The sequence below is a fragment of the Gallinula chloropus genome (assembly GCF_964237585.1).
Source record: "Gallinula chloropus genome assembly, chromosome: 5".
NCBI lineage: Eukaryota > Metazoa > Chordata > Aves > Gruiformes > Rallidae > Gallinula > Gallinula chloropus.
The window spans coordinates 76,941,689-77,230,046 of record NC_140090.1 but is presented as its reverse complement, the minus strand read 5'-3'; the positions used below and the strand labels follow the sequence as shown (position 1 = coordinate 77,230,046).

General features: G+C 44.2%; 4 protein-coding genes across 15 annotated transcripts; all 4 read right to left on the bottom strand.

Annotated features, from left to right (window-relative positions):
* Window positions 1-2,227: 2,227 nt before the first annotated feature.
* Window positions 2,228-38,170, bottom strand: HTRA1 (HtrA serine peptidase 1; the record flags this gene model as incomplete). Its single annotated transcript, XM_084264942.1, has 9 exons — window positions 2,228-2,918; window positions 5,747-5,842; window positions 6,744-6,801; window positions 6,912-7,026; window positions 8,723-8,755; window positions 9,442-9,636; window positions 20,670-20,874; window positions 21,737-21,836; window positions 37,693-38,170. 9 exons carry the CDS (start codon window positions 38,168-38,170, stop codon window positions 2,750-2,752), a joined length of 1,449 nt encoding a protein of 482 aa, XP_084121068.1. The 3' UTR covers window positions 2,228-2,749.
* Window positions 38,171-47,705: 9,535 nt separating this feature from the next.
* Window positions 47,706-67,908, bottom strand: PLEKHA1 (pleckstrin homology domain containing A1; the record flags this gene model as incomplete). 12 transcript variants are annotated; one of them, XM_084265337.1, is made up of 12 exons in its annotated part: window positions 47,706-48,035; window positions 50,157-50,197; window positions 51,262-51,379; window positions 52,525-52,588; window positions 53,365-53,429; window positions 56,546-56,614; window positions 57,584-57,727; window positions 58,568-58,699; window positions 61,668-61,765; window positions 63,712-63,757; window positions 65,170-65,226; window positions 67,768-67,908. In XM_084265337.1, 12 exons carry the CDS (start codon window positions 67,906-67,908, stop codon window positions 47,706-47,708), a joined length of 1,305 nt encoding a protein of 434 aa, XP_084121463.1. The 12 variants fall into 12 exon arrangements, with proteins under 12 accessions (XP_084121463.1, XP_084121459.1, XP_084121464.1 ...); XM_084265333.1 differs by having other exon boundaries at window positions 50,157-50,231; window positions 51,290-51,379; XM_084265342.1 differs by having other exon boundaries at window positions 47,792-48,035; window positions 50,157-50,215; window positions 51,290-51,379.
* Window positions 67,909-129,531: 61,623 nt separating this feature from the next.
* LOC311193011 (uncharacterized protein) lies at window positions 129,532-131,348 on the bottom strand (the record flags this gene model as incomplete). Its single annotated transcript, XM_084265704.1, has 3 exons — window positions 129,532-129,737; window positions 130,277-130,393; window positions 131,294-131,348. The coding sequence occupies 3 exons, from the start codon at window positions 131,346-131,348 to the stop codon at window positions 129,532-129,534; spliced, it is 378 nt and encodes a 125-aa protein (XP_084121830.1).
* A 569-nt stretch (window positions 131,349-131,917) lies between these two features.
* On the bottom strand, window positions 131,918-264,440 carry TACC2 (transforming acidic coiled-coil containing protein 2; the record flags this gene model as incomplete). The annotated part of the gene is made up of 21 exons (XM_084265327.1): window positions 131,918-132,500; window positions 134,501-134,621; window positions 135,809-135,915; window positions 136,800-136,960; window positions 142,831-142,874; window positions 146,853-146,929; window positions 147,156-147,299; window positions 153,780-153,860; window positions 155,032-155,172; window positions 156,551-156,722; window positions 157,469-157,584; window positions 158,403-158,464; window positions 162,145-162,352; window positions 163,929-163,989; window positions 169,463-170,783; window positions 177,778-177,941; window positions 208,878-209,009; window positions 234,163-239,904; window positions 251,494-251,651; window positions 262,366-262,421; window positions 264,404-264,440. The coding sequence occupies 21 exons, from the start codon at window positions 264,438-264,440 to the stop codon at window positions 132,435-132,437; spliced, it is 9,171 nt and encodes a 3,056-aa protein (XP_084121453.1). The 3' UTR covers window positions 131,918-132,434.
* Window positions 264,441-288,358: the final 23,918 nt, after the last annotated feature.

Here is a 288,358-nt window from a genome sequence, read left to right as displayed (position 1 = left end):
GGCCCAGAACTGGACCCAGTATTCCAGGTGGGGTCTTACCACAGCACAGCAGAGTGGGAGGACCTCTCCTGACCTACTAACCACCCCCCTTCTGATACACCCCCAGGATGCCATCGGCCTTCTTAGCCACGAGGGCACAGTGCTGGCTCATGGTCACCCCCAGGACCTCCAGGTCCCTCTCACCTACGCTGCTCACCAACATGCCAGTCCCCAACTTGTACTGGTACCTGGGGTTGTTCTTTCCTAGGTGTGAGACCCTACACTTGCCCTTGTTAAACAAGAGTAAATTCTATACCTGATTCGGGCTATGCACGTGGTTCTGTACATCTGATGCAAAGACATTAATAATAATAAGCAAAAAAACCCAGAAAAGAGAAATGAAAAAAACCACTTTCAAATAAATACATGATGGAAACCCTGTGGCTGCAGGAGAACATCCCCGCATCCCACTAGATGGAGCTACGGGCCTTGACTACACAGGCTGGAAACTGGCCAAACGTTTCACTAATCCCAGTGGGAAGGAAAACCATTGACAGAAGTCAAGTTCATTTGCCTCTTTCCACAAACCCCAGCGCTCGTCCTGCAGCATTAATGCCTCACAGCAGTAAACGTAAAGGAGAGGCATGAAGGTGTGCTGTGCTAGCTGTCCTTGCAAGGTAAACCCAAAGCAACCAGCTAGAAACCAAGGAAAGAAATAAATAAACTTAATGGGCTTGCATATTAAGAGACCACAACAACAAACAATATGAACAAAGAGGATCAAGCAGCTCTGGGAATTATGCAACTGCTTGTTTTGAAATAAAAGAGATGGATGAAAAATAACTTCTGTTTCAAACACAATTTCCTGGCTTTGGGGCCTTATTTTTGAATAGCTTGTTGGGTTAGGTGCAGGAGAGGACAAGTTAGGTGGGATGTTTTTTACATCACAGTTGCTGAGAGCTGTATGTCACCACGCCACACACACAGGGCAAAATATAACACCTCTTCAACAGGAAGCTGAGACTGTACCCGACGTCAGCAAGACGGGCTTGTGGCACAAATACACAACAAAGGAAGGCTGCAAGATCATTCTGCTTTGCACCTTTCATGCTAGAAACGACTGCAGACCTTCAGCACTTGGCACCGTGGTACCTTGGCATTTTCAGACACGTGTGATTTAGCACAGTGACTGAACAAGAGCAGCAGTGAGGTGTTCAGTCATGTCAAGTGGCAATACGCTACGTGGCTGTGTAAATGTATAGTGGTCCAGGTGAATCACTGAGGCACTGGAGCTCAGGGATACAGAAACTCCCCAGAGTGGATGGGACAGGATGGATGAAAAAGAACTGAAATTCTGCTGGTGGGAGAAGGAGAGCTGCCAAGGATCTGGGTCCTTGTATTCATGTATTTTCATGTTTTCACTTAAAATTGCCAACTGCCAGCCATCCAGTTTTACCAAGAAGCAGTTTTCCAAAAGAAGGGGAGGGAGCATTTTTAGGAATGACAGTTACCAAACGTCAGCTATAGCCATTGGATGTATTCTCCGAGTTACATATTTCAACAGAGGAAAGGAAAAGCTGCTTAGCCTATTGTTTACCCGATGAGTAATGGCACTGTAATTAAAATTGATCGTTCTTCTTCACAGTAACACAATCCCATTCACTACCAAAGCTCCAAGGGCATCCATAAATATATGTATAAAGATTAGTCTCTATGTCAGAGGAATGCCAGACATCCGAGCCAAAACCAGGTCCTGTCACAGACACACGAGCACCCAAGCTTGTGAATAAACCAGCCTGTTGGAAAGAGCTGCAGGCCAGATCTATGATGGCTACAAACACCTTAATACCTGAATCACAAAGGGACAATTTCTTAGCAGGCAAACAGATTTCAGGCTTTGGTGAAGTGGTAATTCAAATAATAGGAAATATTATAAGGAAATAAAAGGAAATAAAAGGAAAATGTATCAACATCTGGAAATCCAACACAGCTAGCAGGGCAAATTCGAGCTGGTCATGCTGGGAAAAGAAGATGCAGAAGAGCTAGAAATGCAAGCACGAACTGAAAAGTGTTTCAAGTTTATCATGATAAAAAGGAGACAGACCATCAGGACATCCTTTCAGGCAGATGCACTGTTCAGAGAAAAAACACTCCGTAAGAGGAAGCAAAAGGAATCACTCACAAGAAGTAGTACTGTTGAAGTCTTTTAATAATACTAGGAAAATATCATAGTATTAAAGTCCTGCATGGGATGGGATCCTCAAAAAGGTTATTTTGGTTGGGGATTTCTCTGTGTTTATAAACCAAACTTTTATCCCCCCTCCCCCCCGCCCCGTTGTGTTTTCTTTTAAACCAACTACTCCTTCCCAATGGTATTTCCAGTTAAAACACAGCTAACCTATAAATACCTGAATACCACACCACACATTGTGTGCGTGGGTTTTGTTTAAAACTTAGCGGCAGTAATGGTAAATCTGTTCAACACAGGGAAGCAAACGTCGGTCTGTTAAGCAGGGAATGTAATAGCCAGTAAAGAATACATTGCATACATAATACAGAAGGAAACAAAAAATAATTATCATCTGGAGTATGTGAAATTACACTGATTTTGCACCTTAAACCTATTAGAAGTTACTCTGTTGGCCAATACTAATCCACTGAACAAGCAGAATGTTGGTCAGAAGTCTAACGTTTCCTGTACCAGCACAGAGAGGATATAAGCAGTCCAATGCTGTTAAAAGAAAACATGAAATCCAGCTCATGTTTCTGGTTAGGGATCGATTTCTTCAGGAACTACTGTTAACATCACATCTTCGTTGCCCCTGCGTACGACCATGTTCAGCGTACTGTCCTTTTTAATAATGTCACTGACATCATTGGCTGAACTTATCGACTGTCCATTGATGCTTATAATCACATCGTTGTCCTTCAGGCCACCACTGAAAACACAAAGCAGTAATGTATTAGGATAATGAGCGTTCTACTGTCTTTACAGTGTTGTTTAAAAAAAAGACTGATGGATTTTGTTTTTCCCTAGTTCCCACCCAACGTGGGCACAGGGACACAGCGGGCATGCAAATAGCTGTTGAATTTGGGCAGCAGTGAAGATTGAAATGTAACACAGAAACCCCAACAATCAGATGGAGGTACAAGTCTGATGAAGCCCATAGTTATATTTCACTGCCTGTCTTTAAAGGAATTCATTACTGCCAACAGTGCAGTAGGGAGATCATAGAATCATAGAATAGAATCATAGAATAGTAGGGGTTGGAAGGGACCTCGAGAGATCATCGGGTCCAACCTCCCTGCCAAAGCAGCTCCCTAGGACATATCACTCAGATAGGCATCCAGACGGGTCTTGAATATCTCCAGAGATGGAGACTCCACCACCTCCCTGGGCAGCCTATTCCAGGGCTCTGTCACCCTCACTGGGTAAAAGTTCTCCTGTATGTTGGTGCGGAACTTCCTGTGCTCCAACTTGCAGCCATTGCCCCTTGTCCTGTCTCCACAGACCACTGAAAAGGGGCCTAGAGATCCTTGATGCTGGTGTGGTAGAAGACAGAGAGGTGTGTTTTTCTTTTAAAACAGCTGCAATAAGGCACTCATTCTAGAGGGGAAATGTACTCAGGCTTTTATTCACTTGCACACAGCAGAGCAATGCGAGTGGCACTATGTGTTAACACAAGAGGAGTTTTGGTCCTGGATCCATGTTGCTCTCCATATGTAGCTTCCTGGCAGCCACTTCACCTTACCTTTGTGTTTTACCCCTGAGCAGAATAACACATTCATCGATCCAGTCCATCACAAAATGCATGTGTGTCCTTCCCCATGTGCCCATAGCCACCAGAACCTTTTCTACTGACCTCAGGACCACGTGCAAACCAAAAAAAAAAGAGCCTCATGGCAAGACAGGGCAGAACCAGATCTGGCACAGCAAGGCTCCCCTGCCCGGGGCAGTGGGTCTGGCTGAGACTGCTGCAGGGACCAAGAAACAGGGTGGTGAGGGATACCATCGACCACAACGTCTTGCCTGGTCTTGCACAATGATCTGGCTCCAAGTTCTGGAAATATTAACCGAGTAACCAGATCAGACATGATTCAGCCCTTCAGCATAATCCTTCTTCAGAAAACCACAGAGCAGTCATCAGCCTCTTCCGCCCGCAGAGAACGCCTTACGTGAGTGTCTCCTGCAAGCAGGATGCTTTGGCCAACGGTTGCAACAAAGCTGGTTGCCTACTGAAGGCATGGCTTGTAACGTTTTCATGGGGCAACGCTTTCAGATTGCCTTGACCTCTCACACAGCCTCTCCTCTTGACTCATACCCAGGATGGGTCACTGCAGAACTCCTCTGATCCTCTACCCAGCACGTCCACACAACATGCACTGGAGAGGCAATCAGCAGCATGGGGAAACCCACAGACAAGGGGGCTAGGAGTGAGGGAGACAGAGCAAACACAGGCTACATTTTAAATGCCAGGTCAGTCTTCAGGTGAACTGTCCTGATTTGAGTTTGCCTTCAAGTCAGGAGACTACATCGCCTGCCTCACATCTCTTCTACCTCTCTAATGTCATTCTCCTACTCTCTACTAATTGTTATCTGTACCTCCAAACCAATTTTTCTGCACCTTCAGACTGGACCTGGCCTTCAAGGCAGTAAGTTCAGCCCCACACTGGAGGAGACACGTTATTCCTGCACTAACTGAAGTTTAATTCCACATTACGGATACAGCAGTACTCTGCACGAACAGCACTGCCAACGAGAATTATCCACATGAGGCAGTGATAACTTAGAAAGCAAGCCAGAGAGCTAATGCTGTATATTTTACAGTGGCATCCAATCTGTAACAAAAAGACATCATCCAACCATCCTCACAGTCTCTTTAAGAGATAACACGTGCCTGCTCCAAGCAGCTTTCTGTTTACACACCTTTGGTGCTTCATATACCTCTTTCTTGACACAAAGATTTACTCTTCTGTTAAATGATCTCTAGTTTCAGGAAATTGATAATGTTTCTTATTTCCTACCCTGCATTACTGGGTGGTTTTCTAACCAAACTCTGAAGGGAAAGTGTCTCCAGCAAAAGCCAGACCGTCCAGTTCTGGTGATCACAGACCAGATGCTGTACATCCTTCAGCCAGACACATTGTCAAGGGTGGTAGCAACCAGCCAGTGAGGTTCTGAGCAAAAATGAAGGCAAAGATCAGTTGGCCAAACCCAAAAGCTCTTCCCAGTAGAGTGACTCCTGACAAGGCTCTTGCACAGAAGGGTATGTCATGCCAAGAGAGGATTTCACCAACAGAAGCACCAGACAGGAGAGCTGATGGGTTTGAACAACACCGAGGTGGCTGGGCTGAGATGGACACATCTTCACAAGGTGAAAGCCAAGCTTGTCCTTCACTGTCCTTCAGGAGTGACCAGCAGGGCTGTGGGGAGCTTTTGTTCAGTGCTGGCATTGCTACAGTGGATGTCTTGGAAGCAATCCCTGAGTAAAATGGAACGAGTTTCCCTGCCCACTGAGTCCTTGCCCATTCAGCCGGGAATGCTGACAGGGCTGCTGCAATATCCTGATACATTCCCCGTATTGCCCATCAGGGACTGGACTGAAACCACAAACTGATTTGCAGAAGACAGCCTAATAACTATCAGATGGTCATAATTCTGTTAATTTAGCATTATCAAGACAGCCAGTTAAGCAGGGAACATTCTCCATCATTGCCTCCTTTAAGTCAGCGGCTGTGGTTTTGAGAAGAAAGTAGTTCAACTTACGCTTCAGCTGGTGTTTCTGGAATTACTTCAATAACATAGGCCCCAGAGACAACATCAGGAAAGTCTTTATGGCGATCCTTCAGCTCTCTAGCTTTGCTGGAAAATGAAAAAAAACCCCAACAAAACAGCAACAAAAATAATTTGACGAGACAGGGGCAAAAAAATAACGAGTTTTTTACTTAATTAACTCACTTCACGTTGACTACCTGAGCTATTTTACACATGTTGATGTGAGATTTCACAAATCATTTTAACCCTTAAAAAGTATTTTAAGAATTAGTACACTTTTTGCATGCATGCAGCTTTTTTAAGGCGATTTCTGGTAAAGAATCATTTAAATAGATAGAGAGGACATCTCAAGACTTGGTCATTACTTTAGAACTAGCAGATCCTGAACACCTAAAAAACCCCCTTTGATTCTCAATGATTTGTTGTACCTCTGATCCTGCACATGGGAAAACTCTGGGTTATTTCTACAGGATGCAGCAAAACCTTTTCTGGTTTGAGTATGAATAAGCAAACCCACACAAAAGCTTCATTTTACATTAAATGAACTGTTTAATGAAAACAATTTTACAGAAGTGGAAACACGGATGTAGCTGCTGCAGTTCTTGAAAACATACTGTCCTGTTATCTCCTTGACCCACATGATAGCACGGGACAGATGGTAGCAACACTAATGGAGCCCTGGGACAAATTAACGGTGGCTAGCTATTCTTTTCTGAAGCCTGAAGGAAAAGAAGAAGCCAGGGAGATGTTTAAAAGCTAACCCATACAAGAGTCTACAGGAGAGTTCAATCATGCATGTAGCAGATGCAGAGAAAAAGGTAGCAAAAGCCGGCTGCAAGTTGTCACCAGCACATCCAGAAGCACATGCTGCCAGTTCATCATCCCTGCTGTTTCTGCAGGTCATGAGTCTAATCCAAATGCATGCAGGGACCACAGAGAGGTGAGGATCCAGAGTCAGAAAAGGTGAGGAGCCAGTGCTTTGACTTACCTAGGAGTTAGGGACATCATTCGTATGCCAATGTACTTCTTTCTGGTTATAGCTTTTCCTACAAAAAGGAAAACAGGTTTTGACCAAGTGCCTTACTAAAGAGCCCCATAGGCTGTTGACTTTCTGGTTTATCCTATTTTTCTCTTTCAAAGCAGTGAAGTACAGTACCTTTAGCTTGTCTGTCATGGGATTCAGTAAGGAACTTCTTGATTTTATCTGAGGGGATGGCAAACGAGATCCCTGCCGTCACTTTTAACGTGTTGATTCCTATGACTTCCCCATCCTGCAGAAATAGGACATTTTGATTAGCAAATGGATTACTTCTTCCAAAGAATCACAAAGACAAATTCATACCACACATTCCAGAGCTGGCTTTGAATTTCCTAAAGACTTACTTGAAGTCTAACATCTCTGAACCCTCTATTGATAAAAAACTGTTTGACCATTCTGGAGAACCAATGTGGATGCTCATACTGCCACTAGCAGAAGAAGGATCAGAACTGGGCAGCCCTCCTGCAGTCAAGCAGCACGTTCTCAGGCAATTTCATCCTGTTTATTTCAACAAGCACTGACCAGTTCTGAGCAAGTATCTCATAATAATACAACGGAAAATTACAGTTCACCAAAACTCAAAAGGTTTTCCTGGTGATGTGGCTCCATGAGCGAATTTCACATTAAACATCTCTGTTGTCAGAGATGTTTCTGATGAATCATCATCTCTGATGATTCAAACACTTGTGAAATCTCAGCAGCTTCCTTCCTTCATGGAAGGGTCTGGGTGGGAAGGGATCTCAAGGGTCACAGGGTTCCAACTCCCCTGCCACAGGCAGGGCCAACAACCTCCAGGCCTGGAGCTACACAATGTTGCCCAGGGCCCCATCCAACCTGGCCCTGAGCACCTCCAGGGATGGAGCACCCACCACCTCACCACTCTCTGTAAAGAACTTCCCCCTAATATCTCATCTAAACCTTCCCTCCTTTAGCTTCAATCCACGCCCCCGTCCTGCCATTATCTACCATTTTAAAAGTTGATTCCCTTCCTGTTTGCCTGCTCTTTCAGGTACTGGCAGGCTGTAATGAGGTCCCCCACAGCCTTCTCTTCTCCAGGCTGAACCATCCCAGCTCCCTCAGCCTCTCTTCACAGGGGAGGTAAATTTTATTAGCAATAATCGCACTTTGGATTAACTTCATTGGCTATGATACTGCCACTGCACAAAGCTGGGATACATCCTTGATATATCCCAGAAAAAACCCTACCCAACTACAAATTCTGCTGCCAGTTGGGTGAAAAAAAATAACTGCCAAATCTCCAAGGCAAAAATCTCTTGAGTAGCTCTTTCTTCCAGTCTCATTGCAGACCGCTGCCTCTCCTCGTTCGACCACACGTGTCGTGTGACCTGAGAGCTCTCACACAGCAGTTGGGTTTTGCAACCTGCTTCAGTTGTTCTCTCTCGGGCTTAAACACAGCTGCTGCAAGGTCAGCTCCTGACTCTGTTCTGCAATATCAGCAAATAAGCCCCAGTATCCCGATAAATACGTGGGGTTTTCAATTCCCTTGTCGTGATTCAAAATAAAGGGTAGATATTGGCTTCAAATCATGAATCTGAGTTTCAGTTTGGAGGGGGGGAAAGTGCCAGCTGCTTAGCTGCTTAGTATAGAGTGAGTGCAAGCACCCCAGCTTTAAAATGTGCTTTTGACAGGCACAGGCAAAAGGGAATATTTGTGTGTTACCCTTGCTCAGAACTATGCAAACTGTAAACACCTTAAATATTGAAATCCCAGCACATCTTGTGACTTGCCAACATAAACACTGAGAAGAGATTAGTAAGAGCCATGTGAATTCTGTGTAGTCAGCCAGCTATCGAAGGCTCTGAATCACGTTTCTGGTGTGGGGGTTGGTTTGTGTGGGTTTTGTTTTGCTTTCAAACTAAAAAGTAAAAATTAAAAAGCTTAACACGAAGCAAACAAGAATCTCTTACCAGATTTACCAGGGGTCCTCCAGAGTTTCCATACTGAAAATAAACATATGGCAAGAACATGTGTTAGTATCTACCTCTTAAAACATAAAAGAGATTTCTGAAATATTTCTGTAGCAGATTTTTCAGTGCCTATTAAGTATGTGCAACAGTACAGCCTTAGCATCCAAACCCATTAACTGCACTTAACATCATTGCTTTTAGCTGAGCTTTGCAAACACTCGGTCCTTCTTCTCTTGCCAGAGCAAGTTAAGAAAGCCAAGGTTTTTCTTTTGTTTTAATAGTACCACACTAGCAGCTTAGAAAGATTTCAGGACAGCTCTGGGAGCTGTTAGTGAAATGTCTTAGGAGGCCAAAAGCAGAAGTACAAAAACTATTGTTTTGCCTTAAAACTGAAAAAAACACCCTTGAATCCTTAAACTAAGCTTGGCTTCTTTTTAGAAAAACACGATGGATTTCGAAAAGATACTTATTCACCAGAGAATTGCCTCCTCCCTTGTAAGGATTTTGAAGTTCAGGCAGATATTGTACTTGCTGTGGTTCCTTGGGGGGAATTTTTAAATAACAAGTGCTGCTGCTGCACCGCAGATGTCTGTATTTACATGGATAAAAGAAAAGCCAACTATGCATCACTGTTCTTAACCTATCACTGCTGGCATTTTCAATGCAACCATTCAAGAAATCTAAGAGCTGAAGGGCACCAGGCTCAGGGTGGGACGTACGTTGATGATGGCGTCGGTCTGGATATAATCCATATCGGAGTTGCGGAGCCCCAGCTCCTTCCCTCCACGTTGAGTAGTACTAACAATCCCTGTAGTCACTGTGTTTTGAAGGGAAAACGGACTTCCGATCGCGACCACAAATTCTCCTGGCCTCAAGTCTGCAGACTGGCCAAGCAGAAGAACTGGCAATTTACCCTGCAGACAAAAATACATTAAAACAAAGAGGAATGAAGGAAAAAAAGTCAGGAGTTGTCAAGATACTACTACACAAATAGAATAAATTCTACAGAAGCCTGAATATATTAATAGAACAGAGGAAAAAACAGCAGCTTTTATTCCTTGGAGGTTTTGCATGTTGTTTTCTTTAACTATCTCATGTATCTCAGTACAGAAACATCCTGATGAGCTTCTGCTCTAAAGGGTGGGCTCTTTAGACCCTAGGAACACTTTTTCCAGAGCAGGTGCACGTTAAATCAAAACCAATTCAAAGACCAAAGGAGTATTTATGCTCTGATGTACAAAGCAAACACCTGATGACATTAGGAATGGGTTGTTTCCAACAGCTTCTTGAAAGAATTAGCCAACAGCTGCTGAAGTAAAAATAACGTATTTAAGAGTGGATACTGTAGAGTCATGAAACAGCTGAAGTGTATCAAGCATGCAATATATATATATAGTTAAAAGCATTTTATATTCTTTTAAGACACCAGCTAATGTTTCATCTCATTTTTTTCCAATGCAGCATCTCTTCTAAATAATTATATTGCCTCCTACATACACTGATGTCTTCTGAAGATATTAAGATTTAAAGACTTTATGGGATTTCTTCTGTTGTGACACTAGGGGATACCATTATGTTTTCCTTTCAAGATCTTATCTCTAAACATATTAACTCTATTATTGAAGACATTAAAATCCAGCATCAATGGAGATCACTGCAATTTACAGCAATTAAAAAAAAGGAGGGAAGTCTGGCTTTACACACCCTTGCCAGTGCAGTGGGTCAAGGGAACCAAGTACAGTTTCTCCAAGACACGTTCTATCTGCACAGGAACTGAATTGACTGGATAACAGGTGACAGAAGCTGGACCAATAACCGCCCCGTGGCAATCAGAAAACTGCTGAGAAGCTCTTAAGGCCTCATACTCACTCAGTAATTAAGAAATAGATACTGAAATAGGTTATGTTTCAAATAAATACTTTGCCTTTATTTATTACCTGCCTGTAAAATACACATTGAGCTCCACATCTCCTCCTCCCAACACTTTTAAACATCAGTCTTTACCCTTTTAGTGATGTTTAACTTTTTTACTCCTTTTATCTGTTGCCCAAATGACCCTGACCCTCCCCAGGTATTTAACATCATGAGATGATTTCTATTAGGATCAATGGACCTAGACATGTATAAATTTAGACTTCAGGATTTGGAGGATTAGAAGGTTACTGAACCCTGAATCAAAACAGAAGTTGTCTGAAGGGATGCACATCTTTTGCTTGGCAAATCTAACTTTAACATAGCTTTCCTCCAGGCTTGCTATGTGTCAAAAATTCTTTCCTCTGTTCAATAAACCTGGCTCCAAAAGGAAAAAGGCTTCAGTATAAACTTCCACAGCAGGCCAGTGATTCTAGATACAGGAGAAGGCCCTCCTAGAGATTAACTTCAAACAGTTTCCAAGGGGTAGGTAACATAGCCACTTTAATAAATACCAGGATACCTAATTTGGGAATCCCAGAACAGTTTGGGTGGTAGGGACCTCAAAGTCCATCCAGTTCCAACTCACTGCCATGGCAAGGACACCCTCCACTAAGACCAGGGTGCCCAAAGCCCCATCCAACCTGGCCTTGAGCCTTGCCAGGGATCCAAGGGCAGCCACAGCTTCTCTGGACACCCTGTGCAAGGGCCTCCCCACCCTCACAGGGAAGGATTCCTTCAAGTTATTCTTGAGCTGTGTACCTAAAAGGAAGGTACAAATTGGCTTAATACCCTTCTCATAGTTCATCCCCTCTGGAAAACTTGCAGAGGTGACATTTTCATCCTATACTTGTTCCAAAACATGCTGATTTATTTATGTGTCTATACTTATTGGGATATTAAAGCTGTATACTGTGGGCCCATGTGGCAATGAAACAAGGCAATATTTAATATGGCCCAAATCTCTGTACAGATTCCCAAAAGCTGATGATAATTTTGTTTCAGAAGCTAATAGAAGCTGAATCATTACTAAATTTTGGCAAAAAGGGAAAATATTACATGTTTATATTGGAAATCAAGCTAGCTCTTACGGGGGTCTTTTGTTGCTAGCAGTTTGAATGCCTGTATTGGTAAGTCACCCTTAGGGACAAAAATCTGCTGATATAAACTAACCCAACTGCTCATCACTCTGTCTTTTTCACCTACAGTTTTATTTCAAATATCATAGGACTTAGACAACATCTGTAAAGTAGGAAGTAAAAAATAAAGGCATCAGTCATAACTATAGACTGCTGCAAATACAGAATTTATGGGTTTACTATTTAACAAGCCTAGTCCTGTGGTGTATCCTTTATCCAACTTTGTTACAATTCCACCACCAAAATTTTACTCCAATGAGCAGACTGCTTTAATAAAACTCATTGCCAAATCCCTGACAGGATAAGATGCTCAATGGAAACTTATCTTTCAGTCTCCAGGCATCCAAAAAATAATTAACCAACTGCTCGTTGAACAGAATCAGTTGGAAGAAAAAGAGAATAGGCAACACAGTAAGGAGAGAAACATTTAGCTTTGAGAGGAAAGTTTTCAGGACCAGCAATGCAGTTATAATTGCCCACAGTCCCTAGCAGTGCCATAGCCATAGATAAACCCAACCAAGGCTGTGGTTTAATTCTGAGAAGAGTTTAACAGTGATACCCAGCTTCCCCATTGTGTTTGCAGCACAGCAGTCAAGCAGCAACATTCCAAGGGAACGCTCCTGAGCAGTTCATAATCTCAGACCACAGCCCTGACTCCAAGGGACGTCCCCAGTACAGCAAGGGAAGAGGCAGCTACGATTAGCTGTGCTGGGAAGCACGCAGTATATGCAACACGAACAGCCCCATATGGGTATTGTTTGGATGGAGGGAGCATCCTGGCCCTTCTCCTGCCAGATGCTATTAAGCTTACGTAGCACGTGTTTTCAAGATGTTGTTGGTCAAGAGGAGCATCTCTTTTTGGCACTGCTTTTCCTTATTAAAAAAAAAATTTCAACAAAACAAAAGCCACTTTTTGGGGTGGTGTTTGTATCCCAGTGCACAGAAAATAGATGTTTTCCAGAGAAAAGAGGGCGTTTATCAGCAAACAGAATACAGACAAGCAAAATAAATCAGAAACCATTTTTTTCTTCACTAATAGAAAAAAAAAAATAAAGGAAAAGGTTGGTGATGTAGAAAGTTAAAGACTTATACAACGTTCCTTCGCTAGAAAAGCAGTCACAAAGCCAAAATCACATTTGGCAGCAGAAAGGAAAAACATGAACAATCTCTGACTAATACAATTACTTCTGATTAGTGCTGAGTTTTCAAGCCTGTGCCTATACTAGCTAGGCTGCAGTTCAAAGCCTAACGCTGCGAGGATTGGCTGCGGGTCATCTGTGTGATCCAACAGGCGTTCTGGAAAGAGTTTGGCTAACCTCTCCTTTGCTAGGAACAAAAACCAGCTCGCAGGGATCGCCTTGCTCTGCACATATTATGAAACATTGTTATGGAAAAGGCACTCTCTGTGCAGCACATTTCTGCAACAGCTGCAGCCTTATGTAAAAAGAAGAAGAATACCATGTCAAGACAGCCACATATGTAACCAAGGCATCTGATTTGCTGTATTCTGTTAACCAGGAGAGTTAGTTTTTCCCTGTTATGTAGCCTCATGCCATAGGAGAGGAAGGAAGGCTGACCCACATGGGTATCTATCACACTTAGAGGAGAAGGATGCTGAGCACAGTTGAAGAAGAGCTCCAAGGTCTGGGAGTCTATGTGGTGAAGGAAAGTCAGTGGGGTTCACATACTGCTTGAACTGCTATTCCTTATGATCTTGCAGTGTGGTGCTGAGCACACCAAAAGCATTCCAAGTAAATACTAAAATACATTGCAAGTAAATCTACTCTCATTAGTGCCTCCACAAGGAAAAAGGCATGAATTGCTGGTTATGATGAGTGCATTCATGGTGGTGGCTTGGAATTTAGGTGTTTAAAAATAATGTTGTCCCATTCAGAACTAAACTTTCCGTTACCAAAACCCCCCCCATGTACTTATTTAAATTGTCAAGCTGGCTTTGAAGTGGAGTCAGCATAAAGCCAGACAAAGCCCCTGTGCACTGAGGGATGGAATGGGAAGTTTGTCCTTCCACAGTCCACTGGAGCAGCCCTGGAAGGGCAGGGCAAGACTTGTAACAGTGGGTGTCACCAGATCCGTTACCAGAACACCCAGCCTGCTCCTGCATGCCTCTGCTGGCAAGCTCTTCCCTGGGATGTTAAGGCAGGCCTTGCAAGCCAAGTTTAAGTGCTTGGGTCTAGGGCCCTTAATTACTTAATAAGAGGGCAGTCTTCAATTCTTACATAACGTCTGATGGCCATCAGGATGACGTAACTACTATCACAACTCGTGATTCTCTTCGGTTAACTATGGATTTGCCACCACAGTTCGTTAAAATCCCAGACAAACGAGCATGCCTTGCAGCAAAATGAACACAGAGCCAGAAACACCCAGCACCTAAACCCCAGCTTTCCCAGTGACTCACTGTGTGACCTTGGACAACACATAACGTCTTTTCTTTCCCTCCTCCCTCTGTTTTTCATTTGATTAAACCTCGTTTTCCATTTGATGAAGCCCCAGGGGTTTGCCAGGATCCATGTTTACTCACTAAAACAAATCTGCAAGCAGGCATTCTGCAAGTACACAGAAAGAGGACTGAACGTGCAAAACTTATGAGTGGCACATGACTCACTGTTTACACCCAGCTGGAGAAGCAGCCATTAATTAGTGTTAATATTTTAAGCCTTTCTCATCCCAAAGAGCTTCGGACATTTTTATATATGGATTTGACTCAAACCCCAGATAAACATAACTCCCACGAAATGGAGTGCTGCACACCACCACAAGAAACAGCTTCACCCAACGAGAAGATCCAGCTGTCCCACGGGCTGACACCAGGACAAGTGCAGAAGGACATCATCAGCCAGGGGCCAGATGTCCACCTGATCTATATCTCAGCAATGCAACTGAGTCAGGTAATGTAAGTGAAGCCTTGACAAATCAGCTCAGAAACTAGAAGAGGCAGCACCTCACTGCCACTGGGCATCGCTAGTGCCACAGAGAAATGAAACCCAGGCCTTTTGCTTGGGATTTTCTTATCCATGAGGCAAGCGAATCCTTTCTCTGCTCTGCAGCACTCGTCATTTGTGGAAGGAATCATAGAATCATAGACTGGTCTGGGTTGGAAGGGACCCCAAGGGTCACAGAGTTCTAACCCCCCTGTCACAGGCAGGGCCACCAACCTCCAGGCCTGGAGCTACACAAGGTTGCCCAGGGCCCCATCCAACCTGGCCTTGAACACCTCCAGGGACGGGGCATCCACCCCCTCTATGGGCAGCCTGTTCCAGCCCCTCACCACTCTCTCTGTAAAAAACTTCCCCCTAATATCTAATTTAAACCTTCCTTCCTTTAGCTTTAATCCATTCCCCCTTGTCCTGCCATTATCTGCCCTGTTAAAAAGTTGATTCTCCTCCTGTTTCTCTGCTCCCTTCAGGGACTGGCAGGCTGCAATGAGGTCCCCCCACAGCCTTCTCTTCTCCAGGCTGAACCAGCCCATCTCCCTCAGCTTCTCTTCATAGGGGAGCTGCTCCAGCCCTCTGATCATCTTCATGGCCTCCTCTGACCCCTCTCCAACAGTTCTACATCTTTCTTATATTGTAGCCCCCAGCTCTGGACACAGGACTCCAGCTGGGGCCTCACGAGGGCAGAGTAGAGAGGGACAATCCCCTCCCTGTCCCTGCTGCCACCCCTCTTCTGCTGGAATTGCAGGGAGCAGTTCAATAAACTGATGAAGAGAAGGCAAACATTCTAAGTTCAATTTGTGTTTGATAGTGACAGATTTCCTTCATGCTTTTTCTTTTTAGGTGGAAAAGAAACAGATGCTTGTATGGTACGCTGGTTCAGCTGTAAGTAACTCTGGCAAAACATGTAACTTCCCTGGGAACTGCATTTCTGGTGACATTAATGAAACTATTTAACTTTCAGAATACGTTATGGCAAAATAAAAACATGGGCCATGAGCGTATAAAAATGTAGAGTACCATCTACAATCTAGAAACTGCTTGACAAAACGCCAAAGAAAATGAAAAAGCCAAGCTGAATGCATTACAAGCCTCCAAAAGTATGTCATCTATAGTTAAATAAACAAAACTGAGTCTCCTTACCTAAATATGGAGCATGGGAAGCTTGGAAGGAAAAAAAAAAGAGAAGAAAAAAGGGCCAAGTGTTGTTCTGCTATGTCACCAGGATTTCAACTATGCAGTAAGGCTGACAGGGGATCTGATTAATGTTTATCAATATCTCAAGTGTGGGACACAGGGGGAAAAGGCCAGTCTCTTCTCAGTGTCTGTGGGGACAGGACAAGGCGTGATGGCCCCAAGTTGGAGCACAGGGAGTTCCACACCAATATGAGGAAGAACTTCTTCCTGGTGAAGGTGACAGAGCCCTGGGACAGGCTGCCCAGGGGGGTGTGGAGTCTCCTTCTCTGGAGATATTCCAGACCCATCTGGAGGCTTCTCTGTGCAACCTGTCCCAGGGAGCCTGCTTTGGCAGCGGGGTTGGACCCGATGACCTCTGGAGGTCCCTTCCAACCCCTACAGCTCTGTGAATCTGTGAATTCTGTGAGATATTGCTGCTCTCCCTGAAAATTCAAATAAAATACCCTGGGTGCTGTCAGACCCACACTGGAGGTGTGGGAGCATTTTGTTGTGTGGGGAGCTAGACCGATACACCACACCTGCAGCGAGGGCTGAGGATGGCAGAAAACCACTGCTGCCTAAAGTGATGAGTAAACAGGAGTTAATGTACAAGCTTCTTCCAAACTATTTAACTTCTGTGGGTCCTGAAGACTTCTGGAAGCAGTACGTGAGCTTCCTGAGGCTCTTGAGCAGAAGTGACGTAATATCAAGCAACAGATTTTAAAGCAAAACGGCGTTTCAGGAAAGCCACTTACATCTGGTATCCAAGTAGTTTGCTCTTTCATAATGCAGGCTGTTAAATATTGATATGTAAACAGGAAAGCATGCTTTTCCCACTGCCTCCTGTTTGTACACACAGGGTGGCATGGGGAAACCCTCTGACCACAAAGATACAGACACCCCATTGCCTCATGAAACCACTGAAGGAACGAGGGCAGAAGGTCTTGTTTACTTAAAAGCGTCAAACTAAGTGGTTATTAGTAAAATCCAGGGAAAACCTTAAGCCAAAAGGCTGAAATACCTCCACAAATTAGAGATCAGTCACAAACCCAACTCCTGCTGCACTGTGTGGATGCCAAACCCTGCCTGGGATACAGAAGTGGTAGTAACTGGTCACATCGAGGAACAAAAATGTGCAGGTCCATGACCACAGGTGGCCTTTCACAGTGGGTGGCATAGGGTCTCATGGCTGCTTTTTTAAACACATAGGAAGAAGATAGTCCTGAAAATAAAGCCATACACTGTGCTCCCCTCTCCTGTATTCACTGCCAAATCACAGGCACCTGCCTCAGAGATCGTTTCTGCAGGACAGAGACCGATTTCCAGGGGTGAATGAGGTCTCCAGGCAAGAGCCACCTCCACTTCCCATCACTTTCGGCTTCCAGGTTCGATGTGGGTGAGGGCAGAGGGCTCTTTCACAACTCTACCCTCCATTAACCCTGATGTCACCAATTATACCACCCCTAAAACTCTTTCTTCCTTCCCGTGCTTGCAGTTCTCAGCAGCTGTATCCCACTCTCATATATTAGGATGAGAACAGCTCCAAGTTCTCTGTTCCTCATTGACCTCAATACCTATTTCCATGGAGAAGAATTTAATCAGGGAAACAGTTCATCCTTACTGGTGGTCAGAGTTTACCACCCTTTCATTTCCTATCGTACTCAGCAAAGACAAATTAGTTCTAGTAACATCCTTCATCCTTCAGATCCTGCCCTAACATGCCACAGAAAAAGAGAAAAAAATAATAATTCTGCATCTTTGATGTCACCTTCATAATTTAAGCAAAAGGAAGAATTTCACCTCTTCAGAAAAATTCAGAAATATTCAGATTTTTACAGGGTTATTTATGACACCACATTGACTTCTTTAGTTATCAAATACATTTCACCTTCCAACAAATTATTCCCCCTGTGATTTCAATAAGGCTTTTGTGAACCTGGGCGATTGCAAGGCATCTCAGTACAAAAAGGAAAGCTCAAGCACTGAACCTGAGCAGATATCCAACAACATCACACCAAAGTTCAGTCTGCAAATCAACTTCTCAGCTGACTGCATCTCCAATTTAACTTTTTATGAGCACTTAAAACGTTCTCTTTCTAGTTCTTTAAATGCAAAGCATCACCTTTCCTGCAAACAGAGGTGCCTCAGGCCTCACCTTGGATTGGGATTTCCCAGTGCCATGTCACTAGGTGTGGCTGGAAAACTGGCCTCCCATCCCAGCAGTGACACAAGAAATTTTCCCTAAATCCTCTCAAAAATCTTCTGAGATGCAACAAGCAGGGGCTGGGGGGTGGTGGACACAGCACACAAGGCAGTGGGTTGTACCACTGAGAGGACACTTATCGAGGGTCCAGCAGACCTAAATATAGATCCATAGTCTATCTAACTTAGAGCAGAGATGTGGAATTTGATCTCCTGCTACCCAGGCAGATGTGCTAAACTGACATTACACAAGGAAGACAGTGGGGGCCTGCTTGCCTCCTCATGCATGAGCTCAGCCTCCAGGCACTGGGACTTCTCCCAAAGTTTCATTAAAACCAACCCTTTTTCTCATAGACAACTGAATATTAATGGATCAATCCTTCCCCTCCCCACCCCTAAAAAGAAAATCGTAGCTGATTTGGCTCCAGAGAGCTCTAAGAACGTTTCCTACCTCAGAGTTTGCAAATATATATATAATATAATACATATAATATAATTATATAATTTTTATATATTTTATATTATATAATATAATATTATTATCTATAATAATATATATAATATAATATTATATATATATATATAAACTACACTGTGATGCTCATAATCTCAAGCATGCACTATGCTGGGCAGCCTCAGAAGTCAATGCATTAAGCCAAAGACACATCTTTGTACCTTGGAGTTAACGAGTTGCATCAGATAATGAGGAATTGCTTAATAATTGTTTGTAAAATGGTAAAAGCTGCTGCTTGTTAGATCAAAAATCATATTTTCCTTCTTGCTCCGTGACAGAGCAACGTAAGAGGTAATAACCTGGGGTGATAAGCAATTGCAAGTGAGCAGCTCGTGTGCCACGTGCAAAACAGGGTCACAACTACACCCAAAAATCACATTGATGGGAGATGACAATGATTATCATTCAATTACACAGCAGTAATATTTTCAAAGAGTATCTGCCACCTGGCAAGTCATAACTAGAATCGCCCATTCCAGCCCTGCTTAGTAGTGGTTTCCACTACAGACAACTCATCTGGCTGCATTCTCTTTTTTCCAAGCTCCTTCCAGTCAGTCTTCCAGGTTCTCCCTTCCCACAAGCAGCTTACCAGGAAAACACTGGAGCCATTTCTTCAGGCTCCAAAACCACCATAAAACTCTGTGTCTCCTCTCTTTAAGTCCTCAAAAACAACTTGTCACATCAGTTCAATGTCTCCTTTCCCTGACTCACCAGCTCCTCTCTTCTCTGAAGATCACTTTCCTACTGCTTGAAGTCCTCACCTTCTCATCACTGTTTCCTGGTCTACTTTCCCTACCAGGCTGTGCTTCCAACTTTAAACCACCTCCCCAGCTGCCCTTCACTCCCTGCCATATCCTACTCAGCCCAACGCTGTCAGTTCTCATCCCGGGGGATCTTTCCCTTTAATTTGTTACTGCAGATCTGCTTTTGCTTACTTTAATATAAAAATGGGAAAGGTAGATGTGTAAATAGGCTGTCTCAGGAAAATAACACCGAGGCAAAAAGCCATTCTTGGTATTGTTAGGGATTTTTTGCTGTGCTGCTGTTAGGAAGCTTTTAAAAAAGAAAAGAAAGAGATTTTAAATGACAAAGGTGGCAAGGGAGCAGCAGGAGCACTTCAAGTCTTGGGTCATCCAAGAGTTCTGCATTAGATGTCTGATTCAGTCATGAACTCTGGCACAAACACTTTTGACCTCGCTGGGGAACGGGACTGAACTAAAACAACACTGCAAGATCTACACATTTTTGAGCCATGTGTTTCAAATGAACCGTTCTGGGCGGTTCAATTTGGAGGTCATTAACTAACAGTCCAGACAAGGGAAACCAATATGAGCAGCACCCCAAGCAATCACATGCATCTAATTGCATCTGCATCACACACAAGGATTTCGACACAATATTCCGCTGCCGGCGTGTGCAGAACCCCATGACAGCTTTTCTACTCTTGCAGGAGGTGGAATAATGCTGACAGCTGTATCTATGACATGGAGGAAGATTGCTGATGAGAAGCTGCCTTCCCATTCGAAAACCACTTGCAGTGTCGGAGCATCTTTCCAAGCTGGCTTTAACTTGCATGTTTAAGATGCTTCCTAAGATATTTTCCATTTTAGTGGCTCTATCCGTGTGGTGAATCCCTTCAGAATGGAAAAGGTATGCTCTAAAAGCAGACTGTGATTCAGTGTAGCACACAAGACAGACAAACACATCCCTCTATCAACAAGGGGACACCTCCCATTTCTTCTCAGCAGGAGAGAGCTTTATTAGCCATTGCATTTGTAAACCCACCAGAAAATGATGTTGGGTTTTATTTTTGAGGATGCATATAGAAGTGCTACATGCTTGCTTGGGCTATGCTGAGAGGGGGTAAAATTCATCGCTGCAAAGCACAAACTGGGCTTTTAAAAAGGTGTATCCACCGAGCTCAGAGATTCTCTACAACTCAGACCACTAAACAACCATCCTTGCCTTCAACCACGAGAATCAGGAACAGCTTTTGGAAAGGAGACTACTAAATTACAAGGGATAAAATGCGTGTTGCTTTAACAACTCACCTGAGAATCTATTTTGATTAGTGCAATGTCAGCTTTTTCATCAACATCTTTAATTTTGGCTTCATACGTTTCACCGTTCTTCAGCTCCACCTTCACCCGGTTTTTGTTGGTGACGACGTGGGCGTTTGTCACTATCAGTCCGTCTTCTGAGACGATGAACCCTGATCCACTGGCAACAGGAATCTCCCTCTTCGAATAAGGAAGTCTAAAAGACACAGGAAATAAACATTTATTGCTGCAAAAAGTTGAAAGATCACCAACCATTCCAAACAATCTACAGCCAAAAAGACTTTGCTGGTTCATTGATGCTTTAGGATCATAGAATCACAGGGGTTGGAAGAGACCTTGAGAGATCATCGGGTCCAACCCCCCTGCCAAAGCAGCTCCCTAGCTCATATTGCACAGATTGGCATCCAGATGGGTCTTGAATATCTCCAGAGATAGAGACTCCACCACCTCCTTGGGCAGCCTGTCCCAGGGCTCCCTCACCCTCACTGGGAAAAAGTTCTTCCACATGTTGGTGTGGAACTTCCTGTGCTCCAACTTGCAGCCATTGCCCCTTGTCCTGTCCCCACAGACACTGAAAAGGGGCTGCCCATTTCCCCCTGCATCCCATACTTAAGATATTTATAAACATTAATAAGGTCCCCCCTTAGTCTTCTTTTCTCCAGGCAGAACAGCCCCAGCTCACTCAGCCTTTCCTCATAGGGGAGATGCTCCAGACCCTTAATCATCTCCGTAGCCTCCTCTGGACTCTTTCCAGGAGATCCCTGTCTTTGTTATCCCAGGGAGCCCAGAACTGGACACAATACTCCAGGTGGAGCCTGACCAGGGTAGAGTAGAGGGGATACCTCCTTTTGTTTACTATCACTAATGAGACAATGCATGTGCCCTTAGTTAAATATTTTTATCCCCCTCAGAACTCTTAAATCATCTTTAATTCTTAAGGATGACATATTTATCATCTCAAAAAACCTCTCTGCTGTTACAGTGCATCAGTTGGCATTTCTGGCAGGCAGGAAGCTGTTTTCAAGAATGCAAAAATCAGAACTGGGCATCTTGTTTACTTGCGAAACAATTCAATGTGAACCACAGCAGGAGCTATCTTCTCCACCACATCTGCAATAAAGTTGTACTTGTGCCGCAGGCTGTTAGGATGTTCTTGGCCTGAAATAGAAACAGAGAACATGTCATGAGGTCTTCAAGTGTCAGGAGAAACGCATTGCAAAACACCTGAATTAAAAATAAAGCTCCGAGTGGGTATCTTTCCCCCTCCTTAAAAGTCATCTGCAGCACAACCTTCGCCCTGAGATTTCCCTTCTGGCTCTTTGCACAGCATGCATTTTTTATTAGGACAAAAGGAAACCTTCTTATTTTAAGTGCACTGGTACATGGGGAGGGAATCTGCTGCTCCAAGTATGGCTGCATCCACAGCCCCGGGTCAGCACACCCCACAGCTGGCAGCTCCCAGGATGAGGCACTAGAGGAGCACGGGGTTTAGTCCCTGTCTGCACTGTCCTGCTCTTCCTTCCTAAGAGGGATTTGGTACTTGGATGCCTCCATTCCTGCTCTCACCTCTTTTCTGTCCTGGATGGTCTATTCAGCTTGTACGGTCTTCTCAGATTAAATAAACAGGCTCCTCTGTTGCTCTGCCAAAATACTCTTCGTGTTTTTTGAAGTCTCATGCTGCTGTGTTTGTAAAATGCTGAGGATGACGAGGTCCTAACCCCAGTGTAAGGCTAGAGAAGCTGCTGTTAAGCAGGTACTAGCCTCTCCCACCAGTGTCCCCACACGACTCCAACCACCAGCCTCCGATGGGCACTTAAGGAGGATGCACATTACGTACGCTCTACTCCACCCTACTCAAGGCATCCTTTCTACAGATACCGCCCGTCGTCCATCCACAGAGTGGATCCCCATGGACTCTGGACTCGCTGAACCACCCTCAAGGCTAAAAAAATAGATCAGCACAGAAAAACAATGGGGCCACAAAGCTCTGCATTCCTGGGCAGTGCTGTAACACAAAGCTCAAAGTCACTGAGCATTCAAGAGAGGTCTGTAGGATTTTCAAATCCAAACTCCTATTGTGGCCGCCAGAAAACCTGTCTGCACCATCAGATACCTAAAAATCTCTGGGTAAACCTCACAGTTCTGACACAGCTTCCACTTCCCAAGCAGTTCAGGGGAAAAACATTTTGCATTTTATTCTATTTTAAATTAGGAGCAACAGCAATGGGAACACCCCCTGTTTTCATTGCTCTTCCATTTTATCTGGTGCATCCATCTCATGTTACAAAAGGCCCAAGCCAGCCCTGCACTTGACTTTCAGATGAGTGCCAATGTGCTGTGCAGCTCCCATCCATTTGGCTTCTAAATCCGCCCGGAGATTAAAGCAGTAAGCAGCTTGTGGATGCTCTAAGCACGTATTGACGGTGTAGCAGGAGGATTATTTGCAGAATTGTAGGAGACACATGACTATCCTATAAAACCACCCCAACATCAGTACCTGAATGACCTTCATTATCTAAAAAGCAGGCTGAAATACGTGCAAATTTTTAAGTACATACTGGAGGCCAAGACCCACAACAGGAGACTGAGAGGAATAATTTGGGAACAAAACGCTGCTCCATTAATACTAACTGGTTACTGGTTTGGTTAAGGGCTGAACAGTGGTTTTCAGGTGAACCACCAATATTGACACCAGCATACACTGCCCTCATGAGCTGGGAGGATGCTCAACCCAACAAACATCCAACCACTCAGGAATGTGTTTCTTCCCATTTATACCCTGTGGGCTTTTAAATGCAATCATCATCAACAGCAGCCACAGCAGCACCCACGTAATCTGCTGTGCAGGTTCAGATCACAGCTTGGAGACCTTAATCTGCTTTATGAGACAAGAATGTTGATCGGGAAACCTGTGTCCTCAACCTATTGGTTTCCTCAAAAGCAATCAGCTGTCATCCTTGGGCTTTTATGCCAGAAAGGCGTTAAGTACTGATTGACAAACATCAATTTATCACTGAATTTGCATTCTCTTCATTAGAAATATCCCTCATCAAATGACCCACGTCACCGGTGTAGTGTAGAGCTGACACTACAAAGGGAATGTTCTGGAAAGTGGGGAGGAGAAAGAGAGCTACGGTCAGGAAATGTTCACCTACAGTAAATACGAGCTTTGAGAGGTTATCAAATTGGATTATGTTGGGATAAAACACCACAGGGCACTACCAACAGGCTTTCTGATCACGGCTTATGAAATGATTTCATCTCCGCTGCAACACCACAGACTGAAGGTCACATCCTGCCCTCTTAAGAGACAACTCCCACGGAGGGGGGGCAACTGCACAGGAAGCACACAGCTTTTTTTATGCCTTCCATCTTTTCTGCAGCTAGCTATTCAGGAGGAATAGATGCCTGAGCTGCACACGGTGAGACTACTAATACTTCACCTCAGCGAGCTGCCTTCGCTTCGAGTCGGGAGGCTCCCAACGCCAAGATTTCAGACGTGATGGTATCCGGCCTAGAATCCGCCTCCTCGTGCAGTCCCAAACTAAGCTGTGCAGTTTAAAGGTCAAAAATCTCATAGCCTGAAAAAGTTAGATAATAAATACCCAATTCATGGCATACTGACCTAAAAAGCTTCCAACAGCTTGGACCCGCCCTGCCTATTGCTTATGCATTAGGAATTCTTGCATTGTGTAACAGGGGGGGGTTTTGCAACAGCTCTTGAACAACTGCCCGTTGAAATGGAAAACATACCTTCTTAAAAGCAAATAAACAAAAGCCAAAGTGCCATTCAGATGAATTCACTGATTCACAGAATTGTAGGGGTTTGGAAGGGACCTCCAGAGATCATCGAGTCCAACCCCCCCTCTGCCATTTTCCCTAGGAAATTCACTGATGAAGGCTAACAACAAAAAGTGCTAGTAACTGATCTTTACTGTCATGTGATAGCATAAAATCTGAAGGCTATAGTAAATGTATTCATGTATTTAAAGTTTCTTCTATCACTGTGATAAAGGATCACAGGTGGGGGAAAGCCCAAGGAGACCAGAAACGGGCATAGGTGCACACATACCACTTGTCCATTATGCCCACACTTCATGCTTACTGCTTCTCAGGATTCCCAAGGGTACACACAGGAGTTGGGAAGCACACTTCTCTTTCCTATCAGCAACCACCACTGTGTAAAGTTTTATCCTGGATTTCAATTACCATCAGGCACAGGCTACTCCTTGGAAGCCCAGACTGCCTTAAAACCACTAATAATACAAACCTAATAGGAGAAGATGCTCATCCCTCAAACAATGCATGGTAGTTTCCAGCCATCACCAGCCACTGTAGGAGACAGCAATGAACTTCAGAACTTCTCAGGAGATACTTCCCTATCCTAGTTTCCCCAGCTATACTGATAGTTTGAGGTCATAGTACAAAATATGGTTTTAAGAGTGGTAAATGGGTATCATGCAACAGCCTCCAAGTTTTCAGATTTAAAGAACTGGAGACTCTACAGTGGTTTGGTGAACTGCACTTCACTATCAAGCAACAAAAAACCCAATAGCTTTGAGTTTTGGCTGACAATATAACTTTGTTTAATCCCCACTGCCTGTGTGTGTATTCTCATGCATACACCTAATCAGCATCCATCCTGATTTATCAGTACCTCACAAGCAGGTGAACAACTATTTAATTCATAGAACGGTTTGGGGTTGGAAGGGACCTTAAAGATCATCAAGTTCCAAGCCCCCTTAAACCATCCCCTTCTGGAGTTTTTTTCCTAGTACAATCTTGCTGTTATTTGCAGGTTGTTTTGGGGTTGGAGGTTTGGGGGTTTGTTGGGTGTTTTTTTAACACTGAAAGGTGGGCTTGAATGAAGCTCTTAACTACTAAATACTGTTAGGCTTTGATCTTGCAACCTCTGCAGTCTGGCCCTCTTTCTATTTCTACATTGTGATTATTTGTGTTTTCTAATGTTTTTATTGTACAATGCCCTAAAGGCCCATGAGTGTGGTTAATAAAACCTTCATTAATGACATTATTAAGATAATTGTTGTAAATTCAGTTAACGATCAAGAACATACTTTAAAAAAAAATCCATAAATAAGTTACAGCATGAAAAATTCCCAAGGCAATTGATTCTTCAAGGACTTCAAAGGTGTTCTGGCTGTCAGCCCTTGAATGAGAAGGAAAAAACTCTGCCAGGAGACATTAATGGAGCTAATACCAGTAAACAAACTGCTAGGAGGCAAGGCAGAATAAATACCAAGCCATGGAAAAAGCCACACCCGGCTGTAAACAACTGAAATAATTTGGTTTCATGAAGATGAGCCAAAAAGCATATTAAGATCTTGGTTCTGATTAGGTCATTCCTCAAAGTGGCATTGATGCTTTAATGCTCCCAACTCATACGTGCTGCTTTTGGTAATGACTTGAGCTAACTGGAAGGATGCTTTGGAGATAGAAATCTCAGGGAAGTAATCGCTGCCCTTCAGCTGTGAGAAATGTATCTGCTCTTCTAGAAGGTCTTCTCTCCATGTAGGTCCACCTCCCCATGAGAGCAGCTCTTCACACGAAGCTTTAGGTACAGCTCAGAAATGCATCCTTTCCCCAACAAGTTTTCATGTGTTTTCTCCTTTTAAAACATAGAGTCTCAGCTTTCATTCCCCAGGATCAGCTCAGCTCACTGCCTGTTCCCTTCTGCATCCTCTGCAGCCAGCCCAAGACAAACTCAACACTCCCATACCTCCTTTCCACCCTCTGAAGATAGAACTAGTACAATTATCTCATTCAATGGGACTTTTCACCCTAGGTATGGGGAGGGAGGGGAAAAAGACACACCCCAGCAAATACCAGCAAGTCCCCTTCCTCCCACCCTCATTTGATGTGACCACACCAGATGTCCTGATCAAAACCTCAAATTCAGTCTGGAATTGAGCCTTGGATTTCTTTAACAACAGCAAGAAACTTTCATTCCCCTTAAGATTAGAAAAAACCTTCCTATGAAAGTGTAATCAGCTGGACAGCTGTAATCATTAGTGTTCCTAATTTCTGTAACTGTCCAAGAGGATGCTCATATGTAAATTGCAAGGAGGGTGGAGCACCATCTCCAGGTTCATCATTAAAGATGCTTTGCACTGGAAAAGTGCAATGGCCCTGCCCTTCCAGGGGAGCCAGATTAAAACATCCCTTAGGTTCACTCCATGCTTGTACCTGAGCAGCAGTATGCTCAGCCTGGAGAGCTGTTTCACAGCCACCCTGTCCATCAGACCCAGCATTACCATCAAATGAGGTCCCACAGTCTGCTGCTATCAGGCTGGCACCATCAGAAGAAAAGAGGGCTTGAACCCAGGGATCTGTGGTTAATCCAGCTTTTCCTGTTAAATCCATAATGACCAGAATGTGACTCTGTGAAATGCTCACCCAGTAACACAGAGCATGAGCAGGGACACCACAACCTGCTGGAGTTATGGACTAACCAAATGTATGAAGCTACTGAGCTACCCATACCTGCTGCTTGCTCAATGCCATGTTCAGCTACCAATATAATCCCCAGTACCTCCCTAACCATGGCCTGAAGGCACAGCTCTGGTTTGGGTTCAAAACCAGAAGGGCTTAAGGTCTCACAAAACCCCTGGGCTGTCAGAACTGGTGACTCCTAACACAAACCACAAGACCATAGAGTTGTACTTGGAGAACTTCCACCCTCCCAAACAAAACTCCCAACTGCTGGCATTCCTACAGACACCCATTCGTGTCCTATAGGAAAACACCAGACCTCTGGTGGTGCCATGGAAACAAAAACTCCAGCAAACGTGCTGAGCTCACGCTGAAAACGGTGGTATCAGCAAGCTCTGCTGGAGAGACACGAGGAAAAAGTGATGTATGGGAATCTGCTGCCACTCTCCCTTCTCCTTCCTTAAATTACACAAAACCACAAGCCTAAATATTCCACTTCCTAGTCAAGGACAGATTGTGTAATACACCAAAAAGAGGATATTATGCAATGGAAGCACTAAGAAAATAAGAAACATTCTACGTAGCGCAGACAATTCACTGGAGAGCGACATTCAGATCAGTGGAGGGAAGTTTGAGAGCTCTGAACAGCACCCTGCTAATAAAACTACCATTACATCCATTATTTCTCCTCCACACAATCCAAGGAGAAACTAAAGACACTTCACAGACTTCTGAGAATAGAATCTGCATTACTGCAACATCCCCCAAAGCAAAAATGCTTTCATAGTGCTGAATGATGGAGAGGCTTCAAGCATTTTGTTTTACCAAGCAGTAAACCTCACAGATCTGGTGTTAGCTTCAAATAGTCCCTGCAGCAAGAATTGATTTCAAGAGAGGATTTCAAGTAAAATTGCTTTTTGGCATGAATGCACACTTGCAAAGGGAGGAAAATAAAGTCCATTTTCATCATCCTAATACTGAGATGATCAACTGGCAACCTTTATCAAGGACTCTGGCACATGTGCCAGAGATCTGACAAGTAACAGGGTTGGAAATTTTTATTTTCCCTGCTAATCCAAAAGCCTGAAACCGTTATTTTTAATGGTTTCCATTAAATGGTCACCAAAAAACCCCCAACCCAACAAAACCCTCTCAAATTAACACCACAAACCAGTTTTCAGACCATCGTGTGGCTGCTCATATAGCATAGTGCATTTGAGTACCACGATGAAGGTGAATATATTGCATGTTTTAATTCAGATTCTTGAGAACAAAAGCCAAATTAATAGGTTTTTTCAGGGAAAAGGGGTTTGGAAGAGTAGCCAAACCCCACGAGGCAGCAGGATGTGGTTGCTGCAATGCACCGGAGAGCTCCATCTCTGCCTGCATCCTATTCCCAGCTACTGGCCACAAGTTAACTCTTAGCCTGACCAGAGTTTAACAGGGTAAAATCACTGAAAATGCAGATATTAGTAACTCATCGATAACTGGGCTACATGAAGAGAAAGACAGATACTGACCTCCCCTGCATGTATAAAACAAGAAAACTAACCAAAAAAAGTAATTGGTACATAATTAAATTGTAAAGCAGGGAGTCTGGAGAACTTTGGTTCAACCTCTTTGGTCCAACCTCTTTGATCCAGTTTTTTTTCTTATTACATAACAGAGCTCCCTGGCACCCAGTCCCAATGTAATTCAAGTTTCTTGCCACTGTAAAGGATCAGTGGGCGATGCCTTTGGGCAGCGTGCCCACAGCTTCCTTGCAGACAGCTCCTACAGAACTTCAGATATAAAACTTACAACTTGAGCCAAACAGGAACTTTTCCTACTGCTCATCTACAGAGCGGAGTAATTAGCGAATGAACTGGAGACAGAGCATGTCCCATTGCAACTGGAACACTGAGCTGCTAGATAGATGTCAGATGCACGGGAGGAGGAACACAAGAGGTGTGTGGCCTTGGTCTAAGCTGCATTACTCCATCTCCATGCAACTTGTAGAAAGTATTTGGAACCCTCAGTGTCTTATATTTATCTTTAGGGTGGGCATAACCTCTGCTTTACACCACAGGAACAGTCTCAGGCTTTAGCAACCCTTGTTGAACCTCATAGGGAGAAAGATATGCATCTTAAAACTTAGAGATGCCAGAGATGCTTCTATACACCAACCACACCGGCTGCCACTGCTGAAAATCAAGTCTCACAACTAGAGCAGAGCAAAAGCAATGGTCTTCCAACCTGAGGAGGCTAAAAAGCAACTCGGCATGAGCAGGGCGAGCTGGAATCCAGAGCGGAGCGACAGCTCCATCTAACACAACAGGAAACGGCGATTCCTTCTGTAAACACCGGCGGTGGGGCGGGAGGAAACCCAACTTCTGCATAAACAGCCAGGCTGGAGCCCCAGGCTGGAGGAACGCAGCCCTGGGAGGAGGAACACGCTGTTCCCGGAGCGGCATTGCCATATTAATACAATGCCGGGCTCATCAGAGGAGACGCCAAACGAATCGCAAGTCGGCGGAGCTCTGACAAAGATACAGGGCTCCGGGGGACCACGCCAGCAGCACTCCCCCTGCTCGTGATGCCCTGGCACGCTGGGCTGTCTGGGGGAATGAGGAGGGAAGGCAGGGTGCAGGCAGATGCTCAGGCACTAAAATAAAGGTGGCAAAGAGCAACTCGGGACAAGGGCAGAGAGAGCTGAGCTCGAAAACATCATTAAGGGCGGCCCTGCCTGAGCTGGAAACACTCAGAAATGTAAGTCAGGTAGTTATGGAAAAGAGTCTGCACAGTTTCCTGCAGACAGATGAAAAGAGCTCGCCAGGCAACAGGTTAAAGCAGACGTGGTATTCTCTTCTCTGCAGAGGCTGAAAATATAACAGATGAGTCAGGAATAATGTCTCCTCTTCTTTTTCCAGCCCTGCTCAGCTTACATCCCTTCCAGCTCGGGTCATCACCCGGCTCTGCCTCCCAGATCCACACATCACAGGCAGAGAACCAGCAAAACAACCTCAGAACGCCCATTAAGTAACAACGACGTGGTAATTCCTGCATCCTATGTGTGACCAGCAGCTGTCTGATCTTGAAAATTCCTCTTGCCATTATAAACCCATTAAGGTCTCATTTTAAGTATGTGAGAAACTTTCACACTGCATCTTTAGGAGAAATCCCTGCTTAAGAGAGACTTAGTTTCAACTTCCAGGAACCCTGGTATGAAGACACCAGGGAATAAAACCAAGGGCTTTTTTTTTTTTTTCATGTTTTTAAAACATTTTTCTGTCTAATGAAAAAGAAAAGAGGCTAAAAAAAAAAAAAGCCTCTTCAGATATTGAAGCCTAAAATAAGCCTCCCCAGATGCTGCTCCTCTGCAGCTGGAGGAGGCGCCGATGTCAGCACTGGGCTGCGGCAGGACTCTGCCCGCAGCGACACAGAGATGGTGCAGGGCAAGATCAAATCTGCAGAAGAAACCTCAAAACAGCAATAAAACTCACACCTCTCCGAAATAAATTCAGCAGAACGATCTCAAAAGCCACTGAGGACCCACATATATCGAGCAGATCCTGGTCTCTGGCAGTATTCTCGACACGCACCCCAAGAATCGTCCTGAGGGCACCCAGAGTTGTTTTAGGGACCATTGGGAACCAATGAGTGTTTGAGAAATGAAACTGGAGCACCTTCCCTATGAAGAGAGCAGCTTGTTCAGCCTGGAGGGAGCAGAGAAACAGGAGGGGAATCAGCTTGTTACAAGGGCAGACAATGGCAGGACAAGGGGGATGGAGTGAAGCTGAAGGAGGGAAGGGTTAGATGAGATATTAGGGGGAAGTTTTTTACAGAGAGAGTGGTGAGGGGCTGGAACAGGCTACCCAGAGAGGTGGTGGATGCCCCATCCCTGGGGGTGTTCAAGGCCAGGTTGGCTGGGGCCCTGGGCAACCTTGTGTAGCTCCAGGCCTGGAGGTTGGTGTCCCTGCCTGTGGCAGGGGGGTTGGAACTCTGTGATCCCTGGGGTCCCTTCCAACCCAGACAGTTCTACGATTCTATGAAAACAGGGACAATACTTCTGCCATCCTGTTTTGAGCCCTACAGCTTCTCCTCAAAGGTTAGGAGAGCAGGTTTCCATTTCTCTCTCTCAAATACACGTTGCTTTATGACACCTAGAGTTCTAATTATTATATTCATCTCTCCTCTAACAACATTAACCATTCACATAATGCCTTTTAATCCACACACCTATTCTGCTTCGTTTTACAGGTCATCTATATCTTCTTTGTGGTTTATTTATGCATGGTTGCTGTTTGCCCCCTTTTATTGTCTAAGCACAAAAGAAAACAAGGGTGAGCCAAGCTTTAGCTCTACTGATAAGAGATCTCCATACAGACCTCTGACACAGAGTGGGCAGCTATGGCAAACAGCACATATGTTGTCCTGGAAAAAGGAGTGAATCATCCCTTCACCACCACAAATGTTGAAGTCCGAGATCCCTGGGGGATGTTGTGTTTATTTTGGGGGTGGGATAGTGGGAGGGGAGAGAGTTGTTTGGGTTTCTCATCCTCATTAGTGCTTGGGCCACCCACTTCTTGCCTTCTCCAAAATTGCTGTCCCTGGATGCAGATTGACAGATCATCGATGCCGTTTGCAGAACGAAGCCAAAACTGCAGGCTGCAAGTTTAAGAAGTAGAGTAATGGAAAAGAAAAGTAATGGAAAATGGAGCAGCAGTGCTGGCAAGGGGCAGAAAAACGAGCAGAAAAATGAGCAGGGACTCATAAAAGCTCTGCTTGCTCTCAGCTCTGCTACTGGCTTACTGGTTGACCTTGAGCAAAGCTCTTTATCTTCCCCTGCCCTAGATTCGTTATCTGGAAAATGGGGTAATTCTGCCTCTGGAAAAGTATTGGGAGCTTCTCCCAGTGCTCTCCTATACAAACCACTTCAGATTTAAGACCATCGGGTAGCTTCACGCACGGTAACTAGGTTTATTATGCATTATTTTATCCATCACTTTTTGTCAGGAAAAATACCTGCAAATACAATTGCTATGGGAAACGTGAAGAGTTTGGTTGGTTTTTTTAATTTAATGAGCTCCACCTCATCAAGATTTGCAGCAACAAGCTGGTAAAACTGGATATAGGAACTATTCACCGCAGATCCGTCTCTCCCATCTCACCAAAAAGGCAGCTTCTCAAGAGCAGGGAAATGGAAAAACTGAGAAAACCTCCTGAGACTCTGATGGGGAAAAATAATGATGGATGCAAGAACGAGGTTTGGGTGAGACAGGAAACTTCACCAGGGTGCACGTGACACCGAGCACAGCCCAGCCAGCTTCCAGCCCTGTGCTTCATCTTCACAGTGCCCCAGGGTACCTGATGTTAACACAGAAACTCAAGAGCTACTCTCTGTCTGGCTGCCTAACGCATCTCTGGCCTCTAAAATACAGCAGACAAATCACTATAAGCTTTAAAATAAACTAACTAGCTGCCTGTGTCCTGTCTTATGAGCGTAAGATGTTGTAAGTCTCCTGTTACCTACAGATACGGGGCCAACATCATCAGTTGGACTCGACCTTAAATGTCTTTTCCAACCTATTCATTCTGTGAGTTAGTTTTAGATCAATCTATTATTGCAGAGCCCACTGTTAGAGGAGAGCTGAGACTTATTTTCTACTTAGTCTTCTCTCCGAGGCAGGGGAACCAGTTTGGGTATCCAGAAGGCAAAATAAAGTCTGTCTGTTTTTCCTACATCCTGAACAAAGGCTCCAAAACAACACTTAGACATTCACTGGGGCCCAGTTACAAACGCTGTGGGACTTACTGCCAAGTCCAACCAGGGATCCTAGGGACCTTGGCAGATCTTGGGGAGTGAGGAATGACCTTATTTACAAGAAAAGTGAAGCTCCACAGCACCCCAGTTTCTATTCCTGACGTTGCTTCTTCCACCCCAAGCACACGTAAACTCACATCTGAAAAATATTTTCCAGCTTCTCCTATTTCTTGGATGTTGGAGTCTTTCCTTTAACTGCTCAGGATTTGCTGCCTCCATCACATCCAAACTCCACTTAATAAGGCTCCTGCTGCTTACTCACTCACGGCCTTCAGCATTCCTGCCCAGTCCACAGGTACCTTTACATTTCAAAGCCCAGGAGATGAAAGGATTGAACTTTTCCTTGTTCCAATTCTGTATTTACTGACTTCACTGTTTGAAGTCTAAAGACCAGGGAATTACTGCCGGCTCCTGGGAAGGAAATCTAGATGTGGAGAGGGGAAAAGGTGAGCTGCTTCAGACAAACCACTTCTTACAGCTCCCTCCTCTCAGAGCTGAATACTTGGCCTTGGAAAAGCTTTTTAATCCCACACTTAGGAATTGGTTCTGCTCTGGAAATACGTTGCTATTTATTTCCACTGCCTTCAGCTGCCTCTTCCCTCCCTCCCCTTCCTGCTGCTGCAAAAGGGACCGGGGAAGGTCCGAAGATCATGACTTTTGGACCACCCAAACGCAGCAACTGGGGGAGATGAAGGCAACTAAAAAAAAACCCCAATTACTGGCACCATAGTGCTCATTTGTGTGTCCAGTTCCTTAACTCCTGGTCCTCCCAGGTCATTCTGAAGAGACTCACCATGTACCAAGTCACCTGTGAAGGTCTCCCAGCATCCCTTTGGCACACTGACCATCACACACCTGTCGGGATCTTGCAAGGAAGCAGCTGAAAGCTGCTGGGTCACAACAATGCCAACTTTTTTTCCTCTTCCCAGCTGTGTTTCTCTTCCATTCCCACAAGGCTTAGCACTGCCAGCCCATCACCCTACCCATACCACAGGCAAAGGGATTCAGGCAGGTCCATCTACTGCTCTTTCCCATCCTCTGCTGCATGGATCTCATTCTTGCCCTGCTTCTGAAGCAGGCAAATGGCTTATTGACCACGGAGGTCCTTCTCTTCTGCCAGATGATGACACAGAGTCACCTGGATGCAATCTCTAAACACAGAGGCAGCTGTTCTGCAAGAAACCTGAGTCCGAGTGATGGATTTTTACCCCTCCCACCCTGGAACTGATGATGAAAAGATAGAGCAAAACCTGTATGTGGTAGAGACACACAGCCTTCCAGAACAGAGAGTTACCCCTAACCTCACCTCTACCTTTCCACTAAGCAAGGAGCAATGACCTGCTTCAGCCAAACCAGAAATCACACTCCAGACACGACATCGTGGTGTGAGTGTGCCTGTGATGGTTACTGGGATGCCACATCAGACACAGCAAGCCTAATAAAACCCAAGAAAACCTACAAACCTGATTCAGAAAGGGGCAGAGGTAAGTTAGGAACCAAGAGCAACCACGAAGAACTTTCTTCTTCTCAAACCCAGGCTAGTCTGTGGTTTACAGGGTGAAGAGCAGAACACAGAGACAAGGGTGCCCTGTCCTAGAACACCCACCAGCATTTGCTAGGAGGAGAGAGAGGGGAAGGAAAGCTGGTTTAAGGTGCACATTAACATCCCAAGCCACCTTCCCTTGGTCAGCAGGAGCAATTTATGAGCACCCAAAACATATTTGCAGAAGGAAAAGAAAACATCCTCCCAGCACGAGGAGCTGGCAATGCACAATTACTGAGGTCTCGTTGCGCTGACCTCTCTCCTGGGAGCAGGATGGTGCTTGGTTTCTGCTCAGAGGACGTTCACCTCTTTGTATTTCCATCCAGCATGTGCTCTGCAGGCCTGAATGCCCTCTGTCCATCCTCCTGTCCTCCAAGGAAGAGGATTTCTTTTGGGAGAGCTGCAGCTCCCGGGCTGGCTTGTCCTCATTGGCCAACAGTCAGTGAAGAGTGGGGCTACATCTTGGGGTGGCTGCCCATCACTGGCAGACAGGTACCCTCAGCTGGGCTGCCATGGCCATCTCTCAGGAGAGGAGAGCTGGGAAGGGCACAGCACCCCAGGCAGGGACACGGCACTAAGGAAAGGGGTCTGTCCCAGCACCCGCCTCAGCTGGCTTTAGCAGGTCATGCTTCATCCCTGCTCCCACACGTTTAGTGGATGCCAAAAGCCACTGCCAGGCTTCCCCCTCCCCTCACTGCTCTTGAGGTTTCTCCAGATAAAGCCTGTTTTGCCTTCTCTGCCTGGCCAGCTCCAGAGTGAGCTCCAGTTTCATCCTGCATCCCAGTCCACAGCACTGCAGGGCAGGAGACCTGCTCAGCACCCCAGTGCCAGCTGGCTGCACCCCAGCCCAGCCCATCCTCCTCTGGGCAGCGTTCAGCAGAGAGGCTTGAGCAAGTTCTGAGGCTTGTGAAACTTTTCTTGAGCCTTCTGAGACTCACGACTCTGATTTTGCAGAGGAAAACACCCCCCTTGTGCACACAGCCACCTTCCTCTGCCTCTCCTGCATCCTCTCCTGATGATGCCCAGCACTTGGCAGATGCAGTGACAATCCCTGACAGCCAAAAGCAGCGCCCCGGGAGTGGACTGTAGTAGATGAAAATTGAAAAGGACAAGAAGTTTTACTTTATGCAATATACATACTGGCTACTAAAATGATGGGAAACTAAAAGAAAAAAATAATAATTAAAAAAAAGTGCTTTCCAAACACTTTCTCTATATCCCCATTCCTTCATTTCCCTGGACCACTGCACTGTATCCATCAAATTATCCATATAAACGTGTTACTATGAAAACACAGAAATATTTTACCAAAGATAACTCCATCTCTAGGTCACAAAAGCCCTCCTGAAAACGAACTCAGAATTAACAGCTCGGAGGAGTTGCACAGGGCGTTCCATCTGCCTCCAGGGAACAGCACTTCACAGCCCACTCCCCATGTCTGTTGAGTTTAGGTTCTTTGGACACGGGGAAAAAGCTTTGCTTGCAGTACTGTGTGGGCTAGGGATAGACATGTGCTATGGGTCGACTTCTCTAGCACCTTCCTTTTGTCCCTGCTGATACAGAGAACAAGCACCACTCCAAGCAGAGGTGCAACGGGGCAAAAACGATTGTCTGTGTGTACACGTGATGGATCTACCGCTGCAGAGATTTCCTATACAAGGTCTATATGCAGCCTGGGCCGTTTCTGCACAGCCAACCAGGACAAGTATTTACTCTCCAGCTCCATCACAACCCGACTTCAGCAGAGGGGACCGAGGATTCACATCACTGGGCATTACATTATCCTGGGGGTCAGGAAACCGTGGTGTGAAAGCTTTAATTGTCTCTGATGGCAGCAGATGCCAGCAGCGTTCCACAGGGCACAACGCGGCTCTGAGCCCGGCGGTACAAGAGGTTAATTGTATCGATACTGAAGCTGTTAAGCTTGATCTGTAATGCGGGATTCAGAGCTGTGCCCGCTACACATCCGAACAGGCTCCTGCTGGAGGGCGGGTGGCTGAACCTGGCAAAGGGTTTGTTTTTCTCAGGGACAAGTGTAGAAACGCACAACCTGCACCTATAAAAATCAATCCGCAGGGAGACAGCACCGACCGCTTCAGAAACAGCCTTAATTCATGCTGATTTCTATGCATTACCCCTAAACGCGATGAATAGCTTAGAAGGAATACGGAGCCTTAACTTAAGGAGGTTTATGCCAGCCTGTATTAGGGGCTGCATGTGGCAAAGATCATCCCCTGCTGATCCCAGCCCGGCTTTGCCTCTGCCGTGTCACATCCTGCGCTCGGGCTTCCCCCAGGACTCAGCACCTCGCCGGGCTGTCCGTGACTTAACTTCAGCAGCAGAGCCACGGCTTCATAACCCGGCGAGGCGATTTACAGGGTTTACAAACAACGAGCATCCGTCCCGCAGCTCTGAGCGCTCCGCATCCGAAGGAAGAACACTAAGACACCCTAAAAAGTACCCTAAAAACCAAACCCGGAGCCTCAAAGTGGGTTTAACGCGCCGTTTAGCTACAAGCATCCCCCTTGCCCCAGCAAATCTATTGCTAATAATCAGAGCGCATCTGGTAAAGCAGGCAGAGGCTGCTGCCTGCTCTGCCGACACGGACACGCCGCGTTCCTTGGGGTTTTTTAGCAGCTCCTGCGTTCCTGGCTTCGTTTCCCCGGGCGTTTCTTTGCCACAGAGCGCCGGGATGGGGCCGCGCTCAAGGATGTCTTTAAACTTCACGGGACTCCGGTGCTCACCCGTACCGGTCTCCGGAGTTTGGAACCAGCTTCTCCCCCCCGCCCCTAGTTCCGAGCCCGGTGTCACCGCTCTGGAGGAGGCGGCGGGGGGGTGGGAGAGGGGGGGAGCGGAGGGGAAGGGGAGGGAGGAGGCGCTGGGTTTGGAGTTGGATACAGCATTCTTTTTCCCCTGCCGCTTGGCAGCCGGAGACAAACACCGCATTCTTGCTCTACTTTCTCACTGAACTTGAATGCCGGGCTTGAGCCGAGGCCAGCCCTTTCCTCTGCTCCCCTCCTCGTGATGCCAGCCGGGACGGGGCGATCCATCATCCTCCCCCCCCCCACCACCACCACCCCATCCCCGCCGGCAGCAGCAGAGCCCGAAGGATAAGAGCCCTCACCCCGGCGGAGGGGACAGAGAGCGATCGGGACAACCGAAGGCTCTCCGCGGCAGCCCCCGGGACGCTCCTCCCCGCACCCCCCCCCCGCCCTTACCCTGCCCGCAGGCTCCGCGCTGGATGGCGATGATGGGCGGCTGGCGGAGGCGCTCGGCCCGGCGGCTGGCGGCCCGCAGCTGGCAGAGGCTGGCGTAGGTGACGGCATCGCTGCCGCAGACGGGCTCGGTGCTGGAGCACAGGCAGCGCCCGGCCACCGCCCGCTTGCGCACGGTGGCCGAGGCGGGCACGCCGGCGCCGGGCGGCACGACGCACTGGAGCCCCTCAGCGCAGGGGGGGCCGCCGTCCGGACCGCCGCAGGGCTCCCCCTCCTCCGCCCCGCAGACCCGGCAGCAGCCGCAGGCGTCCGGCACGGGTTCGCCGGGGCAGGACGAAGGCAGCGGCGGGCAGCGGGACCGATCGCAGCGCTCGGGGCAGGCGGGCGGCGGCGCGGCGGAGGCGGCGGGCGGCAGCGGCAGCAGCAGCAGCAGGGCGGGCACCAGCGCCGCCAGCAGCAGGCACCGACCCCGCAGCGGCATCGCGGCGGCCAGGCGAGGGGCGGCGTGGGGCGATGAGCGCCGGGAGCCGGGCGGGCGGCTTTAAGCGGCCGGGGAGGGCGGGGGGGTGGGGGAGGCGGAGCGGAGCGGCGGCGGGGACAGCCCCCGTCCCCCCCTTCCACCTCCTCATCCCCCGGTGATCCCCCCCCCCCCTTCCCTCCTCCCCCGGGCAGGAGCACACACCACCCCCACCGCACACGCTTTTTTGGGGCAAACTTGAGTGACCCGTTTCTGCGCCGGGGGGGGGTGTGCGAGAGGTGGGAAGGAGCAGCCGGTCCAGAACCCCCCAGGGGGGGTTGAGAGCTGCTGATAAGATGCTCCGGCCAACAAGGGCGGGGGGGGTGTGGGGTGTGAAGTTGGATACACTTCCCCCATTAAGGAATTACGGGAAAGGCAATCTAGAGTAAGCGGCGATAGCATTCCCAGCTGATAAGGGGATGGAAGGGGGGAAGAACGGGTGCAGGGCGCGGCCCCATAGGAATGGTGAGCGATGTATGCAAATGTATGCAAATGTATGCAAATGACAGGGACCCCCCTGGGAATGCCAAGGTCTCCCGCACGCCTGAGCCGTTCCCGGCTCCGGAGGGACGCGGCAGGCGATGGCCGGCACCGAACTACCGCCCTGGTACCGAAAGGCACCGGGATGGGGAGGAAGGGTCACCCCCGCATCCCCCCTCACAGCGCCAGCGGGGCTCCCAGCCTCCGCGCGGGGGAGATACCGACAATTAGCAGGCGGTTAATCAATCGAAAGGAAAACAAACATACAGTAGCCTTCCCTCGGCTCCCACACATCCCGATCCAGTTTATGCAGCAGACGGACAGCGGCCCCTCGCCGTGTGCTCCCTCCGCCTGAGGGGCAGTTTAACTACACACATGTACCTTCCCTGGGCAAAGGCACCATGTCCAGAGAGAGTACAGAAAGGTGGCACAAGGACTAACAGCTGGAATCGATTTCCAGCTCTTGCACCACCGATTTCTTTTATTTTAAAATCAGGAGCCAATTTAATTTGCAGACTGCAAATATGTAATTATTTATAGGTATCTTGATCGGTCACCCAATATCCAAGAGCCTAACGAACTTCACAAACCATTAGTCGAGATGAAACACTAAGAACTGTTAGATCAGCTGCAGCAAAGAAACAGAGGATGCCAACATCTGCATTGGCACTGACTTTTTTTCCTATGAAAAGTAGAATACTCTTTAGCCACCTGAGCAGGTGGAAGTGGCATCCTGAGTGTCACAAGTGAAACCCACTTGTTTCCAGAGAACATCTTATTGAGCTGTGACCACAAACACACAGAACTTACTTCACTGCTCGGTAGCACCTGAAGCTGGAAAGGCACGTGGACTCTGATCTTCCCAATAAAAGCTCCAGTAGAACCAGTTCCCTTGTGTCTGCTGCTTTCCAAGAACTTCTACACTGTTCAAGAAAAAGAGATTTCAGGGGAATTACTCGGTTTCAGAAGCAACCAAAATGATGCAGCACTCATCTGGAACAATTCACAGCAGAACTTCCTTAGCACTAAAATCATTACAGTGATGAAGAGTCTAAGAAAAAGTTTGAAATTGCTAAGAAGGTTAAATATTTTAATGTATGTGTGTGTGTGCATATACATATAAATATATACAATATGAGTAATCACAGAATGTTAGGGGTTGGGAGGGACCTTGTAAGATCATTTAGTCCAACCTCCCTGCCAGAGCGGGAGCACCTTTATCATGAGAAAGTGTTTCCCAATTATTGTTTCTCTGTTACTCATTGGTTGCTTTCAGGAAGCTTCAAGGTCAGGTTTGGTTAGGTTTTTTGTCCCTTGACTTTGAAATAAAGACAAATCTTTAAGGAAAGATGAACCTGTTTTAATATTAAAACAGAAGAAAACACAGGTTCAGAAAAGCCCACTTTGGAAGCAGGAACAAAATATCCAGAGATCAAAAGACCAAGTAGTGAATTACCACGGTGTTTAGTCCTAGCCCTGCTATCTGCTCTCCATCTCACTTCCAGGAACGGTTTGGAGCTCACAGAGCCTTATCTCCACAGGTGAGAAAAGCTTACCTGTGGCGGGAATCTCCTTGTTCAGTCCTCCTTTCCCAGGGGATAGTTCTGAGGTGTTTTAGCTTGGTATCCTTTGAAATCCATCACGCTGGGGAGCAAAGGCAAAGCCCAGAGACAGGCTCAAAAACCCCACTGGCAGCAACCCCCTTGGACAGGCTGTAATTCAGTAACCCAGCACAGAACCCAGACACAGCAAGCGCATCCTCGCCCTGAGAAAGGAGTCATTGATGAAAGCATAAATAGTTTACTTAACTGTTCAGCCTACGTCCTCTGCAAATCTTAAGTTAAATATTTGACTGCTTCAAGAGCTCCTGCAGGTTCACAGTGTTCTCACACCACGAGTTTGAAACCTCTGCTGGGTGTATTTATCCTCCCCGCAGCGCAGGATTCCCACCCTGCACAATCCAGCTGCCACTAGCAGCTTCAAGCTCTTTTACAGACCATGATACACTAGACAGTTTATCTATTTACTTAAATAAACAGGACAGGAAAGCACATTTGTTGATAGGCAGTCAAATGTTAAGCACTGTGAAGGAAATAAAATATATCCCAAGGTCTCAGGTGAAAGCCATTCATTAGCAGTTCGCTCCCAGCATCGTGTTCTAGTACTGAGGACCTCCTGCTCTTACAGCTGTTGTTTCCTTAGGTAGGGACATGAATCTTAATCTGAGCATTAAAACACAAGTTTTAACAATACTGTGAGTTTTATAGATTTCACATGGTTTCACACACAACAGAGGATAAAGATCTCACTTTCCCCAGTAACCAAATCTTTTGGAGTTTAATAATTTAGTTTACTGATGCAGCCGTTTGTTGGTTACCTGTCTGGTTTGTACAGGAAAAAACCACCCCAGAAATTATTATTTCTCATTATTATTTCTCCCCCATCATAGTGTTTTCACACAGAAGAGCTATCCAAGCCAGCAGACATTTATCAATACACAGAGGTCCCAAAAATGTTTACCAGTAAACTATTGCATCTCCTACTTTTCCAAGAGAACTCAATGACAGGAGGCTCCATCTAGAGATCCCATCCCACAAATCCTTCTAAAGGTCTGAAAGTTTGGATGCTGCTGTCAAGGGCCCAGAACATGCCTCCATGTTCATCCTCAGCCCTGCTCAGGACAGAAGATACAACCCTTTCCTGCAGCATAACTGCAGGCTTTGCATTCCCTGCTCCAAGGAGCCAAGGACTCAGGTTTGTAGTAAGCATCTGGGCACACATGGAAAGGTGGGAAGAAAGGAAAGGATGAAGAAAACAGTACCCTTGGCAGGAGATAGAGGGTGAACGCTACAGGCTGGGGCTAGAAGGATTCTGGCTGGGATGGGCCAGTTTGAGAATGGTTTTATTCTGAGCAGACTTAAATATCCTGGACTTTGCAGAAAGCTTTTCTAGGTTTCTTATGACCTTCTGAGTGTTACCATTGTGCTTCATTCATTAATGGCTTTTCCTCCAGAAAAATCTGGGAGAACAGGATGCTGCCCTGCATACTTTTGGTCAGGATTTAACATCCCTAACCCCACCTGCCAAAACCCAGGACCTCTCTATTTTGTTAAATAAAGATTTACTTTGAAAAAAACCCAAAACAAAATATATTTTTATACATTTATATAAATATATACTAAATATATATAAAAAATTATTTATATAAATATATAAAGCACCTATCACCCTATTGATAAGCCAAAACCCCACCCCAACAACACACCTTTTGGATGTGCTGGATTTGTTGCTATAGACAGAAAAAACACCACTGCTTTGAAAGGGAATGGCTGCAAACCAGGGAATTTCAGGGTACACGTTCTCTTCCAGCTGTGCATGCAGCTCTGGTGCTTGACAGGCAGAGCTGTTGGTGTAATTTATAGAATTAATGAACATAGGGGTGTTTCTTGGATCGCCTTCCATGAACCCAAGCACCCTGGAATCACTAATCTGAATAAATCAAACCTGTTATTTGTGTACATATGGGTTTTTTTCCTTGGTATCAGACAGCAAACCTACATCCAGCAGTGTGAGTGTTACACTACAGCCAGGGACTGCAAAGCAAGTGTGGAAGCTTCCCAAGCTACCTCAGCTTACCTCACAGGAAGCAAAGAGGCACCTGGCACCCACCCCCTGAGAGCAGAGCTGCTTACCTGTCCCCCTGCACCCAGCTGCCATCAGGAGACTGGGGGCAGGAGGAATGCAGTGCCACAGAATGGTTTAAATTCTTCAAAGATGCGTTCCCTGTGCATCCTGATATGCAGAACTACAGTCATTTTAAATGCAAATCCTTAATTACAGCGTCAAAAGTACCACTCTGAAGGAGCAGTGATGCCTCACCAGTCCAGGGTGCCTTTACAAGTAGCACCAGTTTCTTTTTCTCAGAGAGGTTGCACAGGAAATCTCAAGTGTCTGCCTTGGTTTTTCATTTGGGATGTGGAAGGAATAGGACTCTCACCTGTATTTTCCAGAGAGCAGCCTTCATTACTTCCATGGAAGATCTCAGAAGTACATCAGCAGCTTGTTGGTAGGTATAGAGATTGTGGTCCAACAGAGAGATCACAGAATCACAAGGTTGGAAAAGACCTTTAAGATCATCCTGTGCTAAGCCATATCCCTGAGCACCTCATCTACCTGTCTTATAAACATACCCAGGGATGATGACTCAACCCCCTCCCTGGGCAGCCTGTGCTACATCCCCACAACTCTTTCAGTGAAGAAGTTTTTTCTAACATCTAATCTGAACCTGAATATTAAGACATTAAATATGTTACAAAACATAAAGCTACACAGATTCTGATTTTCTTTTTTGCCACTAACTTGTAATGCAAAAATACCCCGTCCCCATTTCCTCTTCTTTCATGCCATTTTTTTCTTCTCTACCTCAAATAAAACATGGGACCTGGCTGAGAGCAGCACTATTTGTGTCTCACACCTTTGGAGTGCATGGTTTTGCTGTGCTCACTGGCATGCTAACATAGACTTCCTAGAAACCCTGAAAAAATTAACCTTTGAGCACCAATATTTTCTACAGCTGTATCCACTTTGAACTCCATAAAGTGCTCCTATAAAGAGTTTTGACAGCTGCACCTAGCTGCAATGCCTCAAAGCTTGAAACACCCAAGCTGTAGGATTCATTGGAGTGGCAGCTCATTTGGCAAGGAGCAAGAATGAAGTTTGGGACCGGTTTTCCCAGGTACATTCCCGAATTTTTACACTGCAGTAATTGAAAGGCAACTCACTGGGCTCAAGACCTCTCTGCACAGAAAGCTGCTGCTGGACACAGACGTGTTTTTCAAGCAATAATTAATGTTCTGGCCACATTTTACACAATTACCTGACATACATACGCACTTTTGATTCGAAGAGCTACTGCTACCAGGCTGAATCACTACCAGGCTGTTAGCAATAGCACTCCCTCCACTGGCTTATCACAGGAAAACATCAGTTCTTTGACACCATCACCTTCCATTAATGCCATGGTTTGAGTTTTGCTGCTTTGAAGAATCTGCTTTTTGATACTACCAAGTGTCAGCTCTTCAATTTCTTCCATTTCAAGTATTCTTCACTATCCTTTGATTGCCTGTAATTGCTTTCCACAGTCAGCAGCATCATGAGGAGCCTCACACTTCCATCATCCCCTGGAATTGGTAGGTCATTCACTTCTTCACATCACAGCTTCCTTAGGAGTAAAGTGGTATTGGAAACAACAGCAACCAGAAAGGGATGCTCTATCTTCAACCAGCTTGCTGCCATTGCTACTCAAAGCTTACAAGGTATACAGTTTAAAAAAACAAACCCCAAACATACCTTTGAGTAGCTAGCCTGGTGACTTAACTGGAGTTTCAGAATGGATTTTTAAGATTGAGAAAGTAGATGCCAGCTACAGCCTGTTTTCAAAGCTAGAGCTCAACACCTCTAGGTGGTGCTGGCATCCTGCTCTCCATGAGGTTAAGGCACATGCCAGTTTGTTCAACTATTCTGGACCTTTACCCTCTGGGAGTTCCCTTCAGGCACGTGGATTGCAGATTTAGCACTTAAATTTCTGTAAATTTCTTAGTGTAATAGGATGTATTTAAACCTGTAACTGTAAAGAATAAGTCATTTCCTTCTTCAGGAAAGGGGAAATAGAAAACATGCAAGAGAACACATAGTAAGACCCACTCCTCAAAGGGCTGTGAAAATAATAAGGGGATAAAAATATTGAAAGCTGAAGAGCAGCAGTGCAGGTGAAAAGATAGATGAGTGAGAAATGGTATGCTCAGCTCCTTTAAATAAGTTTGAGTGACAGTCAGTAATCAGATTTTATTCTGGCATTTAGTACTAGGAGGAATAAACTGTATTGCTGTACTCAGATCAGTATCCACCTTGGTAGACCCAGGACCTTAGTGAAACCCGAACTCCGTGCTGCTGCCATCAAGCTGCTTCTGGGACTCAGTGATGTTCTGGTAAAGCAGGAAAGGTCTAGTTTAACTGGGGAAAGAAGGGCTACGTACACATTTCATACCAGCTCTGGCCTGTGCTGCAACTGGTGTGAATTGAAGCTTCAGGACCCTCAGTGCAGTGACCTCCCTGCACATTACAGGGTAAAGTGGCAGGGCAACAGCATGGCCAGTTTGATACTGGTGCAGTGCAGGTGTGCACAGACCTAGAATAGTGCAGCCAGGAGGTGGCACAGTCGAACTGGAACGTGGGTGTGTACAGCCTGTACAAGGTATCTCCTGCAGGACTGACTCTTCATCAGCAGCTTGCATACTGCTGAGGCAGATTGAGGATTAACTGTGCTGCTTTGCAAACAGGGAAACAGCACTTGGGAAGTGCATCTCTCAGGTGGGATCTTACTGTCTGCTCTAAGGAGGGTGAGGTGCTTCCAGATGCCATCCAGGTGCAGTTAGCTCAGGAAAGTGTTTTTGAGGGAGAAACTCTGTTACAGAAAAAAGCATGTCACATTTTGCCAGGGTTTGGTTTTTCTCCCTGTCAGGCAGTACCAGAGTGTTTCCAAACTATTATCCTGCCATTCCAACAGCATCTTTCCCTACCCTTTGATTAGAAAGAAACCTGATGGACTTCCCTTGCATAACATGTAAAAATTCCATAGGAGAAAGCAAGAATGGTAGCAGAAAGCCAGCTCATTCCATTCAATTTCTTTCTTAGGCTACACACAGTGATCAGACTTGAAGAATTAACTCAACATTATAGCTGGGTGAAAGATAAACTGCCCTTTTATATGCTAAAAAGGAATATATTGTTCTGATAAAATACTTATTGTGGTAAAAGGAAGCTCAGTCAGACTTTATCTTAAGTTACCCAAACTGATTTATTGACAAATGTGACATATTTACAGCACTGTTTCTAAAATAATTTAACAATTTTCATAGATTTATAAAAGTACTGATAAATAGGAGACCCTGACAATTACCAACCACAAATATGTCCCTATGCTACTGAACTACAACAGCAGTTCTTTTTTTTCCTGGTTTTTTTTTTCCTCTTTTTTTTTCCTCCTCTTGTTTTAAATCCCATAATGGAGCTGCTTCACCATCCCCCAATGTGTAAAACTGCCAATACTAAAGTATAACAAAACAAACATGCAGTGTGAAAGCTGTACCAGAGCAAGTGATGTCAGATGTTAGACTACAGTAAAAAATATTTCAATGCAAAGTGTCTTCCACACAGGATGTACTTGTGAAAAAATAAGCTTTTCAAGAGCTATTGTTTTATAGAAGTTAAAACCTACAATACTAGACATTTACAGTAACTTCCAATTCTGTTCTAGTTTTCACATATATCTAAAGAGTCAAACAAACCCAGTAATTTACACACACACCACTGCCTTAAGGCAGCAGTTAGTTAGCTTATGGATAAGAAAACCCGAAGGTGCTGATATAATCTGAGGTTTTGAAATTAGATTCTATTTCACTCTTAAGTGACACCAATTATTCTATCCTTGTATCAACAAATTATTGTGGCAAAGCCATCCATCTCTCTCAAGCAGGAAGTCAGTTGGGAAGTTGGAGAGAAGATGGACTCGTATGATATGTATCTTCAGTTCCAGTAGACAAAAAGTATCACAAAGTGGGACAATCTGAATCACAATAAGCAGCAGCATGAGATATTTGTGGGGTTTTGATTAAAGCAAACATTTTTCAAAACCAATGAAAAAAAGTACAGGCTTAACCTAATCCAATACTTGAAATGTAAAGGTTCTTTTCATTTGCATCACTGAAGCCCTGTAACACAGTGTACACAAACAAATACTCATTTTTATAAAAACATATTGCACAGCTAGTAGGTGCAATACCAGAACACTGGTATCCCTAGCATAAGGTTTCCTTTTTAAATAGCTGTTTTGAACTATGCTATTCAGAGCAACTCCAAGCCAACAACCATTAAGAATGGTTTGTGTACATAACTAATCCCAAATAAAATGTTTCAACAATGTGAGAACACACACAGGCACTTCAAGAGTTAGTGCACCAAAAGGTAGAGGCAACAACCGCATGACTACGAACAGTTCAGTACCAATAAGGACAAAACTAGGGCTGCTACTGATCAATATAGAAACAGGAACTGTTCACAGAGCTTTGATAAGAAAACTACTCTCAAAGCAGTCATCAAATGATACATTTTGACTTCAAGAAATTGCTGCAAAGCCTAATGTAACACAATACAAACCCTACTTAGTTCAAAAGATCCAAAGTGTCCAGGTTCCAAAGTCCAATTATCTCTTCTCCCCTCCCCCTCCAAAATACCACTAATTAACATGCAGTCCATTAAAATCCCAGTGTGCAAAAGGTTACAACCCACCTTTAGGAGTGCATCAAAAATAGGCTGACTATTCAAAATACTATTTTAGTGGAAATTTTACAGCACCATAATTAGAATTCCAAGGGAGTTGAGAGTTCTTGTTCTGATAACAAATCAGTTGACACTGTTGATCCTAAAGAACAGAAGAAACATTTTGTGCATTTCCTGGTATCTGAAAGTCATGGAAAGAAACAACTCTCACCTATGCCTAAAATCTTACTGCAGTTCAAAGTGAAATTTAATTATCACATCTGTTGGCAATAAGTTCTCCAGAATATAGTATTAGTTGTAAATTTAGTAGACTTGCCAGATTAGGAATGAAAAGTTGCTGGTACCTTGCTTACTTGCAGAAGTACTTTTTTTATTTTCTTGTCTTTTGGTTTTCTGCCTCTAAATTGTGCAGTTTGGCCCCTCCCTAGTAAGTGATTTTACTATCAGGCTTTGAGAGAATGCATAAGGTCCATTTCTGACCCTGGGCTGAAAGGCAATATACAAAACACCTTATATATACATGTGTGTGCACAGAAACACACACACACCTGTATATATATGCATAAAAAAATCAGTGTTCCGGTTTTTTTGTTCTCATTTCCTATAATTTTCTTTGGTTAAAAGTCCAAGCAAGGAAATTAGAGGACCGAACAAATGGATCATTCTCCAAACACTTCCATCACTACACATCGCTAACTGGAAGGCTTGCATCATCCAGATCCACAAGGCCAGGATCCTGTTCCTGAGTGCCATTTTTACTTTGGGGTTCCAAGAGGCCCTGTTCAGTCACTTTGGAAGCTGATTCTCTTGGAGCGACAACCTGGATCTTGTAGCTCCCTGGCTTGGCCTTGGTAAAAGACTCGTGAAATCCTCGCTTCTCCAAGGCAGGGTGTTTGGTGTGAGGGTTTGGGACCAGAGGGCAGCCGTGAGCGGCTGTGGAATGTGAGGCGGCTGAGGCTGGGAAGGCAGAACGGAGAGCGTGGTTGGGTTCGGAAGAAGACTCGGTATGCTCCTGGAAAAGAAGGGCATGTGTCAGAGGAAGCCACTGATGGCATGTTGGAAAGATGCAGTTTCACTCTTAGGAACAACAACAACAACAAAAATCAAGACAGAAAATACACAAAGCGAAGCATCAGCCACAGCAGCAGGAGGCAGGTGCTTTCTCAAGGCGGTGTATTATTAAATGTGAGCTTACAGCAGTATGTGACAGCAACATTGGTTTCCTCATTGGGAGAAATTTCATTTCTCAAATCAAGCTCAGCAGCTCTTTAGACTTTATAATGCAGTCCAGCAAATTAAGGCTTCTCGTTTTGCTGCGATATCTAGTCGCCTTTTGAAGATACACTCTTTAAATACCACTGAAAGTGACATCTTTCCAAGAGAAAAATGTTTTCAAACAGATTCAGATACATCAAGCACTTGTACCCTAATTCTGAAGGAACACAGATTTCACTGTTCCTTCCTATTGGGGTACCAGCCTCCCCAGTTTGTTCCAGGGACTAAACAAAACTAGTCACTACTTTATATTATCAAAACTGTATAACAATTTCCAAAGTGAATGGATCTAGCAGAGAAACTGATCTTTAAGCTATTCTTTTAAATTGTCAAGTTATTTTCTTGATCCTTTGAAAAATTATCTTCCACTATTTACTTACTGATAGAAACAAGTTCCCAGACTGCCCAGGAATGATTTAGATGCCTGAAGCACTGGCACAGAGTGCTGGTTTAGATGTCCTAGGACATGCTGTAGAGGTCAGGTAGGGTATCTCCAGCACAAAAACCCACCCCTCAGACACAATCCCTGCATTTTACCCATCAGTTCTGTAAGGATGGCACAAATACCTAGGGATGCCTAAACTGGTGCTGGATACAGTCTGAAGGGATATGATCAAAATGATGTGTGATGAATCAGTGCCTGCTTCCCTCTACATACATTAGGAGCTGCTGCCACTCCTGCCATCATCAGTGTTAATATGTGAGCTAAAGGAACCATGAACCTATGTGTGTACACAAATCAGGTCACTTTTCAAGCACATCTGTCAGAAAAAACCATCACAGATGTGTCCAAGTTGCAAATATACATCCTAAATGAAGCACTTGTTTTTTCACAGCAGTTTCCAAGGTCCTTTTAAAACATGATGACATGAACTGCTTAGTTTAATCGCAGTGGATTCTGCCATGTACTACTGTAAATTCCTTTTATAAATTAACCAGTATTATTGGGTGAAGGAGCTGTGCAATCTTTCTGGATTTCAGTTTCAAGTTCAATTTCCCTGAAGCATTTAACAATATTTACATTGCCTTATGTCATACCTAACTTGACACTCTACTTTCATACAAAACCCATTTGTTTTAGAACACAATTCAGTGATTTACCTACTATTCTTCTCATTATTGACAATTTTAGTTCCACAAAGAGGACAGAAATAAGGGATATTAGGACAAGATCTCTACCATAAACTTTTTCCACTAAGTTAAACTGAAGGATACTCAGATTTTACTACCCACACTGACTGTAATTTCACAGTTAAGAGACTATGCTGCTGCGTTACTCCTAAGGTGTACAGCTTTGAACAGTGTACCGATTAGACGCTATAAGGCTTCTACATTTGAACTAATAATTTCATGCAGAGACTTAATAAGCCATGCAAATCAGGCTACAATATTAATTCTCCCAATTACTAGAGTTATGACGTGCATTGGTTTGTGTGCACGCCCCTGTATTAGTCTGTGGGTAGCTGAAATGTAATTTTGCTTTTGCACAGTTTCAAAACAAAATGTAAAGTAAAAAATGGAAATATGAACTCTCATGCAAATTAGTTTTAATACTTTCCTATTGAAATGACATCACATAAGACATTTAAATATATAGTATGCTTTCAAGTATAAATACATGGGGGGGGGGTTGCCATTTTTAATTTCCAATTATTTTACAAGTAAGAAAACAACCAGTGCAAACCTGTAAGTGAATGATACAATTTATGAGTTAGTTTCCAGTAAAGGGAATGACAACAGGTAGCATTATTTTTTTTTAGTTTTGTATAGTGCAAATTAGTCTCTAGCCCTCTGTTAAGAAGGCAAGTTTACATGAGAGCCCACATACGTGCTGCATTCACCAGTTCTTGATGTATACCTCTGTATACAAGGATTCGACAGCCTTCTGGCCTGCCGCATCTGGAACACAGTGCAAAGCTAAGATTAGAGTAACCTATACTTGGGGAAAGAAGAGAAGAGAGGGAAAAAGGAAGAAGTGATGCAGACAGTAATAGCTAGATTGCTTAGTTAGCCCAACAAAAAAAAAGCATACACAAAGAAAAGCTATCTGCATATTTTCATTCCCCCCAAAGGAAACAAAGTTTATGATAGGATTTATTTAAAAGCACGAAGCAGCTCCCAGCTGCCAAAAGTCATTGAGAGCTTAGACTGAGTTAACAGAAACACAGTATGGATGTAAATGTGTGGTCCAATGTCCAATTTAAATTATTGGATTTCAGATTACAGGGGTAATGATATATTCAGCTTATTCCAAAAATTCCCACAGCCAGAAAGTGAAAACCATAGCTTGCAACACTTGAACTGTTCAGTATTCCATTTGCTGAATCCAGACATACTTGGAGACACTGTGACACCAGGGTAACCTCCATTACTCACACGATAGTGTGCTTTGTGCTGAACATCTAACACAGGTTAAATCCAAGTAGGGATGGAGCTTTTGGCACCCACATGGCTTCACAAACGTTAACACTTGTCACAGTGCTGCAGTTCAGTAATGCTAGCTGGTGTTCACACTGCACTTCCAAAACTAAGTCATGCAAGCAGAGAAGGTACTTTAAATTTGAATCAATACAATGAACTATCAATAACAGAGAAAGACAATTTAGTAGGGAGAGTTGTTAAAAACAAATTAGGATATTGTCATTTGATTGCAGAATTCAGCAATTAGCAGAAACACCTTGCAGAAATTAGAAAGTTTCTATTTTACTTCCAAACTCATAGCAGCATGGTGACAAAGACCACACTGAACTCAGAGTTTTTCTAGGTTAGCACTTGCACCATCTACACGTTCAAGACAATACAATGCACAAAGTTGCACACGTGTCAGACGTGCAAAATACTTGATGCCAGTCTGTATCAAAGTTCATGCAAAGATGCCATGTAACCACAGGGCAGGATAGAGGACAGGAGAAAGGGAAAAACAACTAGAACTTCATGTGCACAAGTGAGCATCAATTAATGACATAGTCTCTGAGGTTCAGAACAACATACGGAAGCCGCCGATCTTCCAGGTCCCCGCTGTGCTACAATGGCCCCAGAAATTGCTTTTATCCAACTGTGCATGTCTTCTGGACTGTCAGCCTGGATCAAACAATATGCATTGTATTTATCATCATCAACTGCCAGCTTCCCCAGCGTCCTGACCACCTGCAGTAAAGTGTCAGCCTTACCCTGCTTCAGGAGTCTGTTATTTAAAGCCACAGGGGATTCCATTTCTTAACCAGACTCTTAAATTCTTACCCTGAATTTACTCTTACATGTATAGAGTTATATAAAATAATAAGCAGGAAATAAGTGGATTTATACTAATTGCATGCTCTAGACTAAAATTTTTACTTTCAGCAACCAAAAGACTAAAGCACCCACAGAAACTCTTAGAGGAGATCTGCTGACCCCTCTTAGCAGGCTTTGGCCAATGACATAGCTTCTGTACTTTTCAGTCACTGTTGTACTTTACTTCAATGAGTTATTTACTGCAGAGTTGCAGTAAAATAAAAACCAGTCTGTCAGGGGACAGCTGTATATTTAGAACAATGATGCAACAAAGATGCAGTAGATTAACAGTGAATACCAAAAGTGTACATATCTAGGATAAAGACAGACAAAAAGATAAAGGTATCTCCTAATTAGATTGAAGCTTGATTAAACTACCATATCCACCTGGCAAGACACATCTACAATATATCATTTAATTATGTTTCATTATTTATAAATTATTTCCAGGACTATAAGCATCACCCTCCCATAGAGCTAGGAGAAGCAGGTGGTTGTGATCTCTTAAATGTTTGAATATAATGCATAACATGGCAAGGATTCAGTGAATAAGGTGCATATGGATACATATTACTCAGTAAGTGCTGAAACCTAAGTGTTGCTAAGCTTTAGTAGCTATTTTAATGTGGCAGCTAACTTGAATCTGAGAACTCAATTACTATACATACAAATTCAGAACTACAAAACAAAAGAATATCGCATTAATCCTAGAGAACCTGAATGCCAACAAAATCCCATTAGGATTTATTGTTTATTGCTTTCATACGCTACCAACGTAACAGTTGCTGTTACATGGCATAGTTCTCATCTGTGTCTGAAATGCAATGATCACATTCCCCCTCAAAATCATGGCATGGTTAAATACAATTCAAAAAGACAAACAGCAGTGCTGCTTTGCTTTGACTATGGCAGTCTCCTGGTTTTGCCCAAAGTTTAAAAAACAAAGAAGTTACCTGTACATAAAAGGTTCGAGAAGTTGTTACAATTTCAAAGAGATTGTCTCTCATCATGATGTCACTGTAAGTGAAACAAAAATACTTCAACAGCAAGTACAGCTTTATTTTAAAGACACTCTCAGATGTGCAGAGAGTCAGAGCATCTGCTGTCTGGAGACCTTTGCATTTCCTTCACTCTACTGTTGGGTTTTTTGGTTAAATACCAAGTAGAAAGAGAAAACTGGCATCTCTTGCTCATTTTAGTCCTATGACTCTTTGGTTTATCAGTGGCATGCATGCCACTACATATATCATGGTAAAATTAAAAATACTTACTGTTCTAGTCAAATTTCTGTTAAAGTTCACATTTATGTTTAGTCATGCCTTCACAAAGTATTAATCTTAAACAGTAGCCTGATAAAAATCCCCAAACTACCACAATAGGCAATTAACTCCTTAGTATGTTATTTGGTGGTAGGGAAACGGCAGGAGGAAGAGTGTTCTCATCTGAATTCAGACATTTAACATCAGATAATGTCTTCTAAATATTTAGAGATTATGTAAGCAGAATGCAGACTCCTAAAATTGCTACCTCAAATCAGACAGCAGCAGTGCACCTCTAATTCACTTTGTTCCACCCTTGTGTAATGCGTTTCAACTTGTGACTTTCAGTAGAATGTAGAACATACACTAGAGCAGAACCTTCAAACCCAGTTTTATGCCCAAAACTATTTGCTGTCCTGTGAGGATCCAACATGTACAAATCAACCAAAGTTAGAGAGTTCTCTGTTGTTTCCAATAAACAGTCTCACCATAACAGGGCAGCGTACTACATCCCATGTATGCTTCCCTCCTCACCTTTGTTTGCATTCCTGAACCTTATGGACCTCCTTAAGTGGTATAACCCTGAGAGGTTCCTTTTCCTGAAGGAAAAAAAGACATAAAAATACTTCAGCAGAGTATTATTTAACAACTTAAATATACTCAAAAAGCCAGAAGTCAGGACAGTTGGCAGCAGCAGACTCAGGCAAATGAGACTCAAGGCAGTCACTTATGCAAAACATGATGTCAACCAAAATTTAATTTGCTTTAAAAGTATTTGACCAACCACGGTATTTGCAATGAAAAAGTGACAAAAATTAAGATGTAAAAACTGCACAAAACACAGGCATTCACCTTACCATAATGGAGACAACCACCCCATCCCCTTCCACTAAGTAGACCAGAAAATGGTACCTGGCCTCAAGTAGGTTAGTGCAGTAAAACCACAACTATATTTGCTATGAAATGCTATAGAATACAGGATGCTTTGCTAACTGTACTGAATGACCTGGCTATAACTAATATACTCCTATACCAAATATGCAAGTAATGCAAAGAATTCAATCATACCAAAACCTGTAAAAGAACAGGTACTCCTTAAAGTGCATGAAAATTCTGTTACCAGAACAAAAAATAACTAACTACTGTGTCCAAGTTGCACACAACAGGAAAAGAAGTGAAGCCACTCAAACAAATACTTTCACTTTTGCCAGGACAATGTAGTGTCATGCATACCATTATTTTCCTGTGGTTGCTGCAGTATAACACAAACAACTTATTTACCTCCTAATGTGCTTTAAGTGATGTTACAATGGACTACTTCAGTTGGCTTCAGCTTATAGACAAAAAAAAGCTGTCAGCACCTGAATGACTGGCTTCTCTACAGTTTTTATTATATAAACATAAGAGATCTGTGTTGTTACAGCAAACAGCTAATATCACCCAAATATAGCCATCCTCAAGCATCATATTTCATTACACCACTTGTCTCAAGTGTACAGAGTTTTAAAACCCCAATGTTTCCTGTTATTTTGCTCTTCTTGTCCCTACTCCCCTCCCTGCTCCTTCCTAGGTTGACCCATTCATTCCAACAGAGTTTTCAAAGTATGCATCAAATAGGAACTGAAAGATCATCCCTGGAATACAGACACCTGTTCCAGGCTCAGAAATGACAACTGTCAAAGTCTGATACTGCTGTATAATACCACTACACTCCACATGAAGACTGACATAGGCACTTTCTTCAGACTGAAAACAGGAGATCATTCAGATGGGGGTGGGCAGGGGTCCCACCACAACAAAAAAAATAATCCAATTAAAACCCAACCAACCTATTTTCCCATTTTTACATTTTTGAGAGCAGAGAACTTGGATATATTTCTACAGATGCAGAACAACAGCACCTCAAAACATCCAGTAACAACACTTGGAGTACTGGTGAGCAGCTGGCTGCAAAGACAAGCTAACTTAATATAAGATCCACACTTGACTGAAGAGAACAGCTACAGGGAACCAAAATCCAATAGAAAGAAGTCTTCCAGAACTACAAGTCTGATGCTACACCAGCTGAATACAACCTCCATGAGATGGCCTTCTTATAACCAAAAAGGCAGGACAAAGAATCACTATGGATTTTTTCCCCTATTTTTGTGTTATTCTTACTAGGAACCAAAGATTATTAAGGAAATAGAGATCCCACACATTGTTGAAGGAAATAATTCACCACCTGGAATCTTCATAAGAGATCACATTACTCTTTTGTGCTTGCAGGAGATAAATAAAAGTTTGATGGACACATGGGTAGGTTGTTACAGGTGTTTTTTTCTTTGTGAGCTGCACTGTGAAAGCTTTACTCTTTCCAGCAGAGGTTAAAAGTCTCTCCAACACCTCTATTTCAGACAAGGTAGATCCTAACTGTTTAAAAAGCTGTACGAAACACAATTATCATGATCAGGTTTCCTAACCATGGAGTACTTTGATTAACCACTGTAATCCAATAAAAGGATGCTATGTTCTATATCCACTCAGTACTCATTTCCCCAAAGAGGGATGGCTTCAAATGGAAAAAATCCCCTTGATCTCAGTAAAAATTGTGAAGCAGAATCTACTTCCCTATTGTCTGACAGCTGGTCAGTCCAGTACCTTCCTCAAAGACCAGCAAGGGGCTATTAGTCTGAAGAACACAGGACAGTACAAGATTTTATATTGTTCATTTCAAACAAATGGAAAGGAGCATGATGAAACACTAGTTTCATCATTCACTAGTGTAGGCATTTCTCTCAGTTTTCCAGTACATTCTCTCACAGCACAATTCTCCAACAAATCAGAATTTACTTGTGAGTACTCTGCACTCAGAATTTGTGTTAAAATGAAAATACAAGGATTCTGATAGACAGTGTGTCCAAACTATGTTATGCTGGCAGTTTAACAAAGACAATGATGTAAGACCAAACTCCTGCTACTGTTGCATTCCCTTATTAAAAGTAAAGCAAAAGTTCTCTCCAAACACAGCCTGAATTTGGCTTCTTGACATTTTGCATCTTACAGCCAGCCTGTAAATTCAATTTTCCTTGATTCATAATACACTACAACTCAGACTTTACTCCTCATGTACAGAGGTTCTCATGTTAAGAATGGGAATCCTTTTTGGGGAAAACAGATCATCTTCAGCCATTTGTGTTTTAAATGAAGCCTGAAAACACTTAACATTTGGTCAAAATTGGTCAAAAGGTTGAACAGCAATGAGCAGGGATCAAGAAATTGAAGGAAAATCTGTAAGCACTGCTGTCTGAACAGCAGAGTTCTTTGCCTGTCTTGATTGCCCTGGTGAAAGAAACATGGGGGGGAACATCCCATCATTTATAGGATAAAACACCCCATAATCCTAAATTTAGATTTTTAAGATTGCAGTTTTGGCTCTCCACATAATGATCAGGTGTTTCAAGAACACAAAGTGACATAAGATACTAATACAAACCCCAGGGTCCTTGTAGAATATACCCTATTAGCGTTCTTCAGTGCCCTACAGATGGGTTCCCAAACAGAAGGCTGAAGTCTATTAACAGCCATGCTATTAGTCTTTTGTTCTCCCTAATCATGAAAAGCTATTAGGGTACAGAGCTAAGGAGTGGCAGGAGCACATTTTTCAAATACAAGCACGTGACTTGAGATTTTCTTGCAGCTACCACTGGAAAATAGCATGCATTTAGAAACTTACCAGTTCAGACTTGAAATAGCCTATTGTGTTTTCATCTAACTGAAAGTATCTTCTCTTCCAGTTCTTCATCTGTTAAAGGAAAAAATAAGTATTCATATATTTTAGATAGGAAATACAACTATACTTACATATTACATATTATTAATATATATTAATTATGTATTTAACTCTGGCTTATATTTATACTGTATGGTGTTATATGATTCATCTTTATGATTAATACATACTATTTTGTACTAGATTTATTTATAAGCACTGTGGTTTTATATACACATATAGGCCCAAAATAAGACTCTGCCCTATTATTTTTGAAGACTGCAGAAGGTCAATATTCTGGAAACTAGTATTTTCTACTGTAAGAACTTTTCAACAATCTCCACTGAAACTGGAGCCACTCACCAGCACAAATACTCAGTAAAAAATGTTAAAAGATAGTACATTAAAGGTTTCAGTTTCTTTTTTTAACTAAAAGAAGGAATGTTACAAAAAGAAGCTTCACAATCCAAGGTAAAATGAGACTCAGAACTCATGCAACATACATATCTTGCTTCATCCAAACTATCTGTTCCTTTTTTGCAAGGTGCCTTTGAGTAGTCAGACTGGTGAACCCAAGTGGAACAAGTTGTAAAATTCTTCTTTGGAACTGGAAATTTAGCTTTTCCTAAACTTTTTAGTTGTAAAACCTGCAGACATTCTGCCTTAATGCAGATGCTTCTAGTAAGCAAAATAAGGATGCCTACATAATTGTAGGGCAGAAGTCCTAATTGCAAGCACTAACCATAATGTGAATGACTCTGCACACACAGCTCCAGATCATCAACAACGTAACACTAAAGAAAGTCATGAGAAGAATTAATACAGACATAATTTACACACTACTGGAGGATAAGTCTGATCTTAAGCCATTCTTAATACTGTCAGTAGTGCTGAAGTTACTGGTAATTATGTATTTTATTTAATCATCTACTTGTTAAGTACAACTACCACCTTAGGACCTTTGTTCTTGACTAATGAAACACTCTGGTCTCAAATACTTACCACTGCTCCTTGTTTTACACAGTATCCAGCTTTGATAATAGCATTATCTGGGGGATGCTTAGCAGTAAAATAAGGAAGGTGACTTTGTGATCGTTTCAAATAATTCCTATCACCCCCTTCACTGCATTCACTGGGTTCTTCTTTCTAGAAAAGAGCAGGAAAGTTCAGAATACTCAGTTTTTTCTAAGTGTCAGGGGATAACTATACTAGTTAAAATAGGAAATAATTGTATCATGCCATGCTCCCATTTCCAACTTGTTTGAAGGGATAAAATGTCTCTAGGGACAGCTAATGAGACTCTCCCACGGCTCTGGCTGAGTACTTGCAAGTTCCACTTAATTCCTAATATTTGTGGTATTTTTCCTTCAGTGTTACTGAATGTTTTCTTAATACATCTCTAACACTTAGCTCTCACTTACATGGATATGGTTATTTCACAACCCAGTATTTCCTATTAAAACTAAACCAGCTTTCCCCAGTCACATTTATCTTCCCTGATTTTCACTTTCTATCTTGTTTGTCCATACATACCATTTCTTAATGCCCTTCTGCAGTTGTTTAATCAGCTGTCATCCTCACCACCTCTAACACCACTGTGTGTATAACCAGCTGAGTTACCCTCTTCTTACCCACTACTCCTGACCAGTTAACAGTGCCAAAGTTTTGTCTTTTTAACACCAACAATTAATTTCACACACACAAAGAGATGTTTTCAGCATAATAATGGATATCTGTGATGAAAAAAGTCAATACTGAAATATATTCATTAATCTTGTATAATTCCCTATAATCTTGGGAAAAAAGGGAATAAAATCCTCAAAACAGAACCCCCAGTCAGTACCAATAAAAGGTGCAGGTCCAAGTCAAGCCCCCTGAGCAAGGTGGGAAGCTGGCAGCTATGTTGAGATACATAACCTGTTCTCACCTCTCAAACACCAAAGCTGGCTCTATCAAGTAATACCACACTTGTTTCAAGGGTGTTACCTGGGTAGGTGTAATGATAGGAACACCGCCAACTATTTCTGTCCTGTAAGACACTTGCTTCTTCCCACCTGGGCTTTCAGCTTGACGATTTGCATTATCCATTTGACACAGAGGATCAGGCTGCTTTGGTACCTGGGAGTGGAATATGATAATTAACATTAAAAGCTTTATGAAGACCTAAAAAATAAAAGTCCTGATTATTACTCAAGCATTTTTAATTTGCATTCAGCAGGATTTAACAAACATTGTCTAATTGTAAAAGGCTACAAATAGCTTACACAAAAACTTGTTGCAGTGGCTGTGCTTTCGTTCTCAGAAGAAAATTGATGCCAATTAAAACACTTCATCAGTTGTCTTGAAATTTAAAAATCCAATTCCCAGCTTTGCTGTAAGTGCTATACTTATCTTCAAGAAGCACTTTTAATTTGTAGACAAACTAGCTCTATTTTTCACTTGCTTTCAGTTTTAGTACTCAGTGCTTTAGGCTGGAGACGCCCCAGTGCCTGTAGAGCTGGAACAGTAAGGCCATAAACACCAGGCTACAGTACTGAGACTTCTGACAAAGAGGATGCTTGACCACTATGACATTTGCACTCACATTCCAATACTTTGCATGAAGACTGCATACTGTCTCCATTAATCCAACATATAGTGCTAAGTTCTGTCTAAAATGGCCCTACCTACCTATTTCTAATCATCATTAACTATTAGATATCCTCTCAAGTATGGAACCAAAGAAATCAGAGCAATTCAGTTTCCCCAGTGTTTTATTTAAAATGTTTATTCACATTTCTGAATTTGTGCAAGCAAACATCTGTAACCCAAGAAATGCACTACCTGGCTACCTAAGACATATTCCTTTAAAACCTCCTTTTATCTCTAATACTGATGTAGTAAATTTGAAGTGAGAAGTGAGAAGAGCTCAAGAGTCTCACACCAAAATATCTTAGCCAGCAACCTACTGGGTATTTCCCTAGGATATCCTTTAGAAAGAAGGGCCAAACAAATTGTCTTTACACAGTGAAGTACCATGCAAGACTGCAGCATGTTTAAAATTTGAACTTGAACTGATCTAGACAAAACAAAGCTACTTTATAGACTGCTGTGATTCTAGCTTATTTTACAAAAAAAAAAAAGCCTGCAAAGAAGTATGAACAGTCCTGAGCCCAGATGCCAGTGTAGGGCATCTTCCTCCTGGGCAAGGGAAGGTGGGACTCAGCAGCTTGATCAGCTGTGGCATCAGGCTCATGCTCCTCTCACTTCCACCATCCCTTAGCTTTGTACAACATGCAGCTTTGCTAACGTGTAAATGGCAACTCCATTCACAGCCAAGCCTGGCACTTGGCTGGCACAGGGAGCTAGGGATATTCAGCCTGGAGAAGAGGAGGCTGAGGGGAGACCTTATCACCAACTACAACTACCTGAAGGGAGGTTCTAAAGAGGTGGGTGATGGTCTCTTCAGCCTGGTGACAGGAGATGGGACAAGGGGCAATGGGCTCAAGCTGCACCAGGGCAGGGTCACAGCAGATGGGAGGGAAAAGTTCTTCCCTGAAAGAGTTGTGGGGATGTGGCACAGGCTGCCCAGGGAGGGGGTTGAGTCGCTATCCCTGGGTGTGTTTAACAGATGGGTAGATGAGGTGCTCAGGGATCTGGTTTAGCACAGGACAGGAACGGTTGGACTTGATGATCTTAAAGGTCTTTTCCAACAGTGTGATTCTGTCTTAAGAACGACACTCTCCTAGTGCACACAGCTCATGGGCCTCAGCCTAGCAAGAGAAGTGACTTGTAGCTACAGCTTTGTGGGCAAGTGCTTCAGCTGACACAAACTCCTACTTACAGTGTTACAGACAAACCCACAGCCACCTTCTCATGTGAATGTTTTCAAACAGCACTCAGAAGTAGGTACACAATGTGCTAGACTGAAAAAGTTCATAGTGCTTTTGAAATTATCAGCACTCAAGAGTGCTAAGCAAATGCAACGAATCTTGGAGGATCATGACCTCCAGCATGTAATGCTCATATGAAAATTATTAAATGAACTTTATTTGATTAAATCACTGGCTGTGCTGAATAACCTCTGAACAAATTAACAGTTTAAACAGTTTAAAGGCTTTTTTCTTCAAAGACCAAAAATATTAATGATTTCACCAGACATTTAGAATACAAGTTAAACGTATGATAAACAGCTTTCAGACTAAGCTCTAATTTGATGCACTTAATTCTTTATTTACTCTATTCTTTGAGATAAAAACAGTTCAAGTCTGGTTGTGGTATGTCCTCCTTATGAAAAATCCAAGTGAGAAAGCTTTGTGCTTCTGTTTGATTGTTGGTTTTTTTTTATTTAGTAGTAGTTGTCATGTTTTTGTAACTCCAAGAGAGGGCTCCATTAAAACAATGCAAACAGCTCATGGAAATATCCTTAGGTGACCTAAAAACAAGAGTTACTGACAAAAAATAGGAACCCTTTCTTTATAAGGGTATGCCCTCCAAATAGTCATGTCATTGCTTCTCTGAAACAGGAGGGAAAACATAACTTCTGCCTCCTCAAAAGACTGAGGTAATATGTGGGTTTTTCCGTCATGTGATAACAAGCTGTCCTGGTACAAACCAGAAAAGTAATTTAACCCTTCTAAGAAGAATACATTAATGTTTCTTGGAATGGACATTACCTGAAATCAGGAGGGAGCCTTTGGAACAAGGCATAATGCATTTGCCCATTATTTTAGTGACAGTTTAAGAAATACAAAAACTTTTGACACCTGGCAAGTGTATGTGTATGCTCTCATTCCTTCCAAGTGCCTTTGAGGTATTTCAATTAATATTAAAACTATATGGTTAATTTTCAATTATTGGAAACCATCATATGCTCTAATTAAAAAAGGTCATCACATTTTTGTTGAATTTCCACAGCAAAAATTAAGATAAACTCAAGTTTAAGGGGAGTTCTGCAATGCCTTCAAGTCTTAGAAAGCCAAGCCCAGCCCTGTTTGTGGAGATAACACCACGAACCCAGCATAAAAACTGGAGGCAAAGGTTACATTTAAGCCCTTGAGATAGAGACCATTTGAAAGCATTACTAAGTATCAACGAAACCACTTACTGTGATTTTGGTAGCTTTGTTCAGAACATTCACCCATTCAACTAGGTCCTGCTGATCATTGGCTTGTAGAAAGTATTTTCTCATCCCTGCATTCATAACTGTTAAAAGGAAAAGTTAACAAGGCTGAAAATTAAGAACAAACTTAACACCATTATATAAATATTTTATTTTGGATGGAAAAATCCATTTGAAGGATTTCAGCTGCATTTCTTTTTAGAAAGCCCTCTCTTCAGATACATACATCCACTGGACAAGCCTGCTTTATTCTTTAAAAAACCTGGCTTTAAAGCTGTCCCTTTAAATGGCATCACACAGAATGAAATTTTTATTACATAGAAATAAAGCTCTGAATTTTTTTTCAGAATTTTCTACAGCTCCATTTTTCTTTTCTCAATTTCCCTTAAGTAACAAAATTTCATACTTGGGACTTCTACAACAATTTCTCCTGTGAATCTTTTGCAACAAACACGAGTATGACTATGGCCACCGATTTTTTAAAATTTTTTTAATTTATGGAAAAATAAGTATACCATGCTCAGGACTGAACAAGTATAAAACAACCAGAGCATAAAACTTTTTTCATTTTACTTCAGTGACTCGACAAAGAAAGCATAAACTAAGTTTATAAATCTATCTGGCAAGATCTAGCACATCTTTATTCACGAAGGAAACATATTTCTGTGTAACAGTGGAAAAAAAAATTGTCATTGCCAGGTTTCTCAAACTCTAAGAGTTTATCTTCAAATTAGTTTTGAGGCAAACAGTGAATAAAACCTTCCAAGAACTCTGAAGCATAGCAGCTAAAGTCTGAAGATATTTTTCTGCTCTACTGTAACATAACAGTTCTTCAGGTCATTGCTAATAGCAAACAATTTTTACTCTTCTAGGATATTTCTCCCCAAGAGTGATGGTTTGAAGCCAACTTTGTTAGATGCAAACATAAATTCAAAGTACAGAACTGTATAATGCGTGCACTAAAACAACACCTCCCTGAATTTAAAGAAAAGACACGAGGTATACATTTTTCCTCTAAAAAGTTATCAAAACCACAAATAAATCAGAAATACTAAGACTCTTCAGCCAGCATCTTTGATCATTAAGGCTTTTAAGAGGTCGCCCACTGGCAAGAACAAGTTTACAACCGACAAACACCTCGACACATGCACGAGCCGAGGAATCTGTAGATGGCACTGAACTGACACGCTAGGTACTAGAGTCTGGAATCCCTGGAACCTTCCACACTGGGGTGATTTATTGGGTGTTTCATGAGTCCCAGCACTGCACAAATTGGGTGGAGCTGCCTTCTCCAGGCCTGTGCAACACTGCACGTGGCAAAGGACAACTACACTAATTGTCATAAAACCTCCAGGCAAGTTTGGTGCCTTCATCTGAGCTAACCCCCCCATAAAGAACGGCTGTTCCTAAACTGAGTGGATGCTGATTCCAGTCCTCACACATACTTTGGCAAATGTCAACTGCTTGTCAAAAAGATCTGGACTTCTGGTAAATTCTGGACAAATGACTTAAATGAAAAACTCAAAAAAGACTCTAATGTACTTTTATGATTGTCTAAAGCTTTACTCAAGTTTAAACATGCATCAATAAATTAGTATTGATTATTCAGAGAAGCTAAATTTCGGCTTCTATTGCTAAAGAGCATTGGCAGACAGTACTTTTTAGATCAATTAAATCATTTTTTATCAGGAATACAGATTAAACTGGTTAAATTACTTGTCTTTGTAGCTGACAGGCATGCCACGCTGCTGAAAACACCCATCATTTTTGATTAGCTTATTATTGCCTCACATATTTCAAACATCTGAAAGACAGCTCACCTACTCATTAAGCTGCAACATGAAAAGCCACAAAAGTACCTTACGAAGATGCTGACATTTCCCTCGTACTAAAGAAGCAGCAGTGAATACAAGCTTTCTTTAAAAAAACACCACACCACCAGTACCTAGTGACAGAACTGCAGGACATTATCACTGTTTGATATTTCAAAGGAACTTATTTGATGCACACGCTGCACGCAAGAACTTACCAAAGCAGAATTCTGCCTTTGGCCTTAGCTTAGTTGCATCGCTAACCTAGTAAGGAAGTTAAGATTATAAGTATTACTGTGCATACAAAATATACATCAGATAGCACTTTTTATTTCCTCTTTCAACTGCCTACATTTGAACATCAGCAGCATAGAAAGCTTTTTAGGTATAAAGCTATACAGCTATTACAAAATATACTACATAAAACCCATTTCAAGATGTGCAACTTTTAGTAAGATGACAGCTTGAGCCACATGTTCCTATTTCTTAAGGATCCATTACCAGACAAACATTGAAATCTGAAAACATCCCACTTCTACTTGCATTTGGAAGTTTTAAGTCTCAACTGAATGAAAAATTCAAGGCCATTTCATATTGTCAAGGGAATCAGATGTGTTTTGGTTCATTAACAAACAGCCACTTTTCTGCAGGAGTCTCTAAAACGTCGCAGTGTTGGGGAGGGGGGGAGGAGAAGCTGGTGTCCTGTTTTGAGACAGAGGCGTTGACATTTTTTTCACTACAGGCCACAAGAGCAGGGAAGGCAGCAGAGCAGTCTCTCACATGTAAGCTTTTTTTATTGCCAGAAGCAAAAACTTATGTACAGTGTAAGTAGAAGAACTACAGAAAGTTTGACAGAGCACCCGTGCAGGAGGCAAACTTGGGCTGCTGCCTTCAAAGGTGCACACAAGTGATAGCCCCCACTCCTATTAAAGTGTAAAAATACAAGATTTCAGATTCATTAATATGACAACTGTGAGGTTTAGGGCAGTCAGCATCACATGAGGAACGCAGAAAGGACATAAGCAGGTCTCCACAGACATTTCTATACTCATGATAATAAACCCAACATCAATGATATCCCTTACAAGAATTAAAAAGCCAAGAGAAAGAAGATGGGAAGATGCAGAAAAAGACAACACGAAAAGCAAAGGAAGGATGAAAAAGGAGCAGAAAGACAAGGTCAATTATTTTCTTCACTTATTAAGGAAGTGTCTGCTACAAATTTAGTCACGGAGACGTTCTTCGTTCAGTTTTCTTCCAGACATATTTAGAGGTGAGTGTATGCAGAGTGAGTATTCTCTATATGTTTTTCTGCCCAGCCAAATATCATAATTACTTACTTGCAAACTATCACACCCAAAGACATCTTTCACTTCAGTCTGTCAAATACTCAAAGAACTGAAACACACACTTCAGAAGTGCTAACTCTGTGGCTCAAGGAGCTGCCGTTTGAAATCGCAAAACTAACCTAGAGAACACAGTAATTAGTTTGTTCTTGTTTTAAACTGATTCTACTGAAGCTTTTGTAACACATCTCAAATTCAGGATTAGCACAAACAAAACCACCTTCCCATGCACTACATCAGAGGCTTTTAATATTGGCTAAAGTTGAGGCCTTCAGAAGCAGGCCTGGGTAGTTATCACCCAAAACTCAAGTGTCTTACATCTTATCTTACCTTTGAAATATAGGTAAGTTTAATGATTCCAACGGGTGGAGATCCAGAGGGAAGATTCTGAAACAGACCACATGTTATGAAGTGAAACTAGTTTATTCTCATACCAGAGTCAGTGTTTACACATAAAAAGCAAATAATTCCACAAACAAAAAGACAATCCCAGTTTTTATAGACAATACACAATGTATGCTTGAAACAGGATCTAAACTACTTGTTTACTACAGACACATCTGTTAATCAACTAAAAACAGAAAGACTGCTAGAAACAATACAAACAGTAATTGTTTTAGAGGTTTAAGTATTTTACTAGAGGAAAAAGGATTCTTGTGGGTCTGAATCCAGGAAATCCGGAAAGAATACTTTTTCCTTAACAGATGTTGGCAGCTTGTGTATTTTCACCAGGGCAGGAGGAAGGGACAAGAAATGACATTCATCTATTATGTCAGACACTTCAAAGGCCACCTCACATTTTCCAAAATGGACTGAGAAATCAGTCTTCTAATTTCATATCAAAGTTAGTGCAGGGCCAGACCACGATACTTCCTAAAGTTGCCCAAGCAACTTTTAGACTGTATGTACTTACAGTCCAAAGAGAAACACTCCCTTGTTTTTACATCCTTGTTTAACAGTCATCTTAACTTTTACAGGCAGCTATTAGCCTAGAAATACAAGTTAAATAACTGAACACCACAAAACATGGGTAACACTTTTATTAGCTGCTTCTGATGAAACAGGTCTAATTTTATTCTTGTAAGTGGAACATTTTGTTCCATACGCTTCTTTCCATTATAATTTTTACTTTCAAAAGGGTCTTTTCTGTTACAGCATTATTCTTCCCACTGCTGGCCTCCCTGGAGACCATAAGAATGGCACTGCATCTGCTCACTGATGCTCTCCTCAGCTACAGTGCTCTTCATCATTCTGTAGTGCCTTATGGATTTCTACATCACAAAGAGGAGCTTAATGTTACCCACAGAGCCAGAAAGACTGACAGATGAATGGTTTGCAGTCCATTCATATTTCAAAGGTAGGTTAGGGGGTTTTACTACTATAGAAAAAAGTCTTCATGCTCTGCTCAAATAAATACATTTAAGTTTTAATTTATCAGAATGATTTTGATCCCAGCATAAATCACTTTCACAATATTTATCTTAGGATAATAAGGTGTGGTTAATAGTGGACTTAAACTTTATTTCTTTGAACAGCTAAGCTGATTTTCACAGATACAAGTAGAGCCCTTCCACCAGCAAGAGGGCCCAGTGAATTTCCTCCTGCACACACCCTACTCATACTATATGAAGTTTCATCACTTCAAGGATTAAGAATGGTCTCCACACAGCAGCTTTATAAAAGTCCTGTAGTTCAAACTTGAATGAGCAGCAGCACAAGAAAAATCAAGATGTTTCAGCTTGGCTCTTGCAAGTCACCCTTTCCTTTGTGCACAGACTCTAACACTAAAAATAAAAGAAAGCCTCATCTAAACACTTCAAGAGGTGTGTGCTGCAAATATCATTAGTCTTAAAACTTCCAATGAACTGCAATTTCTACAGCATTTCAAGTTTTTGCCCACATGCCCTAATTATATCACAGGAGAAACTGAGATAAGAATTGCTTCATATCACTGGTAGAGATCAAACCTTGAAAGTCTCTTATTTCCAGAAATTATGTCTTTTTTTCCCCCCTCATTAAGAACTTCTGAATGCTCCAGTCACAAGTTGCCTTCAATGAACTACACATCATTTAATTATTTCTTTCTCATTTGTTCCTTTGAACAGCAGATTTCTGCATTTTAACTGTGGCCTTCCTGGCAGAAAGGTAGATGAAAATTCTCGTGGCAGACAGCTGCCAACTGGCCTAGATCCTATACTTTCACTGTCTCTGTACCAAATCCTAAGCATTTGTCTGCTCTCCCCTATGCCAGAACACACACTGATGGGTGTACACATTGTAAAAGTAGCCTTTATAGAAGGATGTCCTCCATAATGCTCACAAGCTTTTCACGTTCACACACCACTCAGGCTGTCATGAAACCATGAGCTTGATTAAGAATTACTTTTCAGTGACTGATTCAGTTGAAGTAACATAAAATTGCCAACTGACCCATGAGATGCAAGGAAAACTACATACTTCCACGGGGGTAAAGGTGAATTAAAAGACCTGAAGTAATAAAACTAGTATCTGATTCGGCTCATTTGGTTATGTTATATAGTTCTGCCTAGTGCCTGTGGGAGCCTGCAATGCCCACTCAAGACTTTCAACATAAAATAAATATAGCATATATAACTGCTCTATGAGTGGTAATAACTTCAGATTCCTACCTGATCCCTAATTCTTCTGTCAATACATATATCCCACACATCACCAATTCACTGCTTTGAGTTGTTCTTAATGTTTTACTACTAGTTGCAATCAATAGTGTTTTAAACAGAGACATGAATTATATATTTTCTTTAAAATCCTGCTCGTATTAGCAAAGTATCATCACCGATTTTACTTATGCAACTTCCCACTCACCCTGAGCTTCTGGATTCATAAACTAATCTGAAAAAAAAGTCTACATTGCTAGAAACCAGATAACTACTGCAAAGTGCACCCTACCTGGGGGTTATCCATGTACCACACCAGACTGTCTTCTCGTGTGTCCAGAATGAAGTACCGCCGCAGGAATTTTCCACTATTCTCATTTTCTTCAATATCTAGGAAACCACAAATGCGATTCTGACGATCCACATAAGGCATTTCTGACCCTGGACATCACACTGCAGAACAAAAAAATCATAGAAGTTAGGCAAAGTTCCTCGTTACTAATTTTAAGACTGTTCTGTGCCTACCCATGACATTTTGAGCAGTTTCAACCAGTAGCTTAAAGAAGCTTCTACAGAAGAGTAAGTGAAGTGCAGCTGTTTTCCTCCCCCACCACCACCCCTAATGAATTTTTAGGTAGGTTTTCTTACTTCTTTGAAGCCGATAGTCAGGATATCTAGTACCCTAGGTGCAAAGTTACAAGTGGTAAGCAGATGAGCATCAAGGCTAGCTTTTACAAGATCACTACAGAATAATCAAAGATTCGCCTTCACAACTCGCAGAAAGTCGAGATAATGCTGGGTTTACACTTCCTCCTTTGACATTGCCTTTCATGGTCAAGAAAGGATCTTTGTCAGCAGCTCTACTGTCCAACGTGATTTTTCATATTTTGCTTAGGCAAATTCAACAAAAGGGCTTTCAGAAACATTGTTCACATTTCTCTTCTCCAGCGAAATGAACTTCATGCCCAAGAACAGAAACCTTTTCAGCATTACACAGTAAATACGTGCAAGTTGTACATGCAGCAACAGAGATGTGAAGATGCTAGTGCACAACTGAAATGCTCAATATCCAGGTGGTATGAGGTCTGAGGGTGGCAGGCATTTTTATTTTGTGTTTTGGGGAAGGGGGTATGTGGTATGTGTGCCTTTTTGTTTTACTTTTAAAATAAATAGAAATCTCTACTGCTGACCACCTGCTCTCATTTTGCCTGCTTCACCTTTCGTGGCTCTGTCTTACTAGGCTATTGCATCTTATTTTTTGCTTGCTTTTATTGTATGGGACAGTCATTTTACCTTAAGAGACAGCATTGGAAGAGCAAAGATGTATTTGCATACTTATCTAAAAATGGCAACAGACTAACATTTAAATATGATAAAACTCAGTTCAATGCGAAATCTTTCTCAGAAAGAAACAATTAAATCATCTTTACATTTTGCTACAAAACTCAGAAATATACATATCCAAAAGCTATTAACACGAGACAGAATTTAAGCACTTCACACTTTACAACATCTTCCAGATCTCACCACGTAATATGGAAATTTTCTTTTTAAAAACTTTCTTGAAAGTGTTAACCTTCACTATTTCCTTGCTTAACGTTATTTGCTTTAAATATAGTTATGTACACAGAGAATGAGGCAGACACCTGATAACCATCTGTAGTTAGCTATTGATGCACCACTGTAAAACACAACATACAGTAAAGGACATTTGAAAGAGTGTTTATTTTGGGGAATCAGAAACATACATTTATTTTACAGTATCAGCTAAAAGCATTATATATATACACACACCAACATGTAAATATATGCCTGTATTTGCAGCTGTCATTTTATATGACCAATTAGAATACTAGTCAAATTCTGCTACAACCACTTGGAAAAGAATTTTTTTAAAAAATCTTGTTCCATGTTTGATACCATCCTAGAAGAACTTCTAGCAAACAGTTTTAAGTCATTAACTCAATCTGTAAAATAGCTAACTTTTTTTTGGTGCCCAACACCAAACTAACTCTCCAGTGTGAACTCGGGTCTGACACATTCAGTTCATTAGATCTGGTCCCTGAATCCAATCTCAATTCAGTAGTATTTGCAGAAAGTTGAAAGATTATTGCAACATCAGAGCGATTACAGATTCTTAAAACTTTTAGTGATTTATTTTCTTTAATATAAGCCATTAAATTTGAAAGTTAAATGCGTTTTTGTGCATAGACGTTAACACATTTTTGTTAGAGATTCAAAACATTTCCTATGTAGTTACTTTAAATGATGTGTTTTTCTTCCTACCTCCAAAAGGTAAGAAAGTATCCATACTTAAGGTATAACACAACGGTTTGAATCTTCAAAGGCATTGGCTTGCTCTTCAATGAAGTAGCAAAATACACTAAGGAAATGTAAGTTTCATCAGCATGTTCCTCGCAATTTAAGTATCACAGATCCAAGACAAATTTTGTAACCATGTTAGAGTTACAAGTAACAGACAGTACAAAAACAAACACTTGGGCAGTCTTAGGACAATGTCATAATCATAACAAACATTCATCAGTAACTGAGTCTTGGGATCACTTTACACTGCAGCAACATCTCACTACAAACGCATCTGTAGCTAGGGGCGATCTTCAGGTTGGCTGTTCTCTAAGTGACACCTCTAAGCTGGCAGAACTTGGCATCACAAGTCATTTTCATTTCAATGAATACACAATTTGTCCTTTACCAGTATTGTCCTAAGCTGTGCCAGGTGCCTTGAGAGAACACACAGCACTTCTGGGACACCATCTCGGCTTAGTATCAGTAGTTTATGAAGCCCAGAAAAGCCCTGTGCCTAAAAAAAGCAAACATTGATGGCTGGTTTCCTGTCTAAGCAGGCTTAAGCTGTTCTCTGCAGATGTGAAGAAAACGAAACAAGGAAAACTTCTTTTTGAAACAAGATCCCAACTGAATTTTTCAAAGTGCTTTTCCTCAATAGGAGACTCTCCATTTCAAAAAACTTGAAGAAAAACAAAAGGAGGCACTCCTAACGCTCTGCTAGGAGTGTGACATCAGTTAATGTTCAACTACTCCAACACATGGTTTTTTTGCCAGGGCAAAAGACAAAAATGCAGAGGCTTTCTCTAATTTTCCAACAAACCAAATTTCACGGAAGAAACACCCCTACATTTTCTATTTCAAAGTACTACTAGCTAATTTCTAGCTTATAAAACCGTACTATTTGCTGCTCCTTTGCCCTCTGACGAAAATACAGGATAAACCATCATTAATTTGAAAACTTCTGTTGCATAACTCCTGTTTTCTTCAGATCAGTTCAAAATTCCTCACGGGATTACTGACCTTACCAGACTAATGTTCATTAAGAAGACATGAAACACCTCCAGCTTTTGTAATACATTGAAATTGAACAGAAAATAATGCAATTGTTTTCCAGTTTTCAAAGTCTGCTTCCAGTGTATTACACCTTGGCAAGCTTCCACTGTAAATTAATACCAGTTCTATTCAGCATTCATTAATGAACCACAATTTGTAGTGCACATTTAAAAAAAATCAATTTGTGCTTTTATTCCAATTTTTAAAGCATCTGAACACACACAACAAAAAGATCACTATGACACTCTTCTTGGCAACTCCAGGCAGACCAAAAAAGCAATGATGACACTTATGAGCCACATAACTTTTAAAGATTCTTAATAGGAACTGCAGAACTCCAGCATTCATTCCTCAACACAGGAAATCTGGCTGGAAGACTACCAGCTTAAAAATTCACCAGAACCTCAACTTAAAAATGTCTTCAGAATATGGATCCTATCTTCTATAGATAGGATTTGCAATTATTAAAATAAATATCTACTTTACAGCTTTTAATACACACTTTGTTATTTTCTGTGGCAGAATCTGCAGCACAGGCTGTGTAATAACTCTCATGCCCACTTTTAGAAACAAATTCCACAGTAAGATTGAGTTCATTGATGCCTTCAGCTTTTCTCTCTAACCTGTACCAGATTACATACAACTTCATTTTATTTGCCTTCCCTCCCCAGCACAGTGTGTGTGTGGGGAGACACAGGGGACAACAAGAGAGGGAGTTGACACAGGTCAATGACATTGTGCTACTTCAGAAAAAATATCCCTGTGGCCCATTTCCTCTTCGTTCTTGCAATTCACTAAACCCAAAATATTTGTAAAAACCCATTTTCCAGTGTATATTAACACTCATATGCAAGAATTCAGAAAGTGCTCAGGTCCTTAAAAATCCTTCTTGGAGGGTTGTGTTATAACCCAAACAGAGATATAAGATTTCAAAAATAAGTGAGAGCTCCTCTTTCCAGTGGCAGGGTACCAATTTAGGTAGGCACATCTGCCCAGCTGATTCCCCCTCTCACTGCTCCGGTCCCCTGGGGTACACCATACACCAACTTTCACATGTCAAACCGAAGGCTGCCTGGCCTCCTGGGCACCACTATAAATAAAAAGCAGAGCTCACCTTCTCCCAGCCTGTAACTGTAAATGCATGACTGCTCAACTAGGACCTGCAATAGGCACAAAAGCATCTTGTTTTCATCATTTATAACAGACCACTTAAGCTCTCCTACATTAACTCTATTTTTAGTTTTAGACCAGCACTTGTTCTTTAGTTCCCCTCCTTCACAATGTGGTTGCTGCCTCTGTATCTTCAATTGCAAAGTCTATACAAGACTATTAAAGTGACACAGCAAGGTAACAGTCCCTCCTCTGACAGCTAATGCTCCACTTCCACAAGCTGGCATAGAACACGGGCCACTGGCTTAGTAAAAAAAAAAAATGGAACTTTGCATGAATAAATGACCATACAATTGGCTTAGCACTATGATTAATACAGCAAGATGAGCTCTCCACTCCTTAATACCTTTTACCTTTAACAAGTGCTTTCCAAGCTTTGTGTATTATTTTTTATTTCTTTAATTTAGAGGAACACATCTACTCCCTGATCTATCCGTGTACAGTCATTTTGACCTTTGGATTTAACTTATCACAGGAGATGACTTTGGGGTTCTTTTTCTATTAGCTAAGAAGATAAAGAAGCATGTATTACTACTTACTCATCTCTATGAAATGACAAACATTCATAAAACTACGCTTGATAAATATAAAATGATGCCATGAGTCATGCCCAGCCCTCCTCCCCACCCCCAGTTTTAAGCCCTACTATTTAAGCTAGCTCCATTGCCACAAAGGGAAGGTAAGCAGCATCCCCAGCAATCTCCAGCCTTTCCTGCAGTTCCAGGGACAGTTTAATTATTGAATGCTCCTGCCTTTTGCCTAAGTGATTACTATCAGCTTCCTGCTGTAAATCAGCTACTACCCAGTTGGTCTCTTTTAATGGCCATTTACTCCATTTACTGACTCCCAAGGGTGAGGGATGAGTTCAGGCTGTCCTACTTATAGTTCCATGAGCACAGCAAGAAAAGCTTTCCGTCTTATGTCCAGGACAAAAAGAGGAGGGAGGGAACCCCAACCCTGAGACAACTAGCTCAGAACAGCCTCTGAAAACAAGTCACAGAAATCTTCCAGGGCAGTTGTTCAAACTTCTTTATTTCCAACCCCTTGAAAACCTTCCAGTATAACACCATATAGGTAATTTAAACTGAGAGGTGTCTCTGCTCATCTTCCACAAACCCCTTAATGCCACAGTTTCCTCAGTACCCAGGACATGACAGAAAAACTCTAATCTGGAGTTGGAGAGATGACTTGAGTACAATTCTGATGACAACCGTAGAGAATTTGACTGTTTCAAATTGACACACTGAGCTTTTCTATTTCCCCAAAACCCTTCACTGAGTTGTTCTTGTTCTGGAGGACACAACAGACACTGTATGCTTCTGTTAAACAGAGAAGACACAATTTTCATTTGCTAAAAGCATATGAAACCATTAGCAGCATCTTAACTACGTCTTCAAATGAGAACTGGAAGTCTCCAAGATATATCAACCTCTAAATTTAGATTCCTTCTCTAAAGTGGTCAAGGAGGGGAAAAAAGGCAGCTGCAAAACCCATTATTCACTTGGAAGAAAATTCCTAAGCACAAAAAGTTCATCTTCCGAATTTAAAAGCCTAAAATAAGTACCAGTAGCACTGGCCTCTCCTACCCCCAGTCAAACAATGAAGCACAAACACATCCCTTCCCCAGTATCTAATTCAACTTCCAACCAGGCCACAATATAGAAGAATCATCATCTGCACTGATGAATCATCTAACAAAACCAGCAGTTTTATCTTACTCAGTCATCACTCTCGCTTTAAAACACATCTGATCTGCTGTTTTCCAAGAAGAGTTATTAAATCAGGATAAGCCAACTATTCCCTTCTTTTCCAATGTAACTCTGCAAGTCTGAACTGTTCTAGGATTCTTAGATCAAATTACTAACTTACTGCTTCACACTACAGCATTAGTCCTGGGTGCTCAACAACAACACATAACAAGCACATATTGAAATACACAACAGAAATTTACCAAAGCATGTAGTGCCATATAGCTCCTGTCAGTACAGACTGAATCCAGTAAAACCTGCAACACTCCAAGACCATTCCCATATGCCAATGAGAAACAGCTGGCCCAAACTGAAGGGAAAAAACAACTGAGATAACCACAAGAGATGTGTGCAATGAATGAACAGAGACCACCACCTCCCTCCCTACTCCACTGGCAATTTAGGTTTTCCACCCAGCCGTTCGGGTCTGCCCCCCAAGCCCAGACACACTGCCCACCAGAAAGCCATACTCAATCCCCACAGAGAACAACATCAATCCAGGCACAATCTCTTCATCTTTAGGCTAAACTGCAGTAATGTTACCTTTGTCTAGTTCAGTGTCATTTAGGGGAAGATTTGAGTTCTGAAGTTACCTGAGCCTGTCAGCTGCTGACCTATTTCAAACACTGATCTACAAGTTCAGCGATGGAACAGACTGGTAGTTCCTCAAAAAGTTTTGCAGAAATTTCTGTAAGGGATGTTTCATGCTCCTAATTTAACTACCTTCCTCCATTTTAAGGTATTTGCAGTAATAGCCAAAGGCTTTGAGATCTGATGAAATGAGGAAGTGCACGGCACAGGATGCAAAATTCCTCTCTATCACTGATCTAAGACAGCCAAAACAAAAGCCCCTCACCTATTAATGGGTTTTGCCTGGCTTAAACAAGTATTTTAATTGTCCCTCTAAATGCACTGAGCTAATGCAAATAAAAGGAAGCCTCCCGTGCAATGAGCCCATTATAAAAGATACTCTTGAAATCTATCTATGAATAACTTTGAGTGATGACTATCTTAAACAGCAATACAGTAAAATAACAAAGTTAAAAAGACAGTGAAAGAATATGTTTAACAGTGCAGTTTTTACAAGTCACAAGTCCAGTTTTCATCACTTCACACTGCATTACCTTGACTTAAACTTGCCAAAAGTTAGATATAATGAGAGAGATGGGTACAACAGAGGAAAAGAAAATAATACTTTAACAAATACACTTTGACTTGTCTCATAGAATCAAATCAATTTTTAAAATCTATTTAATTTCCAGAAACAGACTAGTTCAGAATAGATTACTTACAATTATTTTAAATGTTATTACAGGCCTTTTTGAAATTTTAAGTGCTGTACATTAAACTCCAAACAGGACAAATTAGGTCCTTGTTCTTGAAAATGCTTACATGCATTAGCCTATTAGCCTATATAATTTGTTCCATTTGTGACAACTAAACCAAATTAAAAATTAAGTGGGGAATAAACACATTACTTATTAGGATTGCTTATTATTACTAGTTACTCATTAAAAAAGTTTCATTTCAGTTACTAGTAACTATTTCACCTAGGCCCCTCACTCCAAGAGCTCAGAGTCCCCACACTGCCAGCTATTTCACATTCAACCCAAACTGGTCTTCAAATACAAAGGAGCAAGAGCATCAAAAACATCCCAATGACTGTGAAGCACACAGACTATCACCAAACTGCAAACCCTGAAGGAACTTATTTGGCTTGAAGTTCAATACTTCAAGTACCAAAGAGCCTTCAAGAGTTGAGGCTGGTTAAGAAAAGGCCTGCCATTTTTGAGCCAGTGTTGCTGATTTTCACTCTGAATCTTGGGTTTAAAAAAATAACCCAACTCACCAGCACAAACACACAAAGAACTTCTTCCTGTGAAGTATGAAAAAAAGTCAAAAGGCCAGCTGGTTAGGAAATTAGCAAGTTGAAAATACCTTCTTCAGTTTGCACAGAGTACTCTTACACTGTTAAGGAAACAGCAGCATGTACAGTTAATTGCAGCAGTGTGTTAATTTTGAAACTATTAGTTGAAAAAAAAAAATTATCTGCCTCAGTAACATCAAAATGTTGTGCTGGGTGGGAGCCAAACAGAGGGAAACTTAAGAAAGCATTGTGGTAGTAAAAGATTATCTTTTACATACAGATACAAAGGCAAGTTCCAAATTAAGTGCAAGAACATCATGCTGAAACTCACCCCGTTAAACTGCACGTATTTAAGACACTCTAAAGCCAGCTCTGACTGGCTGAATACCTCTCAACTGCAATTTCACATCACATAGGTCTACTACTAGCACAGCATTTTACAGGCAAACTGAGCACGAGTTTAAGGCAATATTTAACAGTTTTGCTTACTAGGAACTCAGAACAAAGCCAAGTAGCATTTTTTTTTAACACTCATAACCAACTGTGGAGACCAGCAAGTATAAATAACCGATTTTTCAGCATCAAATAATGATATGAACACTATCAGATAAATATTTGGTTTGACCTTTAAAAATTTAAAGGCTTACTGAAACCAAAGCACACAAAGCAAGTCACTGATTATCAAATACAATTTTACAGAATTAATTTAGCAAATTCAATGCAGAACAAAAAAATGCAGTGGTTCAGTTACATTAAAACTTCAGGAAGGAAAAACTGTTGTCATTAAGACTTTACACCTCACTATTTTAATCCTGTGGGACTTCACAGCACAGACCACCTTCAGTTCATTGCACAAGCCACTGTGTGGGCCAAAATTCCTGCTACTTGCAAGGACTAGATGTCCCTCCAGAATATACCTTACTTCTCAACTGAGTTAGTACTACACAAGGATTCACAGCAATCAGCACTAATCTCAGAGCTCCTCAGTAAATCAGAGATCTTCAGGAAGAGTAAGGCTTTGTCTGTCTCATGTAAGTGAACCAATACTCAATTACAGAACACATGCCAGCTCCAGTCTACCATAGCAGGAGGGAAAAAAAATTCAGCTCTCATCAAGTGGCAAGACTTTCAGGTCATCACCCTCTCCCCTCCAGCCCCACATTTTTACATTTGTTATGAAAATTAACCCCCAATCTAGTATATTTAATAAAAATCTCCCCTGACACAGAGATAAAATATCTATTACTTTATATCAGATAAGATTTTATCTGCTCTGATAGGTTTTGAAGCATAGTAACAGCACACTAACACTTCACTTGAATCACACCCTTCCCTATAACTTCTCACACAATTCACTTCCAGCAGCCTTCCTCCTTGGAAGCAAGCTGTGAGCCCAAGGAATTGTCCTCACATCAGGTACAGCCCATGACTGATTGCTGACCTCCTTCCTTACCTCTCTTCTCCTCTGTGTAAGGACACACACACCAGTTTACTGCAAAGCTGCTGTTCTGCACTGACACTGGCTTTTCTCAAAGCATAAATTACGATGGGTATGGAGAAAAACAACGCTCCACCTACAGAATAATCCCAAAACTACCAGGAAGTCATTAGGCTGCTGGCACTTTGCAGGATTGTTGCCTGACCTGTGTGCAGCGAGATGGAAACACTCCTGAAGAATCACAATTCTGGTGTATGTGCAACAACATGCCTGGAAATCCTAAACTTACCACCAGTATGCAACAGACTGGTTTTCAACATACTACACTGCAGTCTTCCCTCAAGAAGGGAAGAAATGGGCCTCCAAGAAATCCTGCTCCTCTATCCAAAAAACCAAGGCACCAGCACAAGCTAGGAAGAGAGTATGAATAAGTTACAGCACCTAGAGGGAACTTGATTTAAGGAAGAAGAAAAAAAGGTTAATGAGAAAAAAATCTAACCAAAACCCCAAGTCCTGAATAAGCTGGAACAGAAACACTTCTGAAGCAACATCCTTTAAGCATAGCAGGGCTTAAACTTTGCAGTACTACTGCACATCCTGGCACTGAGTCTAGTAGCTACAGAACTAACTTGCCAGATGAATTATTAGTACAGCCTAAGCTTCCATTTATTGTAAACCTCCTTAAAGAGTTAACCAATATGTAACAACACCTTTTGAAGAGCAATTTTAAGAGGACTGCTCATCCTCAAAACAAACCCAACATGTAACTGTTTCAGTGCTTAGCAGAAGAATGCTTAATTAAGTCACTAGTCTGAACAAGTTCAAACATATTTTCTTGGACATGGGATGCAAATGTGGTGGGGACCCAGACACTTATGGAGAGCATACACATCAAAATAACTACATATTAAACTAATGAATTTATCACCAGTCAGTAGAGAGAGACTGTTCCTGGGAGTGTTAACTTTAAACAATGAAAACACATTTGCAAAGCTGGATAATTGCTGTCTAGTCTACACTTTCAGCAATGACAATGCCATCTTACATTTCCCACCAGAAGGACTTTAAATCCAATACACTTTTACCACTGTAAAGTTACTAAAGACACAGCTGTTTAAAAGTGACTGCACATTCTTTTCCCTCCTCGGGGGGGTGGGAGAGGAAGGTAGAGAAACTGATCTTTTCTCATCCTCTTCTACATGAAAAGAAAGTCAAACTGAATGTAAGAGATTCTGCCTATCATGCCAGCAGAACAAATGAACCAAGTTGGTAACTGAAGCATTTGGATGTAGCAGTTACCTAGATTTAAAAGCTTCTTGGGGAAAAAGTGAAAAGTCACTAGAGGAACAGCTTTGCTATTGTTTCTTGTGTGTCACAATCGTAACAGAAAAATTTGCTCTGGTTCATTCAAGCTTTTTAAGCATTGTTTTTATACTTTCTTAAATAAACAAAGCAATGCAGCGCTTCACAAAGTTTTGAGGACTTACTTTCACTCTTTAACTGATTCAAGAGACATCCAGTCAAAACTTTTTCCCCCCACTATTATTTCTCCAATTTTACTCCTCCTGCTTGGAGTTTACCCCTAGCTCTAAACTTGGGAAGTCTCTTAGACCTCTCTCTTCGAGCCTAAGACGTTACTACCACACCTGAACACATCAAAACCTGATTGACATATCCTTGCAACACTTCTGTGACACAGAGAGCTGCTGCCACTCTGCAGTTTCAGTATGAGAACAGAGGGACAGAGAAGCTGCAGCTTGTCCCAGGCCACACAGGAAGCTTTTGGCAACACAGTGAGTTGAACCTGTTTCCCAAGTCCCAGAGCAGCAACCTCACCACTGAACTACCTTTCTTCTACATAAAATACCTGAAACTATTCAGATTTTCAAGGCAAAGGCATATGTTCAAACCTGAACGCTGTTTAAACTGTTGAATGCCACAAATGTCTACCAGACCAGCAACTCCCTACTCGTACAGATAACATCTGTTAAGAGTGGCTCATAGTTCTGCACCAGAAAGCTTAATAAGTTCCTTCTCCAAGATTAAAGAAACACCTACACATTCTAGATGATTCTGCAAGTCCCTGGAGGGAGAAAATGCTGCCTAGTGCTGAGACAATGAACCAAGCTTCCTTCCTCAACAGTAACAAAACCCTGCTGCTTTACCTAGCACTAACAGGAAAGTGTTGTTTATAAAATTGAGCCATATACAAATACATATCTAAAGGTTTCTCAAAGTCAGGCTACAGCATGAATCAAGATGATGTTAGAACTACAAGTTTTTTAAGCCCTAATATCGGAGATCAGCGTAGAAGTGGAAACAAAATTTGAAACAGCTCAGCCATATCTCCCATTGCAATTAATTTCATTCATTAAAGTGTAACTTCAAAACCTGAACAATACTTGTTACTCTGACCTCTCCAGCAGGTAATTTTTCAAAAGCAGCTACGTAACTTCTGTATCTCAGTAAGCTCACTAGGATTTTGACACTATGCTGCTTACATAATTTTATGAAGCAGGGACAGCAAGCTTCTAGCCAAGCCTTGCTGAATTTAGACTCAAGCCCAAAAGAATACATGTACTGACCATTGTATTTCTCATATCATTTGTTTCCTAATGACATCTACAGCACTTGTTCCACTTTGTTACAATATTATATGCTGCAGCCACTTACCTAAATTCCCATATCATAGCACTGAAGTTATCATCCTGTCTTTTCATGCAGTTACACAACTGCACAAAGCTTGATTTGGCTCCAAATCCCATTAAGTATTTTCTAAGAATGTTTCTATTGTTCATAATTATCAGGGAACAAAAAAACCCAACAACCATCTTTCAAGAAGGACACTTGCTCTTGTATCTCAAGGCATTGCTCAAACAAACCCTGACACACAGCTGGATACAAGGAAGGGCACAACCGGGCACACAAGGGAACTTCTCACTGCCCCACACCTCTGGTTTGCTGCATTCCAAAGGACATGTATTTCCTATGATAGCTGTCAGCTTAAATAACCAGGAACATCTAGTAATAAAGACATCGATGGAATTCTAAATCTACTAAAATAGATTAAGAATTTTGCAGGCCTGGCAGTTTGGGCTATGTCCAACACCACGCTGGAGACTGTGTTACATGTAGAGATCTGTCACATTTCAACATTTCAATGACCTTAAGTTCTTTCTAATCTGTTACAGTCAAAAAAACCCAACTTTTGTACTCACTCTTTTCTACACTAACACTGACATAAAGTCAGCCTTAACTATTCCTGCTGATACAGTTTCATTGTCTTCTGAAATAAGGCACAGACACAGAAAACCCCAGGCCTTTTCCTACATCTATGTCTTCTCCTCAAAAAGGCACCTCCCTTACTCCCCACGTGTATACCTGTCTTCTCTTGCTCAGTTCCTGATCTTGAGGAAAAGTAAGTATGGGGCAGAAGAGGAGGAAAAGCAACAAGATGCTTCCTACTTCATGTACTGGTGGCTCTTTTGTCTATTCCCCAACTTACATGAAAATACCTGCTCCACTGAAGCATACCAACACCAGAATATACCTGTCAGTGACCTACTGTGCATCTTCTCCTTTATTTCCACCCTTGAAATGCAAAGCTGTACAATGGAACATATGGCCAACTGTAGTTATGAGACACACAAATAGCTTTCCTCTTCAAAATTCACTGATTTTAGGTTAAATTTTCTACACTAGCAAAACAAAATCACCATGTTTAGTAACCACAAGAGCACAAGTCACAAAAAAGTTTACTTTTTAAGCAGAGCTGTCTCCAACAGTCTAGTATGCAGTGTTATTTAGGATACACATAAAAAAGTCCACATATTGGCTCTTGAGTTATCACTTTCTGCAGCATCAGTGCTTTTCTATCCCTGAATTTAAAGGCCCTCCTCCAAATACCAACCAGGCTAAGAATCTGTCTCTACCATGAGAGATTTCAGCCCACTTTTAACACTTACTCACATGGCAAACAGGAAAACAACACTTCTACATTTCTCTTCTTTACATACCTGACAGTTTTATGCATTGTTACTTGTGTGACTCAAGTAAAAACAACAACAAGAAGTAGGCAAAAAAGACTTTAGGGACCTAAAAGGCAAGTCTACTATTCCAAACCTACTGCTAAGACTAACCAGAATACAGCAAGTGTCCTGTGAACGTATCCAACACGGAGCCTCAAGAGAACAAGTCATAAAACTCAAGAGAAGCCTTCCTATGTGTGACTAGATGTAAAGACCTTTACAAGGACTACTGCATCTGCTTTAAAGTCCCACCTGTAACTCAGCTGGGATATAAACTGACACAAGACATCATCATACTTCATAACTACATTCAAAACAAAGGTATTAATAAAACCCTACCCTCACAAGTGCAGTAAATTCAGTAAGACAGATTAACTCATCTTAGAGCACCCAGGCAAAGCTGCCACACACAGCTCCATCTCAGTAAAGGTTGTGTTTGTGCTGCATCGTGATGAACATTGCCTAGATATAAAAAGGAAGTGGACAAATCAAAGGGGTGGGGGGGAGGGGACACCAAACCAAAACAATACCCTGCTGGATTCAACAGGGAGAAGCTATTCCTGGTACCTCACAGGCCCAAACTTCACCATCACCTGTCTTCCTGTGTCACGTAGGACAACAGGTAATGGGAAAAGAACAGACAATGTACCTTTACAGACTTTATGGCCTATTTTAGCAAAGGAAGCAAATGGTCAGAAGGTAACAAAAAAAAGTTGATGCCATTCATCTTTCTATGTGCACAGACATTTAGCAGTCTCTTTAGAAGCAGCATGCTTTAGCAAAAAGGTGAAACACATAGACCTACCCCTGAAGAACCAAAATTATCACTCTCAGCCTTATTCAGATAAGCAGCATCATTTTGCTCTTGCCTAACTCCTAATTCTCAGCCTAACAATCCTTGGGGTACCTTCCAACCCATGCCATTCTATAACTGTTCCCACACCTGAATACAAAACGTTCGTTCTGCCTCCTTATAAATGAACAGTACATTGATTAGGGATTTCAAAAATAATGCCTCAAAAAAAGAAGCCTGTTCCCCCAACAGAAATCGTTGTCCTCTTGATGTTGCTCTGTAAACACTTTAGGCAGTAATGTAACACCTTTTACAGAAGCCATGCATTAGTTACACCTAAAGGAACCGCACAATACACAGGTCTGTGTTAAGAAAGTAGCATTTCAAATGTCTATCTGGAATTCTACATGTGCCAAAACCTGAAAATATGACAGCATTAGTTACAGTTTAACACTCATTTACAGTCCAGTTATCCATTTAAAGACACTTTGCTTCAGTAAATACCCAGCCCAGGTTACAACTAAGCTAGAACACACCTCAGAGGTGCAGGCTTGCATCGCTAGCACAGCCAACAGCTTCCCAGAACAGCTCTATTCACAACCAGCGCCTTGGAAAGCTAAAACCAAAACTACCCCCCCTTAAACGTTAGCTGTCCCAACCGCAGCCGGCTCTCCCTGAAGCTGCAGCTTGGGATTTCAATACCAAAGGCGAGGACGAGCGAGAGAGGCCCGGCTTGGCAGCCGAGCAGGCGGGGTGCCCCGGGAGCCCACACCCTCCCAGGCACCACCACTGCAGGGCTCTGCCCAGATAAGATCGCTCCGTTCCCATCATGCTCAAAGACCGAAGTTGAGAAGAAGAGAGAGTAAAGGAGGGGGAAAAAAAATTAGTAATACTAACAAAAAATAACATTAGGGGTAATGAGATCACCCTCTTACCTCTGGGGATGTGACAGAGCCTCGACTGCTTAGCAGGGCAACTATGCCACGGCCTCCTATACACCGGCCCCGAGGGGAAACACCCGGGAGAGCCCCCACGCCGAGGCGGCGGCTTGGAGGGAGAGCGAAACGGGGGGAAAACGGAGAGGGCGGAGGGAAGGAACGGGAACGAAGCGGGTACGGCCGAGGAGCTACACAAAGGCTGGGGTTTCGAGGGAGCAGGACGATGCCCTGCCTGGAGAAACACCGGGCAAGCACGGAAGGAAGAGCATCGGGGCGGGCAGCCCCGCCGCCTCAGCCCACCGCCAGCCACCCCCCCCCCTCCCCCCCGCCTCCCGGCCCCGCCTCAGCGCCCCCGCCCCGGGCCGAGGCACTTACTGGAGTCCAGGGCAGTCCGTGAGCCCCCGTGAGGAGAGCCGGGCCGCGCGGGGACCCGCCGCCTCCTGCCGCGCTGCCCTCCCGGCCCGGCTCGGTGCAGCGCGGCGGGCGGCCCTGTCTCTTCCCGCCCCCTTCTCCCTCCGAAGAAACTTCACCAGCGCCGTCACCGAGCGCGGCGACACCGCCGAGGCCCCCCGCCTCGCCTCTCCGTACGCATGCGCCGCGGCACCACCTCCCGAGCGGCACGGCGCCGCGGGTCCTCCTGGGATATGTAGTGTGGCGGAGGGGAAGGGGGAGGTTGGGTGTGGCCCCGTGGACGCAATGCCTGACGGGAGTTGTAGTTCCCCGGCGGGGGGGCCTGGTGCTGCCCGGCTGCGGCTGGGGCGGGGCTTACCGGGCCTTACACAAGCACCCGTGACGTTGCCTGTAGTCACTTGCTACGGCATTTCGGGTGGGTTTAGGACTTTTACTTTGGTTTTAGTGGAGGGGAGCCCGCAGAAAAGGAATTGACAGTTCATGTGCGTGGGGGACTTCCCCCCCACGCCTGGCGTCACGGGGGTCTGGTGGGAGCTGCCCCACACTGTGGTCCCAGGGCCGAGCAGCAGCTTCCAGTAATGACACCCAATGGGTTTTGATGGGCAGCGTCTACTAAGCACGTGCTGTATTTATATTAACATATGTAGGGCTTTCCAAAACACTGATAGAGATTTCCCCCACCCCTCCCAGCTTAAATCACTGATACCTCTGATAAAACAGAAATGGTTTGGACTCCATGATGCCTGCGAATCCATCGCTTCAAGCTGGCGTTTGCCAACCATACTTCACAGCGAAGCAAAAGCTGTAATTGGAGCACAACCATACAGGCCAAAGTCAGGCACAAACAATGCCCTGCCATTCCCGTGGCAACCTTTTCCTACCAAACCCTGGCTGGGTCACACGCTCTGCAGCTGCACGAGCCAGAAGCTTTTCAGCCTGGACTCCATTCACAATTATTCATACATTTTTAGGTCTGGGGTTGACACTTCTTGTGCTGGCAGAACTATCGTGACTCTGGCAGCTCATTAAACGACTGCAGGATGTGGCCTGCCACTGCACTGCGTGTGGAAGAGCCCTTTGCGAAGGCGACAGTGCCCTTTTCGCGATCAAAGGGGACGTGCAATCTAAAGCCGTTTCATAACGCACATGCAGGAGGTGGCAGAATGAAAACCGTGACAGTTGGCAGCCTGATGTGCCTTAACTTTCAAATTCTTTGTGATGATAGGACTCAGGAAAGGAAATGAAAAAAAAAAAAAAGAAGGTGATTACATTGAAGAGGAGAAATCTATTCCATGGTAATCAGGTAGCAAATCTCATATCACAGTTTACTATATTTTCCACCATGGAAGATTACTGCAACATTCCTTCTGAGATGGCACGTTCTTCCATGTTTGCAATTTAGCAAGGAGCAGAATTATGCATACAAAGAACTGTCTTCGAGATACAAACTTTTAAAAATAGCTGAATTCTGTTAGGTACCCTTTTCACAGGAGTGAACCCATCCCTCTGTACCCAGCTTGTGGCTCTGCTTACCTCCTCTCACCAGACATGCAGATCTCTGAATGCTTTTAAACTGGCTGTACACTTTCTGCCTTTTATCCCTGCAATGAGTAAGAAGGAATATTCTTTGGCTAACTGGTATACTGAAATACATCAGTTAACAGCTGTGCCTAGGACACATGTATACAGATCTCTACACTTGCTATAAATTTGGTAACATCTGGTCAATAATAAAAAGCCTTGAAGTCAGCACTGTGTGTGAGACTCTTGAAGTCAATATTATCACGCTAACTTAAAGCAGCCTTCAAACCTGCTCAGCATTTTCTTGTTTGTGAACATGGAAGTTCAGTGGGTACAACTGTGAAGTACCTACTGGGAGGTAGGTACCTACTTCCACCTCCTGCAAAAGAAACATGAAATTTTAAAATAATAATGCAGGTTTAAGTTCAAGTGAACATTGCTCCTGTTGACATAATCTCTGAGTTTAGTTTTTTCCCCTCCACATTGAATTAGGACCGCTGCTTATTCCTTCCTACCCCGCATGGCAAGGGAGTGAGGACATGTCCTTCGTAGCTTCGGGAAGCCTTGCACAGATAAACCAGGCTGATCTTGCACAAGGCTAGTACAGGCTCTCAGTATTTAATACCTCCTTTAACCTTGTCCACTGTGTTCACATAATGATTTTAAAAGATGAGAAGCAGGATGAAGGCAAAGATTTTCTTTTTCCCCACACACAGAGTGCGGGTGAGTCCAATAGGCTCCACACTAAACCATTTAGGTATCAGTCTTTGATGTCCAAACCACCTTATGTCTGTATAAATACAATAATCGCAAATGCCTCTATTTAAAGCAAAACTTGTTTTCTGTAGGGGGCCGTTCACAGTTCAAGTGCTTAAAGCTCAGCTGGGCTCACTGACTTTGAGGCAATTCAATATTTTCAGAGTTCCTGTCTGTCAAGTGTGCAAAGGTACCAGCTGGAAAGAATAATGGTGACAAACAGGTAAACTTCAGCTCTGGGGTGATTAGATCACGCGGATCTTTTCCCATTCTTCTGCAATACAAAGGAGGTGTGCCAAGATTACAAAGGACAGAGTCTATTTTTTACCCACCCTGTAATTTTTAGACATTTTCAAGAATAAAGTCTGCACTGGCTTATGCCCCATTCAAATGCCACTGACTTCAATTTAGAAATTGGCTCGGAGCCCAGTATATTCCAGCAGAACTATGAGACAGGCACTTATTTCCTCTCCAGTTGTCTCTATTCATAGTTTTCAAAATCTGGCAGGTATTCTCACAACAGTCTTCATGCCTGGGAAAAAATATTGGCAGGCCCCTTCTGTACTGATCCTTTACTCAGGAACTGCTTGTGATTCTCATCATTTGAAGGGGTAAGAGAGTTCGGACGTCAATTCCTACTGGGATTCCACTTACTCAAAATAAAGCCTATAGTAAATAACCTTTGTTGCTTGACTTGTGGCAATATGCAGCTTTAAAACCAAATATTTCTTTCAGAAGCTGTGGGAACTCCTGGTAGAATACATGTGTATAAATAATACCAAAAGGAGTAACTTGGATCTCTCTCTATGTGTGTACAGATATACAGATGTAAACATGCATATCACATATGCACCCTGTGTATATAAATACACATCTTGCATGTCCTGGCAATGAAGTAAGAATATTCAACAATTCCAAAATATCCCAGTTCTTAACTTTTCTAGTTGTGTTTTCATGAGGGGTAATTTTATGCAGCAGAGGAAGTTCATCAACATTCTACATACACAGAAATAAAGAACTATGAACAAAACCTCACTTCATCGTGCTAAAGAAATTAATTCTGCCTTAGACAAAAGGGTTTTGTTAAAACTAACAGTTATGTTACAGTGGAAAACAGGAAAAAGCCTGGCCAGGGAGTTACTAAGTGTAGAGCAAAATGCTCTCACTATATTCTTTTTTTATGGGTTCAATGCTGCAAATTCCATCCACATGCAGTATGCCTCCTGTGCACTATTTTAAGAGGGGTGTTACTGAACGCAAAGGGACTACATTTCTTAGAGGCTGTGATCAGGAGAGGTCGTTCCTCTGCTGACACCTTCAGTGCTGGCAACCAAGGAAAGCTTTTCCATCGTTAAATTTTATCCCTGAGGGATGAATGTCTGAGGTTTCTGCAGTGACATGGGATCGATGAGGTAATGTTTTACTATAATGTAGAGTCAGGCACAAGTTCTCCAAGGTTCCTGTCAGTATGACGTGGGGAAGAACCCCCTTTCATACCTCAGTGTTGCCAATCACTGTGTCTTCAGACACATGAGCAAGATGGACTGTAAGAAACAAGGTTGTCTTCTCCACCTTGGGAGTAGATCCAAGTTATGGGCAGTTTCTCAAGCTTGAGAAGATAACCACCCTGATCCCCAAGCTATCACTACCTAGTGGGTAGTGTAGCAGAAATGTCCCCTGGATTGTGCCAAGCAATTAGCTGAAGCACTGAAGCAGCAGGTTGCCCTACAATCATTGCCTTACAGCAAAACTGTATGGGTGACAAGGCACCTTGAGGGCAAGGCAGGTGAAGCTCATCCCTCCGTGCCTTCCAGGGGGGAGAAAAGGAGCAGCAGCCTTAAAATCTTGGCACATATAAGCAGGGGGTTTAATTCAGAGGCTGCTTTAAAGCATATTGACAGTATGTGTTTTAAAGCTTTCAAGTGAGAGCCCAAACTTCATCTCTTCTGCTCAAATGATGTTGACAGAGCTTGGAAATTTAATCTCACGTGGAAGTTTAATTCATTCAGCTTCAGCTTCCAGTCGCTGGATCTTGTTATTAACTTGATACCAAGGTAGAAAAGCACCCTGATGTAGCTGCTGCATATAAATACTGATACACAGTGGTGAAGTAATTTCTCAGCCTTTTAAGTATTCCATTTCCCTGAAGGTCGTATTTAAACACTTTGAGCTCGTTAGCACCAGGAGTTTAATATGTTGCAGTTGTTTTCCTCGTTCCTATGTGCATAGCATTACACTAACCCACGTATGAGAGAATTAATTCTCTGTCAAACAGTGCATTTTTATTTTCCTTCCATCATGTTTAGATATAAAAGAAAAAAAGAAATAAGGCCCTTTCCCCCCCTTTATTCTGTTTTAGCCCAAAGCCACGCCACATTTAAAAAAATATATATCCAAAAATGTGAATTGTCTTTAAAATACAGAGTCTCTGCAATAAAATGTTTGAAATGCTTTCTTCATCCGGATCTCTTTTGTTCCAAAGCTTCAAAGACAAGAGCTTAATTTTCTTCAGAAAAGGGCGTGTTCTGCACTGAAATATATATATGCAAACTGCCTGGAGGGCTTTCAGCTTGCACGGATGTCGTAGTCACTTACTCAGCGCAGGATGGTGCTTTGCTTCTCTCTCTGGTGTTGGGCTCTGCAGTGGGATTCTGCAGGGAGAGCCAGTACCCAGCACTCAGATCCTTTGGGGAGGGTTTGAGGTCTATGTGTGGAAGTATACAGCAGTGTAAACACAAGTTCTGACTGGCAGAAGCAATGCTGTGTTGGAGCACACAGAATGAGAGTTTATTTATTTAATTTTCCACCGTGCACTATACTACAGGGATAATTAGGTATATTAGATATTAGATTGTGTATTACAGCATAGTGTGGAGAAAAACAGTCATAGAATCATAGAATCACCTGGGTTGGAAGCGACCCTTTTAGAGTCAAAGCTGCTCTCAGTTGTACTTTTACCTGGAGCCATAACATTACGCTTCAGCTCAACAGCTCAGAGTTTTGGAGTGGCAGTTTAAGTTGGAGTCCACAATGGGTGGAAGTATAAAAGTTTTCATTCTGCTATAGCAAGACTCCCAAGTACGTTGCAATGCTCTGCCCTCGGCACACCCTTCTGACCTAGCTGTGGCTAATATTCCCCATGCTGGGGAGTCCCTTGGGGATGGTGCTCTGGGTTTCTCCATCCTGCTGTGACAGGTCGAGGTGGTGTGCCAGGAGGTGACAGACCCACTGCTGGTGCCACCAGCCCTCGACCCCTCTCATCAGTACAGACTTATGGATGTGCTGCCTCAGCATGGAGTAGCCCCCAGTGAGATGTCCACATAAGTGGCAGAGCCTTGGAGCAAGGTTTTTAATAGGAAGAGCAGCTCTGCAGGTGGAGATCCAAGCAGCAGCACTGAACAAGGTACTGTTTACCATTGGAGCAGTAACTACAGGGGATGAAACGCCTCAGCCCCATGATGTACAGCACAGCCACGGCACAAAGCTCATCTAATAATTTCAGAAAGGGTCAACACCTTTCCCAGCTCACCTTGCCCCTGGTGGGCGCTGTGCCAGATCAGGCATCACCTGGCACCCTGCGGCTGGCACTCGGGCGGCGTTAAAGCCGAGAGGCATGGCCAGCTCCAGAGCACATGCCATGGCTCATTCGTCTGTGATATGGTGGTGTGCCTGCACAGCCTAATCCTGACTCGGGCTGTGCTGGTGGGGGATGCAGGACTGTGCTGCTCAGAGGTGGATGCAGCCTGAGGAACACCTCTCCAGCAGGACTGGGTCCTGTTCTTGGGGCGTATGGGGGCAGCCGCTCTCTGACATAGAATCATAGAATATACTGACTTAGAAGGGACCCATAAGGATAAAGCCCAACTCATATAGTCACAAAATAACTGTTTAAAGCTAATTTCTGGTGTGGATTTGCAAATGCCACCATCCAGACCCTTCAAAGGACATCCCCAGGGCTGGGCACCTGGCTCATCTTTGCACCCACCCAAATAAACACTAGCCCTGCTCAGGAAGCACCAAGTCTCAAGAGAAAGGTTGGTCTGGCTTCTCGTGCCAGGGTAGGTCAAGGCACTGCAGGAGCCCTTCTCCTTTGGGAGCAAAATCCAGCATTGCCTTCAGCACAGAGGAAACAGCCCTTGCTGGTTCAAGATTGATGTGCCAGCTTAGTAAACCTTCAGGATATATGCTCAAAACATGTTTTACTTTGTAAAAGCAAAGAGCTCTCTTGTTTTCTGTGTCGGCAGGGAACAATTTGCAGGGCTGGGAAGGAACTGGTATTGGTGGCTGTTAAAAAATGTGGAAGAGTTGAGGTGTATGGAGACCCTGGTTAGCAAGTAACATGGTAACTTTTAAGTTCTTCAAATAAAATGAAAGAAGCGATGATTATAAATATATTTTTAAAAATCTACATCTTCATTCCTTCAAATAGATAACAAAAGTAATGACACTCTGATTACATTAAAAAGAAAAGCAGAAATGTTGGTTCTCATTTTAGAGTACCTAGGAGGAACACAAAAATCTTCAAATGTTCAGATTTAGCAAAGATATGAAATTCTCAAGTTCTAATGACTTCTCCAAATTCCAGCTTTTCACCCCACTGGTGTCCCCTTCCCACGTTGTTCCTTGAGTGCTGTTACATTTCCTTCAGAAAAATTCTTTTGTAGTATCTCAGGTTGGTTTCTGAGCAGAAGACACCTATGATCCTTATAGGACAACCCCTATTTTTTCCTACCTTATTGCCTCCAAGCTCCTAGTGTCTCCCACCAGAATTTGCTTTTTATACCTCCCTTTGTGTCATCCTACAAACTCTGCTGCCTTCAGAAATCTCACTTCATATTTCCACTGGAGGAAAAAATTAAAATTGACCACTGGGATTAAAGCAGCCAGAAATTTGGTCCCAAATTCAGCCAAATTTCTGTGTTTGTAACTTCCAGCTGCTCTAATTTTTAATATAGGAAGCCAGAGCCTTTGCCCATTGTGCACATTGCACAGCGGGTTGCTGAGATAAATTGACAGTGAATATTCTGTCAAACTCTGGTCTTACCAGCTTAAAATACTTGTGAGTTTATTCCAGTGTCTGTAGGATTTATGCTTTTATTGAAGTCAGTGCAAGGATGAGGCTTTTATGAGTTCTTATAGTAACGGATGCAGTTATGACATTGATGATAAAATCCTCCCCTGTTGCCAGCAGAACCTACCCAGAAGCCATCCTGAACTGATAACCACTGATGGGGGACAGACCCAGTGCCAGGGGTGGGGAAAGGGGAGATAGCTGCCCCTCTCCCCAGGGGGTCACAGCCAATACCTCCATGGGATACAGAGGCACCCACACTTTTTCTCTGGAGCCTTTTATCTAAGCCCCGTTGCCATCAAGGAGTACACCCAGGGCTGAAAACGAATGAAATGGGGCTGCTGCTGAAAATGATGGGGCTGCCTGTGAGCCCAGCACGGCACCAAGTACTCCTCTAGCTTGTCTGGCTTCTCAGCATTTCCTTTCTCTCCACAGATTTTCCCCTCTTGCTAAAACCAGCTCCGCAGGTTGCGGCAATAGCTTGGAGGGGTTGTGTAAACACCAGCATTGCCAGGTCATCTGCTCAGCCAGTGGCAATGCTGGCGTCTCTGCTCCCTGCAATCTGTCATCCTAAAGTAGACAGATGTTGACAGCTGTTTTCATGCCAAATGCCACCTTTGCCATCAAGTTACTGCGCTTATCCAGCCATAATTTATCTAAGTTGGCCGGGTGGCTCTGTATTTCAAAGCTAGAGAGCCTATTTCCATGGAAAGTGTATTGGATTTTTGGTTCCTCTGGTACCTGGAAAGGCAACATGTCCAGAAGGTGCATTGGGCTGCTCTGTGACATTTTAGGACTTTTTATTATTATTCTGCAGGCAGCTGGGCTATGAAATGCTTCGATTTATTTTACTTTAATGACTGAATGCAATTCAGATATTAATGATGACAAGATGACTGGTTCTGCCAGTCTTTTTGCTTTTGTCTCAGGGAAAAGAAATCAGAAATTACTTATCCTTTGGATCATTCGATAACCTCATTTCACCTTAGAAATATTTAAAAGCAGCTGTAATAGTAAGGGATACATAGCTGACTGGGAATGCCATCCCTGCGATGAAAATACCTCTGTAGATGTTAAATAATCTCTTATGAACCACTAAACTGAGGATGAATCAGGATTAGAAAGGAGTAGGGTAGAGCTGATGCAGGGGAAAAAAGGTAAAATAAATTATTGATGGCAGTCAAGATGCATATTGTTCTTTTTACAGAGATTGAGTTGTAGTTTTGTTAAAAGCATCCTTCAGTTTTGCTAAAAGCAATGAGGAGACAACAGAAATATCTTACGGTCCTGCTTTAAATGAATTATTGACCAGCAAAAGCAATCAAAATCATTAAATAAATTTGGCTCTGTCCAATAAAAGCGTAGCAAGGTGGCTCACACTGGCCAGGTCTGACATTTCTAAGGGGGAAAAGGGCAAAAACAGTGCAGCTGGGTTTTGTGGCACATGCAGAGGTGAACCCATGCTGGGGGGCAGCCCAAGCCGTGCTGGGGCACAAACCTGCCCCGTAGGGCACGGCAGCTGCAGCAATGGCACACTGATCCACCAGCCTCTGAGTCTGTAAACTGCTTTACAGCTTGAGGGTAGTGGATCAGAAAGCATCCCGTTGGCTCAACCCCAGCCGGTTCCCTTGTGCACAGTTGTGCTGTCACTTCATCCGCTCGTGCCCGTTTCACGGGTGAAATCAGCAACCATCGATGCCAGAGGCTGGGGAATCTCGATGCTGCTGCTGCTCCTGGGTGCAGGCTGGGAGCACAGTATGGAGCTGGGTCTTTGATCTGCAGGAGCAGCGGTACTCACAGCCATGGGCACCAGACAGAACCTGGGGAAGCATCCTCCCCCTTTGAGGTTTGGGAGCCGTCAAAGCGCTGACCGCACCTGCCCTCTCCCCCCACCCCCCTCCCGCCCCCGTGCCTTTAATTTGAGTTGTTTAAATGAAGAGTCTCTTGTGAATGCTATAAAACTGCAGTTTACTGAGAAATCAAGGGCCAGCGGGCTGTGATAGGAAGCCAATTCAGTCCACAAAATGCAAGAGCCGTGATAAGGAAGAACAAAGGATAAAAGGAAAAAAGGCAGAAAACCTGGCTAACAATTATATGACTAACCAACTCCTCTGCAGAGATTAAACATTAAACTCCCACAAGCTAAGTAAACAGAAAAAACACCACCCTCTGAATTCCCCCAAGGCTTTGTCCTCGTGGAAAGGTCTGAACTTGAGGGATGAGCGCAGCCGCATCCTCCATCCAGCTCCCCTCTACCCTGGAGCTGCTGTCTGTAATGGGGGTGTCTGTAATAGGGGTGTCTCTGCTGAGGCTGGCCTCAGCTTGGGGTGCTGATCACACTGTGTATATAGCTCCCATGCTGTGCCTACAGATGCAGCAGGCTCTGTCCCTCTGCAGAACAAGGGGTTCCACCTCATCTACATGGTTTCTAGCCCCAAAAGGCTGATTGCTGCCTCTTCTTTGTTTTCCTGCAAAGGAATATTTTGGGTTTACCTCTCCTTAGGCCTCACAGCCCCACTAGCTTGTCCTCATTGGGCTTCATTTTATTCATCAGGGACATGCAGACTGCCTGCAGCCTGAAATTTGGCTTTTGCTACCTAGACCCTCCCCAGTTTGCCAGCACAACCTTAATTATTCTGACTAACTTCAAAAAGCAGCAAGAGATTTTTAAATTCTCCCAGATTACAAAGCAAGGAACCGAATTTACGCTTCCAGAGCAGCCTTGCCAAAACAAAGACTGCAGAAGTGGGTCTCTCATAGGTGGACCCAACCACTGCTTTATCAAAGCAAGGAGAGTAGCAGCCGGCTTCCCACACAGCTCCCGTCCCGGATCCGGCTCCCATCCCTGTAGAAACCCAGCTTCCCTCGGGAATGCATTGCAAGCATGCACAGGCATGCTGTAGGGAGCAGCACACAAACAAATCTTCCTTTCCAGGGTCCTACAATGCGCTTGCTTAACAAAAAGCTCAGCTTGCCACCTCCGCTTTGGTCTGCCGCCCTGAGTCTGTGGGGCAGGCTGTAAACCAGGCCAGCAGAAGTTGCTGAGATTGTGATGGGTTTTTTCCTGTGGACAGCAGTGAGTCACTGCAGGGAGGGCAGGGGATGGACCACTGGCAAGAAAGGCTCTGAGGCCACTGGGTGCGAGCTGGCAGCATTATCCCAGGGTTGGATGTCTGGAGGCAGCTGGAGAAAGTCCCCAGTTGCTGGCAGTGAAGAGTTTCCCCCTGAAGCATCTCCACTGCTGTCTGAGCGGTGGTGCAGTAGTCAGGTACCCAGGGAGGTGTGGGACCACCGCGAGGCTCAGTGAGAGAGCTGTGATCTAATTCCAAGTCATCACTTTTCTGTGTGTAGAGTAGGTAAAGGTGCCCTGGCTGCACAGTTGTTCACAAATACTTAACTGGCCATGTTAAATCCATGTTAAAATACATTAAATGGCCATGATAAGTCCAGACACACAACAGGCCAGATGTGCAAGCAGAACTGCCCTTTCCAAAACCTGAAAACATCCCCCTCCTGAAGCTCACCTCTAAACGCTATCACTTGGAAGGGAACGAGGCAGCTGAAACCCAAATTAGAAGTATGTTATCATAAATATTTATTTCTTCAGTGCTGTGGCCAACCCCATGTGGCACCTAACAGTCTGCGCCTGGCTGACATAAATGGGGCTGTCGCGTAGTGGGGCTGCTCCTCGGCAGAGCTAAAGGTCAGGCTGGGCAACTCAAACTGGTCTGGTTAGTGTGTCTGGTAAGTTAATCCAGCCACATTAAAAGCTATCTTAAAATACCTATTTTTTTTTTTAATGTTTGCAATAGGTTATGGGCCTGTTTGGAGCTGTTCATGCGGAACATGATTCAGTGAATGAGAAGTGACATATTAAGCCCAACTGCTTGAATGGACACACGTGCAACTAACAGTGGTGGATTAAGGACTTAGTTTTAAGGAGTGACAATGTAGAGCTCTAAGGGAGTTAGAGAGCTGAATGAGGGGGAAGGCAAATGAAGGGAAGTGATTCTGCCCCTCTACTCTGCTCTTGTGAGACCCCAACCTGGAGTGCTGTGTCCAGTTCTGGAGTCTCCAGCATAAGATGGCCATAGAACTGTTGGAACAGGTCCAGAGGAGGGCTGTGAAGACAATCAGGGTGCTGGAGCACCTCTCCTGTGAAGACAGGCTGAGAAAGTTGGGGTTCTTCAGTCTGGAGAAGAGAAGGCTCTGGGGATATCTTATAGGAGCCTTCTAGTACCTGAAGGGGCCAACAAGAAAGGTTTTTAGATGGCCATGGAGTGATAGAACAAGGGGGAATGGTTTTAAATTGGAAGGCGATAGATTTAGATTGGATATTAGGAAGAAATTCTTCACTCTGAGGGTGGTGAGGCCCTGGGACATGTTGCCCAAAGAGGTGGTGGCTGTCCTCTCCCTGGAGGTGTGCAAGGCTGAGTTGGATGGGGCCTTGAACAGCCTGGTCTGGTGAGAGGTGTCCCTGCCCATGGGACTTGGGACTTGATGATCTTTAAGGTCCCTTCCAGCCCTGACCATTCTATAGTTCTGTGATTCTATGAAATGGAAATGGTATTACAGGAGAGAAAAGGAAGAGAACGGGGAGAAATTAAAAAAAAAAAAAAAACTAAAAAAAGGAACTAAAGGAACTTATGGAGCAGACTTAAAAGCAGAGCAGATTACCAGGAAGAAAACAAAACTGAACTGATACTGTGCTGTCCCCTTGCAGATGGTGATGGTGAAATAAAAAACCTCATTGAAACACAGTGACTTCAGTTCATCTCCCCTGGAGAGCCTTGTGCCACCAGCACTGCGTCTCCACAGATACGGCAAACGGTGAGTACCACTGCTCTGTAATCTGTTTTCTTTCATTTGATGGAGGTCATGGCTTGGATATTTTCCACCAGACTGGCCAGCGTTGGGTGTCGGGCTGTTTGTTTACCAACAGAGAGATGTCTCCGACATCTGTCTGCATTCTCTTAGCAGCTACCTCATGGTTCTTGCAATTTCCTACGCTTGCCCACAGACCTTTCTTGGAAGGTTAATTTATTTTGTGTTCTTTAAAACACCCTTTAGCTGAACTCACTTAACACAACAAAATGACAACATTGCAATGGATGAAAACTCTCTTAGCCTTTATGTAATGTTTTGCTAATTCTCACAAACAGGTCGAGTGGTAGGAACCAGTGAGGATGCTGAAGAGCCGTGAAGAGATTACATAGTCAGATATTTCTGGAAACATCTAGGTTTCTAGAAACACAGATGAAATGGTAATGAAATCATAGTGCAGCTGTGCAGAGAAGAGGCAACTAATTTTTCACCTTGATTGTCAGGCCAAAATTAGACCAACACAAGTTGGAGAAGCGATGTTGTCGCTTAGCTTTACAGCAGCCAGAGCAGAAACCCGTGAAATGGCCACAAGCCAGGACTGAGACTGGGTGTTAGTGGGTCCCTTGAGTCCTTGGGGCAGCTCCTGGCTCATCACCATGTGCATCCCGCAGCAGGTTCCACCTGCAGCTCACCTCTCAGGTCAGTTATTGGGGTGACCCGATGCCATTGCAGGGAAAAAAAAATTGGGAAGTACACAGGAACCACAAGGTTATGCCTCAAGGGGGAATCTTGAGAAGAAACAAACTGTTCTCTGCACAGCCAAGTAATAGCCTTACAAATTTGTGCCTGACCCTTATCCCCACGTGACGAGTCTCCCAGCTCCTTCCCATGTCCTCCTGCTTGTCTCTGGGGTGGAACGGGGTTGTGGGCAGCTGCCCAGCAGGCAGGACCACAGCCAAGGACTGTGTGTCCTCTCTGCCAGCACCCCAATGCACATCTCTCCTCCCTGACCCCTGATGATTTTTATCATATGGGCAGGGATGTCATTATCTTTGTGATTTGCTAGACCTTGCAAGTCTGATTTTAATTAGCCAGATTAATTCTAACAAAATACATTTTAGTCTTAATTCTGCTTTAAAATTGGCTTCTGTGTAAGAACACGTAAAAAACAATGTGTGAGAGTTTGGGAGCTTACTAACTATGTTATTTATCTACTAAAGTCCATCCCTAAATGCTTTTCATTTCCTACAACATGTCAATGTTGTAACTGGACAACTAATTCAACAGGGGTTTTGTTGAACTGTCTCTAGGAACAGTTTATACCTAAATACTCAGCCAACTGTTAAGTGCTAAAGCTTGCATTACTGCCTTATATTTCTTTTCAGAATTTAGTGGAAGCACACTGCCTTTGTTTTGTTTTTTAACAAGCAAAAAATAAACTTCATGCTGTAGCAACATGGACATGGTCTTTGGTAGACTGTTTTCCTGACCTCAGAAAGAATTACTATGCAACATGTATTTTAAATACTGAGAATCTCAAGAGTAACTGTATTTACAGGAATGGAAGCCTGACCAGAATGATTAATGAATCAGGCTTAATCAGAAATAAACAGTGATCTATTCATAGCTGATTCCAAAAGGCAAGAATTTTGCAGATGTTGTTAGGTCAAGCTATATAAAAAGGCAGTTTATAACAAGCAGAATGTGTGTGCTGAAGCGAAGGGAAGTCTTCACAGACACATGTTTTTCCCATAGCTACGTGACTTTATTCCCCAGTGGTGTGGCTTCATTTTTGATCCATGTTCCTTTTCATCTCTGGCCATTGCACCATCCCCTTGGTGGTGGGACTGCTGGAGAGCACAGCAAGAACTTGGCAAGAGATGGGAAGCTGAAGTTTAGGCTTAAGTCCCTTAAGATATCCCAATCCATAGTCACGGGAGGGATGCCCAGTGCTGAGCAAGACCTGCCCCGGGAACCTGCATGATAGTTGGCACGTGGGGTGATTACCCCGTTCATAGGTAAAGGTCAAACATCATTCTGACGTATCCATCAGTGCCCTCGCTGTGCCCCTGCCTGTGTGTGGGAAATGCTTGCACAGAAGGCAGCTCTGGCTCCCACGGGCAAAACTTTCCCTGTCTGGAAATGCAATTTTGAGAGCCCTGTGCCTGGAATCCAGCAGGAGTGAAGAGCTCACTTGGAGCTGGAGCCCATTTTTCTCCCATCTCAAATGATGGGAGAGTCAGGCAAAAGGCTGCAGTTCAGCCAGCAGTGGGGCTGGGTTGGAACGAAGATGAGCTTTTAAAATGCTCATGAGTTGACCCTGATTTTCATTGGAAAACCCTGATTATAGAGTGTCTACACTGAAACCTAGAACAACAGAACCCACACGCTGGCTCAGAGCCCGTCGTGCGTCACATTGACCCACATTTTATTTATTCTAAATAAGTGATTGGCATCCTCTATGGGACCAAGTAGTGTCTCTGCTGTTGTTAAAGAAGAAGAGGGGAAAGAGATTGATAGCCCATGTTTCATGTGTGGAAAGGCAAAATTAATCATAAGCCAGGCACAGGCATCAGTTCTGGCCTGAGCCTGCCTCTGTGTATGTCAGTGTTGCACAATATTTCAACTGTAACATAGAAATTTTGGAATGGATTCATCCTGGAAAGAACCATTTATATCCCAGGTAGGGGATCTAAGGGCATTAAATGAGATCCCTTGCTCTGAAGCAGAGCAGCCCCATTGGGGTTGCATGGGTGAGCTGCAGAAGAAGCCAGACCTGCAGGGATGGGAGGATGCCAAGAGTCACATGCTAAAATTCAAAGCATGGAAGTGGGGTGGGAGGAAGGGACAGAGGCTGGGGGGGGCGGGGGGGGGGGGAGGGGTGTCAAGGAGGGCACAGAGCAGTGTGTAAACTCATGAGGATTTACCAAAACAGTTGCACGACTCATCTACATTAAGCTCGCTCGTGGTTCTTGTGAAGTTAGAGCCCACTTGGAAAATATTATTTAATCAAAAAGAAATCAGAAAACATGTGTGGAACAGCAGGAAAGCTGAGATGTGAACACCCCCAAACTTCCTCTTCTTACCATCTAGAGCCAGGTTTTGTCATCTGAGCCCAAGCCTTAATGCAGAGGAAATTGCCAGTTTACCTATGGGTAATGGAAACGGGCTGGTGATCGAATTTGCCCTTCCAATGAGCAAGGACAGGCTGCAGTTGCTTATTTTCCCTCTGTGACAACCATGATCAGTGGGCTAAACTGAGCGTTCCTGCCACGGATGGTGGCCATGCTTCAGCACCTACACCCAAACCCAAACCAGGATCCATCCTGGAGGACTTGATCTAATCTATTAGCAGCTTAACATTTTGAAGATGACTTCTGGCCAAGTATTTGGTGTGTCAGAATAGCTGCGCTCTCCTTGCTTTGGTCTTTGAGCAAAAAGACAGTTTCTTTCTAAATGGGGAAGGGGCAAGACTAGGCACTTTGTTTTCCTGCCGTGAAGTAGGCAGGGTGTAATCTATACCTGAAATCTGAGTTTTGCAGGCAAGGTGAAAAGAAACACGTTTGACTTCTAAGTAACCATTCAAAAGTCCGGACATAGATACACACAAAGGAACCACAGACAGAGTCTTTCTTAAAGAACTTCTTTGCAAAAGCTACTCAAGCAATTCACAGGTCTTCACAGGAACCTGGTATTTTGCTGGGGAGCATAAACTTTTCTAATACTGTTAATTTTAATAAGCTCTTTCTTGTCTGGTGGTTAGACCACAGGTCTACAAGTCATAACACAGGGGAACCGTTTCTGCTCCTCGTTCGTTTTGTGTCTCACCTCGAGCGAGGCACTTACATCGTTTCAGCTCTACAGCTATAAAATATTTGCCCATCTCTATTGCTCAACTGAAATAACATTTGCAGAGCACTTTGGGTTGTCAGAGGAGAGACATTATTTATTAGTGTAATTTCTGATTTCGGTTACGCCCACGCAACCTGCTCGTTCATGTGGAACAGCGTCATTTCTCTGACTTCCTTTCTGTGCACAGGCTTGGTGTTATCTGCGTTAGGAAGTGTGATTAAGGAAAGAAGTATGCTTCGTTTTACAGGTTTTCTTACAGATATCTACTTAGCATGTGCTTTTCCTTTCACAGAAATAATTTGACTTTTTTCCTAAGCTGAGACCCTGGCTTCAGAGTGTGACATTCCTGAGATAACCAATTCATATTTTCCATGAGGGATTGCACCCACATGCCACCAACGTTCAAAGCATCTTCTTTTGACACCGATTTCTGTAAAAAATAAGGGAACTGAAATACTCTGGAGTTGAACCTTGGGTGGAACAATTCTCATAGACACTCGAGCATCCGTTGTAGAAAGCACTGGCATTGATGCACGAGGTACTTTACAGAGTCTCTGCTTCTCAACCCTTTAGCTAACCACGACTTTGAAACAACCTGAAGCTTCTAGAAAGAGCAGTTAGTTAATGGCCATGTGGAGATGTGAGGCTCAATGGGCAAATGCTGAAGCAAGAAGTCTAGGACAAAGCCGTGCCAGTGGTGTGTTGAAGCAGCTCTTCAAACACACTGCTGGGCGTCGATATCGGGATCTGAAGTCTTACGTGCTGACAGGCCCTGCTAATGGGAAAGGCATTGTATTTGTCATCAACAGCAATAATCAGAGACATCGCTTTTGTCACTGACTCAGGAGGTGTTGCGACAAGCCCAACGTTTCTCTGGTAGTCCGTGTCTGCCACCACATTTTAAAATTCACTGACTATGCCTATTTTTTTACATTTTTTATATGTTCTATCAGAGTCCAAGCTCTTTTAGGTGCAGTAAGCATTTACTTACCACAAATACCACATCAGCCTTTAGACATAGCAAGAATAATTGTGGTAGAGTTTGTCCTTTCCCAAAAGCCTTTTGCAAGAGAATCGTGTCGCTCTGGATTTTGGGTGAACTCATCAGTACCAGCCTCTGCGTCTGACTCTCTGAAGAGGCAATGAATAGAATTTAGGCAAAAGTCTGTAATGCATATGGGAAGACCAGCTGCTAAATATTTTCCGTGTCAGTTGGTAATTGCAATTTAGGGACTGTAGCCCCTAGTTATGTGTGTTGGGTTTTTTCAGATGGGAACAGGGATAAAGTTCTCCAAGGTGTTTTCAGCAGGAGGACAAATACTGAAACCTGTGGTAAGGCCAGCACAGTGCACTTGATTTCCCCACCATTTCTGCTGTTAGTTCGAATTTGTGGGATGCTGCAGAGTTTTCACCCAAGATCACGGGGTGCTGAAAAATTGGTACATGCAAGTTGCAGCAGTATGAGTTTCTGGGTAAAGAGATACCCTTTTTCACAGTAAGGGTGACAGAGCACTGAGACAGGCTGCCCAATATCTCCTTCTCTGGAGATATTCCAGCCCTGTCTGGACGCCGACCTGTGCAACCTGTCCTAGGGACCCTGCTTTGGCAGGGGGGTTGGACCTGATGATCTCTGGAGGTCCCTTCCAACCCTTACAATTCTGTGAATTCTGTTATTCCCTGGCAGGAATGGCCACTCCTGCCAGCAGCACAGGGCAGCATGCTGGGGAGGAGCAGGCAAACACTTTCTCTGCTGTCCTGAAGATGACAAGTGTTCCAAACCTTGACATCTCTCCGGTGCTTCCAGTGCTCCTACCACACCCCGACTTGGCTCTGCAAATGCAAACTATTAAATGTTTGGTTAAAGAGGAGATCAATTTCTGTTTGTCACATATCTCCTCCAGGCTGCTTTGATGTTCAGTTCTGAAGGTACCTTTCAAGCTACTCCTGTGCTAGCCCAGCCCTGCAAGTACATTTCTTTCGATGAGGATTGAGGCTGAGCCTGGTAAGTACCAGCAGCTCTGGAAACCCCCGAGGAGCTGCAGCAGGAGCAGCAGCAGCAGGCAGCACAACCTGCACGTTGCAAAAACTCCCTGTATCCACCACCATCACCAATATTATTAATCGGCCCAGGGTTTGCTCAGACAGGAAATTGTTACTGACCACTTTAATTTTACTAAACAAATGAAACCACCCCATTACTCATTCAAATCTAACAAACCGCAGAACACGGAGGAGGAAGTGAGCACTTCAAAATGGCTTGGAGAAAAGTTCTGACTTTGTTTTGCCATTTAATTAAAGCCAGGCTCTTTACAGGAAAGGGAATAATTAAATGGCAACAACATGTGTACTGTGATGCTCTTCTCCATCAGCATCTCAATGTGCAACTTGCTACCAAAGACAGAGGGACTTTTCATGCTGCTCTTTCCATTCTGAGAGCATTACCCACTCCTCAGGAAGAAAAGAATGAGAAAATCTGTTGAGTACCAGGATGGATCTCTTCCATCATGCTCCTTTGGGTGATAGAGGGCTTTGTTAGAAAGGGGGTGATGAAATTAATTACCTGACACTTTATGTTTACTGATGTTCAGAAAGTGACTTCCTGTAGACGGACCTTGCAGAGCCCCTGTTTATCAATACCTTAGCATTTCACAGATTCACAGAACTGTAGGGGTTGGAAGGGACCTCCAGAGATCATTGAGTCCAACTGCCCTGCCAAAGCAGGGTCCCTAGGAAAAGGTCACACAGGTAGGTGTCCAGACAGGTCTTGAATATCTCCAGAGAAGGAGACTCCACCTGGGCAGCCCAGTGCCCTGTTCCCCTCACTGTGAACACGTTCTTCCGCACGTTGGTGCAGAACTCCCTGTGCTCCAACTTGAGGCCATTGCCCCTTGTCCTGTCCCACAGACCACTGAAAAGGGGCTTGATATTTCCCTCTGTGTCCCACACTTGAGATACTGATAACCATTGATCAGATCCCTTCTCAGTCTCTTTTCTCAAGGCTGAACATCCCCAGCTCACTCAGCCTTTCCTCACAGGGGAGATGATCCAGGCCCTTAATCGTCTTTGTAACCTCCTCTGGACTCTCTCCAGGAGATCCCTGTCTTTTTTATACCAGGGAGCCCAGAACTGGACACAACACTCTAGGTGGGGCCTGACAAGGGCAGAGCAGAGGGAGATGATCACCTCCTTTGACCTGCTGGCCACACTCCTCCTGATGCACCCCAGGCTCCCATTGTCTCTCTCAGCCCCCAGGGCACACTGCTGGCTCATGGCCACCCTGTCGTCTGCCAGGACCCCCAGGTCCTCCTCCACAGAGCTCCTCTCCAACAGGTCATCCCCAGCCTGTACTGATACAAGCGGTTACTCCTTCCCAGGTGCCAGACTCTACACGTGCTTTTATCAAACCTCATCTGGTTTCTTACTACCCAGGCCTCACTGAATGGCAGTACAGTATTCACAGTATTTCCTGATCATCAAGTGTTTAAAAGATCAACATTTGCAGTTCCAGCACCAGCTCAACATGTGTTACAATTCGTGTGCAGATGTGAATATTGTCTTTGCAGTCAGAAGGCAGGAAAAGCATGAACGTACTTGCACCGCAGACAGCGATTGCTGTAATTGTTTGCCTTTCTTCTCCACATCAAATTGCTACTTGAAACAAAGGTAATTTCACAAACAGGCAGAAGTGCCATTTTTGCTACAGGGTTTCCTAATCCAGCATAAAAGCTGTATGATGAAGCTTTGTGTTTAGCTGCTTCTACCTGCAAGAAGAGCTCATAAATGGGAATTATTCCTTTGTGGCGATTTGGCTTCTGAAAGACAATTAGGGAAGAGAAACACTGGTACCAGATAATCTCAAAAACAAGGGCAAACACCACAAAGAAGCTTACAGGCAACATGTTTTTGTATGTAGCACCACAAAGGCCATGAAGGCTTTTTCAAGTGTATACGAGTTCGTTCTTGTCTGTACAACACAAGCTCTTTGGGAACGCTGGTGTTTGGCTCCTTGGTGCTCAGGGTGATGGAGAGTGTATGCTGGAAGGGCCTTGCCAACTTGGAGCTCTCTCTTTGCTGTAGACACTTGATCTCCTGCAGCCTTAATTCAACACTCAGAGCAGGAAATTCAACAGGAAGATGTATTAGTTGTAATGAATATTAAAGAAGTCTGCGTACATAGTGAAGTCCCCTTCCAGTCACCACCAGAATGAAGGGCTATCTGATAAGATAAATCATTTCTGCTACCATGCATCAGTCCCATGCATGGACCATATTATCTGCACGGCACTGGCATGGAGCCAGCACCTCTTCCCCATCACAGACACCCTGCAAGATGAGATGCAATCTCCTCTACTTCCCATTCTGCAAAACATTCTCCCTACCACTTCAGCTAGCCTTACTTAATTTGTTTTGCTATTTGGAAGGCATTACAGATTTGACATCCTAGGAAACAGCTGTCATTTTTACAGGAAAAAAAAAAAAGAAGTAGGTGATTCATAATTTTCCAGAAATATGCACATTACATATGTAACATGTTGGCACCTTCCAAAAACCCACAATGAACCTTGAAACCCATACCATATTGTTTCTGTTTCTTTACATACACCACACCAAATCTCACAGCTTGCAAGGAAAAATCTTTGTGGTCTCTTGTGCCGTCACCATTCTCTGGCTGAAGGGAAAGTAGCTGCACCTTACACAGAAAATCATTCAAAATCCTGCCATTTTGTAATCCCCTTTTCTGCTGGTTTAGGGGACTGTGGAATATCCAAGGGACTGGAGCATTGGGAGCTGCAGGACAGACCTTTTTGCTAAGCCAGAGCATGCAAAATAAATTCATAATGCAATCCTGATTCAGTGTTTAATTTCAGTAATCACTTTCTGCTCCTTTTTTCCTATTTCTTTCTTTTTTAAATACAGCATCCTCAACTTAGCTCTTCAAGAAACCTTGGGTGATGAAACCAGACCGTCATGACAAGGGTCCTCACAGAGGTTAGCAAGAGATGCAATGGAAAGGTCTCACGGCCAAGATGACCCTCATCTCCATCTTCCTTCCTACCATTTTGGGAGGTGAACTCACACATGTTGTACAAAGTAGCAAAAGCTCATATATACTTGAAAAAATATGAATAATTAAATATAGTGAGTGCTTCATGCAGTGCCAGTGAACACACTCAGCCTCAGAGAGACTGGCTGGGTGTTTTGAATAATGCACTCTTCAGAAACCTCCAGAAAGTAAAAACAATTATTTATGAAGTTCAAATAAGGATAAGAGTAGTCTATCCACTAAGCTAAAAATGTCTTTCTTTCTGCCCTCAATGACTTTTAAGCATTGTCTAGAGCATACCTGTCCCACCAAAGCTATTTTATACATGTGGCAGGAAGTAGAAGCTTTGCAGTTCAGAGGATGTTTCTGACATCGTCCTTCTGGCCAAAATCTGCCTGGGACTTCAGGACACTCTGTAGGGATGCAATACAAAAAGCAGTAATCTGAGTTTCAAGGAATAACCTCTAACATTTTCCATTTCTGTTCTGCAAATGATTCTTCCATCTCAGGGCACAGCAATGCTTGGCTAGGACCCTTCCAGCTGAGGCACTGGGAAGAAATCAATCTCCTTCAAGCCCTCTGGCTGCAAGACTGCCAGGAGAGCTTGGCTCCTGTGGGCACCCATCCAGCTCGATGCCGCCCTGTGTCCTATACCCACTGTTATTAAGACAGTGGCATTTCCTGCTCTGGAGCTGTGCATTCCTATCGCTTCCTCTGAAAGAATAACTTGGGTGTAAGTCAACAGTAGCCTCCAAAGGGAGATTCCACCACGTTGCTGTTTAACCTGGCTCACTGCAGCTCTGGAAGTCCCCGAGCACTCATTGCCACCGAAGCAGTTTCTCAGCAGTTTTTCCTTATGGATTCCCACCTTGCCATGCTTCCAGCAAAGGGTGATGGGGGGGAAGCCTCAGCCAGGGCTAGTTTCCCCCTGTGCATGCCTTCTTTGTCACCCCTGGGTTTCAGGGACTGGGGTTGCAGGCAGCTTTAGGAGTACCAGTTCCCTGCGAGGGCTCCCCAGTCACACAGGTAGCAGGTTACTGACAAAAAAAACCCCTCATTATACAAGTGCTGAGGGTCCTCTTCCTCTCCATCAACTCCCCAGCAGTTATAAGAAGTGATGGTATAGACTTGTCAAACAAAAAGCCCCACTAAGCCCCCAACTTTCAGAGCGTTTGTAGAATCCTTTCCAGCCTACCTCATCCTTCGTGTTTGCTTAAGCAACTGTTCAAACAGTCTGTGTTTGCTTAAGCAACAAGATTTGTATCCTGGATCAGTAAATAAACCTGTAACTTTATGTTTTCCTACAGTCACTGCTACCCTGATGATTGCAAAATAAAACAAGTAGGGAAGAAAAATCATGTGTGTGCGAAGCAAGCTGGTGCCTTGCGTGAAGATGACCAGAAAGGGCAGATCTGGTTTGATGTAGGCAGACAGACACACAACCAGCTGTGGCCATTTTGCTCCAGGATTTAAGTTTAGAAACACCTCTATAAGCAAAATTATGCCCAAGCAAAAAAAGTTAAAGGTAGGTGATAAAAGAGGAATCTGGAAAGTCTGAGATTTAGATTTTAGCAAGCTTGGGACAGAGTTTCCGGATTGAGGAGCTCTGTCTCCTCTGGCTTAGGAGTCACACAGCAGGGCTCATGATTTTTTTTTCATCTGTTCTGGAATGTAATTTTGCAGTAAATACCAATTCTGACTGCCAGGGGAATATGTTGTTTTTGGTTTTTTTTTTTTTTTTAAATAAACTTCTGTATTGTCCTCCTGTGTTCAGGGAAGGTAAGAGTTTGGAAGAAGAAGGGTGCCCCTCCGCTCTGGAAGAGAGGTGCTGATAGGAGACATGCTGCACACAGACCCAGCACTGGCACTTCATATCTCCCCATCTGAAAATAGGAGCTGGTGAGGTTCAAATCACAAACACACAACAAAACGTACTTGAAATCAGTCCATGTAAACGAAGGGATTGAAAAACAGCTATGTATCCCTGTCCTATTTCCCTTTCCAGGAAGGAACATCTCTTGGGTAATCTAAAAACAAAACAAAGTAGCAGAAAACTTTACTTAACCTCCAGCTAATTTCCTATCTGGACTAAATTTAGCTGCTCAGATTTTGCCTGGTGCATGTGCCTCCCCAGGCACCGACTTTCAGATGGATGTTTGCTGTTTGCCCAAAGCAACTCTCGCAGCGCTGCAGGTTAGAGCTGGCTGATTTAATTTTGCAGCTTAGTATTCATTTTTAACATGAAACGTGGCCTCTGTGAGATGAGGTGGAGTGGCAGCAGGAGTCTGGAGGAGCTGAACGCTGAATTTTGCTCACTGGAAAAGCCCAACCACCCACATGGTCACAGCTGCTGGGAACTGACTTCCAGTGACTTCTGCTTCTCCAAGAGTGGGTGAGGGAGAGAGCAAGAGGATAGAAAACATTATCATAAAAGCTTCTCCACGCTTATTTTGAAACAGACAGTCATTAATTCAAGGAAGATCAAGTCACAGACCAGCCCAAAACACTTAGATTATTTTTCCATGAGTCAAGAGTTATACTCAAAACAAAAATTAGCCTACAAATACCAAGGCCACGCTGGTGCACTGAGCATTTCCCAGCACAGGTCGCTGCTGCCAGCCTCCTGCTACAGAAGAGAAAAAAGATGATCTGACAAATGGTTTGGAAAGTTTTTAAAACTGTATTCATTTTGTCTGTCCCTGTCTTTCCTAAACCTTTAAGGCCAGAAATTATTTCTACTGCTGTCAGTTCAAGTTGTATAAATTCTGGATGGAGCATAAAAAAGTAGCAAGCCCGTTCAGAAGCTCTCTAAAATTGAAAGCAAGCAGTTCTTCTGGATGTGAGGATTTGGGGATGTTGAAGACCACAACAAAGTGTTTCTGCTCATACCTAGCCAAGAACTGCACTGTCGTTGTGGTGCAAGGCTTCCCCAGGGGTAAGAGATACCAGGTTAGAAATCAGTCACCCAAAGTATGACTAAGTAGTATCTGCTGCTCATGTTGGTCCAGTGATACCAGAGGAAGAAGAGGAAGGGAAGAAAAGGAATGATTTTTAAGCAAGTGAATTTTTAAGCAGCACAGAAATTCGTGCATGTGAAGAACGAATGCCTCTATGAAGGCATTCTGGTGTTAGACCAAACTCTGACAAGATGGGGTCTTTGACCCTGTGCAAGTAAAGTAATCAAAAGGGAATGACAAATGCATTGAGAGCCTGGCTAGGAGAGGTAATTCCAGCCTACTTTCCTGCAGCACATCCCCCTGCAACACCCACCATCCCCTCTGCACAGCCACCTGCCCCAGCACAGCCCTGCTGCGCCGGCAGCCTCTGCAGCTGCTTGGCTTTCCAGCCTGGCATCCACGGTACTGATTCTGTTATAAAACAGCAGTTGAATGTTTGAAGTGAAATGAAAAGCTCTGTGTGCTTCTAAACCCATCCTGTTGTGTCGTGCTGGAAGGAACAGCACTCAGCACAGGCACATGCACCATGGTACTGGCCATCCTGCTCTTGCCAGATCACTCATTGTGTTTTCTTGTTGCTTTTTCTTTTTTTATCTTCTTTGTGGGTAGAAAAAAACGCCCCTGATTATTTACTTCATGAACTAAAAAGTACCTTTAATATTTTGCTGTTCACAGTAATGACTTGTAGCAGCCTGGGATGCAAATGGAAAGCAAGACATACCACACGGTAACACTGACAATTCAGCCTTCCATAATCCTTTACACTCTTTCTGAAGCTCATAGTTGGTTCACTTTGGGTTCTTTAGTCAGTGGGAGAATGTAGGGCCCTGTCTGATTTACAGACTCACATAGTTTGTGGATGAATGAGACTGTGCCAGACACGAGCCAGGGCTGAAGATGGTTTAAGGTTGTTTCCACTCCTACAGCCATTTGCTTCTCTTTCTGTCTCTGGCATTAATGAATAAACACAATTACAGGCAGGGCAAAAAGAGGCAGCTGGTTACTTGTAGTGGTAAATAATTAAAACAATTACATTCTGAAAACAATTAGCTCTAGGAAGGAAAAAAGTAAAAAAACAGCTTGGTTTACTGCAATAATTATATTTTTCATTGGTGACACTCAAATCTGGTGGAGATCCGTGAAAGCTGACTCAGGGCTGGTTTTCAGAGTAAAGTGCAGGTGGTGTCAATGACTTTGAAACATAAAAAAAAAGCTGTGAGTGATACATAACTAAACTTTTGTTTAGCAATTATTAATAGGAAACACCCGATTCAAGATAAAGCCTTTGCTCCTGGCAGAACGTGGTAGGGATCACAGCCGTGCTGAGGTTACAATCCATGGGGCTTAGGTGGTGCTCAGCAAAAAAAAAAGAAATAAATAAAAGGAAATGTAGTTTTCCCCTGCTGTTTCCCCAAATAGTTATGAGTGGAGCAAATCAACATCCGCCAAAGGCAGCAGAAAAATGTCTCTTGGTTCAGATGCAGCTTCCCACATGTTCTCAATCAGAATTTCCCGTATGCTGCCTTTTGCTGCTGTATTTTAAAGCAGTGTAAATGCTCTGATTGCAAAGGGTCTCTATATAAATATATATATTTTTAAATTTATATATATATATATAGATATAGGTGTTGGTTGGCTGAATACTGCCACTGCTTCTAAAGGAAATGAAAGAGAAAAATTGATCATTTGCTTCTCTGGGTAGCTGTGCATTGATGGAGACCTGGAAACACAGCTACTCTTTGGCAAAGGGATCATCACAAATTAGAAACGAGCTGTAACTCCATTGTATCTCCCATCCCCAGGTTGTGAAAGGTCACAGGCAGTCAGGCCCCATTGTAGCTCTGGGCTCAGAAAGTGGTAAAGGAACTCAGAAGCTGTTTTTCCCACCAAAAAAAAAAAAAAGAGAGAGAGAAAAAAGAACAATTGTATCCCACTTCCATTTTCTGAAGAGGAAACGGTGATTTGTCTCAACCGTGCTGTTGCCTGGGAATTCAGCAGCCTTTGGTACTAAAGGAGTTAACCAGCAAGTTCATCTTAACTCTGGAAGAAAATATACTGTTTGAATTGCTTCTCTCCAGGGTAAATAAACATAAGTGCTTCGTAGCACCTTTGCTCTTTGAGGTGCAGAGTCTCTGGCTTGGCTGGTTTTTATTGAATCCCACCTCAGGTCTAACAGAAATAATGTGCCACACCTGAAAGTTGCAGCCACTCTGGAAAATCTCAGCCTAAAAAAAACACCAAGTGAAAAAACACCCCCAAAGAGCTCTGAAATTTAGTCTCCTGAGCAGAATTCCAAGGGACAAATTAATTACATTATGTGGAGTAGCTCATCCAGCCAGTCGTGGTGGAAACCCAGATGGGTATCCAGCACATGGATATTTCTTTTCTACTAAGACCTTTTAAAATATTGCAACAGTAACAGTGTCGCTACAAGAGCCCCAGATCCTCTTTCTCTTTTGTTCTGAACCAGCCCCTCCAAACCATACCACTAAATTTCACTCCTGATCTCACAACCAAACACAACACTGTTTTATCTCCTCAGCACAAAATTCTGTCTAAAAAACATTTGTGCTTTTGATAAGTCTTTCCCCTATTTGCTCTTTCCAACCCAGAACATGCACACTCTCATACCTGTGTCAGTAGGTGATGGGACATGTGCTGAAGACAATCCAGTCACTCTGGGTAACATCACCTCTCCTCATGTGGTTATCACAGCTAGACATAAGGGAAGTTGTACACGAAGGCACACTAAAACATGGAAATGAGTTAAGAACACCCCAAAAGGGCACTTGTTCAGCCTTAGATCAGCCTCACATAAATCAGTCCAGTGCACAGCAAGTCCATGATGCTTTTTCTTCTTCCTGCATGACACCCACATGTTTCCCTGCAGTAGATGGACCTTGTCTGAGCATGAAACAGGCTCAAGTAGGAAAAGAGGCTGGGTTGCTGCAAGCCCTGGTGCCTTAAATTGAATTAATCAATTCCCCACATAGCCACCAGTTAGTAATGATCTATTTTCTGGAGACAGCTGATTCAGAGCTCCAGAGCTGTCAATAACTTGTGATGGGGGACAGGTGATGTTGCCTGTGAAATAAATGAAGTGCAACCTATCTCTAAAACCTTCTGAAAGAACCTCTAAACCCTCTGAAAGAACCTCAAGTCCAAGGCAGCAGCCAAGCAGAGAAGGTGGGCTTGTCTAATGCCCATTCCCCCCTGTCCTTGTTCCCCAAGGGGTTAATTCACAGGAGTTGAATCTTCACCCTTCAAGTGGGTATGAAAGTAGAGTATTAATAAACATCTGTGATGTTCGCTGGGCAAGACTGATATGAGACCCATCATCAACCTGATGGTGACATGAACGTATCACAATTTCAAAACAGTGTTTAAACAGCTTATGGCATGATGCAGTAGGCCACGAGAAGAAGACAGAACGTGCAAACCCCTAGTTTTTTGAATGCTTTTCTGCTCTGCCATGGGGATGTGGTGACAAAAATGGTATTATCAGGCTTTATTATAATGCTTGTGCCAGAGGGCTCTGGATTAAGGCCTCATAGGAAGTTTTAATCATGTCATTTCACTGGTTTTGTGAACCTGACTTTGCCAGGCCTGTGGCATTCTTCCCTGTAGCATGCATCCTGTGCTCACAGAGCGTTTTCTTGTAGCCAACTGTTGGCTTTACAAAGAAAACTGTGTGAAAAGTCTGTATTTTTCACTGGGTTAACAATGAACAAACCCCCAGCTCGCAGTAGCAATTTATATACTGCTCTACACATTGTTCATGTTCTGAAAAGGAAGAGGAACGGGGCCGGGCTCCTTCAGAAATGAGACAGAAATGCCATTGAGATCTATCTCATTTCCTGTGCAGGAGCTTGCAAGAACTTCAGTTGCTACAGTCCTACGTTGGGTTTGAGTAGCACCATGGCTTGTAAGGTCTGTTAATCCTCCCAAAATCACTCATTCAAGATGCAAAAGTCTAAAAATGGGCCTGCTCTTCAATAGCGAAAGAGCCCTAACAGCTCGAGCAGCCCAGGCTGAGGGCAGTCCCTTTGGGTGGGGAGCAGGGATCCCCTCACCTCTACTCCTGATGAAGAGTGGGAGGGTTGCTTCAGGACATCTCTGCAGCTAAAAGAGCCTCAACATGTCCCGTAATGAAGAGATTGCCCATGACGTGTCCAGTGACGGTCAACAGGCCCCTGGTCTCCTCACCACAAGGCCCAGTTGGCCTTCCAACCCCTCTGAAGTAATTGTTTAAAGTAGCTGCGGCCAAGCAGAAATAGGAAAATCTTAGATGCTGTTTGTGTGCTCGTTGTACATGCCGACATTCAGCCTCATTAATCAGGCTCCAAAAATGGGGGAATGGCTCAAAAACGTTGCTGCAGTTTGTGAATTGTAGCTTAGGGGCTCTGCTGCTTTAACTCTGGCTTTCGGCAACTCCACATATTTTAGGGTGGCACGTGCCGATTGAGCTCCTTCCAGGGGCTTTCAAACCCATTCTTCCTCCCAACTAAAAATCATGGGGCTTGTGAAAACATTGCAAATTGGCAATGCTGTTCACCTATTAGGTGGCTTTTATGGGAGAAGAGGTCATTGATAGCTTCTACTTTCCTCTGTCCCCTTGCATGGAGCACAGAAAGGCAATCTCATCGCCGTGCAATCTTATCACTACGTGGTTGCAAGAATATTAGTCATATCAGAAATGTCAGCTGCACTGTAGAAACCCATCTTCAAATCCAGAAGCTGTCCTGGGGGAACAAAGCAGCTAATGTTCACTTCAACCAAGACAAGCCATCCTGAACAATGTTTTAGTTTGTGTATTTTTTTTATGGCTGCTTCTGGGAAATTAATTTCCTCTTCTCCTCTTCCTCATCCTCCTCTCCCACCTGAAGTGATGGCCACCATAAAAGAGTCTTCTTGATCCCAGATGTGTTCCATTTCCTGCGGTAAATATTAAAATCGTTGCCTTTTTCATAAATAGCTGCCAAGGATGGAGATGTGATACTTAAGAAGCTTCTGCAACTGCTTCAGTTCAAAATGAATAAATCAGGAGGATTTAAGGAGCTAGCCAGCTTTTTCTAATTTGTTTCTACTGGCAAAAGTGCCTCAGTGAGTTTCTTCCAAACAAATTTGGTGGCAGCATCTGCTTTATAATGACCTAAATGTCTAAATCTAATTTTAGAAGGTGACTTGCAAAGGGTTCAAGCCAGGCTTTCAGAGCATGGGCCAGATTTTATTTTCACTCCTTTAAGTGATGAGTTGATTTGTGATGTAGTCACTGTTGATTTACAGATCCATGGTGGGGTCCTGGGCCCAGCAGATCTGTGACCCATATGCAGTCATGCGTGGGGCATGTTCTGAGAAGCACATCAGCACTGTTTGTGATGGAGATGAAGGAGGATCAATCCCTCCAAGCCATAAATGATTTGCCATACGGTGAGGCAAGCCTGTAGGAAGAGAGAGTATGTTCCAACACCCCACCTGACAGCGTTGAAGAACAATGGGCAAACTGTGGCTTCTGCAAAACCTTCAGCAGTTGTATGGTTCAAGAAAACCCATGTCCTGGCAGCCTGTGATTGCCTTGGATCCCAGGACCGACCTTTCCAGGTACATTGCAAATATCCCCACTACAGGCAGCAGGGGTTAGGTATCACCACCTTCGCTTCCAACAGGGTTTTGGTGGCTTGGGCTGGGCAGCTTTTAGGGTCTGCCCATTGTGCTGGAGGTGAAGTAAATTGGAACTGTCTGGCAACTGGAAATGGTTGTAATCCTGGAGTAAATGCCAAAACACCCTTAAAAATCTAGTGAACGAGTAGGCCTCTGCATCCTCCTCCAACCCTAACCTTTTCTCAGGGCCCTCTCCAGCTCTCTGATGGAAGTGGCTTCTGGAGCTCTGCCCTTGACTATTGCATTGGATTTTCATAGGATTCTCCTTTTTATCATCTGGAATTCTGGGGGTTTTTTTTTCAAATTTGGGTTTCCAAGCTTAGATGAGCTTTAGTGCTTAGGACTGATGTGTTTTTATATATATATATGTAAGATTTTTACATCCAGGCTGTGTAAGTGTGGAAAAAAAGTGCCTTATTTGGTTGTATCATACACAGAGAGAAATATAAATGCATAAAAAATACCATTTTCTGAGACACAGGAGAAAATACGCTCTCAAAGAGTATTTGAAATAACTAAGACACCATTCTGGAATAACATTAATCACATTAATCCTCCTGATAAAATGTAAAATCAGTGTAAATAATACAAGGTATCATTACTGTATGTGATGTAAAGAAACCACTAAAGAACTGTTTAGTGTCTTGAGTCACATACGACTTCAGCCTTGTGTTTTGGGGTTTTTATTGTACAATTTTCTGTTAAGGCTAGTGGTAAAAACATATCTCAGGTCAAAATAGTAAATAATGAATCACTGATGAATTCAGCTCATTTCCTATCTCTTGCTGAAAAAAAAAAAAATGTTGATTCCAGGCATGGGAGCAGAACTTTGAGCCAAACAGTAATTTCTTTATAGTGTGCATGACTCATAGGAAAGAATGCCTCATGGGGATAGCAGGAGAAAGAAACTGAATTTTAAAAAAAAAAAGTAAATTTGTTTTAAAGAAACAAGCAATCAAGTAAAGGGCAATAGGTCAGGAAAGGCCCTCAGCCATTTTGGTGTTGCTCTTGTGGTCTTCATGGTGTCCTTCAGCTCCTCTGCCCTGAAATGCTGCAGCTCTTCTCTAGGAGGTCCCCAGGAGCTGCAAAGGCAGGGGGGATATCAGCACCCCGAGAGGAAAGGTGTGTGGGGCACCTCAAGTGCCAGCCTAAGCCTGTCAATTGGTTAAAGCAGCCAAAAGTTGGACTGTGGATGAGTTTCACACCATCTACAGCCCACTGGGAACTGGTGTTTTCCTCAGTGTATGCCCACAGGTTGCTCTGGTGGGAAATCTGGTGCGATCACCCTGCAAATTACGTGTCTGTGATCCATGGCACGAGGTGCAGTGCAGAGTCAGCAAGTTATCCCTGTTCTTTTGGTTTTTAATGTCCAACAGCTTTTCAGTAACTTTACTAAAGTGTCTCTTCTCCATCACTCTGTTGACCACAAACATGGAAAAAAAACCCCACCAGTTTCTTCTCCTCCATAAGACGCTTTGTGATCTCCTGATGGGCCTTTGATTATTACAAATATAACATAGAATCATGGAATGGTCTGGCTTGGAAGGGACCCCAAAGGTCATAGAGCTCCAGCCCCCTGCCACAGGCAGGGCCACCAACCTCCAGGCCTGGAGCTACAAAAGGTTGCCCAGGGCCCCATCCAACCTGGCCTTGAACACCCCCAGGGACGGGGCATCCGCCACCTCTCTGGGCAGCCTGTTCCAGCACCTTACATGCCCTCCCTGGGGAGTGTCTCCTCCCTCAGGCAGATTTATTCAGCAGGGTAAATCAATATTCACCAAGCATATTTCATGAGCACCAATGGTGAAATGAAACAGAATTCTCAACTCTGTTTTCAGCAGCAATATCTCATCTGCTTTCCATTTCTTTCCCCCCTTCCCCCAGACTGTTAATGGATGATTAATGTCAGCAAGCATTGCTATATACATTTGCATAATTATTTATGAGTAATTAAAACGTCTTTCCTCCTGTTCCAGAGTCAATTTCATAAGGCCAGGAACACAAAGCAAGGCAATGATGCAATGTTAACACGTAGGGTGGCTCATTCCTGCAGGGTAACCATGCACTGCTTTAATGTCATGTATTTAAAGCCATGCTCAGGAGAAATTAATTTCAGCCTGTGAAGACTAAGAGAATTATTTGTATTATCTTAGTATGGATCATTACTGCCTCCTATGCAGTTTAGGAGAGGTTCCAGCAAGATATAATTCGGGGCCTGAGGGTAATTTCCTGTTGAGCACTTTTCCTTCCTAGGGATGCCACGGCAGATGGACTAAAGAGTTATGTACTGTGACTGCTGTAAGAACTGAAATCTCATTCTCTCGTTCTCCATGAACACTTAAAAGATGAAATAAAAATGTATCAGCATGTATTTGAAAGTTAATTCTTGATTTGTGGGGGAAAAACGCATCACAAAGTTAAAATTTGTATTGCAAAAAAAGAAAAAAGCTTGAATTTGAATTGAATTAATTGCTTTCCACTCAAATTAACTTCCTTACCTGCTAAAACACAGCAGAACTGTTTCACGAGCTGGAATTATCTGGACAGTTGGATTTATCCCTGGGAAGATCCACCAGGGAGTTAAGTGAAATTCACGGAGTGTAAATAACCCGCAGGAAGAAAAGATTTCTTAATAACAGATGGGAATAAATCATTTATTCCAAGTCACCATGCCAGGGAGAGGTCAGCTGTAAGCCCTGGGTACATTCGGAACCACTAGGAGAGGAGTCATAGACAGGGCTTCTACAAAGATTTGGGAAATCATAAGACTGTTTATCCAGAGGGACTTCTGCTCTGGAAGATGTAACACAGGTCAAGTGATAAACACTGTGCCTTCGTAACTGCTGGTGACGTACTGGCCTTCCTCCCTTGTGCATTCCTTCAGCATCAGAAAGAATTCCTGGTTTATATAGTGGCCACCTGATTAATGGGGACATGTGGGAGATTGCACTGGGAGAAGCTGCCCAGGGGGTGTGGAGTCTCCTTCTCTGGAGATGTTCAAGGCCCATCTGAATGCCTCCCTGTGTGACCTGTCCTAGGGACCCTGCTTTGGCAGGGGGGGTTGGACCCGTTGATCTCTGGAGGTCCCTTCCAACCCCTATGATTCTGTGAATCTGTGATTATTTGTGCTTTAGAGGGCAAAGGCCAACAGTTGGAGTGGTGAGTCCCACACTCCGACTTACCCTAAGGCCTGAGGATCTCAGATCAGCTGGGGAGCCCTGACCAAGGGTGGGCTGTGGGTGATGGGCTTTGGGCATGAGGTTCTGAAACAAGCTCAGGCTGCGGGAGATGAAATACAAGGTCCACATCCAGCACTGACTTGAGAGGCAGAACCCAGTGAACTCATCCAAGCCCAAGCCAGCAGGTTTTCAGAGGGAGCAGTTGCAAGCCAGAGGACAGAAAGTATCCCTGGCTGACCGTAAGGAAACCAAGCCTGCCAGAGAAAACCGACGTGCCAAGGGGACCGCTCGAAAGGTGAGTGTGTGTGTGGAGGAATCCAGAGGCTGTGGGTGCCCGTGGTGACAGCTGGTGAGAAGGAAACAGGACGGATTTCTCAGTGGAAAAGGTGACATCAGGAGTGGGAAAAGCACGCTTTGTAGTGGAGGAGCCTAGGAGAAGGGCCACGTAGTTCTGGTTTTGCCCAACACTGGGCATTAAAATTGGAAAAATTAGGTTTTTCAACTAAAAAACCCCCCAAAACCCCCAACCCCCCAGCCTGAAAGCTAAAGACAATTAGTACTACTGGTAATGAACACCTTAAAAGTCTGAAAGAAATGGTAAGGCCTGCAAAGGAAAGATCAGGTGGTGCCCAGCAAGTTAAAGTGGCTGTACAGATGTTGGGTCCTTCTGAATGAAACATCTGCGCTGTATTTGCCCGTAACCCATCCTTGATGCCTCTAATGGAGCATCTCCTGGACTGTGGGAGACCCACACCCCTAATTACAGCGAAGAAACACAGCATCTGGAAAATGATGGTTGCTAATGAGTATGGAGGAGCTGACTTTGCCATCGGTCTGCACTTGAGCATCACCAAGGGATCAATGAGGACGCTGTGTTACATGTTTGATAAAGGTTTACACCCTACTCTTTAATTTCATGTTGATTAACATTAATAAGTATTTCACTGGGATTAGGGGGTGGCTCTTGTTCAGCAGTCAGCTATGCTTAGCTACCAGGATGATTCTCATTTTACTGACTTTCAGATCCTCAGGAGATATTAAAACCAGGAACCTGATGGGAAGAAGCCCTTCATCACATTTACCCCAAGCCAGTACTTGTGATGAGTTGGTTATGGCACTCTCTAATCATTACTAACTTTCATTAAATTCACATTTATTTCTTATTAGAACAGAATTAACCAGATGGGATTTTTCTTGGAGAGAACATACACTTAAACCCCCCCAAAAACCAGCACTGCAGTTGAAGGTGGAAGAACTTAGGAACAAAAGCCAAGAAGGTTAGACTGTCAATATTTTGAATCCTTCTTGCAGATCTACAGACAGTTTTATTTTAAAAGGGCAGCAACAACAAACCTTCCAGAAAAAAATTTGCTTTCATGTTTTCATGCCCATCGTCATTTCTGTGCTGTTTGTTTGTTTTAAAATGCTCCACTCCACTGGTGGCCATGGTATGCTGGGTTACAACACAGTGTTTCCAGACATGGAAGAATGTTTATAAATCCGTGGGGAAAGATTTAGCTATCTTTTAAAATAGGCTATTTATGGATCTGGGTGTAAAAGGCTGATGTTCAGTTCAGAGCCTCGTCCCATCAAGGCTTAGCTCTGCTCTGGGTCACTGTGGTCGTGTTTACTGGTGGAACTGGTTTGTTTTTTAGAGCGTTGCCCCTCTAGCTGGAGGACATGGCCATGAACTTCAGAGCCTTCATAACAAGTACATTCATGATGCATAACAGGTAAACTCTTGATGATGCCAAGATCACACAAAATAGTGGCAGGAGTCTGAACTAGATCTGGACAAAATAGCCAACAGAGAGAGGTTTTAAATGTTTATTTGAGGTGGGATATTACAATCAGTGTGAGAGCTCTTACTTGGAGCACAATCCATTACACCTGTCTTACATATTGATTGGGTTTTGGCCACTTGAGAGCATATTGGCCTGATTCTACTTTATTGCCCTGGCATAAAGACAAAGTCATTCTGTGTGAGTGAAAAACCAGAGCAGGACTGGTCAGGACCCCAGCCTGGGGGCTCTGCAGAGAGCTGAAATTCTGACAAGGAGCAGCACAAAGCTCCTCACAAGCCAGCGCTCAGCCTTGGGGGAAAAGGCTGCTGTGTGTTGGCAGCACTGCTCCCGTGCTCTGTGACTGCATCCCTAGGGAAAAGCCATCCCTCCTGTCCCAGGGGCCAGGAGCTGAAGTGGAACTGAATGTCTGGCAGATCACAGAATCACAGAGCTGTAGGGGTTGGAAGATCATCAAGTCCAACCCCCTGCCAAAGCAGGGTCCCTAGGACAGGGCACACAGGTCGGTGTCCAGATGGGTCTGGAATATCTCCAGAGAAGGAGACTGCACACCCCCTGGGCAGCCTGTCCCAGGGCTCCCTCACCCTCACCGTGAAGAGGTTCTTCTGCACATTGGTGCAGAACCTCCTGTGCTCCAACTGGAGGCCATCACCCCTTGTCCTGTCCCCACAGACACTGAGAAGAGGCTGGCCATGTCCCCCTGTGTCCCACACTTCACATATTGATAACCATTGATCAGATCCCCTTTCAGTCTCTTTTCTCCAGGCTGAACAGCCCCAGCTCACTCAGCCTTTCCTCATAGGGGAGATGCTCCAGGCCCTTAATCATCTTTGTAGCCTCCTCTGGACTCTCTCCAGATCTAGTATTTCCTCACAAACCAGGGGACATGTACTAACAACAGACCTGCCAGTACTCGCTTTGCAAACAGGTCTTCTTCTGATTGTCCTTTTCCAGGAGGTCATCAAAGGACAGCAAGAAAGCAGTCAGTGTTTGTGATCTATGTGCAGCATTATCATCCTCCTGGGAAAGCAGGGACATCTGCAAATGTGTTTTAGGATTTTTCGAGTAGAAATGCAACTCAGTGTGGAACCAGCTTCTGAGTTCAGCCCAGGTTCTTACCGGAGCCTCAGCCCTGACATCCGAACACATGGAGGCTTGGCTGTGCCTGGCTCGTCTCAGGCTCCTGTCACAGGAGATTCACAGATGATTCCCAGAACTGTAGGGGTTGGAAGGTATCCCCAGAGATCATCGAGTCCAACCCCCCTGCCAGAGCAGGGTCCCTAGAAAGATGTGTGTTCAGCAGATAATTGCTTTTGCAAGACACAGCAGGAGTGGCCAGTGCAGGATGCATTTAGGAGGAAGTATTACTTTTGAGGACAGTGACATCAGGCCTAAGGAAGGGGAACCTACCAGCCTCTCTGACCTGGGGGCTGCAGCACTCCGGGCACTAAATATTGGGGCAGTTTCCCCAGTCGGGAATGGCAGGGGAGCTGAGGAACAAGGTTCACATCAAGCTGCTTTTTGAGGTCTGCTGGGTCATTCATTTAGGGGAGGGCTCTGGGCAGACCTGTATTTGCGAATCCCGGGTACCATCTGCTGGTGGGCGCCGGGAGCGCCGCCGGGATGCGGGAACATCGCAGCAGTTTGACAGCGAGCGTGGCACCGTCAGGTTCATCACCCGCATCACATTGCTCAGGCTCATGAAGTTCAAACTCCGCCAAAAGGGAATACAGATACCAAAAAGATCTCACCCTGGACAGGCATAAATCGACAGGCAGATTATTCAGCATCTTAACTTTGAGTAGATCCATATTTAACACGTTTCAAGCCTGGGTTTTGTTGATTAGTGTGATGGAAAGATGTATATGGGGATGTTCTGTGCCAGTCATTTCCCAAAGAGCATCACTGTGTCTAACAGCAGTTTGAAGGGTCCCAAGCTGGTGCCCAGTTTTGGCACCTTGAGACCTCCCGTCCCCAGGACATTGCCAGACCTCAGGGGTGTCTCTAACTCATCTGGCAATTAACTACAGATCTCGCTGAGCAAACACCAGGCTTCATGATGGACTGAGCCCTGTGACACAGAGGAAAAAAAGCTATTTTTAAGGCCTTATATAAAAAGGAGTGGATTGGCTTTGTAGGCAGAAGTTAAGGTGTGAATTAAAAAGATAATTTTAAGAGTTAAATTGGAATGGGGTGAGGACTCTGGTCAAACAGCTGTTTGAATGTTTCCAGAATGGGAATTAAGTTTCCTGTAATGATACATGAAGCCTGGGAAGCTGGTACCCTGTGTGGGGGCTGGAGGCCAGGCTGAGCACCAGCAGCAGCTGAGGAGCAGTTGGGAAGTGACCAAGCCCTGCTGCCCCTTGGAAGAAAGAAGAAATTCCTGAGAAAAACAGAGTTTTCAGAAGGAATTAGGTGATTTGGGGTGACAAGGGCATGAACGAGTCATGTCCTGATTATTTTAGGATATGGAGGAAAAACAAAGGGCCAGGGAGGGAGGGAATGTTTTAGTGATTCTGAAGCAGCCAGAGTGACCAGGGGTAAGAGGAGAGGAGCTGAGACAGCACTGCAGGGCAGGCTGGCTGCTAGAGCCCTCATAAATAGCAGAGAAAGAGAGAAAGAGGGAAGAGAAGTTCTTGGAGAAGGCCTGAGCTGGAAGCGAGGTGCCTGTCTGAAGGGCTTCCAAACCCCCAGGTGAAAGGTGCTTTACCTGTTGTATACCCTTGTTTCCAAAAAACAGTGTTCCCAGGCTCAAATATACGACCCAAATATATGATCCTCCATAGAAAATCTGATCTTCATATTGCTGGAATTTATTTAATTGATCTAAGTTTCATCAGGATGACGAGGAGGAGGTTCTCCTCCCTGTGGGGCGGTGTCAGAGGATGTCTGCACTCCTACCCATTCCTTGCCATCTACATATACTCCTCCAGAAGGACGAATTTCTTTGTTCTTGAGCAGGAAAGCTCCTCTAACACCCCCCCTGTTTGGAGAACATCAGGCAGCTGTGAAGCAATTTAACGAACCAAAAAGAAGCGGCCGCCGACGATTCTACTCGGTCTCTATTGCTCTTTGATACCTTGCCCCAGCAAAGGAACAAACCGTGAAGGCACAGATGAAGTGTGATGTGAGGACACTTAGACATCAACAGAACGGGGCTGCAGATGGGATGGCAGTGGTTTTGTTTCTCAGCTTGCAAAATCCCTGTCAATCATCGTCATCGCTGTCATTATTTGGGCTGTGCAGAAGTCAGGCTCCCAAACCAGGCTGCTGAAGACAGCAAATAAGGCCAGTGCAGATATGTGACAGGGAGGCACAAATAATCTCTGTCTGTGAAAGACATTTATCAGCTTGCTGCTTGCCAAGCAGATGAACTACACTGATAATTCAGTAAAAATACTGAAAATTTTAAGCATTTGTGTGTTGTGTCAAGTTTAAATGCTGAACTAAGAGCGCTTGTTTGATGCCTGTGACCAATACTGGTTATCATGGGCTGCTGCCAGGCAATAGACACAATAATGTTTCACCTTTCTGCCCCTCTGGAGTTGCTGTGGGTCAGGTTCTCCCACCAGGAGACACGGAAAATAAGTTCCTCAGAAGGGAAGTGAAGTAAAATCTGGACTTCAGGTCAAAATGCCATCCAGTCGTCAGTCACTACTGTGAGTGAAGAGCAGCGTGGAGCTGCTAGCACAGTTCTGGGAGGAGCAGCCTAATGTGCATCCTAGGGACAGCCCTGTGGTGACTCAGCCCCCTCCCTGGGCAGCCTGTTCCACATCCCCACAACTCTGCCAGGGAAGAACTTTTCCCTCCCATCTGCTCTGACCCTGCCCTGGTGCAGCTTGAGGCGATTTCCCCTTGTCCCATCTCCTGTCCCCTGGCTGAAGAGACCATCGCCCACCTCTCTGCACCCTCCTGTCAGGTCAGTGTAGGTGGTGATAAGGTCTCCCCTCAGCCTCCTCTTCTCCAGGCTGAACACCCCCAGCTCCCTCAGCTGCTCCTCATAGGATTTTCCCTCCAGCCCCTTCCCCAGCCTGGTTGCCCTTCTCTGGACTCACTTGAGGACCTCAATGTCCTTGTAGTGAGATGGGTCACAGCGATGGGCAGGTGAGAGCTGGTTACTGCTGCCGTAAAGGTCCCTCCCTGGCATTCTGTGTGCGTGCTGCTCCCTCCCTGGCAGTGAAATAATTCCACTTTCCCTGGGCTAACCCATCATTTCCTGTGAGCTGCTGGTTCTGAAAGCAATCCCAACGCTGAGTGCTCCCACACAGCTCACTCCTGTGAGCCTCTGCCCATCCAGGTGCCCACCTGCCGCTAACTGCAACGCTTTGGATTCCGCCGCGCTACACAATTCCAGTGCAAGTCAGCATATTTCAACCATACTTCATGGTTTAAATATATATATATATATACACTACAGAGCACATAGCTCTTCCTGAGAACTGCCTCAATTCCCCAGAGCCAAAGCTGTTTTCATTTTGTCCTGTCCTGCAGGCCTGATCATGATCTGTAAGTGCTGCAGCTCCCTTACCACCCCCCTCCTTCCCAGCCCTGTTTCTCCTGGGTTTTATCACAGCCTAGTGTTGAGGATTAGCAAACCAAACAAGCAGCTGACACCTCCAGAGCTTTTTCTATGTGCCCTGTCCTTCTGTAGGTGTGAGAAGCAGGGCTGCTCCCAGTTCACTTGAAGATAACGCAGTGGTGGCAGCAGCATGATTATTTGAAGGGAAACGCAGCCAATATTCCAAGATAAGGCCCATCACGACCTGCTGCAGCCAAACCTCCACCCAAACCACACTTGAATGGGCCTTCCCTCACCACAGTGTCAGACAAAACCCACAGGGATTATTTTGTACCCTGCTTCTGAGGACTTACTTGTCTGATGTGCCATCACCCTGCTGCCAAGGAGCAGAAATGCAGCAGCCAGAGCAGGGGTAAGGCTGGTGTTGGCAGTGACCAGCAAAGTCACTCACTCTGTGGTGTCCTGTGTTCCCCATCCACCCCCATCACTGCCTGAAGAAGATGACCCAGGCTTTCAAGAGCACATCTACAGAAGGTCAGACAGTGCCAGGGATTTAATGAGGATCCCACAGGAAGCCCAGTGCTCCGAGAACACTTACAAGGAAAGAGGGAGAGAACTAGCAAACTCTCACTGAAGTCCTGCTGCTCGGATCACAGCACAACATCCAAGAAACAGCCTCTCTCAGGTCACTGTTCCTCACTCGGACCAACATCTCCCATGACCTTCAGCATGTGGAGAAGAGGAGTTCCCTTGGATGGGGATTGTTGGGTACATAACCTTAGAGGAAGATGAGGAAAACCTAAATATTCAGAGTTTTCAGATCTGCAGTAGGACCTACGTGCCTGTTTCTTTTCCCACCTCCCCCAAACCTTCCCTCACCCCTGCCTTTAGTCTACCATCAGCTGCAGGAGCATTATCCAAATCGAAACATGTTCCTACTGGTCCTTCCATGTAAATTTTCTGTTTTCACACAGACAACAAACCCATCAGATCTGTTTGTGTGCCATCCCTTTTTTGGAGGCCAGGGAGGCGTGCTCATCTGAGGAGCCCATCCTGTGTGTCCTAGAGCAGCTGTACTGCCTGGAGACAGCCGTGTGTGTCAGCTGAAGACAGGTTTTCTATTGACTGAGTGGAAGTACATCGACTTAGTGACACCCTAAGGAGTTTCTTTCACAAATTCTGCAGCAAAGCAATAAGGGGGATTTTCCTGCTGGGGGAATAGTTAAGAATGAGGACACCGATGCTCAAAAAGCCCCTGATTTGGCATTGCAGCCTCCTGGGGACTTCTGCAGAGCCAGCAGAGTCTAATCTGATTTAAAATGCATCCAAATTCCCAGCAGCAACCGGCAGGAAAGTGGGACGAAGCTGACATCCAGACGGCCAGCCCTGAGAGGGGACCTGGAGCTGGGACAGGGCCGAGACACCTGCGGGTCCGTGTCTGTCTGCAGGCAGCTCGCTTCAACCAGGGCAAACTTCCAACAGCAGCAGCATCACTAAACCTTGCCCTAATTTCAGCCACGGGCTCCAATCCCATTTCTTCTGCCTGACTGGAGCTTCTGGCCACCTCGACCTCAGTTTCCCACAAAAATAACAGGGATGAAAACTTTTTGGTGGTTGCTGGGAAAATGTTGGGTGAAAGATTTTAAGAAAAGAAGAAAAGGAAAAGGGAACTGTCTGAAGAACTATTTTAAGCATGGCAGCTGACTGTATTTCTCAAGATCCAAGCAGCCTGTGGGCCATCTGTCTCCTGGAGAGCTGTGTGACTGGGCTCACAGAAATCCTCAGGCACACCGTGATTTAGAACTCTGCTCCAAGATGGGGAGGAGTGTTTAATTTGCTGGCTTGGGATACCCCATCCATGGGCTAGTAATCCTCTCTGCACCCTCCTGATCAGAGTGGGCTGAAAGAGGGGTCACAAGGGTTTGCCCCACATTGCTCGGGTTCACAGTGTGGTCTGGAGCCAAAGTTTGGACAAGCATAAAAGGCTTTGGAAAAGGCATCTTTGAGCCAAGGTTGGATGGGATCACTGGGGTGCTGGTCATTCGTGAGGGAAGTATTATTTCCAGTTTCTACAAGGGATCCCTGTTTTTGGGTGGGAAGAAGATGGCTTTTTCAGGGGCTGCTTCTCTCTAACAGTAACAGCAGTTGTCAAATCACTGTGTTTTGGTTTTGGAGGGGTTTTTTGCCTCCCCTACCTGTCATCATCCTCAGAAATGTCTCATCGAGGTCAGCTCTGAAAGCCTTACTGGCTTGCACAGTTCCTAAAATATCAGGGCTGAATTTGCCAGCCATTGGTGAAACCTGCTCGACTGCAAACCCACCCCTGTTTCATGAGCACTGCACCCTGAGCACACGGAGAGCTTCCCACCCATGCATCCATCTCAAGGCTGGGGGGGTTGACCCCCTGGCTGTGCTGGGATTCAGAAGGAAGACCTACTAAATCTTGAAAAAAAACCCAACCCCATCAATGGAGCTGTTGATGTGTGAGGAAGAAGCTTTGGGAGAAGCTCCTGCCTGTCCTGCACCATGGGGCAGCTTAACCAAACCAACCCAGGGACAAACCATTTGTTCTCATCTGCTGCACAAACATCACCAGATGCAAAGCAGCCTGGTAGGTCTCTCCTCCCCACGAGCTCCTCCCACGCTTGATTAGAGGAATGCTAATAAACCCGCTGCCAATGCCCCACGGGCACAGCCCTACTCAGATGACTCCCCCATGAACATTTTTCCTGGCTCTGGCTAACTGACCCACTCATGGATTTGCTTCATCTTGGTAACGGATTTGCTCTTTCCAGAGTTGTATTCGTTGAAACTGGATATTTAACAAAACCAGACGTGTTTATCCAATACAAGGAGTCATAGCTGGCTGGATAATGTGGAAACTGAAGTGATGGAGACTGCCAAGTACTCATAAGCACTGTTAACGGTACAGTGCAAGAGAGACATCCAAAAAGAGGGCTCCCAAAAGTAAAGCTTAACCCTTAGAAAGGCGAAATGAAGGGAGGGATGAAGACAGGGCTTGTTGCTGTCTGCTCTCACCTGCCCATGTACAGATGGTGGTAGCAGCTTCCACAGATGGAAAGAAACACAGAGGTGAGACCAAGAAAAGCACCAAGGCTGTTTGATACTGCAGAGGTGCTCATTGCTCTTTGGGGCAGTGGATTGCTTTTAAATTGCATCTTAACCCCCAGCACTGCAGCCCCAGCAAGGCTCAGTCCTCACAACTGACTGGGCAACGTTGTCTAGATCCAGACCTGGAGGTTGGTGGCCCAGCCTGTGGCAGGGGGTTGGAACTCCGTGATCCTTGGGGTCCCTTCCAACCCAGACCAGTCTGGGATTCCATGATTCTATGATGTAAATGGGTCCTGCTTGAAACTTCTGGGTTTCTGGTATAGTTGCCAGTGTTTCTCCATATCTGGCTTATATAGACCTTAACCGCTGTCTTCACACATTCAGCATAAAATAAAATAGAGAAAAACCTCTTGCACTGAGAAAGACTGAAATTAGTAATCATCCTAGAGCTGGGAGAGGCAATTAGGAGATTATTATGCTATAAGAAATTTAGTTCCAATGACTCATATATATATATATGTATACACGAACTCAAAATTAACAAACACACTCTTCTGGGTGTTGTCTCTTCATTTGATAAAAGGCCTCCAAAAGCTACAAAGATGGGTAAGAACAAGTTGCTAAAGGGAGGCAAAGAAGAGCCTCAAGATCACAAAACTTCCGTGGAGGTTGGGAGAGCACTGGAGCAAAACCATCCTTCAAAAGTTAGTCTCCGAGCAAAATCAGGCTCTGGCCTGGCTGTTTTGATGCCTTCTAGTCCATCTGAGCTCCAGTTCTACAAACACTGACTTTTCTGTGCTGAAAATCAGAACCTGAGGGTGAGCAGCATTGCCTAAAATACGACAAGACACCTCAAAGGAAAGTGGCAGGAACCGGTGACTGCATTTCAACAGCTGGAATTCTTTGGCCAAGTCTCTGCTGGTTTGCAAACACTTTCACCCCTGAGTGTTTAAAGAAAACAAAGAAAAACATTTTGGGGGGGGATGAAGAGCAGGAAGTCTTCAGAAAAGGGAGACCATTTCAAGTGAGAAATCCCCCCTTCACCTTTCAAACGTTATCTCAGCTAAAGTCTTCTGAGCTGGCAGCTGAAAGGGGAGTGTTTGAAAGCTTCTTGGGCTAAGCCAGGTTGCTGGGAAAGGTGTAAGACTGCTGGTGCTAAGCATGGAGCAGAGGAAGGTTGGGTGGCTACAAAACACTCAGCATCTCCCGCTCCCATTCCCCTCCTTTAGTTCTGTTCCAGAGATGCACGTTGTGCGTCTCCCTTGGAAACCTGTCCCCATGGCAACGTATAGGATCACATCACCACAGACATTCATGCAGGTCCTCTGACAGCCCCTCCTTGTTGTGCCACGTCCTGTGTAGCATCCTGAGACTGTCAGGAAGATGACATGAGACTGCCTGTGGCCAAGACTCCGTCTGGGTGATTCTTTGCTGAGAACTTGCTTGCACAGACTCCCACTCTTGCAGCTCACTGTACTACCAAAACCAGGAGGATGTAAATGGAAGTTAGGGTTTGGGGCTGCCCTATAAACTGGGGTTAAAATTGAGTTTCACTCACTTATAAACCAGGAAATCCAAATCCCTTGCTTTGGAGATCCTTTCTAGAAGCTGAGCACGTAGTGTTATCCTCAAACCCAGTACTTACCCAGCTGATCCACATCACAGATCCAGCCAACAGCAGATGAAAAAGATGTCCTATGGTTTTTAACTGCAGCAGAAAGTATTTTGCTATCCTTTTTTTCTTCTTTTACCCCAACTGTCCTGTCTGTCAATGTTAAGGAAGATGGAATGAGTAAGCCACCATGCCGGGAGTGATTAGATTTCAGAACAACCAAAGTAAAGACAAGTAATTTCTAATTTACATCAGACTGGGAATAGCTCTGCACAGTCACAGCAATGGAAATGTTACAATATTTTCTGTATTTTTCATGGAATCAAAAAAACATTCCCTGTACCATGGGAAAATGGAAAAAAAATACCACTTTTTCCTACACTTCTAACTTGTTAACGTTCACAGCAGGAACCACATTGAACCCCCCCTCTGATATCATCAATCCATACATACAGTTCATTGTTGCTAGATAAATACATGTACTCACACTTTGGGTTCATTAATTAGGCAGACGGGTAGGAAGCACCACATGGCAGGGTCCAACGGCGGCGCTGGGAGGCTGTGAGCCGCCCAGGATCTGAGTCCTGGCCGCGGTCGGGGACGACAGATGGTGTTTGTCAAGAGGATAGAGCCTCACCTTCTTATTTTATCATGGAGACATCCCACTAAGACAACTATCAACATTCCCCAGTTTATCTAACAGGTTTAAGGAATCCACCCCACGGAAATAAGCCAGAATATCTGCTGGAAAACAGAGGGGCAGATGTATCTGTAAATCCCAGTGGAAGGATGTTTGGTTATGGAGAGACGCTGCCAGCCACTGCAGGTAGTTTATTTTCTCATTGAGGAAATGCACTGAGGGTGTACAGAGATTACATTCAGTACAGGTTTGCCATTACAGAACGATCAGCAAGTAAAGACACAGTCAGCACGTATTTCTCCTAGCAGAAGAGACTGGAGGAACTGATTTGAGCTGAGAGTGAAATGAATGCTTAAACCAACTGAAAGGATTTTTACACACATGAGATAATTTGCCTAAATCAACATTCTCAACCGAAATCTGTCGCACTGTTGCAATCATTTGACTTCACAGCTTTAGCAGGCTTGAGCCTAGCAACTAACACAGACCAGAAGCACCTTGTCTGAGAGCCCACCTGAACAAACTCCAGAAGAACAGTCCCAGTCTGAAGCCCCATTCTACAGGAGATGCTGAAGGATCCATCCACTGGGAAGAGTACAATAAAATAAGGAGGCGGTTTGGTCTGTGTGACAAGCAACAGCTACAAGGTAGGTTAGTGTTAGACTCCACTCTGAGGTTTCAGTGATTATCTTACTTGAAGAAGCTCTCTAATAAAACCTTTGTGAGCCTGCAGAATTCTGTGACACTGCCTGGAATTGATTTTTCAGAGTTATACTGAAAAAAACAGTCACAACACAAAGCCAGTGGGAAAACTACTTTGCCACATGTTTTGTGAGTTCCATAAACATGACAACCAATCCTTTTTCCAAATGGGTAACTAAAACTAGGACACTAAAGACCACTTCTACTTCAACTACACCAACTGGACTTTAAGCCAGTCCTTTGTACGTTGTGTGGCAGAGATTAGACCAGATCATCACCGTTGGACATTAAAACCTACTGTGACCACTCATCTGCTTCTCTGTCCCTCTGAGTTTTGAACCAAAGGAGATACCACCCTGGTCTCCCATATCATAGACCCAAGACCCTGCTTGGTGCTATCACATCGTGTGTTACATCTCCTGTCTTGCCCAGTTTCAACACAACCACTTCAAAAGAACACCTAGGAGCTAGTGATGCACAAAACCTTTGAAGACTCTCAAAGATTCTCCATAGGTCAGAAAAGAGAAGATTTGAAGGGTTGTTTTTTTTCCCCAGGAAACACACACTATAACATACCTCCATGCATTGTTCTCTTAATGACCTTCTCTTACCTGTTTGCATTAATATACTAAATCATCTTTACTTAAAGTTTTCTGGCTTTATCTAATTCACAGATGTTCTCTGGAAGACTCATTGGCTTGCTAGAATCTTCAGTCACTTTGTGCTCGAAAATTTTAGCTTGCTTTTGAATGGCTGCCAACAGTAAACAGCATTTGGAAGACATTGGTCCCTCACCCTACTACAAGGCTACTTGCAGCTAGGTTTTCTCTTCATACACACTATCTAAACCGCAGGAAGATGCTACAGATTTACACGATGGATCCCTTAGTATAAACAAGGGGGAAGTGGTGCTTACACATGGCTTAAAACACATTTAGCAGGTGGAGCAATTTTTCTCTGTTGGGTCTGCCTACTGCTTTTTGCCTACTGAGAAATATGGTACATGGAGCAACGTGGTTAGGAAATAGAATCATCCCTTTCTAAGGCGGCAGACGACTTGCTTCAGGGTACCTTTTCTTTTAGCACCCCCCTCACGTCAGCTTCAGCAAGGGGTGCCACAGCAGTGCCGAGACGAGGAGAGAGAAGTAGCTGGTGGAGATGGTGACCCTGGAAGCCGGGCTCTTTGCGTTGCAGTTGTTGGAGTAGCAGCAGTGAACGCTCACTCCAGGCGCCCGGGATCCGTCCCTCTTCGCCCGCTCGCAGAAGGACCTGAACGAACAGGACTTCATGACGCCGCCTAGAACAGAGCCACAGTGAACCCAAAGAGACCTGTGTGGTTCATGGTCACCCAGCCCCTGCACCATTAGGTTTGGCTGCTCCTTACCAGGAAAAGGCTACAACTGCATCAGATGACAGCACAGAACAAACTCCCGCTCAACTTAATCAGGATTCTTCTCTGATACAACTGATGCACCTTAGATATCTCTGAACGTGCTCGAGTGCAGTGGCTCATTAGCTTCCTTTTCTCCCTAATTTCCACTTAAGTCATTTAACTTAAAAATTAAAGATTGAAGTAAGAAGTAGGAAATACTTGAAGAGCTCTTTTACAGCTTTCATGTGGTGTGGAGGTGGCTCAGCATCACGGCACACTGCAAATCATACCTTGGTGTTTTGGATCAGATTGCTGCTAACCCAATAAAGTTACCAATTGAGATTTATTAATAGGGCTTATTTTCAAAAGAAACATGTACCATACACTTTTCCCTTTCCAAATAATTAGTTATTATTTTCTATTATTAAAAATGTAATGAGTCTGAACCATTTGTGATGACTTACTTGCTTGTCCTCTAATGACCGCACACGCATCCGAGTGCCCTGGACATTGCTGGGTCCCTTGTCTGTTACAGTCTTCATCGCTAGAACCTACACAGGTGTAACACTGCAGGGCTTCACCTGGTGTTAAGGAGAGAAAGACCACTTTTAACAGCAGTGTTTGGAGTTTACTTGTAGTATTTTATCACATCACTCTAATTCCGCTTGAAGTGCAGGCAAAAAATCGCAAACAGGTTTAATAAAAAACATCTAGAGGTTCTGCAAATCCTGTTAGTTTTTCTTTCTTAGAAGCCATCCTGATACTGATTTTAAAGGTAAAATAATCAGCCCCATATTATCTACTTGCTGCAATTTGAACTTAAAATAATCACAGAACATTTGATGCTCTCTTCAGTTGGATCCACACCTTCTCAGAACACTTCCAGAGCAGAGACCAGGGCAACAACTCGGAGCATCACTATTTTTTCCTCTCCTCATCACAGTCTTTGGTCTGTAGTGCCATGAAAAACTACCCTGCTAACACTTAAGAATCTCAGAGCCATCCACATTTCATTTTCACCCAGGTACCAATACAGCTGGGAGGCACAGCAGCCTCTCTTAAGAGTTTGGCTTCTGTTTAAACATCACACCCATAACTCGATCCTCTTTCTTACTGATGTTTTCCTTCAGCTCAAACTTCTCAAAGGCAAACAGGAATTTGAAATGTATTTAAACCACCTCTGAAATGCAGTTTAACTCCCCCTCCCCATAGTTGAGGCTTGCAGAGCAGAAGCACACTTACTGCTCACAGGGCCACACATGTTTACATTTGTCAGCGTAGGCACTTAGGTTTACATTACAGAGCAGAGGTGGAATTTGGTGCTGCTAAGAACACACACACACAATGACCTGAAACCAACCCAGCCCAGGAGGAAGGGAGGGAGGAGGGAAGGAAAGAACCCCAGGAGAGCAGAGAGGCTCAGCCACACGACTAGGAAACCCCAATGAAACAATAAAGGGAAGAAAAGCAAGCTGACTTACTTTTGGTTATAAAAAGGGAGCTGACAAGGACCAGGCTGAAGACTGTCCACATCATGGAGATACAGGAGACGCACCATTAACCAAGGAAAGCAGTTTGTTTGCTATTAAAGCCTTAATGCTTATCTTGCATACCTAATCCTCTGCAGAGGATAACTGAGAGGATAAAGAGGTGTGCGAGAACGCTACTTATCTAGCTTGTTCTGGTTGTGCTTCTAATCACACGTACCTCATTCTCCACAAACCCTGCAGGGAAATTCTTCCAGCAGGAGGAGGAAGAAATTGAATTCACCTTTCAGGGATAGATGTGCTTAAAAACCACCGTGCTGTCATCATGTGTCTCAGCTCCCACACACGCAAACAGCCCTATTACACTTGCTGGTGGGATTTCCTGGATCAGGGCTGGAGTAATAAAACGTTCTGGAGGATTAAGCCTGTGCTTGAGACCCAAGTGGTCCAAATCTATCTATATTTAGAGAGAGAGAGCAGGACACAGACACAGATCCATGTGTATGAGTAGAATATTCATGTGATGAAGTGCTCGCTGGGAAGGAGTTGGTTAGTAGGAGGTGCTGTGGCTGGCACTGCACATGGAGCACATGAAACAGAGCCAGACTTATCTTCAACTTCCAACGAAAAAATTTATTTACAATAGAGAATTTCATTTAAGTGACATGCATTTTCTTTTTCTTTTTTTTCCTTCTTTTTTTTTTTCCCCATTTTTCATTTTATTTTACAAATCAGCAAATGCAGATAAAGTTTACACTCCTTAAGGCAAGAGTCCCCATGCAAGTAATACATGTTTTATATTAAATCCAAAAGACATCCAACATGGGAACTCATGTACAAAGGGAAGGCTAGGATCAGCAATTTGTAATTTTCTTAGAGAACTTGACAATCTCCCTGATACAGGAACTTTGAGATCAACTTGCTATGAATTATACTATGAAAATGCAAACAATAGCAAGAAATTCTGATAGTCATCTTAGTACTGCATACAATTAAATCAACTTTATTTTAGAAAGAAAATACAGTAGTGCATACGAAAAAGTGAAAATATAACCTGTCCACATAAATGTATGGACATCAGTGTGCCAATGGTCATATTGCACTCAGTATTGAAGTCCAGAGATTTGGTTAAAAGTTAGCTTTTCCCCATTTTGGCAATCAGTTCGTCACAAATCTTTGTTAATTCTTCTATCTCTTTATTCTGGAAAAGAAAAGGCAATATTAAGTATTAAGAAAAATATTGTTGCATTGAGGGTTTGGGCTTGGTTTTTATTTTAATTATCTAGCCTTTGGGAAAAGTTTAGGACAATTAAATGTCTTCCCATATTGAGAACAGGAGAGAATACATATGCACACACAGTGCAGCTACATACAGTGCATTCGAACAACATGCTTACTGATTTCCACAGACAGCTCCTCTGGTGTCAATAAACACAACTCAGCACTGAAGCAGAAGCCTTGCAGCACCCCTAGCACATCACTGGAGTACATGATGTAAATTTGTTCTCAGCTGCACTTTTGCAGCTGACCCCTGACTTATTCTCACCCCATTTTCCAGGGGCTCTAAGGAAGAACAAGCTGTGCAGAACAAGCTGTGCAGAATCACAGAATCACAATGTTGGAAAAGACCTTTAAGATCATCGAGTCCAATTATTCCTGCCCTATGCTAAACCATATCCCTGAGCACCTCATCTACCCATCTGTCAAACACACCCAGGAATGGTGACTCAACCCCCTCCCTGGGCAGCCTGTTACACATCCCCACAACTCTCTCAGGGAAGAACTTTTCCCTCACATCTGCTCTGACCCTGCCCTGGGGCAGCTTGAGCCCATTTCCCCTTGTCCCATCTCCTGTCCCCTGGCTGAAGAGGCCATCGCCCACCTCTCTGCACCCTCCTGTCAGGTCACTGCAGGTGAGTAGTGTCTCCTCTCAGCCTCCTCTTCTCCAGGCTGAACACCCCCAGCTCCCTCAGCCGCTTTTCATATGATTTGCCCTCCAGCCCCTTCCCCAGCCTGGTTGCCCCTCTCTGCACTCGCTCCAGGACCTCAATGTCCTTCTCATGGTGAGGAGCCCAGAATTGGACACAGCACTCAAGGAACAGCCTCACCAATGCTGAGTACAGGGGCACAATCACCTCCCCAGACCTACTGGCCATGCTATTTTTGATACAAGCCAGGATGCCATTGGCCTTCCTGGCCACCTGGGCACACCGCTGGCTCATGTTCAGTCAGCAGTCAACCAGCACCCCCAGGTACTACACTAAACCAGGTACTACACTAAAATTATCTCCTTTGCTGAGCTAGAGAGCATGAGATATAAATATGGATTTCCAACTGGTCACTTTTGCCCTCAGCTGTACAGAGCAGCACCTGATCACCTGCCCCCTGTCAGCACCAGCAGCAGCAGGAAGCTGACACTGGAACCACAGCTAAAACTACGAATGGAAAGAAACCCAAAAGAACAACTTAAGATCTGAAATGCACAGACCAAAGCAAACCACAGGATCAGTTTTGACTGGGCCTGAATCAGCCCCGAATGCTGGCCTGTGGTGAGATCATCGAATCATAGAACAATCAGGGTTAGAAAGGACCTTAAAGATCATCAAGTCCCAAACCCCTGCCATGGGCAGGGACACCTCTCACCAGACCAGGATGCTCAAGGCCCCATCCAACCTGGCCTTAAGGGGGGGGCAGCCACCACCTCCCTGGGCAACCTGTGCCAGGGGGCCTCACTGGGAAGAATTTCTTCCTCATAGGGAAGAATTTCTTCCTAATATCCAATCTAAATCTACCCCCTTCCGATTTAAAACCATTCCCTCTTGTCCTATCACTCCAAGCCCTTCTGAAAAGCTTTCCTGTAGGCCCCTTCAGAGGCCCACAGTCTTCTCTTCTCCAGGCTGAACAAGCCCAACTCTCTCAACCTGTCTTCACAGGAGATGTGCTCCAACCCTCTAATCCTCTTCATGGCCCTTCTCTGGACCTGTTCCAAGTGTCCAAGTGCCCAAACCACCCAGTGCAGCAGCTGGATTCAGTACAGGGTTTGGGCAACACTGCTCTCCCCAGGGCTGGGAGCTGCTGGGGCAGCTGGATGACAGGTCCTAGGGCAGAGCTCCAGAGGGGAGCTGGAGCAGCCACTCCAGGCAAGTTTTACTTTGGTCACCCTGTTCACTTCTGCATGGAAAGAGCTGAATTGCTGTTTACCTTCTGTTCCAGTGTTCGTTCCAACGCGTCCACTTTCAGCTGCTCTTTGCGAAGGCTGGCCTGATACGCTGCTTGCTCCTGCTGAGCCTTGCCTCTCACTTGTGCAATTTCAGCATTGGCTCTAGAAAAACACAGAGTTTTGTCATGTCAGGTTGTCCCCAAGAGAGGACAGTGGGTGTGGAAGGATGGACTGCATCCTAACAGCTGGGTGGTGAGGGCAGGACTGCTTTCTGCATGTCTTTGGAAGTAGTTTGTGATGTGTCCTTAGAGGCTTTTCATGACTCCCTCTCTAGCTCATCAGAGGCTGCAAAGTCTTTTCTTAATGTCTGTGTTGTTTCCTTCATGCTACTCTCAGACACCTCTGCTGGGACCCCAAATATCACTCAGGCAGAGGTGTTTTACTGCAGTTTTTAAACCTCATCTCCAGATTAGACTCACAGCTGGGACAACAGCTGGAAAGCAAATCCAAGTCTTACTTTCTTTTGGGCACTGACCAATCCTAGTGACATTCTGGAAATATCTCTTAGTTCTAGGGGACTGTAAGATGAGTCCAGAATGTAATCCCTAGAAATGCTTAGTCGGTCATTACATGGAAGCAGAGTAAAAAAACAGTAAAATAAATCAAGCAGAGCTGCCTCTCTTAAGCCACAATCCCACGTTTGCTCCTTATCAGTGGCTTAAGGAGTTACTATCCACATGCATCTGGCATGATCTTCTGTGCAACTATTCTGTGTCGCCCTGGGCACAAGCTGGGCTGATCCAGCTTAGAGATGTGGTGTTACCAGGGAGAGACCTGACGCTGCGCTGAACAGCTGAGCAGCACTTACATCCCCTGCTTGCTGGCTGGCACAGGGTGATGATGTAGCATGGGGTGATGATGAAGCACAGGGGTGATGATGAAGCACAGGGCTGATAAGGCAGCACAGGGGCAATAATACACATCAGGGGGGATAATACAGTGCAGGGGCAACAGCACATCTCAGGGGGAGGAACACTGGGTGCACATGCATGTATCTGGGCACAGCCCCCCCATAGCTGCTCAAACCTAGCTAGTGGCTTCTTTCTTCATCTTCCCTGGAAAATATGTTACAGAAATATGAAGCCATTTGCTAATGAGATAAATTTGAGTTGCTCTATGTGGTCAGGAGCTGGAAGAAGCACCAGCCCTGTGTCATTTTATCCTGCCCTGTGTCCCCAAGCCTGCTATGCTCTGTGTGTTGTTGGAGCGGGTTTGGGATGCAAGTGCAGCCACAGGGTTCCTCCTGCAGCCTGTACCCCCCCCGCAAAGAGATGTGTAGGAGCAATTACCTGTCCAGTTTTTCCTCAGCATGAATTTTGAGTGCTTGATACCTCTGCTCTTCCTTCTTCACTCGTGACAAATACTCCTGTGCACATTTCTTTAACACTTCTTCATTCTTGAAAGAGAAGATGACATTACATTTAATCCAAGTGCAGGACAGGCGGCCAATTGGTGGGGGCTCGTTCAGATCCTTTCAGGGCTGCACTCTAACAGACACCCCCACACTTCAGCCCAGCTGAAGCAATCATAGAATCATAGAATGGTCTGGGTTGGAAGGGACCCCAAGGGTCACAGAGTTCCAACCCCCCTGCCACAGGCAGGGACACCAACCTCCTGGCCTGGAGCTACACAAGGTTGCCCAGAGCCCCACCCAACCTGGCCTTGAACACCCCCAGGGATGGGGCATCTACCACCTCTCTGGGCAGCCTGTTCCAGCCCCTCACCACTCTCTCTGCAAAAAAAACTTCCCCCTAATATCTAATCTAAGCCTTCCTTCCTTTAGCTTTAATCCATTCCCCCTTGTCCTGCCATTATCTACCCTTTTTAAAAGTTGATTCCCCTCCTGTTCCTCTGCTCCCTTCAGGTACTGGAAGGCTGCAATGAGGTCCCCCCGCAGCCTTCTCTTCTCCAGGCTGAACAAGCCCAGCTCCCTCAGCCTCTCTCTGTAGGGAAGAGAGGCTTTGTAGGCAATGTTACACCATGCAAAAAGCTTTACAGTTGTGTTTGCACAGTCGTGTGTGGCTTTCCAGACCGCTCAGCCCTGAAGCCAGCCCTGACATCTGCTCCCACCCCACTGCTACAAGACATCTATCGACATCGCAGTGTCATGGATGGGAGCAAATTGCTGTTGTGCAAAACCTTCACCATTTTAAAAGCTCTTCCAGAACTTTTAAAAGCACTTTTAAATTTCTTTTTCTCTCTGCTAAGCAGTACTGAAATGTCACCCCATGTGCCTGCTCAGCTTCTGTCTGTCAGAGAGGGGACTTCACCAAGACTCACCTTCCGAAACCCCTCCAATACTTCTTTCATTTTCTCGTATCTCCTGAAAAGATCTGCCAGTGATTTCTCCACCGAGTTCAGATCTGCCAAAGCTTGTTCCTTCTCCACTATCAGCTGCTGAACTGTGTGATGGGAGACAGATTTCTCTCTCTGCTCATCCTCTGTTAGAAAGAAGAGAGGGGGAAGGAAAAAAAAAAAGCAGTTTTCAGAAGGGTAACAGTAGTAAGAACACCAATTTCACTATCATCTATAGTTTCTACTACACTGTGCTCTACATTGTGTATTAGGAAGTTTGTGGGGTACAGAAAACTCATTTTTTATATAAAGACACGATCTAGTATTGGAAAAAGGTTGCTAAATACAGTGATATTTAAATATTTTGATGTTGGGGGAAATGGGAATGTATTTTTTTCACTCTGAACTCAGTGGTTCCCATGAAAAAAGGCAGGTGTTGGATTTCCCTTGCTTGCCCAAAGAAGGACTAGCTGAAGGAAAGGGAGGACATTTATGCACCTTACTAGCGCTGGCAATAAATTATTTGCCATTACTGACAAGTGCTTGTCATCTCCTAGCACCTCTTCTAACCCTGTGCAAACATTTGGTTTCAAGGAATTCATCTCAAAGTCTTCCCATGGAAAATAAGTGTTTAGCAGACTTTGCTTCTTGGTGTTGCTGTAGCAAGCACCAAGGAAACACAGACCAGACTTTCTAAGTGCTGGCCTGCAGAAAACACCTTCCCAGCTTCTCCTGTGTACTGATAAATTTGAGGCAGGATGGTGGGAAGGACACAACAGGATTCCAGATCCACATGAAAAAGGATTCTCCAAAGGAATTGACCTATCAATGAAGTGAAATACTCATAGAACACAGGAAGAGGAAGTCTGGCATTGTCTTTCAAAATGATTCTTTCCTTCACATTCTAAAATACGATTCTTGTGTCCACGTTTAAGGGCTACTCTGAATGGTACTGAAAGGAAAACTGACCCACAAAATGTAGCAGTTTTACGTTACTCTCTTCCTTTGCCTATGATGGAAACTAAAATAAGGCAACAAGTTTTCCCCTGCAAAAAGCATGGGCCATTTCAGAACCACAGCTTTTCTTTCAGGCCTTTGTATTTTGAAATATAAAGAGCTAAACAAGAGTTTCATTTTTTATTTGAACCAAAGTTCTTGGCTGAATTAAGTGTTTCACAGCGATGCTCAGCTCTGAAATGTCAAAGTTGATGCTGCCAATTCCCAAACTCAGATTAAGCTCTTTCTTTTGAATATTCAGTGCTTTTAGACACATTTTTGCCAGCCTGACCAAGCGTGGAGCAGGACAGTGCCATGCTGTGTGCCAGCTCATGTGAGCTATGTCCTGCACTCCTCCCGACAGCACCATGCTGGGGCTGAGCCCGACCTGGGGTTATTCTGTGATTACTGTAATTCCACATCAGTCTGATGACACTTGAAATCTCATAAAAAAAATAAACATCCTTTTCTGTTCTGCCTTCTTAACAACACCCCGTGATCATCTGTAACGTCAAGATGGATGTATCCTCAAGTCAAGTGAGAAATCCATTTGTCAGCCCTGGTTTATTTTTCTAACTCTGAGAAGCTGTGTTCCAGCACGAGATTGGTTTAACCATGCTGGAGATTACCCAGTTCACCTCAGTTCCAAACCACTCACTGGCAGGATCCTGTTCTTTGGCAAAACCTCCATCGGCACAGCTCCACAGGGCAAGGGATCCGTTCGCATGGTCACGTAATGTACTTGAATGTATTTAATGTCACAACTTTATTTACCCAAGGCTGCTCTCTGTGCTATTTTAGCAACTTGCTTGTTATTTGTTTCTGGGGCAACCTAGAGAGTTAGTGACTCACAACTACAGAGCTCTTCCTGTTCCTCCCAATTCATCCTCCTCGGCTGGACCAGCTCCTCCAACACTCATCCCATCGCTACCCGATGCTCTCTTCCTCCTCTCCCTCCCACTGCACACTTGAGATGTTCATGAGTTGGGGAGCGAGCTGAGGTCCTCATTAAACTCCAAGGGAAACTCAGGAGTTTATAATGGGGGTGGGAGAGTGATGTATAAATTGAGAAGAGGGGGAGTTTCCAGGTAGCTTTAGGAAAGGGGCATCTGATAATGTCATCTAACAGTTAAGACACATTTAAAACTGAAGTGATTAAATACTACAGAAACCAGAAACTGGGCACCTGTCTGGAGGGCAACTGGGAGGTCTACATGATATTTTCTAAAACTATGATTTAGCTTTAATGAGAAAGCTGCTTAGTGGAACTGTGCTGTTAACGGTGCCAGCCCAATCTTAGTTAAGCAGTCACAGATCATTATTTCTCCAGATATTTCTAAGGTTATGCAATTGAAATGTTTTAATTACGTGGTTTCCACTGTCCACAGCCCACCACCACCACCAGTATGCTCAGGACTAATGCTACCCAAACCAACAGAGTCAGAGCTTTCAGGCTCAGCTCGGTATTACTTCCATCACTTAATGGGAATGCAGCAAACGGAGAACAAAAGCAAAAAGAAACTGAAAATGCAAAATGCTGGTGTGAAAGTTGGTGAAAAGCTTTACTTACCCGGCTTGCCTGATTTGTTTTTGCAAGCAAATAGCAAGAAGCAACAAAAACGGGAAGCAAAATAGAAAAATCAGGAATTGTTAGGAAAGCAGAAAAATAAGTAATGCAACAACCTGTAAGGCACACAGCATAACACCCACTTGTTTTGCACAACAAGAATCAACTGATGTTTTTAAACGCACAAAGATACATTTTTAACAGGAAAAAGAAAAACCAAGAAAAAGCAAACCACCCAAAAAACCCCAACATCACAAATCCATCAATAAAAAGGAAAATCCCCAGCAGGGATTCTGGAAGGGAATTCTGTGGGTGGCTTGGATCTAGGTGTGTGTAGGGCAGGGAGGGGTGTGTGTCGGGGTGATACAGGCTCTGTTCCATAGTGCTTGTTGGTGCCACACAGTCGTGAGCTGCAAAGCTTGGGTGACAGTGAGCAAAGCAGTAGCACAGGCAGCAGGTTAGCCAGGGTAAAACACTCTTTGCTCCATCTGAGGAGAATATGTCAGGGGCTGAGGCAAGTGGAAGAAAAAAAAAAGGGGGGGGGATTAAAAAATATGCAAAGAGGCACTAACAGGGATCTAAACACCGACGGCTTGCAAGCTCTGGCTGTACAGAGTGTGGCATGAAACTAACTGCCTGAGCTATGTGGGGTTAGATTGGGTTCTGGCAGAACTAATTGGGTTCTAGATTGGGTTTCTGGCATGAAACTAATTGCACGAGTTAAGTGGGGTTAGACTGGGTTCTGAACACGGCAGCAGATCCTCGCCCTTCCACAGCCCTTGACATCAAAGGCAATTGCTGTTTGCAGTGCACAGAAAAACATCCACCATCATATATTGTCACTGGGGAATATTTTCAATATATATTATACATACATGTGACAACCTATAAAAAGCTGAGCGGGACCTATCAACCACACTGGGTGCTCCTGAGGGGAATCTGTGGGAGTGGTTCACTTGTAACACCCTCTGAACAGTGCTGTACGAGCAGCTCAGAAGGGTTACATCAGAAATAGGAGCAGCACAGGCATTTCATTTGTTAAAATGCACATTATTGTGGTAACAGGTCAGAGAAGTATATGCAAATAAGCACACAGGCAATCATTTTCCTCCAGAACGTGGCATTTGGACAAGCGAATTCCTCTATCAACAGGGACAGTAATTTATGGCAAATGAGAGGAGAAAGTGGGACAATTAGATCAAAAAAACATACAGAGGATGCAAGGAGAGGAAGCCTCATATTGAACATATTACCATGCTGCAGGGTTTGCATGCTGCTCTAATCAAGGCACACTGCCTGAGTCACTGCTGCCGTCTCAGTTCCTTTGCAAGTGGAGAGCGAATCGCATTGTTCACACCTGCAGCTCAGCAAAACTTGCCATAGATGATATGAAAGGATCTCTGATGCTCTGAATTGGAAATCTATAGATTTTTATGCTTCCCCAGTGGTTTAATTAATTACCTATGATTTTTTTTCCCCAACACAAGGAGACGGTAATTGCAGCATTTACTCTGTACGCCGTGGCTGTGCCTTTGCCTTGGGACTCCTATTCTGGATCTTCTTGTTGCACTGTGGCCTCACAATTTGAACTTTTTATTTTTCTTAGCTTAAATCTGTTTCCTATAACCAGAATTTGAGCCTTCTTATCAGAAATAAGCTTTTCTTGCTACCTATACTCACGTGCTCGGAAAAAGAGGATGGGCCCTGTGTTTGTGCATATGAATGGCCAGTTTCTGGGATGAAGCCCTATCAGAATATGTTTAGCTCAAACCAAAATTAATTCAGTTCTTTGCATGCTCTGGTGATTTGTATTTTAACATCTACAGGATGAGAATGACAGACATTACGTCAGGAGGGAGGCACATTTGCTCAGTTGTACATACAGAAGGTGATGGAGGTGTAACACCATAGAGAGTGATGCCAGGCATATTGTTATTATATATTATTCATTAATATATATTTTATTTGTTATTCTACCAACATTTGTTTGTTTATTTATTTATAGGCTCATTTTTTTTCCCCCTTCACTTGAAAGGTGGCTGGGATGTCTCCCAGGCAGGATGGCAGCCAAAGCATCAGCCATCAAACTACCTCCCCTGCTCTCTTCAGGCAAAAATCAAGCAAGTCCATTCCATGTGTAAACACAACTCAGGTTATTAATTAAAATAGGAACAATTTGCAAGAAACCAAAACTGGGGGGGGGGTCACACTATACTGATCGTATAGGAGGGGACTGCCAGTTTTAAAAGGTATGGAACAGTAAGATGTGTTGATAGCTGTAGTAAAAATCCTCCGTGTTGGAAACCTGTTAGAAAGCTGCATGTATGCCTGGTGCATCCTGGCACTCTGTGTTCCTTGTGACAGTTCTCTCCAAGGGAGTTAGAGGAACAATACCTTTATTTTTCAACCAACAGAGGGTAAACAGGCTGGATTCCTAACACTCCCTGCTCGTTTAACTAACTAGCATTAGTTAAGAGTAGCCTTCCTCTGCATCTCACAGCCCAGATTTAACTCTGAGGCCAGACCTAATGGCTTTTAACAGTATTTCACAGTTCTCTGCTGCTTTCCTTGAGCTTGGCCCTGCTTTATCATCAGCCTCTGGCTTCTTTTCCCACCCTTCCCAGCAATTTCGGCCATGGAGAACCCAGGATGCCTCTCAGCTGTTCACCTTTCTGGGAGGCAGCTCCAGCTGAAGCAGCACAGGACAGCACCAACCACCGGTGCTTTCTGTAGCCAAAGAAAAAGAGCTTTGGGAATCTTATGAAGAGGCTTTCAAATCACATCCCAGGGTCCAGACCTCCAGCTCCAAGGAAGCACATGAGCGCTGCAACCTCTAGCTTTGACAGGTTACTGCTGGCAGGGTGTTCCATTGGTGGGGGGTACTGTTAACAAAGGCCTTTTCTGGTTATTGTGAGGCAAAACAGGTCACAATATAGACCTCAAAGGAGACCCCTGTGCTGTTAAAAGGTGTGGCGGTGGATCAGCCACTCATAATCTCTCATCTGGGATCGGAGTTAATCCAGGTTTTGGTCTGCCCAATGCACTTAGCACAGCTAATCCGCTGTTGTAAAGAGCTAAGTTTGGTATCTCCCACTAAACAGTTGGGAGTGGCTGACTAAAGGGTTTGTAGGTCACTGCAAGTCTCTCCCTGAGATACCCACAGATCGTGGGGCAAAGCATCTGAAGATGCTTCCTGTGGGACACTCTGAGGCAGAGGAAAAAGCCTTGACCTTTCCATGTCGCCTGGACCAGCCTCGGGGGCTCCTGTGTGTAAAAAGCAGCTCTGACTTTCCATCGCAGCCTGGCAGATGCAGTCACAGTTCCCAGCAGCATCAGCAGATGTGGGTAGCATCAAAAATGAAGCCCCCAGACTTCAACCACGTGTTTAGGCTCTTTTCAGCAAAAAAAAAAGTCAGAGGGGAGGGTAGGATCTTTCAGAGTGGAAACACCTACCTATCATCTGAGCAATTGTCTTCTCGTATTCTGAAACGATTTTCCTGCAATAGAAACAAACAGAAAAGCTTTTGGCAATCATCATAATCACTAATGCTTAATTAGAAATTAATGCTACTCAAACTGAACTGCAGGATGTTCAAGGAGATACAGAACCCCTTCACACTTTTATATGCTCCTTAGTACCCGATTAACAAATAAAACTGGCAGTTTAGACACTGCACCTGAGTTTTAATTGGTGTTAATCAGTGGGGGAAGGGAAAGGGGATTGCTTTGAAACGAATTCTGTTACATGAAACATGCCTAAAGTGCGTTACCTATCAGGATTTAAGTATAAACATCATCACATTGGACTAATTCAAGAATTACAAAGGGTCTGCTTTTTCTATCGCTTTCTCCATGCTTGTGTTTGGATATTTCTAATGTAAACATTAAGTAAAGTTAAAATCAGTAGCAAGGAAACCTAAGCAGGAGTATAGTTGGCCCTCACCCAAAATACACATAATCTTCCACCCCCCAAATGTGACTAAATGATCCATTAGCACTTAAGAGAACAAGACCCAAATATTCAAGTACGCAGCCCCAAATCCATCGCATCTCAAATCTGGTTTTGAAACAAAGGTGGCAAAACGTTACTTTTAAGAATCTTTCATTTCATGTACTCACAGTAGGCTTTGAATTTCCTTCTTGAAAAGAGGTTAGCCAAAATAAGCAGATTAATTGTGATTTAGAAAGATGATCCGTCCCTTCCCAGAGCCAAATAAAGCTAATGAAATGAGCTAGCTTGATCTGTGCTTTGATTCATGAGCCTGCAGGACCCCTAGGACAAAGTCAGCAAGGAAAGGAGGAACTTACAGAACTCCCAAAACAGTCATGCAGTAACTCCAGCACTGCCTCAAACCTGGACAAGCCCCCAAAGGCCACAGAGCTGGGCAGGGTCTCTATTGCTCTGGTCTTTACAGCGAGCATGCCACTGACATCGCTCAGGCTTCAGGCAGAAACAACACTTTTTGGGACTGGGGCCCTTCCTTGCACAGCTCCTTGTGCCTCCAGCTGCTGCCCCCACCAGGACCTGCTCAGATGCCACCTTGCCTGCTGTCAGGACTGTTCTTTTAACTGGTTTTTGTCTCCTTTCCTTTTTTTTTTTTTTTTTTAAACCATAAATGACCCTTTTGAGAGCAAAACTAGCCACAAGGATTCTCCCCAAAAAGGAAGGGATTGGTTTCATGTCCAAAGAAGATTACCTCAGAAGCCTGCTGTAAGCAATAAAGATTTTAAGGCCATGTCATACCCTTGTAACACCAGGCACCTTCAGGAAGTTTTATCATCCTGGAAAATGAAGCCAAGTGCTCAGGGCAACGAACACGACCTTCAACACTGTTCCAGTGCTTCCCAGCCCAGGCTGTACCACACAGGTTGGCAGCAAAGTGATGTTATCTATCTCTTATTTCATAGAATCATAGAATGGCATGGGTTGGAAGGGACCCCAAGGGTCACTGAGTTCCAACCCCCCTGCCATAGGCAGGGCCACCAACCTCCAGGCCTAGAGCTACACAAGGTTGCCCAGGGCCCCATCCAACCTGGCCTTGAACATCCCCCAGGCATCCACCACCTCTCTGGGCAGCCTGTTCCAGCCCCTCACCACTCCCTCTGTAAAAAACTTCCCCCAGATTAGACTGGTCCAAGTTGGTAGCACATTCTCTGCATGACCCAGCCTGAGGAATCATGCAGCAGCTGTTCAACAGAAGCAGACACTGCAATGGCACATTGATTTTAACAATACTCGGCTTGGAAAGCACAGCAGTCAAGCCAAGTCTTGTTCCAGATTCATGTCAAAGGCCCCTTTCAGACATCAGCCTAAATAATGGTCATTACAGCTGGGGAACCAAAGGGTGCCGGGCAGGTCATTCCTCTCTCCAATGGCACAACTTAACCCATGCTGCGTGGGCTGAGCTTTTGGTATTTTAGATATTCTATTTATTGACTTCCTGAGATTTCCTAAGTGATAAAAACACCAAAATCCAGGGCTATAAAGGACCTCAGGAGTCATCTGCTTGGCTTCCCTTACTGAGGCATAATCAGTTACACCCCCAAATAACCGTATTTAAACCGTATTTAAATAGTTCTTGCCTCCCTCTGGTTGCACCCTTGGATTAAGGTATAGCCCACCCTGGTTTAGCTCTTCCATAGTTACTACACAATTACAACTTCTCATCCCAGCCACTCTTCTCTGGAGTGGAAATTCTCTACTCTGACATTTTTCTGACCTAAAGATATTCCAGGTGGAGTATCCAGGACCTGAGTAAAGGAGCACTGCTTCTCCTCCTGTGGAAAGTGATGCTTCTGTGCTTGAAACTCTGGATAATGCCTTCATTCCTTGCTTATCATGATGTCACATTTAACTGCTGCATCTCTCATTTACTGCACAAGGACTGTTTGGACATTTCAACTCCCAAGAGAAGCCTTCCTTTGTGCACACATGCATACTGTATAACTTTGTGAATCAGGTATTTTTTTCCCTACTCGTGTTCTAGGGATGTGCCTGTGGGAAATTTGGCTCAGATAATCACAATTTTGTTAAGGGTGTAGATACATGAGCAAATTACTCTGAGGAAGATGAAGGTACAGACCTACAGTGTGCCACCTGCTCTGTGTCACTGAGAAATAAACAACCTGGTGGTTTCTAGAGCACGGACCAAGTGCTGCACTTTGGCAAACGCTGAGACATTCCTCGCACAACTCCTCACTTTGTTCCTTCCTTGCTCTCCCTCCTTGGCACGAGCTTGCAGCAGCTTCTTTCCATGTTGCCTCATTATGCACTGGAGGGTTGTGCCAGGGTTTTGTTCCCTTTCCCGAGCAGAGTGCACGAGAGGTGAGAGAACTCAGCTGGGTGCTGGGAGACTGTTTTCTGAGCAAAACACAGTGGCTGCCCCTGCCTTCTGCAGATGCTTCTCTTAAGATGCTTTGGCTCAACGCCCTGCGCCGCCTCTATTCAAATCCGCCATGTGCAGCTCCTGGCACCCGCGCTAGCGAGGGCTGAGTTCTGCACCACAGCTCCCCCTTAGCCTTACTCCCTAAGTAAGGTTTTCCTGGTTGTAGGCAGGGATTGCATGTACAGGTCATTGCTTGATAAAGCTCATTGACTTTAGCTTTAAACCACTGAGATGTTTAAGTTTGGGAAGAAGTTGGTGCTAGGAGAGAAGTGGTTTTGAAGAATATTCGGTCTTGGAAGTGATGGCAGAAATATTGCTTAGAAGAAGGATGCTGACCTCACTGGACAGTGTGCCTTTATTCATGAGTCAAGGGGGGAAGGGTTTTCTGTGTGCTTGAAGGTAGAAAAGAACAAGCTTGAAAGACTCCACGAGATGTATTTTCATATATTGTCTTCTGCAATTAATGACTTTCTCAGAGTCAGATTGATAAACTGAGGTTAAAGCTTACTGTTATGTCGTTCTTACAGTAGTACTGCTGCAAAAACCCAAAGGCTGAAAGTTTCAGCTGGCTAAACAGGGAGCAATAGTGATTCTTTGAGCAAGACCCCTCACCTCATCCGCTACAGGGATTTTGTGGTCACGCTGGCAAGCAGTAGGGCCTGGGCTGGGAAGGAAGGTCGATCCAGTTATGCTCCAGTATACAGGAATTAAATGTAATACAGGCAGGTTTGCAAAGATAGAACAGAACTGGTACAACTGAAAACTGAAAAGCTCAGGGTCCTCCTGTCAGCTCTCAAACAGAGCAGCAAAATCCAGGATAACTACTGTTGGAGGAAACGGTTTCTTTACACGAATGCAGACTAAGACCTCTCCTATCTCAGTATTTTGAGGATGTAAATGAGATTAGGGTCACAGAAGTTTTCACTGATCACCCCGAACAGGGATGGCCACCATGCAGAGCAAAGTATCAGTGTATCATCAAGCCAAAGTCTGCAGCTAAAAATAACGATGCGAATTCAGCTAACAACACCATCACGGTACCCTACGAGACCCTCCATCAGTGTAATTAGTGACAAGTTAATAACCCACCTCATTTCCATCACTTCCCTTCTGCTTTCTTCATATTTCTCTTTCCACTCAGACACTTCTCTTTCCTTGGCCACAATCTGAAACAAAGAAAGCAAAGGGGGGAAAAAAAAACCCAGTAAGCCCAAGCGATTCATTAAAGAGAAAATTCAATAATGGTACAATATTTGGTTCAATATCAAATCCTAATTAACAGGCTATTTCTGTCAACAAGTGCTTGGAATATGAATCACTGGGGAGACAAGGGGAAAGAAAGAAACCCCAAGGGGCACATATTCCCTTTTCTCAAAAGCTGAAGAAAATTACCTCTGCCCTGGCGAGTCGCAGCGCTGAGTCTAAGTCTTGCTGGGGGTAGAGGAGACCCGCGGTGCCTTCTGCATCCGAGGTGCCGATCCGGGAGTACAGTGCACTTTTAGAGATGGAAACATCTGCTGGGATAGCAGGTTCTCTCTGTGTGTTTGTTTTTTTAAATACAAAGAAATGAACCATTAAATACGTGTTTAGCTCATATGTTTTTTGGGTTTAGTGCTAGGCACCAGTGTCCTGAGCTAGGACTAGAGTCCTGCACACTACTAAATTACAACAGCGACAACACTGGCAAGGAACTTTGAATTTAGTGATCATAAGATACATATTTAAGAGCTGTAGTAAGCATCAAAAGAGCCATATTACCATTATTGGGAGAAAATAAAGACAGTGCTTTTGCCAGCAATGTTTTAAGGTCCTATGTTAGAAAATCTACTACATTCTGATGCAGAAATTTCATCAAAACCTCCACAAGAAATGCACGTCAACAGAGGAAATTCCAATTGAGGGCAAATTGCTTGTTAAAGGCAATTCTGCTTCCATAAATATACATCAAGAAGCCAGAAGCAAGAGGACAGCTAGGTCTGACCTGCCGATATACTGTATCCACCATAAATGGCATCACGTAAAGTGTGTGAGTGTACAAGTGGCACTGCTGCCCCACTGGTATTTAGCATGCGATTAGTAAGTTAAATGAGGCTTTATTTGCAGCTGCCCACTCTGCTGGTGTCAGCAGCTCAGATTAAGGCAGGAGGAGAGTGGCATGTGACACGAGGAAGAGAGCAAAACTGAGGTATGTGACACTAAGACATCTTGCAAACAACTCTAGATACCAACAAGCCAAGTTACAGCACACTAAATCCAAGGTTTAGACCATAAAAGATGATTAGGAAGACTCTAAAAGACCCAAACCACACATTTTTAGACACTATCTATAGTAACCCCCCATGAGAGCAGAGCCCTCTGCAGTACACGAATAGCTCTATGTGCCTGTGTCCCCTACAAACACCTGACATCCCACCATCACCAGCTAACATCACGTGCTGGGCATTGCCTCCAGTAGTCTGGGAACAAAATGTTCTTCCTCTCAGCTACTGGTGGGTCAACGAGATAATTTTGGGGGTAGATGTGACCATATCCCTGTTGCTGGGGTTTAATGTTCAAGAAGTGGCCAAAGGAATCAGGATGATGGGGAGGATTGGGGCAAACAATACAGGCACCTCTGCATCACCAAACACTGCTTCCTCACCATACTGGGCTAAAACAGGCTGGAAAATCAAAATGTCACAGAAAATTAAAGCTTTTTTTTTTTTTTAAAAAGAGGAAACCCTCATAGAAACCAGACAGTGGTGAGCTCTGTTATGTTTCCAGGCTCCAGAGCAGAGAAAGAGGACTGTTTTCACCCACGCAGTGCTGGTACCCCCCCAACTCTACTGCACAAGCCCAGGCTACGTGGTCCTTGGGGTAATTCTGCATGTCAGAGCCAGAGCAACTCCACTTGACTGGCTGAGGGGCTGCTCTGGTCCCCAGGGAGCCCCTCTGCAGGGAGACAGATGGGCTGAGCCCTGCCTGGGACACACTCTGGCGTTTATGAGACCGTAGTCTTAAGGCTTTATCTGCAATAATTAGGAGTATTAAGATTTTTTTTAATTAGTTTCTTACATAAAAGAGAGAACAGGATTTTATTTTCCTGGAAAGGAGGGTTGTGGGGTTTTTTATTTGGTTTTGTTGGGTTTTTTTTAAATAAAATAGCAGAGTCCCACTCTATTGTTTTGAAGCACAGGAATGTGAAAGCAAGTAGGTCACATCTGAAGGCAGGTTCAGTGCCCCTCTCCACAACATGCACACAAGGAGACCTCATTCATCTCAACACCACATGCTCTTGTTTCAACACAGTTAAAGGAAAGGTTGTGGGATGCTATTCCATACACCACTGCCTTGCTCGCAGCTCCTGCATCACCCAGAGTAACAGGCAGATCCAAACCCACTGTCTAGTCTCCTGCAATCCCTTCTGAGATCTCATGTCATATCTTATTGAAGGAACTGAAAATTACACACAAGGCTCACTCCAGATAAACATGGGATTAGATGTTCTGGCTATCACATCTGGAGACAACATGAAGAAACCACACCAGCAACATTAAAGGACTAGGCAAGAAAATTTAATTAGAGCAGGAATGAGCTAAACAGTGCTTACAAAACACCATATTGCATCTTTATTTATGTAAGAGACTCTCACTAATTTGCTTTGTATATTTTTTTGAGAATTTTTAAACTATTACTTTTGGTAATTCTCTTTTTTTTGCTATGTAAACACACAAAACTGATCAAGTCCAACACAACTAGGAGGTGCAACCTCAAATCCAGTGGGTTTTCCTACCTGAGCAAAAAAAGCATCACAATGATCAAAATTACATAGCCTGTATTTTTGAAAGTATCTCCCAATATAAAACAGAGGGAAAAACTACATCTGGGACACGAGCTCAAGCATGGATGTAAAGGCATAAATACAAAAACACATGTGGTGCTGTCCACAGATCTGAGAAGAGGTAAACCATCCAATAAACAAGCCTGCTGCTGGCTCAAGTCAGTATCCTAACCTCAACAAAATGTACTCCAGTTCCTCCTCAAACACAAGGCAAGAAAACCCAAGAGATAAAAAAAAGCTATTAGATGATCAAAGCTGTCCTCAGAAGAAAGGCCATCCTGGAGAGCAATCTGCTGCACTGTACATATCGTATTTCAAAAGCTTCCTGCAGTGTCTTTTGCTGGATCTAATGAAGAGATTGCTGGAAAATATTAATTGTGGCAAGAGAAGCACAAATTTCCTTATGCTCATACAAAAACATGTGTCAAAAGAGCTGCCAGAATGATGAAAATGTTTTTAAAAAATAGGGAAAAGAAGATTTAAAGCATTTTTATGCATCTTTTTTATAGAGCTCAGTGTCTCACTAATACATTTTCTTTGGTTCTCTCTTGCATTTGATTAAATTGTACAAAAGAATAGTAATAATGATATGCAAACCAACTTAAAATTTAAAAAACAACCCTGCAAACACTCTTGGAATTTAACTATTGAGCAGAAATACTTCTGACCAATCTCATCCTAACTCTGGAAACGCTTCACACAAGTCACAAGCTGCTGGGTTCTCTCTTTGGCAGCAGCAACCAGGAAAGGTCTTCATGGTTTTCTTTCAAAAACTAATTCTACACTGCTCCAAACTGATGCACAGCTCAGTAATTTTTATTTGTTGCCTCCAAATATTCCCATCCTGGGGAAATAACAAAACCTGACCAATAGAATGATGGTACTACCCAAAGTAACCCTGTCAGTGCTTTAAGTTCAACACCTTACTGCTGGGAAGGTAAGCAGTTAATTGGGGTAATAATAAGCATAGGGATTTATAAGTCACTGAGCCTCGTGCAGAAAGATTAGAGTCTGCAGGGGAATTACTATTAAATGTAGGTCACTACAACCTTAGTGTGTTTGGGAGCCCAACACACTTCCCAGCATCTTCCACAGAAACCAGATACCTGACCAGAATGGGAATAAATGCACATCGATTAACCAGCTGCCCTCATCTCGCTTCAAGAAGGTCAAAGTGAAAGAAAACAGAGAAAGGCACTGGAATGAAAATGCAAGTGAGTTTTTTTATCACCCTGTTGAGAGGAATATGTATTCAGCCCCGCTGAAAATTAGCTTGCCCTTTAGAAGCACTCAGATACTGCTTGGGCGAGTATCAAATGATCAACTCTTATAACTAATTGATGCACAGACAGGTCAATGGAGGCAAAACAAGGCCTATTTGTGCTTGCAAATACACTGACAAGCCAGTAGAATCCCAGCATAAGTTCTCTGCTTATAAAATTTTACAGGGAAAAAAAAACAGTATCCCTGTTTGAAGGAAATATTCTTCCTCCCATACCATGAGAGCCCCCCAAAGCTGCGATGCACTAATCCCATTTGTGGTGATTTCTCACCCAACTCCACATCTCCTCAGCCCCTGTAAGGTGGCAAATGTGAAGCCTGCAGCCTTTCTGTTCAAGCTGCACCTACAGAAAAAGGCCACTGCACATCCTAAAGGAGACTGTTTAATAGGGAAGGGTTAATTCATCTGGAAGTGAGAAATCTTTGGCAGTGTGAAAGTCTTGCTGTTGTTGGACTTGGTGACAAGAAGTTTGGGAGTGGCCAAATCACTTCCCTCAGCCTGAGGATAACAAACTGCACATCTCTCTTCTCAGTGCTAGTATCAGCAGAAAATGCTTGTATTTATTTACTCACTGGTTTAGGGGATCTAACGTGCCACAACAAGTGCTTGTGTCTTTATTTAGCACCCTGTATTCTTGTTGCTCACCCTGTACTGGTTGAGCAAATGTTAAGTGTAATTATACAACACTGAGAAAGGACTGAGGCCAGCCAACCAGAAAGGAATCCTGCCAGTTAGTATCTGAATTTAAGTCCCTGCAGTCGCCTGGTGGATCCTATTATACTTAATCCAGGCCATCAGTCACTGTCGGTCACGAGGGCCGTCATCACAGGCTAATTTAACATCAGCAACCTCCTACTGAAATAGTGAAGTGAAGCAAGGACAAAAGTCCTTCCCAGCCTAACAGGACACACACACAACATCGAGCTAAAAGCTCTCTGCTGGCTGGACTGATATGAGGCTTTGTCACCATCAAAATGTTGCTGATTCTCCCTCAGATGGTGGAGTTTCACTGACTTCTCTCTCTTCATCTCTACTTATCCTTTCTGCTATTTTTGATATACAGATTAAGGGTGTTTTCTAAAAAAAAATAATCACATGAGATCCATTTTCCCTTTCTAAGTCCCAAGCCATTTGTAAACTTGTTCTAGCTAAAGGAAAATGTGGCAATAATGTTGTAAAACACCTTTCAAACATAACTCCACCTAATCAAACACAAACTATCACACTCTTGCAGCTCAGGATCTCTCCTGGGTAACAGAGAAGACATTGCAAACATCCAAACCTATTCTCTTCAGTTTAAAATAGCTCAATCTGTGAATTTCCAAATTGCTGGCTGGTAGCAAAAATGCAGAAACTTTTTGATATAACCTGTAAAGAGCACCTAGGTATGATTATGTGTTTCATCTCAAGTGTTTCCTGGTGCTGGAGAGCCTGATTGCTGTATGTTACAGCAAAATGCTGTGAGGACAAGGAGGCAGAGGGAGAATAAGGACGTAGAGAGGATCTAGAGAGGATCCTGCCTCACGTTCCTCTGACAGCCACCACTCAGGGCAAGAGAGAAGGGGAGACAGTCCATGCACAGGTTAGCAGTCACACAGGAAAATTCTTTCCTTCAGTTCCTTATTAGAATATTAAGCTTGGTTTCTTGGGAAGGGCACATCTTTCTTGATTGAATAAAAGATTATAGCCACATAATTTAAAACACCCACAGATCTGCAAGGAATTAATTTACTTTGGTAAGTATATGTGCACCCTGGAAACAGCTGGCTCGTGGGCTATTTAAGGTAAGAGAAATAACTATCATTTTTTTTCATAAAAGTGCAATTAATCTAAAAAAAGAATATATTTCTATCTTTATGAACTAGTGACTTTATGACTTGTCCTTAAAGCACCAAGAAATTCCACCCTATAACCAGCCCAGATGTTGTGATGATGCAATGAGCTCAAGATGAGGAAGGATCAGGCAAATGACTTCCCACCAACTTACTAACAGACACTGTAAGAAGACAAAGGTCCCTGGAGAAGGCAGTGTCAGAAGTATGTTCTCCTCCTTTGGAATTAAATGTCTCACTGCAGCAGGACACTGCCATCCTATCAGCATCCCACGCAGCAGATTCCATCTCCCAAGAAAGTCACTAACATTTCTGGCTTGGCTATTTTGCTAAAAGTACCAAGAAGGGCATCATAAACTGGCTGAGCAACTGGCTAACCACCAAATGCAGTGCATGACAGCAAGCTTTTCCATCCCCTTGCAATCACAGCGAGGACCACATGCATCCCCAGAGCAGCACGGAGCATCACTCCAAGGAGGAACTAGTCAGCGCAACCTGGAAATAGTGAGTAAAAAACCATGAGGTTTAGATCTTCATGAATGAAGATACATTGTGCCAGGAGGCTTTTTTCCCTTGGAAGCTCTACAGTCCTTCCAAACCTGCTGTAGTCCCTTTCTTAAGATGCCCAAAGGCAGGGCTGATGGTATTTCTCCCTTCTAAAGTCTGATTTCAAGCTGGAGATACCAACAAAAAGCAAAATGTCCCTACAGTCAAAATCCATAGAATCTTTATACAAAGTAGGTTTGGTCATCAAGCATTCTTAGGGCAAATCTTGCCATAAACAAATGACAAACAGCCACATGGATTGCAGAACCTGTCTCCTGTGAAAGGTACGTGCCTACTTCTCCCCTTCACACGTGCCTTTGGTTAACCTGGACGCAGGGGTACTCTGTGAGCAGAGCAGGAGCCAGCAGCTCTGTGGGCAGTGCCGCTGTCAGCGTGCTCTTGGGCGGCACACTGAGGCGTGCAAGAGCTGCGCAGCGCCCTCCCAACAGCCTCAGTTACCTTGTTAAAGGGAAAGCAGCACTCGGGTTCTTAGTCTGTGCACACTCACACACGCACGGCAGGCACAAAGCAGGTACCTCGGAGCGGAAGGAAGACAGGGTAATCTGCCTGGCTAACTTCAGGGCTTCTATCCTCATTGCAGCAAACTCTAACTCCTCCTGTCAAGTGTTTGGTTGTGAGCAATCCGCAGGAAAAAATGTATTAAGAACAGAGCAGAAACGTTTAACACATCCAAAACCAGAATGCTGTATTGCAAATGTGTAACTCTGACAATTCCTGGGTGACAAACATCCCATAATCCTTTCGTGGCTACAACACCGGTACCAAAGTCCGGTTTTTGGTTAGTCTTGAGGTAGCTGTATAGATAAACAATTGTTATTATAGAATCACAGAATCACAAGGTTGGAAAAGACCTTTAAGATCATCAAGTCCAACCGTTCCTATCCTGTGCTAAACCAGATCCCTGAGCACCTCATCTCCCCTCTGTTAAACACACCCAGGGGTGGGGACTCAACCCCCTCCCTGGGCAGCCTGTTCCACAGCCCCACAACTCTGCCAGGGAAGAACTTTCCCCTCACATCTGCTCTAACCCTGCCCTGGTGCAGCTTGAGCCCATTGCCCCTTGTCCCATCTCCTGTCCCCTGGCTGAAGAGACCATCGCCCACCTCTCTGCACCCTCCTGGCAGGTAGTTGTAGGCGGTGATAAGGTCTCCCCTCAGCCTCCTCTTCTCCAGGCTGAACACCCCCAGCTCCCTCAGCTGCTCCTCATAGGATTCACCCTCCAGCCCCTTCCCCAGCCTGGTACAGGGCAAAGTTCTTACTAGGGGGAACAACATGCTGGGAAAATAGGTGTTTTCCGGAGCTAAAGCTGTTTTTCCCAGACTCCTTTTGTTTTCATTTTGCAAGAGTTCATGCCATGTTCTCTATTCAACCCTTGCTGCTTGAAACTCTCATTGAAAACACTCTAGAAAATATGTCCTGACACACAGAACTGGCCTGCAGATGCACACAGACCTACTAAGGCTACAACTCTCCACACTTCAAAGGCTGTGTTCAAGCTTAAAAGATTTGTTCTATAAAGACTTCTGCAAAACATATAGACCAGTAATAGAAGATAGGTGGAAGTTTATGTATTATATGGATTAAATGAAAATATTTTCATGCCTTAAGCTCCTGAAAGGCCAAAATCCCTTTGGAAAGAAGCTTTTTTTGCTTCTTCCTCACCTCCCCCCCATGCCTCCTCCCACCCCATTCAGGTGAACAAAGCATTCCTCTCCCTGTGTGTAGACAAACTTAAAGAAAAGAGACATTTATATTTCTGCTACAAACCTGAAGTTTCTGAGCAAATACTGGGGGGTTCTTTTCTGCTAAGTCAGGATCTAGATATTCAGGCTGATCACATATTGAGGTTTTCTTAGATATCCTATTGAGAAGAGCATCAGCAGAGACAAAGGAGTCTTCAGGAGATGTCTGAAGGGTAAGGAGGATACAGAGTAAGCAACAGAGGTTTTGCCCAAGTAGTCCAGGCCAAAAGCAACATATGTGAATGCAAATCTTTGAATCCTAGAGTTTCACTGTACACCACTTGTGAATACAATCCATAGGTGTAACAGTCAAACATTGAGGATGATATTTCCTAATTTAAAAGCTGAGCCAATTTTCCAAGACTAAGATGAAGTGAGTAATATTAGGGCCTTTAAAGCAATGGCTCTCAAACCATGGACCACAGCCCACTCTTGATATTTCTGCAATAGATTTTAACCAGTTACCACAGGTTTGGGTCATACAATAGCTTATGTTCAGTTCAGACACCTCTAAAGGAGTCTGAAAGCTCTGAAGTCCAACAAAACTGGTGACAATCTTTTTGCAGTCTTTACAAAAGTCTATTGCTGCTCACTGGGGATAAACTCAGTTATGTTCACAATTACAGCAGGATCAGGATAAATAGACAATATGAAAGTGGACAGAATTACAATGGAAAAAAACCCCTAAGACAACTGGGATTTGAGAACCTGAGACTCCTTGCAGTGAGGAAAGTATTCACAAAAAAAGCTTTGTGAGATGGTATCAACAGCATCTTTAACAGAAATTAAGCATAGTATTGAAGTGAGCTGCGTCTTACTTTGACTCCTCAATAATTGTGTTGTCATATAGCTTGGCATGCCTAGAGCTGTAGGCATTTGTGAAACAAGTCTGCCTGGAAGAGAGGAGACCTAGAGGGAACCTTTGTGAATTTGAGAACCAATGCTCTAAAGTCTGTACGCAGCACAGGTTGGAGGCAGGAAAGGGCTCACCACTAATTCAAATCCAACCCAGAGAAGCCACTGAAAAAAAAGTGATTTAATTGAAAGCTGGAATGAGTTTTAATTATAAAAAAAAAAGAATTTTACATTATCAGTATCAGATGACAACAGTGCAGTGAGCAGTTTATATGACAATGTGAAAGGACACTTGTTCTTTACCAAGAAAATTCTGAAATTGCACAGTACATACAAAAGAACAGACGATGTCTCCATGTTTACATCAAACCTTGTATTTTATATATATAAAATATCATGTCAAAGCACAGTGCAAAAAGGCCTGTATGAGAAAAAAGGCACTTCAGAGTATCAACTTGGACCAAGGTACCACAAGCCAATGCTAAGCCATGGTAAGAACTCAGGAAAATCTCCTGAATTCCATCAGGTCCCATCAACCTATCTTCCCTCATTTGGGTCCTACCAAATGCTGCTACCAAGATCTATAAGCATCAGATGGAACTTCACTTTACTTTCAAGATCAACCTTTATAGGATGAAAAAAATTTTCATGGGAAAATGATTCCTAAACTCTTATCATAAATCACTTACTATTTCAATAGCCTCTGGAGTTGTTCCTAGGGTCATGGGCTCTAGGTCCTTCTGCTTGGCCTTGTCAGGTGACTGTAAGTGTGCCTCTTGGCTGGCAGCTAGGACTCGGGAAGCTGGATGTTGTATTTTCATTCCAGAGGATTGCTGGGCTTCAGGGTCTTCAAAACTTGACCTGAAAAAAAGGTTGTGTACATGCTTTCAGCATGGAGCACAAGGTCCTTAACAATTCCACTTCTGTTAATAACTAAGCAAGTCCTCTTCATTACAGTGCACACACAGTTTCAACCCTATATCATTCTCTCTCATAATGCTTTGCAATATCCTTTCCAAACAATGCACTAGAGTCATTGAAATAGAGCCAGTTCCATCAGAAACGTTACTCACATTTCTTAATTATTTCTCACTTGCCTTTTACCCCTTTCTCATTGTGACCTACATCTCTCCCAACAAACAACTTTTACTAACAAGAACAGATGTCCTTAACAAGCAAAATTTTTGGAAGTAAACACAACCCCCACATCCTGTTCTGATGGACTAGATTCCTTGTTCAGAAAAATCCATCTAGGAAAGGCCAAATGAAAACTTGCAATTAGGAGTTTGACATGAAAACGGCATCAATATCTGACAACAAAACCTGGAAGTGGAAAGCTGTTGTCTAGTGAGACAGTTGCCACTGTGACTCTATTTAGTAGGAATATGAAGGAGAAATACATGTTCTTATCCCTTCCCACTACAAAACTCCCATACCTTTGCCCTCTATTCTCTGTCAGATGCGTACACAGATGGGAATCTATTTTTAAACAAACAACTCGGCAACACAGAGGCAGGGAGGGGAAGAATTGCCTGTGTACGTGCTAGGACAGTAACCCATTTCCCCAGCATCCTTTCCCAGGGCTGAATTTGCTTGTGGTGGCATACCCTGAGCACGGCGTTGTGGAATCAGACAGCCTGATGGGAGGCGATTTGACGGGGCTCTCCTGCTGAGCATCAAACATCAGGTATAAAGATTGTTTCTTCGGGGTGCTATCATCCTGCTGGCAACAGGAAAAGAAAGACTCGTTAAGCAACTCAACCGTACCCCCATTAAAGCTAATTTGGGTCACTGAAGCTTTACGTGACCAAATGACTTGACAGACAACTAATAATACAGGGCTGTAGTACCGCCTGTGCTAACTGATACTGAGATGAGCCCTTCGAGGAAGAAACCATCAAAGAACGAAACCTAAACAGTTCAAATGGTTTTTCTTCTCCTGCTTTGGGGTTAATCAGATTTTTGGTCCTGTCAGGCAGGAGGCATCCCTTGGCTAAAAGCGTTACTAAAATATTCATTGAAACTTTAAGCACCTGACCTACGTGCCTGGTTTTTCTAACTTCCCCCCCCGCCCCATTGGATCTTCTCAAGCTGTAAATCCATGAATTAAACAGAAGTGAGGCAAAACAACTGGTAACACATGGTACCACTGCCCATGCTGCACATTCATTCTGTATTCTTTCCCAATTCCCTCCATCTTCTTAGAAGTTTTACTCCCAGTTTCTTAAAATAGTTCACTAGCTGGCAGAGAGCTCCGTGCTCTGCACTGCTGGAAATACCAATCTGCTTTTAAGCTCCAGAAAGAACTACTATGATGGTAGCTTAAAAATAAAATAGCAAAGTGGAACAAGCTCTACAGGATACAGGACAACAAAGCACATACAATTTACCCCAGTTATGCCAACTGAAAGGAACTGGTTTTGCAAATCTGCTGCAGGCACACTGTAATTCATTGAAGGGGTAGTGGGGCTGAGGGCGTTATCAGGACGGTATATTGTGACAAGGGGATGCAAAGGAATGGAAATGGAAGTGAGAACTTACAGGCACAGAGGAGCCTATTTTCTCCATATATTCTATTTCATACGAGTTGCCATATTCCAACTCTGCAACAGAAACAGAAAGGAGCTGTTAAACACGTGCCATGGAATGATTTTTGCAGAAGTAAATGAGGTCTCTGCTCGTTTACAAGGGCCGTTCCCATTCTGCTCAATACTCTTCTATGAGGTATTACACCCAGAATATACAGAGGGAAAGCAGATGGCATGCTGATTTTCCACAATGAACCTATGACACATTTCAAGCAAATTAATTTGCCTGAAAAATTTCAGCTTTATTAATTTGCTGAAGATTCTGCCCCAGGGGCCAGAATATTAAGAAAGTTTCAGAGGGCTTTCAGAGCACAGATCATTTTCCTCTATCGTGTTATCTTATCACAGAAAACACACTCTTCAATAATTGGTAATGCTGAGACCACTTTCCTTTTATCTACACAAAAAAAAAAAGGTTTTAAAAGCTGTTGAGAAACGAAGCAATTTCTATTTCTTAATGTTTATCACACAATTCCTAATTCAGAAGGACTAGATAAAAAGACACATAAAATACCTGTATGCTCACTGAACAAGGGGTGAGACAACTGCCCAGCTTATTGGGCTATTGTCACATTTCAGTTTCAGAGGAAAAGCCTAAAGCAGGAAGATTTACAAAGAACCCTAAATCTAAACCCTAATAAAAATGCAAATCCTTACTGCTTCTCTACTTCTAATCTTCAAATTAGGCTGGAGGAAATAACCAGCATTTCTTCCCAGTCTGTGGTCACCCAGTAGCTGATGTAGAGGCAGACAGGTGAAAACCAGCAAAACAGGAGAGAAAGCATACCTTCCTGCAGCCAAAAAAGGCAAAGACCTTGTTCAATGACACCTTAATTTAAAAATTGAAACTGTAGTTTGTCCTGAAGCTGTACTTTGCTATGTTTCCATGAGCTAATTCAATAACCCTTGTATGATTTCATTTCCATCCTAGAGAAGCTCCAATGTATGGCCCACTTGCATTTACATGGGAATAAAAGTCACCTGATAAAATTCTAGACTTTCCTAAAGACAATCTCTTACTGGTTTTGTTTAAAAAAAGGGTACAATGTGAGTTGACAACACTCAAAAATTTGTTTAATAATAAAAAGCACCTTACAGTACAAGCACTGTGATTCCACGAGTGTACATGTTCTGTATGAAGAGGAACAGCCACAAACTCTCAGTACTTGATATGTGGGAGATATTAATAGCAAAAACATCTAGAGTGAAGAGAATGGTGCAATAAATAGCTGGCTCCTCATGTTTAAATTCCTATCACTGTACATTTGTAATGGTAGCAGGGAGCCAGGCAAGATGGACAATGTCTTGGTATTGGACACAAGCTTCTTCCTAGTAAAACCAAACCCAAAGCTGAACCCATGAGATTCAAACCACCTCCTGGACACAGCATGGCAGGAAAAAGCAGGACCTACCAGACAGCAGCCTCCAGAGTGTACTGCCTGCCTGCCTGTCTGTCATTTATTCACACAGAGGTGCGTTGCATGTGGTTATGAGGTGGCTTTGCAGCCCCAGAGAGCAATCCGTGAGCGAGCGCAGGCGTGTGCTGGTGTGCAGGAGACGTAGCAGCACTGTCCTCTGCTGGCACAGCCGGCAGTCACCTTCCATCTGCCTCAGGGCTTTGCAATCCCAACTGACTTTGGGGACAACAGGCATTTAGCTTTACTGATCTTTAAAAAGGCGGGAGACAGATGGAAACACTTCAACTAGAAATAAAAGGAAGAACGTGGCTCACTAAGCTCAGTTTGCATCAGCTCACTGCTTTCAGAAGTTTCCAGTTTAATTAGACACTATCTCCTCTAAGACATCACCTCCCCTCCACAACCTTAGGCTCCAGTTATCTCACCTCCCCTCCACAATCTTAAGCTCCAGTTCTCTGACTGCATTCAAAATTACACCTGCCCAGGATATCCCACGAAGTAAGATAATTATCTTTTATAAATACACAACGACAGACTTACTAAGTGATGTCCTCCAACTCCTCCCACAAATAGCTGCAAGGTTACATCAGAATTTTCTGCTAATAATTACTGCTTAGTCCTGGGCTGTGACACGGGAAAATGGCGGCAGTTACAAGCGGGGTGTGCAACAGATGAGAGCTGGATGAGTCAGTGGTTGGGCTGTATCTGTACAAAAGCTGTGTTAGGTTACAGGGTAACGCTCACACTTGGTATCTGGGAAGGGTAAAGATATTCGTGCTGACAAACGGCCCTGGAATTACTCAAGGATTTCTCAGCGCCGCGGGAGCAAGGTTGTCAAGGGGGGAAAGGAATTATTATTTTTTAAGAGATCCAAAAAGAGGAAGAATTGTTGATTATAATTAGGGTGTCATCTGAAACTCTGACTATACCATGCAGCACACATGAGACAAGACAATTAGCATCTAATTAGGAGCTTTGCTCACTTTCTTCTACCCACTTTGATAGCTGAAATGATTGCCTTAGAGTATCTCTCACTATTCCTTTGTTCCATTTCCTTCCATATAACTTCAATTTTCCCAGATTTTGGGGCCTTATTTTCTAAAAAGTCTTTCTTCAAATTATTTTTTTTAAACACAAATGAAGTGAAGCCAATGTCTGAAATGTCTCATTCGGCAAGAAAGCTAAATGGATTTATCCAGACTGAAATACTTATCTGTACAGAACACTCAACAGATTTCCAAAAAAGCCCAGGTCACACAATCATAAGCACATGCATATGAGCACGTGCAGTCCCATTAAAGCTGCTGTGATTATTCATGCTTTTTAATGTCAAAGTCGTTTGACCCAAGAGCTTAGCAGTTCTTAGGTAAAAAGTCCTCAGATCCAGTCTAAAATGGCATAAAGTAGCTTTAATGGGACACTGGGACAGGGGTTGGAAGGTCAGGGGGGAAAAAAATTAAATTCTGATCACGAAGAAGAAGTTTAAGCCAAGTTAAACTCATACATTCTTCCCACCCACAAAGCTGAAAATCTGCCCTTGGAGCAGATGTTGCAAAGCAGCATTCCCTCTGGCAACCCCATGGAAGGCCACACACAAATTTTCTAAATTCTCTTTCTTCACAGACCTGGAATGACAGTTCTCTGAACAGAAGCTTCCAGCTGTAGCTCACAACTGCATGTAGGAAGGTGCCACGGGAAAAATATGAATAAGCCGATCTAGCAGGAACTTCTACCTGGCATGTGAATTATACCTGTCTTATGCAGGGGGGTTGCTGGACTATTTTATGCATAAAGATACCCATATCCTAGGAACCCAGAGCAGAGATGGAATGTTAAGGGTCTCAATGCAGTACACTAACTTTGAGCAGAGTTTTAAGCTCAGAATTTCTCCCATGCAGGTAAGATGAACAGGCTCAGTCGTAGTCAGTAGCTCAGTAACTGGGTCCAGAGCAATATGAGACCAGACCCCAGTCTCCCACAAAGGCACAGAGAGCACAGGTAACATGCACAGGGGAACTGAGCATGTCTACATTTATCCTTACAAAGGAAGGAAAAGCCTCTCTCTGAAGGCTCCTTTAATTTTCCTTTAAGTTTCCTCTCTGATCTTCCTTGAAAACTCAAAGTCTCACAACTTGGGTCTTACATTCATCTCCCCAAAGCTGCCAAGTTCCCCAAACCAGTCCAAAGAACATCATTGTTTGGGGGTCCCAAATAACAAAGTTTGCATTGAGCAATATAACGATAGCTGGGTGCAGGCAGACCCTCTGCAAAGCATACCCTCTGTAGGAGAGCTGAACTTAGTCTCATTAACAAACGTAGACAGATCAGAGGGTTGTGGGTAATCCTGCTTGTCCGTGTTCAGGTCCACTGTCATGCAGGTCCATTTCTGACTGGTCACTGAAGACGCCAGCTTCTCCTCATCCGTCGCGTGAACCACCGCGGATATGACGGGAGGTGTTTCTGGAGTAGGCAGTGGAGTGGGATCCTGCAGAAAACAAGCTCCAATTAACTCTATTATCTTTCATTAACATGTTGAATAATTAACTCTGAATTCCTTTGCATGACCACAGACATCTTTTCAATTCCCTGCTCTTGGCTGCAGCTCTGTATAAAATACTTCATGAAAAATATCGAGGTACTTCATTTACAGCTCTGCTAGCAGCCAGTTTTCCCAGTGTAACTGAACTCTTTCATGATAAACACTGGCATTGCAAAGCTGCCCTTGCTAAGGAGGAAGAAAGAAAACCCAGAGCCCTTTAAATCTCTTCAGCACTTGACATAAGTGTCACGACATCACCTATGACTGAAGCCTTTGACTACCAAACCCGACTTTTTTGGCTTCCCTCATAGGAGCAAACCTCTGTAGGTCTGCAAGGTCATGAACCCTTTCTTCACTTCCAGGCTGCTGAGCAGCGTAAATAAAAGGGTAGGATGGATGACAGGAAGAGGAACAGCAGCACAGAAGGAGCCGTGCTGCATCAAAGCAGTTAGGCCTTTGTAGGCAGAGCAGCTTTTGCTAACTTCTCTTCCAAGAAAACCACCTGCCAGCAGTTTACAAGAAGGAATAAAACCATCCAAGCACATGTTCCTGGTAGAACAGCCCACTTGTTTTATTTCTATTTCCCTTCCAGCCCACCAATTCGATGCATTTAGTTTCTTGCTTTCTAATCTAAACACGCCAGGGTGGACAGTTATGTATAGGTTTTCAGACAACCGACTGCGGATGTTATTCATACTGTCGCTCCACTGCAACACAACACTTTCCAAAGTACAGTTATTAATAGTTTAACTGGAATTCCCAGAGCAAATACTAGATGCAATATACTTTGTATAGATGCTTTTAGAGACCAAAAGGTTAATACTTTATCGTTATAGCCCCAGGTGCTACACATAGACACCAATATCACAGAATGACTAGGTTGGAAAAGGCCTTTAAGATCATTGAGTCCAACCGTTCCTGTCCTGTGCTAAACCATATCCCTGAGCACCTCATCTCCCCTCTGTTAAACACACCCAGGGGTGGTGACTCACCACCTTCCCTGGGCAGCCTGTGCCACAGCCCCACAACTCTTTCAGGGAAGAGCTTTTCCCTCACATCTGAGCTGACCCTGCCCTGGTGCAGCTTGAGCCCATTTCCCCTTGTCCCATCTCCTGTCCCCTGGCTGAAGAGACCATCGTCCACCTCTCTACACCGTCCTGTCAGGTCACTGCAGGTGAGTAGTGTCTCCCCTCAGCCTCCTCTTCTCCAGACTCAACACCCCCAGCTCCCTCAGCTGCTCCTCAGCGGATTTGCCCTCCAGCCCCTTCCCCAGCCTGGTTGCCCTTCTCTGGACTTGCTCCAGGACCTCAATGTCCTTCTTATGGTGAGGAGCCCAGAACTGGACACAGCACTTGAGGTGCAGCCTCACCAATGCCAAATAGAGGGGCAAATATGCTTCCATTCTTTACAAAAAAACCTCCTTCACTATCAAATGTATAATTCTATAATTAAATACATCAGATTTCCCTTTTTTTTGCCCGTACAAGAACACCAATTACATGCATCAAAGGCAGTACTTTACCTGAGAAGGAGGATCAGATAGTGGGGATCGTTTTGGTGATTTTTTCACCCTAAATGTATCACTGAAAACAAAGTTAAAACAGTTAGTACAGTAATACCAGCAAGAACCAGGGCATTTCACACTTAGCAAGGGACAGCCACAGACAGTGCAACCTCTGTAAGCCCTTCTGCTTTCAAAACCCATCCCTTATGCAGCAGCTCCACAGAGAAACATGCCATAGTTACATATCCTTGTCATGCACTTGGAACAGGCCTCGATTCCCCAGCAGCTGAGGAAAGCAGGATTGCCATATTTTTCATGCCAACCACCAACACCTTCACAGAACAGCAACACCGCTCGACTGTGATTCCAACTCCTGCTCCACCACAGACACCCTCTGTGGCCTTAAGCAAGTTATTTAGCTTCTGCCTGCTTCAGTTCCCTGACTGAAAATTAGGCCCAAATCATATCTTTACCTGAAAATTAAAACTGTGATAAATTTGGGCATCAAGCTCCAAGGATTGAATCCTTGGGGGAAAATTCAGTATGCTTTGGGTGAGCTGCTGAGGTGGATGCTGTTCCCAGGATTGCAGAACAAAGCTCTGTCATTACAGAGGTGCAAAAGGGACCCTCTTTAAAACAACCTCCCCAGCAAAATACGGCAATTCTGCTTCCAGTTCCCCTGACCCTCACAGCGCAGACCGGGAACACGGACACTGTAGCCCTTCAAAACCCCACAGGTTTCAATCAGGCAAAAGGAATGAAGAACATCCATCATGTCTTGGTGTATGAGTATGAACCTTGCTTTTATGTTTATTCACAATTGGATAAAGATATTTTCTAACTAGAGAATAAACCAATGATCTACCAGTCCTCTTGATGCCTATTGCCAGAGTTATTCAGGCACATTTCTGTTACCATTGAGAAGGGAGAGAAAAATATCCCAGTGAGCTCACTGATGAAGACTTAGTGTTTGAGCTGAGTTGCAGTGGCAGAAATTACTGCCCAGTGGCTCATCCCCCATCAGTGATGTCAAGATCAACACTAGAAATTACAATGGTGGGTTTCAATCAGCGGAGGGGAAATCAATACCACATCTAGAGGGGGAAATAAATTGGACAGCTGAATATTGGTGTGTTCAATGCTACTAATTATCTAGTTAGGAAGCTACAAGTAATTAGGATAACATGCCTTTAAGAAGGAGAAACACTTTATGCAGTATTTATTAAAGACTGATTGTACAGTGGTAGAAATAAAACTTTCCTATTTTAGCTTCAGGATACCAAATCTCTCTGTATTTTTAAAGAGGATCTTCTTTGATAGGGAAATAGATAATGAGGCAATTGATTCCTCAAGCTCATTCACAGCCAGGCATCTTACTTAAAATAGCTTTTGTATGCACCAGTAAAGGGAAATAGTTAACAGAAAAGCTTCATGCTAAATAATAATTGATCATGCTGCAAAAATAAAATTAAAAAGCCCATAAATCAAAGAGGAAGCTTGAATTGTTAGCTTAGAATTACTTACAACAGAGAACATACAGACATCACATCTTCTACCATCCTAAGACAAATAAGACAAAGAAAAGAGAGACAGACAGAAGGAACTGACAAAAAAGATAAACCTACAAATACTGTTAATGTTAATGTGTTAAGGCCATCTGGTCATGCATATTTTCTACACCTTTTTTTTTAGCCTCTATTTTTTATTATGAAATACACAGGGAGGAAAAAAAAATACTCATCAAGCCCTGGAGTACTTTCAAATTCAAATCTGTACTTTTGACACACTTTCATCTTACAAAATGCATTTTTCAAAGCTGACGCCTCTGAGTTAAGTTCCTTTCAACACACTAACCGTTCGTGCCTTCCCTGATGGTAGCCACCTGCTTTCTTTTCAAAACACAGTGTTTGTTATTATCCAGAGATGTAAAGCTGTTGGTGAATGGCAGCTAAGCTTGAGGAAAGAGCAGGGTTAGGCCAGGTTTATTCACGGCTCCTGAGCTGTTACGACAGCACAGGAAAAGCTACTTGACCATTTCAAATCCTTCACCCAAGTCAAGAAAGAAAATGACATTTCCTGAAATCCCATCTCCTTTGGCTCTCATGGAAACCTAACTTTGTGGTCTGACAGAACAAATTGATTGTCCCAAAACTGCAAATGAACCTGGCCAAACAATTAAGGTTAAGAAAAGTTTTCATCTGCTACTCAGAAGCTTGGCACCTTCTGCTCTGCTCAAGTGTAATGGTCTTCAAAGGTGGCACCTTGTGTTTCTAAAGACAGCTTCCCATCACCCAGCAGGTCCTGAGCAATGTCTACACAAGCCACCTATTTTTACCCATCACTAGGAGGCGGCAGTCAGGAGGCATCACCTGCTCTTTGCTCACCATCACCTGAGCAGTATGAGCTGCCTCAATCCAGCTGGGCACTTAGGTGTATGACCAGACAGTAATTTCCATTGAGCTGGCAACCTCTTCAAAAAATCTCCTCTTTTCACATGGAGGTCAATGCTTAGACTGCTGCAGGTTTCATTTGAGACTAAACCCTGATTATTTGTATTGATTTAACACAGGTAAGACCTGGCAGAGGGCACAGAGCCAAAGCAGTACGATTCAGAATGGCTTTAACTCATGCCTGGCTTCAAATCCCACGGGTCTAACCTAGAAACTGCTGTCTTTCCATGAGAGGAACACATTTTCTAACCAGTCCATATAGTTTTGTTTCTACATCCCTCAATAATGCTAATAAAATCTCCTGGCTTTGCAAAATTGTCCATTAATTAGGTTTTAGAAGTGCTGGCAAATTACAGTACAATTTCCTTATTCAAACACCCTCCTTTCTATCCCTTAGAGCTGAAACCTTTTGCACTGGCTTCTCTCTCCTGTCCCTCAATGGGAGAACTGGCAAGGAGGGTCCTACAGCCCATCACCCTGCCCTGCCAGGGGTTCTCCTGCACGGGACCCCATGGAGGAGCCATGCTGAGGTTCCTTGTCAGGAAAAAGAGACACCCAAGACAGACAAAGCCACTGCTTCCCCGGGTATCCTCCAACAAGCCTTAGGCTTGTTTTCTTCTAGAAAGCATTATGGCTGGAGGCTACACTGTGTATAAATATGCAGATTCTCTCCTTTGTTAGAAACCTCTTGCTCAAGTAAGTTAAAGGGTTGCAGTGAGCAGACACATTCCTGAAAACTTCCTGACCTAAGAACCTGTAAGCCCTGCTCTAGTGTAATTCCCCATGGCGAAGAGCAGCGACGAACTTAAGGACAGGTTCTTCCTGTGATGGATCTTTCCAAGGATGGATGTGGTTTAGCAAATTCTTTGTAGTGTCACGTTGTCCCTAAATTAACAACCTTAGAATTGATTCTACTATTCAGAACAGATGGGTGGGCCTGAGAGGTTTATACTGGGGGTGCGTCAGCTCCACTGCAGCTCCTGGAGGACACAAGGAGGCTCTGGCTGGCAGCAAATATCAGACTTAAGGAGATGGTGGCATTAAAATTCCCCTCTCTTCCTCTGTACCTCCCCAGTAAGATTCAAATTGTTCCTCACTTGCAGTTAGGCATCTAAGTCTTCTTGGTTTAGACCAAACCAGTTTGGACTGCAGGCTTGGACAATGTGTCAGCTTATCACGAGTCTTCATTCCCACCTTGATCTCTGCTAAATTTCAAGCATACCTCAAAAAGATTGAACATGAGAAAAAAACAGGCTCCTCCCCTCAAAACCCAACTGAAGTATCAGGTGGTCTATACTTTCCATAAGTCAGAAATGCCACTAAAGTGAAAAAAAAAATTGACTTAAGCTTCCTCAAACCTGACAAGGGATGTGAATTAGAAGCCCAGAGGGCAGCAGGCTGCTCAGGAAAACCAAAACAACCTCCATCTCACTCTCTAAGGGAGGACATCTTTTGTACTGCTGTACATTAACCACCCTATCTCCAACTTCTCAGGCTTTTCATGTCTTTTAGTCACGTTAGCCAGCTGAAACAGTTAAGCCATGAAGGGACATGCACTGAGATGCATTTTTGTAGACACACGCAGGATATCGATTTCAAGTAAATGGGATATAAACTTCCTGATTACCAACTCAAAATAAACATGTCTGAGCAGATCAAGTAACATGCACACCAGCAAGTGAACTACAGGATCAATGCAGCTAGCCACTGAGGGTTTCCATCAAACATCTAAATAAAAAAATTCATCCTGCAATTTGCCAGCTGTGTCTAAAAGCCGGATACTTCCTGACTGTGCAGCAGTCTGGGAGATGTAAACCCCTCTGTGCCAGTGCAGCTCTTTCACAGAAAGGAAATGTTTCACATTAGTCTTGTATTTCATAGAAACAGAATCATTGAGGTTGGAAAGACCTCCAAGATCATCTAGTCCAACCATCCCCCTACCACCTGTATCACTCACTAACCCATGTCCCTAAGTACCTCATCCAACCTGAACACCCAGAGGGATGGTGACTCCACCTCTCCAGGCAACCCGTTCCGATACCCAACCACTCTTTCAGAGAAGGAACTTCTCATTTCCAACCTGAACCTCTCCTGGTGCAAATTGGAGTCATTCCCTCTTGTCCTATCGACTAGTTATCTGTTAGAAGAGGCTGACCCCCAGCTCCCCACAACCTCCTTTCAGGTAGTTGTAGAGAGCAATAAGCCTCCTCTTCTCCAGGCTGAACAGTCCCAGTGCCCTCAGCTGCTCCCCATCAAACTTGTGCTCCAGCCCCTTCATCAGCTTCGTTGCCCTTCTCTGGACACGTTCCAGGGCCTCGATGTCTTTCTAGTAGTGGGGGCTCAAAACTGAACCCAGTATTCGAGATGTGGCCTCACCAGTGCTGAGCACAGTGGGATGACCACCTCTCTGGTCCTGCTGGCCCTGCTATTCCTAAATACAAGCCAGGATGCTGCTGGCCATCTCAGCCACATGAGAACACTGCCGGCTCGCGTTCAGGTGGGTGTCAACCAACACCCTCAGATCCTTTTCCTCTGTGAAAAGAGTATTTACTTTTTAAAAAAATTATATTTCCTTTAAAAAAAAAAATCAATACTGCATACTCTTGTTTGAGGTTTTCTTTTAAAAACTGGAGGTTACTGGATAAAACCATCTTCCTTCTGAGTGCAATAGGAGATCTGTCATTACCTTACTATTTCACATCCTACTCACAAAAATTATGACACATAAAAATAGTCTTGACTGGTGTGAATGCCTTTATTACCTTGAAGAGTACCAAATTCCCTAGATGAGGTCACAGAAAATTTGGTACAAAACTGGCAAAATTTGGAGTTAAATCAGACTCAAAGCAACACTGAGCCCCCCAGACTCCAAAAATTCAATTGTTAGACTGGCAGCCTAATCTGGCTTGATTTAGTCCTGGTTCTGCCTTCCAGTCTGGAAAGATCAAGATCTTGAGGAAACTGGTTGCATTTCCCCATCATGAGTCCAGTTGTGTGGCTACCAACACCCAGCAGCATCATCTTCCTTTCTCTGTTCCAATATAAACCAGGGGTAGGAACATGCTGCTCCTAAGCTAGAAACATCTGTGCACTTTAACTTACGTTTTTAGTGGCGTCTTCTTCTTTTTTGCAGGTTTATTCAAGTTGTCTCCTTCAGTTCCATTTGTTTCATTGGCACTGGCTGGTATCTCAAAGGAAGCTGGCGATTTAGAGGGTGAGCTGGCTATCTTAGAAGAGGATTTGAAAGGGTCAATAGAGTCCTCACACATGTCGGGCTCAAAACTGTAGGTTTGTTGAGGCAGTTTGGGCGATTCTTGCATTTTTGTACTAGATGAGAAGGGGTTAAAATTGGGATCATCCCACTTGTCGATATCAAAAGTGTAGGAGCCTTTTGTGATGGGGATTTCGTTTGGATCAGCGGGTGACTTGGTGGGTGTGGTTGGAGCACTGTCAAGCTTTTCCACTGACTTTTTAGTCTTTGGCCTCCGTAGCGGCATTTTAGCACCGGGCTTTTTCCCTGCTTTTTTGGGAGGAGGAATATTCTCCTGCTGGTCCTCACTCCCCCCTTTTTCTTCAGAGTAATCAAACTCCAGCCTCACTGCAACGCCTTTGACTGGAGGGTCTTCTTGTCCTCCAGTGTCAGGCGGAGTCACCTCCACAGCCTCCGGTGCCGTTGTAAGAGGTAGCGTTTTCTTATTGGCAGGGGGAGAGTTTTGTACTTTGCTGCCTCCAGTGCTAAATGAGCTAATCCCTTCAAAACTCTCTGGATCCGAGGGGTAGGATCCTTCAGGCACAGGCGGGGCCTCCTGTTTCTCAGCAGAGATTTTAGAAGGTTCAGTACATTCGGGCTTTACTGAGTCAGCCTTTGCTTCAGACACTGGTTTATCCTCACCTGGGGTGCAAGCTGCTTGGCCAGGGTCAGATGGTTCTTGGGGAGTCTCCTTCACCGGTGGAGCATCCAGAGATTTTTTGGCTGACTGCTTCTTTTTTATGGAAGCTGGTCTGGATTTCTTTGTTCTCTTAAGGGTACTAGAAGCACTACTTGAGCCGGTACCGTACACATCTGCTGCCGGTGCTAATGTCTCACTATTGCCAAGGTAAGATGCTCCATCAAAATCACTGGCTTGCAAGCTAAGAGACCGAGACAACGTAGACTTGGAAACTGGGACTGAATCGGTAGATTTCCTTCGAACATTCGCTTTGGGATCACGACTCTTCGATTCTGGAGAGCTCGGTCCTAAGGCATGGAGAGAATCGACCAACTCAATGTTATCAAAGTCCAAGTTGTAAGTTCCACTGCTGGCTATTGGCTTGTCCTCATCGAAGACGGTGGAAAAAGAATGGGAAGGGGGACGGAAAGGGCTTTCTTCAACTGATTCACTGTGTGACACATCGGTTACGGGTGCGGTTTCTGAACATAATCCTGTGAGGACAAACAGAAAACTCTGTGACTTTTAAGCACTTTCTGAAAACTGGAGCTTAATAAACTTTAATATAACCTTGCATTACCACAAGTAAAAAAATATAAATAAATGGACTAAGCAATGATTGAAGGGCAGACAAACCAAAGTGACGTTTCACAGAACGTTAGGGGTTGGAAGGGTCCATGAAAGATCATCTAGTTCAATCCCCCTGCCAGAAGCAGGATCACCTAGATTAGGTCCCACAGGAACGCATCCAGGAGGGTTTTGAAGGTCTCTAGAGAAGCACACTCCACAACTGCTCTGAGCAGCCTGTCCCAGGACTCTGCCACCCTCACAGTAAAAAAACTTGTCTTTATGTTCATATGGAACCCTCCTGTGCTCCAGCTTCCACCCATTGCCCCTTGCCCTATCATTGGACATCACTGAGAAGAGCCTGGCTCTGTCCTCCTTACACTCACCATTTACATATTTATAGACATTGATGAGGTCAGCCCTCAAGTCTCCTCTTCTCCAAGCTAAAGAGGCCGAGCTCCCTCAGCCTCTCCTCATAAGGAAGGCGTTCCCCTCCCTTAATCATCTTGGTGGCCCTGTGATGGGCTCTTTCAAGGAGTTCTATGTCCTTCTTGAACTGATGAGCCCAGAACTGGACCCAATATTCCAGGTGTGGTCTCACCAGGGTAGAGAGGGAGAAGGACCTCTCATGACCTACTAACCACCCCTATTCTAATATAGCCCAGAATGCAATTATCCTTCCTAGTCTTGAGGACACAGTTCTGTCTCATAGTCATCCTGCTGTCCACCTGGACCCCTAGGTCCCATTCCCCTGTGCTGGTCTCCAATACAGCAGGGTCCCTTCCAGCCCAAAGTGTTCTATGATTCACTGAAAATTGTTCATAAAAGTAATACAGCCAGAGAATCAGTAACTACTTTTAGTGAGAAGCTGTGAGTGCATTAAGAACAGGAAAAATACAGCTTTTCTTTGTTTCAAAAGAAATGGTATGTCAGCATAGAGACTACAAGGATTCTTATTTATGGATGTAGAAGACAGAGAAGATTTAAGGGAACTGAACACATCTCCCAAAGCAGTACCTGAGACTAGTACCACGTATTTATTCCCAGAGATTGTCACAGGAGCGATAGCTACACAGTACCTCTTGTAAGGCTGCATAAATTGACTAAATTATGTCAATTAAAATAGTTTTTTCATGTGTTTTTCTGCTAAATGAATGCGATAAGGTTTATTTCTTTTCCCCTTCATCTCCTCCAGGTTGGGCTTGGTTTCAGCGGGGCTGATTGCTCATTAATTAGACTTGATTTGCCAGCCAGGCTGGAGCTCACTTCAGACACATCACTCTGACACCGACAGGCCTGCTGCTGAGGGGACTCAGAGCACCATAAAACTCCAGCATCAGGGTAATCTGTACATTTCACACTGACACAGGGATGGAAGACTCTTAGGGGAATACATTACAACAAACACTGGTGCAGCAAATACGTCTGCAGAGCATGAATGTAGGTCAGCATGAAATAAAGGGGGATTTGAACAAGGAGTCATCTGCAATTAAGCATCACTTTCATTACAGTGTGTGCTAAAGGCCTCAGCAGGATTGAGGGCCCCTGGTCAAAGTCAGTATAGACACGTGTTAAAACAAAACAAAGCAAAATAAACCCGAAACAAAATGAAAGAGACCCAAAGCAAAACAAAAAAGACCCAAAACAAAATGAAAGAGACCCAAAGCAAAACGAAAAAGACCCAAAACAAAATGAAAAAGACTCAAAATAATTAAAAATAAAAACAAAATCAAAAATAATTAAAATAAAATAAAACAAAATCCCCAAAATCAAATCAAATCAATGCCCTGCAGGACTGTAAATACCAGGAATGGCAGAGGGGAGGTTAGGGATGCATCACAGAGGCAAAGGGAGTGAAACAAGGCTTTCCATCTGCTCCAAGCAAAACAGCATTGAAATTTGGTGTGCTCATGGTGCAGAGCTTTAATCTTCCTTAATTGCTTATTTCACAACTTCCTCCTAATCAAATCCTTCACTGGGAGTACAGATTTCTGCAGAGTGTCGCTCGACTCGCTACTGCGACATTTTTATTGTCTCTTTGTGAAAGAATCTGTGGAAGAGGCTCAGAAAACATGGCTTTTGGAAGGATTGAAACTGCTGTTGGATTCTTTTGCACTGAAACAGAATTGGGTCAGTATTAGTAAGAGCAGGAATGCTGGAGAGGAAGACATGAAGGGTGCTCACTACCGCGGGACAGCACGGATTTATTACTACAAGGAGACATGAAGATCATTCTTTCCTGACATTAACATAATTAACTCCAAAGAATCCTTTAAATCACAGAATTAAACAGCATTTCTAACCACAGCATTTTATAAAAACGCAATTTGATGGGAAAGGAACACAGTACAACACAAGCCATCGCAACACAAGCTACAAAAATTAAGATGCTGAGCTTTATAAAGCACTCCAAGAAGATGAGTGATAGCAGGGAAGCCCACACTGCCATAAAAATCTAGCCAAGCCCCCCCAAATCCCCCTTGTTCCATTCATTAAAAAGGAAGGTCCAAGTTCTGCTCCTTCCACAAGGCAATTTCTTCTCAGAAAAATTTTGCCTGGGTCAGGTATGAAAAGTCAAAATAAGCCCCAAATCAAAGGCAAGAACAAAAAGACCTCCTTGCATCCGGGAGTGGGACCTCTAAATGGGAGCTTCAGGGCATTTATCTACCTGTCATGTATCAGGGCTGCAGCAAAAGTGCTGCAAAGACATTATGGGGCTGTTTACATTGATAAATGACATTTCTGGTGCAAAAAGCAATCAGAAAATAAAAAATACTCCTGGTCAACTACAGAAATGTTGGAGGGGTTTGTACATTACAAAGTAACATAATTTTGATGGCACTTGAGGTGCCAGTGAAGACTCTACATCCCCTGAGAACAGCAAGGTAGAGACAGCCTGCTTTAAATGAAGATGCCTAAACAATCTAACAGAGTAATGAACCCCACACATATGGTCCCACCTGTCCACTGATGAGGATATCAAACTAATGACATTGCTGCCACCACCTCATATTGAATATGAAACAGCAGGAGGCATGCAAAGGTTTAGATCAGTCTTTTTTCCAGCCTTAGGAAGGAAGTGCAGGAGCTCAAGTGCAGAAGCTGAGTGGTAGTAGCCACTGAAGCAGCCAAGGCAAGGGCAGGCTTGTTTCCTTTTGATGCAGCATCACTGATCTCCTCCTCACCCATGGAGCTCTGAGTACCACTCTCAGCACTGCAGTTCCCCAGGGCATCCCTCTCCAGGGAGGTGTTTACAAAAAAATATTCCAAAAGCTAAACTTTGGAACTTCAGATTTGTTTTAGAGAGTCATTTAAAGAAGAAAAGTAAGCATCTGCACCACCTGTGAGCTTATTGAATCTAAATCTGAACTCTTTCCTTATAAATAATGAAGATATATTAAGGGCTTAGAACACACAAAGTACTCCTAGCTATTTTAAAATATTTTTCTCCTTAAATTATAAGAAATCCTTCTAGTGGAGGAGCTGCTCTGTGTGCTAGGACATTGGAGCATGTTGTTCTTTGCTGAAGTATCTCAAAATAGAGAGAAACCTAATAGGCTGAAAATAGGCTTTAATGCTGCTGAGCTGGAAACAAAATGAAACACCATTTTGAAAGGCTTAGAAACAAAATTTAACAAGATCTAATAAAGCAAATACAGAGGAATTTAAATTCTAGTTCTGTTTTCTAGAGAAAAGCAAAGGCAAACCCTTGGGAAATGCATACAGCATGCACCCACGTACTGTTATAATGAAATAACTCAGGAGAGAAGTACATCTTGCTGAAAGCATATGGGCACTGGAATTGCCTAATGCTAGAAATTCTGAAACACAGGTTAAGTTCTTGCTTGTTATGAAAAGCCTTTGAAGTCAGGAAATCAATTAGTAGTGTGGGGTTTTTTTTAAAAAAAAAATCTGCAAAGATACTTTTGCTGTTTATTCAGAGAGAAAACTTTGTCTATAAAATTTATTTTCAATTTTTCTGTGTGAGGCTTCAAGAGGATAAACACTGAATAAGAATGTTTTCCATATAAAAAATTCAGTTTGTTTTTGTCTGGGTCATCATCTCTCTACTGGAAAGCCTGACCTCAATTTCCTTGGCACAAGAAGACCTGAGTATAGATGCCCCATCTCCTGCTCAGCTGGCTGTAGTTCATAGTGGGGACTCTCACACCTCCCCTGTGTATATAATCTGAACTCATTAATCAACTGGCAAAGAGGGGGGCAGAAGACATTCCTCTGCCTGGCCAGGAATTCCTGCCCAGAAACAAGGTGTTTAATTTTTTATCATTTAAAGTGCTACTAAAATAACATAATAAAGAAACACCCTCATTTGCCTCAAGAGTATAACCCACATTCCCCAGGAGGAATGAAGCATTTAGGGAGGAAGGGAAGGGCTCATTAGTGACTCTTCCCAGGATTCAGAGGTAGTTGCCATGCGTTACTCCTCTTCCTCTCCAGACTCACCCATAGCCTGACTGCCCTCTTCTGCTCTGTGCTGATGGACCAGAAGGTTTTACCCCACCAGGAGCTGGCACAAGCCCAGGATGAGCAGAGCTATCTCTCACTTTCCTCATATTTATTAAACTAGAGTTGAAGTCAACCTAATTAAAAACTCTCCTCTTGGCTTTCCAGCAGCGGGGTCCAGCTGTTGGTGCTAATGATACCGTGCAACACAGCCCCAGCCGGCTGCAGGAGTAATTATTGTCAGATAGAGATGAAATAATCCTTTTAAACACTTACTAGGCTTCCTCCTTCCACCCAAACGCACGCTCTGTCACCAGCCCCATGCAGAAGGCGAAGCCACGCAGCTGGTAAACCAGATGCCCAGCTGGGCGTCGCTGCCTCTCTCTGTGTGTGTCAGGCTCTCCGGTTGCCTGTATTCCTCACTCCTCTTTTATTGAAGCCTATTAATGTAGCTGTACGGTACCAATGGGGAACTCTGCTCCAACTGCCCATAACCCCTGAGGAAGGGATTCATTCCCACATGCGTAACCTATGAGGTAAGGAAACTACAAGGCAGCTCAAGTGGCTTAGGAAGTACAAAACGTTTCCCTGTTCGTGTTGCTGAAGAACAGAGAAACACCTAAGCCATGGTCTTAGAATTAGGAATTTCTTCTAAAGATTTCCCAAACGAAGGAAAGCTTTGTGTTGCCCTCCTACATTTGCATTTTTTCTGCATTAGGCATCTCCCTTCCCCTGTTGGATAACTGCATTTTCCATAATTTTGGCGTGCTGCACAGAGCTCTGTTAGTTTGTGTAACTTGCCCCCCATGGTCAAATCTTACTTGCAAATGAAATGTTTTCATCGCTGCCACCCAACGGCCTTCAATAGAGCTCAGACTGGCTGTGAATAGATACATTCAGTTCCCTACCTTTCTCCAGAAATATCTGAAAGCAAGGACAGGGAGATCTGGGATGTAGGGAGAAAAAAAAAAAAAAAAAGACTCACATGTGCCAAGGAAGCACATGTGTAATCAAGGGTTTGAAGATAATCTACTGCAGTAATTAAAAACACACTCCAGTCCTGTTTAGCATATGCGTTCTTTTGTTCTCTCAGCACTTATTTTGTAACCATCAGATAACAAAAGATTAGAAAAAAGGAAAGAAGATGGAGGGTGAGCAATGTTTGCTGCAAGGGAGAGGGACCTCTAACTGCACCGAAGAAAAACTGTCAGGATGTCTCAGTATTTCATTTTTATTCCTGCAGAATCAGTTGGTTGAATGTCTTCCCAGCTTCTTATGAACTCCTCTAATAAATCATGATCTTAAAGAGCATTTTGTAATCCCAGGAATTTAAAATCCCACGAATGCATTAGGTGGCTCAAGACATCTGCAGGACTTATTTGTCACTTTTCTGAAGGTTTCAATCAAAGCTGGACAGCCTTTACAATGCACAAATTGCTCTGCCCATTGCTAAACACAGCCACTCCTGCAGTGGAAAACAGAAGCTTTAAAATGCCACATGTGATGTATACATCCTTCCCAAAGAAATATGAGTGAGCTTTAGCCTGCTCAGAGCAAAATTACCTTTCCACAATTTAGCCAGGTGATCAAGACGACTCGACTTTCAGATGGGAAAGACGACAGCATAATGGGGGATTCAATCTTAAATTGTTGGGCTGTCACCTGACAGCCCAAACAAAGCTATTTTGGGCTAACAGGAGTGCTTCCTACTCCCCCATCTTCCATCACTCAATTTGGAGAACAAAGAGCACTTCTCAGAATGTTCCCTTTTCAAATGTTACTTTGCCAGCATGTACTGATTTTTGTGTATGTATATTTTACATACCTTCACACACGCTCCTGTGCTCCTCCTATACTGCACCATAACAAAATGCCATACCACAGAGCCAATGTAAATATTTCTATTGTTCTATGAGCTTTTTGTTTGCCTTCTCCTTCAGCTGATAATACGTTTGAAAATGACATTTCATTAACTGTCATTGCTAATTGTGCTTACCCAGGTACCTGCATCTGTTTTCCTAGTAAACTTCTCTTTTCTTCTGTGTCAGATGTTACAGACAAATTATCTAATACTTTATTCCAAGGAGCAACTGAATGGATTTCCTCACAGAATGGATAAAGCCCAGTCTACAACAACTAATCGTCCAGGAAACATTTTATTAGCATCAATTCCTTGCCTGTCCTAACACCAACACCTCCCTCCAGTTTCAGGTTCAGATCAGATGTTAGGAAAAAAATATTTTTCTGAAAAAGTTGTGGGGCTGTGGCACAGGCAGCCCAGGGAGGGTGTTGAGTCCCCACCCCTGGGTGTGTTTAACAGACGGGGAGATGAGGTGCTCAGGGATCTGGTTTAGCATAGGATGGGAACGGTTGGACTTGATGATCTTAAAGGTCTTTTCCAACCTTGTGATTCTGGGAATCCCCAGCAACCTCTCCCCCTCATCACACACTCATTACCTGTGTCTTCCAAGGGCAGCTGGGGTTTTAGTTCTTGTTCTGCTACGTCTGCTACAACCGCTGCTGCTGCTGCCGCTTCGGGGGGTGGCTGCGGAGGTGATGGTGGTGCCTTTACCGGTGTAGTGGACTCTGGGGTCTCAAAGGCTTCTTCAGAGTCAGAGCTCCTGGTGAAAAATCAGATGAGACACTAGTGAGCAGAGTGAAGATTCATGTTGGCACCTGAAAACACAGGGACAGACAGACCTTAGCTATCAGGCTACATCTGCATTGCCTAAAGGAGACTTTACATTGCTTCCTGAGCAGATTATAAGGCTTTGCTCTTCTCCATATAGAAATATGTCATTTAAGATTGTGAAGGAAGACAACACTGACCCCTGTGTTAGGGAGTTCTAAAGTTTTCCTTGGTACAAGCATTCCTAAATCAAGAGCTTTCACAGCTTCACCAAGAAACCCATCTAAAACAGCATCCGATTCCTGCATGTGCTCCTGCAGGTGGGAAAGCACCCTTGGAGATACCTGAAGGGCAGCAAATCCTTGTGCCCCCTGCTCCCATGGAAATACTACAATCTATTCTTCACAAAATTTTACCAGAGTCCTTTTCAAGCAGTGAGCATGTGGCTTTGTTACACCAGGTGAGGCAAGCTGTAAAATGCATGGAGTCCTGGTATTGACAATAATCTTCTTCTAGCACCATGTGCTCACATGGACACAAAAACCCCAGCAAGAAACCAGCAGCCCCCACAATGGAGCCAGTCAAACAGAACACAGGCTTGAAAGGCAACCACTGTACGAAGTGATGGGTGACCTCAACATGAAGTGAAGACCCAAACCACCCAAGGACTCACTCTTACAGCAGTACAACCTTAGGAAACAGTCCGAGACCTGAAAACTAGAGATCTTACTTGTTCTTAAACCAAACCGTGACCAAATTTTTAGCATTTTTCCTTGAAGCCTTTCTTTGGGAGCAAGGAATGCAGTAAACAATGGTGTCATATTCCATATGCACCAAACATATGTTCACTATACGGTCAGTAAGCATTTCTGTGGATCAGCTGCAGATTTTTTCACTGCCACTCTGCAGTACAGTGCACTGAATAGGAGAGTTTCCTAAAGGGCAGGACTGATGTCCCTCCTTCCAGTGATTCTTCACATGGCTGTGGTCTCCACTGCTCCTCACAGCTGTCCACATCTACATGCCAGTGCAATGGGATAAAGTTTGCCAGGGGATGAAAAGCCATTTCACCCCCCAGAAGCACTCTATGAGCCACCCTGAATCAAGGACTCTTCTCACTTTGTTCCAGTTAAAAGCAAACTTGGAGCTGCCAGATTCTGTTCGGTTCCTCAAAATTCAGGATTATTTTAAGCAGCTCAATGTCAGGAGAAGTGCAAGTACAGGATTTGCATTTGAATACATTTGCCTAAATCTATCACAGCCTGAAGCCTGTGGTGAGATGGGGAAGAAAAGACCCTGGGTATCACCCTTGATTGTCCCTAGATGCATCCACTGAGCCTGGGTGGGAGCTCCCACCTCCTTGTACTTCATCAGGACACAGGTGTGACCCAGCACCGACTCCTCAGCAAAGTGAGAGGATTTCTACTAGCTAATAGCTTGGCATGTTCACCTTACTTGGAGGTTTTGGGAGATTTTTATCTGATGTCATGGTCTGGGGCGCTGTTCAAAAATAGCATGCCTGCCTTTAAATGATATCTGTTGCTGCAGCTTCTCAAAATACCTTCTCTGTGTCATTGCTTAAACCATGCTCATTCATCAGGCCACAGAAGTGGAAGAGGTAGGCTGCAGCATTTTAAATTACAGCCCTTCAAAGATGCATCAGGCTCTAAGTTCAAAATATTTTAAGCTTCCGAAGAGCTGCAAACAAAAAGGTTCTGTAAATAATGCTGCACAATAGGTATTCAACAGAATGATGCTTCCACAGAGCTGGTTTGGGAAACTTTTGGATTGAAGAATCAAAGAGAAACAGAGTTGTGTGACATTTCCTCAGTAGCATTTCTTCTGTCATAAAAGTAAACCTAGAAAGTTATCATCCAAACCAACAAGGGGAAAAAGAATTCATATCTCTCAGGCTTTCGTGTAATTCTGCATTGTCCTGTGCTGGATTCATGTTTCACTCTCTTAATTTCAAAGTGTTGCTCTGTAATACTGGAACAAGAACATTTGGGCTCCTTTTTCCCAAACTGTCTGTACAGCACATATAACAAATACATGGATACATCTAATACAGCTGAAACTGGAAAAAAAATTTCTCTATTTTCATGTCCTACTCATATTTTAACTGGCCTGATTGAGCAAGTTCTGTGTCTTCCTTTATTTAAATGGCAGAAATGTTCTGCACATGTTTATCTCCCTTTGAAATGAGCTACCTTTGTTTCCTTGGCCTCTTCCTTGGATGAGGCATAAGCATTCGAAGCAAAGAGAAATGTCTGCTCTTTTCCATTCCCTGTATGAGCTTCCACTCCAGAGAAGCCTCCTGAGTTCGTGGACAGACAGTTGTGCCTGAGCTCCAGCACAAGGCTTTGTTTTGCTAACATTTTATAAGCTCCAAAAGATTCTGATGCAATACTCCTAATTTGTAGCTACACCCCTCCACAGGCAGCAGCATAATCAAGAGCTGTCTTAACCATGACCCAAATACTGCTGAGTTTGTTATAAGATGTTTAACCAAGAGATATGAAGGGAAGCTGAACACCAGAGAATCATTCTTTATCATAGCCTGGGATATGGTAGAGTATAAAGCCTGGAAGGACATACAAGGACTATGATTCAAGGGCTATGTTCTATATATCCTGGAAAAATCAGATCCTGTGTTCAGTTTTCCTTAGTGAAAACACAGCTGGTCTCTCACACCAGGTATTTTTAAGACCACAGTCTTAAAGAAAAGGTTTTCCCAGAACAACAGGATTTCCTGTGAAAAGGAAATTGCATATTTCAGCCAGTCCTATTCATAAAGCTTTTTTTCTGAGAAATACATGGAATACCCAGAAAGAACATAATGCTGCTGTGAAGTTCACAGTGTGACACAGGTTGCCAAACTGTGATATGCCGTTGGCATCGGCCCCGATTCAAAGGTGTGTGTGGAGCAGCCACCACAGATCCAGCTGTGGGCAGCATCTCACAAAAGGAATCAGAAACACAGAGTTCCAGAACGGTTTGGGTTGCAAAGGACCTCAAAGCCCCCCCAGTGCCACCCCCTGCCATGGGCAGGGACACACTCCACTAGCCCAGGGTGCCCAAAGGCCCATCCAACCTGGCCTTGAACCAAGGATCCAGAGGAAGCCACAGCTTCTCTGTGCACTCTGTGCCGGCCCCCCCCCACCCTCACAGGGAAGGATTTCTTCCTTTAGGAAGAGCTCTTCTATCATCTCAAATATCATTCTGAAGCTCCAGTCAAGGATGAAGGAGGGTGAGATGGGACACATGGGTGTTAGAGATGAGGAACTCCTTTGCTGGCCCCAGCCCACAAAGCTGTGGAGATGGGGCATGCAAGTGCAGACTCTGAGTCTGCAGGAGTAGTTTGTGGGGCAGGGATGAAGGCAAGGCTGCAGAAAGGAACATACATTCACAGGTCCCTGTAGCCAGCTTGGGGAATTAGTGGGAGCTTGCCTTCAGAGCACAAGCAGTGTATTTCCATCTGCATCCTTTGGGCTGTGTTCAGACTGGGACAAAAATAAAGCATCCACTGTGGAAGCTACAAAGTGATTAGACAATAGTAACAGACTACAAAATGAGCATAAATATTCTTCTGGCCCCCTTTTTTCAGCTCCTGTCTTGGAACATAAATGCAACACAGAGAGATGGGGGAGAGAAGCAGGGGAGAACTGAGAGACGCGAGACTCACTCTAGACCAACACAACTCTGGCAACCTCGTGTCACCTTGGGGAGCAGGAGCACTCCCACCCTCATCTGGGATCTCTGAGGTCTTGCCCAGCCTGTTATACAAATCTCCAGAGGAAATACTGAAGGGAGTCACTGGGGTTGATGTTTCTCACCTTCGACCTTGCAGAAATCCAGCCTCTTACATCATGTTATCTATTATCTTTATAAGCCACAGATGCTTATAATTTTAAGTCCTCCTCTATTTCAGAATGAAAAATATTGTCTGTCACTACAGCCTGAAAGCACTCTGTAAGCAAGAATGAGATTCCTTCGTTCCACTACCTCTCCTCACCCCAGTGAGGTCATCCTAGCTGTCACTTGGAAACTCAATTCATGAACACATAGCTTGCAGGAGAGCCGTGGCCTTCAGCTGCACCAGGAACACTGCCACCTGAATCAGGTTCTTCTCATATCTGTACTACAGCAGCATGACCACTGCAAGCATGCACCCTGCTTTTATCCCACAGCCTTTGACACAGGGACTGAGGTCAGCAGCACTGCTTCCTATGGAGGGGCAAAAGGGAGTGAGTCTGGGACCGGCGAGTGGCCAAGATAGCTCCACAGGCTTTTGCAGAGTTACTTCACACCTAAAGCCAAATCTATATAGATTATAAATAGCTTATAGCCTGCTTCTGCTAAAGAAACCCAACCCAAACCACGCCTAAGTACACTATGGAGCATGGATCTACTGGTGTGCAATACAGACACCCTGGAGAGGGGTGGTGGTGGGATGTTTGAAGTTTTGATGCATCTCCAGCTCCTGCCTTCCTCAAGCAGCAGTGTCTGTGCTGGGAACAGGGACCAGGGCCAAAGGAGCTGCTCTCCACCAGCTTGGCTTGTGGAACTGAGAGTGACAGCATCGAGACCAGCTTCAGGGGCATCTCCTCCATCAGAGCCCAGGTGAACTACCTCTGTCCACCTGTATTGAAATCTGGGTCTTTTCCTCCCAGCTTGGCTTTCAGGAAGAAGCACGCTACACTTGCTCACCAGCAGAACACACCTCACATTAATTGAGGTCTCTCATAGCTGTCAGTGATGTCCCCAATGCCCAGCTAGCACTGCAAACACTCATCCTTCTTGTTGGCACTCAAAGAAAACTCTGCCCACTGGTTTTATTTTGCTTCTATTTGTTTTACTGACATCAGATGAGAGGCGATTGTTTCATTCTCATGGTGTATTTGGAAATATGATGTATGGGGCGGGGGGGGGGAGGTCAGGTAATCTCACAACATGCACACACCCCCAACAAAACTGAACCCTGCTCCATTGCCACCAGAGAGTGCTTGCAGGGAAATGAAACAAAAGCAAGGACTCCAAAGGCTTACTAGGGAGCTGCATTGAACATTATCCTCTAATTGTGGTGTGGGAGGCACCTGGAAACAGAGAGACATGGAGGGCTGTGTCAGATGATGAGCAGTTCCTAGCTGATCGATTTTAACTGGCAGTGGCTTCTAAAGCCTTTTCCTGAGATACAGCTGTATTCCCTGAGGGCCAGGAGACAGAAATGGGTAGTTTGTCTTTTCTTCCATCTCATCTTTAGATCCACATGTTCTTTACAAGGGGCTAGAGATGCAGTTCAAGGGGAAAATGACTGGCCAAGTACATCCATCACCTCCAGGCTCCATAAGCCCACAGTTGAGTTATCTGCAGATGTTTCCCTGGGCCTTAAGAATCAAGTAACACAAACAAGAGCGTGCAAGACATGTGGATTGGTTACCAGAAGCTCAACACTTGGTTCCTGTACTGAGATTTCCATGCACCAGAGGCACTAACAGGGCTCTGAGATGAAGAGGGAGCCCAAAGCCGTGTGATGGAAGAACCCAAATGAGCAAACACTGACACATAAGCACGACCTGGAGCAACACCTAAAGGCAATGGGCAGGCTCCAACAGACCCAGCCCTCCAAAGCATCTGTAGCTGCAGTAACATAGAGTTTAGTTTTAAATTTCCCATCAGTATTTACTGAACAATTTATCATACACCATGAGAAGAATGTAAAGAAAGAAAAACACAAAACAATTTCTTATAAGATTCAATTTAGCACTGAAGATGAATTTTGGTTTTTATTCCTGTAAATCCCACTGGCAGACAAGCTGGAAATAAAAAGGAGGAATGAGTTCTGTATTCTCCTCTCCATTGATTTTCTGAGATGATCCCTAAAACCTGCATGAATAATTCAGGTCTGGTTTGCCGATGAGATCAAGACCAGGGATGCAGATCTGGCTGTACCTAACTGAGGTCAATCTGTTTTGAGCATTACTTAGGGAGGTGAAAGAACCTTTCCAGGTTCCCTGCTCCATTTGCAATACAGTTCTTTAAAAAAACACCCAAATAAACAACAACAAAAAGAAGAATACTGAGGGAAGATGTGTCAGTGATATGGAAACCATGGTCAGTTCACTCTGCATCCACCCCCAGCCTGCCTCATCTGCTCTGCCTGGGATCTCTTAGAGCAGGAACAGCTTCTTGCTGTGCATGTGTGCAGAGCCCAGAGGGGAAAAGAGACTGATCCATACATACTATATTTGAGGGGTTTTTTTCCTTCTACTTATATAAAATTCAATAACAATCACTTATAATTCATCTTGAGGGATCACTCCTACTGCAGTTATGCAGCTCTGTAACACAGAGATATTTGTGATTTTTAAATTATTAATAATTTTAATGTTTTTCTTTCAGACTCTTACAGATATAACTCCAGATCAGAATTCAAAACCACCAAGAAATCCCAAACTGTAATTCCATTCCTGGGGATGAAGTCACCAATGCAGGCCAGCAGTCATTAGCTGACCAAAGGGCTAGCTCACAAAGACCAAGAATATTCTGTAGCTACAACAAAAGGTCACTTCTTTCATCCCAGCACTAGGTTCTATCAAAGATGTGTCAACTTTGCACGCTATAATTTTTGTGCAGTATTTGCTTACTCAGGAACTTCCAGCTAAAATGACATTCCACATTAATTAGCTTCTTTTAACATGATGATTGCTAGCTATGCCACTGCTCACCTACGTGGTTTGAATATGAAACATCCCTTCATGTTTTAAATGTTTAATATTAAATTTGTATGGCAACAGATAGAAAACATGAATACAATGATAGATCCACCTGCTTAATTTAGGTATTACAGACTAATATTTGGGGTCTGAATTAGTCTACCTAGCAAACCTAGCATCCGAGGAACTCATGGTATTGAATCCCACACAAATATGAATGGTGATAGGCACAAACCTCACAAACAGCATTGCCCTTCTAAGAAAACAGACTGTTAGAACAACAGAACTTCTCCAAAGGCTTCAGACAGCTCTGAAAATGTTTTGCCCAGACCAGAGCAGAACTGGTAACCTCAGCCCAGCCTCACGAAGCTCAAAGGTGGGTGATTTTCTGGGGACCACTGAAAGCCATCTATCTGCCTCACTGCCTCTGCCCTACAGGGAACGGTCTCAGTGCTGGCTCAGATGCTTATGTCCAATCAGGAGCCCCAGGGGCTGCAAACATCACTTAGCAGACTCCATCAGGCAGCTCCTTTAGGGACAGATTGCTGACCATTAACTATTAATGGACTCCTCTCACACTTGTAATGGTATTCAGTGACAAGATCATCTAGCCTGTGATCACAGAAATTCATAACAAACCTATCCCACGAGGAGACAAGCCACAGAACAGGTCACAAGAAGAGGATGCTGAGATGGAAATGGTCACAACACCCATCTTGTCTTTAGGTCACAACCTGTTCCTACCAGCATGATACCGTTGTCCCACCAGAACAATACTGCTGGTTTGGGTAAGCAAGGTGAGAATCAAACCCTGCAAGATGAGAATCAAACCCTGCAAGGCAGCCACAGGAAAACCAGAGAGTATTGTCTCTGGGGGTCTGCTCCAATGAAATGATCCAAACCATCCTAGACTACACCAGAAGGCAGTGGGAATTCACTGCTGAGCCTGTCCTAAGAAAATACACCACCTTACAGGGGAACACTTCTGTCTGCTAAGTATGGCATATCTACAGAATACATACTATCCATGTACCACAAAAGGCAGTTACACCTTGAGCTACTCACCTGCACTGTGACATCGGTGCCCTGTTTTAATGGTTTCTGACTTAAAAAGTCTGATCGTTAAACCAAAACCACAGTTTCATCACAGGAGTATTTCAGCTTAAACTATAACACTGGAGAATGATTTTAGCATTACTTTATAGTGCTCATGATTGCTGCCCTCTAGGTCTTCTTCCTTTATTTTTACTTGAAAACTGAAAGAAACAGGTGTGACTCCAGCTTCCTAAATCAAGGCAAGTTAAAATAATTTTACAGAAAAAAATCCCCCAACTGGGATGATCTTAATTTCCTAGATATCCTCCCTCTTTCTACCTGATGCATTAAAACCCTAATAACAACAACACTGTAGGGCAGAAACACCAAAATCCTGGTTTTTATTATTTTTCTTTAAAAGTTTTCTGTGAAAAAATGTAGCACAGCCTAAGTTAAGAGGTTTAAATAGAAATCACATTTTGCCTTCACAGCTTTCTGTAGCAGAACTAATACTCCACAGCACCATGCACAGTTTCTTCCTCAGCAGTGGTATTCGCCCGACATAAGAGCGGGATAAACGCCACGTTTTCATTTCATGGCCTGAGCAATGACATGGCAGAGGCACATCCTTTGTGGTTCTCACTTAAGAATAAAGCCTTTATCAAAGAAATCCCATTCTCCTGAAACGACAAAGACCTACTTGAGGTCTGCAACTGCACCAGGAATGACAACCACGTGCACAGAAAGCAGGGCAGGCACTCCTCTCCAGGGAAGGATTTTAAGATTACATCAGCAGAAATATTCCTACAAGACCTACAGAAAACACAGCTCCCCAGAAAAACAGTCGTTATTATATTGATTACATGACACAACTGATGCGTTGTGACAGGGACACAAGGGACCAAGATCATTCTGCATTAGGCTCAGAAGGAGCTGAAGTTGTTCCCCTGCTTTCTACACCTTTCCGCTCCTCCTCCTCTCCATGAGCCCAAGGGGTTGATGTTCTTTGCCGCCCCAGCACACCTCAGACAGCTCAGCTCAAGTGTTAGTGATTTACACCAGTGGGAATTTGGCATGAAAGGGTAAATATGGCTCAGTCACCACTACTGATGTTAAACCACTGAGCGACTGCTCCTGTGACGACATTCAACCTCTGTCAAATGTCAAGTCCTTGGACATCTCGGTGTCTGAGCTGAGATACAAGAATCTGGGTAACAGAAACAACATGTACAGCTTCCCTTTTGAGATCGTTATGTGGGAATTCAGCAATGGAAGATAATCCCTTCCACACAATCAAAACCACACAGGTCAGTTTGGAAATGTGTCTTCTAGAATGGATTGCAAAAGGAAACTCGTGAATCCCTTAAACATTAATCACTTACTATAAAAAGGCCACTTTTTCCTCTTAGGATGGCCATATTTAGAGCACAGGATTCGAGAACTGCAGCAGAGGAGGAAAAAAAAAAGGGCATAACCACCTTAAAATATAATGATTTGGGGGTTTTAACCTATTGTATTCCAACTAATCTTCCTACCATAGCTGCCCCAGGAAGGAGGAATCATTTTCCCCTGCTTTTTCTGCTTGTTTGGTCAGCGATTTTGAGAGCGGTTTGTGCAGAAGCCAAATTCACACTCCCCCGCCAAAAGCCATTTCCCGCTTTCACACAGCGCCCAGGGAGAACGGGGCTCAAGCTGTGGGAAGCCACATCTGAAGGAAGAAAAGCCTGAGAGAGACAGAACACGCCATACTTACAGCAGCACTTCCAACTACTTAAACCATTTTTTTCTAACAGATTAGCAAGAACTTCCCCATATTGCTTTAAATCATGTCAGTTTTTTCCCCTTTTATTGCTTTTCCTGAGGTCTGATAGGGTATGTTTTTCAACACTACTGATATAAATGAATAATGAAACGAATGCCCATCCTTTCTGGCCAGGCTGCTTTGCCTTTTACTGGCTGAATAATGACAATCTCTATGTTATAGAAACAGGACACTGAAGATTACAGAACTGAAGATTACATTATTTTTTTTTTTAATCCCTGTGCTCTTCCCAGGCAGATGCTTCATCCTCAGAGGAACAACAGGAAAATACCATTTAATTAAAGGCACTCATCTTCAGACATCACAACAGCAAACATACTAACGTGCCCCTAAATCACCAGAGGCTGCTAAATATTCAAACACTAAATCCCTGAAGAGGTGGGAAGCAACAGTAAAGATGCAGGATACCCCAAAGGTAGAAAATACCACAAATATAGTTATGACCTGTTAATGGATCATTCTCCTAATCAATGCTGTGCTTTTTTCATCGCCAGGGATTGCTATGTGAATCAGGAGTTGATGCTTAAGTGTTTAATACTCATTGCAAGCCTTTAGTACCCAGCTCTAAAGTTTTAATCCAGGAAACAACATCCTGTTAGCTGTCTCCCCAGAAAGCATCCCGGTGCCTGTGCTCACTGCTATACAGCATCACGCAATGGTTTCAAGGGAAAAGGATCAATAATTCATTGGGAACCAGAGGTTGGAAATGGCTTTGTTTATCGGAAATACCTTTTCAATGCAACAAGGCTTTCCAGAGCCACGGCTCTGCTCAGCCCCCACGGCTCAAAAGCAGGACCCAGGGACAAAATGGGAACTGTGAAGTGTAAAAATGAATCTGTGACACCCGTAGTCCCTCAGGGGACCAGCTTGTCTTGAGAGGAGCATGAAAAGAGTGAGATGTGGAAATAAGGCTGTGTGCTGGTAAGGCTTATTTCCAAAGGGAGGTGAGGACAATGTGGAGAGGCAAGAAGGGAGGCAGGGAGTCCCCTTGCTTAAAGGGAAAGAGGGGAGAAGAGTCCCTCCACCCCATGTCCTGCTCCTTATGCTGCACAGGCTCCACAGAGCTGCATGGAGCTTCACACAGATCCTCACTTGCCCTTGTTCCCCTACGTCAACATGTGAAGCAGCTGCATGGACAGAAACGGGGCCAGGAAACAATAGGAGCAAAGGGCAAAAAAAAAATCTCAACCTCTTGACACCAAGAAAATCTCTCAATAACTTCATCTCCGGACTCCGGAGTGGGTGAAATCCTTCTGCTCCCACTCCAGCCAGGTGTAGGTCTGGGAGATTTCTGCCTTCAGCAGAGCTACAGCTTTATCTCTCCCACAGGCTCCCTGAGCTGCTCCAGCTCTCAGCACAATAAAACCCTTCCCCTTCCATAGGTGCTGCATGAATGCACAGCTCAGGGAAGTGCCGACTCAGCATGACAGCAGTGTGCTGGAAAAGGTGATCCCTGATTTGCAATGGCAGCTCAACAGCTGGCACCCAGCTGTACTGCCCACAGGTCTGCCAGGTGTGGAACTATGCTCTAAGCCCGGCTCTGCTGGGTGTGGAACAGGGCACTAAACCTGGCTCTGCCAGGTACAGAACAACGGCGCCAAGCCCGGCTCTGCCAGGCATGGAACGGGGCACCAAGCCCGGCTCTGCCAGGCATGGAACGGGGCACCAAGCCCGGCTCTGCCAGGCATGGAACGGGGCACCAAGCCCGGCTCTGCTAGGTGCGGAACAACATTAAACCTTCCCTTCCAGGCTCCCGCTTTGGACAGGAACAGCCCTGCACTGGGAAGTTAAACAGGGATTCCCATTCCTTGCTCATCGCCATCCTGAAGGAAGCAAGCCCTTCTCCTAACACCACCCTGGACTCATTCCCAAGGGGAGCAATGAGCTGGTATTAACAAGACCAGTAAATGAAGGTTTCTGGGCCGAAGGGAATCAAAACGGAAAAGTAGGAGCCACTTGGAATCCAACTTCTGCTGGGGTTCAGATACAGTCTGGTCCCTATTTCACCCCAGAAACAAGCTGCTTTGCTTTAGGAAAAAAACAACATTGGAAATTTGAATTTTAAGGATCCTCCTTAATCACAATCAAGGGAATGGAAAGCCCCATTTTTGCCACGAAGTTTACTTTTCATCCCAAAAGAAGCAATGGTCCCAGTTCTTCCTCTGGAAAGTGAGAGGCTCCCCCAGCACCAATTCATCTGCTTTAATCAGTTCTCCTAGCAGAGGGAGAGGACCTGCAGCAAACAGTACCCTGGGGAAGCAACATAAGAAATTAAGAGCTCTACAACTACCCCGAGGTCTGTCCCAGAGGTATCCAGGGTTGTTTAAACCAAATTTCATTTCACACATATGCTTAGACAATCTACATTTCCAGCTTCACTTTGGTTTCTAGAGCTAAGGAGGGAATCTTCCTACCTTGCCTAGTACCACCATCAGTGAAGATTCTCAGACCAAAATGTGCCTTAAAGGAAACATTTCAAACCTCGGACTGTGGTGCAAAAAGGAAACTAATTCAATTTTCTGCCCATTAAGATAGCTCTCCAGAGCTAACAGGAGTACCAAACACAATATAGAGAGTCTGCTACTTCATCCAGGTGGTTGTTTCAGAGCATTTAAGGATTGGAAGGGAAATTGGTTTTGCTTCTTCTGTTTTTCCATAGTAAAAATATATATCTGCTTGTTTGGTTCTTACAGCAGGCATGCCCAATTTCTCAGTGAAATGCAAACTGTGATGAAATGATAGCTATGATTAAAATACTTGCCCTTTCCCAGAGAACAGCCTGCTTACCTGGACTAAATAAGAAGTTTGTTATGTAGCAAAATCCCTATAGAGCATCAAGGATGGATAAGGAAATGGTATCTAGGACATCAGCAAATGCAAAAGCTCTCTCTCAGTGCAAGGTCTTAAAACAAAGGAAATGTGTTTTTAACAGGCAGAACCACTTCTCTAAGTACTATAATCACGTTAGGGAAACATTAAAAGCATCCAGACTATTATCTCGTGAAACACACGGGCTTGAAGAGCATCTTTGGTTGAAATTCAAGCTGCTGGGTCAAGCAAAGTGAAAAGGCAAAGCAGAGAGGGCAGCAGTCCTGTCTGTGAGTGACAGCCACAGAGCACGTGCAGGAATGCCTCTTCATTCATGTTTTTGCTACCTCACATCAGTCTGCATTTTCCAATTTGCCTGTATGTCATAATACATAATAGATGACAGCAGCTCCATTATGCATGGCACAGGGCACTCCGTTCCCCATAGCGAGCTTTATGATACACACATATTTGCCAGATGTATGGCATGCCTTATAATAGGAGGGTGAGTGATTTGGGGGCCTTTTTATTTGGTTTTCAAGTCTAAACGTGACCTGCCTACTTCTAGTGACAGATGTAGTGGTTGATGTAATAACCTCTCATATCAAAGGAAGCGCTGTCATTGACTTCAGAGATGAGATCCTTGGACTCAAATAAGGGAGGTTGGGATAAAAGACAGAGGAGCTTGACAGAAAAATTTGCTTGTTAGTTCTGGTCCATTTTCTCCTAAGTAAAACACCCCCACGTCTTTCAGCAATTCACCCTGTTTAATAGTCAAATCTAGTAGTCAGCTCTACTTATTGATGGGGGTGCTTAGTGATGACTATGAGTAAGAAGAAAACAAGACCCAAATTCTTTTCAATACTTCCAGTATCTCTCTCTCTCTCTCTCTATCTCCTGCTCTTCCACCTATAAATTCATGAAGATTACTTTCCTATGTATGAGCACATAAAACAGTGCAGGTATATTACCAGACTTATTTCTTTTGAACTTCTAGGAACCAGACAATGAATTCTTTTTAAGCTTGGGAGATTGAAGAATAAAAATATGTGGTAGCAGCCAAGGGCTGAGTTTTTGTATGCATGCAGAGATAACTTTTCAAAGAATCACAGAATCATAGGGGTTAGAAAGGACCTCAAGGGTCCAACCCCGCTGCCAATGTGGGTTCCTTAGGAAAGATATAGATACTTATACACACACACAGAGAACAGCTGCTCCCATCTCTTATGCACCAGGCAGAGTTAATCCAGATTACATTTTTTTTCCTCAGTCTCTCCAGCAAACAACAAACAAAGGAAAAGGCCACATGGCAGAAGAAATATTGGAAAACAACCCACAAGGGCATGGACATGTTGGCCTGTTACCAATGATCAGTAACATTCAATTTCTTTCTTGGAGCCGGCTCCAGCTCCCACTGAAGTCAGTGGGGCATTTCACTATCAGCTGCAGTGGGAGCTGGCTCCATCTTCAGTCTTTTTCCTCTTGGATTGGCAAGGGATGAAAACGTTAGAGACACAGCACGTGAAGCTCCTGATGGGAGGAAATAACACACCGTCAGCCCTTTGGCTGGTCAAGAAATGGGCACTGAATGGAAACCCTGCCCAACTGCTGCAAGGACAAGCAAGCACAAGGCTCCACAAAAGGAAGGTGTGGTTCATGCTCCAGAGAAAGGAACCCCTTCCAGAGATTCAGAGATGACAATGGGCTAAGAGCTACCAAGGTTTAAACCCCTAACATTTCCAGTTATTGAATCCTTATAAAACACTACCAAGAGACAGCAATATATTACCATGGAAAAGAAAGACACTGATATATAGGTGAGATCACCTGGCAAGCTGAATTCCATTCACATCCTCTGCAGGACACAGCACGTCTCTGTGAGGCACAAACAGCTCACGCAATGATACTGTCACAAGTGCCTGGATGTAAGTGTGTACACCCCTGAAGAAACTCACACACACTGAACATCATCACACCAGCACTTGCTTTTGTATCAGCCAAGTCCCTTCCTATTATCTGATTGCAACGTGCCCTTGATTTAGCTCAATCTGTGACCACCGGGGTGCCTGATGTAATTCCCAACGCACATGACAGCGCTTATCATGTCAATAGTGAGGTCTGAACCACACCACTTTTATCTGCAGTTAGCATTTATTGTCACTGGCTTCCCTTGGGCTTTCCCTTTTTTATCATTCAAAATTGACTTCTTTTTCTTTCTTTAAATAAAAGGACCGATTGTCCACTGCCAGTGACCCAGCCACAATGAACAGCCAAATACCTCAGGCTGTCAGTCCCAATACTGGGTTTATTACAAACACTTTTATCCTGGCTGAAACAAATTGGGAATTTGGCATACAGATGCAAAAAGAGCACATTTATTGGTGGATGCACTCTTAAATCTTAACAGAGACCCCTTTTCAACATCAATTCTATAATCAATTCCTTCCTACGGCTTTCCCTAGTGTTGGGTGATGAAGTCCACCATAGGACACTTTGGAGGAACTCCTAAACCAGCAGCTACATAAGGAATTAGATTTCTTTCAGCATCAAAACAAGTAGAGACAATTTCAGTACTTATTTCTGATTTACCACCCCTCTCATCTAATGAACTCCGGGCAGCCAGACTGAACCGCGCTCTCCCTTTGTTAAGAAGCTGTCTCCATTCGGCAGGGATGCCTTCAGGGATGCTGTGACTGCATGGGCAGTTACCCAACTTCTTCCCTGGGACATGGCCAGATGTTTTTGTCTCTGAGCTATCACTGCCATTAAGGAATTTGCTTATGCCTGCAAAGCAAGCTAAATGTAACCTCATTAAAAAAGCGTTGGTAAAAGTTAGGAGCAATTAGGGTCTGAAGTCAAAACCTCAGACCAGAACTGATTCCCATGACATCCTATGAGCATGTTCTTGTTTTTGGAAAAAACAGGCCTGTGCTTCCTCAAGGATAAAGAAACATCTTATCTCACATTAAAGAGCAGCGAGTTGGAGTGAAGAAAATGGCACTCTTTGAATCATGCTTGTGCTGAAAGTACATCTATTCAGCATGTTGGGCCTTAGAAGATCATGTTGAAAACCCAGAGGAACAATTAACTGCAAAAGATGAGTATATTTATACACAAAAGGAGTCACTGAAAGAGATTACAATATACTCTTGTGCCCCCAAATACACACACGTGTGTAAATAAATACACACGCACCTCAGTACGTTCTTCAACAGAATGCACTCTGCAAAGGCTGTGAAAACAAACCCCACTGAACCCAGCTTCATCCACATCTCTCTTATTGCCCAGTCCTTGGATTGCTGCTAAAAATCAACACCAGATGAAAGTGTAATTTGCAGCACTCTAAAAGATAATGAGGCATTTATTCCACCACATAATTAACATAGATGCTGTATATAGGAATGTTGGCGCTCTGTAAGATGGAATCCTATGGGGAAAAAAATTGCTGAAGCTATACATCAAAGGAACAAAGGACACAGAAATGCTCTTGGGCCTGTATCTCACAACCACAACAAGCCTGTATCAAGCAAAGGTACCCGCTGATATACTGGAACATGACAATAGGGAGCATATACCTACTCGTAAGGCCTATTCTAGAGGCAAAACTACCAGACACTGCTCTATCATTCCCCAATGACTCAGAAGCACTTATCTCAAACATCCAAATGATGTCTCAAATCTAATCAGTTCTACCTTAATAAGCAGGCACTACATTTAAGAAAAAGAAAGAGAAATAAATTGAGAGACCTGCATGAGGCTAGCATCTAGACTAACCCCAGTGCATCAATACCTAAAGCTTACTGAAATACACATCAGAAATTAACTCTGTGTTCAGGCACCTTAGATAAATCTGATTTATGTAACTGAAATTACAGCAGGAGACAAGATAATTTTTCTAAAATCCATTCAGAGGTAAGGGGCTCACTCCAGCATGCCAGCTTAGTAGTTTGGGATGGAGGGTTAGGGAGAAAAGACTGTTGGCTGAGTAAACCAATAAATCCCTGACCAATAAATGCCAAAATCCTGCTTACAAATGGGAAATGACTCTGCTGTTTCTGCATGCACGTACAGATCTGTGCACTTCCATATGCCTTAGCCATCTGATAAGGTGGTAACTTGTTCTCAATAACCAGTAATTGCTTGCTTTTTTCCCCCCTCCCTCCTCGCTGAATATTTCAGAGTTGGCCTTCAGCGAGAAGAGATCTAAAGACACCTTGCTTCAGATTCATCAGAGGATAGAATACCGTGTCAGGGATGGATGCTGACAAGGGTGATGTGATTTGAAAAAGGGCATCTGTATGGCGAAAAGAAGCTCTGAAAAAGCAGCGAAATGCAGCTCCATGCTGTGCATTTTAAATGGAAAACACAGAGGTGCTGGGTTTAGGGAGGGGGGAAAGGGGTGGGTTTTTTTGTTCACTGGAAAGGGTCATTGTGTTTGATTGATTATGCATCCAAAACATAAAAAGACAAAACATATGGTACACAGCTATGGCTCGACACAAACGAATGGAGGCGGTCAGCCCGAGCGAGGTGCCTTCATCCTGGGAAAGCATTATACAACACACCTCGCAAGGTTCAGCCAAAACCTTCGCCACATCTCCAGCTGAACGCAATTAGCAATAAACAAAGGCCTCCGACACAAAAGTCAGCTCCGTAACGCACCGCACAGGTTCAGCGCGCGGAGAGGCGGCGGCGGGCCCAGCGGTACAGCGGGGAGAACAAGGAGGGGAGCGAAGGGAATCCACACTTACATGGCCTCTGACGGTTCCCGGGTCAGGCTACCTGTCTGTGCCTGCTGCAGAGACTGCGAGCCTCCCATCCTCAGCGTGCCCTTGGGTCGAAGCTAGAGGCGAGGCAAGGCCAGCTCCCTCCGTAATTCCACCAGCAAGGAGCCCCGAGAGCTCTGGCTGTGCCGAGGCTGCAATACTGCAGTGCAGATGGGAACAGCTGCTTGCATCAGTGGCAGCACAAGCACAAACACTTCAGCAGCACCTTCTCTCCTCTGAACTCTTGCCAGTTATGGTGGGTTATTCTGTCCAGATGAATGCTGTTTATGAAATAAAATAAAGCCCTGGCCACTCTGACAGGCTAATCATCTGCTAAACATCAGCAGTCCCAGCAGCTCCGGTGCAAGCGCCTCTGACACAGGACTATTGGCTATTGAAACTGGCTCGGGGGGGGGGGAAAGAAAAAAAAAAAAAAAGGAAAAAAAAGAAGAAGAAGAAGAAGAAAAGCAGACCCTCCCTTTAAGCACACATTGTCAGCTACTGTGGCTCCCTAAGGACCTCCAGGCAGGACCATTATATTGTGTTGACTCAGCTGATTTGAAATGCAAATGCACGTGTGCGCTGGGTGCCGTGCATACATTTCCCTTCAATAACAGGCGAGTGGTGCCTATCGGGGTGATTGCACAGAGGATTAATAAGCAGAACGGCTGCTGCTTTTTTTTTTTCCATTTAAAGAAATGAGCTCATCCCTCTTACAAAAATGGAATCTTCCATGAGGAAAGTAGGGAGAATATCATGAGCAGCCAAGGTAAACAAGCCAATGTGGGAGCGGACCCTACCCGGCACGGCTCCATCCAACTGATCGGTGCACTTAACCGTTTTGCTTCTGCCTGTACCGACCCCCCTTGCTGCACGATGAGGTGGAGAGCCGTGGGGATGCTCATCATCTAATACCCATGTGATTAGCAGTGAGGATCTTTAAGCCCAGAAAGTGCAAGCCCAAGCTAACAGCATCCCAAACCTTATGAATAAGCTTATCCCTTTACCACTGTGGAGGTACCAGGGTATGGAGAGGTCACCAGTCACCCTCACCCTCCACATTACTGGCAAATAACAGATGCTCCACAAACAAGTTATGTTTCACATCACTAACAGAGAAGGAAAAAAGAAACAGAATCAGTTGCTGTATCAGTTCCTATCCTAGGAATTAAACTTCATGGCTTGTAACTATGTAACAACTTTGGATGCATAACACAGCAGAGAGGTCAAGAGTTGCAGGTAAATGGGACAAAAATATTAAAACATACTAATTTCCAAGCACCTACCACAGCAAGGCATTTGTGTGTCAGGGGAGGCCTCGCTAGACTGACACCTTAAACAGCTTCTGGGTTTTTTCCTCTGCTTGCAAAAAGGGAAACTCACTTGGGTTTGGTTACTTTACCAAAACTAGGGTGCTGTTACATGGGCAAGGTAACAGCCCCTCTGGGCCCACCCCCGATAAATTGTTCTTGGGATAGGAAGACACAAAGCTGCTCAGTGAACACAAAGCACGTTTCATTTCCAGAGACTGCAAAAAATTAAAGTGTTTTGTAAACAGCATCAAAATAAATGGGTTATTTTTTGCATTTTTTTTTAAAACTAAGTGGAAAAGCTAGTGAATCAGCACTTTGTTATCCACAACCTTCCCAGTAAGTTACAATTTTGGGGTTGGCTTGCTTCTGGTGAAAGCCAAGCCCTCATTTTGAGCATCTCGTTGCACAACACTCACCCCAAGTCCCCCATTGAAGCAGTTTCAACACTTCTGATGCCCAGACCAGTGCTCAAGTAATGTTTAAGCCCCAGCAATATAGAGAGCCCAGTTCTGATGCTCCTTTCTCTGGGTGGTGGTAGCTCACTGTGCTTTACACACCCAGTGCATAACATAGAGTACCTTACCAACCCGATGATACCACAGAGTGCTGCACGACACAAGAACTGACCCCAGCAACACTCAGACTGCCCTGAAGGCACCAGGAACACCCCTCCCCAACCAGCCCCTCTTATGGGAGAGTGATGTCAGGTGGGGTGGAAACAGCCCAGGCTAACTCAGCTCACCTGGGCTAACTCATCTCACCTGGGTTGGCTGCTTGGGGAAGTTAACTCTGGCCTGGCCAGAACCAGGACAATTTGCCAGCTCCCAGGGGAGTGTGTCCCAGCCCAACCTGCCCCAACAGCCATTTCCAGTCATCACCAGACAAGGGTCGAGGAACCAGACTTGTCCTAGGCTCCCCTTCTGTGCTAGAGAATACAGGCTGCTTTTTAGCCCTTTTAGAGCAGAATTTACCTCACCAGGTACCAGGACAAGCATGAAATGCCATGGACAGGACAATTTTGTTTATGAAGGTGAACCAGCAGAGCCAAACAAAAACACAACTCAGCCTGCAACATTGTATTGTGATGCCAGGTCAACACTTGTCAGGAGCATTCCCCAATAAGTAACGCACAGAATTTGAAGAACGTGTTCCAAAAGCCCCACATACACTTTGGCAGTAGATCTGAAATGGTTAATAAGGCCAGTGTTCCCATCCAGTGGGGGAGATGAATGGTACCAGCCCACAGACTGAAATTACATGGCTGTTTTTGGAGACACCATTAGTCTGAGGTTACAGCTCAGCTTCAGGCTTGCACACGGTAGTTTTACTGAACTACAGAGGAGTGGTCTGTTGAGTAGCCTAAGAGCTCCCTACTGGATTAAAGGAAGACACTGAGAAAAAGATAATCCCTAGAAAGGCAACAGCATATTCATAGATTCACAGAATTTTAAGGATTGGAAGGGACCTCCAGAGATCATTGAGTCCAACCCCCCCACCAAAGCAGGCTTCCTAGGAAAGGTTTTGAGATGGTAAAGCCCTAGCAAGTGCCTGGAGGCCAAGAGGGGGAACAGGGACTGTTTGTCCTGCCAGTGGGGAAAACAGGAATATTGCAGCATCTCCCACTTAAAACGCCTGTGTCAACTCCCTCAAGCTTCATGTGTACATCTATTAAATAAACAGTGAAAAAAGGCTTGGATTGAATCCCATTCTGAGGCAGCACAGTCCTTTCAGGGACTGTGTAGCAGAGAAAGGTTTTATCCCATTCCCTGACGCTTCTGAGCCAGTTCCACAAGGAATTCAGGTCTGGGCTGATACCCACTGGATCAAGGGCTTCAACCTTTCCAGCCCAACTGTAACCTTGGCCCCTTTGCACCCTGAGGGGTGAGAGGACAAGGTGTTGCCTCCTCCTCCCCTCCCTCTCACCCTGGTTGGTGTGCCCAGCTCAGAGACCCACCACCCCCTCTCCTGCTTACAAAGGAGACAGGATTTACCTCTTCCTTTTAAAAAAATAACCATCCCAGCAGCTTAGTTACAGCAATGGGAACTGGAGCTCTGGTAAAACAAGAACATAGGCTGAAACACTAGTGAGACATTGATGGATGCACTTCTGTCAGCTTAGTGTCAATACTTCATCAACCAGCCAGAGGAGAGCTGCTGGGAGCCTCAGGGAAACGTTTCAGACCAAAAATGAAGGAGCTCAGTCCATCACACCCAGAGGCACCCACACAGAGAGAAGTTATACAGGCATGAAAGCAGTACTTGGTCAGAGCTGCCACCACATCAAGATCCAGTCAGAGAAATTACAGTTGGGAAAACAAAAGCAACTTGACCTTTACTTGCAAATTCCTAACAGTGAGTACAGTTACCTCACAGGGAGGGAACGCATTTAATAACGTTCAAACTCCAGACTGTGATGGTCTTTCATAAGAAGATAGGCTGTAACTGAGTGTTTGTCAACTAAGGGATGCAAGTGTAACAGATTATAGGCTGCAGTCTCCAGCCAGCACTGTGCAAGAAGCCAGACTGTGGATTTACTTCTGATTTGGCCATAACATCTGTTCACTACAAAGCTGCCTGTGCACCAGAGGTGAGGTCTGGAGAGGATCTTGTCATGGAGAAGATCTTGCCAGGGCCATGAAGATGACCAGAGGGCTGGAGCATCTCTGCTATGGAGAGAGGCTGAGAGTTGGGGTGGTTCAGCCTGGAGAAGAGAAGGCTCCGGTGAGAGCTTATAGCAGCCTACCAGTACCTAAAGGGGCTATAGGAAAGCTGGAGAGGCACTGGTCACAGGGGCAGGGAGGGACAGGAGAGGGGGTGATGGCCTTAAGCTGAAGGAGGGGAGATTTAGATAAGATGTGAGGCAGAAAACCTTCCCTGTGAGCATGGGGAGGCCCCGGCACAGGGTGCCCCAAGAAGCTATGTCTGCCCCTGGATCCCTGGCAGGGTTCAAGGCTGGGTTGAATGGGGCTTTGGACACCCTGAGCTAGTGGAGGGTGTCCCTGCCCATGGCAGGGGTAGGATTGGGTGGGCTTTGAGGTCCTTTCCAACCCAAATCACTCTGGGATTCTGTGATTTTACAATTTTGCTTGTTGCCACATTCAGCTAAACCCACGTATTTCTTTAGGTGCTCAGAAGATCATGTCACTCTCTTCACTTCTTGCACTTCAGAGATTAAGTGATTAAGCACCCTGCAACTACAGCAGTCAGCTGGCAAAGCTGGCTCTGCCCTTTGATTTTAGTGGGGCAGAAGCACAGAGTCTGACAGAACTCAAGACCAAACACAAAAGTGATCAGCAGCAGTGGAAGGTGGTACCCTGACCAGTAAGAAAGGCCTCTGATGAGAGGGGAGCTCTCCCTCTCCTGTCTGGCCCCAATCCATCCTTTGGGCCAGCCAAGAAGCATCAATTTAGTACTAAATTTAGCGCTGGCTTTTAAAAATGTAAGAACTGTGTTGACACTGGAAGAACTTCTCCGGAACCTGAAAACCACACAGATGTAGCACAAAAAGGAAAAAGAAATATTTAAAGAAAAAAAAATCCCTCTGTGGCTTCAAAGGACTTCAAGATGCCCCCCAGCATTTCAGCTGAAGGATGAGCAGCCAGATAACAACTCACTGTGATCCCACTGCTGAAAAGGGCTATTTAACTATTCAGTACCATTCTTTACAATTCATCATTTTCTCCTCCTGCCTGTTTCAGCTGTTCAAGCAAGAGCCTGGCCTGTACTGAACTAAGGTTGTACTGAAACTTGGTATCTATTGGCGACTTGTTTAAAACACTGTACAGGCTCCTAAATATTTGGTCTTATTACATTTCATGTTTACATATAAATCCAGTCTTGGGTCACTTGCACCCAATTTGAAATTTTTGGCTTCTATCACAAAACAGCACCAGGCAGGATTGTGATAAGGTTTATGATATACTGAAATTTATGTTCTGTTTCTTTGCTCTTGGCTTCACTGTCCGTCGTGCGAGGCGTTTACGCTGGTTATAAACAGAACCACACATACACATCAAAGAGCCTACTGAAAGAAAACCCTCCCACACACATCTGTCCCCCTTGGGAAGAAGCAGGAGGGATATTAAGCTGTACCTCCCAGCAGTGATGCATTATTGAGGTGCTATGCAGGAATGAGCACTGTATAAAGTGAACAGCACAGAGAGAGCAAAGCGAAGGATCTCAGTAACAAAAAGGGGTTTCTCTGGTACCATGAAGGCTGGTGGCAAAGCTCTGAGGTACAGTGCTGTTTACAGAAACTGCCAACTAAAAAAAGATGGGGAAATGTTAAAAAAGAATAATTATTATTTAAACATAAGTTTCCCACTTCTCCAATTATATATATATACGCACATACATATTTTTTTTATATATATATATATATATATATATATTGCCCTCAGATCATAAAGACTTGAATGCAGCCTGGGAAGAAGTTTTTCACCCCAAGGATTCCCCCATATTTTTTTTTGGCTGCCTGGTATCAAAGTCCTCATGACTAGGGAATCCACCACATCAGACTGCCAAGAAAAAACAACATCTATCCTAACGGACCTCGGAAACCCAGCGGTGCTCTGCACAGTGCAAGGCAAACCGATGCCTTGGGGAGGCTGGCTGTATTTTTGAGAAGGCATTAGCACATAAAAGCATTGACATCTTTTGAAGTGCAGTGGTGACAGGCTTTTTAGGAGACTCCAGTACTCTAAAACCCTTCCAGGAGCACCAGTCCTCCTCCTCCACCTCTGCTGGTACAGCATCTAACCAATGGCTCTGCTAAGTCCTTCCCAGGAATACAGGTCTCCCAGGACCAGCATTCATCCCCATGTTATGGAGAAGGTCAAGCAGACTGTTTTCAAACATAAGGGCACTCAAGGTTTGGAGTTTGCTTTCTGAAGGTTATACAGTAGGAAGTTGTACAGGCTTTTGAAGAATCCAAGCCTTCTTAGTTATGGGCTGCACAAAAATACATGGCTCTAGGCATGTTACTCCTATTTACTCACCTAGCATTTCTTCAGTCCTGGGACACTTTGGATTTTGTTTGTTTATTTGGGGTTTTTTTTGGCTTTTCTTGTTTATTCTCCAAATCAGTCTGTGTCACTCCTGCAGACGGATTTTTGCTCCTTAGTCTTACCTCTGTCTCCATAGTGACCCAGAGAGGATCTATCTTATAATTTCCACTTGCCTTGAGTAGAGTCCCTTAAAAGATCTCTTCAAGCAACCAGGTGCTGAGGCTGTCAGTTGAATACTCCAAGTGATTTGCTGCCCTTAACTTCGGTTCTTTGCATTATCCAGTTAACACTACTCCTGAGTTACCACCAGAGATGTGCCAGCAGCAACCTCTGCAAAACCACATTGACTTTGTGTTTGTTTTTCCAGCCAGGTCATTCCATGATCCAGCTCACTGCCCACACCACCGTGGGTCAGGGACAGCAGCAATATTTAAAGTACTGTCACCAAATCCTTCAGGCAGTCACACCTAAACTCAGAAAACATTCCTAACCCCTTCAATCTCTCACCAGAGGTGTGATTCTAATATTTTTATTATTTTAAAGAAGTTGCTCATGAATAGACCAACATTTAAAATTTAAATATTTCTTATTTTGAAAGATGATAACTCTAAGATAGAAGCAAAGCAAATGACACCTCCTGGGGAGCCATGCAAATGGTCAGAGAGAGGAATGACCTCTTGCTATCAGGTATCAATTTATTTATTTATTTCTCCTGTCTCCCTTAGTTTTATGGTGTGACTTTGTGCTACAGATGAGAGTATGGAAAGTTACTTGAAATATACAACATATTTATCCCATTTTGGTTTACTGGTAAAAAAACAGTAAACTGTTAACATAAAGTGTAACATCTATGCTTTGGTATCACCTAATAAATAGGCAGTTCATGTCCACTGAATAATTAAGATATGATTATAGTCTATAATTAGCAATTGAAAGAAACATTCATCACCATCCAGTTGTCCTTAATTTAATCCCATTCCAGTACAGAAATTCATCCTTAAGCTAAGAATGACAGAACTTCAGGTTGAAACCAGCGTCTTGTTGGATTTGGGGATTCTTTGTTATCTGTAGGGTTTGGGGTGGGGGGTTTGTAGCTTTTTTCTTGATGTAGGCTCCAAGTGCGGTACTGATTCATGAGCAGAGAGTGTAAATTGAATCCAAGCACTAAAATAATTAAGGAGTGTTAAACCAGTGGGATATTTTTCAATATACTCTTTAGAAAAACAGAAATAATTCATTCACTTGCCCCTGTACATCACCTGGTGTAACACAGCCCCATCTACGCTACTGGGATATAAAGTAAGAAGCCACAAAATAGCACGAGGAAATACTAAGTAAAACACTTTGCAAATTTAACTTATTCTTATGGATCAAATACTTTGATAAATGCATTGCCTGCTCCACAGCTTATTTAGATTAACGCAGCGTGAGTGCTTTATTCACATCGATTGTGCTCATGCAAAAACCCACAGTGTCTCAGGACTTGAAGCCTGAGCACACTGACAAAATATTTCCATCTCCTAAGTCAAAGAAAAATGGAGCAGCCAGTGATGATGCAACCAGGAGGGACGCTGTGGCTCACAGGAAACAAACACTAGAATGGGTTTCTAAACAAATTAAAAATAAAACTGTAAGTATATCTGTGCCCCCCCCCCCCCCCCACTGGTCGCTGTTCAGTTGCTAAGGTCACTGCTTCATCTAAATTGCAAGTGAGATTAATGGCAATAAGAGTTATGAATAACCACCATGCCTGCTTAGTTATTGAAATCTCCTGCATGGGAAACCCTCTGCAAAGACAACAGAAGGGGCCTCTTCACGGTGCTATTCAGGATGCCTGGGTGGGGGGGGACAGTCTTTCAGAGGTCGGCAGTGAATTATAATTGGTAACGTGAGAACTAAACACGCAAGAAGATTCCATGCACAAAAGCGTTCTGTCGAATTAAGAAGCCACACAAGCAGGGAGATGAGGTTTCCGAGAGCTGAGAAAGCCTCAGCGGTGACCGTGCAGAGATTTCACTGAAGGGAGAAGGGGGTCTGTCTGCCATGCCAATGTACCCAGGAGAGCCAAGTCACGGCTCCATGGCAGCCCAGCTCCTGTGGAAAGCTCTCTGTCCCACCCGGGTTCATGCAGTCTCTGGCCTGCGGCCTGCTCCTTTGTTTTCCACTCCTGCTGAGGCAAAGCACCTCAACTTCCACCTTGGATGTCATTTCTATCAGGCCACTAGCTGCATGAACCCGGCCAGAATTCCCTGGATCACGAATGAAACTTTAAACCCCTGTTTTCTGAATTTCTGGCCCAGCCTTCAGGCTGCGGCCACGAGCACAACCACACCAAAGCAGGGAGCTTGTATTGCTGCTGAGCACGCCTCTGCAGACCTCATCCATGAGCCAGACACCCAAAGCTCTGTCGACACTTACAGTACAGTAGGGCTGCAGAACCACCACCACCACACACTGTGGGCCCTTTTCTTGCTTCTGTGCTTTTTTCCTAAGCCTTTCAACATCTTGAGGTGTAGGATCCCTAAGACATGGAAGGAGCTGCCTAAAGCCAGGAGGAGGCCAACATATTAAGGGCTTTCAGGCCTCTGCCCTCAGTGGACAAGATATGAGAAACAACACTCTGTGCTTCCAGGAGATTTCAGGAGGCAAAATCCAAAGATCTCTTGCCCTCAGGGCCTCTGTGAAGAATTAGATTGTGAAAATGCAGGATGAAGAAATCAGAAGGGAACAGTATTCCTGCTTGATGCAAGTCTGCAGTGACTGCCAGGGATGGGTGGTCAAATGACGACTGGGTGGCTTCTTAAAGAAGCCACAGCTTATAGCTTCAGTTTCATTTCAAGAGAGTTAACAGAAAAATTGGTTTGAGGTATTTTTGGTATTTTTCAGAGGTTTCTTTTTGCTTTAGTTCTTAGAATTTTTAGCATTAGGGGTAGAGTGCCCCAAAAACACAAGCCATATTTAAGCATAACATTGATTATTGAGAAATTCAAAATGCACCTGATTTAACAGTTTTAACCAATATGTTACCTGCCCTAGGACAAGAGGGGATGCCCTGCAAGTCCTCAGGGCCAGGCTCCTCTGGGGCCCTCAGAGTTTTCACCGTGCTTGCTACAGTGCCAGGGAACAGCAACCCAAGCCAGGGGTGTGATCTCTGCCTTCAATCTGCACTGCCAGTTTGGGAGGGTTGATACAAGGTGATTAATGCCATTCTGAAATTCCTCGTGGATGGATTCATTAGTGTAATGACATATTCATTTTCATGCAGCATGAACCTGTTCTAGCAGCAAGGAAATTACCATATAGCACCTGAGGGAACCTGTAAAATACACAGTAATAACAAGCAAACAGAGGACTACCATCACCTTTTTGTCCACTGCCACATACAGAGAGAAGCTTCACAACACAAATAATTGCTCTCTTTGAGCAAAAACATGAAGGCAGAGCGCACCCCAGAGAGCCCGAATTCTGAACAAAGATTTCTCACTTCTGTCAAGCATCCATCAGCCTTTTAAAAATGCCATTACTGGAAGCTATTTGTTAAAATGCTGCTGGTTTATGGAAGCTGTCCTCTGCCAGTACATACCACAGGGTCCACAGGCACCCTGCCCAGCACACTCAGGACTGTCCCATCTCACCCCAATCACAGCTTGACCAGAGTAGCCCTCAGGAGCCAGTGCCTTGCCTGGGCGCTCCACTGTACCAGTCCCACAATCAGCTACAAGAAAATGCACTTAGACCACAACGTTTTGTCTTCGAACACAGCAGACATCCCTGGATGTGATGCTATTACTCAGTAATGGGCTGAAGAGATCTACACCAAGCAACACAAAGCATCCTCCTGCCAGGGGGCTGAGCAGCTCCGAACACGTCACTCAGGAGACACAGGAACAGGACTGTAGCTCATTCCTGTCTGTTACAGACCGACTCATTACATGGAAAGCATCTATTATTTTATGCTGTGCTTCAGAAGATGGTGAACACTTTTTGGGACATCAGCCACAAAGCCTCAAGGAAAATCCTTGGGTTTTAATTTCCATGAGCTAAGCAACTTCATTTCAACGCCTTCATTCTGTTGGCAGTTTAAAAAATATCACTGTACTTGGGCACCAGACAGTCCAGACACACACCAGAAGTATCCTACCATCCAGTTCATATAATACATTTAAATCCTACTCCCCACCCCTCAAAAAATAATCAAAACACCTCAAATGCCCACACTTTGGAAACAAGAAGGCCTTGAGATTGCATTTGTGTCCCATCTCTTCCTGGCTCAGCACACTTGTATACTCAGCAGAATGGCTCATCCCTTTCAAAAGGGTGAAATTCCCTCAAGGAAGAAAAGCCTTGTCTTTTTGAGTCCCATTTAATCCCTTCTTGGTTGTCATTACATCATTAAAAGCAACTCAGACTAGGATTATCAGTATTGCTCACAAATGAAGGCAATACATTAATGTTTATTTACCTAGTGTTACACCAGACCTCTCCAAAGGTGGGCAAGAGGGGAAAACTAGTTTTCAACATGGGAAATAAAGCAAATAAAACCCAGAAATCACAGCTCTTCCTGTTTTCCTCTAAGACACCAACGATTCAGTTTTGCTTCCTCCCAGGGAAGGATCAGGAAACCACTGTTTGGAAAGCAAGGGCAGAGAAAGCAGAGCTTTCTGTAGAGTCTGTTGTGACTTTCTGCTTTTGGATAGAAAGATGTGCTGCTGTGCTTCCAGTTGGTTCCAAGCTCCTTTCAGGAAAACCAAGCAAGACAGAGATGTGCATTTAATTTCAGAGATCAGCAGAAGCTCCCTATGTATCCAAAGCCTCTCAAAACTATCTGACTCCAGTCTGGTTTAGCTTTTGAAAGAAAACTAACCCTGTATCTGACAGCAAGGAGGACCTGCCTTCTCCAACCACACCAGCCACGTTTAACATCAAAGGACAATCAGAGGGATGGATTGGCTCTTTGGAACCTTTCCAGCTCTATCTGTAGGGCTTCCATCAAGGACGAGTTACACTCACTAGCAATATTTCACACTTCTCCCAAAGCACGAAGTGGCTGTGATATGATTCATAATATGACCATCATAATCACAGAGACTGAGATGCCTCGAGGCTCCATTTTGCAGCAAGTGGTGCAGTGTCACACAGAATCCCAGAATTCTGGGGGTTGAAAAGGACCTTGAAAGATCATCTAGTCCAACTCTCTGACGGAACAGGATCACCTAGATTAGGTCACACAGGAACAAATCCAGGTGGGTTTGAACGTCTCCAGAGAAGGAGACTCCACAACCTCTCTGGGCAGCCTGTCCCAGCGCTCTGTCACCCTCACAGTGAAAAAGTTTTCCTTATGCTCCAGCTTGTACCCATCGCCCCTTGTCACAGCATCTGCAGAAGTTTAGCACCTTGCTGTCCAGGCAGTTGCCATAAATGTGACAAAGCAGAATATCATTCAATTTTCCACAGCTGATTTGACTTGATACACAAGAATCACATAGAAATGCAAGCCAGTCCATGAAGTATTTACATACAAGGCTTATTATAACAGCAAAGAGGTATTTGGACAGTAACATTCTTGCTTTTCAAGAGGATGCAAGAATTCTCTTTTGTCCCACAGATGCTTTAATTCTCAGCTCTGTACTCATCTTTCTAAGACCTGTGACAGCTTTCTTTCATTTCACAAAATGGACAAACACGTAAATCCAGCTTTCTCTAAAGAAGGCTGTGGATGGTAACACTGCTATCCCCACCACCAAAGGAGGATGTTTGCTAGTTTTGGTTAGACAGCCTAGGCTGGATTTTGGTCCTACATTATCAGTTCCACTAATATTACCTAATTACACCACTGTTTACCCCATCTGAGAGATTCTTATGCACACACAGATATTTACATTATTACACACGCTACATCATTATCAAAGCCAAACAGAGACTTCAGAGGCACAAGCCAATCTAAATCTGTGAGCAGAGCAGCTCTGCTCATCCACAGAATGCTCAAATTATTTCTCCTCTCTTTGATGCTGAATTCTGGTGAAAAGGGAAAAAAATCATTAATAACCACCACGTGTCTTGGTGGTTTCAATTGGGATTTGTAAACTGTAGGCATCTGTGAGTACACTAAAGTGTCCATAGGATGGGAAATTGAGTCCATAAAGTTCAAACAATTGATGATTCTCTGGAAAGTGCCAATATCTTGGGGTGAATATTGTCCACCTTACAGCCTCACCTGAGCATTTCTTTCCCTTTTTAGAGAATCACCATGGTATCTGCCCCTCAATCTGAAAACACCCACGGATTACAGACCCTAATGCAAAACAGACCCCTGAGCACTTCTGTTCCCCACCAACTAGCCACAGGGGACAAAGCACAGGTCCAGGCCAGTACCACGGAGGAACGTTACGCAGAAGACTTGGCCTTGCTGTGATAGCACAAACACACACACAAGAGGCAAGGACACCATTTTCTGAACAAACTAGACAATGCTTCAGAACAAACAGTTAACCAGCATGTTCCCTAGAGAATATGCCATGGGTGGTTTTTCAAACAGCATTTCTTGATAGGTTTTCTTTCAATCTTCCATGGCACAACCTGTCTATTGTGTAGGTCTTCATTCCTGCTGACAGCAGCATCTTTTGACATTTGTGAGCAGAGCTTTGGTAGAAGAGCTGTATTTCCCTCCAGTCTTCTATTGTACTCATTACCTATGAGGTGGAGACTGCTGCTCTCCAGGGAGTGCCCCTTTAATATTCTGAGCTGTGCTATGACCTTTTCCATTAACAGATGTCACAATAAGGCTATGCCTTTATTGACACAACAGTGTACTGGTTAACCATCTGCAGGACAGGTGTCATCTGAAGCTCTGACATAAGTATCCCAGCACATGTCTCATCTTGACTGTATTTGAGATGGGAGGACTTCGTTTGGGGGTTTTGCAAGGAAAAATTCCCTAGGCCATCTACTATGGCACCGATGATGGCCAATCTGAAGGAGGGGAACATTTAACTCTGAAATCAAGGGAATTCAGCATTTCTTCAGCAAGGTCAAAACCAAACTGAACTTCTTCCCCTGGTACTGACAACCATGATACAAATCAGTAGTGTGGGTGTGGAAGATGCTGGCACAAACAACCAAAACCAAAACAACCAAAACCACACCCAACCTAAACTTAAAACTTCAAGAAGGGCAAGTAATTGGCATAAAACCCTAAAAATGTATTAGTTTAAAAAAAGTAGTCAAGATCAGTGTAGCAATAACCAGTGTAGTCCTAGCTCCCTCTTCTGGCCTTTCGCAGTAAATATACTGGAGTAGCATGTGATAAAGTCCATTCATTTGCTTTCAAAATGTAGCAACAAAGCATTCGTGTAACTTAGACAATACATTATCCAACCTCTTTCACACCACCCCTGGCTTTTAAAGCAAAGGATGCAGAGACATGAAAATTTATTGTAATGTATGAAATAACATTGCACACTACCTCTTTATTTCCCTTGTGAAACCTTCAGTTTCTTGAGCAGGCACTTCTACACCATCACCAGGGACCGTAGCCAAAGGTACATCTCCAGAAACGAGGTTATCGACTTCTTGGCAACTATCAGACTTGGAAGTGCTGCAAAACAATTATTAAAAGCAAGCTGACAAATTTCAGAAGCACCCATGAAGCTTCAGTGGAGTCTCCTTAAAAGATGAGCTTTGGATGGATCTAAACTAAGGAGGTCTAAGGAGCATGTGGTCCCTTTCCTGATACTGTCACACCTCTGCAAATTACATCTTCCCACAACCCTCTTTTCAGATCTTCTCAGATGACCACATAACCAGTAATGCTGCAAAGTTCTTACAGCTCTTACTGACCATAACATTAACCACCAGAGAATCACACACATGAAAAGTTAGGGGTTGGAAGGGACCTCAAAAGATCATCTAGTCCAATCCCCAAAATTTAACTGTGTATGAAATTAGCAAACTAGGTACCACTGCTGACTACTTTGTGGGCTCACACAGCCCTTTCTCCTCAGGGTACACTATGAACAGTCAATGAAATTACTTGGGTGACTTGTCTTTTAGGAAAAAAATAAAACCCAGGACTAAAAAAATTCCTTCCTTTCAAAGCTCTCCCTGAAAGCACAATAATCCCTGGACCCCTGACATGAATGGTCAGATTACAGGACTGTAACACTGCTGCATTTGTTAATTCCTACAGGTCCCTCAGCTCAGCAAAACCCCACAAGACCCAAGCTTGGGGAGCATGACAGCCATGTAATGATTTCCAGTGGATTGGATAGATGGAGTTTCCTCCCAGCAAGGGAAGGGACTGCAGGCTGCTTTGGGGAGCCGTGCCCTCTCGTCCCTGCAGACAAGGAGCTCTTGCACACAGACACCGACCAGCACACACAAGGAACAGGCCATCTGCCCCAAGCCCGGCACACAGAGCAGGGTTGTCTTGCTGTTGCCTCTCCTCCAGGCAGGCCAGAGCTGAATGCACCCTGACAGCTCCAAAATCAGGTAAACCCCCTGACAACACCACAAATAAAACCACTTCTCCCATGAGCCTTCTGAGGCTCTTTAGGAAGGCATTGTGTTTGACAGGTCACCCACAAGGAGCTCACCTCCACTCCCCCCTGCTTCCAGCAGACTGGCAACCATACAGCATCCCTGCTCTCCCCTCATTAAACTAATGACACATCCAGACACAAGAATTTAAGAAAAGGGTGGAACCAGGCCGTGGCTGAGAAGTTTCTCTTAGATGCCCTGAACTAAATATACACAGTTATCTTAGCCATTCCTTTTAAAATTTCCTCTCCCCTCCCCCCCAGTAATTACAGTGTAATTATAGAGGGTAGATTAACTTGTGTTATTGAACCAGAGGTGGTCAAGTTCAGGGACAGACTGTTCCTTTCTTTAGAAACATGTATACAAACAGAGGACAAATACAAATCCCGCCCCTAACTTGAGTTACAATACATTGGAGCAGGGGAGCAGTTATTCCCCAAAGTGTTTATCCACTAAGATCACAAAAGCTCTTTCCCAGAGTGGTTTACCTTGATTAGCTCATACCCATTAAGTTGCTTTGTGCCATATGGGATAGCTACTCGCTTATTTTTTTCCCTAAGAAATTTTCTTTGCCTTATGTCCTCCCTCCCTCTTCTCAGTTTGTCCAGGCTGCTCTGACACTGACATAGGCTTCCTAAATGTTCAATCACATCAAGTTTCAATAAGTAAGTAAATAAGTAAATATATTGCAAGCTGTTTCCTTTTTCATGCAAAGGACCTTTCTCTTTGCTAAAAACATCTTTGTCCTAATATAGTAACAGCATCAAACATATACAAGGGCGATGTGACTATATAGGGTCACGGGGAGATTAAGGAAAGTAAGATTTTAAAGCAAAACCCAAACTGCTAAAAATAAGTGAATGCTGAACATCTGTTTGGAGAGTAAAGCGAGAATTGCAAAACCCAAACAATTCACAAGAGGGCCCAGCCAAGCAAGAATACCACAGGCAGAGAGAATGATGGAGCGAACGCTATGTGGACCCCAAGCCCTCCCAGCCCATGGCTGGCAGTCACACCTGCTCCCCTCCCACCCACACCCTTCACACAGGCCCCGCTGCCCATCTTCACCTCTTCCCATTTAAAGCAAAACCATTTTCAGCTGTATGCTTTGACTGATGTAATTTCTAATGTTCTCCACAAAGCAAAGCTAGCGAAGTACAGGCTCTGCACTCTTGCATAGGGCTGGCTTTGACGAGTGGAGATGCAGTTGGCACTTGTAATGGTGCAAGACATCAGAGAAGATGCAAGTACCAGGAGGTGTACACCCAAAATGAGCTGTAGGACAGGGTACCACAGGCAGTCCCCATCCCTTTCCCCCACTGTAGTTGGTCCAAAAAGAGGTCCACAGAACCGAGGAGTGCTGATCAAGGCCATGAGAAGTAGGCTGCAAGACTAATCCCAGCAGGTCTGGGGCTGCTACTGCCATGTAATAATTTGCTCACTGTTCAGCTTTGTAGGTAGAATCACAACAGTGTAGCACTACTGGTTATGGGCCATCGCTGGATGGGCATTACCTGCAGGTGGGAGCTGCTTACTGCTGGCATAATGGGCTCACAAGGCAGAAGCAGAGTGGCTCAGAAATGGTACAAAGTGCACACACTCAGACAGGGTGGCAGAGCACAGCAACCCTATGCAAAACAGTCTCTGTGCCCACTTGAGGCTCTCCAGCCTGAGTTTGCATCAACTCTGGTACACGGACCAACTCATGGTACCTGTATCAGCTCAGACATGAAGTTGCTACATTAAAACCACTTCTACATAGCTCTTACCAACACAAAAATTTGACATTAAACTTCTTTTCCAATTGGCAATATTCAAGTGGTTATACCAAGGATACTACCAAAAAGGCAGAGTCTTGCCAGTGCACACTGAACTGTACATTGGCCAGTCTTCATCTTGTGGAGTGGAGCTGACTAGAAAACAAAACATATTTAAAGCTCTGACTCTGTTTACATAATTCTCAAGTCACTTTCTGACCACCTGTGCATAGAGATGCCCTTGGGTGTTCCTGTCTGTGTCCTGCTAACACTGAGGAGCACACCCTGAGCCTCACAGTTCCAGGAAGGGTCCATCTGCAGATGAAGCATCACAGCTTTAAGTGCATCTAACATCATCTACCACAAACTCCCTACGACAGCTTAACGCACCCTCTGCGTAACGGGAGCTGGGAGAGAGGCTGATGTGGGGGAACACAGCATTTCCCAGCACCAACTTGTGTTTAACACAGCTTGTATTCCTTCATATCCACAACAGAGCTGTGCTGACACTGTCTGCTCCAGACTAAGCATCATGCTACAGCTCTGCAACCTCAGCTGGAGATAAAACACAAGAGCAGAAGCCTTCCTTAGCACGTGGAAGGGACCAGACTGGGTTGCCCTGCTTGTTACCCATGCCCAGACCCTAATGACAACTCACACAGTGCTTTCCAAGCTGCCACTTTTTTCTGGGCACCTGCAGGTTTTCTGCCCACAAAATGAGCAGCAAATTGGAAGGGAACTGGGAGATGCTGCTCAGAAATGTTGAACACCTCTAACCACAGAGCCAAGCTCAGCTGTGGTCTCATACAGCTGGGGCACTTTTCTGCCTTTCCACTCCAAACAGTTTCATACAAACCAGGTCCTGTTGCAGAGCTCTGCACCTGCAGCATAAAGAGAAAGATGTGTCTAGCCAAAATTGCTCCTAGTGCAACATGTACTGGGGCAAACCCCAGTGAACTTGGCCTTCCAGTTTCATTGCTCAACCAAAACGCCTGGCAGAACAGGCGGTGAACTTTTTACCTCATTCTTTTCAGATTCAGTAAATGAAACCCACTGGCTGAGCAGATGATACCACGCTGTTCCTGATCAATATGTTATAAGCAGAGAGAGGCAGAGAGTCCTCCTCAAGAAGCAAAACAAAGATACAGTTTATTGACCGGGCAGATGGAGGGACAACCTGATCTCTTATTATGCACTGCCATCTGGAAGACATTTAGCACAAACTGACCCCTGCCTTGTAAGCACCAGTGTTTTTCCCTGTCAAAGTGCACACCATCTGCAATACATGATGAAAAAATAAATGGAAATAATAGGAGCTTATTAGTAAATAATATATTAGGGGGGAAATGCTTTATGATTGCACTTTACTGCAGACAGACTGGAATAGCATCATCTCACCTAATAGCCCCGGCATCATTTCAGAAGTAGAGTGTGCAGGTATAAGCAGAAAGCATCAGCACAGAGACACGACATGTGTGTGCACTAGAGAATTTTTCTGCAGCCATATCAAGAAGTGGTGGTGCAGTTTTTCTACACAAAATGCAAAAAAACCCCAAAGCAGTGGCTTTAATACGTAAATATTTAATATGTATCTTGCTCACACGGGCAAGAATCTGCTCCACAGCACAGGTGAGGAGACAAGGGATAAGGCAACAACACTGAAACAAGAAACATCACCGAGACTCTTCCCTTGTATAAGCCTGGTCCTGCCATCACTGATGCTCACTGGGAGCATAACCCCATGCATTTTAAGGGTACTGCTTTCATTTGCTGTTGTGTTATTATCAGGCTAGGTCTGATAATAGCAGTGTCAGAGATGTCAGTAGTGTTTGTAAGTGCTGGAAGAGAGTTAGGCCATGCCTGCCTGCTTCAGACAGGAGCTGAAGCTGGTGATGTTAACCCCTCTTCTGCCTATCAGCTGCATCTGAAGGTGGGAGCTGCTGTGTTTCTACTGCTGGGACATGAGGGAACACTGTGCAAGGCTTGTGGAGAACCTGGCAAGCAACAGGACAGGAAAGAATGTGTGCAAGGACAACAGGTAGGCTTTTATGTCTACAGCTGAGCAAGGATGCAAAACAAAGCATTAAGAAAAACAAACAACACTGACAAGAGTTCACTTGTGCAGCTTTAAAATAGACACAAAGAATTAAACCAAACACAGGCAGTGAACTAACCTGCAGCCAGACTCACTCCACCTGACCACAGGTATTTCTCTCTCAACTTCCTCTGTTTCAGGAGCTGAAAAACTACCTACTTCTGGAAAACTTGCCATGCTGAGCAGCCCTACCTTGTTACTTTTCAACACTGAACCCTCGCAAAAATCCTTGCACCTGCATCAAGGTCAGGCTATGGAAACCAGAGCTGGACTATGGGGCTGCTGTGTGGTCTCTGTGCTCTTGTCGCTGCAGTGCTCAGCCACGCCGTACGGGCTAACTACAGCTCAGCACCCGCACCCACAGCCCACACAACCAGGGAACCCCAAGACTAACTTCTGGACAGTAAGGGTAAAACAACGTTTTAAAGACAAAAGTTATGAAGTGGATCAAAGCAAAAGATGCCTTATGATCAGCTTGGAAGTCCAGGGCCAGGGAAGAGTGGGAACAGTGTGAATTCATGAGGTTTACAAGCAGCAGCAAATTAAAACACCCTAAGACTGCTCTTTCTAAACGTTTCCTAAGGTGACATTTAGCCATAGTCAGCTTGTGAGCCTTTTCCCCTACAAACAACAAACTATAACCCCAAGGGCAAGTCTTCTGTTTCGGACTGTAATCCAGAGCACACACATAAACCTCCCTGGTGCTTTTGGTGTTAGCCTTTTTTCATTCCTCTGCGTTCAGAATACAGCTGACAGCTCCACCCCAACTACTGCTCACTCTCCTTTAACTACCTTGCCACTGTGGCCAACAATCCATTAGCAAGAAAAGCCAGAATTCACCAAAAACCCATCAGTAACCCGAGTGTCTCTGTTAAAAACAAGCACAGCTCTGAGTTAAAACTGAGAAGAACTGGAAGAAATCCACATCAGCAGCTTCCCACCATAAGCTTCTCTAGATCATCTTACCGGGATCGCAGGAACAACGCACTTTCTCACAGATTCACTGGGCCAGCTTTAGCGACTAACCAGCTTGGGGACTGATGGGACACCAGGAGGGCTGAACAGCAAAGTCACCCAGCTTTTAAGGTGGATTGAGCAAACTCACACAAGGTCCTTTGTGTCTTTGATAACATGTTATTGCTTCAGCCCAGCACTTTAATGCTGGCTTAAATATATTGTGTATGTTTACACTCCACTGAGCTCACAATGAGGGAAGGTAAACACACCCTACAAGGCTTCCTCTACTGTTGGCAGTTAAGACAAACTCTTACACCTTGACAACCCAACAGGACAAATAAAGCAACAGTTTCCCTTCTCAGTGCACATAAAAGCTGACAAAAAGCCAAGTGTCCAAGAGAGATGAGATACTTGAATGCTTTAAAATCAGTATTATGGTAAGGAATTTCTCAAAATGACAGAAAATGCCCAAAGGATACTTACCTTGTACTAGTTAAAAAGCCAAGTGTAAGCACCTACAAACTATAAGGCATATAGAATCATAGAATCATGAAGGTTGGACAAGACCTCCAAGATCATCCAGTCTAATAATTTCCCTACCACCTGTATTACTCACTAACCCATGTCCCTAAGCACCTCATCCAACCTTTCCTTGAACACCTCAAGGGATGGTGACTCCACCACCTCCCTGGGTAACCCGTTCCAATGCCCAACCGCTCTTTCAGAGAAGGAATTTCTCCTCATTTCTAACCTGAACTTCCCCTGGTGCAACTTGCAGCCATCCCCTCTTGTCCTGTCACTGGTCATGTGCAAGAAGAGGCAGACCCCCAGGTCCCCACAACCTCCTTTCAGGTAGCTGTAGAAAGCAGTAAGGTCTTCCCTGAGCCACCTCTTCCCCAGACTGAACAGTCCCAGTTCCCTCAGCCGCTCCTCATAAGACCTGTGTTCCAGGAGAACACAATATTGCACCTTCACATGGCCTGACCCTGTCAAGATGATTTGATCTCAGCAAAAAGTAAACAGCATCTCCTTGGAAAGAAGAAATGGCAAAACTTCCACACTCAGAAACCATGTAACTGGGAGCTTGAATCCAGCTTCCACCTACCACGGAGCTGTGCTGCACCAATGGGCCCCTATGCAGTCAAAGTGTCCTGGGTGTTGTGGGGAGACACCCAGCCTGATCTGATACCCGGGGAAAGGCGGGTGCAGCTGAGTACCAGCACAACACAGCCAAAAGAAAACAACCTGGAAACACACCCTTGGCTTTTGTTTGGTTATAACAGAGACCAACCACGGGAACCTCCTAAAAACAATGGTTTTGTTGCCTACTTCAACCTGACTCATCCATGCAGCCACCTAGAAACCAGGGCCCTGTGTCTGTTTTCCCCAAAACACACCAAAATCTTCAGGTTTTTGTAAAACATAGAACATGACCTTTTATTGGGGTTCCAATTCCACATTGCTGGTTCGCCCAAGTAGGTTTTGAGGTGCCACTTCCCTGAACACACTCCTGGCCACGTTCTTCCCAGCACTACCAGGTGAATACTACCCCATACACAGACAACAGACTTGAGCAGAAGTGTCTGAACCTAAAAGTCTCACTCAGCATTTGGAATTTCAGCTTAAAAATAAAACTCCCTAAATCATGGAACTCAGCTGTGACTTCCTTTCCTAACTGCAAACCCAGCAGTTCAGTGTGATTCTCTACTGTGGGTTAATTTTGGTTCAAAGAATGTAACGTTGTAATGTCAGGGTTATTTCAACAACTGAATATTTGGAATATATTCTGAATATATGGAATCCTTCAGATAAACGATGAGACCTGTGAGTAAAACTTTCACATGGAAGAAATGGTTTGCAAAGCTTGTTTTCCAATATTTTTTTTGATTTAATTAATTACACCCAAGATGTTTTGTAAGCCAGTGTTTCTGCTTTTCATTCCCAGTGTTTTCACAGTATCATGCCAGTTCATTTGTCTGTGGCATCCCTGACAAGCCACGTGGCACTACACCAACAGCACCCAGAGCAGAGCCCACGCACTGTGAGGAGGGTGGTTCTCAGGTGACAGCCTAAAACATGTGACTCCTTTTTATAAACTTTCAATATTACTTTTATCTAATTACAATACAAAGCAATTAGCTGCCCACATGTTCTCTGGTTTAACCACACCCGAGGGCTCAGGGAGCTGCAGGAGGCTTTGAGCCAAGATGTTGACAAGTGCTAAAGTCCTCCAGCTCAGTCGTATAAAAGGATGGGTACAGCACAAACCAGAGTGTCCCCTCTGCTCTGCCTTGAATTGAGCGTTTAGGAAGCAGACCTTGACAAGAAGACATTGTAACTGCTTTCTTAAACTCATAAGGAGTGAAAGGCAGATGGGCAAATCCTGTCCTGGCTACTGACTGAGCAACAAGCATCTTTCCTGGGAACACTGAGGAAGTTCAGCTCCAGCCCAAGCTGCAGTTGAAGCTGTTGTGCTGTAAGCTGGTGAGGAGCAAAGTGTTTGCCCACTGCTGCTCACATCTGCTGCAGGACAAACTCCTGACAGTGACATCCATGCAGTCTACAGGTAATTTTCATACTGTCTACAGACAACGACTTCCATACAGTCTATGGACAACGTAACTTGAATCTCGGGCTTGGGGAGGTGATGGGGAGCCCGCTCACTGCCAAGCCACCCTGCTCTGTGCGGCTCAGACAATGAAGCTATCCAAAAACCTGCTCAAACTCGTTCCACAACTGGCATTCCTGGGCATCACAACCACCTTCACATCACAACCACTTTTGGCTCCCAGGCACCTGCCACCAGGTCCCTGCTGTGGACGACTCCTCCCCAGCAACCTGCCTTTTAGGCCCATTTGTTTAGAGAATTCTGTAAAAAACAGCCAAGAGCTTTTTCCACTCTGTTGCCTGAGCTCTGGGTCAAGTTTGGAAGAGGGATTTCTAAATTCTACTTCTGATGAGCATGACTGAAATGCTTGTCCAAGGAAAATGCCTCACAGTTTAACAAGCAGTTGCTTACCAACAGCTGCAACGAGCACACTAAATTCAGCCCACAGACCAGGGGGTTCAGAAGCTGTTATTAGCACAGTCACAAGTGAAAGACATTGCCCATCAAGTGTCCTTAGGCTCTTTCCCTAATTTCACTTTTAAGGCCTCTACTTATCCTTGGAAAGAGATTTCCCAAGTCACTGCCAGAAGGCAAGTACACAAATAGTAAGTTTTAGGCAAAGCTTGACCCGTACTTGTCATTAAATACCAACTAATGAGGAATAACTGCATAAAGATAGGTCATTTCTTCGTTTAAACATAGGGTGTCTGACCTCTGTCCACGTAAGAAGCTTTTGAACTAAGGTGGGAAGATATTTAAGGTATGTGAAGAAGCACAGCTTTACAGTGGTGGGCACAGAGGTGCAAACCTTCAAACCCCAATTTCATACTCAAGTTTTAAAACGTTTTGACACCGGTGCTGGAGACAGAAGGCAGCTCCGGGTCTTGGCATCTTCTCCCTGACCATGTTTTTCCAATCAGGAGAGCTGGATGTGGCTCCCTTTGAACCGTCACCAACAGCTCCAACTTTACTCCAAGGGAAACCAATAAAGCATTTCAAGCCCTGCTACCTCCCAGTCCTAAACATTTGGTTGTTTTTAATGAGATAAGGGTAAAGATTTATAGATCCTGCTCATACTCCAGAAACCTCTGGAAAAGGCACCAAGAACCACAAGGCAGAGCTGAGCTCTCAGCGTTCCCATCACCGCTACTTCGCTTTCTTCAAGACACAAGATGTTGCTCACTGTGTGGAGCGAGGCAGGTAGACGAAATCCTCTAGATTTCCTATTTGGCTTGGTAAAAACTCAAGCTGAAGAGTGGATGTTTGGAGCCTCAGTTTACAGGTGCATGAGAGAAAAACACTCGTTCATTGCAGAATTACCCATTTGGAGTTCTTACCCTGTGGTTCTCCACAAGGGAAAGAGATCTAGAGGCGACTATTTCAGTTCAAATTCATTCCTCCCAACTCATTGTACCTCACTTAATTAAACAGAAGGAATTTTGTAATTCCTTCATATTAATTTCTACCTTCTCATACTTTATTTTGTAGTTTATCTGTATGTGAACCACATTCACTGAAATACACTTCACGTGTAGAAAACCCATCAATAAAGTGCTAGGCACCTTGGGTATTTCTGTTCTGTAAAAGGGTTTTAATGATTATTGGGACTCCTGTCAATATAATTTAGCAGAGTAGGAGGCAAAAAGCTATTTCTTAGATTAGAAATCACCATCACTGATATCAAAAACTAAACCAATCTTATTCAGGAGTGGTGTATAACTCAACAGCATGGGAGTAAAACTTGACAAACAACTTGCCTTTTTTTATCTCCTGTGCTGCTTCTTGTGAGGTATTTTAAGATGGATTTAAATATTAACACATTTTTTCCGGGGGGGGGGGAAAAAAGAGATTTGAAAATTGAAATGGGAAGCCTGGCTTTATCTTCCAGTGAACTACATCCATACAACCAAATAATGCTCCCACTGGGTAAGCCCATACACCAGATAAAACAGTGACTGGGGGTCACTGGTTACTTTTGCTGGGTATAACCAAGACTGGATTTTAACAGATAAATTCACAGTCCCGAGTTCAAGTTTAGGGAAATATGTTGCTTTTGTAAACCCACCAAAGACTTACTTATGCGTTTAAATATGTGATTTTGGAAAAATATCTCAAATTCCTTCTGTACTCTGAAGGAGAAACTATGCCTTTAAGTGCACGTTGTATTTACACTGAGCCCTGCCAAGCTGAGAGCTGCACACACACAGCCATGGAGGTATCCAAGAGATGAAGTGGTATGTGTTAATTAAACAAGTAAAACCACTCTCATTCAGGGGATACCCCAGTTTGATACACAGTATTGTGCACAGCAGCATGTCTACACCAAAGGAAGACACTGTCACCAAGATACCAGAACTGGCTCCCAGGGAAATTATTCCAGTGTCTGAGATGTATGTGCCCTTCCTCTGAGCTGGACTAAAGCCACCAGCAGAACAGGTCTGGATGTTGGATGACCATGCCCAGCGTGCCCAAGGACAGCCAGCTCATCCAAGCTTGGGCAGCACCCGAGTCCCACCCGTCCCCACGCAAAGGAACCGTCGTCATCACCACCATCCTGGCTGAGCAACAGGCACCAGCCACATCTCCCCCAGGCTCCGGACACAAGGCTGAGTCCAGCCCCTTCCTCCTCTTACTACACATTTCCCTGCTATTAAAGTAAGAAAGGAAAACAAACGCAGAAACCACGTTCTGGAGAAATGACAGCATCTTTCAAAGGACTTCCTGAGGGCAACACGTCACCCATGAAAAGCCACCCCAGCACCCCAGCTTCAGAGCAACTGGCAATCCCTGCAGGTAATTCCAAGCTGCCCAGCCAAGCGGGATGATCAGGCTGTCGCTGTCAGGCACACGTGATGAGGGCGAGCATTTCTCAGAAGCCATACTTTTCTGGCAGTGCTCATGGAAATCCTGATAAGACGGGGAAGTTATCTTGGCAGGGGATGGTGGATAGCCACACATTACCTGAGGGCCTGGACTTCCTTTCTCACCCAACCCTTCTTGCTTAGAAGTGCCCTAATGTTTATAGCACGTGTATCCAGACCGAGCGGCGATGTGATTAATCATAACCATAAAAGAGATTTAGCTCTTTTTTTTTTGCCTGAGTATTCTATATTATTGTGGCCACATGAAAACCTAAAAGTTATGGTGAGTTACTGCATTAGACAAATGCAATTATTTTAGATTAAAAGACTTCAGGGGCCTGAAACACGCGTTAACAGCATTACTTCCTTCACAAGCTAGAAGAGGGACAACAGAAAGCCACATAAAAGTGCTGGAAGTATAAACCATGCCCGCGCAGGATGAATAAGCATATTTGCTTTAATAACTGTCAACCATTATAAAAAGCCTGTAACGTCACCACCACGCAGCGTTCAGGGCTCTCGGTCCCATCCTGATGTCACTGCCGTGACAAGTCTCCGAGCTCCAGGTGGCAAAGCTCGGACCAAGAGATTCTCGGTGCGCTCAGCACCCCCTTCCCCAAAGGCTCCTCACCCCCGCTGCCGCTCCGGCCGAGCGGAAACCCAACCGCAAGCCACGAATGGAGCCCCAAAGCCACGGATGGAGCAAGGAGAGGGAGGGAATCCTCTCCCCGGGCTGGAGGCGGCACCGGGGGAGCAGCAGGCAGGAGCAGTAACTTCGCCCAAAGTTGTTGAAAGAGGGGAAAAAGAGGGGAAAAAAGATAATAAAAGGGGGAGGGAGGGGGAGCAAAAACCTCGTGAGAGAGAGAAAAGCAGCAGCAAACAACAGCTAACTTTACACTTCTGATCCAGAGCGCAGCTGCACCACGCTGCTTTTGTTATTTCCTTGGCTAACTTTCCCCCCTCGCAAGTGTCTACTTACCAAGGCCAGGAAATAATCACCAGCTTCGCTCTTCCCGGTCATCCTCGGTTCCAACACAACGACCCGCAACGAGCCTTCAGTTTAACACGGATCCCTTCCACTTCCACCATCCCGGGGTGCCGAAAACAAACCCGCTCGTCCCCGACTCCCCAACAAACCCAGCTCCGAACGCGGCGGTTTCAAGAGAGACTGGGAGCTTTTCCCCAAAAGAAAAAAAAAAAAAGGCCGACGAGGAGTTAGAAGCCTAAAGCTGCTGTTTCTCAGAGGCTCCTCCCATGAGGCTCCCCCGAGGAAAGGCCGAAGCGACCAAGCCTGCCGCGCCCCGCCGTCCTCCCCCGCCGGGTTCCGATGCCTCCAGGAGCCGCCCCGGAGGCAACGGGAGGACGGCGGGGCGCAGCCCGCTGCCGGAGCGCTCGCAGCAGACACACACACACACAACCCCTTTCTCCTTCCACCCCCCGCACCATGCTACTCAAAACCCACGTGGGTTTTGTTCTTCTTCCTCCCCCTGCCGTTTTTTTGTTTTGTTTCGGGTTTTTTTGTTTTGTTTTGTTTTTTTATGGAATTTCTTCCAGGGTTTTGGATTTTTTTTTTCCGAGGAGCCGCTGGCTGCTCGGAGTTTCCATCTGTTGCACGTGGTGGGGGATGTGGAGAGATTAAATTACGATGTATGTAGCACTTAAAGCACACAAACACCTCCTCACGTTTTAAGGAGAGCCTTGCTCACTCCCCGCTGCTTGGCAACACTTTCAGGATGCAGGAATGGTGCTTGGCCCAGCTTTAAAGATTTAAGCTTTTAAAAAGTTTCAGGATGAGGGAGAAGTTTTTAACAGCGTCCACAGAAACTTTGTTTATAGTTGTAAATCTAAACCAAACCTTTTTATTCCTACTCAGATTCCTGTGTTAAATGCCGGCTCCTAAAGTCACACAGGTTTTCCTACAGGTTTCTTTGCCTATAAGAAAATGGAGCAGTTTTAATTACTTGCACGACCTTATTAATCTCTTGGGTTTCCTCTGGGTTTATTACAACACAAAAGAATGGCTTCACAGGTAATTAAGTCTTTGCACTGAGACACACCAAATTGCACATACAAGCTGCCAGCACCCAAGGAATTAATTGAGTGTCTACTCAGGGAGATGATTATCATGTTTATAACATGCCATACAATAACTATAGGCCAAATGTCTATAATATCTATCCCACAGCAAGGCAGCCAGGAGGTTCATTGCTTACCAAATGTCCAACCAAGAGATGTCAGATAAAGCTACAGAGATTTAATTTAGCAGAGTTAGTTTCCCAGCTGACTCCACGCACACTCTGCCCAGGCTCTGGACATTCAGCTGCAGTGTCAGCGATGCCTGCTTGGGTGACAAAGCTCACATTTCCTCAGTGCAGCTCTTAGTAAGACTGGTGCATCTCCTTTTAATGTCAGGCTGCAGTAAGGACACCAGTTGGACCTCTCAAAGCATCAGTTCAGAACTGAACCTCAGGTGGAACAAGTTTTTCATCGAGTTTTAATTTTATTTTGTTCCCTTTTTCACTCTTGAACTGTTTCTCCTTCTAGCCCTTGTTTGACTTTTTTCTGTTCCAAGGAGGGAACAGATTTTTGACCAGGTAAATTCAGGCATTACAGGACAACCTTCACATCTAGTCTCCAAGCAGATGGCAGAGAATTCCCCTTGCCCTGCTCACTGCTGTTTTAACACCTCAGATACCCATACAGGCAATAAAAGAATGTACCAAATGACCCCTGAAGACCAAATCAAATGCCATAATGGGTGAAAATACTAAGAAACATGTAGACTACCAACATCACCTGGGCCACAAGGTGTGGCTCATCGAGGGGGACACAGCACATACGGTATGATGGGCCATGGAGAATTCACTTAGCTGCAGGACTGGGAGCCAGTAGCATCCACTCTGTCAGCAAGGATTAAGATCAAACAGAGAGTTAAAGTTTCTGAGGGGAGCAGCTCCCAAGCAGCAGGAAACCAGACATGGAAAAAGTTGCTGTGATTTCTGATACAGGTACAGGCGTCCTGCCACCCTCTCATTTGGGGGATGGGGAGCGTTAAACTCTTCTGTCATCTGGAAACCATTTCACAAATAGCTTCCGCAGGTATTAACAGCCCAGCCCTGAGGAGGAGAGAGACCCCAGAGAGAATAAGATTCATTAAAATAAATTTTGATTTTCTTTGCAAGCAGCACCTCTGGCACAAAGATGCAAGACAGCTGCCTTCCTGCTAACAGCCCCAAATTTAGCTTTTTTTTTGAATAAAATGGTCATTTTGCTCAAATAACATGCTTCTCCTTTTTTATTCATTAGCCTCTTGCTGTACCAAAATCTCCTGCTAAACAACCTCCTCTTCTTTGGCACAAAGGCATTTCCACTTTCCTCCCACTGCTACTTAAACACAGGGAAACCCCTACGCAGTAATGCCAGGAACGCAGTGCTAAGGTGCGCTCCACGACCTGATTTCCCTGGGAGAAGTCAATGATCTGCCTTAATAGAAGTCTTGAGGGAAGAGAGAAGGAAACAAGCTGAAAAGCAACAGGAAAACAAGAGATAAGCAACCTCCCAGCAAGGCTGGGGAGACAATTACAGGACAGGGGCTGAGTTTCAGGCTGCAGCCTCCAGTGACACGACGACGTCTGGCTGAGGCCTAGAGGCCGCAGATCAAAGAGCTGGGAAAGAAAGTCTTGCAAAAGATTTCTCCAGAGGGCCAGAGCTGGATATGAGCGGTGATGAGAGGGACTCCGTGGCAGGAGACATCCCACAGGACGGCCCTGCTGGCGTCCCGGCCCTTCCCTAGCTCCCAGGGAACAGCTAGCCTCAAGGAAAGGCCAGGAAGCATCAGGGTGGCTTATTTTGGAAGGGGGACTGATGAGGGGTTTTAAAAAGCACCAGTATTTTGCATTTGGGTGAAGGATTTCATCTCAACAATGGAGGGGAGAAGATCTGCACCCATCAGAGGGAAGATGGGTCCAAAAGTGCTGCATGTCCAAGGGCAATAACCACCTGAGGAGCCTCTCCCTGGGACCTGATAGGACCAGAGGTCCTTCACCCTGGTAATTTCTGCTTCAGGAGCTTTTCTTTGCTGGATCCCTGCTCTTCTTCTTCCTTTTCTGTACATGCATGTGTCTGCTAAAACATTAGCCAAGCTATGGGACAGGAGTTAAACAGGTCACAAGCATAGTGGAGGAGGAGATCGGAAGGAAGTAATTGGGTTTCTTTTCAGTTTGGCAGTGCTAAGCAGCTCCTGTGGTGGCACCATGGCTGCCTGATATTGTTTTAGGTGCACAGTGCTGGAAGGCACATGTATACAAATACATATATGTATACACATGCACATACATGCACACTTCACCCCAGCTTCCATGTTCCAAGCAGGACCGACATGTGAATCCTCTCCTGAGGCACACTGCATTTTACCCCACACTCAGGAAGATAAGGAATTGAATTACAGAAAAATGAATTCAATGTACTCAAGTTCAGTGTGTCCAGAAGCGCTGGACTCCAGGACGTGGTTGTAGGTTACATCTTTGGAAGATTAAATTATGACCTGAGGAATGTCATCAGAGTCCCCATCATACAGATTGTGTTCCATGGTTGGTCGACAACCAGTGAAAGCTTCTGATGGACCCCGTGCTGCCAGCGGTGACCTACTCTTCCCAGTTCCTCTGAATTCCTTCCGAGGGGTTTTCCCATAAACCCTGTCACTTTTGCCAAAGCAAAGCACTTGGGGGTTGGAAAAATGAGTCAACCCTCAAAAAAACCCTATGAAAACCCTATGAAAACCCCATGAAACTGGTGTGGAAAGAATGTTACAGCCAATAATTGTTTAAAAAAAAAAGGGGGGGAGGGGAAGGAGAAAACCCACACAGCTTTTCTTTACAATTTGGTTCTCTTTTGCGAATATAAAGATGAACTCAGATCAGCCTGTCAAATTTTTCCCAGTAACATGCAAACAAGACTCTCTTTTCTCCAAGTCTTTAAACTGTGGTCATTGCTAGTCTATAAACAAGTATGACTACTACAATATGTGTGATAAGTTACCTAAAAACCTGCAATAACAGCGATGCTGAAGTTAGTCCTGAACAATAAGGCTGCTTCACACAACTAATCTTTAAGAAAATCTCTGTGTGATATTAAATTGTTCCTTGTAGAAAATGAGTACCTATTTTTAAGGCTGTTTTGAACAAAAAAAACCCAAACCCCATATAAATACACTGCAGATAGTGTGAAATTTAAGAGGAGTTTCTCTCTTGCATTTCCTAATCAGAGGTTCAGTTGTAGAGGCAAAACCGCTGACGCAAGTAGCTGCAGAGCAGCCTGGCTGAGATACCAAAGCTGCTTCTGCAACAAACACCTGAAGTTTGTATTTCCACTACTTTCTGTGTACAAACCACGGAATCACAAGGTTGGAAAAGACCTTTAAGATCTCAAGTCCAACCGTTCCTGTCCTGTGCTAAACCAGATCCCTGAGCACCTCATCTACCCATCTGTTAAACACACCCAGGGGTGGGGACTCAGCCCCCTCCCTGGGCAGCCTGTGCCACAGCCCCACAACTCTGCCAGGGAAGAACTTTTCCCTCACATCTGCTCTGACCCTGCCCTGGTACGGCTTGAGCCCATTTCCCCTTGTCCAATCTCCTGTCACCTGGCTGAAGAGACCATCTCCCACCTCTCTACACCCTCCTGTCAGGTCAGTGGAGGTGGTGATAACGTCTCCCCTCAGCCTCCTCTTCTCCAGGCTGAACATCCCCAGCTCCCTCAGCTGCCCCTCAGAGGATTTGCCCTCCGAACTAACCACAACCATCATTCATGGTGGTTGGAGATGAGGTTTTTCCTGGTGATTTTTATCAGTGAGGCTTTGGGATAACCACCTTGTTAAATGCCAGACTCTTACCTTAACCTTCTGCTTTGAAAAAACAAAACATAAAGAAAGTTTAATATTAACCCCTTACATTTTGGAGGATGGAAGTGATGGGAAACCAATGACTTGCAAATTTTCCAAACAATTAAGATTGAGTTTTAGAAAACCCTCAGCTAAACTCAAAACCTGACAAATCTCAGTGATAACTTCTCCAGCAAACCAAGCCAATTTGGAGTTTCTACCAGAATAATGAGGGATCTGAGGACCACTGCACGCAACAGAAGTTTCATGTGCCATCTCAGCATTGAAGAAAAAAATAAAAAGGGGAGAAGATGTAGAAAAATCTTGGAGACTTTAAAATATTCAGCACAAACTAACTCTATTTTGACTCATTTCATGACATTTTTTTAGAAAGGGAGAGGGGAGGTTTAAGTGTCCGTTTATTTTCATGACAGCTAATTCCATCAGTGTTTTAAACTGAGCAATGCATACATGCTTTTTGTGCTCATTCCAGGAAACAAATCCAATCTTCCCTGTCTGCTGCAGAGTTATTCTTAGCTGGCTTTGATATTTCTATCAGCTAGGAGAGCATAACAATGTTATCATGCTAACAAATTCCAAAGATTTTACATAAGCTCTTGAGTGCCTTAAAAAAAACCCAAGAAAAAGCCTTTCTTGATTACACTGTTTGTGTTTCCTTAGCCAAAAGAGCTAGGAAAAATGGGCTGGGAAAGGATAAAAAAGCAGTTTGATGAGTCTCAGTGTCACAAGCAAGTGCTCTGTGTGTTCCAGAGTATCCTTTCCAAAGAGAAGCTGAGCTTTACACGTTTGAGGTTGGAAAACACCAGGTAGCTCAGGCCAATGAGTTGTTTAACTCCTACTTGTCTACGTACAGCCTGCTCTCTTAATTTGAGTTTTTATCAGCAGGAACAAGTAGACACCCCCTTATTTGAGCAGGATAACTAGTATATGGTGCTTGTGGGATGGTCTGGGTGAAAGAGGATCACAGGACTGCACAGCTTTCTCCCTGGCTGATCTGATAGAGGCTTGGGGCCAAATTCTTTGCTCATATCACTCAACTGGAGCAGAGATTTTGGCCCAAGGTTTACTGGCTGTGAGGGTAGGCTGCAGCTGTGGCTGCCTTGAAAGGAATGTGCCAAGAGGTACAGAAAGCAAATGGGTGCAATTAAATTGGAAACAACCTTGTAGAGTCTTAGGGCACTTCTGGGGAACTGGGTATCTTCCTGAGGACCATGAATGGGGCAGGGACAGCACAAGGAGAGGAGGGAAGAGGAAGGATTAAGCCCCGGTGATCAAAGAGGAGTTTATCAGGAAATGCTTCTTGGGAGGAGATGCCAAGCAGCTGGGGAACAAGATTAACACAACGTGCTGGTGCTGGTTCTTGACAGCAGCACAGGATGGTGGCACTCAGCATTTCACAGGGACCTTAGAATCCAGAACAATTAAGCCTTTGATTGGAGCAATTAACATTTCTACACTTATCGCACTTTGGGATGCAGAGATTCTTAAAGGCCAAACAGACTGTAAGAATTAACCCATCAGATACCAGTCAAGGTGTCTGTAGGTGAACAGAGCCATATAGTGATTTTTTATCTTCCCCAGAGTACCCAAATGTCAAGGAATAGCAGTATCTGACTAAGCCCCACCTGCTATTAGCAAGGCACATCTGAGCTTCCATATACCTGGACCAATATTGACAGGACAGGCTCCAAGGATATCAGCATCAAAGATAACAGGGGGGAAAGCAGAAAGCAAAGTACGAGGGAAGTACTACAGAGTTCTGGCTCTTGAGACCTGTCTCTAGAGGAGTCTTTGTTGAGAAGCACTAGTGCAACGCAAGCATGCCAAGACAGAAAAACTGGAAGGAAGCCACATCCAAGTCATGGAGAATATGCCTGTGTCTGTAATTGCTGTTTTCAGAGCTGCCCTCAGCGGGGTTCAAAGCTGGGGCTAATCCTACTTTGCATATTCTATTAGAAACAGGGACAGTGGAACCAGCTCCATGGTAAGAAGCTGGAAGACACAGAGTTGGAATAGAGAAAATATGGGCATTTGTAGGATATGCAAAAATGATTTTGAGAAAATAGGCAGCTTGCTTGGAAGAAAACATTGAAAAATACATCTGGGAAATAGGGAAAAAATAAAAAGTAATCTGAAAGTAATTTTTAATTTAAATTGTTGCTACATGGCCTGCCTGGCCATCGGGCAAAGTATCAGCATCCTTGCTGAATTTCTTTAGCAAATGCCTGTATTTGCTTGGATAAATGTAATTTCTTGAGAAACATAAAGGAATGTGTGAAAAGGGCAGCTCAGGTATCACCCATCCACCTCAATACCTCTGTTAAAAATACATGGCTACAGTTATCAACAGTGACACAAAATGTGTTCAGTGGAGCAAGAAGTACCGGCAATTTGGCAGGACCAGAGCCCATTTCCTTCTGTACTTTTCTGTAGCAGAGGCATTGGTAAATAAAATAAAGAGATAACCAGTGTGGTATCACATACCTGGCATTTGCTTTGAGTACAAGAGGGCATACTGTCAGATCAGAGTTTTAGAAATACTTTATGCTGACTTAGACACTGCCTGAACCAGCCATCGGTTTGGTGGGTGGCTCCATTAGAGGAGATGGCAAAACTCCTTTTTGCTTCTTAGAAAGCAACCTGAGGTATCTGCTGGGCAAGAGGGAAGTTATCTTCATTTCTTCTTCCATGAGCAGAAAACCCCCCAAATTAAATATCACACGCTGTACCCAGACAGACTTCCCACATCTGGGGAAGTTAATTAATCTGATTAATTTAGTTAAGGACCTCAGGCTGAGCTGCTTGCATCTCCAAAAGCACAACTCTACTATCTCCTGCACCCCCTGAGGGTAACAGTGACAGCAAGATGGGGGAGAAATAAAGAGAAAATAGTTCAGGTGCAAAGGGAAAAGGGCAGGAGAGAGAGAGAAAGACAAACAGCCTGATTAATTTTATTCATTTCACTTATGTGTAAATCACCTTCAGCTATTTTTCCCTTTGGTTTGTGATCCAGAGATGCTGCACACCTGGTTTTCAAGCTAAAAACCCAAAACAAATAGGGAAATAACGCTGGAGAATCACCATTTCCTTTTAACTTTGAACTTTGGTTTTCAGAAGCTACGACCACAAATCCTTAGTGCTCCAACTCACTTGACTGATCTGAAAAGCAGTTCTACATTCCATACCTCATCCAGCAAGACTGTTAAAATATTTAATACTGTATTTGTTATGCAGATTTAGAAAAAAAAAAAAAAAGACCAAGTCAGTATTTGCTAAGGAGAGAATGTTCTTTCCTGACTGACTGAACTTGCCAATTTTTGATGGCAAGAACAAAGCGTGAAGCAAATCCAAAAGCATGTCTGGACCAACTTTAGAGATCTTGTCTGACCCATGCATGGGACATAAGGAATGTTTTTCAAGTAGCTTTGCTGATGCCAACTGCTGCCATGTACTTTCCATATAAGAATATTGTTTAGATTTAGAAGGGATGTGAGTCAATGCAACAGAACTCTCCATTCTCTAAAAAACACCCTGGCAGCAGTAGGAGAGCACCTATAATATGGTGGTAGGGCTGGGAAAGGGCCCTGTGGTGGGCTCTCTCTGCCCCTCTACTCTGCTCTCCTGAGACCCACTCCCCAGAATACTGTGTCCAGCTCTGGGGTCCCCAGTACAGGAAAGACATGGAGCTGTTGGAGTGAGTCCAGAGGAGGCCACGAAGATAATTAAGGGGCTGGAGCATCTCTGCTATGGAGACAGGCTCAGAGAGTTGGGCTTGTTCAGCCTGGAGAAGAGAAGGCTCCAGGGTGACTTAATTATGGTGTACCAATACTTAAAGGGATCCTACAGGAAAGCAGGAGAGGGGCTGTTTGCCAGGGAGGGTGGGGATAGGACAAGGAGCGATGGTTTGAAGCTGAAAGAGAGCAGGGTTAGGTTAGATGTTATGAAGAAATTCTTTACTCTGAGGGTGGTGAGGCCCTAGCAGAGGGTGCCCAGAGAGGTTGTAAAAGGCCCCTCCCTAGAAGTGTTCAAGGCCAGGTTAGATGGGGCTTTGGGCAACCTGGTCTGGTGGAGGGTGTCCCTGCCCATGGCAAGGTATTGGAACTAGATGATCTTTGAGGTCCCTTCCAAGCATTCTATGATTCTTTGATTCCCAGTGAAGTTTCTTGCTGTTAGGGAACTCTTGTCCCCAAAGCAGCACAGTGCCACAGCCTCCTGGCCCTTCAGGCCAACTTTAGGTGCCACTCACGCAGCGAGGAGCGGGTCGAGGTAGGGCCAGCAAGGAAGGTTCAGGCACCACAGAGAAGGAAGGAGCACCTGCATGAGGACAGCTACAAATACACTGCATCTGGTCTATCGATTTGCAGAGATGGGCTGGGATGAAGGGTGCTCCAGAACTCAGTATCTCTGGGAAGGCCAAGCTTGTGTGACATCCTCCTGCACCGGAGGCAGGCGGAGGCACTGGGTGTATTGCTCAGCACTGAAGCCAGCTCAGCCCACTATGCTCCCAGCAGCAAACCAGTTCTGCTGCCGGCTGCAGAGAACCTCATCTTACTGCAAAATGAGTGTCATGGCTTGCAGCGCCCTTACAGCTCCTTGTGCTCTTCTCTCACCAGCACACTCAGCCCCAAGCCCAGTCCTGAGCATCTCTGCAACCCCAGAACACCCAAAGGCCTGTTGGGGAGCTGAGTGTTTTGCCAAACCAGCCTGAGAGACGCACATCTGGGAATGACTTCAACGTCTCCACTTCAAAAGCCTCCCCTGGCACCCTCTCTCGGGGACAATGGTGGGCTGCACGTACCAGCCAGTTGGATAACAGGAAGTTATCACACAAAAACTCCACATCACTTCTAAACATCCCTGAAAATGTTACCCTTGTTTCCAGTTTTGTTCTGTGCTCTGCTCAGTATCAGCCATAGCCTGTGATGCCAACGGGAGCACTTCGGTGACACAAGGAGTAAGGACTCCCCATAGATACCAGGACCTCCTTTCTCCTCCATGGATGGGTGTTGACATTACAAAAGGAGAAAACCCCCCAAACCCTCAAGTTCTCATCTTCCCTGCCAAGTAAAGCTCAGACAGAAGAGTGGAGCAGCTGGATACCCAGAGCAAGAGGGAAGGATGACATTTTGATGCCCATACGTGGCCATCACGAACGCTGTTTTCACTCACAGATTCAGCAGAGAGACAGAAATGCCAAAGCCACCAAAGATGTTATTTTTTACTCCTTTTTAGTGCTGACAGACAGGTTTGCCAAAACTCAAGCCTCCCCTATGTCTGCTAACAGCAGAGCTGCATAAGAAAGCAGGGCTAATGCTTTAGCCACAACCTGCTTTCCAAAAATAATCACCCCTTTTAGGGAATATTTGATGGGCAGTTATTGATGCTGTACTGTTGCATTCAGACTCAAAGGCTCTTATCATCTGACTGCTGTCCCAGGGGCAGGAGTCACTGCAGAGAGTTCTTGGGTCTACTGTTCATCACAAGACCACCCTCCTCCCAGTGCCACAGCCACAAAGGAAAGAAATTCCTCCATTTCCTCTGCTGGAAGAAATCCTAGCAAGGATTGAAGAGTCAGCTCACCCAACTTCACCCCCTCACCCACGGTTCAGTGGGGTTTCAACATAAGAGATCTTGTCGGAGATGGAGCTGGACAGAAACAGTGGAGGGAGGAGAAAACAATGCTGAAATAATTCAGAACATAACATTTCCTTCTCCTAGATATAATACACTTCTTACTGCTACTTATTTTGAGAGCTGGGGAGGATTCTTCCTCCCTGGAGTTCTCTCCATCAGGCCCAAATCCCCACAATTGTCTCCTAGAACTGTGCACCTTTTTTTGCATGATTATGGTAGTTTATCCTCTGTAAGGATTTACAGGGCAATAAAAAACTGGAAACCACCCTGCAGCAACAAGTGATGTGACTGGTGTATGGGGCACATGGGACACAGCTCCAAATTCAACTGGACAAAACCAGTTTCAAGCTCAGAGGAAAACTGGACTGGTCAGCGTGTTGGACTTGCCAAAGACAGACCAGACAGCTCAGCTACTTAGACAGCTTTCTACTTCTCTTTTGTATTACAAATGTGAAGAAATGAGCCTGATGAAAAGCAGAGGCTCCTCCCTACCTCTGAGAGTCCCCAGTGTGTGAATCTGCAGTGCTGCCAGTGAGTCCAGCTCTGCACGCAGCACCTCTGGCGTGTGGATGCACACTTGGGATGTGTGTGTGGGAGGGGGTGTGTGTGGGAGGGGGGGGGGTGTGTGTGGGAGGGGGGGTGTGTGTCAATCCCGAAGCAGCAGCTGCCTGTTGATACAAACCCTCCCGCTGGAAAAACAGGTGATAATGAATTCTTAAAGCATAGGCAAGTATTAAGCAACTACTCCCCGGATTGCCAGCAGCTGTTTCAAGAGCCCTGCCCTGCTTGCCACAGGTATTTATTTAAAGTATGATAACTACCCTGATGTAAAGCACATGTGGAGACACAGGCACGTACTGCCCCACAGTCCCCGAAGGCGTCTGAGCCCTGGCCATGCCAGCAATTTGTTGGGTAATTTCAAAACTTCCCCCAGTGTGAAGCTTCCCATTGTAGAAAGGGAAACAAAAAGAAAGGGAAGGAGCTAGGGAGAAATGCCAGGTTCTAATTTCCTTGTCGTTTTAAAGACAGACCCTTAGAGATAAAGTCATATGGCTTCAGACTACCAGCGCTTCTACTGTTCTCCTAATGTACATTTTGCTCACAAAATTATGCTGAACTCAGTCCCCCTCCCAGACTCATCCACAACAAGAAGAACTCCCCACGTTTTCACAACAACAGAAACACTCCTGGTATTTTCACTTCCAATGCAGCTTTAGCGCTTTAACTTTTAAGGAATGTGAAACATTTTCCCTCCTTATTCAGCTAATATCTAAGTTTTTAGTCATACTTAGGAAAAAAGCCCCATCTGTGCAGAGCATTCACTGACATAGTCTGCAATAGTTGGGCTTTTCTGCTCTGCTGTTGTCTCTTTGCAGTTAGAGCTATAGCTGCTTCCTGTGGTGTGGGAAGGACAGGGGCAGCATGCGAGGAAGTTGCTGAGGTTGCAGAGGAAGCAGTGATGTCACTAGATAGTGAGGCACTGGCACACAGTGCCCAGAGAGGTTGTGGAAACCCCATCCCTGGAAGTGTTCCAGGCCAGGTTGGATGGGGCTTTGGGCAACCTGGGCTGGTGGAGGGTGTCCCTGCCCATGGCAGGGGCTTGGGACTTGATCTTTGAGGTCCCTTCCAACCCAAAGCATTCTATGATTCTATGATAAAGGGAAAGCACCTATTCTAAGATCATATTTCTTCCAGGGTACTGCACATCATGCTGAGAATTCAGACAGCAAAGTAGCAATTCACCAAAAAAACAAAGTCTAAACCTGATTAAAGCAGCTCCTGCTAGGTTTGGAAATTACAAAACCCAGTAACTCTTTGGCTCCACACATCCCAGCTAAGAAGAATTCCCATCTGAAACAACTCCCTGTCATTAGAAACACTGAGTAACACAGTGATCAAAGGCCCTGTCAGTACAATTATATTATACAGGAGGAGAAGAGGGAGGCCCAGACAACTAACAGGGTGAGTAACTGGGTTAGACTGTAGGTTTGGTTTTAAATACTGCAATCCACCAAGTGAATGCTCCAGGTCTCAGCTAACTGGGTCACCAAAGTTTAGGCAAAAGCCTGCTAACTTGAGGCTGGGAAGTGCTATTTGTTTGCCTAACTTTAGGCTACAAGAGGTGAGCACTGGGAAGTGTAAGCAGGTGAGGGCAGGAATCCATCCCAGCAGATGGCATGGGCATGAGCTGTGCTCCTCAGGCTGCAGGACCCTCCTGCCCTCACAAATGATTCCTAATTTCATCCACATTTAGAAGCAACAGGAATTTAAGAGAGATTTAAGAACAGAGGAACTGCTGTGCCCTCCCAAATGGCACAGTGGGAATCCACCTTGAAAACTGTACCCCTCTCAAACCCCAGCGTCCTGACAACCATTTCACGTAGTGATTGAAAGTAAATACCTTTCCGTAGGTAGTCCTGCCTCAGCCATGCCTGGAAGTGCACTGAGGTCAAGGTCCGAAGGCTCAGTCTGTGCAGGTGGTGACAGCTTTCCTTTGGCATCCTGGAACCAGCTTTCATGTTCTGATTTCGTCTGGCTTGGCTGATTGTCAGCAAGGGTGATATCTGCACCTGCAGAAGGCTCACCCTGCTCCAGCACAGAAAGGGCTGGAGAGTGATTTTTGTGCAGGTCTCTCTCCTGCTCTTCAGTGCTGGTGTTTAAAGCTAAGACACCTTCACCCGTGACTAACATCCCTGCAGTACCTGTTTCGGGCATGTCACCAGGTTTTTCTTCACCTGTTTTTGCTGTGCTTGACACTGTGTCACCGTTTCCTTTTCCATCTCCCTCAGTCACACCGCTAGATTCTAGTTCAGAGTCAGTTTGCAAGCGATCAGCCTGGCTTGTTTCATTTTCTAAGCAATCTATTAACCCATGCTCGGTCACTTCCTTTTCTTGCTGCTCGTCTTGTGAATTTCCTGATGTTTCCAAGCATTTCCTATTTACTGGATCACCCTGTATCCTCTGCATGTCATTCCGAGGCTCAATGCCCTGCATAAAACTGCTGTGCATGCCTGTCTCCTGGCTTGCCCCAGGTGACACATCAAAATCATCTGGCAATTTTTCATGATTGTAAGATCCTTCTGGGACAAGCGTTGAAGCTGCCATGTCAGAAATGCTCTTGGCAGGGTCTGGATCACCGTGTGTACTTTCCCCCTGTTCATTTGGCTTAGGATGCTGGCACCGTTCGGGAGGAAGACTTACATCCTCTTCAGATGAAACTGGGTCTGCATCACACTCTGTAATTAAGTTATTTCCCTCGGCGTTAGCAGCATCTTCTAAGTCACTCTTCTGCCCATCGCCTGTGGAGATAACAGCTTCAGTGGGTGGCTCCCTGTCAGAATATGCAGGGAAGTTCTCAGCTGCTGCCCCATCAAATGAAGCTGGTCCTTGCTTCTTTATCTCTAAGCTTATTAGCGATTCAGGATCAACGCCACTAGCACACACGCCTTCCCTTCCTTCCATCTCGCCGCTCTCTGGATGCTCAGTGGTTTTGCTTGGCTTTTGCAGATTTTCCAGTGGGCGTTCAGCAGGTGCAGTGCCATCCAACCTAGGGACCACTTCCACACAGCTCCCAGGCTGCCTGTTTTTCCCAGTGTCCTGGACACTTGCTGGTGGCAGCTCTGCCACTGTGTTTTGCTGTTGCAGAGATTCCCCTTGGGCTGATTTGCAGGCAGGCTCAGCAGCTAAAGGCAACTCGTGCTGCTCTGGGTCTGAGGTGCCCCCGGGAGCTCCTGTGCCCACCTTGTCTGGCTCTGAAAAGTTCTCAGCGCTCCACAGTTCTGCTGTATCCTCTGCCACCGGACTCTGCTGGAAGCCTGCATGGTTTTCAGACAAAAGTGGGGGCAAGTCAGCACTCAGCGTGCTGTGGACAGTTTTTTTAAATATCTGGCTGATGTGCTCCCTGAAGTCTGGGAGGCTGGAACCGATATCCAGAGAGCTGCAAGTCAGAGCCTCATGCTCCCTTCCAGAGATCTCTGCAGACTGCTCGGAAATACCCATCTCCGCCCTGGTTACCTTATTATTCTCTTTTGAAAGCTCTTCCATTTTTTCTGAATTCCCAGGTTTCTCTAAGATCTTACTGCACTTGTCATCGACGCTGATATTGGTTGCAATTTCCTCATTACAGCCTTCTTGTTTACCAACAGATGAAAGGCTCAGCAGCTTCCCTTCTAGAGCAGGGAGAGCAAACGGAGGCTCTGCTGAACTGTCACTTTGCTGTTCTTTGAAGTTTACCTCCCTTTTTGTTTCTTTGGATTTAATTGCAGATATCTCTTTCTTCAGCTTCTCAGAACTGAACTGTTTTAAGTTTCCAGCACTCTGCCCCACATTTAAAGTCTCTGGCAGGGCTAAACTTCTGTTTCCATCACCCTGAACACTTTGGTCTGGAACATCTTTTTCCTTCTCACACGTACTCCCCGTGGGGCTGTTCTCTGAATTCGCTGGTTGACCTGTGCTTACCCCGGGCAAAGGACCTAAGTGCTCAGACACCTGAGAACCTGCAGCAATCTCTAAATTAGAGTTATCTTGGAAGGTTTTTTGGCATGCTACAACTTCCAGCTCATTATTTAGTAATTCCCCCTCAGTACCACCGCTCTCATTGTTTCCAGGTTGTTGGACAGAGTGGCTGGGAGCAGAGGGCTGTGCAGAGAGGGCTGTAAAATTTGCTTGACAATAACCAGGCTCCTCTGATGTCTTTTGAATGCAGCTGGATTTCTGTGATTTATCAGTGGGAGCTACTTCCCCATGTGCCTGTACCGGTGCAGGACATCCCCCTGCCCCTGGACTTTTATCACTTTTCACATTGCTTGTTTCTGCAGCAGAAGCACTGTCCTCACAACTTATCTCCATGTTTCCATCTTTCCGGATGATTTCCCCATCACCAGTCAGACTTTCAATCTCTTCTGAGTTTTTCCCCATTAATGGCCTTTTCCCTTGAGTTTCTGTGTGAGATAACTGAGGATCCTTTTTCTCAGCATTATCAGAAGTATGTGCTATTTCTGTATCGCTTGGCAAAGCCTGTGATATGTTAGTGGCACTTGCTGAATTCACTGTCCCTGGATGAGTGCTTATAGCAGCAGCAGGGCTTTCACCAGTATTATCCTTTATCCCACATACGCTGCCTGGCTGCTCAATCTCGTCAGGTTCTTTGGGAAACGTATTGCTATGACATGCTGCTTCATGCTGACTAGCTGAGATCAAAGAATTATTATCCTGCTCTGGCTTGTCTGGGTTTTGCTTACTGTGGCAGTTTTCTTCTGCCTTGAGATGGGTTTTGCTCTGCTCCATGCAATCTTCTGCCTTAACCGTGGTCACACCAGAAATGTTTCGCCCGTGTTCGCTGTGGCACAAATCCCCTGACACCACAGCACGGCTTTTATCCTCGTCCTTTTCTCTTGCTGGGTCAGAGTGGCTCGGGCTCGGTGCAGTACCTAGCTCAGGGAGGCCTGTGTCAAGGTTGGCTGAAAGGTTTAGAGGTATTTCTGGTATGTTGCTGGGATTATTTAGGCCCAAAGGCAGTTGAGGTTTTAGAGCCCGTTCTTTGTGCTCCTGATCATCTGCTCTCATGACAGCTGTCAGGCTGCTTGGCTGCTTCTGTTGTTCAAGTCCTGTATCTGAAATACAGCCGATGTCACCGGTATCAGGTGCTGACTTCTCCATTTGCTCTGCTGGAACATCTGCATTACCCTGCAGTTCTCCGACACTGCACGCCAGGGTCCCCAAAGAGCTGCAGGTGGCACTCATGGGGGGGCAGCTGCTTGTACTGGCATGGCTGCCACCCCCCTCTTCCATGTGAACCTGCTGAAGAATTGGTCCTGAAGTGTCAGCTGCAGCTTGGGAGGTCTCTGACGAAGCTGCCTGGGTATTGCTGTGACCTACTGCAGCCACCTGCTCCAGCTGAGTTTGCATCAGCACTGCAGATCGCCACTTGCTTTCCAGGGCCAAATCGTTGTCCTCTGCCAAACTTCTCACAGCAGTTTGGTGCTTCTCCCGTTGAAGGGCCTCATTTTCTCTACCATCCATGGCACTGCTTTGTGTGGCTGCAGCTGCAGGTCCCTGCTCTGGGTTGCTGCAAGGCACTTTGATGGTGTGACTGATCTGTTCTTTGGTTTCCGAAACCTCTGAGGCCTCCTCAGTCTGCACAGCCACACGATCCATGGTCCCTGCCAACTCATGTAAGCCCTGGAGCTCGAGGTTTGATTTGGACATGTTTCCCTTGCTATAGCTCTCAGGCTTTTCTTGACTCTCAGTTCGGCATTCAGATTCCAACACAGTTTCTCTAGCAAAAGCCTTTTCCCAACGCTCATCCTGCTTACTCTGCTTAATATTATTGTTCTCAGAGTGGAGGGGCGGTGAACTGTGTTCACTGGCTAAACAAATGTTTTCAGGCCCATTCCAGCCTGGCTGGCCTGAAGTTTTTTCTTCTGCTTCAGCGTTAAGGCAATCAGAACTCAGTGAGCATCGTTCCCTTGGAAGCTGCAGCGAAGCCAGGAGCTTATTGTCCAGGTCATCTGCGGCAGCCTTTATCTCTTTACTCATCTGTTGATCAGAGTGTGACTTGTCTGAGGGCAAGTTAAAGTCACCAGCTAAATCCAGAGGCTTTCCCCCAGCTTCTTCCCTCAGGTCACCAGTAGAAGTCTTTCCACAAAGAGTGAAATCTTCAGGATTGTGTCCCAAGCAGGCATCTTCTGTGTCCTGGTGGTGGCTACCAACAGAGTTGGACAGCTGCCTTCCTGCCCCTGATCCCACGTGTAGTTCACCGGTTTCTGCCGCTTGTGCCCCCCCTGCTCTGATGTCACTTTGTTCTCCTGCTGGATTCGCCTCCAGTTCTTTTTGATTCAGCTCTGTGGATCTGCTCAGAGAAGCACTGAATGCATATTCTTCCAGTAATAAACTTTTATCTACCAGGGAATTTTCCGTGGTGGGATTGATAACGCTTTCTGTTTCGGGAAGTGTGGTGCTTTCTCTAGACACATCTTCAGCTTTTAGAATTTCATTGCTACTGGCTTCATCTTTGGGGCTTTCGGTTGTGACAGCTGATTTTTGTTCTTCCTTGTGCTTAAATGATGAAGGCACACCGAAATGCTCAGCACTAACAAGCTCCTCTTCCTTTTGAAGCTCCCTTTGAAAAATGGGTTCAGTTTTCTCAGAGGCTGCTTTCGCTGCTTCACTCCTCATTGGGTCCTGAGAGTCATTTCCAGGCACACATTCACTCAAAGGCTTTTCAGGCTTTGGTACCAGGAAGAGATTTGGAAGGTTAGAAGGCAACTCTGACATTAAAGTACAGGTTTCTGATGGGTCCCCTTTGCTTCCAGAGAGGGCTAGACTTGCCTCATCCTCTGTAGCTGTTGTCACAGCCCCTGTCTGTAGATTGCAGTCTTCACTGATCCCAGTGAAGCCCTGAGCATTCACAATTGCTCCAAATTTTTCACTGTCTGAGCCTCCTGTTGCTGGATAATTTAGGATTAAGGTTTCCTTTTCCATTAGCAGACCCTCTCCACCATCTGTGTTCTGTCTACCTTGCTGCATTACAGCCTGCTGCTGACCTACTTCCCAAACTCCCAGCTCCTGCTTGGCCTCTTGAGCAGTAACATAATCTCCCACTTCTTTACCCTGGGGAGCCGTGGGGACATGTGGTTCCCTCATGCCACCCAGCTGTTCGCTCTGCCCGAGCCATCCTAATTCACTCAAAGTCATTTGTGTGACCCCTTGCATTTCTGTAATTGCTGCAGGAGGGCTGGGCTCCAGGCTTGGGCTTCTGGGGTCATTCTCACCGTTTCTCATGGAAGCAGCAGCAATGTTGGCACATCTTGGGCCTCTGTCCACAGAAGCAGCTTGTCCTGTTGCCTCTTCCTTCTCATTCAGTGATGATGGTGCTGCTTCATGGCTGAATGAGGTGGGCAGCTTCTCATTGCTGCTCACAAGATCTGCCGTGGTGCGTTCTGTGGCACAGTCTGCTGAAGGCATCGAGGTGGGCAGACTCCCCTCTCTTGCCCCTGCAGCCTGCTTCAGGAAATCAGAGCCTGCTTGTCCTCTGTGCTCTTGTGAGATGCTTCTCTGTCCTGCCACCTCTGAGGATGCTGTGCTTGAACTTGGATTGGCTAAGTCGTCAGCGCTGTAGCTACTGATGCCTTCGTTACTGCTGCTGCCAATAATGGAAATGTTTATTCGTTTCATGTCAAGACAGAAAATGCAGCAGAGAATAAAGCTGATTCATGCCGCTGATGATTCGAAGCCATGCAGAACATGCACTGGGAAGCTGATAATCTGCTTGCAGGAGCTAAATGATCAGACACACATCGCAAGGATTTAAGCACTCATTACTCTGACAGCCACCATGCTCATGGCATACATCTGACCCATCCCAAAATCCTTCCTAGTTAAGTGAAGGGAGAGGGGACACATATCTACCAAACTAAGGGAGTGGCAATGGGAAAAAAGTGATAAAAATACTGGAAAAACCACCAAGTACCTCGAAGAAAAGTTTTTCCTTTCCATTTCTGAGACCACTTTGTGCAAAGCTCAAGGCTCCAGAGTCTGCAGTACCCACTGTTATCTGGCTGCGATTTTACCGTGCAGGAGAAGGTTAAGAAGGGTCCATCTGCTGAATGTTTTCTCCAACTAATCAGCACATTTGATTCTCACTAAAAGGTCAAAGGTCTCACCCCGCCATACAATGATACACGCCCTGTGAGGTCATTTTATTGCAGTGCATAAGCTGTAACCCCCACCCATCAAAGATAAGATAGAATAAATGGAAGCAGAGGTGATGTGGGTGCAGTAAGAGCAGAGGAAGAGAAATTATGTTCAATATTCTTCACATGTGCTGTGTGGACCTCAGTTTCCATACCTAGGTTTGTAGGTGATGGAATAGCTTCTTTCCCTCACCCCCCCCCCCCCCCCAATGAACCCTGGGCATATTTTCATTGCCTCAGGGGACATGGAGTGAAAGGTCAATTCTAAATTGAACACAGAATTGTACCTAGGAGCAAGGGGTGTCACTTACTGAACACAAAATATTAAATCTCCCATTCATCCCCCCCATCCAAAGCAAGATACACAGACCACATGATGCCCAGTGTTCAGGGTTCTGTGTGATGGCAGCACTCTGGTTGCAGAGCTGCACTGAGAGAGCTTATCCATGGTGAGCCCGTCGCTGGAGCTTTGCACAGCTTAGCAGTAACAGGCTACCTTTCCAAAATTCAAAGCACCTTACGAACTGGAGCTTCAAATACCTGCTCTGAGGCTGAGCACAGGCTGGATTTTAAAGAATCTCCAGGAGTCTTCTCTTTCTTTCTCTGCCCGAAACGCACTTCCAGGTGCGGTTGAACCCTCCTTCTGCTGGGGACTGCCCAATTCAGGGATTTCATTAAGGGAGGGCTACACATAAAACTGAACAGAAGCCTGGCTTAGACCCTAAAAACCTTCCTCACAGTCATTTCAAAGGCAAATGAACTCATCTTTAAAGAGCTATGGAAATTTGCCCATGTTTAGGGTAAGCCTCAAAGCTAAGGTGAAATATATCATTAAAATGAATTTATAGTTTAACCAAGTTTCAGCAATGCTTGGCATCAGTTTGTACATTTTATCTAATATGGCTTATCTAAAGTTTTTAAAATTGTTTTGGCCAACACAGTGCAATATCTGGTATTTGTTGGATCACTGACAACATGGGGCATGAAGGGACATGAACAAACAACAAGGAGATGCTGGAAGGCTTTCCCTAAGGAAGGATTAGACTTTATCATTTGACATTAATTTTGCACTCAGGGATTCTTAATTAGAAGAGCAGGGGCAGAAACCACATCACTGGATCTGGGAAGGGATGGAAAAGTGGGAGTCAATTGCCATTCCAGCTTTTTTGTTCCTCCTGTGAGTTTATCTTCTCACTGATTAAATTGCTCATTAGCAGTTGTGAGCCCAGGGTTCTTTAACCTGGAGGCATGCTCCTTTCAGAGATAAGGTGTTCAGGGGAAGAACAAACGTGGGTGCAGGCTGGAGGGGTGTGAAGCTCTGTAACCTCTGTGAAAAAGAGTGTTTATCTTTAGTCTTTAATTCTTTACTCCTTGTTAATCCCATTTGTCAGGGGCATGGTAATACATCTGGGAAGGAAACTCTGGTGATGTTCATCATAGAGTGTATGCATACTGATATATTTGAAATTACAGATTACATCTGCCTGAAATTTCTCTACAATATTTCCAGGTGTGAATTCTTTGCCACATTAGACTTCTATTTCCAGCTATGAAGTATGAAACAGTTCCAAACGTGTCTGAAAGGGCTACTTGTCCTTGAACACAACTGCTAGACCTACCAACGCTCTCCTGCCATGCTGGCAGCTACTCCACCATAAGGAGCCATTGCACTGAGCCTTAGCAGTGACTTAGCAGGTTCAAGGGCAGCTGACAGTCCTACAAACTGAGCTATTCAACACTATGAATCAACTAAAACAAATTTTCTGGTGTTTGATAATCCTGAAAACATGTTAAATTTACTCAGGAGTAGATGAAGGAACTGGGGCAGCTTTGTAATTAATGTATGGTGAACAGAATTAAAATGACAGTGCTGGCACTGGCTGTGACAGCCACTTCAGCTATCGCTTTTAGAATGAAATAAGTGGTACACATTCATCATCTGTGCTCCTTCAGCTTGATTCAATGGTTTATTCAGGACATAACGGAGAGGTTCAAGTTTCCAATCATCCTCAGATATGTCCAAACTGACCCTTTAGGATATCTCCATTTACATTTCTCCTTCTGATGTAAGAACTTTGTCCTCCAGCCAGGGCTAAACCCACCACAGTCCTTTTTGGTGCCCAACGTGGGGCTGGAGGAATTTGAGATAAGGACACGAATTGGATGAGGGAATGGGCAGAACAGACTGAACATTGCTGAGTGATATAATAATTGTAGAGAATTTTGTTGGGATGGGGATTTTAATCACGATTCTCATATATGTGATTCGCAGAGGTGAGGGGTGGGGTTTGAACCCATGCAGATATAATGTCCATTGGATGTAGGTGTCTGCACAGCTTCTTACATCTTCCCACTCCCTTCTCTGGTGGCAAAAAGTGGCTGCTTGCATTTGTTTTTTCTCCTAAATGTGATTCCCAGAGGCGCTGTGACTACCCCTGATGGGCTCGGCCTTGGCCAGCAACGACTCCGGCCTTTGGGCCGATGTTTACTCTGTGAGGCCTGCAGAGAGCTTCTGGCTGCTTCTTGCAGAAGCCACCCCTGCAGCCCCCCTTCTCCACCAGAACCCAGCCACACAAAACTACAACACAAGGAAAACTATATAGGGAACATACCCCTCATCTTCCTCTTCATTTTTTGGCAATCTTGCTGTTCTCTCTGCAAGACACTGCTCGGGTTAGACAAGCATCTGTTGGGCATAATTTAAGAGCAGTTGATCCTACTTTAGGGCAGAAGGATGGGCTAAATAACCTCCTAAGGTCACACTAAGTCCCATTATCTTCCACTCTTTTTAAAGGGAATAGCACTACAGGGAAATAACACCACATGCTGAAGATAATTCCCCTGAGTAAAGCCCAATCTACATGAAAATGTATTAGCAATCAATAATTACCTGCAGGGAGCATGTACAACCCATTAAAAGGATCAACATGAAGCTATGACCCTGCAAGTTGGGGTTTTTTTTAAATACAGGACAATAAAAGGTATTCTCTTTTGTGGTTACTTGATCTCTCTTGTTTGCAATCTGAACTAGCTTGATATTATTAAGGGAAAAATTAATACTGTAGGGTAATATTTAAATCAAAACAAGCAAATAACAAAGCAGGAAAGAACATCAGAGTTCCTTAGAGTCTGTGTAGAGCTTAGGGCAGAAAGAACCACTTTGCTAGGAATAATTGCTGCATGTAATTGGTGATACAATTAAAAAAAAAATAGAAAAAGAAAATGCAGCGATGCCAAGACCTAGGTGTATACCTAACTTGATATATGCAGGTGTCCCACTGCACTCAAGAGTGATCAAAGGCAACTTTTCCCTTGTCTTAGAAGTTAAGCACACAAGGATTTGCAAGTTTAAGGCCTTAATGGTCAGTAGGATGAATGCTATCCTTCCATTACAACATCAAATAACAATGACTTAACTCTTTATATAAAGTCTAAAATGTTTGTTTTGCATAAACAAATACTGAGAAATTGCTTGTTTGGAAGCACATTGCAAATGCACTGATTAATTTTTAACACCGGTGGTTAACTCCGTCCACCTTCAGAGTATGTTGTGGCATGTTCAAATTATCCTGGAACAATTTAAGAGTACTGCCCAGTTAATGAGATGTTTATTAGGACAGCAGCACTGCCTGGTTTGTGTTTAGGGTGTGAAGCTACAAAGGCTGTTAAGAAATCCATGAGTTATGGCAGGTCCATCGGCCATAAATACTTCTGAATTAAGAGCTGTACCCGATCTACCAGCCATTAAATGTGATGTTGCAACGTCCAGGGAGACAGAAGATAAAACCAGCAGCAGCTACACAAAAGCTCACTGGGGTTTACTGTCTGGGGGCAGATGTGTGCAGGGGTCGGGGTAGAGGTGCCCGAAGATGTTAAACCTACTTGATAAACAACAAGAAATGATGATCCAACAACAGAAAATTGTAGATAAATTCAGATTTCCTTTTCTTTAGTCCTCTGCTTTCCTTCTAAAACATGCAGCAGTTGTGGAAAGGACCAGGCACGTTGTCTTTGAAACCAGCCATGCTTGTGAGGGAAAAACCCCAGGAGCTGAGGCTTGTGAAGCCCAGTGATCACTGCCAGTTGCTATCCATACTGATGTAACTCAGAGCCTGGGCAATTGTATTCCCAGGAGTATAAAAGCCGGAAATCTGAGGACGAATTTAGAAAGCACTGAAGGGGACAAATGTTCTGCAGCCATGGCACACATATAGCTGCTTCTCTAATGTTTCTGTTCTGCCTCTCCTGACATACCAGAGATCAGCCTCCACATCTTGAGTTGACACATTTGGACACACAGTACTGGAAGACTTGAGTTAATATAAAGAATCACGCACTTTAATTTGTCCCTAAGAGGGATTGAAAGTTAATTAGGAGCGTGGAAATAATTTCCACATTCCCTTAAAAGAAAAAAGAAAGAAGAAAGAAAGAAGAAGAAAAGTCCATTTTAGAGCAAGTCGCTATTTGAGCTTTTCAGTGTAAACAAACACATGAGAAATCCATCATCGCTAAGGGGTTGCTAGCAGCAGCCAGCTCTCCCCACCCTCCCTGTATATCTAAGCTTTCAGGAAAAAGTGAAGCAGGAATAATGATCTATATGATCCTCCTGGGAACTGTCCTACCCTTCTCCCCCCACTCCCAATCACTTTTCACCTCCTTGTTCCATACACAGAACAAAACTCAGGGCCTGCAGGGTCGTATTTTAAATATGACCGAACTAAACTATTCTAACATCCAAAAAAGTGAGCTGTACTGCTGCTGCAGCAAGCAAACACGGCCAGATCTTCAGTTCCAGTCCCACAACTGGCTCCTGGTGTCTATCCGAGATATCCGGAGAGTCAGCAGGAAGCAGAGCGCCGAGCGGATGGGCCCACAGGATGCGTGGCAGCTCCAGCTCATCGTTCTGCAGTGGCTCTGTGGGTCCCACAGGATCTCTGCACAGCCTTCCAGGTGGGACAGTGGCCAAGTTTATCCATGAAGAGTGTTTATTCCCCTGAATGACTTCTGGGCGTGTATCTTTTAAATTGCTGTTATTTGCTGCTTCCTAAACCTGCTGGAAAAAATACCTCCCTGGGGTAGAGTTGTCTAGCTGAGGTTCCCCAGGCATTTTCTTCTGTTACACCCTGGGAAAGGCATGGGTACATCTCACGTAGGCACCAGTCATAGAATCACAGACTGGTCTGGGTTGGAAGGGACCCCAAGGATCAGAAAGTTCCAACCCCCTGCCACAGGCAGGGCCACCAACCTCCAGTCTTGGAGCTACACAAGGTTGCCCAGGGCCCCATCCAACCTGGCCTTGAACGCCCCCAGGGATGGGCCATCCACCACCTCTCTGGGCAGCCCCTTCCAGCCCCTCACCACTCTCTCTGGAAAAAACTTCCCCCTGATATCTAATCTAAGCCTTTCTTTCTTTAGTTTTAATCCATCCCCCTTGTCCTGCCATTATCTACCATTTTAACAAGCTGATTGCCCTCCTGTTTCTCTGCTCCCTTCAGGGACTGGCAGGCTGCAATGAGGTCCCCCCACAGCCTTCTCTTCTCCAGGCTGAACCATCCCAGCTCCCTCAGTCTCTCTTCGTAGGGGAGCTGCTCCAGCCCTCTGATCATCTCCGTGGCTCCTCTGACACCTCTCCAACAGTTCCACATCTTTCTTGTATAGGGGTCCCAGCTCTGGACACAGGACTCCAGCTGGGGCCTCATGAGGGCAGAGCAGAGAGGGACAATCCCCTGCCTGTCCCTGCTGCCACCCCTCTTCTGATGGAGCCCAGGATACCATTGGCCTTCCGAGCTGCAAGAGCCACTGCTGACTCATGTTAAGTTAAGTTTCTCATCCCCCATGACACCCAGGTCCTTCTCAGCAGGGCTGCTCTCAAAAAGCTCGATGCAAAGACTGAGGTTTGCTATCCTCCCATTCCTCAGCATTTTTATTTCACACAGAAGGTTTATGGATTAAGTGCTGGCGATGTTACTCTTCAGCACACAGGACTAGTGAAAAGTGGGTAAAAAAAAAATCGGACCAAACCAGAGTAGTTTAAAATAAGAGTGACAGAATTCCAAAACAGAAGAATTTAAAAGCAACCAAAACAATTCCTGAGAATTTGTGGAGGATGGAAGAAAGCCACTGAGAAGACTGGAAAAAAGCAGACGTGGTAGTTTCCGTACAGAGCTTCTCCATCCGGAGATGGGAGGTCAGATGCTCTTAAGAAGGTAAGAGAGCAGAGTGGAAAAGACACATTCAAAGCAGCACATGGAGGCAAGTTAAAAACAAACAGCCTGGAATCTGAAACTTCAAAGATTTTCCATTTCTTGTCTTTATTTCTGTTTTGGCAGGATACAGCTTAGAAGCCACCAAAACCTGACATGTGCCAGCAGTTTTGGGAGTAAAGGCTAAATAAAAACTAATTGCCCGAGCTCCTGTCCCTCTAACACGTTTCCTGCAACAGGAATTCTATAAATCCATTCAAGCTGACTCACAAGAGTCGTGATTTTGCACACTGGTTTAGCCAGCTAGAATGTGTCTACATGTTCTCAGTACTGAGCTGCAGCTATGCTGGTTTTGAGCAATGATTTAAAAAAAAATACAAATTGGTCACAGAACAGTCTGAAATGCCTATATATTTATATATATATATATAAAGCAGGACTGCACTTGCTGCAGCCAAACCACAAATACTCAAAAACCCAAGATAAGAGACTCCACCCCAATACCTCCCATTCTAATTCCAGTTTGGACAGCTTAATGTGCTGGGTGGCTGACAGCGTAGCCTTGTGTTAATTAGCTGTACTCAGCCTGCTGTTGCAAACCACATCGGTGTGTAACTACTTGCTTCTTCAGTTACCACAGTCTTCCAAAAGGCCACGTGCAAGGACTGCTGATGCTAATGCAAACCATCCCACCCTGCACCTCAGCTCCAGCGTGTGCTGCTGTTCCACCCATGCTTAGTGCTCCTATGCCTGTCACAGCTGGAGCCTGAACTCATCATCCTCCACTAAAATCCAGTGCCAACAGGGAGAAAACCAGCCTTCTTGGATGACTTCTGGCTTCAGATCAGACTCTGAACCATCTCTACCATCACTACAGTGGGAAGAAGAGAGATAACCTCCTATTTGGAGATTAAAGAATAACTATTTTGAGAAGCCACTGTCCTGCATCCTACCGTAGGATAAAACATCTTTACAAAGAATGGGGCGGTTTGAAAAAGGTATAATCATGGGTATAATCATTTGAGGGTGAAATCCTGCTACAGCCATGTCACCAAACAAGTGAAAAAGCAGAACTTGCTTAAAAGTTTTGTAACATGTTCAGCTGATTTCTGCATTCTCAGAGGAGCTCCACCATGAGACAGGCCATGCCTTGTTGTGTTAAAAGCTGTGGTGAGCTCTTTGGACAAGCCCTTGTAACTTTGTTACCCACAGAGGCCATGTTCAATGTCAGGACTGCCCAGCCTTGCCCACAGGATGAAGATACAAAAGTCCCCCCATATGAAGATGTGAGACCGATGAGAAAGTCTACAAGTCTCTGGTCCAATACTCAGGTAATGAGCCTCTGAGAGGTTTACAGTGTCCTTCTTGTACTGACTGTGGTATAGATCTGTCTGAGGGCTGTATGAAATGGTTTCTCATATCTGAGTGGCTAGAGAAACTCGAAGCTGACACTTCTCTTCTTCATACCACTACCCCCGTCTCACCTAGCTGACCAGGATAAACCAAACCTCCTCCCCTCAAAGTCACCTCCTCAATTTTATGTATTTTGAATTTTCAAAATGAACCAAACATCACAGAAGTGATGGAGACCTATTTCTTCAGGGCCATTAGGTAACTCCTTGCTGCTTTCTGGCACCGCCTAAGAATTTCTTGCTCTTTATCATACTACAATGTTCTATATCCATTTTACAGGTGCAGAAAATTAAATTCAGAGAGATTATGTAGGGTTCCCTCCTTGGAGTTAGTGTAAGGTACAAAAAGGATACAGATCTCCTGGGAAGAGTCCAACAGAGGGCCACAAAGATGATTAAGGGCCTGGAGCATCTCCCCTATGAGGAAAGGCTGAGTTCAGCCTTGAGAAAAGAAGACTGAGAGGGGATCTGATCAATATTTATCAATATCATATGTCAAGTGTGGGAGACAGAAAGAAATGGCCAGCCACTTCTCAGTGGTCTGTACAGTCAGGACAAGGGCCGACGGCCTCAGGTTGGAGCACAGCAAATTCCACACCAATATGTGGAAGAACTTCTTCCTGGTGAGGTTCACAGAGCCCTGGGACAGGCTGCCCAGGGGGTGTGGAGTCTCCTTCTCTGGAGAGATTCCAGACCCATCTGGATGCCGACCTGTGTGACCTGTCCTAGGGACCCTGCTTTGGCAGGGGTGTTGGACTCGATGATCTCTGGAGATCCCTTCCAACCCCTACTGTTCTTTGAATCTGTGACAAGATCAGGGAGTTGAAAGTCCATTTTCCATTTGGAGTGTTTCCCAGCAGTACTGTCCCTGCTGGCAGCCAGTTGGAAGGGTCTCTATTGGCAGCCATTGGAGAACGTTACTCATGCATCTTCCTTAAAACCTGGACAAGAAAGGAATTGTACAGAGATGCTTTCTGAGGAACGAGAAGAAAACAAACAACTTCGGGCCTCTGAGGGGAGTTCAGCTGCTGCTTCCTCCAGGACAGAGGCAGCAGGTGAGGCAGCTCTGAGCAGCTGGCACAAACCCACCCGGTGTTAGGTGGAGCCGGTACAAATACTGTCAGTCAGTCAGTCAGAGGGTGGATGGGTGTTGCGGTTCCAAGTACACAGGCTAACACTTGTCATTTTGCAGTTTCACAAACAACCCTAATTTGTAGGAGTGTTAGTCATGAGAGGCCTACTATAGAATTCAGCAGTTAGTAATACACTTCCCTAACGTTTTCCTCCTTCCCATAACATTACCTGCCAGGACAGCACAGTTACTCACGCACACGCAGCACAGTGATTATGCACAGTGCTGTCAAGAGAAACTAGAAGCTAGAGGATACACACAGTATTTGTTAACTGAATTAACAAATAAACAAAATATGCATCTAAAGACCTCACCCTGCCCATGTTTGCATCACAACTCCAAACTAATTTTTTTCTAACATCTACAGCTTTCCTCGTTTGATATGAAAAGGGAGAGACACTCTCAAAGACATGAGGAACTCATCCAAGGAAGAGATGTTTTATGTACAGACCCAGTACTAGGTAGTGGAGCAGTGCCACATTGGAAAAGAAACAGTTGTTCATCTCCAGGAAAGAAATGCAAACTTCCATCACCTGAAACTTCATGCCTGGACACCTTTATCACTGTAAATTGGCTTTGCAGTCAGTCTTGCTCAGGCTTAAGATGTGCTAGCAGCAGTCAGAAGAATGTTACTTTAAATATATATTCTTATACTATATATAAATATATATTTATATTTATATATAATATATTAATATACATTAATATATTAATATAATATATTATATATAAATATATATTAAATATAATATAAGAATATATATTTAATATATTTATATATATTAAATATATATTTAAATATATATTCTTATATTTATATTTATTTCTATATATATCAGCATACTGGTAAGCATTCTTTGGAACCATTAATAGTGACGCTCTTCCTGTGTAAAGTAGAATTAATAATAACTCTCTTCCTGTGTATTTGTATTTCTATTTCTATAGATATTAAATGCCTATCAGCGTATTGATAAGCATTCTTTGGAACCACTAATAGTAACTCTCTTCTGTGTAAAGTAGAATTAGCAGTAACACTCTTCCTGTGTGTGTACTGACATCTGACAACCTACTGAACTGTAAGAGCTCCGTAGCACAGACAAAGTGTCCCTTCCAGAAAGTAAGCTGCCTTTTCTTGGCAAGTCTTTTCAGATTATGTCATTCCTCTCAGTTTCCTTGAAATTTCCCTGGAGTGGTCAATTATGGCCTTCCTTATTACCTGCACTTTGACATGTATTGCCACAAATTGTTTCAGGACACCAATAATTGTAAACTTAATCTTCATCATTTTTTATTTAAAAAAAAAAAAAAAAGAGGAAGGAGAGTTTAGTGCCTGAGGTAGCATTAATTTATCAGAATTTAAATATTTCACTTGTACCAGGGTTCATGGCAACAGAAAAAGGCCCAGATCACACACACCCCCCTTGGAAAGGATGTGGCCAATCCTTCTGCAGTGAATTCTCCCACCTTAAAAAAATCCCCCCACACACTTAAAAATGTGCCCACAGCTTAAAATCTTACACATTTATCAGCCAGTTACTGCTACTCTTTCTAAGCTGTAGTTGTCATTCCATCCCAGGCAACACTGATGATCTGGAAATTATTCAGCCCTGTGTTAAAATCGTTATTAGATAATTTCTTCATTGCAGCAGATGAAAACCATGAAAAAACACAGGAAAATTCAAGTGTTGGAGCAAAAAGCATTAATACTTCAGATGAAATCTTTCCTTTGGGACATTTAATACAATCCAGATTACGTTACCTTCTGCCATCCTATGTAGCACTGAAGAATACCTTAACTCTGAAAGAGGTCCTATGTATTTGGTCAGGTGACTTTTAAGGCATTTAGAGGGTACAATGCTAACTAATATCAGCTGGGTAGGTACCTTTTAGTAGGATTGTTCCACAGAGCTGAGCATGGCCTTTTGCAGTCCTTTACAATTACATCTCACCTCACAATCATACAGAATTACAAAAGACTCAGCAGTGTTGCTCCATCTCAGATGAGAGTTTATTAGTATGAGCAAAAAAGCATAGGAAGCTTAGGCCAAGGGTTACTACAACAGCTGGGGGCTTGTTTATAGTTAGGCAGAAAGGCAAGAAAGTCAGTTTGGTAAACAGTAAGTGGTTGTGTTTTGTCAGGTCATTTTGAAGGCTGCATCATCACCGTCATCATCATCATCCATCAGGATGATAGATCTCGAAAATCAAGAACGGGAGTTTAATGCACAGCCCCCAGGAATCAACAGCAGCAGGAACTGAATTCCATTCACAGAAAGAAACTCAATTCCTTACCTTGTAGGTCCTGCAGTTGATGGGCATATGCTCCCAGCCTGCACGGCAAGAGGAAGAAGGTCTGAGATGTCTTGAGCTCCAGATCTTTCTGTGCTGTTTTTCTGAGGGCTCCTTTTGAAATCATGCCTGTTATCCAATTCTGAATCTTGTGGAGCGCCCTAGAGTGAAAAAAAAGAACAATTTGAATAGGTGCTGCTGTCTTGGAGAATATATGACTTAAGGAGTGAGTTCTGCCTGCTGATGGACAGCTGCTCTGGTAGATTTCACCACTTTGATGGAACTTGCAGGTTCCAAAGCCAAGCCATTTCTTTTCTTAAGGATGGAAAAACAGAAGGAAGTGGTTGAGCCAAAAATAGATACTAGGAAAAGAAGAGGGAGAGAAGAATGCAACAATTGTTCTAAAGCAGCCAGTGCCTTTACTGACCCAAGGAGGGTATCATCTTCTCTTTTTTTCCAAGCCTGGCAAATACTTCCTTGCTAAGCAAGTTTATAAAGCGAAAGGATGGAAACACGGTATAAACTTTGACATTCATATTATTAACAGTATCTTTGGAGTCAAGCTAGAGATAAAACCGCTGCCAATCCAGACCCAGCACTTGAATCCAAGTCCAGATTCTTTCCCTCCCTCTTCAACAAAGCTCAGAAAGCCTCTGAACTGAGCTGGAGGGCCCGATTCTTCATCCTGCTGCCTTTCTATAACAACAGCTACAGGAAACGCTGCAGTTGCTGTAGTACCAGCTACAGGAATGCTACTACACACCTGTGGAAACGCTGCATCACCTCTTCTCGAAGGTAAATATTTACCTGGGCTCTTTTTCCATGGAGACATGCCTTTACATGCGTGGGGGGTTTTGTTTGGATCAGTTTTGCTCCAGGGAGGAAGAGCGTCCCATGCAAGTGCCAGGGCTGTGACCCGTGATGTGCCTCCAGATCCCAGGGGCTTCTACAACACCCCCGTAGGGCTGCTTACAACAGGTAGTGGCACCTCCTGGACAAATTCTGTTTGGCAGAAGTCCCTTTAGAAGGCAGGTAAGAGCTGCTTTGAATAGTAACTAAGGATGTTCTTTAAGTACGATAAAAGAACTGGAGGAACGCGGGTAAAGCCAAAATGGCGGCTCGGTGAAGAAGCTCCATTTCTAATCCTCTGGCACGTCAAGCAGCAGTGAAAGAGGCAGAAAACTTCACCAGCTCAACACACAGTCACTTGTTCTAATTCTTAGTTGTGATAGTGAAAAGCCTTAGGAACACTTCATGCAAAGACACACAAGTGTATGGACTGACAACAGGAGAACCGCCTCAGAATAACGTCGTAGCTGACAAGCACAGTACACAGCTCCAACTAACCTCTTGAGGCTTGTTTTTCTCTCTCTCCATTTTTAGGTTTATTTTGTTCTAGAAGTAGCCAGCAAACTGCAAAACAACACTTCAGGAAGCAACTCTTCTCTGTGTGAACATGGTGTGCGCTCACACGAGCAAAGGCTTCAAAGGCCTCCCGCCATCAGTGCCGGGCATCAGAGACTGGGTAAGAAAAGCCCAGGGATGAGCAACTGAAAAGCTCAGGGCACACTGGAGATGTTAAAAAAAAAACACCCAAAAAAGACTTCCTCTAGATTTTGAGGCAAATTTGATTAACTCTCATCTCCTCCTCCTTTCCCTGGAGGAAACCCTCCAGTGCCGCTTTGTTTGCAGAAGTTTCCTTTATCACACCGCTTTCCGTTGGGGTAGACCAAAAGGCTCTTGGTTTCATGATTATTAAGCACTTACACAGCATGTGCTGACATCTGGCATTTGGAATATTTATCTAAGTATGTATGTTGGCCCCAAAACCACAGTATACAGCAAAAAAAAATAAAAAAATAGGAGAACATGAAGATTTGTACAAGGAAATTTGTTTCTTGCAGTCAGAAAAACCATGATTAAAATAGAGCTTATTTAGCTTATAGGGCTCTGTTTTGCTTTTGGTGTTGTTTTGGGCAGCCTGGTGTTTGTTTGCATGAGGAAGTTGGTGGGGAGAGCTGGTTTCGGCATGCACACACGTGTGCAGAAAGAACCAACTAGGAGAAAAATGCATTGTCAAAGGAGTTATCAGGAAAAAGACCCAACCAACCAAAACAGTGACTTCTGATGCCATATGTGATCATGCTGGAGAGCTAATTCTTTATTTTTCCTCCTTTCTACTATCACCATCTTAATTTTTCTTTAGGTGATTTGGGTGCTGGGTGGGAGGGACACCTCACAGCTCTCTTCAGGAGATGAAGAGCTGCATGTTTTATCTGCTTCTTTTAAAGCCTCTATCATCTCCCATGGGAGAGGGGAAAACAGCAAAGAATTAAATCATTAACCTGCTGCACTCTTTGCACCCGCAGATTGCTTCTAATTCATCTGTCTTTCACAAGATCAGCCACTTCAGGGCTACTTCAGGTTACAATCCTCTGTTCTACTGACCTGCAGCCATCCCACTCTGGAGCCACTGCCTAACAGGGATGCCCCTTGCACACAAGACTCTAAAGGAAAACTCCTTTCTGTACCAAGAACCAGGATCCTTTAGATTGCCATCCAGAGCCACGTGAGAACTGATAGTTAATCAGCAGCATCAGCTCTGTTGCAGCATTAGAAGAAACACTTCTCATCAGCCTGTCATACAGCCAACAGCAATTGCCACCCAGGCTCAAACCGTACTAATAAATACAGGGACACCTAACTTGGTGGTTACACCTAGTAGGTACTTACAAGCCAGCAGTACAATTGTTTCAGGACAGTTTGAAACTGTCACACAGAGTCAGGCTAATTTGTCATCGAGTCCCCAAGCCTGACACTTCACAGGACACTGGGGACAGAATCATTTTGGTAGAAGATTGTTGGATTTTAATATTCACTTATGCAATTCACAAGTTAATTACATAATAGGGGCATCTATGTGCCTACTATACCTGAACACCTCATCTCATCAAAAATGAGGACATTAGACACAGAGAAGGGCCCATGTCCCAGTGATTTCATCAGCTGTTACACCTAAACTTAATATCCAACCGAAACCCCACAGTGAGGGGCAGACTGAGAAGGTAAGGAGAATCATCCCAACACACCAGGTTAGGTATGCATGCTGTTTTGAAGGCCAGTTTTAACACTTTCCCTAGGTTGTTTGAGGGTATTTTGGTTAGTTTGGACTCTTTCTGTTCTTAAACAGTTTTGTTCTTTCAGGCATCAAAGGTTTCAGAAGTTAAAGCTCATCTGCCAGCTCTCCATAAGCAACTGCAATTGGCCACAAAATAATCTGACTTTTGTTCTTCCAGTTCCAAATATGACCAAATTTAACACATATTAAAACAATTTTTGCAACGTAGCTCCTGTTGGAGCCGAGAGTTGGATTTGTTGATACTCATTTCTCCTTTCCTAACCTTCCATTTTTCCTCTCCTCTCCTCTCCTCTCCTCTCCTCTCCTCTCCTCTCCTCTCCTCTCCTCTCCTCTCCTCTCCTCTCCTCTCCTCTCCTCTCCTCTCCTCTCCTCTCCTCTCCTCTCCTCTCCTCTCCTCTCCTCTCCTCTCCTCTCCTCTCCTCTCCTCTCCTCTCCTCTCCTCTCCTCTCCTCTCCTCTCCTCTCCTCTCCTCTCCTCTCCTCTCCTCTCCTCTCCTCTCCTCTCCTCTCCTCTCCTCTCCTGTCTTTGAATGACCAAAAAGCAAAGTCTCCATCTTACTTCATAAGGCAAAAGTACACATGGCCAGGAAAGTGCATTTTCAAAAGAAGCTCAAAGGAGGATTTCAACAATAATCTATAATAAATCTTAAGGTAGACATTTCAATGTGAAAGGAACTAGCAAGATTCCAATAGATAGGAAAGCTTCACCTATTGGTCTTCTACAAGTGATGTGTTAATTTAATCACCACAAAAGAACACGCTGGGTGAATCCAAGCCAGCCAGCAGGCAAACATAATTCAATTTCTCTATCAAATTTTTCAAATTTAAGCTAGTTATGCAAATCAGGGGCTGAACTGTTTTTTGCAGAGCATGCTTGTTTTCAATTTTTTAATTAACATCTGTGAAAACAATCAGAAAGGCATCAGAAAGGCTGCGTTTTGTTCAGAAGGATCATCAGAAAGCTGCTGTGAAGCAAATTACCTCTGAGGTCTCAACACATACACCCTCTGAAGTCTTTCACTACAGAAGCTGGCAGCTACATTTTCTCTGTGTTTCTTTCAAATGTAGCATATTCCTTTTGGAAAAGAATGCTGAGATTATAGAAAGTGACTTAATGGAAAGGCTTAAGGAAAGAATTACATTAAAAATCAGAAGACAGAGGTTCTCAGCAGGTTTTTGTTTTTCCTTGAAGTCTGGGATAATTAAAAAAACCCAACAACAAACAAACCAAATTTGTGACAGAGAGTACACAAACAACAGAAGGAGAACTAAGCAGCCTATACTTTGCTTCCTTTAAGCCAGCATACTATTTAAATGAACAAAACTGATTCTCCTGAAATATGAAATGTGATTTGCATTAAACCTTTCCACAGACATTGGACTCTGCAAGGACACAACACAGATCTCTAGGATCCCTTTGTTTTCCCAATGACTTTGAACACAGGAGCTTAAAAGTTAAAAAAGAAAGACTCCATTAATGCTGCAGCCAAAAGGATTATGAGCACTGCTGAAGTTATCACAGCAGACAGAAATTCCAGCACTACATGGGAGCCTGTTCAGAGTTCAGCTCCCAGACAGTGCCTCTCCCCTTGCCTCATCACTGCCTCAGCAGAGCTGGGCACAGCCACCACCCTGTGTTATACCCCTTCCAAAAACCTCTCACTGCTCCCCAACGTGCCAGGCTCCTGGCCTCAAAGCACAAACCTGGCTGGTTGTAAAAACTGGCACTCACACTCAACCCCCCTCCAAAAAAATACCTTCCCTTGATTCCCCTTTCTCTCAAGAAAAGCTGTTTCTCTTTACATCTGCCCTCTGCAACATTCCTCCATTAAACACACATCCTTTTATAGCAGTGGCTGGAACATGCCATAGCTCTGACTGGCTGGAAGTCATCTTCAAAGAGTTACATTTAGTTTCCATTCCCACTCTGGTTATTGAGGGGGAAGCTGGGACAAGCCTGGACGAGGCTTGATCAATACATGAGGATGACCTCAGTCCCAAGCTCTGACCTGATTGGCCTTGTGTGGAGCCAAGTTGGACTTGATGATCTGTGTGGATCTCTTCACAGAATCACAAGGTTGAAAAAGACCCTTAAGAACATCAAGTCCAATGGTTCCTGTCCTGTGCTAAACCATATCCTTAAGTACCTCATCTACCCATTTTTAAACACATCCAGGGTCGGTGACTCAGCCCCCTCCCTGGGCAGCCTGTTTCACAGCCCCACAACTCTGCCAGGGAAGAACTTTTCCCTCCCATCTGCTCTGACCCTGCCCTGGGGCAGCTTGAGGCCATTTCCCCTTGTCCCATCACCTGTCACCTGGGTGAAGAGACCATCGCCCACCTCTCTGCACCCTCCTGTCAGGTCAGTGTAGGTGGTGATAAGGTCTCCCCTCAGCCTCCTCTTCTCCAGACTCAACATCCTCCGCTCCCTAAGCACTCCCTTCCAGCTCAGGAGATGATTCTATGATTCTAATAAACCAGAACTTACCTTTCCTTTTTCTCCATGCCTTCCATTACAAACTGTTGTGGTTTTGTTTGGGGTTTCATAAGTTTTTTTAACAGGGTTTTTAAAGTCTGCCTGCTAGAAGTGTTGGTTGTCTGCTCCCAGCCACCACCTCCTCCATAGGGATGGGGATCAACCCTGCAGCAGTGCAGGTGAACACCAGACACCATGCAAGGGTCAGGCCCTGGCTCCAGTTTCAGGATCAAACAAACACCAAGCTGACCATTGGGAGGATGGACATACAGTCCCCATTGGGGCCACACATGTCCTCAACCATCTGTGGCTGAGCATGTGGAGCTCTTTGCAAAGGTTTCACAGACTCACAGAATTGTAGGGGTTGGAAAGGACCTTGAGAGATCATGGGGTCCAACCCCCAATGCTTTGCAGCAGCGGCTTGTTTTGCTGCAGGACTGGCTGCAGAGAAAGGGAGCGAAAAGTTGTTCATCCAAGGCCTCAACCAATAGGCTGTTCCTCCTTATTTTAATTGTACTTCAGCATTAAATCCATTCCTTGAAAACAGGACTCAGATGCCAGAAAGCATCTTGCTGGGATTCTTAAAGATGTCAGGTTAACTGGTCCCAAATGAGTCTGCCCAACGCCCCAATACCTATCAACACCAAGGAAATAGGAATAACCTACTCAGAAAAGTGGAGAGAAGGAAGGTAACTGAGAAAAACAAAGAAAATCAAATCAGACTTTTCAGTCTTTATATCCCTGGAGAACAGTTGTTTCTCCCTTGTTTGGAGAAATGGTGCCAAAGAACTTCTTTACTTTGAGGGTGGTGAGGCACTGGAACAGGTTGCCCAGAGAGGTTGTGGAAGCCCCATCCCTGCAAATGTTTTAAGGCCAGATTAGATGGGGATTTGGGCACCCTCAGCTAGTGAGGGTGTCCCTGTCCATGGCAGGGGCTTGGAACTGGATGATCTTTGAGGTCCCTTCCAACCCAAAACACTCTAAAATAGAGAATAAATTAAATAATGAGTGGATATTGCCCTAATCACCCAAAAGTGTCAATCAAATTGTCAAACACAGCTCACCAGAACTACCGGTCACGAGACAGTAACAAATTGGTACCTGACATATCCTGCTGAGCTTGAACTGCATGTGACAGGAGACACCTGAGGAATTACACTAAAACTTGGTTTAGTCACATCCTGGGGGAGCTTAATTCTGATTTTAATAATCAACCTGGGCTGCAACCCCCATTATTCAGCCCCCACCCCTTGTTGAGTGTGGCTTGACCACGGCAGTATAGAGGGGGACAGTTGGCATGACCACTTCTTGGCTTTCTGCCTAAACATCACAACTGCTCATTAGTTGGATGTAATTATGACATGATCAGATGCTGAAAGCAGACTCTTTCCTTAAGGGAGGTTCCATATAGAATTTTGCAATTAGAGTGGATTTTGTTCTTTAATCAGTAATGGTGCAATTTGCTATTGCTTCTGGCTTGGTTTATTTGTCTCTCACAGGAGAGGAGTTTTAAGTTCACGCCTTTTCTAATTACAATCCTCCAAGGGAGAGGAATGCAAAAATTGGCATTTGGTGGAAGTCTCATTTAATCTGCTTCGTACAGATGCAAGAAGCAAAGTAAAATGGGATACAGTGACAACAGCATTTGAAAAATTCAGGTTACAACACTTTATTGTAAGGACCTGTGACTTTTCCTTAGGGAAAAAGGCTTGCTTTCCCTCCTGAGAAACACCCACTGAAATGACTCTGGCTGCAAACAGGAAAATAAACGCTGGTGTGCTCATATTTATGTATAGTCACCATCTCATCCATGGTTTAGCATTCTCCACAGCATATACAACTTCCTCTGGGCTACAGCAGGAGCAATTCAAGCCTTCAGGCTTCACTGTTCATATTTATAACCCTTCTGATGGCACTAAACTGGTCTATCTTCAGGTCTTTGTCGTACCACATGTCTTCCCAACAACTTGCTGCTATGTTTGAGCCTCAGTCTGCTTGAATCTATGTACGTAACCTGAGTCTGTGCTGGGCTAAGTGAATGGAGTTATGGAACTGGCTTCATGCTTCTCATCAACCTGTTCTTCCATCTGTTGATGTGATCTACGTTTGGTAGGCAAAGGAAAGTTCATAGATACCCCTTTAGCTCCTCTAGTCTGGCTGCAGCTTCTTATTTTCCTGTGTCCCTTTTCCAGCAGTCAGATGAAGGCCTGAGGAGCACTTAGGTTACTTTTTTAGGGATGGCAGCTGTATGAGGTGTGGCAAGCGAGGGTGATAATGAAGTTGATGATCTTCATCACACAACTTGCAATTTCGAGTCGACATAACTGTAGCTAAAGCAGCTTTCTGATGAGTGGTTCTCAGCAGCCTCACAGTAAAACCCTTGAGAAGGTGCTGTTAGATTTATGTGAAGCACTATTGGGAAAGTGACTCCAAGATGAGCTCTAAACTCTGTTGTCCTCCCCAGCTGACAGCATTTGCTTTCCTAAAGTTTGAATCGCCCATAGCGAAATGTAGTCCCAACATTTTCACACTACCTCTAAAAGAAGAAATGTGGTAAATAATAACAGAGCTTCTTTATAAATATAAAATATTTTTCCTTTTCATCTGTCCCCATAAATGTACATTTCTCATTAGAAATTGTGGTGGCTTTACAGATGTGAAGGAAGCTTTAACCATTAATTCAGAAGGGAAGGAGCAGCCTTCCAACTTCCTTTCACTGTGCTTTCAAATTAAGAACCCTATCACAACTTTGGAACTTTATTCCCTTTCATCACCCCTCCTACGTTCACAGGGAAGATGAAAGCAAGTGTAATAATTATTCATTGTGACAAGTGTCCCAGAATTTGCTTCATTTGCATAAATGGACATATAATTCTCTGCAAACAGACAACGTTCTTTTTGTGTAAACTCAAACACATACTTGGCATTACTGGCATTACTCACCATAGAATCTTGGACCAGTAGTAATTATCACTGAAAGCAAGTGTTAATGAATTTAGAGGCCAGAGGTACACTAGAACTACATAAGCATCAATACTGGGCATGCTGGGTTGTAGCCAACTGCCATGGATACCCAGTTGTGGGCAAAGGATGTGGAACAGTTCTGCTGTCCTGTACACTCCTGATGTGCAATGGATGGAATGGAAGGAAAAGTGAAGGAAAATAATAATTTAGGGAGTAAAAGTGGGGAATCACATGGACACAACAGGCTCAAACAGAAGCCCTTGGAGGGGAACAGTGTCCCTTGTTAAAATGCTACAGGCAAAATCATTATGCAGAGAAGCAGGGATCTATTTTTGTGCTCAATCCCAATTGAGTATAAACAGGGGAACTTTACAGATGCTATTGCACTATTCAAAAAGTATGTAAACAGACACAGTGTGAGCACCAGAGCTCAGAGGAATTTGCCCAGTAATCAACTGTGAGACTGACAGCTGCTAATGTGCCCTGTGCAATCTCTGCTGATCCCCGTAATACTGGGGTCTGAAAGAAGAATCATGCCAGATCCATCATTTCACACAGGCATAAGGAAGCTGAAATACAGGGAAAGTGATAATACTAACCACAGAGTGTGCAGCAGTCAGATTTGTAACGATTAACTGGAGACACCCTAGCAGGGATACAGCATGATGCTTCCTTCAGACAAGCAAACAGACTCTTCATCTCTATTTGAGCTTTAGAAAATTTTCTCCTCATGTTTCCAACGATAGAGACCTCCTGTTTTTTACATCCTCCCCCAAGCCCTTTCAAAAGGAAGCAAAGATGTCCTGGTAACAGCATAATTCATGTAGATGGGAGACCATGCTAAAAAACAGTCGTGAAAGTCAACAACAACCCTGTAACATACTCAGGGAGCTGGTCCTTGAGTAACTGCACAAACCCAGCTGCATCATGGGCAAGGCTGGGCTGCAGAGCTGGTACGCTGGGCTCAGGCTCCTTCACAGCCCACATCCCTCCCAGTGCCAGACTTTTTAGATGGCAGATGGGTTTGTGGGTCCTGGCAGGCTTGGCTTTGTTTCTAAGTGGGGCTTTATTAGCTAGCATCTGGGCCCAGGTGATCAAGGGCTGAGGAAGTGCACAAATTCATTGGTCTCTACAAAACTATGAGTCTCTTCTTTTTATTATGGCCATGTCGATGGTTTGTGAACATTTGGATGTCAGAAAAGTCAGGGAAAAGCCTGAGGACAGACCTTGCTCTTCCTCTGCACCATCAGATGCATTTGGATGGATGAAGAAAAATGTGTCTAGTGGGCAGCACAATGGCTGAGACCTCCTAGAGTTCCATAAACAGAAGTACTTTTCATAGCTTCCCATTAAAGAAATACTCCCTTTTATTCCCCTAAATGTTCTCTGCTAAAGGGCCAAGGGATCTGCTAAAGGGATCTCAAGGGTCAAGCCAGGTCAAAAAATATCTGTTCTTCTGGACTGCTTCTTTTTGAATTTAAACCCATTTATCTTCATCTGGAGTTTTGCTTTTCCAGGAAAATGCATCTTAAAAATAGCTTATCTTTAGTTCAGCATAAGCTGAGAAAGACCCTTGTTTGGGTGTGACCTTTGCCATTCTCACAGGGCAGGGCACAAGCCTAAAATCTCTCAGCAGTTTGGACTCTGTGCACTGGACTACAGCAGAACAGAATGTGGTTAGTATCTGTAAAATCACAGTTAAACACACTGCTGGCCCCAGCCTTGTTTTTATTATCTTTGCTCTTTTCTCCTAAATTTAGCCTGTATTTTCCTCAGAGGCTGGTCTTTACAAGACTTATTGGGTATTTACTCTTTCTCTAAGTGCCTACTACATTCTTCTTAGTAGCACATTTTTCCCACAGATCTTCCCTCTTATTAAATGAGTTCTAAACTTAGCTCAGGCTCTCCCATCTTTAATGCAAACCATGTGTACGGCTTCCAAGTGACTCAGCTGAGAGCCAGAACTGGGCAATGCAATGGTGCTCTCTGATAAAGACATAAACAAAAACAACTCGTGTCAATGAGTACAGAGTGTAAGAACAACATCCACTGAGCTATTTTAATTGTGTTAGAGTTGGAAGGAACACCAGCATGACGTTTCTCTAAGGCTTAGGTTGCTACCAAAGTAAAAAGTTAAAAGAAACCAGATTTATTGGGGTGTTTTTTTTTACAACTTGCTGAAAACATAAACATAGCTGCCTTCCAGCTTTGCACTAAGTGTCAGAAAAACAAGAGCCAGAAGCAGATGCTAACGTTTGGAAATTCAAGCCATGCAAACCTGTTTCATCATCCACTACCTGCTGTGCTCCTTGGCTCAGTGGTATAAGGATGGTCTTATTTGAATTGGGAACTTCTGACATATGAAAACATTTCGGTCACTATATGAATTTAGACTATTCATTAAGCAATGACTTTTCAATAGCTGTTCAACAGATCACAGAATCACAGAATCACAAGGTTGGAAAAGACCTTTAAGATCATCGAGTCCAACCGTTCCTGTTCTGTGCTAAACCAGATCCCTGAGCACCTCATCTCCCCTCTGTTAAACACACCCAGGGATGCTGACTCAGCCCCCTCCCTGGGCAGCCTGTTCCACATCCCCACAACTCTCTCAGGGAAGAACTTTTCCCTCCCATCTGAGCTGACCCTGCCCTGGGGCAGCTTGAGCCCATTTCCCCTTGTCCCATCTCCTGTCACCTGGCTGAAGAGACCATCTCCCACCTCTCTGCACCCTCCTGTCAGGTGGTGATAAGGTCTCTCCTCAGTGTCCTCTTCTCCAGGCTGAACATCCCCAGCTCCCTCAGCTGCTCCTCATAGGATTTGCCCTCCAGCCCCTTCCCCAGCCTGGTTGCCCTTCTCTGGACTCGCTCGAGGACCAAAGTGTCCTTCTTATGGTCAGGAGCCCAGAACTGGACCCAGCACTTGAGGTGCAGCCTCACCAATGCAGAGTACAGGGAATTAAGTGGCTTTTAAACTGGTATTACAGCTTCTTGTTTTTTCTTTGTCAAGAGTGACTTTTAAGTTAATTTGGTTTTCTAGTGTTGGTTTTGTTTTGCTTTGGGGCTTTGTTTAGTTGGTTGGTTGGTTGGTATTTTTACAGTGTGAAATGGAGACCAGAAGCTTACTTCTTTTATTAGAAAAGAAGATATTTTAACTAATTTTCTTAGTAAATTAACTAACTGTTAGGTAAAGTCTTCTCAGCCTCAGGAGGAGTCCTGAAGAAATGTATTTGACTTTCAAAACCTTCCTAAGTGAAAGTTGTGCACATTGGAGAAAAAATTCTCTTCGCTGAGTTACATGAGTTTACACATTCCCCTCTTCCCAAACCCTGAAAAAAAGCTGGCACCAAACCTTGGGCTAATAATGTGAAAGGGCCAGAACAACCAAGAATTATAATAGATTCTTCTTCTAAAAAAACATTTACAAAAAATACTGGCAACCTTGTAATTCTGATTCCCTTGTGACAGTCCACTTTGCAATGCACTAGGTACAGCAGATCTGCTGAGACCTGCACTGGAAGCCAAATAAACCCTGAGGCATTTTATAATCTATTGTAACATGTGGAATAAGAGAAGATGAAACACATTCTGGTATTTTAATTCTTGAAATTAGAGTAATTAAAACCTTTATTCAAACTTATATCAACATAGTAACTTCTAACATAATTGTGCACGACCAGCCATAGCATATGGGCTCCTTTAATTTCAAGAATTTAAAAAGAAATCCCCAAACACCAAGCTGCATAGAGAAAGCACCCTTCTTAAAGGGTTCTGGAGGGTGTTAACTCCTGCATCAGCACACATATGTTCATTTCTGAAAAGGGAGAAGCTGCTGTGTGTCAGGGCTTCAGAGCACCACAGGCATCTCCTGACTCATGGTGCCTCTCCCCACCCTGCCCGTGGCTCAGGACCCCATTTCAATCCCCCTGGGGATGTTACCCCAGCGATGCTGTAGGATGTTGGGTCTCCTGCCTGGCCATCGGCCCTGCTGAGCCAGGTTGACCCATGGGCTGATCCTGATGCCTGGAGCTGGGGCTGCCCCTGGCTGCTCCCGGGGTTGGGGAGGAGCAATGAGCCAGCCCTGCTCACCCCACGGCCATGGTCCATGACTCCTGTTCCTCAGGGAGCAACCAGCCAAACAGTGCCCTGATGCTATGCAGCAGTGTCACTGCCAAACAAACAAACAAAAGGCTGCCTCCAATTACCATTAATGACACCTAAGCAGGAGTGTAACCGGGAGCAGAAGATAGGTGTGGGGTAAGTGGCCTGTGAAACCGATTCCTGTAAGGTTTGCTCTTGGCTAGCAGGGCAGGAAAATGCAACCCCACCATCACACTCACCTCATTTTCAGCACTACTGTTCTCATTGCCCATTTTGTTGCTGGCGTCCAGTGTCACGCAGCAATTAAAGGAAAGATCACTGAAAGAAAAGGAAAAGCTCTAAGTTCTTCAGTAAAAAAACACCCACCCAACAAAAGCAAACCAACAAAAACCCCCTGGAAATTGTGGAGGAATTGTCATCTCAGTCACCCCATCAGCTGCCCCTCCTTGACATTCAGTCTAACAGTGATTTCAAGTCATAAATCAGGGGAAGGTAACTCCTAATGAGTTTCGTAATGTCTCTCTGCTGTCTTCCCTACACTGACGCTCAAAGACACTCCTGAGACTCAGCTCTGTTACTCTGCTCCTGGATTAGCCTGTACCACTGGGGCAGAAAGATGTTTTCCTTGCCAAAATCACTTTGGATGGACAATCCATAGGAAAACCTTACTGTTTTAACCACTTGTATTCCTGGGAGATGCTAGACTGAGCTGCACATTCACATTGTCAGAACCACAGCATTAAACCTGACTGTTACCATAACAGAAACAAATCTCCATATTTATTTCTCCATTTTATTTCCATATAAAGCTGTAACTCAGCTTTAAGAAACCCTGAATGTATTTAGTTTTTACATCTGTATCGCTGGAGTTGTACCTTGCTTTTCTTAGGCTTTATTCTGCTTACACTATTATGACCTAAACCAATTTTCCTCATACTTAACAGGATCTGACCACTTTAATTACTGTTGGTTTTATACTAGGGAAACTCTCTAACTATTTAATTTCAAAAAAATCCTCAGAGCACCAGAACTGTAACCAGCAGCTCTGGAATTAGTGTCTCCCCAGGCATTATTAATTCCTGTATTTTTTAGAAAAGGCTACTCAACAGTAAATGCACACAGTAGAGATGAATTTATAGACCTTTACTTCTCCTTCTAGACATTTCATTTTGGTGCTTGGAAATTTAAATTCCCTGTATTTACTGTGTTACTGGATAGGTGAAAATTACACACTCTCCTCAATGTTATTTTTTTTTCCAAAGAATGTGAGATTGGTCTGTGGCATTTGTCAGGAAAAAAAAACTCCATTACAGTCAGGCTGTAAAAGAAAGATTGCACTTTGCTAGCCAAGGAAACCATACAAGCTTTTAAGGAATGTTATTACTACAGCACACTTTTTAAACTTGAAAGATTATTTTTCTTCACAGGAGGCTTGGAGAGAGAGAGAGAGAGGAGCTCAGTATTGTGCTTTTAAGCTATGCTCTGTTCAAACTTGAGTGTCTTCAGGGGATATGTCAGTGCTTGAACTTGCTCCTGTTGAAATCACTGGGGCCAGGATTGGCCTTTTAATGATTACTTAGCACCACTCGCTTTTACCTGCTGAGATTACTCCCCTGTTTTAAAATAGCACTGAACTGTGCTAAAGACCATGTGTAATGTTTTCAAAATCACTCTTCCCCAAGGATGAAGCACTGACTCCATCACGAAGCAGAGTGCCCACACAAATGTTTCCAGGCCCAGCTCAGTGCAGTCTTCCAAGAGGACAGACTAAGATTATAATATTTGAAGCATTGACTGTTGTAACAGATATTCTGATGCTGCCAGAGCAGCTAAGGTTGCAAAGCACAGAAGAGGAATAACTTTGCCTTAGCAATATGCTTCCCTCACCAGCCAGTACGTTTCCCTAGGAGTGAACATACTGGCACTTCAGTCCCACTGACCTGAGGAGCTTTTCTCTTCCCAGCTCCTTCTCCATTTCCACAGACATCATGTGAAATCCCTGGGCAATTTACAGCTCTCAAAACTGTCCCCTCACAAGCACCCCCCAGTAATCGCATAAGCTGGGGAACGAATGAAACCCTCCAAGTCCCCATGGTTAATTGGGGTGGGGTCTTGTATATAGGATGTGGAAATGCAAATGTTGCTTATTGATTTCTTAAATAGATTACCCACCCTATGACATAATGTTACTCTCTCTATTCTAGAGTAAATTCACTCCAGTGCATAACATGCTCTCAATGCTTCTGCACCAGCTCAGCAATACTGTTAAAACCATCAACTGCTAATAGAGGCCAAATTTGCAATATTCAGTTGAGAGAATAAATATTTAATTTACTGTTTTCATTAAAATACACAGGAATCAAAGCAGAATGTTACATGAGAGGCAGCTGCCACAGGCACCCACTAACGTATCATATCACATTGTCCACTTAAGTTTTTCTTTCCCTAGAGATTTGTGTGAAATTTCACAATTGTCACACAACTCTCACATTACCACCTGCTGAATAATTAAGATCAATGCCATAAATAAGGAATAAAGTCATTACAGAGTCTCCAATAGTGAGAGAAGTTATAATAACAGTGCGTGAATTACATTGCAGAGTCGCCTAGATAACTTTTCAGATTGCAGTGTTACTGTAATCCTCTTTACATGCATGATTTCCAAAAGGTTTTCTCAGTGCACAAGCACTACTTAGGTTGCAAACTACACGTGCTTTACCATATGTATAGAATTTAAAGTAAACATTTAAAAACCTGTTAAAAATCCATTCATTAAATAAACATAGGCTAACCCAAAGGTAATCTTTCTCATCTTTCTAGACTATCTATTAACATTTACATGTCATTATTAAAATTATTTGAACACTGAGAGCCTCAAAAACTGCTCACTAGTAGCAAATAGGTCTGATCAGCCTAAAGATATATCCCTGGCCAGGCAGAGGGAAACAATGGCTCTTCTGCGAGCAAGCGACCGAGCGCACGTTTAGCTTTACACTTACATTCCAGGATTAATCTGGCAGCTTTGGATTCACTGGCACTCTCAGAGCATGTCTTCAAACCATTCCTTCCATCTTCACCTCACGAGTTTCCCCCTTGTTTTCCTCCTACTTCTCCTCAGACTGACATGAAGTGTAGGCTTTCTTTCAGGGACCCACCTTCATAACCTGCTGAACAACCAACTTGCCTCCACCCCGGGCGAAGAAGAAAACAAGTTATACTTCCTCCCCCTGCTCCTGGGAGACTGCTATGGCTCTGCATGCCATAAATTGAGTACTAATGTTTTTCACAAAAGCAACCCCAGAGAAAATGGATTTTTGGGTAAAACATATTTCACTTCTAGTGTCTCTTAGCCAATTGTAGGAGCAGGGCTTCTGGTGCTACAAAAATCGTTCAGTGAAAGGCATTGATGGTGCATTGAAGTTATGCAAGTGCCTTCCAGGGAAAATCAAGATTGGGGGAAATATTTATGCAGCATTTTGTTTTCAAGTCTGTTTATGCATTTTAGCTTGTTTTTCATTTTCTCATAGCAGGCTTAAAATCTCTCAGAAATACCTGCTGACAAATGTTGATGTTCCCATTCAGGTTACGCTGAAATCATTTCCCATTTAATCATCCTGAAGGGTGGAGACATGACAAAAACCCTTTGAAATGTGATGTTGCAAGAAGTACTGGTTTATGGGTGAGCTAATTGTTATTATTAATGCTCAGTGTCCGTTCCTGCAGTGCTTCCACAAAGGGGTGCTCAGAAAGAGAGCTGATAACAAAGGACAGTGTCTTTACCATCACTGGCAACTCCGAGTGATTAACCAGTTCCTGCAAACACCAGTGCCACACAGTGAAGCAATTGCCAGTGGTGGGTTTACTGCACCTTGAAGAGCTGCTGGGCAGCGTTACCCACTCTGGCATGGAAAATACATATCCAACATGAGCAAGAGGCAGGATTTCATAGGGCAGCTACACGCTGTCTGGTGGCTCTCCTGTCCTTGTTCTTCATTCCACTAAGTCTTGGTCTACAAACATCTGGCTTGAAAACATCAGGCATGTGAAGAGTTGGAATGAACAGTGGCAAGGCCAGGAACTACATGAATGGCCCTGCCTTTTTATAGCCTTCCTTTTCTTATGAAGTTGTTGATCCAGCAATCCAAGCCTCTGTCATTATTATACCACCTTAAACCACTCTTATTGATCAGAGGAAAAAAGTCCACAGATCAGAAATAAATTCCCTGCACTCCTTGAGCTTTTTCAGGTTATCAAGTAAAGGATGTATGAGTGGGTTTGGTGGAGTGTGGGTAACACAGTATGTAAATAAATCTGTGCTTTACTTCTAAGAGTTCAAGATGGAAAAGTCATGATCTATGATGGAGCTCAGAAACTGAAAGATGTGGAACTGGTTGTCATGTCCCCTTTCCTCTGATCTTCCCAGACTCCTTCAGAGTCTAGAAAAGCTGAAGTTCATCAGATCAAATTTTTACTGTGCTCTTCCTTAGGAAACAGAATCGGGGCCATTGGAAAATTCATTGCCTATAGACAACAAATTATGCAATGTTTTTGTTTAGGCTCTCTGCCATGAATTTAAGAACAGGGATCCTGTGGGAGCTCAGGAAAACACAAGCCTGGTAATATATCCTCTATTCTGCTAGCTGCATTATTTCCTCATAAAGAGAAACTGAATTCATATTTGGTGCTTTTCCATTTCTAAAGCCGAGGCCAGAAAATGCCACGAAGTGAAAGTGAAGAAGCTGCCTTGCAAAACAGTTGTCTGGCACAAACTTTAGGAAAATCTACCTTCTGGTAGTTGATCATGATTTCTGACTGTATATTTTTGTCAACACATGTGCAAAAGAGAATCCCTGCATTTGGCTGACCTCGGGTAAGGTTTGTGAAGCCATGCAGAGAACTTCCCTACTGCCAGAACCATGAGCCACAATAAGTGAGAGGAGCAACATACATGCTAACAGAGCCCAAACACACTTTCTGATCTCTGTGGCCTGGAACAACACTTATATCCTTATATCTTTAGGTCAGTTTTCTGCCCCACCCTTGTGTCTAAATTAGGATACACTCAGGTCCTATCCCAACCATCTCAACCAACAGCTATTCGCTGCGAGTCGCTCCCACCTATGCAGATGCTGCTCTTCTGCTCTGCTTCAGAACGAAGCCAAATCAGTTTGCACAAACCACTAACTGTGAGAGCATTCCTCATCTTCTGATGTCTCAATTTATTCTCTTTGATTTTACAATAGAACTGGTGGGAGAAGAAATACTCACATCTGGCTGCTTTACTGCTGTGTGCAGGAATTCCCCTGTGGTTCCTCATCCACGCTGCATGCTCATCCAGAGAGACTGCCTTTTGATCAACAGAAGGTCTATCCCAGGAGGACTGGAAGACTCAAACTGGGGGAAAACACAGCTCAGACTTAGAGGTAAGCTATGCAGGGGATTAATGAGTTAGACATTTCTGTAAAGTCCAAGTAATTTGTCATGAGTGATCACATTTAATCCTAGCATACACAGTATTTGGTATACTTATCAACCACACACCGTTTAGATATGTTAGCTTCTCCACACCCTGAATACATGCTACCTTAGGTATTTACACAAGATAACTTCGTTTGAGCTCATTTCACTTTATGGTCTAAATACTGCCAAAATAAGACAAAATGTTTTTACATTCCTGCCTCTCACATGACCCATACCACACATAAAGCATTGCAAGGCTCTGCTGCAGCACCAAGCATGCCATTACACACCAGCTATTCCCAGGGGCAAGAGATGAAAGAAGAGGGGAGTGTGTGTGTGTGTGTGTGTTCAGAACTTCACTCTTCTCTGATCTTGACGTAACTAATGCAAAATCATTCTGTGTGTCTGCATATTAGAACAAAACTGTAGAGATCTGCAAGAAGGACCTGTGACAGACAGTCCTTCAGCCCTTGTTTTCTCTACGAATTCTAACAGAGCAAATATCAAGAGCTGGGAGGGGGAAAATAATCCTAGCATGAGAATTAGTAAACACATCGTGATTTAAAAGTGTGTGATGTGATGGGAAAGCTGTTGCTTAGCAACATCAGCAGCTGGATCTGCTGTAAAAATTGTGATGTTGCTTGGCAACAAAAAAACCCCAGCTGGCCTTTTGGGACAGTGGTGCAATGGTGGTCTGCTGCCCTTCCCCCAGGATAACCAGAAATTGCCCAGTGGGACCACACCACAGAATATAGGGTAGGATGGGGATGGAGAGCAACCAGACACCTCTTTGATGTAGCCCAGCCTTGGCTGATTTGTTTTGCTTAATGGTCAAGTATGAAAGAAAAGAAACAAGGGGACTCTAAGTACTTCCTACTGAGACTAAAGTATTATTTTAAAAAACAGGTTTTGAAAGTTAAAATTCTTTCTTTCCATTTCTGATTCATTTTCAACCAGTGTAACAGCCTGGCCTGGAACAATCCGATGTGTGGCATGCTCCCATTGCTTCCAGTCTCACCAGTGCAGCACTGCCCTGAAGTGATGTCAGTGCCAGGGATGTCAGTGCATCCCAGAGCTCCAGCTGTGGCTCCAGATGTGGTAAGGCTGCAAAATCAGAGTTCAGGGAGGAACAGAATGGAAATTCTTTTGCTACAGCCTGAAACCTGGAAAAAAACATTGTGATCCAGAAGTGTTTTGACTTCTGAGGGGAATCAACCTCTTCAAATAGCTATGGTATGTGGAACGTGTTTGTGCTCACAGTAATCAAGTACTTAGATATGGCAGTGGTGACAGTTAAGGAAAATACACATAGTACCACTGGAAGTGATGCCAGAAAGTAGTGAGAGGCATCATGTGCCTGCAAACCTTCCCCTCTCCTTTTAGTCCCTGCACAAATAGCCCCTCCTTCTTCCCTCACGTCTTCAGTCTAAACATCAATAGCACAAAAGGCAGAGAGAAAGGCACGTATTTCTTTGGATGTGAATTCATTGGCCAAACATAAAGAAAACCCCACCACATGGCAGAAGCAGGATGTTGGCAGGGACTTCCCCAGCACGCTCCAGGCTGCCAGAACTCGAGTTAAGGTTGTTCAAACTTCCACCAGGAGATACCCTTCAGAGAAACCCACATGGGGTGCTGATTTATTATATTTTACTTTTCATCCAGAAATATTTTTGTAACTTTTTTACAGAGAGAGTGGTGAGGGGCTGGAACAGGCTGCCCAGAGACGTGGTGGGTGCCCCATCCCTGGGGATGTTCAAGGCCAGGTTGGATGGGGCCCTGGGCAGCCTTGTGTAGCTCCAGGCCTGGAGGTTGGTGGCCCTGCCTGTGGCAGGGGGGTTGAAACTGTGTGATCCTTGGGGTCCCTTCCAACCCAGACCATTCTATGATTCTATGAATATTTTCCCATCTTAAAAAAGGCAATGTGCCATTCCAGCTTTTAACAGAACTCTCCTAGTACTATGTAGGCTCAAGCAAGAAGTTTCAATAAAGCAAGTTTTTAATAAATAAAAGTGATTCTGGAAATCTGAGGTGTGATTCTGTTGCCTAAGAAGTATCTAGTGTCACACTGGATGCCTCAGGGTATCATGCTTATCCCATAACTGCTTCTCTGGAAGACATGTGGCTCTGGTAAGTGCTGTGTTTCATCTGCCAGTCTCATGAGGATGTCACAGACCCTCAGGGGGTCTAAAATGGCTCTCAGTGCCTACCTCTGTGGGTCTGAATAATCTTTCTCTCGTGCATTGAACAGGAAATGTTCTGGGCACATGTATATTCCCTTGCATTAGCACTGATTGCAGATGTCAAAGTAATGCAGAGGACTTTGTCCTTAAGAGTGATGCCAAAAGTGTTTCGCAAGATGTGCGGGATCCAAAATCATCACATCCAAGTATTGGAGCAGTTCTCTTTCCAAACCACATTTACACCAGCAGTTTTTCACCAGATTCCATGCACAGCACTTAAGTCAGAGGGAAGGCTGTTGATCCAGCTCTGTGCAGTGGCACTGGCTCTCTCTCTCTCTCTCTGTCCACATGCAGCTTGTGGCTATGGGGAGCTGCAGAAAGGCTTCATACTTCAGTTCCTAACACCACAACCAGCTCACTGGGGGTGGGAGCTACACAGGAGGCTGACCCACACCTGGCCAGCCTGTGCCTGTCACCGTGCAGTAGTGAGGATGATTTCCTTGTTATTACTGCCTTTTATAAGCAGCTGACTATGACTTATGAAAAATACCTCACCCATCCTTGTATTGGAGGCACACAGGACTGTGTGACCCAGGCCCACAGCCAACTTGGCAGAGTGCACGTGTGCTGTCACCCTCTAATCGCCCAGCCGTTCACTCAGAGTGAAAGAACCCTGTTCCTAAGCCTCAAAGATGAGGCAGGAAGAACATTATTCTGTCTTGGGAAAAGTTTTGGAAGGAGTGGTTGGAAGTCTGAGGCCACGGGTGGATTTTCAGAATCTGATGGCTCTCTGCTCCCAGAGCTGGTCTGCTTGCTGTGGTGTCCAGTCACAGCACTGGGAATGGTGGGACACAGCTTGGGGAGACAAAAATCCATGTTGTGTTCAGGTAGAAAAGGAGACAAGCAAGGAGGGGATCAGTTGGTTTGACACCTCTCTGCAGGGTGAATTATTTCTTGCCTATTTTCAGGTTCTTTCTAGTTCAAACTCTTTTCCTTGTTGTCCCCTCTGGAGTGTTTACCTGTCTCTTCTGCTCATGCATTCCTTTTCTCCTCTCTTTGGCCAAGATACTCAGTGGAAATACAAGGGAGAGCAAAGAGCTGCCATAAGGTTTGGTTTCCTGAGAATGGCAGAGGCGAGGTGTAAAGCTGCTCAGAAGGTAAGAGGTCTTTTCCTTCTTGTTCTCCTTTAGCTGTGGAGTCTGAACCAGCTGTCCAGGATGGTCTCTCCCTAACTGTGGGTAGCAGCAGTATTTCATCTGCTTTCTCAGCCCGAGGTGAGTGTTGACATGTCAGAGTTGGCAGGTTGCAGCTGCTTTCTAGGCTTCCTGCTAACACACCCCTGATGCCCACACAAATATCAGGGCAGAGGAGGACTTGTTCTTGGGCTTCTAGAGATCCTGCAGGGCTCAGAGGCTTTCCTTAGGCTGAGGGGAGGATGCTTAATGAGTTTTTGTGCTGATCCAACACAGGTACACAGTCATGTCTACACACACTACACACACACATACACCTGTATGGATTGCGTATTACGTACATAGAAATGCATTCATCCCACACAGGGTATATCCTTCCCCCTCAGTTACAGACCAGCCAGCCTAAAGCTGGTTTTCATAATCTGATGGTAGCTGTTTGATCACTGGGTGAGAATAATTTAGGCTGTAAAGTCAGCTACTGAATATTTAGCAGGAGACAATATTCTGGAGATATTCCAGCCCCGTCTGGACACCGACCTGTGTGACCTGTCCTAGGCACCCTGCTTTGGCAGGGGGTTGGACTTGATGATCTCTGGAGGTCCCTTCCAACCCCTACAGTTCTGTGAATCTGAGTTCTCACTCTGGATGTGGTGTGATTTATCAGTAGTGAGGGCAGGCAATGAAAATAGAGACTTGCACCTCAAAACAACTTGTTATTAAACAGAGCAGGGTTGGGTTTCAGACTCTATTCCAAGCAATTATACTAGGTCTTTGCAGAACTGCTGCTGGGAACTGAGTCACTGACCACTGAAATAATTTTGTAGTCAAGATAGTGTTCATGAAGCCATGAATCATTGTTTACAAAGATGCTGAACTTGGATGGAAAAATATTTACTTTGAAATTAAAGTGGTCGAGTTTCTTCAGTCTTCTGCATCTTGAAAATAGTTCCATTGAGTAAGCACAACACATTCATGTACTTCAAATATTTAAGTAGGATCATTTTCTCAAGTTCTTCACTGATTCACAAAGCAGGGTAAGACTGCTGACATTTTACAAATACAGAAATTGAATTTAGGCCGTGAATATATTGTGTGATCCTGGTCTAAACAGGAAAATAGGGCTGGTGTTCAGCCCTCAGAATACCAGGACAGAATGAAAATGATTCCTGATTTGACTTGGCATTGGTGTTCTGAAAGAAGAGGTTATCTTTTACATGGAATATGTAGTGAATGAGGGACTTTTCTCAAGGATGTTACACTGTTGCTACTATTTTACTCATCTACTCTACTCTCGTGGAGAGAGTCCCTAGCTCTGGAGACCCCAGGGCAAGACAGACACGGAGCTGTTGGAGCAAGTTGAGAGGAGGCCGTGAAGATGACCCAGGGGGCTGGAGCACCTCTGCTGTGGAGACAGGCTGAGAGAGTTGGGGTGGTTCAGCCTGGAGTAGAGAAGGCTCCAAGGAGAGCTTATTGCAGCCTGAAGGGGTTCCAGGAAAGCTGGAGAGGGACTGGTTACAGGGTGTGTAGTCACAGGACAAGTGGTGACGGCTTTAAACTAAAAGAGGGGAGATTTAGATGAGACATTAGGCAGAAATCCTTCCCTGTGAGGGTGGGGAGGCCCTGGCACAGGGTGCCCAGAGAAGCTGGGACTGGCCCTGGATCCCTGGCAGGGTTCAAGACCAGGTTGGATGGGGCTTTGGGCACCCTGGGCTGGTGCAGGGTATCCCTGCCCATGGCTGGGGTGGCACTGGGGGAACTTTGAGGTCCCTTCTTACCCAAATCAGTCTGGGATTCTGTGATTTATCCCTGCACAAAAAGAGCCCATCACATTTCAAGGCTCATCAGGACCAAAATGCTTCCTTAGGCTTATCTGTAAGGCCAAGAACATTTTTGTGCACAGCAACATCACAGAGGTATCATTAAAGCTATATAAATAAAGAAGAAAAACAGTAAGGCTAAATCAATTTTATCATGCTTTTTTCAAATGGGGTAATGATGAGAATGCTTCTTACTGTCATTACCACTGTTTCACCACTTTTATAATGTGTTTGCAATGAATGTAATGAGTGAATATTTAAGATGAATATGAATGTAAATTATAAACCTAGTTTCCCCCTTGACTCCTTTGGTTCAACTAAGCAGGCATGCAAAACAAGATTGAGAAGACAGTTAAAGACAGTCCCTAAAGTTTTTATGATGATCCAGGGACAACAACTGGTGTCTAAACTGCATTACCCTACTCCAGATTGGAGCTCTTGATATTTGCCTTTGTGGTAGTGGCTTTTTAAAAAGATGATCTCATGCCTTGTTGGTGGGAAGTGGTCCTAGTGATCCACGATGGTTGGTGGAGATAAAGTTAACTAAGCTGCTCACTGTTGTTACAGATGGCACAAGTCTTCATCCTTTTGACAGACATAAAGCTAATCAGCTTCTCCTAACGACAGATTTAAACTCACATAACGTATTGCCTTGTCCAGCTGAGCTGACACTATTTATATTCATGTTATCAGTTGCCACTAATATAAACAATATCCAGTTTCAGGGGTTCACTCTTAATTTAAAGGTGTATTTTTCCACTGGCATTTCCTCATCGTTAGTGAATATGTTAGGCACAGGCTTTGCAGAGCTTGAACTCCATCTCAGTTTTGATTTGGGGAAGGTTCCCAGAAGGCCAGGCTCACAAAATAACAGTTGATACACAGAATCAGGCACTGTATTTCTAGCTTAAAGCAGGGATGGTAATACTGAATGGAAATTTGGGAAGAAAATATTCAGAAACCAGTATTGCAGCAAATGGCTGCAGTGTTGGCTTCCTGGGTCTATCAACAGCCCAGTAATTAAAGAGGTGAATTTTCCCTTTCATATTGGTGAGATTTAAACATAAACATCTAATTAATGTTTTCTGAACGGAGCACAGGAAGTTCCACACCAACATGCAGAACTTTTTCACAGTGAGGGTAAGGGAGCCCTGGGACAGGCTGCCCAGGGGGTGTGGAGTCTCCTTCTCTGGAGAGATTCAAGACCTGTCTGAACACCTATCTGTGCAATATGAGCTGGGGAGCTGCTTTGGCAGGGGGGTTGGACCCGATGATCTTTCGAGGTCCCTTCCAGCCCCTGTGATTCTGTGATTCTATCATTCTATGATTCTTTGATTCTACAACATACAGAACCTTGCAGATGAACAGATGAAATCTGATTTTGCAGTTGGCTTCTATTTATCTATTTGTCTACTGTCACTGAGCTGTTCTTTTCATCCCCAAGAACATAACCAAAGGTAATGAATTGAATAGAAATAAGCAGCATTGCCTCAGTTCTCCAGCTGCACCCATAGTGTCTGCAGCCTCAGCACACAGACCTATCACTGCAACCCAGTGACTGGATTCAGATTTGGATGTGGAAATCACTGAGGTGCAAAATCCCAAGGGTCAGCCCTGATATCTTAGATGATGGCAGAAAACCAGTGCAATGGGAAAGTACCTCTCCAGTTGTTTAGCTTCACAGAATTTTTATTTTTTATTTGTTTAGATTTCATCTTTCAGGTAGAAATATCACATGTTTATGCAAGCCTTATGAGCGTCTCTTTGGATAGTAAGGATCCAAGAGCCTTCTTGTACTTCACGTCCTTGACTTGCTGGCAAAACCCCAACTTTGCCTGTTAGAGCAGGAGCTAGTATTAAAAAGGATGCTGAGGCTGATGCTATAAGCACACAGCACGTTTGTCTCCCAGTGACATCAATTGTTGTTAGCTAATCACAGAGGACTCTGAGATACTAGTGAAATATAAAATTTCATGTCTCTTAATGTGAAACCATAACAGAATGCTGGGAACTAAGTATCAGTCACTAGTAGCCAAAAAGTGGGTACTAACCATATTTCCAGTCAATGGAATATGTGTAAAATAAGGCCTCCAATTGTCCAGCTTAAACTACAAGTACAGTTGGAGTATACCCTGTGCCACCTTCATAATTTAAGGGCTAATCAGGATTAGTATCTTCTTGCATCCAAATGTGACTTTTTTCTGTTGTATGTGCAAACTCTTAAGGGTTACTTGAAGTCATGTATAGGAACTCTTACACAGTGAAGGTGTCAGAGCCCTGGGACAGGCTGCCCAGGGGGTGTGAAGTCTCCTTCTCTGGAGATATTCCATCCCCGTCTGGACACCGACTTGTGTGACCTGTCCTAGGGACCCTGCTTTGGCAGGGGGATTGGACCTGATGGTCCCTTCCAACCCCTATAGTTATGTGATTCTGTGACTGTGATATCTGGAGAAGAATAATATTCTTCTCTGAAAAGTGTGATAACCTAACAGTTGAATCAATGTCTTTAAACTTCAGAAGAACAGACCTTGGCATAGAAAGAGAGGATGAGACAGTAGGATATGTTAATGCAAAAGGCTTATGCACAACTTGCAAAACTCAATGCTCAATGCTCCTGCCACACACCACCTTGTGATGTAAACAGTGCAATGAGTTAAGTGTCTACCAGAGAAACTGAAAAAAAATATAACCCCCAACTTTATGTAGACCATGAATTCAAAGCTCCTACCCCCTGGCATCATGCAGAGATTTTCATATGGGTTCAATAAAACTGTGCAATGGTCCAAATTTGTGGGTAAATCCAGCTCTTTCTCATAAAGAAAGTGGTTAAGTGTAATTTTCAGTTTACAGTTGGAAGTGGCATGGAAACTGTGAGTAACAGACCCTGTAACAAGTAGGCAGACAGCTTATTCCATCAGTTAATAACAATTACTGTAGTTTCAATTGTATCTACATGCTGTACATACAATACACAGACACAAACAAAAATATAACCCCCAAATCTTTAGAGTCTAATTGAAAGCTTTTTTGTGAGGATGGAAAACAGGTCAACAGCTCACACTATGCTAGGATAACAGCCACAAAAGAGAATGACAGGTATGTATAATACATCACACACATCCCTCTCAGGGGTTGGAGGATCCACAGTCTATACCATGCAAAAACCAAAATGGAGCACATTACAGTCTAATCATGTAAGTTGCAAAACTGTGATGAGGAAATCAGGATTTTGATACCCATGAACTGTTTATTTGGTACTTTCTCCCCTTCCCTCATTGCAGCAATCTGTGTGCTTCTGGTTTGACCAGGAACCAGGAGTGCTAGCTGGATCGTGCTTGCTGTGAAACCAGAGAAGCAAACAAGCCTGTCAAGCCCTAACTAGCATTTTATGACAAATTTAATTTGGCAAGACTATATAGTTCAGTATTTTGTCAAACTTGCTGAGCCATGTATATTCTGTATATGTATCTTGATCCACTGATACGTTGTCACAATATCCTGCATTCAGGAGCTTCTAATGAAAACATACAAAAATTATATCAAACTTAGCTTCACCCTGTGATTTTTAAAAGCCAGTACTTAAAAATAATTATGTCAAGAGAAATAAAATCTATAATCTGCAGTGGCTTCACTCTTATACTGGCTGTCAGCACTCAACTCTTCAAACCATTAGATGCTGTAATTGAATGTAGAATTAACTGAATTTAAAGAACATAGGGTAAAATTTTACTCTTTTCAGACTTGTTGTGGGCTTAAGGTGCTTCTATAAACATCTCACCGGCATCAGAAAACACAAAAGCAGATCTGAAAGTCTTCTGCAGCCTCTTACCTCCTGCAGAACGAAGGCCCACCTTCCCAGAAAATAAAGGTCAGTGGTCAGTTTGAAAGCTTGGATCCCTCACTGAAAGAAGCAGCACAGCACTGATGGAAAGCAGCCTGGTGTTGCAGATGAATCATTCTCTGACACTGCCATAAAATCGTTCCTAATACTGCCATTCTCTAATGCTGCCATAAAAGCTGGTAGAGACAAGGGAATTTTAAAGAAAGCTCAAGTGACAAGAAAGGAATATCCTCACTACATGCAAAAATACCTTCCTCTCATCCACCTGAATGGAAGTTGTGCAGGAAGCCAGGCACCCTACCACAGTCTGCAGGAGATTTCACAACCTGGACCTTGACAGAGAGGTTTCCCCCTCAGCCCCCCCTCCGCTGCCCACTCTGGAGGCTCTCCAAATGATTGCTTCTCTTTCTATTTCTATCCTGCTTGCTTTGGATCAAGCCCCACAAAATAACAAGTAAGCAATTTACCACGCAAGCTATTTTCTGTGTGAGGGGGAAATGGTCTGCAGGCATGACCTGTGAGGATGAACTAGGAGGTTGGAACTGGGGGCATTAGTTTTAGTCTTTATTACAGAGTGGCTTTGGACAGGTGGCCTTTCTGATCAGCCCATGCAACAATCTGAGCACATCCAGCCACTGACAACTTACTTTACTGGTAGAACAACCAAACTGTAATATAACTTATATCAGCTTACATCAGCCTTTTCCTAGGCTAGGTGGCTTTCCACAGCTTGCCCTGGGATTGTCAAAATGCCTGATGAAAAACAGAATCATAGAATGGCACGATGGTTTAGGTTGGAAGGGACCTCAAAACCCATCCAGTTCCACCACCCCCTGCCATAGGCAGAGACACCCTCCACTAGTCCAATAGTACTAACTACAAAAAGTACCAACTAGGTAATTCTGCAGCATGTGCAGAGTGAGTGCTGTTCTCCCTGAGCCGCAGGTCCCTGTTTTAAAGATGGAAAAAATCATAGATGTAGACAGCAACCACATCAAATGAAGATCAGGTCTTCAATCCATAGGCCCGTCTGACATCTCTGGATAATTACCAGCCCTTCTACCTTTCTCCTTTAAATCCCTTTAAAATAAGACTTATGGATATATATATTAGCATCTACTTAATTATGATGTGAATCTATAATTAAAAAGCTTTGACATGAAGGGAGGGAGATTTTTTTCTTAACTCCTACATGTATAGCAGGGTTCTGGCCCATCTCTTGGGCTGTGTAAATGGAACAAGGTCTACACTCGAGGTAATCAGCAGCTTGAGCCTCAATAGCTGAATCATGAGAAACAAATGCAAGCTATAGGCAATCACTTTTTTTGTAAGATCAGCTTCTGTAGGAAACAGAAACTTTATAACACAGATAGAAGCATGTCTGCCATTGTCATCCTGTGCCTGTCAATATGACTGTTAGTTTCTGCCTGAAGATAAACCTAACTTTTTAAAGGCTGATTACTTGAAAAAGTAGTTTCCAAAACACAAAACATACCAAAACATTGTGGTAATATGAACCCTGTTCATTAAAAGAATCCAGAAATAATTGAAGTGGCCACAGTCCCACCTGTTCACAATATATTTCAATATAACGCCGTCGACGTTCAAAATAATAACATGATCAAATTCTTGTTAATCTCAAACTAGTGAAGCATTATTATCTAATTAGTTCTCCTAGAGGGAAAAGCTAGATGTGACTTCAATTCCCTGAAGAGCTAGAAAAGGTTTGGGTCACCCGAGGCAATATTCTACCTACAGATGTTCAGTGTTGTGTTTTACAGCCCGGAGCAAACGTCATTATGCATGAAAGGACAAAACAGGGAAACATCCTAGTTCTCATTTAAGAACATCGTCAAACATCTGTGTAATCCTTCTAGTGGCTAGCCAGCTAATTTTATCTCACAAATTCTGCATGAGAAACATACATTCTTGTCGTTACATGGCAACTTAACATCAACAAGCAATCCTTTCTGAAACAAATCCTTAGAACTATTTCTGAGAACAGAACAACGGTGGGAGAGATCCACATTGAAAAACTCCAGCATTTGCAAATAGCTATTACAGGCTGTAATGTTGCAACTTGTTTTTAAAAGAGCTATTTTTGGACATGCACACACTTAGTGATCAGTGCCTTGGTCTTAGAATGATCCTAAGTAGACACCACGCTGCAGACTATAGGCTATGTGGATCGTAAAACGAGTTATACAAGAGATCATGAAACTATAGAACCTCAAAGGAGCCACTGCTTTTTTTCTGGTAAGGGAGAAAAGTCTTTGTATTTATAAGACACTCCCTGTGCTTTTTTGTAATGCCTACAACTTCATTAGTAAACTGTTTGGAGTCTAGACATTTTTAAATGTAAAGAATAAAAAATTACTTACCCAATTTTCCTCTAGACTAAAACTGAAAATAAACCACTCTGCCCCTGATTTTTATAACCTTCTGCACTCCTTCACTCCTAGCTGCTGTATGGATCCCCTTTCTCCCTGGATCACATGAAAGTGTTCTATTAATGTGAATTGGCTTATGTTTGAGAACACTATGCTGGGTAGCTATGAAGTGTAAGGAATCTGACCCAGGGAGCTGTAGGGCTGTGACACATCAGTTCTTCACAGGAATTCTCAGTTGCTGGATGAGAATCACAGGAGAGAGATGAGAATCCTGTACACTGGCTGCATTCTGCTGTCATTGTTAGTATACTGTTTGCTTAAGGCAATGACAGGATACACCATTGTCAGTGGAATTTTACCCTCTGTCTGTTCACTCCAGGATTGTACCTAGGATCAGGTTGTCTCACCTGACTGACTCAGTAAGTGAAGTTTGGGAAGAAGAATCGGTTTAGCACATGACACAGGTAACTAACCACAGCATGGCTCAACGTGACAGCTGCCTGAAGTAAACCCACTGCACATTCAGCACTGCTCTGTGTATTTCATGAGGAATGCTTTGCTGGAGTTCAGAGTAAACATTCCAAGTCTGGGAATGATGCTAAGTTACCTGGCAGGAGGGAGAAAAGGAAAAAAACCTCTGCATCTGTTCCATTCTTCATCCCCTTGCCTGTGTTCAGTCTTCTCTTGCTCACACGGTCAGCAAGGAGGGAAAGCAGACTGCTGCTTCTCACCATGGGTAAGATACACCTTCCAACCCACTTGTTTGAATGTAGTGGTTGGTGTTAGAGTGTTGTATCTGCAAGCTGTTCAGGAAACAAAGCATGCCACTTCAGTGCAGAGTTGCCTTAACAATAAACCACCTGGAACAGGAAAACAATCATAGAACCTACTTCCACATAGAGCACGTTTTCAGTTACATGGTCCTTCTGGAAAATCCTCCCTTGGAATGCATTATTTCAGAGAGGAAAGGAATATATTTATTTTATAGTAGGTTGTGAGCTACATACAGGCCTTTAAACACATGTAATTAAAATATCCTCACATCAGCACAAGATGTGAAGAAATGATTGCTGAATTAAACCTACCAGAGAAGTGCTGAGGTTTCAGCTAATTGTTTGCATGGTGTTGGCAATGTCTCATAGAGGACAACTTTTAGAGATTGTTATAAAGAAAGTGAATTCCTATGAATTTTTTGGGAATACAGAAAGTTTTGGCACAGTAAAATTTCAGTGTTAAAATAGTAATTTCCATGAAGTTTTGTGAAATAGGGGCACAACCCTAAAGAGCATTAATTGGCTTTTTCTTTTGCAAAAAAATTGACATTGTTCTGCATTTGCTTTCAATTCCTCTATTCCTCCATCAGAAATGTGCTGGATGGACCACCAAGGCAGCAGCTGTCTGGCTGTTCCCTGCTCTGAGACATCATTGATGTACATATATATATTTCCTACTCCTTCTTGCAAAGATTTTTTTTTTTTAATTTTTCCTAAATTGGCATTTGATCGTAGGGAAAAAGTAGGTTTGGAGCATTTTAGTCTCAGCATGACTTCCACATGTTGTCCTAGCAACCCTGTGTCAATTTTTCACTTAGTGAAACCTTCCAAGCCATTAAAAAGAAAGAGTTCCAAGGAAGGTTTGATCCTGTCAGGGTTTTTCTCCCCAACATCCCACCAGATTGGGCCCCAGGGTTTTTTTTCCAGAGTTCTATTAATAATTGTTCTTTCATATTCCTCTGAAAATACCTTCTTAGACTGGCACAATGTATACTGTGATTTGATGGGCTGTAACCTAATTCACCCTGCTGAAAGAATATCTGGTGCCAGATTTTTACCTCCCACAGGATTATCCATGCATGTGAATTTATGCTCTGCATTGCTAAAACAATTTGATTTTTTGAAGTTAGCTGCACTCATTAAAAGAAATTCCCTTAACAGCGTTTGCTTGCAGAGCTGGCAGCTGAATTGCAAGCATCTCAGATGTTTTGTTTCATAGTATCATAGAATCATAGAATGGCATGGGTTGGAAGGGATCCCAAGGATCACAGAGCTTCAACCCCCAGCCACAGGCAGGGACACCAACCTCCAGGCCTGGAGCTACACAAGGTTGCCCAGGGCACCATCCAACCTGGCCTTGAACACCCCCAGGGACGGGGCATCCACCACCTCTCTGGGCAGCCTGTTCCAGCCCCTCACCACTCTCTCTGTAAAAAACTTCCCCCTAATATCTAATCTAAACCTTCCCTCCTTTAGTTTTAATCCATCCCCCTTGTCCTGCCATTGTCTACCCTTTAAAAAAGTTGATTCCCCTCCTGTTTGTATGTTCTCTTCAGGGACTGGCAGGCTGCAATGAGGTCCCCCCACAGCCTTCTCTTCTCCAGGCTGAACAAGCCCAGCTCCCTCAGTCTCTCTCTGTAGGGCAGGTGCTCCAGCCCTCTGAGCATCTTTGTGGCTCCTCTGACCCCTCTCCAACAGTGCCACATCTTTCTTGTATTGGGGTCCCAGCTCTGGACACAGGACTCCAGCTGGGGCCTCATGAGGGCAGAGCAGAGAGGGACAATCCCCTCCCTGTCCCTGCTGCCATCCCTCTGCTGATGGAGCCCAGGATACCATTGGCCCTACGAGCTGCAAGAGCCACTGCTGGCTCATGTCAAGCTTCTCATCCACCAGAATCCCCAGGTCCTTCTCAGCAGGGCTGCTCTCAAGAAGCTCTTCTCCCAGTCTGTATCTATGTCTGGGATTCTTCCAGCTTCTGATGCTTTCAATTAGTCTAGACCCCATTTCAGGTTATCAGGATTATTTTCATGCCAGGAACAGCCATCAACTGGGCAACAGGTTCTGTGTGGCAATGTTCTTTGCTGATTTCTTACTTTATCTCTGCATCCTAAATAGTAGCATTTATTTCAGTGTATTCATGGGAAATGCAAAATATTTGTGCTTTAAAATCACACATAACACTCCTGGGAAGTGACTTAACTGTCTCACTTAAGACCACATCTTCTTCCATTAAGGTCTCAGAACATCTGCCAGCAGATGGGGGATCTTCATGCCAGGAGGCATCTTCTAGAACTGGACAAATGACTAAATTTGATAATAAATCAAATGGTGGCAGATCCACAGTTTATTTGCTCTATATGACCACCAGAATGGGTGGTGGGCTGACCCTGGCTGGAGGCCAGGTGCCCCCAAAAGCCAAACTGTCACCCCCATCTCAGCTGGGCAGGGGAGAGATGATATAACAAAGAGGTTGAGATAAAGGCAGGGAGAGATCACTCACCACCAGTTACTGTCATGGGCAAAACAGACTCAACTTAGAAAAATTAATCTAACTTATTACCAAGCAAAACAGAGTAGAGCAATGAGAAATAAAACCAAATCTTAGAACACCTTTCCCCTCACTCCCCTCTTCTTTCCTCCTCCCTTGAGTAGCACAGGAGGATGGGGAATGAGGGTTGGGATCAGTCCATTGCACATTCTCTCTGCTGCTCCTTCCACCTCAGGGGAGAACTCCTCACACTCCCTGCTCCAGCGTGGGGTCCCTCTCACAGGAGAGAGTCCTCCACAAACTTTTCCAATGAGTCCTTCCCACAGGCAGCAGGTCTTCACCAGCTGGCCCAGTGTGGGTCCGTTCATGGGGTGCAGACTTTCAGGGCCAGTGTGGGTCCCCCTGTCACAGGGTCACAAGTCCTGCCAGCAAAGCTGCTCCAGCATGGGCTCCTCTGTCCACGGGCTGCAGGTTCTGCCAGGGGCTTGATTCACTCTGGGGTTCCCACAGGGTCACAGCATCCTTCATGTGTCTCTGCCCGCTCTGGTGTGGGGTCCTCTGTGTGGTGCTGTGGGTATCTGCTCCACCATGGATCTCCATGGGCTGCAAGGGGACAGCCTACCTCACCAGGGTCCTCTCCCCAGGATGAAGCTCTGCTCCAGCTCCTGGAGCACCTCCTGCCCTTTCTTCACTGACCTTGACAGTGTGTGCAAAGTTTATCACTTCTTCTCACTCCCTCAGGCTGCAAAAGCCACTGCTCTTTATTTTTGTTTCTTTGTAACTCTGTTATACCAGAGATGCTGCCACTGTTGCTGATGAGCTCAGCCTTGGCTGGCAGCAGGTCCGTTTTGGAGCACTGGCTGTCGGACAAGGGGGAACCTTCTGGCAGCTTCTCACAGAAGCCACCCCTGTAGCCTCCTGCTACCAAAAACCTTGTCACACAGACCCAAAACATCATGCTGAGCAGCTCCTGAGCTGAGACGAACAGTCAACACCACTCCTAATTCACTTCTCAGCACTGCAAATAAAAAAAACCCCACCCATTACTTCTCTGAGGACCATGGATAATGCCTATTGCTGGCTGAAACACAGGATCATTTGAGCTGCTGCATACTGTGGCATGTACAAAGCCTGCAGCATTAAGAATCAGAACTCAGTTGGAGACCCTCTGCTAAGTGCCAGAAACTTTATGTGCATTTCTGCACTCTGAGCAGAGGAAGAGGGAACAGTGAAATCTGCACACAGCAAATTACTGCTAATAATTATTATGTGTTTTAAGTAAATTTAATGAATCTTAAATATTTATTTTGAGATCCCTCCATGCAAGTCTTTTCATTTCAATGAGAGTAAGGTCTTGTGTATATCCATGTATGGATGTCAGCCAAAAAAATAGTCCTGGTGAGTAAAAACATTTTGAAAATCTCACAGTCAACAGAACTTGGACCATTTTTTTAAGTTATTGTTTTCATTGTTGATGATAAGAATTGGCATATATACAGAACAACAGTCAGGAAAGTAGAGATCTGACCATGTGGGCAAGCAGAACTTTCATGTCTGGCACGGTTGCAAAACATTTAGTTCACATTATGCATAGTCAGATGATATTAATAATTGTCACTCATATTTGTTAAGCCTATTTTGCATCCTGAAAACCTGGCTCACTGGGAGGAGAAAGGCCATGTACGTTAAGGACACTTATGTAGTTTCTTATTAATATCCCCCTATGTTTCCCCTTTTTCTGAAGCTGTGTGTTGTGAGTCAGCTCACAGAAGGCAACGGTATTATCTTGTAAGGTGAGATCTGGGGCACAAGGGGTGATCCTGCATGTGTTGTAAAAGAATTTCCAGACAAACCATGTCATTCTTAAGCAGAGTTAGTGGCACAGGAGGCAGAATCTGCTGGTTGCCTACCTACTCGCAGGATAATCAGCGCTGGCACAACAGCTCCGTGTCACCCTCCAGTCATGAGACAGCGCACTGAGGGTTGTGTTGGCTCACACTTCCACCCCTGAAATTCTGTCCTCTTGCAGAAAGATGCAGTTACACCTTCACGCTCAGTGCTCCCAGCTCTGGTTTCTCCAGATGACCCGAGATGACATGATGCTTGGTTATGCTGTCTGAAACTGCCAGTCCGTTCGCTGCAACAAGAAGATGGAACAGGAATTAGGAGTCCTGAGAGCATCCACCTTCTGTGTCACCCATAGCTGCATGGTGTGTGCTGTGAGGCTGCTCCATGTGAAGAGCAGCAGCCAGCTTTTCCTCTCATCCCTACCACTTCCAAGTGATGTGTGCAGCTTCAGTGAAAGAGGGTTTTGTGATGCAACTGAAAACCAAATTTGGATTAAACTCCACCAATCTATGTGGAGGGGTCTTATTTCCCCTGAGAGTACAAGCTACTGTAGGAATGGGACAGTGACTGTTGAAATCCTTTGTTAGTGCACACATTCCTGTTAAAAGTGAATTTATATGCTGCATGCTATTTGTTGAAGCCTTGTGCTTTTTAGTGTTCAATGTTTGGTTAATGGGGCTTGCCTCTTTAAGAACACATTTTGCTACTCTATTGTGTATCTGAGACAAAGAGGAGTCTGTGGGGTATTTGTACCCAATGAGTAAAAGGCCCTGCTTGATGAAGCACCAAGGAAGGTCAAACATAGATTTCAACAAACCAAGCAACATCCTCACAAGCATAAGATTAGTGTTTGTATGAGACTGGATGCAGCAGCATTTCCTCATCAGGGTATTAAACCTTTTGCCTCATCTTGCACCTTTTATGATGTTGCTTCCCACCCAGCTCAGCATTTTGCAAAGCATTTGGAACAGGGAATATTTCTTACTACGTGTTTGCATAGCACATTGCACAATGAGCCTCAGTCTTGGCTGGATCCTAAAAGGCTCCTACAGGAAAGCCGGAGAGGGGCTGTTCACCAGGGAGTGTGGGGATAGGACAAGGTGCAATGGCTTCAAGCTGAAAGAGGGCAGGGTTAGGTTAGATGTTAGGAAGAAATTCTTTACTATGAGGGTGGTGAGGCACTGGCACAGGGTACCCAGAGAGGCTGTGGAAGACTCATCCCTAGAGGTGTTTAAGGTCAGGTTGGATGGGGTTTTAGGCAACCTGATCTGGTGGAGGGTATCCCTGCCCATGGCAGGGGTTTGGAACTAGATGATCTTTGAGGTCCCTTCCAACCCCAAACATTCTATGATTCTACTGGATATTGGTGTGATAACACAAAGCGAAAATCTATTTCAAGAACTTTTAAAGGAGGATCACCAGGCTGTCAGAAATAATCACTCAGCACACTTCCTAAGCCACTGATATTTATACAGGAGTTCTACTGCTTCACAAGAGGCATGAGAAAATTAAGGGCAACGAGGGACATTACACGGCCCATTGCTCCAAATTAGAAGCCAGATGCACCATTACACTACACTCAACCCTAACACTGGCCCTGGGAAAGGAACAGAAAGAGAGGAAAAACTACATATTAAAGACTTTTTTCTCCCCAGTTTGTAATATAAAATGCTGACTGGGAAATCACAATTTGAGTGTTGCTGAATTTTCCAGACGTGTAATGGTTGGGTAACTTAGAAGTACTGGAGGTACGTTGCTTCCTGGCAGGTTCATACATATGTAATCCTGTATTTAACTCCTTTTTTTCGTGTAAAGAACGCCACTGGTCATGATTAACTAATTTAGGAGCCTGTTCCACTTCAAAGCACGCATTTGTTGCTTTATTTGCCAGAACACAAATCCCTGCTTAGCGGTTAGTCTGGGTACACGACATGGAAATAACATGTGTTGGAGATGCTCGGTCAAGTGTGTCACCCCTCTGCCTCTACCCTTCCCCTTCTGCTCCTCTGATGTTACAGGGGCTTGAAAGCAGATAGATTTGCTGCAGCCAGGCCCATCATCACCTCAGAGCTCCTCAGTAAAGGGGAAAGATTGGGGGCTTTTCTGCTCAACCATTTAAAAGCAGAACCTTTGCTCGGGCCAGGAGGCAAGGAGCGGCGCCCCGTCCGCGGGCCTTTCGCGGCTCAGCACACTCACT